The 285964-nt window shown below is 39.3% G+C and overlaps 17 protein-coding genes and 1 long non-coding RNA gene across 42 annotated transcripts; 11 read left to right on the top strand and 7 right to left on the bottom strand.

The window, feature by feature from the left end:
* The first annotated feature begins 148 nt into the window (after positions 1-148).
* On the top strand, positions 149-2327 carry atp5mc3a (ATP synthase membrane subunit c locus 3a). Its single transcript, XM_026296521.1, has 5 exons — positions 149-206; positions 408-506; positions 1225-1299; positions 1745-1935; positions 2024-2327. The coding sequence occupies exons 2-5, from the start codon at positions 468-470 to the stop codon at positions 2136-2138; spliced, it is 420 nt and encodes a 139-aa protein (XP_026152306.1). The 5' UTR covers positions 149-206; positions 408-467; the 3' UTR covers positions 2139-2327.
* An 854-nt stretch (positions 2328-3181) lies between these two features.
* atf2 (activating transcription factor 2) lies at positions 3182-19876 on the top strand. 10 transcript variants are annotated; one of them, XM_026295394.1, is made up of 13 exons: positions 3182-3224; positions 3811-3883; positions 5359-5455; positions 5537-5655; positions 5773-5898; positions 6338-6516; positions 7501-7615; positions 9325-9417; positions 11786-12016; positions 12415-12621; positions 14923-15028; positions 17418-17524; positions 17883-19876. In XM_026295394.1, exons 2-13 carry the CDS (start codon positions 3836-3838, stop codon positions 18156-18158), a joined length of 1704 nt encoding a protein of 567 aa, XP_026151179.1. In that variant the 5' UTR covers positions 3182-3224; positions 3811-3835; the 3' UTR covers positions 18159-19876. The 10 variants fall into 10 exon arrangements, 8 of the variants coding, with proteins under 8 accessions (XP_026151179.1, XP_026151178.1, XP_026151177.1 ...); XM_026295393.1 differs by lacking the exon at positions 3182-3224 and adding an exon at positions 3271-3665 and having other exon boundaries at positions 9325-9408; XM_026295392.1 differs by lacking the exon at positions 3182-3224 and adding an exon at positions 3276-3665.
* Positions 19877-38466: 18590 nt separating this feature from the next.
* chn1 (chimerin 1) lies at positions 38467-46166 on the top strand. The gene is made up of 7 exons (XM_026295773.1): positions 38467-38733; positions 40056-40140; positions 42910-43083; positions 43898-43975; positions 44673-44810; positions 45525-45630; positions 45995-46166. The coding sequence occupies exons 1-7, from the start codon at positions 38482-38484 to the stop codon at positions 46164-46166; spliced, it is 1005 nt and encodes a 334-aa protein (XP_026151558.1). The 5' UTR covers positions 38467-38481.
* Positions 46167-50427: 4261 nt separating this feature from the next.
* Positions 50428-57060, top strand: LOC113123433 (acetylcholine receptor subunit alpha). Its single transcript, XM_026295495.2, has 9 exons — positions 50428-50570; positions 51574-51716; positions 51793-51837; positions 52258-52367; positions 52814-53009; positions 53553-53790; positions 55678-55901; positions 56123-56359; positions 56450-57060. Exons 1-9 carry the CDS (start codon positions 50528-50530, stop codon positions 56576-56578), a joined length of 1365 nt encoding a protein of 454 aa, XP_026151280.1. The 5' UTR covers positions 50428-50527; the 3' UTR covers positions 56579-57060.
* Positions 57061-58998: 1938 nt separating this feature from the next.
* On the top strand, positions 58999-67852 carry gpr155a (G protein-coupled receptor 155a). Of its 3 annotated transcripts, none has more exons than XM_026294904.2 (16): positions 58999-59274; positions 59490-59984; positions 60955-61354; positions 61733-61901; positions 62017-62172; positions 62843-62926; positions 63043-63163; positions 63280-63364; positions 63627-63717; positions 63836-64043; positions 65027-65116; positions 65307-65437; positions 65685-65780; positions 65859-65923; positions 66056-66196; positions 66431-67852. In XM_026294904.2, exons 2-16 carry the CDS (start codon positions 59534-59536, stop codon positions 66624-66626), a joined length of 2484 nt encoding a protein of 827 aa, XP_026150689.1. In that variant the 5' UTR covers positions 58999-59274; positions 59490-59533; the 3' UTR covers positions 66627-67852. The 3 variants fall into 3 exon arrangements, with proteins under 3 accessions (XP_026150689.1, XP_026150688.1, XP_033181689.1); XM_026294903.2 differs by having other exon boundaries at positions 65304-65437; XM_033325798.1 differs by lacking the exon at positions 58999-59274 and having other exon boundaries at positions 59306-59984; positions 65304-65437.
* Positions 67853-68040: 188 nt separating this feature from the next.
* Positions 68041-73031, bottom strand: scrn3 (secernin 3). Of its 2 annotated transcripts, XM_026294908.2 has the most exons (8): positions 72912-73031; positions 72550-72718; positions 72257-72438; positions 70207-70406; positions 69201-69413; positions 68950-69112; positions 68667-68847; positions 68041-68579 (listed from the first exon to the last, which is right to left on the bottom strand). In XM_026294908.2, the coding sequence occupies exons 2-8, from the start codon at positions 72703-72705 to the stop codon at positions 68418-68420; spliced, it is 1257 nt and encodes a 418-aa protein (XP_026150693.1). In that variant the 5' UTR covers positions 72706-72718; positions 72912-73031; the 3' UTR covers positions 68041-68417. The 2 variants fall into 2 exon arrangements, with proteins under 2 accessions (XP_026150693.1, XP_026150692.1); XM_026294907.2 differs by having other exon boundaries at positions 72550-72973.
* An 81-nt stretch (positions 73032-73112) lies between these two features.
* cirsr (corepressor of RBPJ and splicing regulator) lies at positions 73113-78180 on the top strand. The gene is made up of 10 exons (XM_026294906.2): positions 73113-73603; positions 74576-74670; positions 74886-74959; positions 75087-75100; positions 75257-75309; positions 75403-75451; positions 75675-75795; positions 76407-76513; positions 76767-76852; positions 77264-78180. The coding sequence occupies exons 1-10, from the start codon at positions 73532-73534 to the stop codon at positions 77970-77972; spliced, it is 1380 nt and encodes a 459-aa protein (XP_026150691.1). The 5' UTR covers positions 73113-73531; the 3' UTR covers positions 77973-78180.
* A 1829-nt stretch (positions 78181-80009) lies between these two features.
* sp9 (sp9 transcription factor) lies at positions 80010-82620 on the bottom strand. The gene is made up of 2 exons (XM_026295812.1): positions 82343-82620; positions 80010-81858 (listed from the first exon to the last, which is right to left on the bottom strand). The coding sequence occupies exons 1-2, from the start codon at positions 82361-82363 to the stop codon at positions 80560-80562; spliced, it is 1320 nt and encodes a 439-aa protein (XP_026151597.1). The 5' UTR covers positions 82364-82620; the 3' UTR covers positions 80010-80559.
* Positions 82621-85653: 3033 nt separating this feature from the next.
* LOC113123618 (obg-like ATPase 1) lies at positions 85654-124853 on the top strand. The gene is made up of 11 exons (XM_026295813.1): positions 85654-85797; positions 85909-86000; positions 91414-91557; positions 92276-92403; positions 103294-103469; positions 107096-107176; positions 107530-107627; positions 118090-118230; positions 118775-118871; positions 122105-122227; positions 124374-124853. Exons 1-11 carry the CDS (start codon positions 85783-85785, stop codon positions 124473-124475), a joined length of 1197 nt encoding a protein of 398 aa, XP_026151598.1. The 5' UTR covers positions 85654-85782; the 3' UTR covers positions 124476-124853.
* A 5604-nt stretch (positions 124854-130457) lies between these two features.
* sp3a (sp3a transcription factor) lies at positions 130458-138900 on the top strand. Of its 2 annotated transcripts, XM_026295993.1 has the most exons (7): positions 130458-130625; positions 131001-131098; positions 131480-131575; positions 132721-133963; positions 135264-135450; positions 135584-135780; positions 136952-138900. In XM_026295993.1, exons 1-7 carry the CDS (start codon positions 130619-130621, stop codon positions 137242-137244), a joined length of 2121 nt encoding a protein of 706 aa, XP_026151778.1. In that variant the 5' UTR covers positions 130458-130618; the 3' UTR covers positions 137245-138900. The 2 variants fall into 2 exon arrangements, with proteins under 2 accessions (XP_026151778.1, XP_026151779.1); XM_026295994.1 differs by lacking the exon at positions 131480-131575.
* Positions 138901-141150: 2250 nt separating this feature from the next.
* LOC113123647 (uncharacterized) lies at positions 141151-147170 on the top strand. The gene is made up of 5 exons (XR_003294971.1): positions 141151-141555; positions 142058-142141; positions 142297-142612; positions 142743-142830; positions 146373-147170. It is a non-coding gene; the product is annotated as an uncharacterized LOC113123647 (long non-coding RNA).
* Positions 147171-168015: 20845 nt separating this feature from the next.
* Positions 168016-172276, bottom strand: cdca7a (cell division cycle associated 7a). The gene is made up of 10 exons (XM_026294537.1): positions 172151-172276; positions 171104-171244; positions 170872-170994; positions 170573-170776; positions 170400-170471; positions 170103-170294; positions 169897-170025; positions 169650-169799; positions 169423-169559; positions 168016-169342 (listed from the first exon to the last, which is right to left on the bottom strand). Exons 1-10 carry the CDS (start codon positions 172169-172171, stop codon positions 169309-169311), a joined length of 1203 nt encoding a protein of 400 aa, XP_026150322.1. The 5' UTR covers positions 172172-172276; the 3' UTR covers positions 168016-169308.
* Positions 172277-173215: 939 nt separating this feature from the next.
* Positions 173216-193356, bottom strand: map3k20a (mitogen-activated protein kinase kinase kinase 20a). 2 transcript variants are annotated; one of them, XM_026296016.1, is made up of 20 exons: positions 193176-193356; positions 191510-191817; positions 190182-190269; positions 186964-187065; positions 186535-186600; positions 186421-186449; positions 185750-185887; positions 183800-183886; positions 183092-183166; positions 182888-182994; positions 180595-180730; positions 177730-177774; positions 177610-177640; positions 177348-177487; positions 177192-177254; positions 177015-177104; positions 175073-175189; positions 174904-174978; positions 174581-174731; positions 173216-174400 (listed from the first exon to the last, which is right to left on the bottom strand). In XM_026296016.1, the coding sequence occupies exons 2-20, from the start codon at positions 191666-191668 to the stop codon at positions 173679-173681; spliced, it is 2421 nt and encodes an 806-aa protein (XP_026151801.1). In that variant the 5' UTR covers positions 191669-191817; positions 193176-193356; the 3' UTR covers positions 173216-173678. The 2 variants fall into 2 exon arrangements, with proteins under 2 accessions (XP_026151801.1, XP_026151802.1); XM_026296017.1 differs by having other exon boundaries at positions 191510-191699.
* Positions 193357-194170: 814 nt separating this feature from the next.
* rapgef4a (Rap guanine nucleotide exchange factor 4a) lies at positions 194171-222549 on the bottom strand. Of its 4 annotated transcripts, XM_033324990.1 has the most exons (31): positions 222482-222549; positions 219645-219787; positions 219428-219516; positions 218628-218774; positions 208432-208498; positions 205976-206040; positions 204762-204812; positions 204547-204653; positions 203875-203996; positions 203594-203777; positions 203415-203499; positions 202949-203009; positions 202783-202859; positions 202524-202670; positions 201406-201521; positions 200505-200590; positions 200055-200133; positions 199772-199922; positions 199444-199532; positions 199307-199337; positions 199142-199220; positions 198391-198537; positions 197073-197170; positions 196677-196802; positions 196337-196515; positions 196137-196227; positions 196004-196054; positions 195319-195406; positions 195097-195161; positions 194923-194977; positions 194171-194767 (listed from the first exon to the last, which is right to left on the bottom strand). In XM_033324990.1, the coding sequence occupies exons 1-31, from the start codon at positions 222547-222549 to the stop codon at positions 194640-194642; spliced, it is 3072 nt and encodes a 1023-aa protein (XP_033180881.1). In that variant the 3' UTR covers positions 194171-194639. The 4 variants fall into 4 exon arrangements, with proteins under 4 accessions (XP_033180881.1, XP_026151930.1, XP_026151931.1 ...); XM_026296144.1 differs by lacking the exons at positions 218628-218774; positions 219428-219516; positions 219645-219787; positions 222482-222549 and adding exons at positions 211976-212059; positions 217359-217568 and having other exon boundaries at positions 194640-194767; XM_026296145.2 differs by lacking the exons at positions 218628-218774; positions 219428-219516; positions 219645-219787; positions 222482-222549 and adding an exon at positions 217359-217566.
* A 6069-nt stretch (positions 222550-228618) lies between these two features.
* ppp1r9ala (protein phosphatase 1 regulatory subunit 9A-like A) lies at positions 228619-250781 on the top strand. Of its 6 annotated transcripts, none has more exons than XM_026294789.1 (20): positions 228619-228772; positions 229262-231308; positions 238509-238641; positions 238889-239009; positions 239369-239473; positions 239705-239831; positions 240750-240908; positions 241028-241081; positions 241510-241739; positions 242963-243059; positions 243150-243273; positions 243456-243607; positions 244292-244589; positions 244697-244754; positions 244843-244914; positions 245338-245533; positions 246166-246210; positions 247030-247146; positions 248132-248320; positions 249571-249729. In XM_026294789.1, exons 2-20 carry the CDS (start codon positions 229431-229433, stop codon positions 249727-249729), a joined length of 4314 nt encoding a protein of 1437 aa, XP_026150574.1. In that variant the 5' UTR covers positions 228619-228772; positions 229262-229430. The 6 variants fall into 6 exon arrangements, with proteins under 6 accessions (XP_026150574.1, XP_026150571.1, XP_026150572.1 ...); XM_026294786.1 differs by having other exon boundaries at positions 244292-244610; XM_026294787.1 differs by having other exon boundaries at positions 228621-228772; positions 229268-231308; positions 244292-244610.
* Positions 250782-251731: 950 nt separating this feature from the next.
* On the bottom strand, positions 251732-258112 carry pdk1 (pyruvate dehydrogenase kinase, isozyme 1). 2 transcript variants are annotated; one of them, XM_026294793.2, is made up of 11 exons: positions 257685-258112; positions 256900-257041; positions 256740-256811; positions 254818-255002; positions 253955-254050; positions 253759-253836; positions 253470-253546; positions 253164-253262; positions 252912-253022; positions 252051-252164; positions 251732-251962 (listed from the first exon to the last, which is right to left on the bottom strand). In XM_026294793.2, the coding sequence occupies exons 1-11, from the start codon at positions 257791-257793 to the stop codon at positions 251822-251824; spliced, it is 1224 nt and encodes a 407-aa protein (XP_026150578.1). In that variant the 5' UTR covers positions 257794-258112; the 3' UTR covers positions 251732-251821. The 2 variants fall into 2 exon arrangements, with proteins under 2 accessions (XP_026150578.1, XP_026150579.1); XM_026294794.2 differs by having other exon boundaries at positions 257758-258112.
* A 550-nt stretch (positions 258113-258662) lies between these two features.
* On the top strand, positions 258663-261190 carry nup62l (nucleoporin 62 like). Its single transcript, XM_026296508.2, has 3 exons — positions 258663-259580; positions 259926-260818; positions 260910-261190. The coding sequence occupies exons 1-3, from the start codon at positions 258971-258973 to the stop codon at positions 261066-261068; spliced, it is 1662 nt and encodes a 553-aa protein (XP_026152293.1). The 5' UTR covers positions 258663-258970; the 3' UTR covers positions 261069-261190.
* Positions 261191-261435: 245 nt separating this feature from the next.
* On the bottom strand, positions 261436-277811 carry itga6a (integrin, alpha 6a). 2 transcript variants are annotated; one of them, XM_026296099.2, is made up of 26 exons: positions 277527-277811; positions 271775-271899; positions 271607-271686; positions 271232-271493; positions 270993-271124; positions 269341-269554; positions 268858-269051; positions 268680-268771; positions 268419-268546; positions 268247-268336; positions 268084-268145; positions 267829-267998; positions 267176-267319; positions 266949-267064; positions 266276-266438; positions 266021-266107; positions 265858-265937; positions 265086-265163; positions 264868-264970; positions 264584-264760; positions 264364-264459; positions 264176-264283; positions 263974-264072; positions 263744-263869; positions 262755-262880; positions 261436-262285 (listed from the first exon to the last, which is right to left on the bottom strand). In XM_026296099.2, exons 1-25 carry the CDS (start codon positions 277718-277720, stop codon positions 262773-262775), a joined length of 3228 nt encoding a protein of 1075 aa, XP_026151884.1. In that variant the 5' UTR covers positions 277721-277811; the 3' UTR covers positions 261436-262285; positions 262755-262772. The 2 variants fall into 2 exon arrangements, with proteins under 2 accessions (XP_026151884.1, XP_026151886.1); XM_026296101.2 differs by lacking the exon at positions 277527-277811 and having other exon boundaries at positions 271802-271892.
* Positions 277812-285964: the final 8153 nt, after the last annotated feature.

The following is a 285964-nucleotide window of genomic DNA, read 5'->3' as shown; positions in this document are numbered from 1 at the left end:
AATAACATTACACAGTGAGGTCAGACACAGAGTAACACCTGATCAATTTCGTTTTAAATGTGTTTTTTTGTTTTTTTTTGTTTTGCTCTGTTCAGAGTGTTAAATAAAGTTTTGATGAATTGACCTTCCTGTGTCATCATCCGGGCCTCTACATAACTCACAGTACGCATGCGCACTCGCTCGCTGTGGTTCGACCTCTGCAGTCGGTAAGTGTGTAATGGCAGTTTGAATGAGAAGCCTATCGCTAATAAATCCTTGTTCATCCTCTCTTTTAGCGTCATATCGCAGCGCACAAGCGAGGGCAGCATGCGGGATGGATGTGAATGTGCAAACGAATGTCTTTATTTTCTCTATGAGGCATTTATACACCCTTTTGACCTTACTTCTCTCCGGTCTTTCCTCCTCAGAGAGACCCGGGATTCAACCAGATTTGACCGAACCGGTTAAGAAAACCTAAAGCAAAAAAAATGTACGCCTGTGCAAAGTTCGTCTCTACGCCGGCACTGGTGAGTTCTGCTTCGTTTGGTGTGTTTCCGTGAGTCCTTTCTTCTGAACATCACCGTAAAATCCGACGGGCCTCTGGTTGAACTTGACTGCATTAGGCTAGCAAGGGTGTCTGCAGACTAGGCCGAAGGCTGAAGCCCGGAAGATGGGCAGCAGTTTTATAAGGAAGGTGTTCAGTGTTCAGGGAGAAGGGGCGAGTTAACCTCAGACCGCTGTCATAGAGCGGTTTTAGCTGGTAGCGGACATTTTGAATGATGGCCGCTAGCTAAGGTCATTACAAGGCTTTGTTAGCCAAACCCATCTGACAACTCACACTCAACCTTGTGCAGTTCATACAGTTCACCTCGTCTGTTTGGGCCCTGATACCGTCCACGTAGAAGCCAAGGTGACTAGTGACTCGCCAAGGTCATATTTGTCTTTCTAGTGGCTCCAGTAGGCTAAAAGTACAATAGGCGTTAGGGAGTGTGCTGTCTTTGGTCTATAGTGAGCTTGAATGCAGCACAGGTTAACAGGTCTTTAACGTAAGTGGAAGGGACATCGCCAGCACAGACTGTACAAACACATTGTGGATACTCAAAAGACACAGATATGACATTCAACATGCTGTCCACCTGCTGGTGTGCCTGGAAAACAACCCGCAGCATGTTTCTTGTCTTACTGAGCTTGTTTGTGTAACAAAACATGATCTTTTTTTATTTTTATATTTCACTGTTGCTACAGGTCCGTGCTGGTTCCCGGGCTCTTTACAGACCCCTGTCTGCCTCTGTGTTGTCGAGGCCAGAGATCAAAGCAGAGGTAAGAAGTAATCCAGGCTTTATCTTGGTATCCCCTACCACTTGGTTACTTAGTCATTTAAATTTAGTTTTGGCTGATTTTGTTTTGTTTTTTTATGTTATTAAATGTAAATAACGCCCAGTGATTAGACCCCAGTGTGTCAGTTTCACAGTAGTTTGGTCAATAGGCAAAAAAACCTAGTACCTTAAAAAAAAATTGTCACGAATTAGGTTTTAATTTGAAATTATAACTAGTACAAATATTCAAACAGTCCCTCATGGAAAATGGTTGAGAAGTTGTTTGAAACAATTGTCCAATGATCATTAATTATCATTTTAGTTGTTGTGGTTTATAATTTATTGCTATCAGTGTTTGTTTCAGCATTATTTGTATGTCAGCTAATGGCTTTGTGATATTTCATGGTATGGGTTTTCAAGTCTGAATGTTTAGAGTTTTCTCTCTACAGAGCTGTGTTGCTGTGATGCCACAGAGCCCACTCACCCAGGTCCCACTGAGGGGTTTCCAGACCAGTGCTCTCAGCAGGGACATTGACACCGCTGCCAAGTTTATCGGAGCTGGAGCCGCCACTGTTGGTGTAGCTGGATCCGGTGCTGGAATTGGGACCGTGTTTGGCAGTCTCATCATCGGCTATGCTAGGTTCACTGAAGATGTTACTTTTTCCTTGAGTTAATAGATGTCTGCTGTTTTAATCTAGAGGCACTGATCATTTCTTCTTTCTTTGCAGGAACCCATCTCTGAAGCAGCAGCTGTTCTCATATGCTATCCTGGGATTTGCCCTGTCTGAAGCAATGGGACTGTTCTGTTTGATGGTTGCTTTCCTTATCCTGTTTGCTATGTAAAACTGCTGTCATACAACACTTTCATTACAGATGTGACTACATATTTTATTGTGGCTACCGAAATTGTTCCGTGTTGGTGTCATGGAAATGTACATTTTCAAATGTTTCAGACACTGTCAAAGTAAGCAAGACATGTATTGTACAAATGTAAGAAATTACATGATTAAAATACATGTATTTGACTATTTACTAATGGCAGTAACTTTTATCTCTGGAATATCATGCTAGCACAACAAAAAATAAGTCTGCTTTCATGAATGTCATCATTTCTGTGAAGCAGCTGTTCTGCCTTCTTTTCTTAGATCATCATCACATTCAAGCTTTTTGGGGTCCACCTTAATGAGTTCTTGGTACAACTGCAGTTAAATAGTACTGTAATTAGGCAGCAAGCAAGTGCTACTTTTGTAAATGGTATTGAATAAATCTAGATGATTTAATTGAGCTGACTTTTTTGTCATTAAAGATCCTTCTGGTCCCTGTTGTAGAAACTGAAAAATTATTAGACCCCTTTGTAGGCTCTTTAATCTGAAGTTAAAGCTGAAGTAGTGAAGTCAACATTTATAGAGTGGTAATAGTGAATGTTGCTTATTCTATAAAGTAAAAATTTGCAATTTTATCTTCCTCATCATGGTAAACTGAAAAGCTTTAGTGCATCACCACATGTAATGTTTGAGCTTGGAGATATAGTGATTTGAAAAAAAAATTAAACATTTGATACTTTAAAAAAAAAAAAAAGATGGCCAAATCCATAAAAATTAAAGACAATCGTTGCATCTCTAACGTTGACAATTAAAACCTGAATACCAATCAACCTGTATGTGAAATGTGCTGGAAATATTAAAACAAATGTAGCTGTGCCCCCCCCCCCCAACTAGAACAGAGTTCACAGTTTTATATGTAATTATATATTTTTTCCAAAATATTATTTGCATATCTGCTCAAATAACTCGTTAAATCATGTTTATTTATTTATTTATTTATTTGTGCGGAATAGTCTCGCATGACGTTTACGGAAAAGCCCGAACTCTTCTCGCGATATTTTGGCACAGACGTGGGATTTTGGAAGTCCAGGGTTGTGGCCGAGGGGTAAGTTTGCACATAAACTGGCAGCGAATGGGCTCAAAGTTGTTTTAAAAGACATCATTTTCGGTAACGTGAGGGACTCGGGGTCCGGTGCGGTGAGACGGACTCGACGTAAACGCTGACATCTCCTCTGTTTACAGTGATATTTGCGTCCAAATATGGCGACGGGTGTATGTTAAGGCTTTTCCATAGAAGCGACTGGAACAGATTATCGCTCCCTGTGTGATGAGGTTACAGGGTGACATGTTTATCACGAGCAGTTTTATTTAAGACGAAACGATAGAAATGTCAGCGACAGATAGCTCAGCATGGCCTCCCTTGTATCTGGACACAAATAAACGCAGCGGCTTCCATGACACTGAGGTGTAAACAACCAAAGCAGCCGCCCTTCATCGATAACTCGCTTTGTCCATATTTCCAGCTGTTAAAGTCCTGCAGCCCTCGGTCAGTCACTCTGTGTCCGATATTTGCTTTGTACATGCACTAAACTAACTGTAACCACGACCACAATGTTTCTTCTTTCTTCCACTTCTTTAAGGATGTAATCTTATTTATAGAGAGTTATGCCTTTTTTCCTGTTTTATTTCAGGGTGACATACCAGGAATTCCTTAATATGAGTGATGATAAACCTTTCCAGTGCACTGCTCCTGGGTGTGGACAGGTAAATCACCTCTGCTCTTACAAATGTCACTCTGCAGTTTGTAATTACTCAGAATATACACAGGCCTCTAGGTGGATTAACCTGGCTGGGGCTAATTAGGGCCCAAATTATCTGTGGCCCCCTGTTGCTTTTAACACCATATAGATGGCAGCTTTATTGTTTTGAACTAACAATCAGAAGCCAGTCAATAATCAGTCAATAATGGTAAACTGGCCCTGGTGTTTTTTATTGTGTGTCAGCTTGTGATAATTGCTGAGTGGAGGAATCATTTTATTTAAGAAAATGAACATAGTCTGAGCATAGTCAGGTAATTTAGCTGTGTCATGCCTAATTTTGTTTTATCTTTTTATGTTTGTTTTTGCTTTGCTGCATGCAGTTGAATATTATCTTCTGAAATTCTAACCTGTGTGTTTCACATTATATTGAATTCATCTTTTTGCTTTACATGTGTGGACAAATGTGTGTTGTGACCCGACAAACTTTAGTAGTGTTGTAATGTAGATGTTGAAACCAGGTGGTGCAGGTAGTCTGTAAACCTCAAGATAAAGAAAATGTGATAATAGTAATGTCAAATAAATTACTGAAGAGCAAATGGAGGTCACAAGTTGGTTGTTCAACTTGGGCCGGTCAGTTGCTGTGATTTTCACTACACTGAAGGTGTTAAGTCCAAGCAGTCACCCATCAAATGACCAGAGAGCATGAAAGAATTATGTAAATCTGTACACGTGGTCAGTTTACACACCAAAACCAATAAACAGCTTGAACAAACCCTGAACTTTACATGGTAGAAGGATTTATTGCAGGACTTTTGTATTAGACTGCATTAGTTTTAGCCAAGTGTACCAAAGAAACTTGCATATGAGTGTAGTTAACTGATGGTTTTATATTTTCTCCTTTTATAAATGTCATTTTATATTATTTTATTTCTCTTAAAACATTTGTACAGCCCAGGTTAATGCTATGTTATACTTTAAAATCTTATGGTTTATATATTTTCCTTGTGCTAAAATAAATAAAATGCAAGGTGGTGAGTCATTAACTTGCTTAAAAACATCATAATATATACATTTAATTATAAAGAAAGAAAGAAATATTTGACATGACTAGACATGGCTTCTGTTTTCTCAACATTAGCAACATACATCCAACTGTAATCTTCTTCTTGAAGGTTATAATGTTCACTTTTATGTTAAATATTTCTGGAGGCTGCAGTTTATGGAACTCTTGATTTTTAATGTGTTGTGCTGAGAAAGGTTTCTAAATTTTTGTGTACACCCATTGATATTAATGCATTGGAATAATAAAAGTCAGAAGGAGAAGAATTGAATCGCCTGCATTTTTGCTAATTGAAGTTCTCCTTTGAAATGTCAATTATTGCACCACATTAAAAGCTCTAACAATAACCATTTACTTCAGGCCATATCCCCCTATGTCATATCTCATTCTCCTCTCTGTTTTCGTTTGACTTCACATAGAGATTTACAAATGAAGACCACTTGGCTGTTCACAAACATAAACATGAGATGACCCTGAAGTTTGGCCCAGCGAGGAATGACAGTGTCATCATTGCTGGTGCGACTTTTTGAAAAATTGAATGTAATGTCTTCATGTAGTGTTTTTAACTGGTACATTAAAGCTTCTCTTATTTTGCAGATCAAACTCCTACTCCTACCCGCTTTTTGAAGAACTGTGAAGAAGTCGGGCTCTTCAATGAACTTGCTAGTCCGTTCGACCATGACTTCAAAAAAGCAACTGAAGATGACATTAAAAAGGTTGTTCTCATAGTGAAACTTGCCAGCAGCTCTTCTGACTTTTATTCCATTTTTAGTCATCCATCTTTGTTCTGTCTCTTACTGATCTGCCCTTCTGTGCTTCTTATTGCTTCGTAGTTGCCGCTGGATTTGTCACCTCTTGCGACACCAATCATCCGCAACAAAATTGAGGACCCCACAGCTATGGAGGCACAACGGGATAGCCCTCTGCCTCACCCTGAATCCACTACAAATGATGACAAGGTAAAGGCCAAGTAAGCTGTGTCTGGTACTTATGCTAAACACACAGAATTCACAAAGCAGTGTGAAGGATATTCTTTTGTTTTTTCTTATTTTTCAGTAATTCACTCTGGAAACAGATCAACTAGTATAATTGTTCATCTAATAAGTGTTTGGCCTTCTTGGTATTTTAAATTTGAACTTGATTTCACTTCTAAACTAACACTTATGTCCAATTTTGTTGTGGTAATGCTGAAAAATGACTAACAGTACTGCACAAAATGATAATTCATAAAAATAATGGGAGCTATTAGGTGGATTTGAACAAATAGGTTTTTCCTAGTATTTATTTATTTTTATTCCTTCCTAAGTTAAATTATGGCATCATGTAATAGGAATTCATTAAGTAATCTGGTGTTCATTAAAGACTTCCTGCAGCTAAGGTGTTGTATGATGTTTCCAGGACTTATCTTTGCAGCCAGCCCCACTGCCAACATCCACTATAGTCCATCCTGCATCCCTCCAAGTTCCCAATGTACTTCTAGCAACCTCAGAGGCTAATGTTGTAATACAGCAGGCTCTCCCATCGCCAACATCTAGCTCTGTTATTACCCAAGTCCCATCCACTAATAGGCCTATAGTGTAAGTAACACGAAATGTCAATTTTTGAAGTGGTAGTTTTCATTAAGTCATCCTTTCCTTTTCAAAACTATTTTTGTGCAGTTTTGTCTTGGTGAGCTCATATTTCATTAGGCATGTGCTCGTTTTTGATTTATTTGCACTCCACGGGATTTTTTTAAAAGTTTTGGTTAATTGTATCATCAGTATTGCTCAAATATAGATATGCAGCTTCAATTAAATTTCTGAGTAGTGGAAATTTTTAATGGGGTTTTCTCATAATCATCTCTGTCACGCTGTGCTTTGTTTTTTAAAATTGTGTGTTTTCAGTTATGCACGTTATTGAGTCCTAATAGCCCCCTGCTAATGGTTTGATTATGTTAGGATTTAGTACTTACATTTTCAAAGGTGCACAATAAAAACCTCCTGGGAGTTGTAGCTGTTAAACACTAGTTAAAAGTATTTTTAGATTTTGTTACTGGCATGTTGTAGTAGACACCACGTTAACTTGCAGTCCATCATATCCATTATATTTATCATTACTTTGTAAAACTAAGTTCCTTAGTCTGAAATGTCAGATTTTTCTAGTGAAATTACCCTTTGGATTTGAAAGCAATAGGAAGAACTAATAGATTGAGCACACCTTGGAAAAAAAAGTTTCCCTCAGTATAAACCTTCAGTGTTTGATAAAGATGATTTGGTGAAAACCTCAGGTGTTTCAAGAATAGCTAAATCTCTGGAACCAGATTCCATATATGGGCAAAACTGATGCCACTTATCGTGCCTACTGCAACAGAAAACATGTTTTTTTCATAGTATTGCTCTTTAATGCAACAGAAGTATTTACTTTAACTTTTGTTGGGTTTCTGTCTTGATGCTCATTTTATTCCTGTCAGTCATTGCCTGAATATGACAAAATGTTAAAATTTTCGTCATTTGTGACTGTTTCTGTTTTGTGTGCTGGTTGGCTTTCTGAATGGGATTTCCTCTCTCTCTCTCCTCCTTCAGCCCGGTGTCTGGCACTTTCCCTGTGCTGTTACAGCTGCCTAATGGCCAGACCATGCCAGTTGCTATACCTGCGTCTATTACAAGCTCAAGTGTACATATTCCAACTACCATCCCCGTAAGTGTTCTGCTGGTTGTGTTATATTAGTGTTCTGCTTCACTGTGTTTAAAGCTGAATTTTAATATGTTATAAAAATGGAAATAGCCTTTTGATTTTGCCATTTCTGATGTTGATATGATTAAACAGATTATACAGTTAAGATTACATACTGAAACCTGGGCTTACTAAACAAATAGGGATGTCACCTGGAGCAAAAGTAGCTATAAAGCATTTGTTCAACAAAGCATCACACAAGTAGCTGTTTTGAAGCTTTGGATCACATTGCATAAGCAAAAAGATACAGTTCGCTCAGTTGGAATTGAATTGTAAATATTTACATTTCCATCTTTTCATGAGTACTTAAAGGACTTCTTGTCCACACAGGATTAATACTTGACTTGTCCTTAGGAAATAGCAGTTGATCAAACAATCTCAAGGTCCATTTGATGCAGAACAACTTCTAAAGGGACCTTGAGGTGAGATTGTTTTGTCGACTACTGTCTCCCAAGAACTAAAATGAACAAACTAATGATCTGAACCATTTGTTTTCTTTGCCACATAATTTTGGATTACTATCGCAGTCCAGTGTGTAGACTGACGGAATCACCAAAATGTGTTGAATAACCTGCTTTGCTAGTTTGCTTATAATTGTTGCCCTTGTGCATCCAGGAGATTAAACATAAAACACATTATTTCAATGGGACTACAACATTTTAACTGTTTTCTACTCACATTCTAATTTGAGACTGTGCAAGTCGTTCTCAGGTGACATTCAAAATAAACGCCCTGTGTAGCAGTACATTAGTGCCACATATCTCCTCTCCTGTACTTGGACAGAAGGACTATTTACAACTTTGGCACCTCAGATTTGGCAGACAGTTATAGGCTGTAGAGGCTCAGTGAAATAATGGGCTTCAGAGTACAACTGTGTGTCACTGTGGCAAAGACACAGGAATTGGCTAAAGCACAACAGGCTCCAGTCCAGGATACTTCACTGCTATTTGTCCTTGTACAATCAGAATCAACGCTATTGATTTCTGGCAGAGCAGATAGATTATACTACTAATGTTCTTTGCAAACCAATGACAGTGTCACACATAGGAAATATGCTGGAAATAAAGGTCTGATTTTTTTTTTTTTATTTATTAAACTCCCCATGTGGAAGCTTGTCTTGTTGTTCACTGTAGTCCTGATTGTCTGTGTGGAACACTGAGCACCACATGATTATCTCCTGATAGCAGCACAGCAGGGAAAAAAACCTCCATCTTCCCAATCTATGGGGATTGGGAAAGCCGTCGACAAGCAAAGGAGGGCAAAAGTAGAAGGAGAACAGGAGCCACCAGTGGGCCTCCTTTTCACTCGATCATCTCCTCCCCCCTCCCCTGTTTTTCCCTCTCCAGCTCTCCCCACGTCTCATTGTCAGCGGCTATGAGAGGAGGCCTGGCTCTGGCCTCTCGACTCACATCTCTCCATCCTCTCTTCAGCTTCCCTGTCCATATGCTCTCACTCAGCTAGGCAGAGGTTCATTAGCGTGCACACTGCATCTCCATGTGGCGCTGCCTCCACAAAATAACAGGCTATCCAACCTAATGAGGCTGAGATATGAGGAAGCTCTGAGAGCCTGCCGTGGATATGCATGTTTCTGTTGTGGGGGAGCACTGCCTTTCTTTTTACCATCGAAGACTAATTCTCTCTGTGCTGATCTGTGTCTGTGTGTCTGCTTTCAGCTCGTAAGACCTGTCACCGTAGTGCCTAATGTCCCCGGGATCCCAGGACCTCCCTCGCCACAGCCACAGCCTGCCCAGTCAGAAGTAAAACTGGTATTTATTATCTCTTCTTTTACATCAAATATTATTTTCATGTTGAGTCTTATTATTTCCCATCTGAGAGAGATGATAACAATCAAAGCAATGAAAGAGCTTAACAATAAAGAAGTAGTTACTGTCTTTGGCCTGATGAGGGCACTAAAAAAAAATTCCCAGACATACAGTATCCATTAATGGACTTTTCAACTCCAATTTACTATCAAATATTTCTTTTAAAATTGATTGTACAGGAAAGGATGCAGCCTAAATAAAAAACAGGACAAAAAACAATGTAAACCAACAACAAAATTGACCTTTAACAATAAATAAAATGTTTAATAATAAGAGTAAAATAAACTATTAAGAAATCTACTAGTAAAACCTCCACTTTTCTTTGTCCTGCGTGACAATAAACTGGTTTGGGTTTTGGATTGTTTGTCAGACAAATCAGGATTTTTAAATATCTCACTTTGGACAGCTTGGCAAAGTATATTTTCACTGTTATTTGGATTTTGATGGGCAAAATAATTGATCAATAATCAGAGATTAATCAATAAATAATCATTAGAAATCATCAGAAAAATAACGACTAAAAAAAACAGCTGTTGATGTGTGGGGAACAGGCGGGTCCAGCAGTCTTGAGTTCTCTTGTATAAAAAGTGATAGCTGAAGGGCAGGGATATGAAGTGTTGTGAAGGAGATCAGTGGCAATGTGATGAAGCACGGATCACAGAAGCTGTAAGTGTTCACAGCATGTTCCGCCTGTGGAAATTAACAGCTATACTACAGAGAGGAAGTGTGTGTGTATGTATGTGTGTTAGGAGGGAAGGATTGATCCCGACTGGCGAGGAAGATAAGGAGTGGGAGGGGGAGGTTGTTTGGGATCATGGGGTATGGTGATGACAAACACGGAGACAGCGTTGTGCTCAGCACGCCGTCACCAGGGCGACGGAAGGGGGGCTACCAGCGAAAGCCAGCTGGGGGCATCCTGGCACACGCTCAGCGAGGCACATTAAGTCGGCCTCACCCTGCATGGAACCTTTTGTTCAGCAGAATCCTGCCTGACCTGCGTCCCCCCTCTTACTGTCGACGCCTCCCACCACACTCAGCTCATCAGCAAACACCTAATGAGCCTGCGTCAAGAAAACAGACCCTGCTCAACCTGCCCACTCCCCGCCCCCACCCGGCTCTCAGGGGGCGCGAAGACGGCACTTTACAAGGACTGATGATGCTGCAAAGACCACAATAATGATAATTAACTTGCTGAATTTAGAAGATTATGCTGTTAATTAGTTGCAAAATAAAGATAAGTAATATAGTAGCAGATGGTTGAATAACACCCATGAGATGGAGGGTTATTACACTGATGAGGTTTCCATGGCAGAGATGAAATATGAATCTGACTGGCTTTTCCCTTTCTATGGGCCATTCCAAGAGAATAATATCTTGTTTCTGCCAGAAGAGCTTCTGGAAGGGTATTACACGATAAACTAATTTGGTAGATAGATTGGTCTGGCAAAGGTAGTTGTTAGAATAATGTGGTCCTCTGTTTTCCCATGTAAATGTATTCCCTCTCACTTTGTTATTGCTTCGAAGGGCTCATTCACTTTCACCTTGTTTGCTCAGTGTTTGATGCTAGAGGAATTGGCCTGTGAATCATAGAGACCAATCTGTAGAGAAATTGTTTTCTGTGAATGGACTGTGTTTGTGTGTGTACATACAGTCCTAGTCTGTGTTCTACACGGTACATTTTTTTTGATATTTGCAGTCACATCACATGCTGAAGATGTCACTCATTTTTTTGGAGATGAGATTATTACCTGAATATATATACAAAATAAATATATGGAGTGTGGTATATATTTGCATTGGACAGCTCCTTTTTTGTTCTGATTTCTGTTTTGGTTTCTGTTTTTTCTAGACTTTTTGATTTTCTTTAATTAGTTTTGGAATCCTCTTTTAAAATGCAGTTGCATTGCATAATCTATTAACCATTTTCAGCGATGATGTCAAGTGTGAGACCTCTCTTGTTCTCTGCTTGCTGCTATAAAGCCAGTAGCTTCATTGAAGCAAGATGTTACAGTCTGTTCACTACCTGCTGAATGCTCATGCTAATTTTGGGGTACTTCTCTCCTCAGCTTCTTTAAGCATGTATTTGTATGCAGTTGAGTTTGGATTTCCAGATACAACTGTGAAAAGACACTAAATGCTTTTCCAGTCTTCCAGTCTATATTTTTTATTTGAATTACTGCAAAAATTATCTGCTGTGAGCATGACCTCCCTTTTTACCATATTTATATAATTGGATATAGTTTTCCTCTCATTGAGACCATTTTTTTTCCATGACTGTGACTATGGTCCATGTGCTGAATTTTGTTCCCAGAAACTGAAAACCACATTAAGCCAGCAGCTTCCTCAGGTAACCAATGGAGATGGCAGTGAAGTCCAGAGCAATGCTGTAACCCACACTGCTGCTCCCGCGTCTCCTGCCCCGACCCCAACTCCAGCCCCGACCGCGGTCCTAACCCCTGCTCCGGCTCCTCATCTGCCCACAACTGAGGAACCTTCTCCCCATTCACTACAACAGCCAGCCACCTCCACCACAGAGACACCTGTAAGTGTTCACACCTACAGCACAGGGTCACGTTTCTGAGTTACATAGACTTGTGTGAGTCTTTAATCTGTATGTGGACATGTTGAACAATAATCCTTCTTTTCATTATTAGAATTTATTTTTTATATTTCAAGTTCAAATGTCTGTGTTATCTGTACATTTATTTCCGTTTTCTTTTGGTTTAACTGCGGGAAAGTGCAGACAGTTGTCCTGTGTACAGGGCTAAACCTCAGTACTAAATTCTATTATTTTAAGTATGAAAAAATGTCCAGTCATGAAAGCTGCCATTAAATGGCCACAGTTACTTGGCTTTTCATCAGGCAGTTCTTGATATAAAATAAAAATTTTAATGAAGTTTTTCTTCTGCTTATTTTCCTGTATCATTTTCTAATGTTTAGGCTTCCCCAGCGCCCCCAGCGCAAAACCCGCCAAGCACAGGAGGTCGTCGGCGCAGAACCACGAGTGAGGATCCCGATGAGAAGCGGCGCAAGTTCCTGGAACGTAACAGGGCTGCCGCTTCTCGCTGTCGGCAGAAGAGGAAAGTGTGGGTCCAGTCTCTGGAGAAGAAGGCTGAGGACCTCAGCTCCATGAACGGACAACTACAGGTGCTTTTTATCTCTTACTCTCAATCATCGTTCATAGCATCCGCTACTGTCAATTGGTGTGTGCATGCCTATGTCTGTTTATCACTGTGTACTGTTGATGAAAGCGTGTGTGCACAGACTTTTCCCTTCTGTGGTGATGAAGTCATTAAAGCCGATTAAGAAGAGCTACCGTGTGACAGCAACAGTGTGTGAGCCCTTTACATCGATATGTCCCTGTCAATAAAGATGTATCCTCCAGATGTCAGCCGCACACAAGCGTGTCTTCGCTTCTGTCTCAGCCGTTTACTGAATGGCCTCAAAAATCTCCTAGGGAAAGGTGTCTTTGAACCTTCATTTTGCTAGAAGCAATTAGGATCTGATGCTGACAAGTTCGAAACAGTTCATGTATCTGCTGTCTCTGTTGATAAGTGTGAGTCGAGGGTGCGGCACATCGGTGTTCCAGACAATTAAATGAGATGTGGTGTTTATTTGCTCACTGTCTTATTTTTCTATGAAAGTAGAGTAATATGTGGAGTGTGGAGGAGGGGACAGACAGCACTGGAAAAGAGATGGGTTCATGTTGTTAATATCTGGTTCAAAAACAAGTTATTTGTCACGTGTGCGTTAGCTGAGAATTTCTTTAAATATAGGAAGATATGAAATAGGGGTGATAGGTGATTGAATGGGGTTATAGACAAAGTGTACTGCTGTTAACTACAAAGAAGGGAACAACATGTGGCAGAGAATAAAAGGGTACTTTATATGAAGGCATTAATCAGCAGAGCAGTTTTTGTAAAAACCCCATGCTGACATGGCCCAGCTGATCAGTGAAACTGCCTCTAATGATGCACAATTATTTTAACATCATCCTTAACTGGCTTTTTAATGAGGTGTCAGACCAGGCAGCTCACAGGGCTCCCAGCATCACTCAAGGCCCATTTGCTCAATTTCGATTAATTCACAAAGTTAGAAACAGGTTTAACTCTCAGAAGTCCAGTTCAGTCCAGAATAAAATTCCCAGTATGTTGCAGTTTGAAGTAGCCAGAGCATCACCTTACTTCACCTTATGAGAAATAATTTTATAGATGCATTTGCAAGTAAACGAAATCTAAACACCCCTAAACTGGAAAAGCATGCAATTGACAAAAAAGCATTTTGTAATAAAAGTTGACATCTCTGACTGTCTCTGTCTAAAGCTGTTGAAGGCAGAGTAAGGGAACGCCTGCGTTTATATGTGTTGTAAATGGCAGCAGTCATGGTAGAAGCGCTGTGAATATGGAGTTGGCTACATGTGATACATACGCTTCTTCCAGCTGTGTTTAAATCTGTCTTGCAATAGCTCATCCCTGCCAACACCAGCAAGACTAAACAGATGGAATCAAATAAATTGGCTGCTTTTAGACTAATAGATTAAGCCGCCCATAGTCCTTTAAAGGAGAAGAGAAGGAGCTTAAATCTGCCATTGGGTGTTCGTGGGCCCCTGGCCGCTCTAAATCCAGTTAAAGTCACCTTCAGCGTAATGTGGCTTTCTTTTACGACATGCAGAAATTCTCAGCTCCCCTGGGAGCTGTAACGACACAAGAGTGTAAATCTCTGCAGCATCTACAAAGTTGTACTGACAATCCAAGCAGCTCGCATCTGACAAATGTGCTGGTCGGTAGCCAGTGAAGCCTCATAATTATTGTGCAGGAAAGCCCTAAATGAAGAAGAGCACCACACCTAATTCATTACAGTGATACCTTTCCCTGTGTTTGTTGCTTTTCATGGAGGAAAATATGAGTTTTTTCTGCAGTAACATACCAGTGTCGAGAGCCTAATATACAAAGGAGTTGCATGATCCCTTTAATAATTGGCGTTAATATGGTGGGACCCACATTCAAGCTTCAGTTTTGGTCTATATAATGAATTGAGCATTTACAGTTTGCATGTTAGTCTTTGTATTTATTTACTTATCTGTGTACTTTGAGATCATGTTCAGGTGTGATCTCAGGTCGAAATCTACCTGCTTGTTGTGGGTTCAGACTAGAACTAGACTAAGAAATTAGGCAGTGTGACTTTATGTTTGAGATAATGTAGAAAATATTATTGTTATCATTGGCCTCAATAGTCAGATCTGCTTCAAACAAAGGGTTAAAACCTTGTTATGAAATGTGGAGTTGGCCAAAAGGCTCTGATTTCCATCTACCATGGGAGAGTTGTTTTGGTACATCTGAACTATGTGCACATGTCGTCTGTATGTCTTCATGTATATAATCTGACATACTGCTCGCTCCGGAGTGGTCATTTTATTGAGTGTTGTTGTGTGTCTCCTCTCTCCCAAAGAATGAAGTCACCCTGCTGAGAAACGAAGTGGCTCAGCTGAAGCAGCTTCTTCTGGCTCATAAAGATTGCCCCGTAACCGCCATGCAGAAGAAATCTGGCTATCACAGTGAGTAATGCTCCATTATTCTCAGCCCGAGGCTTCCAGTGAAACACTTCTAAAATGAGCTCCAGCTAACCACTAGAAGGACATGTCTTACTTATGGGAAAGATCCATTGACATATTAAACCCCCTTCTGATTTGGTTTCTTTTTGAAAAACTTTGCAAAAGTTTCGATATTTATGGGCCATGCTGTTTGAGACGAATTCTCACTGCTGGCGGTTTTGAAGTCCTTTCAAGGGGCCACAGGTGGTGTCCACAAGCAAGGAATTGTTTTCTCCTGATTTGACACCTAAATAAACATTTGTAAGATGAAGCTAAATTTGTGCAGGAATGATGTTCATAAACCAAATGTTTGGGTTGTCAAGAAATAGAAAACAAAGCACCTCCCTCATTTTGGAACACCCACATTTGGTAAATAAAATGGAGCTTTTAATGTCTTTAGCTTACATACAATGATCATCTTTATGAATATTTGAATATGTGAGAAGAGTCTACTCTTTGCAGCCTCTTCGTTTAAATTTGCTGTTGTCAGCCTGCACTGTTACAGTCTCGTCACATGGTCTCATTTAGAATTATATCACCTATATTTCTTCGTTTTCGGAGCCTGGGGTTCTGTCATTCTGATTTTCTGGTCGTAACTCACCTTTCCTCTCAGATGAGCCAGTATGCAACGAGAACAAGTGCGCTCCAAGCCACTATTCCACTGTGCTCTAAACGCCTCCGCTGACTTGTATTGACAATGATTGCCTCTGAAATGAGTCCATTAAAGCAGCAAGCTTGACAAGACTGCAGAACATTCTCATTGTGGGGTGTCCACCAAGCCAGGCTGTTCATTATGCATCCCTTATTGCTAACCATCCCACTGACACACGTCATGTGCATTATGGGACTGATGGTTTCCAGGCCAGAGTGGGCTGTCAGAGCCAGGTCTCATTTGGTATAGTCTGGATTGTTTTTAGCCAGATCTGCAGATGAATTGGGTCATCTTTCTCATGTGCTGGGGATGGGTGTCCTGTGTTTCTAGACCTTTGTGAAGAATGGAGCACTTTCTCTCCAGCTTGGGAAAAATATAACCTCATCCAAATATCCCAGTTCATCAGTTTGGTTCATGATGACAGGTGGAGAGCCGCTAAGGAGTCTGCTAGATTGCAAGAAATAAACCAGTGGTTCCGAACCATCGGATGAGCACCAGTTACACCAATCATGTTCCAAATGGGTTTGCACTGAGTTTAAACAGTCTTTTATTAGACTGATCACATAAAAGTGGATATTATTACAATATTTCCTTCATACATTGTACTGCTGCTGTTTAGTTTGGTTTGGTCATGTCTATAAAAGTTTGCTCCCTATATGAGTGGAAGATAGGTGTTCATGCAATAGCTTCAGCTACCTATTTCTAGTATCACCTACTCTGGGCTGTTTCTTTAATATACAATATACAAAGTAGTGAACGTCTTGGTATTTCAACCCTTTATCCATTAAAACAACCTTTTAAACTACTTGTTTATGTTTAGCTTTCAGTTTTAACTATTCATTCATTACATTTCCCTAATTATCTGAAGTTTGGGTTATGTATCTATAACTTTTAGCCAACATCTCTGCTCACTTGCTAACTTTTGGTTTCAAATAATGAACGTAGACGCTAACTCAATAGGCTTTCAGCCACACCCCTGCCTGGGACTGACAGAAAAAATCAATCTTGTTAATTAGTGAAGCACATTATTTAATTCTGACTGATCCATGGCCTTCACTTATGGAAAGGCCTCATCAAACTCTCCATTTTCTCACTTGCACATCCCATAAGGCTACACTTCTCTCCAGACCTGGTAATACCCTTCGTCATCCTGCCCAGGCATTGCCATGGCAGGTGGGAGGAAATTACCCAGACTGCCCCACAAACAAGCCAGGCCATGCTTTCAGTTGGCACACCAACCTGTCCATCTGCTTACAGAGAAGCCTGCTTCAGAAACCAAGAGAGCAGAAAGAAGCTCCGGCTGCCCAGCAAACCAGGATTTTTAGAGTATTATGACATATCAGCCAGCCGCCCTGTAATGTCGTTAGGAGTAATAATGCTCACTTGAACATGAAACAAAACCACCAAGGAGATTTATTCTGAGAATGACCTTCCACATAGTAAAACAGCAAGGTAGTTTATAGCTCTTTGACATTCACATGCACTAAATCACACGGTCAAAGTCCAGTCACGGAGGCAGAGGATGCCTCTAATGTAAAGACATTTCTACCACACTTTAATTGCTTCTTCTCTGCTACGGAAACTGTATTGTACATTTTCAAATATGAAACCCAGTCATTAATTACAAAGTGTCATAACAAGTGACTTCATATCATTAGCAATATTAATTATCATTGTGCTCCTTATTCCTTTATGAAACAGAGCGTGAGAGTGGAGTCTTTTTTTTTTTCCATCAGGATCCAATTAATTCAATGCAACTGCCTAACAGCTGGTGGCATTTCGACTCCAAGTCTTCCCTACTCTCCAGTGTGAGCATCATTAAAATCAGGTGCTGTAATCATCTGTCGCTGCAGTAGTTGGCAAGGTAACAAAAAACAAATGAGAATGCAGTTAGGGATGGGAAACACTGCCACATGCCCCAGAATGTAATGTACTCTTATGATGTGGGTTTAAATTGACATTGGAGCTTTAATTAAAGGAAGGGGTGTAGAAGTAGCATTATGGGGATTAATGAAATGCTTTGCATACACCACATGCAAAGAGCTCTTGTACATCTGATTAGGCCTACGTGGCAAAGCCTTTCTGGATTGTTTCAGGTAAATGCAATGTAAGAAAATCCAAACGGTTTCATGATAAATGTTTTATTATTGTCCATTATCTTTGCAGTCTCTGACAAAGATGACAGTTGCGAGGAGATGTCTGTCCCCAGCAGCCCCCAGAATGAGGCCATCCAGCACAGCTCCGTCAGCACCTCCAACGGGGTCAGCTCCTCCTCCGCGGCCCCGGCCATGTCCACCCTGTCCAGCGCCACCTCAAACCAGAACAGGGAGGAGAACCAGCCACGGAGGGGCGCCACCCAGTCTCAGCCTTCAGGGAGTTGATCGTCCTAAACTGTGGCCAAGCATCAACACTGGAGCGCTGTTGCCTGTTCAATCTCTCTGACAGACAGAGGAAAGGGATTCTCTCTCAGCTTCAGTTTGGACCTTACTGTTTTTTTTTTTTTTTTATTTATTCTTGATCGTTTTGTTTTTTGTTTGGTCCATTTTGTCCTCCATAGGCAATGCTTTTGAAAATGTTATGTTTTCTCTGGAATTAATGAAGACAAAAGAACAGGCACTTTAGGTGTAAGATGTGGTTCTAAAAATGTTTTTGTATTTGTGTGACTTATTTATTAATCTTATATATTTTTTTATTTAAAAGCAATCAGCCCGAACGGTTGATCAGTGAATTGTTAGAGACCTTACCAAAGTGTGTTATGACTCATTTGTAATCAGTTTGCTTGTTTGTTTTCATGACTTTTTATAAGCACTATCTTTATGACACAGTTGCATAAAGAGCAGTCACTTTTCTATAATTTGCGTTTTCCATTTTGCACATTTTGAGAGACGACGGGTTTACCTTTTTAGAGTTTGACAGTCCACATTAAGGGGTTAAGTACCGGCAGCTTTTTAGACATAGATTTGAATACTGTCTCATTACACAAATGTAACAGACTGAATCCAATTTTAAACTTTTCTGAGTGAGATCAGCTATAGCCGCTTTGTGCAGTTTGAATGTTTGAGCTCACATCTGCTTGTAAAATAGTCATAACAGGGTGAGCTGGTTAGAAACGTGTGTTCATTGACATTCCATCTGTAGTTGGATTGTTCCTGAAGCAGTGATTGTAGGATTGCAGTACCTTTTCCATTACTCAATCATGGTGACGTTGACTTCATTCAGTGCCATTAATGTTTTTGTATGAATTACTTCCCTACCTTTTTAATGCAGATTAGCTTGAGTTGATTGCTGTTCTCTCAGATTAAGGATCTCATAATTGCGCAGCAGAGGAGATATCTTGCTTTGTATACTGTCTTTGCTTTATAAGTGACTCTTTATGGCTTTAGTGTTTAATGCAGAACACTTAAGGACATTATGCTGTTTTTATGATTGCAATTCTAGATAACGTTTTTAGAAATCATTGTAAATAACATCAATGATACATCGTGCGTGATCTTTCTAGATGTTATGGAGCTTTTTTGTTTTGCTTTTTTGAAAGCATAGTCTGGATTCAGTAGCTGAGCCCTTTGATCACATTTTCTCTGTTAGCAATTAAAAAACTGACATTAAAACCTTTCAGCCATTAGGATAGGCCGCTCCCTGACTCGATAATGTTGTCATGTAAAATAAAGCAGATGTGAACTGGACTCACATCATGTATATTAGAGTAACACTGCTACTGCTTTGTAAGAATTGTGAGCATTTCATCATTGAAATAATCATAGGAAGAAAACCACGCCATGAAGTCCATTTGCCTTTTCTCCTAGTCTGTACTGGCTTACTACTGTGTAGTTTGATGAGAAGCTAACACCTTGTTTTCTTAAAATATCTTTTTTTTTTTTATTAGTATTATTATTTTACTGTTATGTGCTTTCTGCATGAGGTAATAATTCTCTGCGAGAATTTAACTGTTCATTTGATAATGTCTGTCAGATAAATATTAAACAAGTTGTTTCAACTTGAGTTGTGACTAAGTTTCTGAAAGCTTTGGTTGTTTGTTTTACCTTATCAGCTAAAAAAGGGGTGTGATACCGTGTTGAAAGTGTACTTGTAACTTGTGAAAGTTCTGTATAAAATTTGAATTGACAAGTTGTTGTAATAAACCTTTTAATATCTCTTTAAAACGCAGTTCTGCTTCTACTTCATTCTCTAAACTTCATTTGAATAAACAGCAGATGAAAATCTCTGGAGGTCAATGAAAATATCTTCAGATGAACTGAGAGTGTAAAACTGCAGCTCTTAGATCGTTTGACTGCAGCTTTCACATAAAACATTTCTCATTAATACTGATAAAGTCTGAGATGCTGGTGCTAGTGTGTTGTGGCTAAAGAAAATCAAAGCCATTGTTATTGAACAAAACATTTCTTGTGGTGTATTCTGCCACCTTGTGGACGATCTGGAGATTACCTGATTTTTGATAGCCGACAACAGCTGGTAATCACTGCAGTTGTATTTTATTATAATACCAAAAATAGCATCTTAATTATTTTACCACAATGTCTGAACTTTGCCCATTGCAGAGGTTGTTGGTGGATGTCTTCATGTGTAGATTCAGTGATTTTCAGGGCCACTGTTGTGCCTTATTTTCTCTATTATAAACAGATGTGCTAACATCTGTTTGTTCCAGACTTTAAAAATACTTTTCTGAGTTAAAATGTTTCTCAAATCTGTTAATGATTAAAATAATTGTAACTTTTGTCTTTGAAATATTCTGCTTAATCAATAATAATAGTGATTGTAATAGTGACTGTATCTTTGTATGGAACATTTTAATCTGTAAAGCAACTAGTAACTATAACAAATACAATGGAGTGAGAAGTGTAATATTTCTATCTGTGATGCAGTGGAAAAAGAATCGGAAAGTACTTCAAATAGAAATATTCCTATAAGTACCTCACTACTGTACAACACTTGAGTAAATATACAGTATTTATTTATTTTCCACCACTGGTATTAAGGATCAGCCAGTGAAATACAACTGTGAGGTAATCATACTTCACTCTATACTTTAACTGTACTACTTTTTAGATAGAAGAATATAACCAACTGATAAACTTTGATGTATTGTTATAGATAAAACTACAGTATCCAGCAGTCAAACTGACTGAATATGAATGTCACAGCTGGGGCCTGCTCCTCTTTCTTTCCACAGTAATAACAGGATCAGGAGAATTACAGTTTTAGTTTTTCAGTACTTTTTGTCACTAGGTTACTTTACTGTGATCATTCCCATTCACTGTTACATCAGCCTGGCAATTACACAGATGCTTGCACACCCAGCACTGTAAAACATTATAGTATCTGAATCCTGTGCTAGAGCAGTATGTGAAAAAAGGAAAACCTGATACTGCTACTTTAACCTATAGTGCCTGCAGCACCTGCTTTGGACTTCCAGCAGGTGGCGATACATCCAAACCTTTGTCTTTAACAGAAGTTGCTGACTATTCATCATTAACACAATTTAAAATTCAGATTGTTAATGAATTTAATGGAATCACATACAATTATCATTTTACCCATATAAAGAAAAACTAATTAGATCTTTTAAGGAAAGATTTAATTAAAAATATCACAACAGAAAACACACACGTGCACTAATCCCAACCATAATTTCAATTTAAGACACAACAAATATCACAGTGAATGAATAACAGGTCATCTTTTTTTTTCTTCTTCTTCTTATCTTATAGAAACAAAACTTTCCCTGCACACACACCAGCGCTCCCTTACAGTGTCTAACTAGGGCAGCCATGATGAGCTGCTGATCACAGAGGGCTCTATTGTAAATGTTACTATGTAGGTCACAGCATTTGTGAATAACAACACTTTTGGCTTGATGCTTCGTATTTGCAAAGCGGCAACAAATGATATTACAGTAGGACTCTGCATCTTTGAATTTAAAACAAAGGGGGAAGAAAAAAATTCCATTGTTTTTCAGCTCCATACACGGACTGCTCATTTTGATTCTTTGAGTAATGAAATCCACGCCTGGCAAACAGCTCTGTGTAATTCATTATTCATTCCGTAATGATTTTAATGTTAAGTTGATGAGGTTTTCATTAATGAGTGTGGAGCGTTTAGAAGTCTCCGTATTCTGGCTGCTGCAGCAGGAAGAGAAGCTTTCAGACAGACAGCAGAGTCCTGTGTCAGTCTCCACATGCATAGCATTATCAGTGAATTTGCTGTTTTCCCAGTGGCAGACTCCATATTTCACAAAATTATAAGCCACACATGTGGAGCCATCACATATGGTGGAGCCTAAATGGGAAAGAATGGCAATGCAAATAAAGATGGCCAAGATGTTACAGTAGATGGGAGTCTCCCTGTTTTAGCCTCTCGATAAATGAGCAGGATAATAGTGTGGAGCTGATCTGCTGACAGGCAGGCTGCTCCAGCTGTTACCATAATTCGACAGGTATTACGCTTTGGCCCTTAGCAGCCTGCCTCAGCAGACTGGCACTTAATTAGGCGAGGATTAAGGCCAAACAGCCTCATTTACGTGAATTGTATTATAAATACAAACTGGCTACCCGCTTTCCTTCAGAGGGCATCAAGGGTAAATCTAAAAAAAACGTAGAGAAAAAAAAAAAAAAGCTGCTCCGGGCCTTTAACTCCAGATTTCTCAACAATGTAGATTTTTCCCCCTGCTGAGCGGTGCTGTTTTTGAGCACAAGCTTTAACCCCTCAAATCCTGGGAGACAGAGATGAAACAGCTTGATTTACATTTAATTCAGAATATGTAAATACACTGGTCTTGTCCCAAACCAAACATGAGACACAATGCAGGCTGCCTCCAGCACCCAGCAAAGATGGTCCCCATTGTCATTCAAATTAAAGGAATAAAACTTCTTTCATATTTCTTTCATGGGTCTGGACCTTTAATTGAACCCGTGATGAGATAGAGTATGTTCATCCTACAAATACTGATAACCACTAATTATTTTCAGTTGGCAACCTCCACACACTCTCATGCTGTTTGCTTTTGCTCTTGATTGGAGGGCGACTGTGTATGGCATCTGGCTCTGCCACCGGGAATGTGCGTCTATTTAATAGCATTATCGGGGTGTATCAGCTCAGCTATCACCAATTGCGTGGGTAGAGGCAAATCCCCAGTGGGCATGTGCACGTGCATCGTGGCGAGCACGACTCTGCCCATTCCTTTCCCCAAAGCACCGGCTCTTCCCGGCAAATCTGAAAGCCCCGTGATGTCTCCTTCATTAGTCTTTGCTGACATTAGTATGTATGAGAGTCTATTCATTGTGCTAGGTCTCTTACTGCAGTTAAGTCTATTACTCAGTCCTGCTTCCCCCTGTGAATCTGCCTATTTCGTTGGCAGCCCATCCACCATCATTGCTGATCGTACATGGATGCACATGCTGGTAAAACCAGGCAGGAGTGTTGTGGTCGATTTACTTTCCTGGAAGATGCATTAAAAACCTTGACTTGAGTAAGAGTGTCAGTGAAACTGCAGAGCAAAAAATGCTCCTCCTGTTCTTCACCACTGATCCTTAGATGTCTTATTAAAGGTCTCCAACTTAACAGTGGTATTGTAGATCTTTTCTCAGCCTTTCTGACACATTTTCTCTGATACATAAAGAAGTGTACATCTAGGGAACTATGCCAAACAGCTGATAGATCCTGTTTTTGATCCTGTGACCCAAATAAACTCATTCCCTCTCTCATCTTTCTCTGTTTCTGCTTCAGACAGGCACTAGAGGAAAATGCTGCCTGATTTTTCTCTTGCAACTAAAATAAGAAATTGTGGTAGTTATGTTATTTCTTTTTTTTTTTCATCTTTATGTTCTCTGTGTTTTACATCTGATCCAGGAGGGGGGGCCCATGTCTGCTCGCTGTTCTGTGATTTCTTTTAATGAGCTTTTCACAATCCTAACTACAGTTTTCTGTTTATCCAAAGTTCGATATATATTATTCCTACTGTATGTGCAGTAGACCTCCACTGAGCCCCACTAACACATTGCTTCCTTCTGATGATTATAAGGAGAAGAGAACAGTAAGTCTGAAAATAATCAGTTGAAATGAAATGAATTTAATTTTGTGTCACAGAAATTTGTAGCTTTGTGAAAATCCCCCTGCACCTGATGATACTGACCTTTACACCATGAGAGGACCAGACAATCTGCAGCTGTGAACTGTCCCCAGTAAATCCACAGTTTACTCCTGTTGGAGTAACATTTGCTAAAAACTCCAGGGCCCAGCTGTTTTAGAAAATTAATACGCCTTTTTTAAAGAAATTACACTTCCTGGTTTTGACCCAGTTTATACCTGCAGGAGGAACATATGGGCTTGGAGAGTGCTGAGGGATGGACTGACACATTGTTAGTTTTTTTTTTTTTTGCATTGCATTTGTTGACAAAAAGACTAAACTGTAGAAAAATGCCTTATTCAGTTACTCACAGCCGTACTTCAACTACTCACCTGTTTTCTGTTCTGGCTCCCATGCTCTTGTTGGTGGGAAACAAACGCTACAGTCTCCTCCACTGGCATCTCACTTTCTTTGTTCATGACAGAATTTGAAAGCAAAAATCGTGTTGATGTTTGTTTCTAATTCATAATTCATAAACATCGATTCATGGAGGACAAAAGCGGTGGAGCCGCCGTCTGATCCCAGTGTGAGGACAGTTTATTTTCATATGATTTCAGAACGTGCTCCTATAAGGTGCTGCTGAACTGAAGTGTTGATTGACCTTTTGCTTCCACTTGCTTACACGAGGGAAGGTTCTTCAGTAATTGCTGATCAGAGCAAAGCCTCACCAACTGTCAGACACTTCAGCAGGAATCTGAGCATTGATTTTATCCAGGAGAGGAATTCATTTCAGTAGTTACCATATTTATTTATGTATACATATATATTCATGATAGGGCTTAAGTCCTGGTTTCATTTTCCGCATTGAAAATAAATCTGTGGTCTTTCTGAAGCCATAAAACATCATTACTGTGCTGCTGGTATCGACCTGTGTTACAGTGTGGACCCCCCATGTCTGTCGTCCCTACCCCCCCTTCATTCCACGGACCACCCCCCACCCCTCACCCTCCACCCTGTGCACTGACCAGTTTTACTGATTGCTCCTGTATCATTGTGGGCACAGTTGTGTTGATTTATGGGCTCTGCAGAGATCCTGATCCCCCTCATTAGCTCCTTCATTACACTGTCGATCATTTCATGGTGGGCCATATTGTACACTGTTACTGAGCTGGAGCTGAGCACATTCTTGTGGTCTGGGGCTATTGTGGCCTAGTCGTTATTTTATTACAATTGATCATCAGGTAAAGCACCAAACCACCATAAGCTTTTCCTCTTTTGATATTCAAGGAATTTTATTTCCCAAAGTAAAAGATTAGATTTTGGATAAATCAGACCTGAAAACAATTCACACTGACATTATTCAACTGCAGAATGAGGTCTGTTGTACGTCTGAGGTCAGTAACCACATTCAGTGCTGCTATCTGCAGACACCAGACACTTCAGCCTCCATCCTGGCCTGTTTCCTAGGATGGAGGAACATTTCCTTTATAGCATCATCATGTGACTCTTGCTCTTCTTCTTCTTTTCTTGTTCTGCTGCTGCTGCTGTGGTATTTCACTTTCTCTGTGAGTGATCAATGCATTTATCAAATCTTAAATTCAGAATTGAAGACCTTCGCTCCATACAGGTTTTACTCTTTCAGCCGGCTCTACTAACCCAAGGGTTGGCTAAGTTCTGCAGACCTCATACAGCGAGAAGGAAGGTTTTAGTTTCTAATTTGATGTGATGAACAAAGTAAGCCTCTTTAAAAACATCTGTGCCTGCTGCTGCTGTATTCATTTGTTCATTAATTATCAAAGAAGCCACACACTGCAGCCACATTCGAGCCTAAACGGGAAATTACACCTTCGTTTAAACGGATTAAAATGTTGTCCCTTCTGCTTTGTGTGTTTCAATACAAACTCTGATTGATTGCAGCGATCTAAAAGAAGCTCATTGACTTCTAAATGATGCTTAGCTTGGTTGCTTCTAAATGTATGAAGCGTTTATCGCAGGTTGGAGTAGCCGTCATGCTTGAAGGGTGCAGCTCCACTAAAAACGACCTTGTTGTGTATAAATAGAAACTTCATGCGTGAATTGAAAGAATACAGTTTTTAAGTCACTAATTGTACACCAAGTTGAACATCAAGACACACTGTTTTATTTTCCACTGAATGGTATTTTATGTAGCTGATTGTTCTTTTTATCAATAACCACGACTCTAATGAACAGGGATCTATGTATATGTCATTACTGCACAGCTCTACTCCATTTTTCTACTCATTACAATCCAAGAAAAATGAGCCAAGTTCATTTTTTATCACAACAGCTGTATTTTCTAATTTCTACAGCACTAACTCAAGTCAGTCACCCTTTAATGGGATTTCAATAAATCTACTAAATGGGTTTAAAAACAGCCTCGCCCTGATGTGGATTTCAGAAATCCTTATGTGCACTTTAAAAATATGCTCAAGATGCACACAATTTGACAGAATTAGTTCTGACTCAGTGAGCTCCTGCATGGCCCCACACACATTTTTCTCCAACAGTCGGGGCTGAGTTTTATGAAGTTAATGGGATTACAGAAGAGGCTGCTAACCCAGGATTTAACTATCAAATGTTTAAGAGCGGCATTGAGCTAATGAGGGCACTTCTCATCACACATGAAGGAGAGTGCGATTACTGCGGTTTATCAGATGACACCGGGGAGTGTGGGGTCACTGCTTTTACTGGGGGCGTTAGAATCTGTCTCATAAACTGCATTATCGAGGTGAAACGGGGATTGTGTCCGTCTGACAGGCCTACAGAGAAAACGTAAACTCCTCGCCGCCGCCGTGCCAGCTGTTGACAAAGCTGTGAATTCAAACACCGACAGTGATTTCAGGAGATATATTGTCATCACTTGTCATATGGTGAGCATCCACTGTTTAACTAATTAATAGTTTTTTTACAGAATAAGTTTGGTGATATTTTATATATATATTTTTTTCATTTTCATCATATCCCATGACAAGATCAAAACCAATCAACCGAGTGAATCTACAAACAGCTTTTGCTTGTGGATGCCTGATGCAGGAAAAACACATCAGAGAGCCACATCGTTGCACAGTGAAGAATATTTCAAGTCAAGTAGCACATCAAATGTGGAAATAAACCCAATGCATTATTTACTCATATTTAAGCAAAGATTCCTAAAATTAACTTCTAAAGGTTGTGTCGCACAATCACTTAACCTTTACTAGATATGAGGCTGTATGTTTGTGACATATTTAGCAGCAAGGAATGGGCTTGGAAAAGAGTAGAGAAGGCAAAAAGTAGACTATTGGTAGATTCATGTATTATTAGTTTTGGTCTTTTCATGGATTTTATTAGCAGTAAAAAATGTATCGTTGTCATTGGCTTTATTATTGGAGCAAACTGTATTTACTGTATTTTTCTATACCATTTTATTCTGTGCATTGAGTCCGTCAACAAAGTATTTGTCACCATAAGTCATTCTCAGTACATTCCATTTTCATGGCAGACATTTTGACTTGGGGCACACAGTGGTTAGCACTGTCGCCTCACAGTAAGAATGTTGTGGGTTTGAATCCTGTTTGAACCTGGGGCCTTTCTATGTGGAGTTTACATGTTCTCCCTGTGGGTACTCAGGCTTCATACCACAGTCCAAACACATGCAGGTTGGGGTTAATTGGTGACTCTGGATGTGTGAATGTAAGTGTTTGTGTGTCTATATGTGTCAGACCTGTGATAGACTGGAGTACCAGGAGAACATGCTTCACAAAGAATGGCCACAGGTCAAACGGAGTCCAAAACCAGAACCTTCTTGCTGTGAGGCTGCAGTGCCAACCAGTGCACCCCCTGCACAAGGGAATATAACCATTATCATTGTTATTAGTTACACTTATGCTCTTTCTGCACTGACGGTAAAGGTCTATCGTATTGTAAATCAATTTATTCATTTATGTATTCACAAAATAATTTGTTTGATTTTAAATTTAAATTTTAAAACTTCTTTATTGATCCACTGTTGCCATGCCGATGAACCTTTTGTCTCAGCTTTGTTGATTAGATCAGGACAAAGACCAGTCATCTGCAGATATAAATCATTTTATGAATAACACTTTACACATAGACTAACTCTGAAGATGTCAGATTTTTAAAGATATTTGAAAATATATTTTCAGATGCTGACAGTCACAAAAACCTGACAGCTGAATATGCAAGAACCTCAGATTGTTCCCAAACCTGTAAAATGAATGGATCCTTTGTTTAAGATCCCATCGCCTTAAACTCTGACAAAGAAATCTCTGTTAAGTGTTCAAGTGATTTCAATTAGACAAACACAGATCTGATTAAAAGCAAAAGATCCACAGCACAACCAATAAGTTTATGATGCAGATGCAGTAGTTTTTCTCCTTTCACATCTTCTGTCTTCATTCCCTTATTTCATGTTAAGCTGTAATGTTGAGTTTGATGTAAATTTTGAAGGTTCAAATCATTTAAAAGCAACAGAGACATTGTCAGCATTACTGGCATATAGGAAATAGCTTTAAAAATCACTTTTCCTTGCAGGTTTTTTGGATGGTTTCTAGTCCTAAAAGCATGATTGATAGTTTTGTGCACTATAATATCTTTCCCTCACACCAGTCAGTTGTGAAGATTGCTGCGTTGTGATGATTGTTGCCACTGATTAGCAGACTTGCAGCTGCTTGCTTTCACGCCAGCGAATGAATTAATCAAGACGACAAAGACAAGCTAATCACTGTTTTAACATTCCCCCATTAAATCAAGTGATGGCTAATTACTGTTTGTGCTTTAAGGCAGGCTTTCAGGAATTTTTAAATTGCTTTGAAGTCAAATATCATCTCTGATTGATTTCTAAAAGAACTCTTATTCTAACCTTACACTGATGTTAGCATCTTTTATTCTGCTAAGGCACACAGAGATACAGAATCTGCAGTCTTGATTTCATCTGTGTGTACTTTATCATTTCATAAATACAGTATTTACACTATACCAGAATGTTTGATGTGTTAAAGGTTTAGTTCACCCGCATTACTCTCTCACACACACACACATGCACAATTCTTAGCTTTAGTGGTTTCTAGCTATTCGATCAGCTTTGCTTTTCATTGCCCTGGTGACGTCACGTCACGAGAACACCTGACACATCCTTTACTGCCCTCAGTCCTTGTGTAAACATGCAGCTGTGGTCCCTGTAAGCCATGACAGATATTGATCAGTCCAGACATGTGCTAATATTTTCACCCTTTTATTGCACTTCTGTTTTAGTGCAAACAAACCTAATCCCTTTCTATTGTGGGTCAAATCTAAAATTGCTGTTCTACACACTTCCCTGACCAGGAAAGCAATAATGGGACATTAGGGCAACTATATCCACAATCATTCTATCCACCTCATAAGCTTCTGACATCCTGTGCAACTGTGCATTGAATGCTGCAGCTCTTTACAAGGCGCCGCACGGCCCGAACAGTAGACGCAGCATCAGGAAATTGTTTCATAGAAAAAGAAAAGGCTGTGTCTTTGTCTCACATGTACAACTTTTATAGTAAATTCAGATCCTGGGCTTTCTGAGCTGCATGGCAAATATTCAGAGTGTGATTGGTGGCAGTCCATTCTGCTCATCATGAGGAAAGGCTTGGCTGAACAATCAGAAAGAGGAGGCCCCAGTAATCAAAATGAAAAATGGTTTCCACACCACTGCGTCCAAGGCAGCAGCTTCCCACCAGGCCGAGGATAGCCATTTATATAGCAGTCCACATGGAGCAAAGGTAAGGAAAATGGGCTTTTGTGATTTTGGTGTGTTTGCTTGTTCATGCATTATATTTTATACAAACACACTAATTATGGTTGAGATTTTCAGAGTTTATTCTTGACCCTGAACAAAGAAAATAATTTTGTCATAAGATCCATTTCGCTATTTGTTTATCTGTTCTGAAGCTTTTGATCACACCCTGGGGTTTTCATCCTCAGATGTTCTTTCCAAGGTCAAGAGTAAATACAAACTTCAGCTTTTAAGCCAACATAGATGCGAGGTCCTTTAAAGTAACGTTTGTTGATCAGTAGCCACTGTAGCTACAATGATAATGCTAGATCCTAAGCTATGTTTTAGTACTGAGCTAAAACGCTAAAACGGCAACAGTCCTGCACAACACACAACAATAAATAAAAATGATGAAACCAATAATTTGTCATTACTTCTCCCAAAAGTTACTTCATCCTGCATTAAATGTTCAGAAAAATAAAAATATTAACATCTTCATGCCCATAACAACTGGGGAAGTTTCACCTGCTTACAGTATGAAGATCACATCATATGATGGAAAGATCCACAACATCTTATGGGCCTTGTGCTGAGATTGACTGTTTTGGGATTGTCTTTAAATGGAAAGTTAAAACTGCAATGAGTTGATGGAAACAAAAGTCCTCTTGCAGCATAATTGGAAATTATGTAACAATGACAGATGGGTATCATTAATTCAGAGAAAGGGTTCTGATGTTACAGAAATAGGGGTCAGACTTGCTCATTTATTTGTGGAAAAGTAAACCTTTTGCTTATTTATATGAAAATTTAACACTGATCCATCATAAGTTTGAGAAAGGTTTTTTTTATTCCATAGATATAAATGATGGTAAATGAGCTCTGACTCTCACAGAGACAGGCCTCTGGAGGGAAATGCAGCCTTGTGAACACAGCCAGCCAGAGGCGGGCCAGGCAGCATGTCGACAGTGAGAGAGATTGTCCTTGTTTACCAGTGCAGGAAGAGATTATGTAAAACCTGACAATTTCACATCACTTTGAAATACATTCAGAGAATACAGAATGGTTCAGGGCGATCCGTGCCGCTGATTTAACTCTGTAGCAAAAATGTTTTTCAGCAGTGTTATGTATTCTCACAGTGCAGGAAACTCATAAACAAGGTTGAATAATAATGGTGGTGGTGGTGGTGGGTGGTGGTTTAACAAAGAACAACTCTGTTTGAAAATCCTGGCAGATTATATTCATTAGCCCACTTGTGTGATGTCTGATTCAGGATATTATGTAAAGGTGTTTTTCTGCAGACTAAAACCTTCACACAAAACCATATTTTTACAGCTGAAAAGTGTTTTCTGTTTTCAGTCTCTCCTGTGGTTCTCTATTCTCTTTCTGTCTTTGCATACATTTCTGTCTTTGATATGCTAACAAGCAGGCAGCATGGGGAGAGCATCATCCGCAGACACCGGTTGACCAGATGTCGACCAGTCGCTCTGCTCTGTGTAATTCTGAATGATTTGATATTCATGGCCTGCTGATTTGAAAACTGCCTGGAGCCAAATGCCTTGTTTCGAACAGATATAAATTCATATACCTGCATTTATATCTGCTGGCTTGTTGTTTATGCAGCAATAAGAATCAATCATTTTGCTGCTGTGGTACAGTAAGACTGCAGTACAAGTAGTACAGGTAGTTTGACTTTGGTGCCACTGTTTACTATATGGTTTTTATAAAAGAAGATTCCAGGTAAATACAATATGTTTTGAAAATAAAAAGTCTGTACATGAAAAGATACTGATTTAAAAGGTCTTTGCTAAGAAAAAATCTTTTAATTGGATGATTTTCACATTTTTTCCAGACTGCACTTGTGAGACTGGCAGATGATGATAAGAGTCACACATACAGCCTTCAATTTACAGCTGATTACAGGGAGCAACATACTAATGGGCTCTGCTGTGAGCTTCATCTGATGTGTGAAAATAACACAATATGTCACAGCTCACTGTGTTTCCTGTTTCAAGCTTTTATTTTGGTGCATTTCGGTTTTCCTGACCATCCCCTGTCTCTACTTCAGCTTCACCTGCTGTCATTACACTCACCTGTCTCACATCAGTTTAATCAAGTGGCTCAATATTTAAGTCTCCAGCTAACATTCACTGATTGACTGAATCATGTTTCCATTGTCTTTTGTTTTGTCACATTTGTTGTCCTTGTGTCTGTCTGTTTTATTTAGATTTTTCCTTCCTTCCTACCTTCTGGTAGGGTTTCTCTCTAAGTTGCTGGACTGATTGGACTTATTGCCTGTGATTACCTGGTTTTGGAAACTTCTTTCATAGCCTCTGGTCAGTTGTATGTTTGTATATTCACTTTTATCATGTTTATTCTGGGATTCATGTCTATCTGCTGACTTTGTCTTGTCCCTTTGGTGTCTATGGGCAACCTATAGTTCATTATGTATTTTATAAGCCTGTATACAACACTAGTGTTGTATGTGATCCTGCTTGTTCAGGGGAAGTATCTTCACTAATTATATGATTTGGGTTTTTTTTGTTTGTTTGTTTGTTTTGTGATTTTGGTGACATTGTCTTGAGACTGATTTCTCCAGTGTGTATTTGTTTGAGTATTGCCTTAACCATGTTCCCATGTATATTTAGTGTTATGCTTTAGGCCTCATTTACTTCAGGTTCGATGTCTAGTGATGGTTTGTTCAGTCTCCTCTGCGACATTGTCCACCTGCTTTGATTAACTTGCCTTAGTCCCATAATAAAGCCGTGTTACTCTCCTGTGCATCTCTTGCTCTGTTCCTTTGGGTCCAAATTAAAGAGGCAGACTGACTGAAACTGCTGTGACTTCAGGAATAAAGAGTCAGTAGCATAGTAAAGCAGCCACACTAAATAATGGACAAGATACATTTATAAGTGTTCAGTGTTGAATCCAAATACATTAAAGATGAACTGGCACATATTTTGAACATAGATGGTTTTTTTTTTTTTTTTTTTTTTTTCTAACAGAAAAAAGTGTAACTGATTTTTCCCATCCTGCTAAGCTGTTCTGTTTTAGTGTTGGCATGCTGACACACTCAACTAAGAGGCACATTATTTTCAAACCATGTTGTGATTTAGCTCAGTGTTTTTGTCAGAGTTCATACTTGTAGACTACTTTAACAAAAGAAACCAGTGGTCACAGAGTAGATAAGTACGTAACGCATTGGATCATTAAACCATTTTTCTGAGGCCAAGAATGAAACAAAGCAGTTGGTGTGTTTGGGCCTGTTCATGCACCAGTTACATTAAACATACTGATCATACAAAAGAATAGCACATGCTTCTGCAGTGGTTTAGTTTTGTCATTGACCACATCCTCTGTCCTGTGAGACAAAACTGCCTTTCAGGCAGACAGGATGAGTGGGTGAGTCACTAGTTGGCCAAAGAGGCAGTGTGGGGAATCATAATGTACAATATTGATATGAGAAGTTATTTTTGCTCTGCTGTCTACCCCACCCCCAGCCTGCCTTGTCATTCACTGTGAAAGTGTTCATGCTGCCATTTCTGAAACTGTCAGACATTTTCATGAGCTGAGCCCAAACTGTTTCAGGGATGATTGGGGCTCCAGGCTATGTTGTCACAGTTTTGGAGAGCTCTGTGCTGAAAAGTGTTTTGTTCTAGTGATGGCTTTTCTTTTGCCCTGACGTTATTCAGAAATGTGAAATGCATTTAGTTTAATATAAAACAGTGTTCTGAATGCAACATGTTTTCAGGGTAGCATACGTTAAAGTGCACTTATCAAATTATTCATACATCAGCACCTCTAAAATATCTATTAACACTGCCTCCTCTTGGGACCAGTCAGCTAATTTCAGCTGGTAAGACAAGCGGTGGTGTATAAAAGAAGTCCACGGCTCAGAAACATTGCTCTCATGGGAACCTGGCACATGCAACAGATGCTCTTCATCTACTGCAAGTGAAACATAATAAAGAACAATATGGTCAACACTCCGGTTTGTGTCCTATTCAGCCAAGCAGAAAGTGAGCAGATTACTAATCAGAAAGTCGAGCCCTGCTGCCAAAATGTCTTTCCCCAAAAATAAAATGGCAGGACCAGAACGATTTGCACTGAAAGGCACAGTTTCTCTTTTACGTAACTATTGTGTTAAGCACATAATGGAGGGTTTGTTGCAGAACTAATTGGACTTTGCACTTTGCATCCTCTCTGCCCACTGTTCAAACACGATGTGCTCAAAAAGTACATGAATGCTCAAGCAAAATGAGCTTGAGCATTTATATATTTCTGCAACTTCCTGTGAGCTAACAAAAAATTATAATGAATAAATTATGGAATTTATTAACTTGACACATACCAGTAAACCACTGTCTGTTTTATCCATGTGTTCCAAAAAGCATGATTTTTGTTTCTAAAAATTTTAGAAAGTGTAACTATTCCTTCTGCATCTTTTTCTTTTCTTTTCTTTTGAGGAGAATATTTGTTTTTGATCAGATCAAAGCTGTGTAAAAGCTGATGATGAACTCTTATCCCTATTCTTCAGGAACCTAGAGGAACTTCTAGCCATCCTCTCTCCAGGGAATTCAGATGAGTAAGGTACAGTTACATGAGAGCAAATAAAATCTATATACTATATACTCTAGCTGCACCATCCATCTTTATGAGATCAATGTGTAATATTCTGCACGCAAATATTTCATGCTGGAGCTTTTCATGCAAATGTAAAATCTGAGCACCATCCCAGGCACATCTGGAAATACTTTGCTTATGTGTAATGTATATGTGTAATCGAGAAATGAATAATAGGTAAATACCTTATGTTCTCATTCAGTACTTTATTATTATTGGCATTTTCTTGCTTTATTTCTGGAAATAGAGAGTTAATTGCAGTAAAAAGCATATTGGAGGTATTCTATTTACTAGCTTCACATCAACATACACAATCAACTGGGAAAATGCTTCTATGACATATGTCTGACACAAACACTGATGGCTCTAGTGAGGCAGAGTCAGTGGTGCAAATTTATAGGTAAATCTAATGAACAGATTACTACTTTAACAAGCATATATATAGTTTTTATACTCTGTAATTTTCAGTATTAATGTCACTATGAAACTCTTACACAGTAATGTAACCTAACACAATCATTTCTTTGTGCTCTAAAGATCTGACATTCCTTTGATATTCCTCTAACACACCTATAGTATTTGCAGCATTAAGTAGATCATCCTCCTGCTATCATCACCGTGTTGCCAAAATAGATGACGCACAATGAGTCATTCATCATGCTCTAAACGTGGGCATTCTCACAGCTCTCTGCAGAAACATACGGCGATAAAGGGGCACTCAAGCCTTTTAATTATTCTTTGCAGCCATTTGTCATTCTGTGTAATAACCTGTGTTTTTTTAAGTAGATGAATACAGAGTAGATGGCTCTGTGCTAACCAAATTGTTTCTCAAGGCAGGATTAAATGTTTGCACTTGATTGTCTGTAGCTGTAAGCATAGTTTTGGTTGTGGGATTTCCACTCATTTGGGATGGAAAATATATAAATGATATCTTACTATATTTGAGGTTATTACCTTCACGATTACAAGAACAGAACAAGATCTGTGTAACCTTATTTGGTTTCTTTGATGTCAGAAGTGCAATTCCTTAAACATGTAGATGCATTTTTAAATGCAGGTGATTAAACTGCAGCATTTTTCTTCTTTTTTTCCCAGACTGGAAAAAATCCACAGTATAAAAAGCAGCCGAGACCGTCACCTCATGGTGTGCATTACAAACAGTGTATCCTACATGTGCTCTGACCTTCCTGTGTGAATAGCGAACTGTGATAGCAGCCTACTATACATCACTGTCAAAACACAGACTGCTCCAGCCACATCCAGGTAATCTATTTGTCCCACCCAAATATAGTGTAATTCGTTTGTTTTCTTGCAAGCCCAGCAATAAAGCTGCAATTTGTGCTGCGGTTTATGCATATGGGGTGTTTCATGGCAGAGGTGAGTCAACCATATGTAGCCTGTAATTCACAATGTGCAGTTGAATGTGTTTTATATGTTATTTACTGGATTTAAAAAATTACTACAAAATATACAAGTAATGTTACTCCTGTCACAGCACCTAGAGTACAATGAATGGTCATTTCCCCTGTTTAAAGGGACGTACTATTCTACTTAGAGCTTCTTGTGTGCAGGCATCCCAAGTTTTTCAATTCTCTTCTATATTCTTTAACTTTATATGTCCTGGCACACTCTTGTCATCATGCTGTAGTTTCCAGTTATGTAACGTTACATAACTTCATGATTTGCAGCTTTGTTGAAAGATGAGGTTGACGGACCAGCAGCCTTTGACGTCAATTCAAAGCCTTTTAGTGTTGTATATCACTTAAACTGCATGTTTTTTGTATTTGCCTTAGCGGAGAGCTGTGAATTATACCTGTGGATTATTAATGTTATTTATTTAACTCAAACAGTGTTACGTCACTGAGACAGAAAGTATAGCCCTGAGTGTTTGCATTTAAATCATGGGCGCAAACACTAGTGTCCTCTTAATGGGTTTTTGTCTGTGCTGGGTCAGCAGTGCATTAGAAGAACATTTCCTTATGCAACAGCCTTCCCACTGCAGAAATAGTCAGCAAGTCTTCAGCAGCTTAATGGCTTAAAAGAAAGTGGGAGTGAGATTAAAAAGTTTAAACAATGAGAAAGTTTGAAATTGTGCTGGCTTATGGGTTAAACCAGAAGATTCAATTATAGCCTAAATCCTACATATATCTGGATATTTTAAGTTCTTCAGACTGGACATAAGTGGATATTACGGAGATGTAAAAGAATTGTATACAACCATCCTAAAGGGTCAAGTCTCTCGACATGTTTGCGGAAACAAGCAAATCAATCAATGTCAATTAGAGCTGTGTTCAAAGCAAACCACATCCTGAGAGTCAGACGCTCTTTCTGCACTTAACAGCAGGTAACACAATTTTCCTGAAAACCCTCTAAAGTGCTCAGGGTCTGAGAGGATCAACTGGTGCATATAAAGGCTCTCACTGTCTTTTATCTATACCACTCTCAGGTCCCCTTCTGAGCAGAGACTTTCACCGAGCACTAGAGAGGAGACCCACACTGGAAGACCTCTGTTTCACGTCTTTTAGTTCCTGTCAGACACCAGAGTTTGGGATGCCTTTCTTTATAAGTACACTGATCTTCAAAGGCCCTTTTCTGCTGCTCACCACTGCTCATACTCTCATTTTGACAGTTTGCTGCTGAGGCTGGGGCAACATGAGCTATAAAAGTCCTCATTGATTTCTGTAGGAGCGTCACCTCCTCCCAAGCTGCCCCCCATAAAGGTGAGAACATTTCACTCTAGCAGCCGCTTCTGAATTAGACTGTGAGGCGTGGGAGCGTAATCACATTTGACTTGCAGTGTGAATTACAGAAGCAGGTTGTAGATCCTTTCTCACACATCGCTATTGTGATGCTATATTTGAAACTTCATTTGCATGCGCACAACACAACGCTTACATCAGTGTAAACCTGAAGGAAATGAACATTGAAACAAAGGCTGCAAAGAAAGAAAAAAGCCCCCAGCTTAAAGTCTTTATTGTATATTTTAGAATTATTTAAAAAGGGTTGAAAAAATGCTGGTGACAGAATATTTGATTTGTAATAAAAAAACTGGATTTTATTATATAAAATTTTAAATAGTTTTTATGATTCCTTCCAGGTGATGCATACCTTGTGAAGCAGGGCGAGTCTATTTATGATGCATGTTTCATAAACAAAGGCAAGTCAAAGTGCTTCATGTAATCCAGAAAAAGACTAACAGGCATAAAAATCCTAAAATACATTTTCTCTAGCAGAGCACTGACATGTGATTTCATCTGTTTCTGCTGCATAGGTATCTCAAAGTGGAGATTTCAATGTGGTTTCATCACTATGTGAATGTGTTGTTGCCAAATGTGCCCATGTTATCAACCATGTTCTTACAATTTAGATTTTTGTTCTGCTTATCTTTGGATACATTTCACTGAATTTGTGTTTTCTTTTATGTCTTTATATAAAATGCCTTTTATTTGTATGGAGGCTAGAGCATTTCTGTTTATGAGTGTGTGCCTTAATGTCAACAGTCTCGTATTTTGCTTGTGTGCTTGGTGCTCTTGTGTTTTTTTGCTCTTTGTGGTCCCAATTGTGACCAGTTTCTGTGGCAACATGATTTTGAAAATAGCTTTTCTCTGTAACGGCCCACTGCTGTCGGAAGTTCTGCAGCCCACTCTCAATGCATGACTCATTCAATGCTCATTATCATCCCACTCTCATTTCATCCAACCCAGTCTGCCCTGCCTGGTTATCTGATGGAGCTGGTGTGTGGGGGCGGGGTAATGGCTACTATAAAGCTGGTGTATCCATGCTGTGATTGGCTGGTGGGCTCCATTTAATCTGCTGTGACTACTATGGGCTTCGCTCCTATACTCCTCCCCCCTCGCTCTGCCCGCCCTGACAGCATCCGTACACAACAGTGTGCTGTCTGTGTTCCAGGGAGAATATCAGCTCGGCACAGGGAGGAGAGGATTAATGTAACCACTCAGCTCATCTGCATACATTTTCCCAGAGAACCACATGAGCACCCAGGGCTGCACCTCTTTCATATAAACCTGGCAGTCCTATCACAGAGGCTCCACTTGATCTACTGTCACTGCTGTGACAGCACTTAAGAGCGACTGTAGTTGTTTTTTTTTTATTATTCTTGACTCTTAAATGATTTCTGGCCTCTTCTTTCTAAATTAAATCTGTTGTGATGCCTCTATTTAATTGGAACAAAGCAGACAATATTGTTTGATATGGACTTGCTGTAAGGAGTTTTCCCTTTTGGACTTTTCTACTGGGTTTTTTCCCCCCAATCTCGTCTGGGAGACTACAGCAGCAGAATGCCATCCAGAGAGTCCTGCGAGGTCCACAAGGAGGACAAATCCCTGGTGCAAAAGGCCAAGCGGGAGGCCAATCAGGAGGATATTCTGGCGGCAGCTCTGGGGATGAGGATGGGGCCACAGAAGCCTGCAGCCACTTTCTGGCAGCCACTTAAACTATTCGCCTATTCACAGCTCACCTCGCTGGTCCGCAGAGCCTCGCTGAAGGAGAGTGAACGGGCACCCAGATCTGAGAAAGTCCACAACTTCAAGGTGAGCCTGAATTAAGTTAAAGAACTGTTGTCAGCGGTTGTTTTCATTTCATCATGTGTGGCTGACTCCGATGCATCCCCAGTGAAAGATAGGGATGGTGTTACTGTGGGGATGGAAAACAAAGCTGTTTTGGTCTGTCCAGAGGGCCTTTATCAAAAGAAAAATCTGTGGGGTGGTCTATGGACCACTGCTGTTAGTATGAGGACCAGATGGAGAGATTAGGCCGATGGAGAGGGGAAATAGTGGAGGACTGTATCTCTGTTTGGCTCAGGCTTACTCTCCTGGTTTGACTGGTTAATGGGATGAGGAGCAGGGAGTGAAATATTACCTTCAAGCATTTCAAACTGCTGATGCTCACTGGTCTCTTTCTGCTGCTTTGTTCTCTAGTTTTGCTGAATGTTGCATTTTAAGAGTGTCTTGCTGTGTTTACAGCTCCCACAACTAAAGTAAACCATGTAAAGTTGCTTTGAATTCATAATAAATAGAGAATATTTGAATGTGCCAAACATGTGATACTGTATAATATTTGGGCACAGAAGTGGTACAACATTTTCATTCCTCAAATCTGTTACATGTTAATTGTTAATTAACTTAGTTAATTAAATTAGTTAATTGTATTCTGCACTTAGAATATAAAACAGGGACAACATGACAACATGTATCACCAATAAAGAACAGTGTTAAATTTATTTATTTTAATATTCTTCAGTTTGTCACTGTAGAAAATTGGGATAAACATTGATGGCTGAATGTCTGAAATGACTGTCTTATTATTTTGTGCAGGGCCGTCACTTGTAGAGGGTTATAAATGCCTGAAACTAGCAGTTCTATATAAAATGGTTGCCTCCTGTAGATGCTATTGACTTAATGCAGAGAAACTGCGAGAGTTGTGGCTTGCTCTTGCTCTTGTTCCCAGAGGCCTCTCTGATTGGCTGAGCTGTTGTTACCTGGTGGTCTGTGGGAGATCCCTTTCCTACATGAGCATGGTGGCCTTCTGCTAATCCCATAGCACATTTCCCTGGCACCTTGCACCTTCACTCTGGTGAAGTGTCAAAACCTACTTTGGCATGATGGCAAAGCCTTCCCTGCTTGAAGTCACTGCTGCGCCGAGCTCAGTGTCGTCTGTTTGGGGGTCTGTTTGGACAACAATCCTCCTCCACACACAGCTAATCCTTCTCCTCTGCCTCATTTAAGATGGCAGCACCTACGGGCTCTCTGACCGGGTAAAGAAGAGGATGGAGTAAATCACTACAATTCCCCGCTGCTTTTTTGTCGTTGTTCTTCGTCACTAATATCTGTCACTGTCTTCCTCTCTGTTGTAGGTCCATACATTTCGGGGGCCTCACTGGTGTGAACACTGTGCCAGCTTCATGTGGGGACTGATGGCTCAGGGGGTCAAGTGTACAGGTATATCTTCGTCTCAGCTACATTAACACAGTCTTACACGAACTGTTTGATCACTTCACAGCGCTCTCATTAATTTTATAAAGAGCATTACCACATAGGGGTTACTTGGTTTTTAGCGCATCTGGAACTGGATTATTGAGTTTTAATCTAAAACCCCAACAGTAGTTGGTGGATTATGGGATGTATAACAGGGAAACTAGGGCTCTGTACTATGATGTAATAGATATGTTACGTGATGTTAAATCCTTTTGACCTACTTTTTTCTTTACTGGATTTACAATTTGGGTGATCAGTTCAAATAAGTACAAGAATGAGTTTTTACTGCTTTTAGTGCTGAGATTATTTCAAACATCTATAAGTAGATCTTTATTCTTTTCATAAATAACCACATTTTTCCAGTACCTGGCTGGGCATCTCGTCACATCCTATTGTCATCATACTAGTAAAAATGGCTTTGTATTATTCCACATCCATGATTTAGGTGGATAAACATTATATTAACATTATTATGCATTATAAAACTCATTGAGTGCATTTTTAAAAAATATATTCCTTCCCTTTGTTGTGATAGATGTAACATAAATGCATTCAGTCCTGTTATTTTTAATTAGAATTTCAAATATATTTGCTTGTCAAAAACAGATTTCCCTTTCACTTCGTGGCTACCTTGTAAGAATTCCTCTCCCATCCTTGAAGGGTGCTATAATACAGCCTGTTGTATGTCTTTGATGTTTTATTGATGAAACAAAGTGTGTCACACAAAACTGTGGGAGCTCTGATATTAATTATTAATGGTTTGAAAGCCAACAACAATCAAAATAAAGGCACATATGTTTGGAGCCAGTCTTTATCAACTATTTCCATTCCTTCAGAGTAGACCACAGCTACCAGAATGTAGGGCAGCGAAGTCTCACATGATGCTCAAATTTGCATACCAAAAAAAAAAAAAAAAAATGTTCTCCAGCCTCCTTTTTTTCTTTTTCTGTGTAGACTGCTTTTGGCCCAGTGCCAGGAAGCCAGCCTCCACTTGTGCTTGTTGTGCCACATTTCCTCATCAGAGTACGCCTTACCCTCCGCCCCCTCGAGCCTCATCCCATCATGCCCGTGAAGGAAAACAAAGCTGGCATGTCTCTTTAATGAGGAGCAGAGCTCAGAGCGTGGGGAAGGAGATCTGTTTCCACACACATTAAAATTCAGCAGCCTCAACCAAAGAGCTAGGTCACACAGCTCAACCTCTGGTTAACTTAAACACTTGGTAGAAAAACCAAACTATTTAACAAACACAAGTGCTGCTTTTTGTTTTCTCTTCTAATTAGGAAAGAAATGGTTTCAACTGGTAACTCTGTTCGTTACACATGATGATAATGTGTTGATTAGAAATTAGCAGCCAGCCATCATTAAACCTTTTCTCAGAGCCCTTTAGCTAAAACTGTGCTGCCCTCCCCATAACAGCACAGACAAGTCTGAAGCTGCAGTAGAGCAGCATCCCTTTTCTCCTGGCTCCTGGTGTCCCCTGGGTCCCGGCCTCACCCTCACCCACACCCACCTGGGACACAGGGTCATCAATGAACACCAGGAGCTCAGCAGACTTGCCTGATGACAGTACCTCCTCTATTGTACTGCCTGTCTCATATCCTTAAGAGAATCATCTCTTAAGGTAATTACATTTCTGCGTCAGTGCATATAAATGCAGGCTGCATGAATTTCTCCAGGGACCCATATTAATCAAAATATCATCTGATTTCCTGCAGAAGCATTGACTTTTTTTTTTCAAGAGAATTTTATTTGAATTTTTTTTTGTATTTAAAATTCTTCTTCTTCTTTTTTTTTTTTTAATTTTTGATTAAATAAGCATATGGCATCTATCAAAAAAAATCTTTTGAGAGAGTTCACAAGATCTAAGAGCTTGAAGAGCAGTCCCGTTTTAGTCTCGGAAACTAGGTCTAGTGTAGCCTGCAGCGCCTCAATTGCTGCTTCCACAGCTATTGTGTGTGAGCTTGGATTTGGAAAAGAATAGAGCACACAGCAGTGCTGACTGTCCCTCCTCCAGGCCACAGGGTTTTCAGTGCTCCTCTAATGCCCTCTATGCGTCTCTGTTAGAAAGCAGCTCTGCAATCTCTGTGTGTCTGCTCTGTTCCCGACAAGGTGAATCCTGCCCTGAAACCGCTGTGCCTCAGGCCCTGCCTGGTGTAACTGAAGACCAAACACAATGTGGGATACTTACATGGACATCATGACTAATATGCCATTTAAACACCTAGTGAGACGTCTGAAATGTCATATAGAAGGGAAAAATCTTCTCTTTTGTTGGCCTAGTATTTCTGAAATTCTTTTGGCTTGTTATTTAAATTAGACTTAGAAAAACACATAGCATTCCTTCAGCAGTTTTAACATCCAGTATTCTGATTCATTGTTGTTTTATTTTTGTTTTTGCTTTCATTTTCGTTTTATAATCAGCCCTCTAGAGGTGACTTTGGATCTATCCAGTGGTCAAGGTGACTCCACCGCCATGTGTGATAGAGAGAACAAGGCTCCCTGGTGGTCTCGTGATATTTAGAGATAAATATTGACCAAGGCAACTAACACAAAACTAACCAGCCACATCAAAATTAGCACAATGTTGACTGTGAATTTACATAATAGTCCTCAATCCAGAGATAAAACCACTGAGGTATAAGTTTGTGTTCTGGTTGACAAATGAAGAATATTAAAGTACAATCTGAGCTGCAGACAGGTCTGAACTAATCCCACTCTACATTTTTCTTTCAGATTGTGGGTTGAACGTCCATAAACAGTGCTCATCTCTCGTACCCAGTGACTGCAAACCAGACCTGAGACACATCCGTAAAGTGTACAGCTGTGACCTCACGACCCTGGTGAAAGCTTATAACACTGCACGACCAATGGTGGTGGACATGTGCATACGAGAGATCGAGTCTAGAGGTTAGATAATATTCCCCAAATGTAAATTAGTAAAGGCTGTAAAGTTTAAATGCTTTAAATGCTAAACAAATTTTTGGTTTCTCCTGTTAAATTCCAAGATGCCATTTCAAATCTTCAAGATTGACTATTTCTACCAGTAGCACTCAGAGTAATAGTGGTGCAGATTTTCATTTTTAATAAATTTAAAGTTTGAATTTAGTGAATACAATTGAACTGGAACCATTTGAATTTCACTTGTAATGCAAAATTCTATTGTATTCAAATTTCCATAAAAGGTTTTCAGGAGTGTTTACAGCTTTTCTAGAACTAATACTGCTTTTATAGCTTTCTAGAAAAGATACTGTATATAGTTTGAGGTGTTAAAAGCCTGATTATATTACTGACTATGTTAATGTTTTTTCGGTGGGGGATTGACTTGGAAGAGTGATGAGTGTGTCGGTAATTGTAAACATGTAATGAGGAATACATTACTCCGTTTCCTGCTGCCTTAGTTGATTGCATTTCAGTTAAATCATTCAGCTATGTAGGAAACTCATTGCTCCCTCATTGTCTGCCCTCTAATATACATCTGTAGCTAAGTTTGATTTATGTCTTTATTATTTTGCCCGGTGATGCAGAAAACTATTTGCATCTGCCCATGTTGTTCCACTGTGTGACAATGTGAAAATTTTTGCTCTAATTTTTTATGCATATTTAAGAGTGTTTAATAGCATTTCCTGTATTACCCATGGCGATACGTGCAGGTGAGTCTTTCCACATTGTGACAGCAGTGACGATGTCTGAAAGGTTGTTTGTTTCACATTTGTTCCTCAAGGACTGAAGTCTGAAGGCCTCTACAGAATATCTGGATTCAGCGATTCAGTTGAAGAAGTCAAGATGGCTTTTGACAAAGGTAGGCTATCTCTTTCTTGCTTAATAGATTTCTGTCAACTCCCAACATGACAATTGATTATGTGTTCTATAAGACACACAGAATATTTCAGATTGATGGGAAAATGACACATTCGTGACAGATTAAAGTCCATCTGGGAGAGCAGACCCTATCCTGACATGTCCCTCTCATGCAGGGTTTTATGTGTGCACAGGCGGTGAGGACCTCAGGGACGTACTCTCACTGCCTTAAACATGGCTGTAAGAAAAAAAAACTCTTCTGCTGTGTTGGGATTCAGCACTAGACTTAGTGAAGAATGAGCCTGTCTGTCCCAGTACAGTGTGAATTTTAACTGTAAGAAAAACCCTGCAGCAGTGGGCTAAACTCTTTTCTGGATTCGCATGTGGGATATCATCCATGACAGAGTGTCATTCCAGCTCACAGCACTGTGATGTTCAGTCTGCCAGCACAAGTAGGCCATGGCCTGCTCTGGAAAGCATGCCTAACCTAGCAAGAGTCAGAATAAAACAGGACAGGCAGATGATAGTGGCTACTTTGCAAAAATCCATAGCAAGAATAGATTTTTTTTTTCCCACCCTTTGTGTAACATGATCACTTAATTCCTCAGTTCACACCGTTATGTGCCGATTTGAGCTATTTTTACAGTGTGACAATTTTCTTCTTCTTGCCTTCCTTATTTCATCGCACATCCTCACAGATGGCGAGAAGACAGACATCTCAGTGAATGCCTATGAAGACATCAATATCATCACGGGTGCACTGAAACTGTACCTCAGGGATTTGCCTGTTCCCGTCATCTCATATGACGCTTACCCCAGGTTCATCGAGGCTGCGAGTAAGTCACACCTTCAGTTTCAGTGCTTGTTTTGCTCCAGCTGCAGTAAGAAAAGTTATTTTTAGCTCAGTGCCCTTTGTTTCATGTGGTCACAAAGTGAGCCACGTTAAAGACATTAACTGCTTTATTATGTTGTGTGGTTTTTTTTTTCTCTTTCATTTTTTATTCTAGAGCAACATCTGTACATTGTAATGGAATCCAGTTCAATAACCCTCCAGCAGATACTAATGGTTGAATTCTGTGGACACTATGCTCTTATGGACTTTATAGTGCAGCTGTATTGGACCACATTACATGAATGCTATTTTAGATACCTTCTTTTTACCTCCCTGAAGTGATGCATAACAACCACAGTGCTGGTCTGGTATTTAAAGCTTCAGCCATTCAGACTTTATGGTGGTTATGGAGGTAAAATAAATGTTCATTGTTGATTTTCCTTACAGTTACAGTTGGAGCTGAACCATAAAAACTCAGACCTATCTGGCTGCATTCTGACTTCTCTGAATCAGCCCATAACTTTCAAAACTCAGCAGTCCTGAGAAAATGCCAAACGTGATCGTGAGCAAATTTGTATTGGCTGAAGCAGCATGTACTCTGCAGACTGCCTCAGAGACTAATGGCTGTTATTACCCCACAGAAAATAATTACATTGATTCCTGAATGTGTCCTCTAAGGTCAGAAGATGTATTGTGTGTCCCCCTTTCTGTTTCTCAGAGCTCACAGACTCAGAGAAGAAGCTTGAAGCCTTCCGTGAGGCTCTCGCTCTGTTGCCGCCATCGCACAGTGACACTCTCAAGTACCTCATGGCGCACTTAAAAAGGTGAGCAACCCAGTCGAACTCTGCAAGAACAACAGGGCTGTGTGAAAGTTACTAGAAGTAGGAGTTTCAGAATGAGAAGGATTACGTACTTTTTATATCCTACAACAGCTCCAACCTTCACTATGTTCACTATCTAATAAAATGTGTCAAAAATGTGATAAAAGTTCTTGTTTCAAAAATTAAGACTATCCATAATATTTGGTAAAGATTGCTTATGAGGATGCCATAATTTTGGCAATTGCTATTTCTTTGCACTTTTTTTCATGAGAATGGTCTTATTATTTATTAAAAAAAACATTTTTTGTACAGTCACTAAAACATTTCCAGGATCCATGTTAAGTTTAACTTTTATGCATGTTTGCAGGGTGACACAGAATGAGAAATTCAACCTGATGAATGCAGAAAACCTCGCCATCGTTTTCGGGCCCACCCTCATGCGTGCACCAAACATGGACGCCATTTCAGCACTCAATGACATCCGCTACCAGAGACAGGTGGTTGAGGCGCTTATTAAAAATGAAGATGTGCTCTTTTAAAAACAGATCAGAACTCTCTAATCATTCTTCTGTACAAAGACCTGAATGACTCTTTGTATTACAGTGATTGATGCATTTTTACAATGCCCTGTGTATGGACTAGTGCTGACCTAGCATCTGTTCTCCCCTGTAGCAGGTGTGGACGCTGAACCTTACACTTCTACATACTCTGTCTCCCCATTTTTGTCGGGGGATTTTAGGAAGCTGACTGACCAGCATGCATGCTGTGAGGTCTTTGTTGCTTAGTAGTCATAACCCTGCATGTGTTAAAAATCATGTAGCTGTGATTTTGCTTTTGTCTGTTCTGTAGTAGTCCACATTCCCAGCTGCCAACAGTGCAGGCATTTCCTAAAACTTTCTGTAGCTGGATGTACAAGTTAAGCTACTGATCTTCTGGGGTGATTTTATGACGCTGTATTTTTTTATCTCCTCAAATGTTTTTATGTGACCTGCAGTTCTTAGTTGAGTGAGCACATCCCGGTAATGCGTACACACTGGCGCGTTTTCCTGATCTTAACATTTTTATTGTGTTTGTGAATTAAATTTTTTACTGTAATGTTTTTCTACACAACTTGTGCATGATCACTTTAATTTATTAAACCTTACTCTGAGAAATGAAGTGTTTAATGATTCGTATGAATTGCCATAATAAAAATCTCCATCAAATTCTTCATTAAACCTGCATTAACAATGTTTTGTGGCCTCTTTGGGAGAGCAGAAAGAAGCTGTAAGTTTGGAGTCAATTTTCTGGCCACCTGATGATTCCAAGTCCAACATTTTCTCTCCTTTGTCTCCGTTGTTGGTCTTTAACTCCTGAGGAAAATGTCTCGCTCTCTAGTGGCTCCACCACATTTATCAGCTAGTCACTAATTTTGTCTGTATGTTCTTTTGTGCTAGGGAGGTTATGGGTTTTGGTAAATATCTGCTTGTAGCAAGTCTGCAATCATCAATTTAACAGTAGTGAGTATGAACCAAAGCAGTAGCAAGTGGCAAGTGACAACACTGAGGTAAAAGGTGCATAAGACCTAGACCTGAGGGAAACTGCACTATTGGGTGATAAATCTCTGTGGGTTCATCACTGAGCAATGCTTTTCATTTTTTAAGAGTCATTTAATCCATCATTAATAGAAGAACATTTATTAAAGAAGCTGTCATTTGCTTTTTAAATGTCAGTTTTATAAAGTGAATGTTTCATAGTGGTAAACAGCCACATACATTGAGGCTCCTGGCCTGGGATGCTGATGCTTAAAACATAAATGCAATGGGTTACATATTACGTTTCCTTATTGCCATCAACATAGGCAGGCCCATGTACACTGTCCTGCTTCCATAAATACAGTATTTCCCTTAAATAAACAACAAATGTATATGATAGTTAAAATAGCTTTAGAGAACTGACATAAGCAACCTAAAGTATTTGTTTGAGGCTACAATATGACCCTGGCAGATAGGACAGTCCTTCATTCTGCATGTTCAGATTGACAGGTTATGCCTAAAAGCCACATGTCACATGACTGCACATAAACCCCTCTAACACATCAATCACACTGATTCAATATGAAATTAAAGCTAAATCCACAATACTTCAGGCAACACCATTTTTGCGCCTGGGAGACTGTTAATTACTGGATGTATGTCCAAACAATGTCACATGAAATTTATGCAATTACCCACAGGTTATGTTTTTCCAAGCAATTTCCACAAACCAGCCATGCACAGCAATCAGTGACTTGTTTCACTGTTCTATTCTTAACGAATGTACTGTATTTAAATTGTTTGGGTGGTGTTTATTTCACATTATTGTTTTACATTTGATTTTAAATAATATTTTTTTCAAACAGTTGATATAACAGACTCAACTTTTGATTTAATGCTCTGCTTTTAGTTTTTCAATTCTGTGTTTTCTGTAGCTTCATGTTCACACCCCCCCCCACCCCCCACCCCCCCCCCCACCCCCATCCCAGCCCACCCTCACCCCCACCCTTTAGGCTTTTGTGCCTCAATTTTTCCCACAAAGCATTTGAGAAGCAATCACTGCTTGACATTTAATCACTTGGGTTTTGTGAACACATCACACACCACACATACAAGCTGAATTCAGCCATGTCTCTGGTGATTGTGTGGTAAAATTGGATTTTCATCCAACCATTTAGCCTCCCCCGCCATTATCAGCCATTTTAAATACATCATATCTGACAATGAAAGAAGGTAAACCACACCAATGAGACTATCACACTTTCTATCTCTCAGTCAGATACTATGATAATACCATGCTGGAGTAATGTCTGTAAAATGCATTGTGTGGTGGATGTGCCTTATTCACAGTAATGAGTCTAAATTTGAAAGGCAGTGATCCATGAGATAAGTGACCTTCTCTGTTGACTGAATGGTAATGCTTCTCTCCCCTGCAGAACACAGACCTGAGAATATCTTCCGATGCTGATATATAAAGTGATATGCAGTTCACCCTGGTGAAATGTGTGAAATAGAAACATTAATTCCGTTTAAATGCCTCCTGTGATTTTATGTAATCACAGCTATTTATATTTTACAGCAATTTAAATGATGCATAGCAAAGTTTACTTAAACATCATGTCATAATTTATGTCAAAAAAAATCTGACTGTTGTAGGATTTAAAGAAGTATTACTTGTAACATACTTTTCTGTGTTCCTCTTACTGTACTTACCAGTGGTTTTGTCTGGTACTTCCATTTGAACAAACTAGCAGAAACACTTCTAAATAATATGTAATTATAATGGCCTGCAAGATAAAAGAATGGAGGAAAAGGTGAAAATAATAAAAATGCAGGCTTTTTATATAGAATACTAATGCTGTCCAGTGAGAGATGTTTCTATATGTAGCTTTGTTACGCAAAATATATGACTCAACACACATTATAGTCTTTTCAGTAGAAACTCTAATCCTCTTGATTTTCATGGAGGCATAAACATCCAGTTTATTATCCAGTTTTTATCCACCCCCTGCAGATATAGGCACATTCAGTCTGATTCAGTGAACATTTAATCACTTGCAGAGCAGATAGCAGCACCCAGCTCATAGTCCTCTAGAGGCTGAATTGCAATGTGAGACTTCAGAGTGTTGTAATTAACACTGGACAGAGCGCTAACTGAGGTGGGGTTGACTGAGACGAAACAATGACAGTTTGCCTTGTGCTACATGACAGGCTTGGAGAAAGGCAAAGCTGTGCTTAGATGGCGTACTTTCAGGTGACCTGAGTGATTTGAGATAGGGGGAGGAGTGTTGAAACAAATCTCTCTTAATTCAGACGTTGCCAAAATGGTCATTTGTCTGTAAGTGAGATGAATGAGGCTTGTGGTTGAGTGACTGGCTGATTGAATGGACTGGGGATGTGAGGAAATTGAGTTGCCTGACCCATCACAGGCCCGACAGGGTGGGGTAGAGCAGAGCAAAGAAGGGGCACATGGGTGTAACACCTGGCATCCAGGAAACACAAGGCTGTTTGAAAATGGGAGTGTCAATTTAAAAAGTACAGGTTCAGACCAACCTTTTAATACACAGTATCATCCTATAATAAACAAAAATGAAAAGACAGATAAAACATACTTTCCTTTATTTAATTTATTTAATCCTACTTGACCCACCTGGGACACTTTCATTGTATACATGAATATATCACAGATATATGTAAATGTATGTCACTACATGGGTTGCATACATGTTCTGCCTGGCCACTGCTCAAAACAGGAGCAGTTTTTGCCAAAGCCAATAGAAGCTACTCATTTACTTCGAAATTATAGATGTCCAATTTTCCATTTCAGGTCAAAAATGAACTCGACAGAGCTTTAAATTTATACCAAATACGTTATAAATTAAAATGATCCACCAAACAATGTATGTTTTTCTACAAAACAAAGCGATACAGATAGTATGTAAATGTATGTGAAATCATTATTAAACATGGAAACGTATTTTAACAGGGTTAAACATTGTCATATCAATCAGTTTGTTCTGATTTCATGGCATTTTAATAGCTTATCACTGTTAAAAGAAAAAAACCGAGGAGCGAGCATGTGTTGTGTGTTTGCACCTTGACGTTGTGTGTGGCCAAGTTCACGATGGGATATTTCAGTAGTGGATTACGATGGCATGTTGATCTTATAACACATGACAAAGAATGTGGCCCTCTCAAATGACAAGCATTGGCAGCCAGTCACTCACACTGGATGTCAGGAAATAATAACGAGGCTGCCAGCGGAGAGCTCGTGGTTGAACTGTAAGTCAAATAGCCAGCGCTGAATCTTTTTACATTTCAAGTGGCCAACAGGCAACGTGTTGAAGCTGGACCTTGGTTTTAGATGCCTCACTTTATTGGCAAGAATGAATACTGCATTTGTCGTTTTTTATCTAGTAATTCTAGCAGGTAAGTAGAAAATATGTGCTTTACTTTTACTTGTTTACGAATGTGCCTTTTATATTATTTTCTGTTTATTAATATTTGAAAAAGCTAGAATTAAAAAAGAAATTACTAAACTTCACTTCAATAATTATATATTCATGTATGCGCAAATTTAAAATTTGTGTTTTGATTGTCAAGGTGCTGTGTATTGTTTTCATTTCGCTATTTCTCCTTTTGTGTCTCACCACAAGAAGTCACCTGCATAATTATATTCAAGCAGTTCTTTAGTTTACTGAGCTGAATGTCTTGAGAATCATTCAACCATTACACATGTTGCTGTAAAATGAAGGAGGTCAGTTGAAGGTCAGTTGAAAAATGAAAGGGGATCCTGATCGGGCTTGTGAAATAGCATAAGAATATCTCTATTAATGGCCTTAACAAGGGTGCTAGCACATGTTTAAATGCAAATGACCAAATTTAGAACTCAAATAAGAAGCTATGGGTATACACAAATAGATTCATATGGAAAAATGTCCCTATAGGCGTGCAGGTTTATCTCTGCTATCCTAAGGATTTCAAAAATGTGTTTATATATTTAGCGCATTACCTTTTACATTAAAATGTAAAACTTTTTAAATCAGCTAAATCTACGTCTTTAGTGCCAAGGATTTCGACTTTGACTACACACCAACACACAAACGCAAATATCATGGAAAATGTGTTCGGTTTCAGTCAAACAAAGAGACATGAGTATATGCACACACACACTGCCCATTCATAAATATCTTACACCTACAGTCTGATACTTATCACATCTATTTTTAACTCATATTGACTCAAGTATCAGATGCTCTTAAAGCAATATTCTATTTTGGCACAACGTAAATATTTTCCAGCAAAACTCGGGCAGCACCTTGAGGAGTCAAGTGTCACATGTGCACCCAAACAGTTTATTTTACGCCTCCAGTGTAAGTGACGACAAGCAAACAACTACAAGCCTGTATCCATACTGTCTTGTTTGTTATAGATGCTGCCTTGGCCTCTGCTGATGAGACACGTCTAGTCAAAACTCTCTTCACTGGTTACAATAAGATTGTCCGTCCTGTCAATCACTTCAAGGACCCGGTGGTTGTTACTGTAGGCCTCCAGCTCATCCAGCTCATCAGTGTGGTGAGGTCTCATGACACACACTCATATATTAATTCATTGTTATCCAGCTTTTTAATAAAAACCTCTGGATCCACAGGATGAGGTCAACCAGATTGTCAACAGCAACGTGCGAGTGAAGCAGGTTCGACTCATTTTCTAGTTGTGATTTCATTAGTGAAAGACATTTTACACAGAATCATATTGGATTAGCTGCACACAGATTTAAACAAGAGAGATCAAAAATACATCATGTACCTTAAAAACACACAAAATGTGAAAAAAAATCTGAATACCAAGATATTCAATGAAAATATACAAATATTTAATGTTATAAATGTGAAAAATACACTCTTAAGATTTAAAGAAAGAAACAATTATTTGTCATACTGCACAAATATGGATATATATACAGGGTCAACACAGATGATAATTTAGGTTTGTTCTATGTTTTTTAAAAATGTAGTATCACAGCAATGCTGTCTGCTCGTATTTGCAGTAATAATAGCTGTCATTATTGAAAGAAGTTTCAATTGCTCTGAGTGTCCTTGTCTGTTTTTTTCAGCAATGGAAAGATGTGAACTTGCAATGGAACCCAGAGGATTACGGTGGCATCAAAAAGATCAGAGTTCCCTCGACTGACATTTGGCGGCCTGATCTGGTTCTTTACAACAAGTATATCATCAAGCTATATTTGATCCATGTCATGTCCTTCTTTTTTCTAAACCATTTTTTCATTACAAGAAGCTTTATGTGACCTTAAGCATCAAGACCTCTAGAAACAATCAGCACACCTGTCAGTGATGTTTTGAATCACACTTTCTTACTATACTTCAGCAAGGAGTGTGTGAAAGCTCAGGTTTCATCAGGCTAAATCTGGCCTGTGTATTGCAGCCCCCCCACGCCCGCCTTCCTCACACCATATGCTGTGTCTGACAGGCTGCTGTTTTTCCCTGACAACCAGCTCCGCTGCCACAACAACTTGTGCCATGCTGAGCACTGGTTGGCTGGGCTGTGCGACAGCAGCAGCGACCCATCCTCAGGCACTCATGTCCCCTTGCGTTAACGTTTAACTTATGATCTACCATGTTGATGCTGCCTGTGTTTGTTTGTGCCCACAGTGCAGATGGTGACTTTGCCATCGTTCATGAGACCAAAGCACTGCTGGAGTACACTGGAATGATCACGTGGAACCCACCTGGCATCTTCAAGAGCTACTGTGAAATTATCGTGCTGCATTTCCCCTTTGACCTCCAGAACTGCAGCATGAAGTTGGGTACCTGGACTTACGATGGAAACTTGGTCGTCATCAATCCTGTAATTCCATTCAAACCATTTTTTTAGTTCAAGTTGGTAACTATCCATATTCTCATTCCTGCTCAGAGTAGGGGTTATATGAAAACGTTGATCCTGCTCTCATGTCAAGCTTAATGCAGCAGCCCATTACCTTAGCTCTGTATATGTCCTGGAAAGAGGAACACACAGCCTGTAGTTTTACAGAGGTTATATTCCAAACTATTTCTTGGCCAGTAGTAGTTTTTTCCTAGATTCCCCCAAAAATGTGACTTGTCATTTTTACACTTTGGTTTTTGTACTGATTAAACAAACATCTAGTACGTTTAAGTAAAAAGCCAACTCAAGGGAACCTATCACCAAACAACAGAAGTTTGTTCATGTGTGCACTTCACATTCAGATTAATGAGATTCAAAGATAAGAAAACTGTACCAATATAAACAGCAAAACAACTGGAAACCTATGCATGTAAAAGATATACAAATAAAAGGCACAAGACACATACATAGAGAATTTGAATTAAAAATAATCCTTTAATTACCCTGTTCATTGTTTCTCTTCACCAGGACAGTGACCGCCCTGATCTGAGTAACTTTATGGAAAGTGGAGAGTGGGTGATGAAGGATTTTCGTGGCTGGAAGCACTGGGTGTACTATGCCTGCTGCCCAGACACCCCATACCTGGACATCACCTACCACTTCCTCATGCTACGACTTCCACTCTACTTCATTGTCAACGTCATCATCCCCTGCATGCTCTTCTCCTTCCTGACTGGCCTTGTCTTCTATCTTCCCACAGACTCTGGTATGAACTGATTCAACATTGTTTTCATAGGGAGATAAAACTTCAGTCCAGGCTCTAAGTATTTGGACAGTTGTACATGTCTTGTTCTTTGGGCTCTGTCCTTCAACATATGCAATGTGGTCTTTAAAAGCAAAATGCAGCTCAGCTGGCTTGAGATTAGGTGACTGACTTTTCTATATTCTCAGAAAATAGACATTTTGCTGGATCAATAGGAATTGGCACATTTAAAGCAATTTATATTAGGGGTTATTCAGGTATTTGCTGTCCTACTGAGAGTTCCCCTGTGAAGACTGATACCACTTCTATATTAATATGCTAAAAACAGAGTTACAGCCGACAGGAGGTTAGCCTACTTTATCACAAGAACTACAGTCTCTCATGGATGCAACTTTACTGTGACAAGAAGAACCCAGTAGGTTGCTGCACATGGCTGAAAAATAATCCAACCCATAATTTTCCTTAAAACTGCAAGATGTTGCTTTGACACTTTGATTATTTGATTAAACCCACAAAATATGTGTTAATGAGTTTTAGAAGTTTAGTTGCTTTCTGTTTCCAGTGTTTTTGCTAAGCTAAGCTGCATGGCTGCTGACTGTAGGTTTACATTTACTGAACAAATATGAAAGTGGTATCGCTCTTCGTCTAATTCTTTGCAAGAAATCAAATAACCCTATTTTCCAAAATGTCAGCCTATAAATTTGCTTATTTAGCAGGGACCATTAACAAATATAGAAGTAATGTATATAAGGTGTCTAATTTGCAGCACTCATCTCTGGTTACAATTTTAAATACACGTTAAAATAGTCAAATAACATTCTCCCTTGAAGTTCATATGCATGCAGCACAAGTATAGTAGACATCGTGCAAAAACACCACCAGAAGCAGTTATGTGTGAATTGTCAAAAAGAGGATCACATCTAAATAATTTCATGTGATTGCTACATTTCCCTTATCCTTGTTTTCATGATACTGACTGTCATCATGTTGGACAAATTCTTGTCTTTAATGCTGCCTGTCAGTCTCAACATCAGCTGCTACAAGAACTGCACTGCTTGTGTGCACATCTGGCCTTGTTCCCAGTGTGTAGGTTTGCCTCATTACCCAGGGTCCCTCTGTGCTGTCATGTCTGAAAGCAGACCTCTGCTTTAATGTATAATACATCACTTGATCCCTGCTTCTGATAAGTCTGCTGACAGCATAGTGTGCAGGATAAGATGGTGCCAGAAAGACGCTCTCTCTGGAATAACTGCTCTTACTGATCAACAAAAACAACATGTCTTTGCTTTTTCCTTGTGTGAAATGGTGTCAGAGTCGGTTTACTTAGTCTATTGTTGGTTTTAGTTGCAACAAAACTGCCTCTCAGTCTTTAAATATGTTTTGCTTGTGTGGGTGAACAGAACAGTTATTGTAAACACTAGGGGGGACTTGTAATTGCATTGATGGGGAAGGGCTCAAGTATTGGAGTTGTAAAATTAAGGCTCATACAAACAGCTCTCCCTTGTGGCAGCATAATGAGATTGCATGTTGAAAGAATGAGCCATATACACCCAAATAGAGCAGCTCATTGTTTTCCTTTACAGTGCAGATGTCTTTAAAACACACAGTGTGTGTTATTGGGGTTAATCAGGAATTTGGGACCAAAGTTCTTATTTTGTGGCCTTGGAATCAGCATAACTGATTATGTGTGAGCTTATTTTGTCAGTTTCTTCTATTTTCCTATCTAATAATCAGCTCATGATCCTTGAGCTTTGTTATTGGTTCTTGACCTTCAGTATTCGAACCACCAGTTTAAATGTTGGCTGCAAACGCATGTGCACGTGTGTCAAGATTTAGGGACAAACTACAAAGTCAGCAGACTCAAAGCAAATGATTTGTTGTGTCTCAAAGGTGAGAAGATGACCCTTAGCATCTCTGTCTTGCTGTCTCTGACTGTGTTCCTGCTGGTCATTGTGGAGCTGATCCCCTCTACCTCCAGTGCTGTGCCACTCATCGGGAAGTACATGCTCTTCACCATGGTCTTTGTCATCGCCTCTATTATCATCACTGTTATTGTCATCAACACACACCACCGCTCCCCAAGCACTCACACAATGCCAGCCTGGGTCCGCAAGGTGAGGACGGGAGCAGAAGGAAAAAAATAATGATACTAATTTTTTGTTGTGGAGCTCAGTGACTAGAAACTTTAATTCCATTTTTCAAGCTTGGCAAATTTCAGAGACATCCTTAATCTTACGCTGCATTATATTGCCATCTAGTGGTACTAGACAGGATGTCTTTGTTTTTTATTTAACTGCTCTGATGGTGTTAACACAGTATTTATTTTTTATTGCAGGTTTTTATTGAAACCATTCCCAACATCATGTTCTTTTCAACAATGAAGCGCCCTGGAAAAGAGAAGCAGAGTAAAAGCATCTATGGTGCTGAATTTGACATCTCAGACATCTCCGGCAACCAGACCGTTACTGTTACCTACCAGTCACCCATCACCAAGAATCCTGATGTCCGCAGTGCCATTGAAGGAGTCAAGTACATCGCAGAAACCATGAAATCAGATGAGGAATCAAACAATGTAATGTTTCCTCTACAGAAAGTGTCTAGATACGGTTCTGTAATGGTTCTGGTTAGTGCATGTAACAGTTTCACTCTTTTCTCTCCCCAGGCTGCTGAAGAGTGGAAGTTTGTGGCCATGGTGCTGGACCATATTTTGCTGTGTATCTTCATGGCTGTGTGTCTCATTGGCACACTAGGTGTGTTTGCAGGTCGCCTCATTGAGCTGAGCATGCTCTAAAGGACCATGCTTTATGTTTTACCACTTAAAACCTTCTAAATGGCCAGTTTGTTCAATGTGAAACATACTACAGTACCACAGTATGCCCGGCAGCATTCACAGTCTACACTAAGGGTTGTATAAGTCTCTGATTGTTTTGGTGTTTGAAAAATGGTTCTTTTTTATGTGTAATGCATAGGAAAACATTGTATATAGCATACTTAAGCATATTTTATGACAGAGCAGTGTTGTTTTTCTTTTTTTCAGGGAATATATGTGTGAAATGACCAACTTAATAAAAATGTTTTCTGTTTTCTGGGTGACTCATTTGCCTGATGTCCAGTCTTGATTGTTCTTTTATGACCTCTTTCCCTAAATACATTATTTGGCTCAGGCAAACTGACCAGTTTTGTAGCACATTTTAAAATATCATTGACACTTCTCCGGAGATGTAGAAATGTAATTGACTCCAATACAATAAAACTTGAATCCTGATAAACGAATATGTGTGTAACAGGCTGATATTTTGAATATCCTAAAGCATTTTAGAAGATTATTTTACTCTTGTTACAATAGTAACACCAGCCTTCTGAAACAGTGAAGTCTCTTCAGCTATGCCTTTCTTTTCTCAGTCCTCCCCATTGTTTACATTGCACAATTGTGTTTTTTTTTTCTACCAGCCCTCTGTTTGACATTCAAATACCTATGCAGAGTCTGTATGTACCTCTAACATACAGTATGTTCATTTTCTGATAATATACATGTTGGCTCCTCAACCTTTTGATGAAATTACAAAAAACGAAAAAAAGATAGTTTAAACGCAAACACGACGAGCTTGCTCTGAGCATTGTGTGTCACATGGACATGGACTCAGCTAATCTTATCTAACTGAAAGTGCAAATATCTGTAATTATTTTTGGAATCTGGTGGGTTTAGACCTTCACTTACACACATTGATGGCATGGTAGACATCTGACTAATTTTCAGCCAACAGAAATAAAGGCATCAACAGTGTAGAGTATCTGAGTATCAATATAGGTTTTTCTATTCCTGAAGAATATGAACATGTTGGTTATACAGTTTACAAATTCTATAAAACTGCTTAATATATCAGCATTAAATAAAAATATTTTCTTGAAAAATATAGATTTAAGTAAGAAAATTGTCCTGATCAGTTTAGTTTCCCCTTAACTTTACCACAATCTATCTTTAATGCTATCAACAAACATGCAGACATTTTTCAGCTTTGTTGTGTATTATTGTGCAAGCAAACATCTGGCAATCAAAAACAATATGAATGTGGATGATTAATGATATTTTTTGTGTAGGATAGCAATAGAGATTACTATAAAATTTTCAAATTAAAGGTAAAATTAAAGTGTAAATTGTAGTATTATTAATTCACTAATCATCCAAGTGCTATTTAATTTTAACTGAAAACATATCTACTATTTTATCCAAGATAAGCATTGTTCATTATTGTCATATTTAATTGATCCTATATTGTAGTAGGCATAATTTTGGGAAAATATTAAGTGTGAATATGGATTATAGGCTATATGTATTGCATTTAAATCATCTTTCAGCTTTGAGAACCTCAAGTTGCAGTGTTGTTTTTGCACTTTTACTGTAAAACTCCCTTACTGGATACATGGACTTGCTGTGGCTTGCAGGTAGAGGGGCGTGAACCAGGCAAATAACGTCTGCATGCTGGTTAAATGATCGCTGCTATTGTACGGTGAAATTTGAAGAAGATCATGTGGGTAATAACTTATAACTGGAAATGTAAAAATGAGTGGATGAAAAACTCGATGTAGAAAAGTGAGGGTAACATCCCCACTGGAGATTAGTCTGGAAGAAGTGTATTTCTCCAGTTGATTTTTCACTACAAAATGCTTATTTCAATTCAAGCTGGGAAGGCTACACAATCATGTCCTCATGGATAACATGGTGCAACATGAATTTACTTCACTACGAATAAGAACAATAAACACACATTAAAACAACAACAAAAACAACAAAATAGCCTGGAAGAAAAGAAAACAGTGGAAACTTTGTAAATAGTATGTAAATGAAGTGCACACCTTGTAAACCTTGAGTATGTGCAAACTTTACATCCACCAACTATAAACCTCATGTACATTTAAGTGCTGACCAATAAACAGTATTTACAGCTGTGCTCTTAAATGTACATATCGTGGCACAGTTTGAAAAATATTGGCCATTTATTTTCGGAAAATATGACTGAACATGCAAAAAAAGTGTCTTCCTTTTTAAAATCGTAATGACAGTCACTAAACGCTTTCCTTCATGCGTGATCATTTATATCTTTTTTTTTAATGCCCAGTGTTCCTCCCAGTGTGCCGGGGGTATGTTTGTTTATGAGCACAGCCGTGTCCTCCGGTGGGTTGATGGAAGCCCCGCCCCTCCGTTAAACCGTAGGGGATTATGAAAGTTACTGGGTGGGACTAGCGGCACAGATTAACAGTTGACGCTTGTTTTGACTAAAACGCGAGCAGTTTTGTGACAGTCGGTTGACTCCACGGTGTTTTAAGGCGCTGCCATGTCACACTGAGCTTCCCCCTTCTGGAGACACGGTGCGTGACTTTTGGCGCAGCTTCACTTGGCGTTAGCTCGTCGGCTAACCCTTGTTAGCTCCTGCGCTCCCGGCATGACAGACACATGGTCGGTGAGAGGGCACAGCAGCTGTCAGACCAGTGAGTCACTTTGATAACGTTACTGAGCCTTGACAGTGTTGGTTGGTTATGTGGTGTCAACTCTTCAAACGGAGTAACGTCACTATGATGCTGCGCAGTGCGCATAAAGTTAGCAGCCTGTGCGGTTTGCGGGTAATAAGTTACCTCTGAACCGACCCTTTAACTTTAACTGATACCCACTTTAACTCCTCCTTTCACCGCTTTTTCATTTTTAGCACTTCGCCGTGCCGGGACTTCTCCATAACCACATGTCCGGAGGATGAGCACGATGGATGCACCTGGCACGACCAGCAGCTTTGACTTACACGCAGAGGAGGACTCGGACTCGGACTCGGACTCCTCCGCGCTCTCATCCAGCATGTCCATTGACAAGCTCTTCCCGGCTCTCCTGCAGTGCTTTGGGATCATTCTGTGCGGTTACGTCGCCGGGAGGACGAACATCATCACCTCCACCCAGGCCAAGGGTTTGGGAAACTTTGTGTCCAGGTTTGCCCTCCCAGCGCTGCTGTTCAAGAACATGGTGCTGCTGGACTTTGGTAATGTCATCTGGCCGTTTCTCTGGAGCATCCTCGTTGCCAAAGTGTCTGTGTTTTTCATCGTCTGCGTCCTCACACTGATCGTTGCCAGTCCTCAGGGTCGATATAGTAAAGCTGGGCTCTATTCAATATTTGCCACCCAAAGCAATGACTTTGCTCTAGGGTATCCTATAGGTGAGTAAATACAACAGTATGTGTTTAAACCTACAGCTCGTACTGCCTTCCATTCCCTCCTGCAGCTGCAGTCATGTTGTGTCAGTGCTTGTCCATCCATCCATTTAAAAGGTGTAATAATTAAATACACTGAACTTGTCAGTGTGCTCCAGGTTTTTCCTTATTCAAACTGTGTCCAAAGAGAAATGTTTCTAATGTTTGACAAGGATTTGCATGACAATTTACACTCAGCTTACTTGTGGTTAAAACAGTGCAGTGTAAATAAAGTGTCAACCGAGTTTTCAGAGTAATGTTACTGTGTTTCTTTAACAGACGTTTACGCTTCTAATGATCTTCTGTTATCACCTTAAAGAACAATCCCATTGAAGCATGTTTGAAAAGCAATTATGCAAATTTTAAATGGACTGGACATTAATTTCAGAGGGTTTTCTTCATCTGAGCAGGGCAGAATTTATCGTAGCATCAAGTTGCTATTTGCTAAGCTGTGTTTTTCTCAGGTTTGATCATCTGTTGGCATTTCCAAAAAGTGCTGTTCATTTTGATTTCACTTCAGTGACCAGAACTTCAGGAGTTTTCACATTTGAACTGTTGTTCTGCTTTCTGTTGAAACTCCAGCTCTTACAGAGACATGTTTAGATATAGACATTTTGTAAAACCTATTTTATAGCAGCATGATATATTTTCATGGTTTATCAAGGCAGTAATGATAACAATCAATTATATTTCTTTGAGGGATGATTTTAGGATGTTATTGTACCATTGTTTTTAAATGAGAGCACAGGGTCACTATGTGTAAAGCTTCTGTTTTTAAACATGAAAAATTGTGTGAACTAAATTTTTCTGCATATTTAGCAATTTTGCATGTGTGTAACCACAATCTCAGCTGTTGTGTTGTTGCATTTGACTTCCTTGACTGCAGTAGCTCTACATTTCAACATACTGAGCCACCTGTCTTCGTCTTTATCCACAGTCGAAGCCCTGTACCAGAGCACATACCCAGAGTACCTCCAGTACATCTATCTGGTTGCACCTGTGTCCCTGATGCTTCTAAATCCCATTGGTTTTGCATTATGTGAGATCCAGAAGTGGAAAAATGAGGGAAACCACCAACACAGCAAGCTTCTGATTGTGGGACTTGTAGTTCTACAGGTCCTGAAAAACCCTATTGTTTTCATGGTTATCATTGGCATCATTGCCCACTTTGTCCTGCACCAGACAATCCCTGCTTTCATGGCAGAATTTCTGGATGGCTTGTCCAACTCTTTCGGGGGAGCAGCTCTCTTCTACTTGGGTCTGTCCATGGTGGGCCAGCTGAGGAGATTAACCAGATCCACAGTTGTAACGCTGATATTACTCCTGACCGCAAAACTGTGAGTGAAAAACACTAATGCCTTTTTCTGTACCTGATGGTCATTTCAGACAAGAGATGTTTTTTTTTTTTTTGTTAGCAGATGACCTTGCATTTTTATAATGAGCCATGCTTTAGAAGGGTGGAGAGAGTCAGCAGGTTAGAGCTTTGCAAATGCTCCCAACATGTTGTTCTGGGCTGATGGGTAGGATGAGTCAGACCTTTCTCGGACCGCAAACCTTTTACCAAGTGGATGACACGCTAAGAGGCCCCAGGAGGGTGCAAGCACAACAATAGCTAGTGTATATAAATATTTTAGCTGCGCTGCTTTTCATGGAATAGTGTTAAATAACCCCTCAAATAATGGTACATGACACCAGTCTTTTGCTTTGACTTTCAGGTTGCTTATGCCCCTAATTTGTAAGGACATGGTGGATCTGTTGGACAATAGCAACATCAGTGCACTCAACCACTCAAGCCTCTCCAATTATGCCTTTCTTTATGGGGTGTTTCCCACTGCACCAAGTGTGGCTATCTATGCTGTGTATTATAACGCAGAGCTGGAAGTTGTAAGTTGTTTGTTTACGTACCAACCTTCTGTCTGCTTTTACATCACTGTACCTTTATGTTTTTTTATGAACAAGTCACAATCCATGTTTTTTTATTTACTCTGCTTCCTAACAGGTAACCTCTGGGATGGTCATCAGCACTTTTCTCTCAGCTCCAATAATGTATGTTTCTGCCTGGTTACTTACAATCCGCTGGATGGATCCTCAGCTTTTGATGAATTCACTGCAGAACATCAGCTTTAACATAAGCATAGTGAGCTTAGTTGCTCTGGTGAGTCAAGTAATCACTGAAATGTGACATGTGTAGGCGAGCCTTGCACAATTTTTAAATTTGACTTTGCATCTTCTGCTTCTTTTTGTTTTATCTTAGTGTGTTGATACTATGGTCACAGTAAAGTCACTATTTCATCATAAAGCATTTGTTACAGCATATTTGATTTCGCAACTCAAAGCAGTTTGGCCCGAGTTAAGGCAGTAGCTTCACTTTTCATAGCAAGGCACATTTTACTACTGATAGTTTAAATGGTGTTGTCTGAAACCAGTAAATGGAAAATACAAAAATGTGCCTTCCTGGTAGATAACTGTACCACTATGGTAGGTTCACATCTTTTAAGGATCATCATTTAGAGGAAGTGTGAGCAAATGCTTCACTTACTTACTTACTTCCTCATTTATTCTCACTTTTAACACATATTTTAAGGAAACTAAAACTCTTTCCTTTTAAAAAAAAAAATTCTAATCTTTGCCATGATGAGACATGTTAACATTAGTGTTTGTTTTCAGTAATATCCTATACTGTAATTATTCTTGATCAGTATTTCTGTTTTTAAATGGGAACATCCAAGCAGCACAGTTAAATATTAGTTGTGTTCAGTTTCTGTGTAGAAGTGTTTGTGTAGCTACACATAAGCCATTTGAAGTCTGTGTGTTTTATCTGACAGGTGTGGACAATAGCTGTTATGGTTTTAAGCAAGAAATTCAAGAGGCTGCCGCACATGTTTACAGTCAACCTTTTCATTGCACAAGTAAGCACATTAACACCTGCTGTTAACATTTACTATCCATTAATTAAATTGACAAATGAAATCTAACTATGGGTGTAAGTTCTTGTCACTGAGGACTTTTGTGTTATGGTCTTAAGTTTCTACTGTGCATTGGGATGATCCTGTGGAACTTTGTGGTGAAGGAAGACAACTTCATTGGGCAGATCCTGACCTTCACATTATTATGTTCTTCACTCTACAGTACTTACATGTGGCCAGGTACATGTGAATGGACACAAACATCCACTCACATTAAACTCTATTAAATTAACTTTCTGAGCTCTGAAATCTGATGTTTGATTGTTGATTTAATAATGGATCTTTTGTCATTGTAGGTTTAATAGCGCTCTCTCTTGTGCTCATAAAGAGGTTTGAGGATCTGAAAGTTTCACCAAGCATGTTGATCATTGCAGGCTGGGGGTGAGTCACTTCAAAGAGAATACAGACAGAAATGAAACTAAGCTTGTTTGTCTGGTCTTGTAAAGGTATCACAATAATTAGAAAACTTGTCATAGGAAAGAATTTACTTGCTGAATGGTTTAGTGTAGATGAATAGGTTACCCAACACTGTAGATTACTGAGGTTGAATTTACCCAGAATCTACAAATTTTTAATTTGTATTTCATGACCTGGAGTTGGTTTATATTTTATATCATGACAAATTCTGCATTAATATTTACAGGATTCCAGTTTTAGTAACTGCCCTATTGCTCATTTTTGGGGAAAAGCTGTCTGACACAATTGACTCTGTGCTCTTTTACGGGAGACCACAGGTAACAACATAAGTGTTAAAAAAAATAAAAAATCCTATTTTCTGCCATTTAAGTACTGTTGTTTAACCTGTCGCAAATTATACAAAAATCAGTATACCATCTGTGTGTTTTCTGTCAGATAATCTGCACCACATTTGTGGTAGCATTCAACATACTGCTGGGAGGCGGCTCTCTTGTGTGTCTCAGTAGAGGAAGTTGGGCCCAGAATGACCAAATCCAGGAGGGCAACTCTTCATTTGCCACTGCAGAGGATCTTGAGGTTGAAGTCGAACCAGAAAACGAGACTGTAGCTGAGCCAGTCGCCCCATCAGGAGATCTCAACAGAGGTACTTTCTCTTTTGGTGAATTAAAAACTCAAAATCGTTCATTCAGCATTTGCTTGAAGAGTCCACTTTAATGGCACCAATTGTAGACTAAGTTGCCAAGTTCAGTGGTTTAGTGATTAAAATCACAGCAGACAATGATCACTGGGGCATACTTAGGCAGTTCTGACATCTAAAACTGCGTATCATTTGTCAAGGTCTGAGTCAGAGAGGTAAGGAAAAGCACACAATCAATCAATAATCCAAAGTCAGGACTGACCTTATCTACAAGTCTACAGCAGACATATAGGTATAGGTAATGCAACTTCTCTGACGTTCATGCCCAGCAGGTCATTTTCAGTGACATGAATAAAGAAAAGCTTCTGCAGTTACAAAAACACAAAGTAAACACCAAAGAGACGAAGGTGGCAAACTGCGTGTTGGGTGGCATTATCTAGAGGCAAAATAAGCTTCTTATTTAAAAAGATGAGGCATTTCTGCGGATACACAGCTCCCAAAAATTATAATGTAGAAAATATGTCACATGCCTTTGACTTGTAATTGAGCCTTTTTGGTTGAATTTGCATGTTACTTTAAAAGAAGAATAAATTGATGCCAAGACAGGAGCTATTATTATTCTTCTATTACCTTCACATGGCAACTGAATTGTGGTAAACAAAGAGAGATTTAGTGAAACATTGTGGTCATAGCAGATCTGCGCAGTGACTACTAATAAATGCAACTTGAAAATATTAGGAAATACTGAATAAATTAATAAAATATTCAAATTATAAAGAAAAATGAACTGGTCACAAATGAAGTTGCATGAAATCAACTGAAGATAGTCTGGTCATTATGTCAGCCAGTGAAATGTGAAACTCCATGTACATGTCCATGTATTAGTCTCCTATTGTTTTGATTATTCTTACAATTTATGTTGTGCTTCAAGTGTGAACTGAGATGTTATATTGCAGCGAATGACTTTCACTTTGCTGCTTTGTTATCAGTGTGCCTCATATGTGACTGTGCTCCAGCCCAACCCATGCCTGACATGATCATGAGCACAGACAGAAACCAGACACCATCTATGCTGACAGGTATTTTTAACCGTTTCTTTTCTGAGATTTTAAAATGCATTCAGCTCCACTTTGTAAAGCCCAGACGTAAACAACATCAGCACAGAGTAATCACAATCATGTAAGATAACTAAAAACATTTGAATTTCAGCTCATCTGAAATTCCTAATATTCATCAGGGTGTTCAGTCTCTGTTCTGCTGCCCCAGCAGGTCAGTGCGAGAATAGGTGCGAGTCAGCAGAGTGCCTGCTGGTCCAAGTGGAGGAGCTCCAACAGGCTACAGACAGACAAGTGGCCCGTCATGTGCTGCTTTGTCTGCTGCTGATTGTCAGCTTGCTTGCTGTGAGTAAACCATCAACCTTTCAGTTCTATAGTGACATGAAGTCAGCTTTGCTGTCTGCATTACTGTTATATGGTGCATCACAAACCAAATCAGATACAAATGGCTGAACTTTGTCAGTTTTAACCCGTTTGTCTTGGAGGAATAACTCTAAAAACTCTTAACTGGTTCTACAGGCTGATACAGTCAACAGGATTAGGTAGTTCTATGTCTCAAATATACACTCCCTCTTGATTTCTGTTCTAACAGAACCTGTCCAGCTGCTTGTGGCTGCTCTTTAACCGTGTTCCTGGTAGACTCTATTTGGAACTGCAGTTCTTCTGTGCCATAGTAAACTATGGGCAGGTTAGTGTCACGTACCTGACCACTGTGATTCTTTCCTGTGACAAAAGACCAGTGCTCTAAACTGTTTTCTGTTAATAGGGTTTATTCTCTTTCGCTCTGTTTGGGCTGGACAAGCATTTGATTATATTACCGTTTAAGAAGAGGTAAAGAAAAATTCTCATACAATATACTGAATGTACTGTGTATACATACCATGTATATACTACACTACTATATATAACATACTGTATGTTGAATACATGAATTAGTATTTTGGTTTTGCGAATGACATTTAGGTTATACAGACTGTGGCATGGAAAGGCAGAAGAAGAGGTGCCGCAGACTGCAGATTTACCTGAGGATATCAGGATGACCTGCACCCAATTCACCAAATACCACAAGGACCAGTGTTTACAAGAGATTGTTAAAAAGAAAAGGTGAGAGCACAGCCTTACTCACAGCGGCATTGGTTAGAGGTTGATGAGAAAATGTCTAGAATAAATGTGTTCCCTGATATGAGGGTAGAGAAATGGTTCCTGGCAGTTCTTCAAAATCATTCTTATACTGCAGTGGGTTCATATGCACTTGGTCTGCTTCTTCTTTGCTTGTTGTGGATACCCTTAAAGTGAAGTCATTAAAGCTTTTCGGTGAATGCTTCTTCTAATTTTCAGGTGTGGGAAGAGGACTATGGTGGATTGTTTTCTTGGCTGTGAACTTGTGAATTGGCTTCAGCAGGTGGGTTTGGCTCAGGATCGTGGTGAGGCAGTACTCTACGGGCTGCGTTTACAGCAGGGTGGTGTTCTCCACCATATCAAGCAGGAATATGACTTCCAAGACAGTCCCCTTTATTACCGTTTCACGACATAAGACAGATTGGTCAGTGCTGGCATTTCAGTTATTTAAAAAAATAAAAAAAAGATAAGCTCAGGTTGGGTAATGGTACAGACAACAATGATCTTTAAAGAGTACCAGCAAATTTAGTTTTCACTGTCGTGCTTTGTCCACACCATGTACAGCACGTTGTACTACACTCTTGTGCAGGCAACATCATGGTCGGCTGTTGGAACAAACCACACCTGATTATGATGTTGGCTGTGTTCAGACCATTAACACACTGGAAGCTTTGAACAGGACACTGTTCACTGTGTGGAATGGGTCTTAAAGGGTGGTAGCAATGTACAGGTTAGATCATTTTTTTAACCACTTGTCTTATTTTTGCAGTTACACATTTACCGTATCAATAGGTTATTATTTTTGTGATCTGGAGTTACAGTGAGATTGCCACAACAGACGATCAGAACAGGAACGTAAGAGTTAGATGGTCATACTTACACAGTAAACCCCTTGTTTGCGAGATCAAACTGAAAGTGTGAGTTAACAGCCAGTTGTAATAATTATGTGAAACAGACTGGAAAAAAAAATCAGATCTCAATAAGATCTGCCAGTTTCTCCAGTGGTAGTTTATTTACATGTCCTTGCTCTGATTGACTGTGGTGATGATGTTGCTGCATCCTTTAATCTACAATGAGGCCATGAGTAAAATGTTACTAAAACTGATAGGACTGATGGCCAAAACTACAAAAGTAAGACTCAAAATGTTTCCGTTAATTGCACAATTTCAAGAATAACATAACTTGGTGGTGTAATTAAATTTTAGGGCTGAAACAAAACTTTGCTGCTTTTAAGGTTTTCTGCATACATTGTTATGCAGTCTATATCTGCACTTGAACTATATCTGTACTTGAACTGCCAGTTTTATTTATGGCATTATGTGAGCAATAATCCACAAAGTGCTCTCATATACCAAAATAGAGGTCAAGGCAAAACTTTGTCATCCACTGAATTCATTTTTTGTTACACAAACACCTCAGGGTGTGTTTTTTTTTTTTTTTGTAAACTCTCTAACAAAACCAGTTGTCAAAGTAAAGAAGGGAAGGTGTGATATAGTCATCATTTATTCATTTATACAGAGTTTGTTTAAAGTCAGTAATTGCTTTCATTAGTTAACAGGTAATAGAATGAAGCCTAACTATGTTTGCTTTGGTTGCCTACAACTTAATGACTTCAGACTAATATAACATTTCAACAAACAACCAGTTAGGGAAAAAATACATTCTGAATAGTGTCAGAACTCAGTGGTAATACATGAGTCACCTTGACTCTGAGAAACAAGTCTACTCTTTTACTCCTGCACATAAACTGTATGAACCTTGAAACCCTATGAAAGCTGGAGAGGTACGAGCTGTTCTAATTTAAAGATTTTCACTGCTTTATATTATAATATAATATAAATAGAAACTCTTCTTTAATTGTAAAGATTTATTAACTTACATGAATGAAACTGATGTAAAAATGTGTATTTTGAATAAAAATACTTTAATGCAATGTGTAGCACACACACTGTCAAAGCTGCATATATATGATCTAAATTTATTTTACAATAAATTTTACAATGGAAATGTCAAATCACATAATGTCTTGTATTTCTGGTTTAGAATTTCTCACAAAAATGACAACTGAATATTTAGTCCACCCATTTTACAGCCTTTTCTTATACAATGTTAAGTTATATTCTGATTTATTATGCACGCATGTTGATTGATGATAATTTGAAAGTGCAGAGTTGCAGTATTGTGATACCGTTTCCCTGGAGGCCTCTCAGCTTTTGCTGTACGCAGCCATCTCTGCCTGAACAGAGCTTGAGAACAGATTTACCAAAAAATCAGGTTCCTCTATACCGTGGGACAGAATCTCCTCCATCTCTGTCATCTTCTCCTTTTCCAGCTGCCTCAGTGTTTCTGTGATCTTCTTTCCTCTGTCCTGTGAACACACACACACACACAAATCTAAGCCTAATGGCCGATTTAAAGAAATTACAGGTATTGTATAGGCTTTCAAGTTTTCAACCTTGTAGGTGTCAATGATGGCCGACACCAGTTCATGCTTGACAAACAGCTCATGTTTGCGGTTGGGCTTGCTCTGGAAACGAGGTTTCTTCTTTACAGGATCATCTGGACCATAACTGGGAGAAGAGGTCTCCTTTAACTGTTTAATATGTTTCACAAAGATGAATGGTTTGAATACAGACCTGTCAGAAAAAAAGAATCACTTAGTATATCATCACATTAACTGCAGTGAAAAATCAATTCAAAGGATGCTTTACTAGCTGAACAGAGATCAAATCCTTTACCTTTCAGGGTCTGGAGTTGCTGTGAAATAGTGAACCCCTGGCAGAGCAGGATTTGTGGGTATCACAGACACCATACTTCCTGTAGTCATGAACATTCCCTCCATGTTGATGCCACTATCTTTATCCCTCAGGATATCCATCATTGCCTCAGCGGTGATGTGGCCTTTAGTAAATACAATCAACACATGCATATATTGTGGTAGAAATCATATATATTTTTTTTTTTTTAAGTGAAGCGTGCATTGACTAACCATTGCTCTTTTCCAGCAACTTCTTTCCCTCACAGTATCGGTCCCCCGAGGCTTCGATTCTGGCTGTATTCATGAAGGAGTAGACTGCAGCAAAGTTGAACTGAGACTTTCCATCCCACCAGCCCCTTCTCTGTGCATATTCTCTCATTTCTGGATGTTCCTTATCTATCTTAGTTGTTATGCCATACTGGTTTGAGATGTTGCGATAGCCACCTAGAACAGGGTACAACATGACGATTAGCGTTATAATGAAAACATGCTGCCACTATACTGCGGTGCTACAATTTCATTATTCAGTAGCAACCTAAGCAGTGCAAAGTGTTATCAGAAAACAATGATAACCATTGTCCATTCTGCATCTATTTATCTTCAGATTCTTGTGAAGCTGTTTTAACTTGATTTCAGTTGCGACTGTAGCAACAAATACTAAAAGAAGGTGGCCCCTAAATGTGGAAAAATAAAAAAAAATGAACATAAAAGGGCTTTGTTGGCAGCTACTATGGATTGAAACTGTAGCCCAACATATTTCTGAAGCATATGAACATTGTTGATATTTGACAATTTAAAAATGCCTTAAATGTGCAGTGAGTGGGACATTTTAGTTGAAAAATAAACCTATCAGCCCTCTCTGCTGGACAAACAATGAAACTGCCAAACACTTTATCTGACTTTTTGTACTGCAGTTTCTTGTAATTTAATGGATGATATAGACATAGACACCATTTTACAGAATCTTAAAATCAGTATGTCTGAGGTAATTGAATGATTTTTATCTCATCGGCTCAAATTGCAATGTACTGTTTCAAACTTTCCCTGGTGCTTTGCCACAGGAGCACCAACTTTTATTTTCTAAAAACGGAAAAAAAAACACTGTGTCATATTTAATTGAGAGCACATACTTAATTTCATCCCTTTTCTGCACTGAATGGCTCCTTCCTATTTTTTATTTATTTGTGGTTTTCACTGCATAGCCCCCCCTTTAATGCTCTTTTTCAGTGGGTCTTACTTTCCACTCTCTCTGCTGCCCAGTATTTCCCTGATGTCTCCAGCAGCCATGCCTCCTTCCTGTCTGAGATGAGGAAGCTGTTGTGGTATGTGAAGCCGCACTCATCCTCCATGCAAGATCCTCCCTGACCATATTTCTCCAGCAGCTCTGTAATAACATCTACAGCATTCTCAGCTGTGTCTGCTCTCTCAAGTCCAAGCCTGTGAGATCACAGAGATGCAGATTCATGTTTTGTGAGTGCTTCCTCACATATACAGTGGGTGCGGAAAAATATTCAGACCCCTTTAAATTTTTCACTCTTTGTGTCATTGCAGCCATTTGCCAAAATCAAAAAAGTTCATTTTATTTCTCATTAATGTACACTCAGCACCCCATCTTGACAGAAAAAAACAGAAATGTAGAAATTTTTGCAAATTTATTAAAAAAGAAAAACTGAAATATCACATGGTCATAAGTATTCAGACCCTGTGCTCAGTATTGAGTAGAAGCACCCTTTGGAGCTAGTACAGCCATGAGTCTTCTTGGGAATGATGCAACAAGTTTTTCACACCTGGATTTGGGGATCCTCTGCCATTCTTCCTTGCAGATCCTCTCCAGTTCTGTCAGGTTGGATGGTGAACGTTGGTGGACAGCCATTTTCAGGTCTCTCCAGAGACGCTCAGTTGGGTTTAGGTCAAGGCTCTGGCTGGGCCAGTCAAGAACGGTCACAGAGTTGTTCCGAAGCCACTCCTTTGTTATTTTAGCTGTGTGCTTAGGGTCATTGTCCTGCTGAAAGGTGAACCTTCGGCCCAGTCTGAGGTCCTGAGCACTCTGGAAGAGGTTTTCTTCCAGGATATCTCTGTACTTGGCCACATTCATCTTTCCTTCAATTGCAACCAGTCGTCCTGTCCCTGCAGCTGAAAAACACCCCCACAACATGATGCTCCCACCACCATGTTTCACTGTAGGGATTGTATTGGACAGGTGATGAGCAGTGCCTGGTTTTCTCCACACATACCGCTTAGAATTAATGCCAAAAAGTTCAATCTTGGTCTCATCTGACCAGAGAATCTTATTTCTCATAGTCTGGGAGTCCTTCATGTGTTTTTTGGCAAACTCTATGTGGGCTTTCATGTGTCTTGCACTGAGGAGAGGCTTCCGTCGGGCCACTCTGCCATAAAGCCCCGACTGGTGGAGGGCTGCAGTGATAGTTGACTTTGTGGAACTTTCTCCCATCTCCCTACTGCATCTCTGGAGCTCAGCCACAGTGATCTTTGGGTTCTTCTTTACCTCTCTCACCAAGGCTCTTCGCCCACGATCGCTCAGTTTGGCTGGACGGCCAGGTCTAGGAAGAGTTCTGGTCGTCCCAAACTTTTTCCATTTGAGGATTATGGAGGCCACTGTGCTCTTAGGAACCTTGTGTGCTGCAGAAATTCTTTTGTAACCTTGGCCAGATCTGTGCCTTGCCACAATTCTGTCTCTGAGCTCCTTGGGCAGTTCCTTCGACCTCATGATTCTCATTTGCTCTGACATGCACTGTGAGCTGTAAGGTCTTATATAGACAGGTGTGTGCCTTTCCTAATCAAGTCCAATCAGTTTAATTAAACACAGCTGGACTCCAATGAAGGAGCAGAACCATCTCAAGGAGGATCAGAAGAAATGGACAGCATGTGAGTTAAATACGAGTGTCATTGCAAAGGGTCTGAATACTTATGACCATGTGATATTTCAGTTTTTCTTTTTTAATAAATTTGCAAAAATTTCTACATTTCTGTTTTTTTCTGTCAAGATGGGGTGCTGAGTGTACATTAATGACAAATAAAATGAACTTTTTTGATTTTGGCAAATGGCTGCAATGACACAAAGAGTGAAAAATTTAAAGGGGTCTGAATACTTTCCGTACCCACTGTATATACTGAATTGACAAAAAAAAAAAACAACTGAACAAAATATTTGAAACTGTTTGTGTCTGGTATTGTCATTAAATTTCCCTTTGCGCCTCAAGATGAGCTTAGTTTAACTGATAACATACGCGTGGAAACACAAGCAGTTCCTTTAACAGGAGGTTTACCTGACAAGATCCATGCCGAGAAGAGCCTCGTCTCCATCGGCACTCTCTCTGCCCCACACAGCCTCATTTCCAATACACACTTGATGCTCATTTGCACCCATCTCTGCCCCCCACAGCCATGCTGGTTTGCTCAACACAACTGCATAAGTGTGTGCAGCCTGGTCAATCTCTATGTATGTGCACTTTAACGGGACAAACAAGACAGGGGCAAACGCTGTTAAAGGCTGTGAAATGGCACGTTTGCCAAGGAGCAGTCACATTGTGGGAAATAACAAGGTGTCTGTGTCACCCACCTCAAGTTTCTCCTCTGCATCATAGGCTCTGGCAGGAAAATACACCACCTCCTGGACTTCATCACAAGGCCTGTCAGAGTTTTTCCCAAAGATGATGCGTTGTCCCTCAGTGGAGGTGGGCAGAGCCACAAAGGTGTCACAGGACGAAGGGTGCATTTTTAACCACAGACTTGCAGCGTAAGCATAAAGAAGTATATGCATAAAGAACTGATTGACCTCATTCAAACAGTAGAACCAGGCAGTGTTAATTACACCTCAGTGACGAGTTCAGACATTACTGTTGGCGTTTAGTGCTGCAGAGTCAGCAATGAACATGTAATTAATGCAGCAGTTACACTGTTAACACAACACTATGGTCTCACCTATGTTCATCGGTCTCACCAGTCACAGTCAGTGTCGGTTTCTATTCTCGTTACTGTTTCCACGTGACTTCACCGGTCACAGTTCACGTTCTCTGACACGGAAACGGTACAGTCACGTGACCGAGATGAAGTACGTTTTATGTTCGTAGCTAGTTGAACGGCTGACTTCAACACGTTTCTCCCTTAATGTTGTAAACATTATCCTCATATATTTCCATTGTAATTGTTTTTTTTCAGTATTTCGGTAGTAGTTGGTTTTTCTATATCTCATAGTTATTGCTTTTACAAATCAAGTCAGTTTTGTATTAATAATGATTATTTTAATCTTGTTTAATCTAAACAGTTATTTTTAATCAACACCGAATGAGGCCAAACCTCTCTGTGAAGCACTACATATTTCAATGTTTCTGGTTTCTGCCTAAATGCTGTAATTGTTTTAATCCTCTGGGAAACTTTTCTCTTTAAAATATAGATTTAGTGGCGTGTCCTCGACCAACGTAAAACCAGCTTTCGTGTCGACAGGTTTGTTTACGACTCCGACTCTGTTAGCTTGAGTTCACGCTACGTTAACGCAAGTTTAACCCTTGCTAACTAGTTTGGGTAGTTTTAGGTTATTAGCCATGGGGAAGTCGTTTGCAAATTTCATGTGCAAGAAGGATTTTCATCCTGCGTCGAAGTCAAATATCAAAAAGGTGAGTTGTTGCTGCAGTTTCTGCTACAGGGCAGCAGATTAGCCTACTAGCTAACGTTATGCTAACTAGCTAGCGTACGTAGCTGTTGTTATTAGCCTAGCTAGCTTCTTAGCAAGCGCTAACGCAAACCACTTTTAGAATTACTTGACACTGTTATATGCTATTTATTCTCCATGAGTCGTGAGTTTAGATAGACACATTGATGAGTTATGTAACAGTTGAGTTAGGTAAAGCCATGCCTAGTGTTAGCAGTAGATCATTTAGGTAATACAAAGTTGTTGAGTTAAGTTTCCTTTAGCTAACGTTAGTTCACTTAGCAGTACTTAACATTACATTAGTTTTGTTTTGCATCTTTGTAAATTAACCTCTAAGTTAAATATTGGACAACTGACGACTCATCTTCAGATATACATCATACGTCATATCCTGCGGTTTTTGCACACAGATTGTTTATATAAGAGAGGAATCATAGTTGTTATCCATTAATGAGTATGGAATAAATAAGTTTGCTTTGTGTTTTAGCAATTTTTATCATACAAACCACTGCTGATCTTAAAATGTCGCTGATGCTGTGATTTAGTTTACAGTTTGTGTTGTGTCTGCAGTAGATGTAGTGAAGGATCGTATCTGTTGCCATCTCAGTAAATCATTTGCTCCATAAAATTAAATTCACTTTGCTGTGAGTTAAAACATAACAAAAGCTGAAGGACTGAATAATAATGTCCAGTTCCAAGGCACTGAGTAATTGCATGTCTCTCTGCTGTAATATGTAGTAAGGGCTTGGTACAGGACAGTAGTTGAATATAGTGAACAAGAAATAAACCTCCTTGTAGACAAGTTGATTTTGTAAGTATTTGTGTGTCAAGCATATAAGGTGGCCCACATACTTTGTTGAAAATATATAAAGTATGACAACTTTTTTTGCTGTAATCTTCCTTTTTGTGTGTAATACTTTATTTATTTATGTTACAGGTATGGATAGCCGAACAGAAGCTGAGTTTTGAAAAGAAAAGGCAAGAAGACCTTATGCAGGCGTACCTGAAGGAGCAGGAAACATACAACAACAGGTTCGATTAAATATACAGGGTGATATCTTGTTGCTCATAAAAAGTACTTATCCTCAGTTTTATTTAGTTTGTTGATAAATGAATACTGAATGTTTTTTTAGTACATTAAAATGTTATCTTTCAATCTTATCTTTAGCAGTATCTCGCTACCTGTTGGGGAAAAAAAAAACAGAGTTCTGGTCATGAAGTTGACTGTACTGTTTTCTAACTTCTAGGTTGTTGATGGGAGATGATCGTGTTAAAAATGGGCTCAATTTCATGTACGAGGCTCCAGCTGGAGCATCTAAAGGTAAATGATCACTTGAGGCAAGCAGCTGTAATCCCTACTAAATATAGTCTCCAGATCAGTTCAAGACTTGATATTAACTTTTTAATATGTGTTCTTTGTTTTTCTTCATAACTGTTCTTCCCTGAAGAGGAAAAGAACGAGGTAAAGCTGAGAAAACAATGACCAGACATTATTCCACTCTGTGTAAATGCATGAACTTATATACATTCTGAGTTCAAGTGTTGCATGTTGAGTTGGCTTTACAGTAATTTTCAATGTCAAATACTAAAATTCGTAATGAAAGTCTATGTTTTTCAGGAGGGGGGCGAGGAATACAAATTTGAGTGGCAAAAGGTGGCTCCTCGAGAGAAGTAAGTTAGTTTATTTTTTTAACACAATTATTTTTTATGGTGTTTTGCCCTTTGCTCTCCCTCTTACATTATTTTTTATCTTTATTTTTGTAGGTATGCAAAAGATGACATGAATATTAGAGATCAGCCATTTGGAATCCAGGTGTGTGATAATTAGTGTTTAGTTGAAGCAGATTTCGACACCAGTGGTTTTCAACCTGGGAGTTTTTTTTTTAATTTTTATCTCTGATACTGGCTACATTCATTTAATGCTTTGCAATGTGTTTTACCTTATTATTACAATAATAATAATAATAATACCTATAAATATATCTATAAATAGAGTGTGGTTGTTTAAATAATTGTGCATACATCTAACTTCCTAGGTGCGCAACGTGAGATGCATCAAATGTCACAAATGGGGCCATGTGAACACAGACAGAGAGTGTCCTCTCTATGGGCTGTCGGGTATCAATGCCAGCTCTGTAGCCTCAGAGGCTGCAGCAGGTAAAACATGTTCAGTGTTGCAAGTTTTTTTTTTTTTTGTTTATTTTGTTTCCCAGTGTAAATAAATATTAATATGTATGTAAACAAACCCTGTAATTTTATACCCTTATGTATTTAACTGATATGAACGTCAGCATAGAATGGTAATAATAATAGCATAAATAATTAGTAATATTTGTGCTATTTGATATTTATGGCTGGCTAGTCACAGACTTTGCAGCTGACATACCTACTGTATATTTCCTCATGGGTTTCAGCTGGAGCTCTCAGTCTTGAGCTGATTCTGACTTCTGCAATCAGCCGGTTGAGTAGTAAAGTAATAATGTTTACCCTGGAAGAGTCCAGTCAGTGCCTGGTGTTGATGGTGGAGGGCTGTAATGGTCCTCCTCCTGTGCTGGCAGAAAAAAATGTAATTATTGTGTATTCTGATTCGCCTAACTGCTGCTTTGGCAGAGAATGATATTGTATGATTTGCTCAGCCGGAAGTGGAGTGAGTTGATTTGATGTCCCATTCTGTTAACAAAGCCACCCCTGAAATTCCCACTGTGGAGATAGTGGTTGGCATGAGTTTGACATCAATGGGACTCTGAGGCTGTGATTTGTACTAACAGGTCCGTCGATGCACCCCTCGGAGTTAATGGCGGAGATGCGAAACAGTGGGTTTGCCCTGAAAAAATGTGTCCTTGGTAGGAATGATACTGTTTGTGATCCATCGCAGGTAATTGTCTGTCTCACACTCACATTTTTTGCACACATAAGACAATATACAAGCACACATATCTCTAACTGCATCCATACCTTGCATATAAAAATGCTGTAATGTGGGTAGTTATTAGGGCATAGTGGCAAATTTAAACAAACATTTTATTATTGTTTAAACCTGTTCATCTGTGAGACTTGCTCATGTGTGCATTTCAGATTTGTATGTTTTGATTTCAATACAAATTTCAATGTGCTGTGCACATTAATAGGAATATGTCACCAGCGATGAAGAGGAAGACCCTGAGGTGGAATTTCTGAAATCTTTATCAACCAAGCAAAAACAGAAGCTCCTCAGGTAAAAACAGGCACAGTTTATAGCTCTTTATGAAGTAAATGTTAAAGAATTGACTCTGCATTAAGTCAAAATTACATTTTCTTCTTTAACATGATTTTTAACAGCAGTAAGTTGATGGAAAATCCTGATAACAGATTTAATGAATTACAGGATAACTGTTGTTTTCTTATGAATGTATTTAGATAATAAAAACATGTATGTGTAACCAAGTACATTTTTTTAAGGAAAATCCTTCTGTATTGTTATTATTAGATTGTTACATTCCTTTCAATTTTGATGCACATTTACCTTCGACATACTGAAGTGCTTTCCTTAAACTTTGATTCAGTAGAATTTATTATGCTGATATTATGTTTATCTGCTTCCTTTTTGCATAAATTCAAGTTAAATATTTGTGTCCGTATTTCACAGAAAACTCGATCGTCTGGAAAAGCAGAAGGCCAAGAAAAAAAAGAGCAAAAAACAGAAGAAGAAAAGCAAAAGAAAACACAAGAAAAAACATGAAAGTAGCGACAGCTCGAGTGACTCCAACAGCAGCAGCAGCAGTGGCTCAGATTCAGACAGTCACGGCAAGTTCAAGAGCCAAAAGAGAAAGAAGAGCAAGAAAAAAGGTTCCTGTCGGGATGACAGTACTGAGAGTGAGGAACGAGTCAAGAGTCAGAAAAAGGCCTCTTCTCACAGGAGCAGGTCACCGAGCCCTCACGCTGGCCAGAAGCAGCCTGAAGAGGAGTCCAGAGATTATAGACAAACAAGGACAGAGAGGGGAAGGAGCAGGAGTCGGAATCGCAGCCCAGAGAACAAGATCAAGCTGGAGGGAGGTCAAGAGAGAAAGAGACACAACAGCAGGGACAGGCAGAGACCTGGCAGCTTCAGGTCTGGTTTGGACAGAAGTAGGAGCCGCGAGAGAGGCAGGGAGGACAGAGGTAAAGACAGGCGCCACAGTAGAGATGGTGAGAGGAACAGAAGTAGCACAGATGGAAGGAAAGGCAGAACAGCATATAGGAGGAGCAGAAGCAGGGACAGGAGGAGGGAAAGGGAGGGCAAAGGAAGAAGTAAGAGTAGAAGCAGGAGCAGGGAGAGAAGGGAGAGAAGCCTAGACAGAGCTAAACGAAAGCACTGACTGTTCTTTTTTTTTTTTTTTTTAATAATTTTTCCCCCATACCATATTGAACAAACCCCTCTAAAGTTTTGAATGTTTTTGCAATGGCTTCAGTTGTGTTCTTGGTAATCCGCCTCACTTTCTAAATGACATTGCAGATATTGTGTGTGGGTCTCCTACTCCTCCAGTAGAGGGAAGCAGTCCACAGAAAATAGCTAGATGCAGCTCATTGCACTTGTGTTGTCTTGTACTGTATGAAAGGCTTTAAATTAATTGATTACTGTTGGAAGTCATTTGCAGCTATGATCCTTTGATGGGGAAATGTTGGACTCATTTTCATGGTCAGTTGGCGGCTCAAAAGAGTTTGTGGCTGCAGTTTCTATCTTACTTTCATTACTGTGTCTCTTTGGAGATATTGACATTGTACGCTATAATGCTTAGATGGCTGTTGATTCCTGAAAAAGGATTTTTTTTTTTTTTCTGATTAAATTTTTAACCTGGTCAATTTTAGAGCGTTTATTTGTAAATTTCAGATCATAGATCTATGGAAAATAGAAGATGAGGTTTGTCTGCTCATTAGTGTCCACACTAAGGACGCAACTGTCTGGACACGGTGTTGCAAATTACTGGGCATAATATTTTCTATAATGTTTCAAAAATCTTCAAACCCGTTTTCTTGAATGACATAATGTGTGTTAGCTGTGAAATACGTCTCGCTGGGTTTTTTTCCAGCGTCAAACTCAAACAAAAATGAATGTGATTTCTGTCCAAACACCCAGCGTGTTGATACCAAAGGAAACAGCGAACATATTAAGGCGAAACGTTGCACTATAAATTTTTTTATATTGATGCTGAGGAGTATTTTGTATTTTAGAATAGGTAAACGAATTGTAATATTATTGTTTTAAACCGACATCATTGAAAATATTTTTTCCCTGTTTATTCGCATTTTTGGCCTAAAAATATGTTTTATTTGACACGTCATGATCTAAATAATAGAATTTTATATAAAAAAAAACATCTCTCAATTTATAAGTGTCACATAAAAGTATACATTTTACATTTTTTTACTGAAATGTCGGTGCTAGTTAGTCTTTTCATATTTTGCTGAAATTCAAATTGGCAATCTAATTTGATAGTTTTCCCTATCTCGCCCTTTCCTTGAAGCCGCTGTTGCACAAAAGGAAATGAAAATAATTTCCCTCTATTGCCTTCTGGTCAATTTAACATCCTCTTCAAAAAAAAAAAAAAAAAAAAAAAGAAGAGGGTGTCTGGATGAGACGCTTTTCCCTGACGCATTCCCAGTCCTGGACTCACGCTGTAATTATTCCCCGGCTTTTTCTCTGAGAATCGGACGCTGCACTGGGTAAGCACAAAGAAGTCAGAGAGCATCCTTGAACCCTTTCAATACGGGGCCACTGATATTCAAATAATATGCAGGCACCATTTGACTGCGCTGAGCAAAGAGCATTTCAAATTCAACATTTGCATGTGACTCTTTGCCCCTTCTCTTTCTGAAGTTTAAAAAACTGTTCCCATAACATCTACGGGATTTTTGGAAAAAAGAAAGAAGCCATATCCTTATTCTCGGGCCATCGATTGGTATGCAAATGAAAGCAGTTAATTTGGACAATTAGAATAAATATTCAGGGACCTTTGTCATCAAACCCCCTTGGAAACCCCCCGATAAAGTGAAACTGAACAAAAGACGTCTCGGAGATTAATTAGATATTTGATAAGACACGAATCCCTAATCGCAAATACAAGACACATGGGGCTGCGATGTGCTCCAAGTCATAATTAATACCATTTAACAAGATTTTCATTTAGGCATGAAATGTCTTTTCCGGGGCATTAAACATTGATTTATTCCATAGGGGAAATTGTGAAAGTCAAGGTATTATATGTGATTTTTCTTTAGGAGAAATAACCTATGAACAGCACTCACGGTTGAAAATAAAATTCTAAATTAAATACAATTATTTTTTCATAATTAAAACCTAACACAAATAATAATTAAAAAAAACTTAGCTATAAAATCTACATCACACAGTTACAGCCGTTTTTCCAGATGTTTTAATTACGATAAAATGAAAGTCTTATACGTGTGACTTTATACAGGTAAACATTTATATATAGATATTTTTTAGCAAAGAAATAAAAGGATTAACCGAAGTTGAAAAAGCTGTGTACATACATATCCACAAAGTGCGTCGAAAGTAAACTCCCTGATTTCCAGGATACCAACACGAATAAAACAATCATAGCCTAACATTTACATGAAAATAACACATAGTTTAGTCGTCAATATACAAGATGTGACTCACATTGTCCAACCAAAGTTCACGTTTCGGGCACCCCTTTGCAAACATCCGTTTCATTTTCAAGCTGTCCCTAAAATTTTCCAGAGGCCTACAGCAAATCACTCAGTGGTTTCTTTAGATGGATTTTTTACGAATGATATACTTCTTACGCCTGTGGAGAATATATTTTTTTTTAGACTTTGCAATCGCTTTTTGAAATATTTTCTCCTTTATTGTCTGTCAAATAAGACCCGTTTTCAACGCTGTGCAGTTTGGAGTCTGGTTTGATTTGGGGTGTAGCCTCATTAGGGCTCGTCGTGAGGAGACGGATCCTTAACAGTGATCCTTGGATTCACCCCCTCCAAAATAAGTTCTGGAGACTCGGACCTGGGGGTCTCCAGGTTACTGGTGTCGGTGTCACTGTCGCTTCCCTTTTTGCCTCCCCCACCGGCCGTGTGCGTTTTGATGTGCTTGCTCAAATGGTCACTCCGCATAAAGCGCTTGTTACACACCGGGCAAGCAAACCTTTTCTCGCCGGTGTGGGTGCGAAGGTGTCTCTGGAGCTCATCGGACCGAGTGAACCTTTTGCCACAGAAAAGCCAGTTGCAGACAAAAGGCCGCTCCCCGGTGTGCCATCTCAAATGTGCTTTGAGGTGAGATGTCTTTCCATAAACTTTACCGCAGCCGGGAATGTGGCAGCTGTGGAGTCCCTTTCTCCGCAGGCTGGCCCCGGCGGGTCCCAGCCGCTCAGCCTCCTGGCAGTTCGGACAGTCACATGTTGCTCTACCGGAGTACCGCCTGGACGACCTTGACGAGCTACTTATTCCTGAACTGCCCCCAGAAATCATGGCGTTGGCGGCAGAAGCGTCTGTGTAAGTGGGGATGACTGTTTTGAACCCGTCCTGTGTTAACAGGTGCTGACTGGTGGACAGTAGATGAGACGCAGAGGGGCTGATTCCAGTGGAGCTAAACGCCGAGTGGGTCAGCGAGGAGAAGTCCGGGTTATAGCCACCCAGCTGGGAGTGGATGGCCTGTGGCGTCCCGGAATGCAACGAAGTCTGGAGGGTGCTTGCAGGATTTTGGACATCAAGCCACGACCCGGGATTAGTGTGGACATCCCACCATGAGGACGCTCCGTTGGCAACATCGCCTGAGATGGTTGAGTGGAAACCGGACTTGTACCACGACTCATAGGGGTGCGCCATGCCCACCCGCGGGTACAGGGTCTCCGCTGATGTGTGGACTTTGGAGATAAAAGCTGACTGTCCGGACTCTTGAGATGTGACGCTCGCCGAGTTGGAAAACAGACCGCTGTACTCTGTGGAAAATGCAGAAGAGGTCGGGGAGGTGGAGGCTAAGCAGAAGGCGCTGTTGCCTGTGCCACTGGTCGGTGTTAGTCCTGTCGATGCGCGGCTTGTTGCTACTGTGAAACCGGGCAGACTGGATCCTAAGTTGCAGCTGGAGGAGGATCTTTTCCACGGATGAAATCCACCTTTTGAGAAAGCGCTCGAGTCAGGTAAAGTTGTAAGAGGACTGGTGTTACCGATTTTGTTGCAAGTTGCAGCCAGCATAGCTAGAGGTGTAGTTCCAAACCGTGGTTCTTCCTGGAAAAAACACACAGAAAGTTGGGCTTAAAACTCGGAACAACAAAGGGTCAAAATAATTGGTCTAACCCGTATAACTAGGAAGCAGACGCATTACCAAACAAAGCAGAACTTTTACCAACTAACTAAAACAATTGTAAGTATTAAAAGTATAGCTTGGGTTAAATTAGAGTTACCCTTTTTCCAAAGGGTGAAGATTTTAACAGTCTTTGTTAAAATATTAAATATCAGCTGTTCAGAGCAAAATTACTAAAAACGGTACAAAGTTTGATCAGCTCTGGTTTGATTGACGACGCCAAGATTTATCGGCATTTAGCTGTTTACGTTTAATAACTCCTAAATTAACAACATGAAAGATCTGATTCCCAACATTAAGCGCATGCATATTTATGAAAGCACTAAATACTTTTTTTTCTTGCAAAGGGAAGTAAGCCACAATTACTATACGCACAACGTTTACGCACAAACACAAATTGAGACTCACCCCAAGTATAGACGTAGCCATATCCAGGGTCTGTGCTGTGGTGAGAGTGTTCGCTCTTTCACTGCTGTACGGCTCCAAATTGACTCAGACTCCCCGTGTTTGACTCAGGTCACACGGTTTCTCTCTTGGCTCGCAGCTCTCAACACTACCTAGTTGTAGAGAGCGCGTTCTTTGAAGTACAGCTGGCGAGGACGCGCAGCCAATCTAATAGCTGCATTTTTGGCTGGGGATGAAGTCAGCCAATGAGAGACTCGACCGCAGACAGAAACACCAAAAACCCCGCCGTCAATCATCTGTTGTGCAGCCTCTGCTCAGACTGTCATACAAGACACGATTTGGTATTTTATTAATGCATACAGTTATTTTTATGTATTCTCACACGGAGGCTCAATGTTTCCTTTCATTTGCAGAATTGAGTTTCCACGTCAGTTCTCCATGAGGTAAGCTTTTCACTCATTTTATAAAGCCTATGTCGGTTGTGGTGACACTCTGCTCTGTGTAGTTCATGTTTGATTTTCAATATTCAGATCATGCGCAACACGTCAGTGAGAAATTGTTGCTATTTAGGTCCAGAGTGTCCCGAACAATGTGTCGTTGCTGATAACTCTATCAAAGCAGTGGATGCCCAGAGCATGCCGCCGTGCGTTAGGCACGGCACAGTTGTTGCGCGGGGAAACAAGAGTTTTTGTTATTATCCGTCTGAAATATAGTCGAAGTCCTTGTGTTCATATTGAAGAATCGGAACTGGATTAAGTTTGGTGAAGAAGATCAGAAAGGGGCCTGACAGCTGCAGGTTTTTGATTCTCTAACCGCGGCCGGATTATTTATGAGCTGCCTGTGTTAAACTTGTCACCGAGTACATGAAGAAAAAAATAAAATAAACAGGTTGTCAGGGATAAACTAATGTACAGTCTGTTTACTCGCAGCCAAAATCAACGCGCGTGTGCACGTGCGTGTGATCGCGCGCTCGTTGCCGTCCACCCCCCCCCCCCTTACCCCTTTCTTGCTACTTGTTGAGGGAGTGCAGGTGAGGGGTTAATTAAAACTGACAGCTCGCTTTATCAGCGCCTGTAGTAGATCTGTTCTAAAAAGACAAGTATTTTTATAGCCGGCAAAAAGTTTGCGCATTCAGAGGGTGGCTGCTGTAAGACCGCCAGTCATCTGCATTAAACTGATTTAACAGGAGGCGCGATGCCTGCCATGTAGCTGAGAAATAAAATGTAATGCCAACCTAATCACACATTTAATTAAATTGTGCACAGTTAAGAGGATGCCGTTGTCGCATGGATTTTTTCCCCTTCCCCTTACTCTTGATATCTTATTTTTTCCTCCTTTATCATACAATTCAATAAGCCAGCATATCCCATAGCTTGTTAAAACGCCCAGGGATAATGGCATAATGTAAAATTGACCTACTCTCAAGTGAATCATCATCCCTTTAAAAGTTAAAGCAATTTTCCGGAGAAAGGCTTGACCGAAAGATGTGCATCACAGTATTCAAAACGGGAAAATAATGCTCCATTATAGCGTATGAATGCTGCCAGTCAACACAGGCGCAATTTGTTCAAATACTCTTTCTGCTTCAAACCCCACCTTTGGAAGGGTGAATAAAAATCTGTCTCATCAAATACTGAGCGCTGCCAAGAAAAAGGAATCATTTTTGCAATCATGACAATTTGGCAGAGTGCTGTTAACAGTATTAAATGTCTGCTCTACATAAACAAAGTTGATTGTTGCTACAGAAGATAAATTAATTCGAGCGTTAAATGAAATTTAACGCAGAATGTATGCATTTGTTTCCTCCCTGTAAACAACAATAATCTCACAATTTCACTTTTTTTTTTTTTTTTTGGTTGAGATTAATATTGAAGAGATATTACTGTTCATGATAGTTTCTGTATTATATCTTACCAAGGAGCAGTGTTACGTTCAGTCTGGGATAATTATGTTTTTAAATCTCAACAAAGAAAACTGCCTATGCTTTCTATGCCTCGCCTTACATTTATTTGAAAGGAAATTTATTTGTCACATTACCCTGAATAATACAAAAATGCTTATTTTTTCAGGGGATGTTTACTTCAGACAAAAAAAAAGAGAGAACATGATCTTGCCTTGTCAGTCAAGTGCGATTTTTGAGTTGAATCTGTAATTCTGGACTCCATTCGTGAGCACTTCTCTGTGGCAATTAGGAGCCTATTACAAGCCATTAGATTGATCAATGTACCTTAAACAATGGGAATGATTTATTTGGTCGAACAAAACGCTCTGCATCTATTGTGATGAGTCTAAGTGGGGGTGCACCCATCAACAAAAGATAAATGATTAATTCAGACCTATTCATTTAAATTCTTTCTGCAAAGCCAGTCTCACTTGCTTCAAATCCAGAGATTATTAGAGGCTTATTTTCTTCATGTTAAACTAGACAGGCTGCCGGATTGGGTGATGGTTTTTGGCTGTGCCCCTGTGTGCTTTAATTTGTATTTCTGCTGAGAGAAGTTTATTTGAGAACATTTAACTAATTGTTGTAATTTTTTTGTGTGCTCATGTGGCTACACCTGTTTCTCTCAAAGGGGGTTGGAGGAAACTATCAGTGCAAGAGCATTTAGACTTTATTTGTGTGGTGCTGAAGCTGTACAGTATTTGCTGACAGCTACACCAGTATCACAGTTGATGAGAGGATGCTTAATCAAAAAAATGTTGTTTTTTTTTTTGTTTTTTTTGTTGACCAGTATGAAGATTTTGCCAGCTACTAATAATTTTGGGTTGTTATCTTACCATCTTAAATACAAAACAGACACCTATAGCAGTATTTATTCCTCTGTGTGTTGTTTTGAATGACATCTGCAACTCGTCTGCTGTTTCTCATGTGTGTTTTTTTTATTACTTGCACTTTAGGGTTGTCAGTGTCTATTTATTTTGGTGACAGGTAAACAGAGGCCAAAGCAAGGAAATTGAAACGACATACATTAAAGAGCAGTGTGGAATAAACTGCTCAGCCATATGGATTTAATGATATACATTGTGGATTAAGACATAAAGTGAGACGTGGAAATAGCTCTGGCCTCTGTGTATAGAGATTCATCTCGTGGCTGTCTTCAGTTATGATTATTCAAATGTAGCTGTTGTCAACCCTCTGATAAAAATGAACCATGCTTTCATTAGCCACTTTTCAACTAACAGTTCTCTGAGATTGATCTTATAGCTGCATCGATGGTATCGACAGCTAAATTTGGAAGTACGGGTCAGCTTGCCAGCTTACAGTGTCAGCTTTCATTTCCAGAGGCTGCATGCTCTATTTTGAGCGTAGGGAGTGAGCCAGTTGAAGTGTAGTCGACTGGTTACATTCGAGGACTTAGCTTAGCCCATTTTCTCTCAATGAATGTGCTTTTCTCTGCGTTAGTGAGCTGTTGTGGAAGTCAACAAAAACCTAAGTGTGAATAATGGCTCCAAAGAAGGTGCGTTTTGTTGAGGAATAGCTCCATTCAAAAATAAGCATGCGTTGTATTTGATTATGTAATGGCAAGTGCTCATTCTGTCTGAAGATATCTCCACATTGTCTGTATTAGGGAAAGGGAGATGATGCACCAAAGCCTCCACCGCTGATTGGAAGGTTTGGCACCTCATTGAAAATAGGAATTGTTGGCCTGCCCAATGTTGGGTAAGTGGAAGGTTTTATTTACACAGATTCTTGGTCTCCTTACCATGCACTGCATATGCTCTGTCCATATCACAACTATACCATAAACATAAATGCATGTAGAGTACAGTAGAATGCATGATTACAGAGTTTAAATTAAATGTAAATATATGAATTTATATATAAAGAAAATTTAAGACCTTATTTACATTTTTGAGTTGTTACGTTTCTCCCAAGGGAGTTTTTATACCTTGTGCACAAGCAAAAAGACATGGAGCATGATGCACACAAAGTCATATTGTGCTCCATAAATAAGTGCCTGTGTAAAAATTGTCAGCATTTCTTAACAACCTGAGGACTGTTCTCCGGACCTTAACTGTCTGGAGCCACGTGCACCCCCACTAGCTAAGGATGAAATCTATACTTCTAACACTGTATACATAAATTCTTTTTTTCAGGGTGTTATGGCAGATAAGTGTTAGAATTAAGGGCTGCAAACAAATTATTCAAATAAAACAGATAAAGTCCTGATCTCCTAACAATATATTCTGTAAGTATGCAATGTGTATTTTACTTTTTCAGATTCATGAATGTTGGTTTTATTTTTACAACAGTGTGTTTTCATTTAGCTAAAATACAGTAGTAGTTTAAGTCAATATGACAGAAGTTTGTCATGATCCATCTATATACACTGCATCACAGCAAGCAGAGATAAACCCATGTTGTTTATACCACATTGCTGTGGTTGCAGAAAAAAAACATTAAATGAATAAGCATAGTTAACATGTCCTGTTCTCTGTTCATTTCAAATACCCACTTATCACTCATCTTAGCATGCACTGGTCAAAGGTCAGGTTACACAATAGACAACTCTCCATTCAATCGCAGGCAAAATACATCCTGTAGAATCACCAAGAGTCACTGTCACATTCATATGTCAGGCAATTTAGAGCTGCAGTTCATCTTACCTGTGACTCAGAAAGTCTGAGGGACCAGCGATAACCCATATCTCAAAATCAGCGTGCAAACAGGAGTTTTAGTATTTATTGTGCTACTGACACACCTCACAGGTCAGCCCCTGATGTAACTACAACAAACAAGACTCCAGTGTTGACAAAGACCTATATAATCCAGTCCATGTAGTGCATTTTTGAGAGCATTGTGTAAAAGTCACATTTGTGTTCACAGCAACATAACTTCTACCTCTGCACTGTATTAGTCACTGTTATTCCTGAATGAAGCAGTACTCTATGCAGAAAGCCAAAATGACTGTTGTACTGTATGTAGTTGCTTTAAACAGCTCCCTCTCTCACAGGTACAATCACTGCCTGTGACACATTAATGAAGATAATTATGTTGGAGATGATTTGCATGTCGAGCAACTTTTCTGTTTTTTCAGTTTGATAAAGTATTGAAAACAAACGGATATTTGTGTTATAAATGAATGACACTGACAGGCAGTGTAGCATGGACAGGAAGAGGGGATCTGAGTTTTAGGTCCTTTTTTTAAAATTTATGTGAATGGGGTTTAAAACTTCAGTGTAATTGTGCGCGACATACTTTGGTGTCAATTATGACATAACCTTTTGTAGCTAAGCTTGAAGCTCTACAACACAATAAGGTATCACGGCAAACCCCAAAGAGATTTTTGTATGTGTAGTCTGTTTTTCTTTTAAGTTACAACATGTGAAACTGAGTCCAAGATCTCACCTCTCACTTCTGTTTAGTACGGTGTAGCTGTAGAAGAGGGCATGCGATGATGATGATGATGATGCATTTGTGGAGATGATGTAAATTAAATGTTGTTTAGAATGAGCAATTGGTTTTGATTTAAAGAAGTGTTTTTTTTTGTTTTGTTTTTTTAGGTGTTTTCTTGAAATCATGATGTGAAGAGGTAGATGAGACTTGTGCCTTCATTAGCAAAAAGAAATAGATGGTATTTCTGCACAAGTTTGAGCATTTCTCTTAGGTTCAAACTTGGAGAGTCAAAGAGTGTTTAAGTCCCTAAACTGTTTCCTTGAAGGAGGGTTTTATTGGTAAAGCGGACAAGTTGACAAGAATCTGCACTGTAGTCATGTACCGCTTTTCCACAGTGTGTCTTAGGAGCATGACACACTACCTGCATGTCAGACTGGTCAGATAAATCCACCTTGTCAGCACAGACCTCCAGCAACTGACAGACCATAATGACAGAGCAGACCCTACATTGCTTTCATGTAGAGCCCTTTGAGCTACAGGAAGGGCTACAGTGATAGGTTGTCTTCTGTTCAGCTGACAGGTTTTCATCTTTCTGAAAATTTCTTTTAACGTCATTTTTAACAGAACAGTTGTTTTCAAGCAGTTTAGAAAAGTTTTTTAAGGCCTGAAAAGTGCAGGATGTGAAGGGATAGACAGGGCCCATGATGTTGAGGTATTCTGCAGCTGCTGTACTGAATTAGTGAACTTCTAGTAACATATAATGCTCCAGTTTAACTGCAGACTGACTGCAGGTATTTTTTACTGGACTGTACTGGATTCTATATTAAGATAGAGGATAGTGATAATGGAGAATAACCTCTCAGCATGGATTCTATTTTCAGTCTGCACTACTTCACATGTAGTGCGTCAAAGCTCTTTTTTTCCAGATTTTGCAGCTTATTGCCCAAAGATCTCACCAGCGTCCATTGTTTTCATTTCTTACCACAGCGAAACCACAATTTCTTCCTGGTATAAGAAATAGAAAGCACTGAGGCTGTGGGCTGCCACACCACATTTGCGTCAAAGTACAACTTGTCAACCCTCTTATGGTTTCTTAATGAATGAACTGTTCAGATGCCAGCCTGCTGTTAGTTGGGTGTAGCTTGACCACAGATATGGGAACCTTGAGAGGGTGATTCATCCAACCTTGCAGCTACATGACCCGCACATGTTCTTTTTACTGCCCCTCCTCTGCACATTGACATGAAAAAGTTTAGTCTTGTCCACTTAACTTTTCATTGGGACGCACTGGTCAGTATTCAAGATATATGGCCTAACTGTCTTACATCAAATCACTGTTAAAGCAAGCTCCTCCTGTTTATCTACTCAGCCCAGGATAATTTAATGGAGATAAACAGGAGCACCTGCCTTTTGTCTAAAATCTGCCTAATTAAATTCATCATGCACTGGCGTTTATGTCTTGTGTGGATTCTTTAAACATGTAGTAGACCTAAATTAAGACTCTAATGTGAACAATTCATTTGTTATAATTTTCCCTCTGTTTTGTTAAATGTCTGCAAGTGCCTAAAGTTGACTTTTATGGGCTTATTAAGTTAATGCAGTCCTATTTTGCTCATTTCCTGAAGAGATTTTAAACAGTGCTGAGTTGTCAATATAAATCCATGCTGACTGTTTTTTGTTTTGTTTTATTATGTCTATCTGGTAACCTGCTTAAACCCATAAGAGAGCAAACGTGGGCTTGATTTAGCAGGCAAACACATTTGGAATGATATTTTTACATAAGCTATCCAATGGTTATTTTTCAAGTGTTCATTTATATGGAGTGGATAGACGTGAGCTCAGGGAAACAATCTAACAGCTTCATCATGAAAGTGAATTAGGCAGCTTGCATGAGGATAACCAAGATGATTAAGATTAACAAGGCATTCAAGCAGAAAAACAAAAAAACTGCACATCCTTATTCAGGCTAACAGTTAGCTGTGGAGCCATCATTTTACATGTGAACTGATAACCGTAACAAATGTCATTAGCAACATACACCACCTCAGATACTGCAAATCTCTATATTTACTTTCTAATATCAGATAACTAACACATACTGTCATTGTCTTACAGACTGCCCTTTAATCCATTTGATGACCAGGAAGAATTCTGCAAAATCATAAATATCTGTTGTGTGTGAAGTGACTCTGCAGTTATTGTCTTCCTCACCCCTCTGCTGTTCTGGCTTAACTTGGTGTTTAGTGTCTAATTTACTAACAAAAACACTTCAAACTCACTTCTTCCATTGTGGCTGAACAGGTCTTGATTTTCAGCCACTGTTGACTACCAACTGTAACTGCATGTTGTGAAGTAAAACTCCTTCATTAATCAAAAGTGCCTGGTTTTTCCCTTAATGTTGCTCAGTCAATCCTGGAATTACAAATGTTATAAAGTCCTTGCTACATGTTCTCACACCAAGACGTCTTCCAGGACATGTGGATCAAACAATCCACTGGAGGTGCTGACTCTGATTAATTAATCAAGATAAAAAGACACAGCAGGCTATGCTAAAGGAGTGCACCAACCAAAGGGATTATTCACTTTGACAAGTATAAAGTGAGACGTTAAACACCCCTTTAGCCTACTTTACACTCAGATGTATTTTCACTCCGAGTGAAATATAATTTTTGATGGTAAATCTTGCAATTAAGGCATCTTTGTAGCTTTTGGCTCGGCATTGATCACCTGGGTTTTTAATGGGAGAACTATATTTGTGAATTGACATAATAAGGATATACACTCACTTCACACAATCTTCAGCAGCAGGTGCAGTGTGCTCAGTTCGTAACATGACCCAAATAGTCATAGTCAACCCAGTTAAAGTTTTTAGTTAATATTGACCCTTGTCATCTTCTACCTAAAAATAAGTCTTTATCTTTGTGTAAGAAGTAGTTTCCACCATCCACCATTGGAAAAAACACTTCTGGCTGCACGCTTCTTCATGCAATCACTTTTCCTGTTGGTCTAATTTGTGTTTTAGTAAGTAATTAAGTAATTTTCCAAATAATCTGCTGTGTAATTATTTATATTTAGTCATTTTTCTACCTGACAGTGATTGGGGCATTACTGTGGGGTGTTTTTTAAAATTTATTCCACCAAGGTGACCCAAGAAAAGCCTTCAAATATGTTAGAGAAATAGTCCAGCTAGCCTATATGTAAGGAATTAATGCATGCACTTTAGCAATCATAGGCAATTTCATACCTATAGGACTTAGCAAACAATCATTTCAATGTGAATCTTTGAGTGAGAGGATAAAGATGGAAAGTCCTGGATTATAGTTAACTGCCATGCCATTATTACTCTTAGACACTTACCATTGTCTGTAGATTTTGAAGTACACTTGAGCTGCTTGTGCCATAGAAAATGAATCTCTCTGTGATCACAACATGGAGCTGCGTTTGGCTGATCTTGTTCAACAGAAATGCAATTTGCCCCCCTACTTCCATGTACAATTTATCTATTATGGGATTATCTGACCTTGTAATTGGTCTAGTAATATATTTTGACTATTTTTGAGTTAAGGATTCAAATATTCACGTCATTAGAATAACCTTTTTCATCTTGCACACAAAATTAAAAAAAGCCAATCTTGCATAATTTACGGAAGTGTTTCAGGATGACTCTCTCAAACTATCAGGCTCCACACACCAGCACTTTTAGATGGATTGACCTCACTGCTGTTTTTATTTTCAGGAAGTCAACCTTTTTCAACGTGCTGACAAAGAGTCAGGCTGCAGCTGAAAATTTTCCCTTCTGCACCATTGACCCAAATGAAAGCAGAGTGCCCATTCCAGATGAACGCTATGATTTCCTCTGCCAATTCCACAAACCTGCCAGGTATGGGGTCTCATCATTCACATATTATTCACACTTCACATCTGTAGTCTCTGATGGTCTCCTTGCTATAGGCATGAGAAAACATATAACAATTTTGTTGACATGTAGTTGCAAGTTCTGTATGATGTATGATTGCTGCTCTGTTCCAAGGTTTTCTGATAAAGAAAAAGCTGATGCATCTGAATCTCCAAGACCTGGTTATCATGCATGCTTATAGAGGCTGTTAAAGCAGGTTGCACTCAGATTTGCTGTGCTATACTGACAAATTACTAGCCAGATGTCTTAATTTTTTTTTTTTTTTGAATGACAGGGACTGGTATGTTGAATAGCTCGGAACATTTCACTACATACATTTTGGTGACCATACGCTAAGCTCCTGCTTTTCAAGTATAAATCTCACTTGTTTGTGTGGCCTAACTGAACTGTCAGTTAAACACATGGAAAAGAGATTCCACTGCTAAAATAAATAAACCAATAACCATACAAATAAAAACATGTACAAAAACATCTCATGCAGTTTCCTGTTGTCCAGTTACCTGTCTACTCTGTTTGTCTCTTAGGATTAGGCTGGTTTATGTATATAGTACACAAAGTCAATCAAATTATCTGAAAGAATATTGAACTGATTCTACTGACATGGGTACTATTATTAATAGGACTTTTGCAGCACAAACCATGAGAATGTCTTGAATAATCTTGTTCACTTCTTGTATTGCAGCAAAATCCCAGCATTCCTTAATGTTGTAGACATTGCTGGCCTGGTGAAAGGTGCTCATGCTGGCCAAGGCCTGGGAAATGCCTTCCTGTCACATATCGGGGCCTGTGATGGCATCTTCCACATGACACGTGAGTCTCAGGTTGAGTCTTGCTTTACCTTGTAGGATTTCATTTCTTCAACAGATCACATTGCACCTACACTCAACACTCAGTTTATTAAGTACACCAAGTATAAATCTACTGCAGTATAATACAACGATCCTGCAACAAATCAAGGGCTTTCTCTTGTGTAGTCTAAGATCATTGATATACACCTTCCGAAATTACCACATAGTTCAATCAACAGTTTGAACTGACCATTATCGCCTTAACGAAGTGATGATTTATTGCAGGACTGTTGTGTTAAACTGCTTTAGTTTTATCTTGGTGTCCCCAATAAATTGTCCACTGAATGTACATATATTTGCAGTTTTACTTTTTATTTATTTTGTACAGTAACTCAGCCTATTACATTGGCATTTGGTTTTGCAACAAGACACCGCCACTAGCGTTTTTATTAAAACAGAAGCCTCTGCAGAAAATGTTTTTGCTGTAGCTTTGCTAGCGGGGCATCTTGTGTGGTGGGTGCCAAGCTCAACATAACCAGGATTAAGGAAGTCAGACCCAAACCTCACATTCCTCCTGGGGAATCACAGAAATGGGAAGTGAAAGGATCTGTGTCTGGTTTAGGCTTCACACAATCAGTATCAGGTTTGGAAATATTACAGCACTGTTGAGAGGGACCACATGTTACTCTGATATGGTTCTTAATGCCACTTTTGATTAAGCTTAGATACAGAGGAGGTAAGTAAATTATTAATAAACATGGTGAGAATGAGAGTCTACTTTTCATTTCCATTCCTTTATACTGTTTATATTTTTGTAGTATATCTGATAAAAACAAACAAAAAACATTACTATTTCCAGTACTACAGTAATTAAAAAAAAAGCAGAATGTTAATGATACTAATTGGAGTAATATTGGCAAAGATAAAGTTGTATATTTGAAATAAATAGAAATACTGTTTTCTGTCAGTTTTTAAAGTTGATCTCATCGAATTATTCACATCAATCTGTGTTCTTCCGTAAATCAGCCTTCAAATCACTTTCTAAGTTTCCCTCTGCTCTCTCAAGGTCTTATATGTGTCTGACATATGCCTTTGACCTTTGTCTTACACAATTAAAGAGCTGAATAATTAAAATTACAGCAACTGAAATGAATACAGAAAAAAATAGCTGAATTTGTTTACTGATTGTATGCTGTTATTGACTTTCCCTCTGTGTGAAAGGAGCTCTGATTAGAGAGCCGGTAGTGATGGGCATACAACAGCTGGATAGAAAGGGTTAAGATTAAGGCTATTTTCCTATATTGTTCCTAAAGTTGTCTTTTTATGTTGCTGACAAGTGTATGACTTCACTTCCAGTGCAGTTTCCAAACAGACTTTGTGCCTGATACCGCCATGGTTTGTGAGAAGTGAAAGTGGAAGACCACCCAGTGTAAGCCTTAGTAATGATTTACAGAGTGGACAAGACTGACTGTTGGCAGTTCAGTTTTCTTTGTAAGCAGTCAAACAATAAAGTTGGAGCTATGCTGTATTTCTGTGTGTTGTATCATCAGCAGATACCATGAAAGGATCAAAAACGGCAACATGAGACGGCTGCCCTGTTTACCTGCCTGCTCTCAGTCACAAGCCCCTTTGTTCCAACTTAACTCATAAAGTTCATTTGGGTCACAAATATCTCATTTATTGTTGTTGCTATTGTGTCTTTAAGTTTTTACAGTGACTCTGCTGTTCTACAAAGAAAAGTATAGAATATCAGCCTAATTTTCAAAGGGCTTTTTATTATTCTGGTGTTATGAGAATAGCAGGTTGTTTTCTTTTATCTGAAATACACATAATGTGGGCTGTACATTAATATTACTCCTGGGTTGTGTGTACTTTCTGTACTTAATGATGAACATGGTTAAAACACCCACAGTGCTTCTGATATGGACCAAATGTATATGATCCTTACCCTAAACCAGCTCTTTTGTTCCTACACACACAATGAAGACAGACATCCACAACACTTGGAAATAGAAAATCGAAAGCTGCTTCTGTGTGTGTGTGTTTACATCTGTCTGCTCTGGCATGCCATTGTTTCCACTCTCATGAAGTCCTTGGAAACAATGTGGTATGTTTCAGAAGTTAACCATTAAACATAGCTGGTTTTCTTTTGTAATTATATCTATGTGGTGTCAGGCAGACTGCAATGCTGAAGCCACTACTTTTATAAAGCTTGATTATATGGTTGTGGGGAATCACACTTTTCCCTGTCTAGGGTATGGTTTTTTTTGTTTGTTTGTTTGTTTTTTTTTTCGTTTGTTTTTTTTGTCTGGGAATTAGTAGAAGTATTTATGACACAACAGACAGATGAACAGAGTTAGTAACATGAAGCCGCTCAGCGCAGTCGTGTGATTGTTAGTGCGGACTGACCACAGAAGCAACAGTCCTGATTATTTTATGATGCTTTATTACCTTTATTGGGTTTACAGTTTTTTGTTTAGCAGTTGTGAAAGCTGTCTTACGGAGGTTTTACCAAAACATGAAGGCGAGGTAGACTACCACATAGTGTCTTGTATTTTCTTCTTTGAAAAGATTCAACTTTTTCCAGGGAGTAGTCTAACTGGATTTTCCTCCTGGTGTCTGGTCACAGAATTTCCCCAGTAGTGTGTGCATTATGATTTCTGACGATTATTGACTTTGAAAAGCCTGTGTAAACAGTGGATTTGCTTTCAACAATACCTTCCAAAAACTATTAAGGCACATGATGACATCCTGAAAGCTGATTCTGTTGACTGCCTGGTGTTTTCTGGTCTCATAACCAAATAGTTTGCAGGCTAAGTGCTCCCAGTGCTTCTGCAGTGATTGGAACGCAGCTGGATCCTCACTGTCTGAGACAAGACACAGACATGTTCTACTTCATCTACTCCTCTGTCCCCTGCTAGCAACTCTGCCAGCTCACCTGGCCTTATTCCCAGATGTTTGGTTTCCAGCAATTAGGCGTTCGAACGCTCACAGTGTCCCAGCCATCACTGCAGGAAACCTCTAGTTCATTTATAATGAAGACTTATTTACAGTTGCATGACACATAGTAAGAATCTAGCCTTAAGATACTGTGATATAGCGCATTTAATCTAAAGGGACTGGCTATGGTTGTGGGCAGCCAATTGGAAAGCAGCTGTTATTTTTGGCGTAGACTCCTCTCACAATGTGATATTCATGCTTTCAGCACCTGAACTCCTGGTTAAGTTGAGGCTCTTTCCCCTCCAGCCCTGAAGTAGATACAAGAATGTCCCCCTTTATTATAATGGTATTTAGGAAAATTAATTGATCAGTCACATGAGATTGTTGGCAGTAGAGGAGGACAGATGTTATCTGGCTATATTCTTTGTAGATCTGAAACGTTTAGTCTGACTAATTGGTTGACAGTATTATTTTGTCACCTTCACATTGGGCCAGATTAGTATTAGTATTAGTTTTCCCCCTTTTTTTAGACTTTAGGACAAATTAGTTGTTGTTTGCCAATGGGAAAATAATGTGTTTTCTGACATAATTGAAAATAGGCCTGTTTTAATTCTGTGTTGACTAATGTCACCGACATGAACAAATTTAAATCTGAAATTAATATTTGCCGTCTAGTTTGTGTATTAAACGTCCAGTCAAACAGTTTGGGAGTGTTAACGATCTATTCCAGTTTTTGGTGGTGGGTCTAATGTGGTCAAATCAAAGTGTCATTCAACAACAAAGTCACAATTTCTCATTTCTGAAGAAATCGGGCCGATTTACTCACCTCAGAAAATTTTTCACTATTTAAAGATCTCCAATATCCTTAGTGACTTCCACATGAATCATCATTAACTGATGAATATCCAAATCTGATGATAAAGACTGAGTGATTGAATTGAACTGAAATTGGCTGTCACTTTGCTGAATCTGGTAGGTCATTGTATCTGTGTTTGGCTGTTGCATCATTCTGACATCAGATCAGACTCCTCGCTTATAGTGAACAAATCAAACTGATTGTTTAGCTACAGGCATTACGAGCAAGCTGGATTGACTATTCAGACCGAGATGATTTATGGCCAGCCTTCCTCCTCCCTGACGCCAACAGTGGCTGCTCTCCAGGAATTTTGCCTTATCACTCAACAACTTACAAATTCTCAAACTTGACACGCGTCCAAAACACCTCAGCCAGCTCGGTGACGTCCGTGTGTCTGACTATCTAAACAGATCAGACAGTGAGTGAATTGGTTTGTGAATTAATTTGAAACATTGATGGATTTGTTTAAACAACCAATAGTGTCTGTTACGTTTTGATTTTAAGTTTGCTGAAAGTCTTTTAGATTGTTTAAAAGAAAGAAATCCTCACAAGGCCTAAAAAAGTATATTATACTTTTATTGCAGTAGGACTAAATATAGAGATGAGTCAGAAAATAGAAACTGTAAATATAAACATAACTTTTTTTTTCAGGCGTCCTTACTCATTCTGACACAAACATATTGTTTTGTTTTAGAAAGAAAACTTGCTTAAACAGTTGGACAATGTAGTTTGTAATCCACATCACTCAAACAGGAGTAAACAGTGCAAATTAATAATCATTTGGTGAGCACTGGCGAATACTTTGGGCACTGCAATGAGGTTTTTGACATTGACTCACAACAAATGGTCACTGTAATGAGGAAACACGTGAGTCACTGATGTTTGTTGGACAACGGTCGAGGTCTATGGAACATAGGAACAAGCAGTATCAGGTTTTTGGGACGACACCACTACTTGTTACCAGGTTCAGTTCATTGGTGTTTACATGGGTTTTGTTGACACTATGGAATAATAACAGATTCACCTTTTAAGGTATAGTAGACTAACCTAAAACAGTGGTTCAAGTTAAATACTTATATTAATCCAATTAGCATTAAAAATGTTTTTCTAAACATCATATTCAGAACAAAATTTTACACAGTTATAGCCTATTATCTATGGTGTTTTTTTTTTTTAACTCTGTTATGTAATGCCATTAATATCAGCAGTTGTTATACTTGTTGCATATAAATGCATATTAATAGAAAACAGGCTTTCAACACCCTCTAAAGCCTGTATAAAACAGTTTTCTGTTGAGATGCCATCAAGCCAACAGCTGTAATTTTAATCAAGCGAATACTTCTGATGAAAATGAAATTAGATTATTAAAGAGGAAACAAATGTTGAGGTGCTGGAAAAGGGCAAAGAAAAAACTGTTATATCTTATTTCATTTGCACAAATGTGTACTGAAGTCTGTGTTAAGGTAGCAGACTGAGTTACTTTTTTTTTTATTGTTGATGGATTTAATTTTAACAACAAAACAGAGCTCAAAGTTTAAAATGTCTTTCTTTTTTTTTAATATCCAGGCATAATAATCTAAAAAGTTAACTGGTTTATATAGAGAATGGCATCCACTTCCCATGCCATGGCTGGACTAAAATGCAGTTTTTTCTGCATGACAGCATCAACATGGTCCTAACACCTGCACTGCTCATGTGTCCTCTTATTCTTGTTAAAAAATTGTAATCTTGCCTCATAATTGCATCAGGAAAACAACCTGCCCTGTGCTGTATGAGGTTCTTTGTTTATGTTAGTTGTTGTTTTAAACAGCACTGCAATTCTAAACCTAGATCATTTAGCTGCGGGGATCATTGTCCTTTTGTGTGTTTTCAGGCTGCGTTGAGGTGCTGTCACAGCATTTAAATGAGCATTTTGCTTCAGTGAGAATGAAGAGTTTTTGTCAGCCTCCACTCATCGTGGATGATTAGAGCAAAATGTCTACCCATCTTGACTGGAGATCGCCACAGCTCCAGATAACATGCCCAGTGATTGAAGGTCGCAATATTTTGAATTCTAATGGGGCTGCCAGATGAATTGCCTGAAATAGACTGTAGAATCTTCCTGCTTCCTCCTCATGCCCCCCTTGCCTGTCCGCTGTGAAAAGAACCACTGGGAATGGCAAGGCCCGATGATCATAGAATTATTGGATGGTGATTCTAAACCCTTCAAAGAGGAGTTGCTATGGAGATCTCGTTCCAAACTGTGAAATGATTCACCTTTGAAAGGCTGGAGGGCCTGAAAGCTGAACACATCATTGTTCAGGTGGCGGTTGGTTAGGAAATTGCTGGTGCCTGTGCAATCAGCAGCACTATAGTAGTTAAGGATCTAAAAAGGTTTGTTCTCTGAATGATGTGGGACAACAGTGGTGTGCATATGACGGTGCCTTTCAATCAATGCACTCTCATGCTCTGTGGTTTAACAAAATAAATGGAATGACAGAGGTTAAGCTAATGATAAGGGGATTAACATTGTTTTCTGTTTTCTGCCAGAGTTCATGAAAACTGAAGCCTCCCCTCTACATTAACTTTTCAGCTGCACTCAGAACAAGCTTGTGTGAACGGCCTTCCTCTACATGTAGTGGGTTTTTTTTTTTTTTTTCTCTAGTCTAGTCAGTAATATCAAATGCAGTGGAAAGTTGCAGCTTTAATTCTCAGTTTGATGTGAGACACTGCATCTGACAGTAGCTTACACTGGAATTGGCAACACCTTATTAGGTGCTGATATTCATACTATTGAACATTACGATTTCACTGCAATCTATTTGGTAAGATGGGATCATGTAGAAAACATGAGTGTATCTCTGAAGAGCTCAAACCCACTATTTTGTGGTGTCAAACTGCTTTTTAGCAGCCAATGTATTTTGCCATAATTGACATACGCAAGGAAACAAGGCTGAATATGCCACAAACTCTGTTACAGAAGCAGCATACTAGAAATTGCTGTCAATTTCATCTATCCTAAAATGAATGTCAAGAAGATATTTCCTGAATGAACATAAATACCCTTGTGTGCATTGCCAGTGTTTTTATGCTGGGAAGACATCCATAATGTGCTATTCCTGACAGACTCATAAAATAGCTTTTACTGCTCTGAATACCAGGAGAATTGCGGCACTGAGTTTGCATGAACATTTTAAAAGCAGCGAGAGGAATGCAAGTTCTTTAGATGTGCTCTTACCCATCTTGCATGTGAAAACATGCACAGGAAGTTAGAAGTCAATGAATACTGTAATTTAACTGAATTATGTTGACCACATATCTTCCCAGGTAACAACATCAGAGGAAGCAGCTCAATCAGTATTGATCTTGACTCAGAGGACTGCCTTGTCTGCGTACCTGACAGAAAAGTAATGATACAAGATAACTTGGTGTTTTTAGGTGTTAAACTTGTGCAAACTGAAACTTAGGATCTGGTTTTATAAAAAAAAAAAAGACATTCCCCCTTTCTCTGCAGGCAAGTTTGCACAATGAGGTTAATGTTATTAACAAAGTAAATAATATATTTTTTATTTCTAGTCATTTTTACACTTCTAAATATTAGCTCATTGTGTTCTCAGGCTAAACCAGCCTGCAGTGCCACTGTAAGTCCACCGTTTTTCACAGTTTAGTCTGATCTCTAATGAAGCCATTGAACACTGGTCACCCTCTATGGAGACAAACCTTTTTGTTCTGTGAATAGGAGAGCAGCAGTAATAATATCGTCAAAACATACACTAAGAAATGAAGCGATAACATTTAAATTGTGAGAGAGACCTGACTCCAGAGATGAGGCCTTTTCTAACCTCTTTGTTCTTTTTTTTTGTGTGTTTTTACTGTCTTGCGTGCGGCTTTGTGTGGCCTTATAAGAGCATGCCCAGACCCACTTGTAAAAGGACTAATTGTGGAGATTGCCCCCTCAGATTTCACGGCTCTCTTTCACCTTGTGCATTTGTTCTCCAGCACTAAGCCTTGAATGGGACGGCAGTGGATGTGAATGTTAAATTAGGCGAAATTAATTAAAGCAAATTACTTTGGAATATGTGGTAGTCAGAGCAGAGTGACTAAAAGTGAGTGATCAGCTGCTCCTGCTCTTTGAAAGCTTGTTTGATTTCTTTATTTATTTTTGATTTAGCTGCTTTTTTTTAGGACATATAACAATAGTTAGAAACTGTTGATTACTTAAGAAAGTAAGATTTAAAAAAAAAAAAAAGATTGTGCTTAAAAGATTGTGCTTATAGTAATTTGTATTGCTTCCATTAACAATGATTTATAACAGCCATGAATGATTTATTAACCATGTGAACCTTTTTCCAAACCTCTTCTGTCCTAATTAATGTAAAATAATTTGAACTACAGATTTCCATTCGAGACCCAGCGTATCAAAACTGTACATCATAATTGTTTATAATGTATGTATATTCTTGCAGCTAACAAAATGATTACATTGCATTATATTTTCTGAGTTCATGCAGACACAATAGCAAATTTTCATTCCAATCAGTGCTGAACAGGGAGCTGGTAAATTGGAGCAGCAAAACAATAATTCCACTGATTAGCCCCTTTCGGTGTGGTGTAAGTGAACTGTTTATACTGTGGAGTACCTCTGCAAGAGGAGAGGAACCAAAACAGCCTGATTAGGCAAAGAGTAATTGGATAAGTTCATTTCACCATGAGGACAACGCACAGGATGACAGCTTGCACAAAAGTCTGCAGCTTCTGTTGACTGGCATGAGTAATAAAGGCGCTGATGTAGGATTTTTGGTTGTCTGTCATTTTGTCGAGCTGTGCTTTTAGGGTGCGACTGATAAGTGATGCTAAATTGTAAAAGCCCTCTAGTTTAGTTCTGTGAAAAATCAGGTGCTTATCTCCCCTTAACCCAAGAAGACTGTGCTCTGATTGTCTGTGTGAATGATCGCTCATCTGGGAGATTTTATTGCTCCAAATAACAATTTAGCGTACCTGATCATTTCGAAATGCTCAGAAATGGTTGTAGAGACACTAGTTTTTACTAATGTAGATGATTAAGAGGCTACAAAAAAAAGCTGTCAGGTGCACAGGCTTGTTTGGAGCTAAATGCTAACACTAGCCTACTAAAAAGCTTACAGTGACAGTTTGAACATGATGGTGTTTGTCAGCTTTAATGTTTATGGTGGAGCATGTTACGTATGTTAGTTATTACAATTTATTCACAATATTAATGTCTGTACTATATTACATCACATCTTATCCAACAGACATTGGTCAAAATCACAAATGGAAACCTTTTGTCCCCCGGGGGCCTTGAACATCTGTACAAAAGTTTATGTTGATCCATCCAGTAGTTACTGAGCTATTTATATTTCTATATAAAGCCACATCACTAATGTTGCTAACATCTTGTATGGGACCTATGTACACAGTTGGACATTGATCCTATTAGTGAAGTTACCACTGGACAAACTTCTTTTCATCTGTGTTTCTTGTGATCTGGTAACTTCATGCAGGATGCAGCTCTGCAAAGGTTTGTCCAACAACAATGCACAGCTGTGACTCATCAATATTTTTTCATATGTATCACTGCTAAAACGTGTTGAGAGATGCTGTGACAGCTGTATGATGAGTAGTGTGGATCACTCCAGCGATGTTATTATCTCGCAGGGTCTAACCTGTCAGCAGTGATACGCACACTTCGGTGTCAACACATGAATGTGGATTATTGATAACATTTGCGATCCCACCCTGCACATTCCAGACATAATGTCCTTCAACACAGCAATACTTAAAGCTAAGTTATCATTCACCTGACGTCTACTTCCCTGTTGAATGAGGTGACATTCCTATTGTGCCACAGTGTGAAACTCAACAAGTCTCTGTTGACTGATTTATGAAAATGTATGTAGGCATATTCCAACTACTTTATACAGTGCGTACAAGCAGTAAATCTAGCATGAAGTTGCTCCTATGGTGGTGTATAACCGAGGAAATTTAATCAAGTATTTTTCTGAAGTACATATTTGAGGTACTTGTACTTTACTTCACTATTGCCATTTTCACACTATTCGACTCCTTTATAGATTAAGAGTTTACATACAAACGTATGTACATATATGGTTCACTCAAGTAAAATATAAATGCTTTGTCATATATATATCTATATATATAGTAAATTATAAATATATAATTAGAATATAATGTATAGTTTTTATGTATAGTTTGGACCCCTGTCCATTTATGAATACTTTTGATAGATTCAGCACATTTTACTAATAATACTCTTACATGGCATTTTTATTGCAGTGTTTGTACTCGTAGTGGACTGTGTACTTAGGTGTTATAAAACTGTGCACAATTTATAAGGATTGTAAATTAAAGAACTGTCACTCTGATGTGACAGGTGTACACCTCCGTCCCCCCTCCTCTCACCGTGAGCTTTGCTGCAGAATCAGAGTCCTGAGAGCCACTGCTGGCTAAATAGTCTGCTTCAAAGCCTCATTACCTAATCACTAGCACAGCTACAGCTAAGACACAAATGATTAGGGGAAGACTGTCCTTTCTCATTGATTGTTGTTGACACTTTTCTGTTAAATCATATTTGTTTATTTCATATATTTTTTACTATCATAGCTAATTGTCATGAGACAGTGTGGTAGAAAATGTATAAAACGTATGACCAGACACTTTGTACTTCATGCAGATTGAGCGACAACCCTTTTTTTTTTTTTTTTTGCACTTAAAGACAATTTCGGAAGACCTTACTTTGACACTGTAAACTGGTTTCGTACAGTTCTGACACTTGCACACTGAAAACAATATGAAATTGTATTCTTGAATATTTTATTGCATTTGTTATGACTTTCCTGCGTCTCCCACTGTGCTTTTTCATGTGGATGTTTATTTTTCCCATATCCTCTGCAAAAGCTAATGATTTCTGGGGCTAAATCTAATCACTATTTCACATTCTATCTCATGCAGTCAATGTCATTGATTCTGTAGCTGTGATTATGTTGCTTGTGCTATATCTGTTCATGTAAAACAGTGTTGTGCTTGTTGCTGAAAAAAAAAAAAAAAACTAATTCTATGGTGAAGCTCTATCTTTGTGTTCGTGTCTTATCACTGCAGGTGCTTTTGAGGATGAGGATATCATCCATGTTGAGGGGACAGTGGACCCAGTGAGAGATATGGAGATCATCCACGAGGAGCTGAGGCTGAAAGATGAGGAGATGATCGGCCCTATTATTGACAAGCTGGAGAAGACGGCCATTAGAGGCGGTGACAAGAAACTCAAACCTGAATATGTGAGTCAATGTCCCACCAGGCCCTTTGCTCCTCCTCACAGCAAGGCACAAATAATAACCCTCCCACACACACATGGCCATGGAGAAAAAAAGTATGTTTTTTTCTAATCTCCCTCCAATAGGTCTCACCCCTCCCCCTGTCCCATTTTTTCCCTTTCTAAGATTGAAAGTGATCAGGGGTCAGGGGTTTTCTGCTGTAGAAATCATTAATAGAGAGTTACTTATTCAGTTTCCGACCCTGGGTCACAGGATTGGGCTAATGAAAGTGTTTCCATACAGCTCTTTTTATCTAAAGTAATACTCAAATCATGGAACATCTATTGCTCACGCTTATACACCTACAGCAGCTCAGGAAATAGTGTAAGGCCATACCGTGACACATACACCTATACCTCGCTATGAATATCGTAAATGTTTACAATATTCATTGACAGGATATGCAATGAGGTCCAGGGAAAAATGCAGGGTAAGATCAGAAAGAAGAAAAAAAAAAAAAAAAAACACATCCGGGATGTCAGATCAAATATATGTGTGGATGCACACACATTCAGACAGTCATATTGTTAAGGTAATGAGGCTGAGCAGTCAACTTTAGCAATCATTTGGCTGTAAATGTCTCTGATGCCCTTCCATCATTGGAGCAGAATAGGATGGGCCAGGACATAAGGGGATCTGCCCTTTCACTTGCCCAATTTCAGGGCCCCACACACCAAGGCTCTGACCACTCATTACACTAACGAGAGGGGCTATTTCACCTGCTGCAGAGGCCCCGTGCTTGGTTGGTTCCCCTCAGACTAAACACACTCCCCACCCCCCTTCTTACAGCCAACAGCACTTCCCCACACCCCTGTAGCCCCACAGACAGGAGCCATTCAGGCTAGGCAGGTGGCCGCTTACGCACATAATCGCTAACAATTTTAGGCAATGAATAAAAATGATCTACATTACTTGTCAAAGGTTGTGCACACGTCGGCAAGTGAGTATCTATAGAAGACCTCTTTAGATGGCAAAGAATGGTGCTTATCAAAGGCTGCACCAAGCTTTTAGATGGGGGGGGGGGGTAAACCTGGCATTTGATATGCTCAGCTGTGGGCAGACACATATACACATGTTTATGTCAGCATCTATATGCAGCACATGTGCTTTTATGTTCTCTTTGATCATGTACAGTGCTGGTACTTTCTTTTGTAGAGCCATAGGATGTGACAAAATAAAAGGGGAATTCTGTGCAACAATTTAGATGGTGATTTCTTCATTAGATTTTTCTTTTTGCTGAGTAAATTGAATCTAATTTCCATCGTTACCCTCACAGGTTGTACAGAGCTTTATGAAACCTGAAATTTCATGAGCAAAAACTGCCTTTTCCTGCTTGTAGTGGTAGTAGTTTAAAAAATTATTTACGTTACCATGAGAGGGCAACTTATTTTATCATTTAAGTATCTGGTTATTATCACATTAGTAAATCAGATATGATTCAAAATGATGCAGTATTCACACTTACAGAGGTGATTTAGTGGAAATAGTAGTTTAGTTTAAAGGTGCATATTGTCAAATAAGATTAACATCAACAAGTGAATTCTTACATAAACATGTATTTAATAAAATGTCACAAATTTTCAAGTCACAGTGTTGCTAAAAATATCCTTAAAAAAGTAGCTCAATTAAATGAAGGACCCTGTGTTAATGTATAATTTGCATTTTGGTTGTGTTTGTGCTCCTCAAGTATGATCTTGGGAGAGTAGGAAATGCACTGTACATTATTAAGCAAGATGTGGATACTGTATACTGTACCATTTTACTCATGGAGAACTATGATATTTATATTAGTATATAATTAATATTAAAGAATATTAAAGTGTAATACCTTGAGCATGTGCTCAAACAAGGTATATATTTGTGGTTTGTAACACAAATGAAACATGAAGTGTTTTGAGGGCATCTTGCTTTTTTTTTTTATGTACTTCCTGCTCAAACAGGATTGGGCAAAGGAAAGAAAAACAGGTGGGGATGATTGCCACTGTAAACTAAAACAGTTATCAGTTAGGAAGGGGAATACAGATTTTGTTGTCTTAGGTGTGGGAGGGGGGCAAAAATAATGACAATTAGGGTTTATCAGCTTGAGATTTCATAAACTCACTGCTGCAGCAGGATTTCACAGCTGGTGATTAAGAAAATGAGATTTTGTAAGAAAAAAAAAAATTGATTTCATTGTAAAATAGTATGTTTTGGTTCAAATTTGCTATCAGGATGAAGAAGTCTGTTGATATTTCATTGGGAGTTTAAGCTAAATTTATGTGCATGCATCAGAGCAGAGCTCATATATATGCATTGTTATAAAGATTTAAATCCATTTTTCTGGTGCTGTGTTTACAAGAACAATGTTTCATTGCCTTTGTCCGTATGAATCCTCAAAATCCCTGTCCTTACAAAACAATAATAAGAAGCCGGCCCACCCGCGGCGTTTCATGGTGGCAGGCGTATGTGTTTGACCCCTGTGGGACCTATATGCCTTTTATTAACACCTGCCTGTTAGAGGAACGCTGCACGGCGGCTGCGAGCTGATGAGGGAAACCTGGAGCGGGTTCAGCCTGTGTCACTGGCCGTTTGCTGTTTCCATTTCACAGATGATTAATCTCTCTGTGAAGACTTGGGCCGGCGCGGGCGGAGTGTATGCAGCTCTTCCTGCGCTCTCTCCTGCTGGCTGCACTCTGGCTGCCTGACTAAAAGGCCTTTAGAATTCCTGTGGAGAGAGATGTGCAGAGAGTGAATGCAGCTGGCTGGGGGTCAGTGTGTGGAGCTTTTTCTGCCATTGTGTAATTGAGGCTCTGGCAGGATTTTTTCCTCAGTTCTTTCAAAAGGGAGTATGATTGTGAAGTGCTGCAAGGATTTGGGGAGGGAAAAGGAGGTAGGGGGAGTGTTGCAGAGGGTGGGGGAGTTTTTATATGAAGGGGGAGGTCAAGTTGACAGGAACAAAAAGAATGTGTTCCGCTAATTTCTGTGGGGCTGGATCAACAATAATAGGCTCAATTTCTTTATTACAAATTTTATAACTACCTCCCTCCCATTTTCCCACCCTTTTCCGCTTCCAGATCCTGTCAAGACCCAGTCTTGCCTGTGGTCTCAACCCACAAGTACCTCAGTAATGAATGAGGCACACATAGATGGAAATGCTCAATATTTTCTCCAGAAGAAACAGTGAATAATTTGTTCTATACTTCACAAGTGCTTATTCACTATGACTACATTCTGCAAAGTGCCTGAGGAAGGACCAATAATTTACACCTAACTAACCAACTTCCAATTAGTTCCCTACTCTTTCCAATTTTTATCCTCTCTCTATTCTTTCATTAAACAGTCCCAATGGAATATTGATGTATAAAACTGCGGCTCTAAGCGAGACACCCCAGAAGGCATTTTGTCACGATTTAAAGGAGGGAAGGGGGTCTTGTGCATGCCATCCTTGTCAAACCCAGGCCACTCTTGCTTCAATGCGAGCACAGCCATTGTTCATTTTGGCATCAGGATGCCATGCATTTAGGAAATAATTACCCCATACCCTGCTGGGTTTATATTCTTTTTCATCTCCTTTAATGGCTTCTTGTTCATTCTCTTTTAACCCCAAACAGGACGTTATGTGCAAAATCAAGAGCTGGGTAGTGGATGAAAAGAAACATGTCCGCTACTATCACGAGTGGAATGACAAGGAGGTAGGACTTTGATGTTACAGTCAAATTTAGGAATGTGATTTATCTTGCTTATCTCTTTATCTGACCTACAAGCATGAGTGCTGCTTCCTCTTTTTATTTTTTTTTTCGAGCAACCTGTCTTTCGTGCAAACCACAAGTTATTATCATGTAGTCTTTTGTTAGTTGTATTTTAACAATACAAGCTAATGACATCTGGCCATGCTGATGTTGATGTCTTTCTAGTTGATCCCCACAGGGCCTATATGCCAGACCTTAATTTGATTTGGCTACACTTATCTCTGTCTGTGCTGACCTCAAAAGCTACTTTGGAAAGTTTGACTTCTCAGTACTTTCCTTGTCTGTCTTTGACACAGATCGACGTGTTGAACAAATACTTGTTTTTGACATCCAAACCAATGATTTACCTCGTTAACCTCTCTGAGAAAGACTACATCAGGAAAAAGAACAAATGGTAAGTGCTTCAAAATAGGGCGGGTGCCGACTTGTTGTAATAATTAATCATCACCAAAGAGCTTTCCTTCTACTTATGTTGCAGGGTTACATTGATTTCTACTAACTTTGATTGACTCTACATTTCAGCTGTAAAAAGTATGCCTGTGTGTGTCTGCAGAGCAGACTGAGAAGTGTGTGCATGTGTGTGTCTGATCTGACAGAAACGTTCATATCTTTGTGAGTGGATCTGCCTGGAGGTGGCACTAAGCAAGCTCTAACACAACATCCAGCTCTGCACACCCCAACCAGCACTTCACTGAGCACATACTGGCATATGGTCTCAATTTCCATCAAAATTTCTCATTTCCACATGATATCAAAGAGGTTGAAGGCTTTAAATGACAACAAACCAAGCATATGCACATTTAAAGCCAAACAAGTAATTAATATCATCTGGAGACAGTCAATAAATTATAAGGATAAGACTCCTTAATGTAATATCTAAAATTGTTTTGCTCTAAGTATTTGGTTTGTTGTTGTTGCCCAAGCAGCTTTACAAGATTCACGTCCAAAGATGAAATTCCCACAGATCACAGTGACAACTGAGGCTTTCTATATTTCCAGTAAGTAGAAGAAAAATGACATGTGTACTGATGTTTTACTTTTCAATACCAATATACAAAGAGTTGTACTTTTTACCTTGCGAGTGCAACACTATTCATAACGTGAACTGACTGAGGATAACCTGTAATGCACTAATACAAATTTCTTTGCCGTGTCTGGAGCTCTATGATCTTCAGCTCTGTCACTGTCAACATTTTTTATAGTAATGTTATTATCTGACCACAGTGAGAGCAGGTTGAGAAGGCTGGTGTTAGACATCCATTATATCTGAAAGGGCTACTTTTCCACACTACAGCCGTTTTGCCAATAACACCAACTTGTGGATTGTTATTCCACTTTTCCAATTGCCCTCTAGGTTTGTGGTGTCATTTCTCAGAAAATTTATTTTAGTGCTTCACTTGGCAGCATTGTATTACAAGGGAAGTTGTTTACTTATGGCTGTTTGTTAAAAATGTTCCTGACACAAAAGTATGACTGTTAGACAGTGGGAGGAGGAAGAGAACTCATAAATCAAATGATTCATGTTATGTGAAACATCTGTCATCAGTCCGTTTTTTTTTTCTTTTTTTTTTCCATGTTGTGTATGTGTGTGTGTGTGTTTTTTTTTTGTTTTTTTAAACTGGATGAAATGCAATAAATTTTAGATGTTTTAAACAGGCAAACACAGGCAGTGCTCAGGTGTCCTCAGGGCTCCACGGTGAACAATGCTGACATCAAAGTGTTGATGTTTGACAAGTGATGAGTCACTTCCCTTGTCCAGAGAGGAGCTCACACCTGTATGGAGATGATTACAGGTAGATCTAGCTGGCCCTAATTGTACAATAAATGCTGCTCTCAGCCCTAATGGCACCTAGTCTGCAGCAGAGACGCCAGACTGCCATTTGGCTGTCGCCATGCTCCCGTGTTTTTCCACTAGCACAGTTGAGATGATGATACGGTTAAGGACTATTCAAAGCAAACAGCAAGACAAATTGCAATCTCAGCTTTAATGTGTGGAGGAAAAGAAGGTGAATCCTAGAATGAAGCAAATAAGCCATTTTTATCAGTGTCTCTAAGGACAGCCATTCAGGCCATTTCACAGGTTCGTTTTATATTTGCTGTGTTTTGTTGAGTACATGCTGCAGCTCTGGCTTTAGGTGGATGTGATTCATTTTCAACATATTCCACCAAACATTGTTTTTTTGTTTAAATGTACGAACGTTAATAGTTTGAAAGGGTATGTATACTTAAAACCAGGTTGTAGAACACTGTTGAATATCTTTGAAAACACATGGACAATTATGTTTTTTTTTTTTTTTTAAGACTTTTTGACCCTCCAAAAACAGTCCATTGTTAACTAAGATCATCTTGTTTTGAGTATGGGAACCACATACCAAGCTGCCCTTGTTTAGACAAGAATACACAGTATTAGCTTTAGCAAGCCATCATTAATGGAGGGATCAGACGAGGAGCAAGGCCTCCTTTCATCCCCAGGTTCTCTGCTGGAGACAGTACATCATTTACTGTTGAGAGGAGCACATGGCTCCAATCCTATACAGTGTATGTGTATGAGAATGCGTACATGTGCATGTTTGAAGTCTGTTTCAGAGGCGACTCCATGCTCATTTGGATGCTGGTGTAATTGCGGTGTGGAGATCAAAGGCGCGCTGGCCGAGTGATGTTCCAGAGGAGACTTTACCACACAGCCCTCTCCTCTGTGCAGAGGGGGCCGCCTGCTGCTCGCCGCTCCCCTCTCCCCTCTAGCCATGCACTGCCCCCTGCACATCCCCGCTCGTAAAAAATGATTAAGGCCGCATTTGTCATGTGTTTATGACTGAGAGGCATTGCGTGATAGGGAATGGCATCTACAAGAGTCTATCAAGAGGCTTTCTCCTCTTTCCACGGCGTCAGTGAACTGCCTGCAAGACTTTTTTTTTTCTGCAGCGCATACTGTAGTTTGTGTGTTAGAGAGGGTCATTAGAGCACTGTTGATGATGTGGTGGCTACAGCCTGCCCAGCATTAACATGTTTTCACTTGTCAGTTAAGATATCTGTTTATTTGACAAGCTTACGACCTCATCATCTTTACCAGCCTTTATGTCTTTTAATAGGTTTGATATCAGATATTTATTTAATCCTCCTCAAAAAACTAAGAGCTGTCACATTTTGTGATAGCAAAAGACGGTTGAGACTACTCCACATATGCTGTGATGTTTTTCTTTCTTGTCATTTCTCTTTCTGCTTTTTTCTTCTTTTGGACAATGTGCATTAAAGTAAATTGGTCCCTCTTAAGTAGATGAGTTGACCTTTAAGGAAACCAGCAAGCGTGACCTGTCTGTGAGTGCCTCTGCGGTGTGGGTTCTCCTGGTGAGTGTAAGAACTGCAGGGTACCATTGCTTGAAGCTTTTATTAACTGCGTGTGTGTGTGTGTGTGTGTATGTATAGATTAACCATGGACATAGATTGTCATTTTTATGCTCATTCAAACCTATTTAACGTTTTTTGTCTTTGAAGATTATTTGTCTGTCAGTGTGTGTTACATTAGGTACATCTGTGTTGGAATTCTTCTGCTGAGAAACCACAACTGAAATAGTTACATACCACAGTTGTTCTTCCAATCAACCCTTTTCTTCCTGCCACAAACATAAATTGATCAGTCATATAGTCATTTATTCCTTTGATATTTTTCTCCAATGCTGAAACTCAGGAAATCTTTTGGCATGCTTGTCATCAGACATTTCCGAGAACTATAATATAAAAAGACAGGTTGTTTGTGGACAGTAGATTGTATGTCCCAGCACTTCAGAGGAATAGACTTTGTTTGACAAGCCCCAGTTTGAGCTCAACAAACAGTCTTTTCGAGGATGTTGTTGAGCATGACACTGAATTACTCCCTCCCTGTTAGAAATAGCTAACTAGAAATATTATATATTTTCTTATTGTCAATAGATTGAAGAAAAGCATTTTCCTCTAATGAACAACATGGACTATTGTTCACTGACACTGCCTTGCTCCCCCAAAATACTCACAGGCAAAATGTGTATCAGCCCAGTGCTGAAACTGTCCCAACAACAAATGCACTGTTCCCACATGCTTCAGTAATATTTGTTAAAAATGCAGCCCAGCTGTTTTTATATAATTACCTTTCTTTTGAAAAAATGAACATGCTTTAGAGATGATGTCTTCAGGTGGAAAGAAGCTTGAAGCTGAGTGCCACTGAAGAGGAAGTATGTTGGGATGTACTGAGTACTGGGATTTTTTTGGACAATAAGAAAAATATACAAGCATAATATAGTAGAAATATAAAAGATAGAAGAGTATAGTATCCTTCAACTCTGATGAGGTCGCACCATGCTGTGAAAATATGAGATAAGATCTTTGGTGCTGAAGGGAAAAGAAATCCAGTCAAAGAGGGAGGGAAGCAGAGAAATGTCGATGCTGAGTCTAATACTCTGGTCGGCCTGTAGGAGGAGCTTTGACAACTGAAGTAATGGAAGCTCTGACAAGGGCTGCAGCACGTCAGCTGTGGAACTTATAGATATTTTTCTGTGCTTTCTTCCAACAGATCATATGAAGACAAGACCCAACATCTGAGTAGCTTTAGTGCTGTTTTGTATTTTGTTAAATCCATCAAAGTATTTTTTGGGGGGATGGGGTTGAAGAAACCCAGTAATAAGTTAAGCATGCATTTGCTTTCTCTGTTTATTTAGACGAACAGTCGACTTGTTTCCGATGACCCATTAAGATTCACAGGAGAAAAAGTCAGATCGGGTGGGGGCCATTATGATTCAGTGACAGCCACTCTATGAAAGCAGTCACTACAGCCCACTTCAGCTACTCCAAACCATAATTCCCATAAACACAACTGAAACTTTATTGAGTGCAAAACCACTGGCTCCATCCAGATTTTTAGGAACTACTATCTAGGGAGTTAGAGTTGAGCTTTCACAGCCATGTGGGAGATACACAGTCACTTCTTTCATATTTTGTTCACAGTTGTCCACTCTCTCTTTGAACAGTGTGGGATCCTGAGAAACACTTTCCCATGGTAAGATGTACACCTTACTGCCCATAGTCAGTCGTAATGGATGCCTTTAGCTAGCTTTCAATGAGAGAAAACAACAGGAGACGCTGTGTAGTAAACCTGAAACAGATGGTGCTAATAGTCCTGTCAGTCCAGTTAGCCTGGCTATTGACTGTCCTGAGTGCAGGTAATGAAAGGACACTGTTGACATGTCACATGTCACCCCATTGTGTTTGTTGTGTGCTGGTAGTGAAGACGCTGTGCTGTTGTTGTAACTAATGAGACACACCCTAAGTCTGAGACTAACACAGACTTTTTCTGTTCTTGTTTGTTCTTTAATGACCCTGCAAAAACTCAGTTTGGTCTCCAAAATCCAATAGAGATTATCACTTCTTTCTCATTTATCAGGCCAAAGCCCAAGGAGAGTAAGGCTGAGTGAGTCTCCTGCAGTTCTTACTGTCTGTAGACACCCCTGCAGCAGCATAACATGCCTCCTTTCTCCAGGGGGAGCCCTGGGAATTGTTCCACTGTAAAACTGGTAGTTTGACATTGCAGACATTAAACAAAATGTGAGTTTCCAGTTTGTCTAATGATACATTTTGATAGCTTTGGCTTTGTTGAGATGTGCTTTTTATTATTTTTGTGATACAGTTGAGACCGAACACACATACCAGAGTGAGTAGCCTGCAGCCGTGGCAGCTCTAATGAGACAAATAAATGAATTTAGTGTTGCCACATACGGCTCCCGAACGCTTATTATCAGGATTATTGTTGAACTGTTGTGAATGGGGGAGAAAAAAAAAGATGCTTTGGATTGGAAGGGGGCATGATTGGCTGATGTTACATATGTCCTTGATTACCTTCCTTCTGCTTTTATTCTAATAAGTGGCATTCTTTGTACTCCCTAGGACAGCTAGACAGTCTGACACACGATGAGAATAAATATTGCATGTGGTAGACATTAAGCTGTCATCCCGGAAAAAAAAGAAGAGATGGAGAAATCCGTGTGGTGTTCTTCGACGCTACACTTTGCCTGCTCTTGTCACAATTGTCACATCTTGATGACTCCCCCCACTCTACCCCAGCCCCCTTTATTTTGTCTCGCCCAGTCAGCTGCAGTGAATGACAGCACGGATACCCCATATAGTGAATTATTTTGGGGGATGTAGAATGTACTCCTCTGGGTTACTGTTTGAGTCTCTGATGTTTGATAATGTGTTTTCAACAACAACCATAAAGGCAAAAAAGGATGGTTTGTTGAGGTTTTATCTATCATGTGTGAACATTTAAAGGCACACATTTGTCTTTTAAAAATGTAATGAGTGTAGTTATCAAAGAAAAGAAAGTTGTTCAGAAAAAGCTTGTTACCAGCACACCCTCGAGGTTTGTTTGAGGTATGATGTGGGATTATGCTCTTAATTAAAGCTGCTCCCATTGTGCCTGCTCCGTGTTCTGTTTCCTCCATCTCATGATTGCGCTGAAAGAAGTTGCCAATATTGGGGACTGTGTGTGTGTGTGTGTGTGTGTGTGTGTGTGTGTGTGTGTGTGTGTGTGTGTGTGTGTGTGTGTGTGTGTGTGTGTGTGTGTCACATCTTCCTTCTTCTCAGAGACTGATGTGTATTGCCTTTTCCATCCGGCCAAGGCCGCAGGGAGCAGAGAGCGTCTGCACTCTTGTCTCTCAGGAGCTCACCACTGGGAGGATGAAAAGCTTCCTACAGGGCCCCCGACTTCCCAGCCTCAAAAGCCACCATGAGCTCATACCTCTCATTTCTATCTCCCTTCACAGAGGAAGGAAAGAGGAGGGGGATAGTATACACCATGTGCTGCAGCATCCTAAACCTCATAGGATGCTCGTGCCTGCAACCTGGAATCTGAAAAACAGAGGGGACCCTGGATTTATCACTTGATGAGTCTGTATCTGACATGCAAGCCAGCCAGCAGCTGCCAGGATTTGTGAAAAGGCTCAGTAACACACTCACTGCAGTTTTACTGTACCTAGGTTCAGGTGCTGGGTCCTCCACCTGTGGGTGTGTCAGAGGATGTAGGTAGTGGATTACTCTTCAGGTCTGTCAGCATTAAATTGCATCTGAAAGAAGCATTAAAATGGAGGTGATGACCCACCTTTTACAGGCTTAACTGGCTAGGCATTTATAATAGAGATAACCAGTATGAATGTATGTTACACTCAGGCCCAGGTCATTGTCTCAGGTAGCTGCCCATGTACTTTAGAAACTCCCATTGTTTATCCCTCCTGAGCCATTTAAGCAGATCAAAGCTCTGACAAAGCCTAGGGAAGCCCCAGGCATGTGGAAACACAGGAATTATCCCCCCTCAGGATTCCCACACAAAAAGACAAATAGACTATAGCTCCCGAGGGTGGCCCCCTGTGGGACATCTCTATTGACAGCCAGTCTGTTGTGGAAGCTCCAATTGTTTAGTTTTTCATTTTGTCATTTCACAATATATTGTTCCTAAATCAGATGTATTGTAAATACAGGAAACATAAAGATCAGAATGAATAACATAACTTTTAAGCAGTTTTTCGAGATGGAAGATAAAGACATTGGGGTTAGCATTGTGTTGGCTTGTTTTTATTAGTTAACACAAACTAAGCTAAATAATACGTGTTTTAGACTGGTAAAAGTTTCTCAAAAGCACATATAAGAAAACTATTCTTCTTCGAATCGAAAGCAGCAGGAAAAGCACAAACATGGCTTGTTCCTTAGCCTCGTTTGAGCCTTCAAGCTGTTGAATGATTAGCAGAAATAATGTCCCTGTCACCCTTAATCACATTAAAACGTGGTTAACATTTAATTTTTCCCACTTGATATGCAAAAATTTCCACTTGATTTGCAGCAAAGGCCATTGGAATTCCATTATAAAAAGAATAAAAATTTCAGGCATCATTTGTTCAGAGAGGGATATCAAGACCAGAAAGTGCTGAATCTTTCTATTAACTGAGCAGTGAGAGATGGCACTCAATGCTAGAACATAATGGGAGACTGACAAGACATGGACACACGTGCACACACACACACACACACATTTTGTATCTGATTTTTTTTTTTTTTTTTTTTTTTTTTTTTGCTGGGTCTTGTAAAACCTTTTTAAGTTCCTGCATGAACAAATATTTTATTTGATGTTTTAATTATAGAATTTCTCAAACACATGTAGAGTAGTATCGCTTTCTTAAAAGTTGTGGATGATGGCCAGAAAAAAAAAAACCCACAGCCACCAATTGAAACATAAGTCGAGCCTGTTTTTCACGCCATAGAAAGAGAGGAAATACTGTACGTGACACTGAGCAGGGTGAATTGTAAAGAGGCCATGGTGCATATAAAACAATGCTCTCTTTTTCTGTGAAATACAGATTTACACAAATACCGTTCATAATTTGTGACTGAAAGACAAGGACAGGCTAAAAAACATCTCTGGCATGTTTTACATAAACATTCTCCCTAATTTACACATTCATATAAAATTTCATATAAATAATTGGGAAGGACATAAATACAAATTGTGAAGTGGCAGCGGTGAAGTTGACAGAATTGGTTTTGGGAGCCATGTTGACGGACCATCAGGGCTCCTAATTGACAGTGCTTTGTTTCTTGAGTTGAGGGAGGGGGGGTGTTTCATGTTCCTGTGGCAAGGTGTTTGTCTGGTCCTGTGTCACTCAGTGCAAGGACCCAGAGACCCCCGTGCTCATTTGCAGCTCACGTTCTCCGTCTCAGCTTCACATTATTAAAATCATCCCTCAGCTTTCTACCAAGAGCCTCTTTGTTACTTGGCTGGCTTGGCTCAGCTCTGTCAAGTCTTCACCAATTACAGTCTCAGGTACAATGGTCTATTCAAAGGATCACAGCCCTTGACTGGTGTGGAGAGAGTGATTTGTGAATCATTATTCAGCCGCCTGTAGAGAACGCAATACCTGAGGAATGCAAATAACGTGCCACCAAATAGACAGCTGTGCTGCTAAAAGTGACAAACTACAGCTGTTATTATCTCAGATTGGATTTTTTCCCCTCTTGGCGTGCCTGCCATCTCCTGTGTTTTCAGGGGGTTTTTTTTGGCTTTGACTAAATGTGTTTTATTTTTCTGTCCTTTGTTGGTGAGACATTGGCTACCACCTTATTGCAGTGGCAGTCAAACATCAACTTGGCATACACAGTGTGAAAAGAAAGGGAAATATTAGGTTACGGCTCTTAATAGATGTGCATCTGAAGAGACAGACAGACAAAGTGAAATATGAGGCATTTCAAATTTACCCTTTAGTGTTATTCTGTCTGCTGGGGGAAAAACATCCCATCAAAAAAACCAAAAAAAAACAAACAAACTGTGCTCTTCCTGTGCTCGTCATATATTGTATATTGATAATCATTAGGTAGGAGCAGTGATATGGGGCTGTAGGTGATAAAGCGGTGACATTGTTATTGGAATAGATGTGGTATTGAGGTGCTTGGGTCCCTCCCAGTCTTTGATTCTTATGGGCTTTAAACAGGAAACTAGGATTACAGATAATGGCAGGGACCCCTTAGAATCAATCCAGCCCAGGAGCTCTGTCAGGCCCACCGTGTGAAAATGGATTTGTGTGATGCTGTTCTTTGTGACCTGTCCAATCCCAGCCTGAGAGCTTGCAGGGCTAATCTTATAATTGCCCTAACCCCCTTATATTGTTCTGACTGAGAGTTACCATTAAGTGTGAGGATATCTTTGTCCTGCAATGTCAGGTGTCCTGCTGGAGTGGAAGACAAAAAGAAATAAAAACTCAGGCAGTTAAGAGAATGACAAAGACATTTAAAAGTACGGAAACACTTAGTGGTTAGTTGTTCTGCTCCCACCTGGCTTGATGGAAAATGTTCAGTTGGACACTCAGCAGGTGGATGACTTTTATAGCGAAATTTGGAAAAACAAACAGCAACATTTTTTGCATGTTATCAGCTGTGTTGGGAAGTAATCAAGCACATTTTCACTAGTATTGTAATACTAGTGTATAGTATACTAGTGTATACTTGTATTTTACTTCTCATTTTAAGCTACATTATACTTCTACTCCACAACAGTTACCAGTTATTCTTTTCTTTAAAGTCTTCAGTCTTATTTATTATCTGCAGATGCAATAAGAATATTATACTTGTTTTAATGCAAATTAACCTTGTTTCATATTTCATAATTTAAGTATAGAGTTTCATGTTTAAAAAACATAGGCGCTCATTCTTAAACAGTTTTAGACAAGTTAATGTAGACCTTAAAATATTTCCACTGCAATTACTAAGAAAAGAAAATAAGTTTTAGAGTAAATTATACACAGCTTTTTAAAATACAGAGTTTGCACATTAAATTTCCCAACAGTATAAAAAGTAGTTAAAATCACCTCTGCTTCCAGTGCAACAGTAAAATGCAACATACATATTGATGCATCAATAGTAATGATCAAACCATATATATTTATATAACACAAAAGAGGTTTGTTTAATTCTTACTGTACTGTAATGTACCGTATGTTGTATGTAAACCTCTAATGTACTTTTTACATTTTACGCTTTACTACTGTACTTTAAGCAAAGGGTTGACATAGCCTACTTCTTCCCCCACTGGTTATGAAGTGCACATTTCTTTTTAAATCTTTGTGAATCCATGTTCTTTCACATGAGCACATTTCAAATAAAGTGTTTAGTCTGATACTGTTATGGAAAAAATGTCGAACTATCCGAAGGAAATGCCACCTTTGGAGTGCAGTCTCTGCAAACACTTGTACGTTCAGCTGCTCTCATGAATATGCATGTCCCGACAGATAACCAATACTTTCATGGTAATCCAGTCCTCCAACTAGTTTTGCGGCTGCTGTTTTTACCAGGTTGATGAAAATTAAGGAGTGGGTGGACAGTCACGACCCCGGAGCCCTGGTCATCCCCTTCAGTGGCGGCCTGGAGAGCCAGCTACAGGACAAGAGTGAAGAAGAGAGGGAGAAGTACTGCACAGAGCACAAGACGCAGAGGTTAATTAGCATTCAGTCTCCCCACACTTTATTATCAGCTGTGTCCTCCATGCACTCATTTAATTGCATGTGCTGATAGAATAATAAATGGCAGAGTAATTACCATTATAAAGCAAAGGATCCCTCTTCTTACTGAACAACTCAGTCAAAGGGTTTTCCTCTAAATTAAGTTTTTAACTGTCATCTGTCATCTCTAGGTATAATTATAACTTGGGCATTTTGGGTTTATTGTTCTCATATGAAAACCTCTATGGAGAGAAAAATTGTGACAGCAGATTTTTTTTCTCTCTCTCTCAGTACAGAGCGAGGCATCGGGTTGAATTCTTAAAAATGCTAAATGATTCCACACACTTTGTAATTAATCAAAGAAACCATTGGAGAACTGAATGTGAAGAGAAGTGACCCATCTTATTCACTTAATGAGTTTATATTGGAATGAATGGGGCCTTGCCACTGAAGTGAACTTTGCCTAGGCATCAGTGACAATAAAGAATACTTAAACAGTTCAGACCCCTCGATTCAAGCTGAAATTTCTCTCCACTAGCGCTCTGAGCAAGATCATCAAGGCAGGCTATGCAGGCCTGCAGCTGGAGTACTTCTTCACCGCTGGACCAGATGAGGTCCGCGCTTGGACCATTCGGGTAAGAGCCTGCTGCCTGCTGTGCACATTTGAGAGTGTAACAGTGTGCACCACATGCACACGCACGCACGTGCACACAAACGAATACACACACACAGTGTCCCGCGTTCCACCCTGCTGGCACCTTCACTGATATCACACACTTTCAACTTTGTCATGGTTGTGCTTTAGCTAGTCATTACAGGCCAAGGATAACTTCAATTACTGGTGAGCTGCTGAACAGTGAAAGTGGGGGCTACATTGATTGAGGAGGGCAACAATTGATTTTGCCCATTACGTCCATGAGAATGTTTCCATCCTGTGCAGATCTGCCTGCCCTCCTCCTGCCGCTGGAGATAAGGAGCCTGTGCATTGTGCCTGCCTAATCTGTGTGACGAAGGTTGTCTGTGCCAAAATTGATGTCGCTTTTCATTCGACTGTTTGTGGGCCTTACTGGGGGCTCCTCCTCTCTGTGTGTCTCAGTTTACTGAGCCCGGCCCGCCAGGAGCTTTGTGCAATGGGATCACAGGATTTACATCAATACAGATGTTGGCTATGCATGCTGTTATTGTGTAATTTTTTTTTTCTCTTGAACAAACAGAAAGGATGGAGTGCAAATATAACAAGGTATTTCATCAGTAAGGAGGTACATGTGATAATTCTGCATAGGTGGGTTATTACAGCAAAATAATCATAAACTTCTTAAAAACCTAAACATTTGGGTTGTATCCAGATTAATTATGTCCATCCTATTAAAAGACACCTCAGTTATTTAGTATTTTTTTTAAAAAAACCTGTAGCAACATTTTTCTACCCTTTTTAAAAAATAATTTTCTTCAAAAAAAAAGTAATGAGAGGTTATGACATATCTGCATGTGTTGAATATTACTGCACTAAACTGATGTGAAAAACAAATAGAAAGTGCATGATGGGAAACAGACATACAAGTGACACACAAAACTAAAAATAAGATATTTCAAATTATGTTGAATAGCAGATATTAAATGATAAACTGAAAATTTATTCCAGACAGTTCACAGAACATTGATAAACATACACAATTAGTAAAATATATTAATCTCACAAAATTAAGTACCTCTAAAAACATTTCCAGATGCTGTCAAATTGTTTCTTTTACTACACCTGCAATTTCTTGCACAGTTTCTAGACTAATACTCAGCCAAAAGCTGTTTACTATCAAAATAAACATTTAACATTTGGCCATAGACCCTCACTACTGAGGTGAATACAGCAGAACAGCACTAGTTGGCGCTATACCTACGCCAACTACAGATTAATGAATTTCCCACTAACACAATGTGCTGTTTTAAAATAAATAAATATATAAAATAAAATGTATAAATATATAAAAGATGTGGACATCTACAGCATTGTGATTTAGAAGATGAAAATGTACCTAAATTGTCTGAGGCTTAGTGTCACAATATGGATTAATAATAGGAATTCACCCCAGCATCTGATATTTTAGTGATATTATGTCTTGTCTTTTTTAAGATTATTTATAAATTAAGATTAAAAAAATGATCGCATGCAACCGACATGAACACATGTATCTCACTGCCTGCCCATGCCTATACTTTAGACAGATATTTCCATTTTGATCAGAAATGCAAATTTTACATGCTGTCTATATCTCATTTTGCCCCTGGCTAGAAAGGAAAGTTATACTGCTGCATGTAACAACAATACCTGACTTGAAACAAAACTCAACCAACTTCAAATAACTCACTTTACTATTATTTCATAGTAATATTAAATCTATAGGTGTGGACGATATGAAACCCATCCAAAGGCATTTCAACACAGACTTTTGGCAAATGTTTTTATTATGGCTCTTGGATTGTGTAACGGCCAGAGGGGAAGATGAGCTCACTGGCTGCTTTTTACACAGTACACATTACATTTCAGTCAGATGACATCACTGGGTTTAGGCGAACGCTCGTCTCAGCATGACTGATGTCCTTGCTATTTACAAAAAAAGTCTCGAAACACTTCAAAGGCATCCTCAAAAACATGCTTGTCCTCCTTGACTTGACTGATTACAGCCAGCCTTGATTGTGTGTGAGGGGCATTTAGTCAGGTAAGCATCAGTGAGTAACTATATTAAGCCAATACATCTTGCATTGTAAAAACTACACTCAGTAATGTCGTGCTCCTAAATCCTTTAACATGCTTTATTAGGCAGCCTCGAGGTGACCATTATCTATCAGCCTGCTCTGCGCAGCTCTTAACTAGGACAATGTGGATCTCTTGTAATGCGGCATATGAAAAAAATCCCTCCCTTAATCTATTTTTCTTCAGATAGACAAACCTTGATGCTGATTAATGGTAGTTAAACTCACAAGCACTCCGTCAATGAGATTGCAAAGAGATGGTAATGTATTAGAGTCATTAAATACACATCATTCTTTTGGCATGAAATATGTTGACCCCAACCTGATTATATACATAATTAAAACTGCTCAACAGCTCCTGAGCACGGAGCCGCAGAGCAGAGAGAGAGAGGCAGCAGGTCGACAGGCAGCAGCCACAATGATGCACAACAGCCACGTCACTTATTTGGGTCATTTGTCATTTCCGCCCAGCATTATTTCAGTGCATATAAATTACGCAGTTTATCAGTCACCAGTTATGTCTTTGAGTATTAAAGAGGAAGAAAGAATTTATAAAACTATCAAATTGTTACTTTGTGCTTTGTAAATGTGATATAACTTTAGGGGAATATTCAAATGATTGTTTCAAAGATAAAAACATGCCTATTCTAAATCAATTTAAAGACATCAGTTTTACATCCACTCTAGCATTATGATGGTTGGATTAGAATTACTAAATTGTGGAGTGTCACAATACTAAGGCCTGATCCAGTGAAGTCTATACCACCCTGGCCTCTCACTGCAACACCAGGTCCTCTTGCTGTCATGACCAGATAGCTGAGCAGCGACCCACAATGAGGCAAGATTGCTTGGACAGAAATCAATAACACCATGGAATGGGAATCAGAAGGCATTGATAGTGGTGCTGGGTCCTTATCGGTGTCCAGACTGCCCTAGCAGGGCACAGCCGAGTGGAAAGCTATCCAGAAATCAGGACTGAGGCAAGAATACCCCTGCCTGAAAACACCCCCGAGTGATGCTCACAACGCTATCACCCTATCAAACACCATGTCGCTCGCATGCTGTAATCCATCTTCTCCAAAACAATTCATTTGTCCTCTCTTTTCCCTCCTTGTGACAGAAAGGAACTAAGGCTCCACAGGCTGCAGGGAAGATCCACACAGACTTTGAGAAGGGCTTCATTATGGCGGAAGTAATGAAATTCCAGGATTTTAAAGAGGAAGGCAGTGAGAGCGCTGTCAAGGTGAGCAGTCAGGGTGCCAGAGGAGATGAGGGGAAGTCTCCTGTGATCAGTGGAGCTGACAGTCACCACACAGCTCCTACTGCAAACTGCTCTTCACCTTTACTCAGGGGAAGAAATTACTGCACACACTCCAGCACCACTCCTGACAAGCCAACTGATTCTGGCTCTAAACACTGCCATTCTGCTCCAGCTGTGCATATCTTTATCACAATGTGTCTTAACTGGCTGATGGTAGTTCTTGTTCGTGGCTCAGCACAGTCGCTCAAAGGTAGCACTTCTTCACCTCACCAGGCATTTATCAGATCTATAGAGTGCGCTGTTAGCTTAGAGCTCTCTGTTGCCAAATCCCCAAGCCACTGCAGGCATGTGACAGTGATATAAAGCGGCAAGTTAAATAAAGTGTGAAATTTCTCAAATAAGGACTGTTTCATGGATGGGTAGCACAGAAATGTGACTTGCATATCTCATTTTTATGATGGCCAGTGTTTGTTTTGACCTTTTAACTGGGCTGTGGGTTGTTCATGTGCACAGACCTGTCAAATGTAATAACTGATTTCATGGTGAATTTGTGAAGACAATAATTGGGCGTCAACTACAGCAGCCGCTCTGGAAAATGCTTCGAAATGCATTTATTTCCTAATACAAGTTGTGTTTTTTAGGTTTGCTAACAAGTTAGTGTCATATCAACAAACTGTAATTTGGTAATTGAAGGTGCAGTTAATAATCAGTTAATCAACGCACTAGGATACCTTTCACATCAAGGATGCTCTTTTCTATGATTTAATTTCTCTATATACAAAAAGCTAAATTTAATCAGCTAACTGAATGAAAGCAGGAGTAACTCTAACCTTGCTATGTGGGGCATTTGTGAGCAGCAGCTGTAAGCCATGCTGTTACAGTCCCACTATCACCACCATCAACTCCATGTGCCCACTTACAGACCCAACTAATGTAATTATGGTGACACACAGGGACCTGCGGGGACCACTGTGGCAAGAAAGCATTAGGAAAACATTTAAATCTCTTTACTATTCAAGCCTTTTTTAAATAAGTATTTAATATTTAATGCAGCGGCAGTGTATTGTCCACACCCTTCATAAGCTGCAAACAGAGAGTGAAATGTATCGGTCTCTGGGGGTTTCACCATTGTTATCTGAGGTTGAGATCTGAGTGTCAGGTCCTTACTGCATGCTCTCTTACTAATCCCTTTTTGAGCCTCATAACAACATGGAGCGTTTCTGACTGTGGCATCAAGGTCCATGCTATTTAATGCCAGTTGTGGGAATAGGCTGTCTGAATAGGGCCAGTGTACGGGGATATCACATTATTAGTAATCATATCTGCTTAAGCCAAGCTTGCTGCTCCAGATGGCTGCTTTCAAGTGCAAATGAACCAGTTAGTCGTGTCTGGTTTAATACATACTCAGGAATCACAAATAGCCATTGATTTTTTTTTTTTTCCCCCCGTCTCCCTCTCCATCCACTGTTTCTGGTGGTATTGAGCTTGGATTAAATGGTCTCCTGAGCCTTTAAAGGGACATTGATTCTTCTAATTAATTGTGTGCTGTGCAGAACCAGAATGCATAAACCTGTCCGTATTAGCACTTCAAGTCAATTATTTTGAGTTTGCTGGGAAGGAGAACAAACACTTACTGTATACAAAAGAAATGTTAGAACTTATTTTGTTTACTTGAGAAGTTTGATAGTGCTGTAATCAAAGACTTATTAACATTTTGTGCCTGTGCACATGAAACTGGAATGGGTAGAAGAGAGGATTATTCACTCGGTGGGAATTCAGGCACCCCTTGAGCAAAACATGGAATCGTGTTGTGTGTGTGTGTGCATGTGCGTGCGTGTGTGCGTGCATGTGTGTGTGTGTGAGACAGTGAGAGAGAGAAAATAACGAAATAACATTTGCAATTGGAGTATATTATTGAAGATTGTGAAATAGACTGATAATAATCCTGCCATATTATTTTGTTTTATCTGCAGTTTATACTGATACTATAGGCTTTTTGTCCATTATGCAAATGAATGAATAGCTGTAGTACAGTATGTAACAGTCTATTACCTGTGCAACCTGAAAAATGTTGTTTGTTTTTATTGTAAACTTTTATTTTAATTCAGCTTTTTTTGTTGTCATACAGGCAGCTGGGAAATACAGACAACAGGGAAGAAACTACATTGTTGAGGATGGAGATGTCATTTTTTTCAAATTTAACGCACCAAATGCACCAAAGAAAAAGTGATGCAAGAACAAACCGTTTGTTTACGTAACTGGCTGTATTGTTGCCCTTTTTTTTTTTTTTGGCTGATAAACACTGGCGTTTTCTCACTTTTTCTTTCTCCTGTATGATCGAATCCCCCCTCATGTGCCAAAACACAGGTTCAGTAAACTCTGACAGCTTTGCTATTTAAGATCAGGATCAGCCCCCACTCCAAATTGTAGCAGCATTTGAAGGAGCATATTACTCTCCAGATACTTCATTAATCTCCATCATGGGTGCCAGCACTGACACAGCTGACAGCGGGGACAATGCCACCTGCTCCTCTCCCCCTTCTGCAGATAATGCATGTTTTACAGTAGCCCAGATGTCTACACTCAATAAAACATTTGACAAAAACCAGTCTGTGTGTGTTTTGGGATGTCTGTATTGAGTGGGAAGCTGCATGGGGATGGTGATAGCGGTCCTGCCGACCACTGATTAGAGAATTAAAAGACACAGCTGACATTGACTGTAGCAGAGAGGGGACAATTATAATTAAATCTGTTAAGTGATGCTGATTTTAGAAGGGCGCATGTGGGATGCAGGTGTTTCGGCCAAAAGAATCGGTCAGTTTAAATGAATTTTTGTACAGTGATTGAGTCAACCTTTAATTTACAATTTGTGCTTCATTTATGAGTGATGAATGTGTCCTCTCCTTGACTGTCCTCACAGTGCTCAGTACTCTGCAGTCTGAGCTACAGTCCTCAAACACAGGCAAAAATAGCATCTTTGTTATGTTCACAGTTTTCTTACTCCCATCCCTGAACAATGAAGTCAAATACATGCCTCCAAAAAAAAAAAAAAAAGAAATATTCATTCAAAACCATATTTTCACAAAGAAGTTCACATTTTATGATATTCCGTATAGTATGAAAATAGAAGTTGTCACAATCCACAAGCACAACCAGAAAACGATTCCTGTTGTCTGAAGTAGTGTTTTTCTCGCCCCTATACTTTGTGTGCAAGTGTTTGTGAAACGTTTATGCTGATAGAATTGTATGGCTGCAGCCACAGTGCTCCAAAGTAAGATTGTATTCTCCGTGGGAGTCCCAGCCAAGAACTGTGGATCAGCAGTGCTTTGCTGAATATCTTGTAACCATTAAGACTGCAGAGAACAAAATGGTTTTTTGATGGGAACAAAAAGATTGAATAAAAATGGTCATTTTACAGAGATGGCATTGCATATCCAAGTTTTGGATAGGATGTTTTATGGAACTGAGCCTGTGCTAGCACTACAAAGCACAGTGTTTGTCATGGAAATAAGATGGATTATAGTCTTTAAGGTTTCAGATCAGTGGCAAAACATAGGATAGTGTTTATTGTGTTTAGATGGAATGTAAGAAGGGTGACAACATGTGTATCAAATAACATTAAGCTTACTTTGCTTGGTAGCTTTAGCATTAACCACTGATTTTAATCACTACGAGATATTTCATGCAACAGACCAAGGAAGCTGTTGCTACCAACATTTACACCCATATACTGTCTCCCATGCAACAACAGGCTGTTTGCTGCTGACTGTTTTCTAAATGAAACCATACAAATCCTCTGGAGAGCACACAAGGGCTTGAGTTAAAACTGTTTTCGCATTGTTCTCAGGGTGGTGGTGGTGTTAGCCAATCTAACTCCACACTGAAGATTATTCATCTACTCTAGACTTGAGGATGCTCATGGATTGATGAGTTGTTCCCAGTGGTCTGGGTCACGAAGCATTTTGTTTTTCATAAATTAACAATAAATCTTCTCAGGGCAAGTAATAATGCTATTTAGAACTACGAAGGAGTTGTATAGGAACAAAAAACCACAGGAAGATCAAATGTTCTGTGAGTGTGTCCATTTGTTTTGAGGTTTGATAGCAATAATTTTGCTGTCACAGGAGAGTCAGGAATGAAAGACATGTACCATTATTTGGTGTTCTTTCAGTCCTAATGTCATGGAGCATATCTAAAAGTATAGCGCAAACATAAACTGGCATTAATCATCAAAACAAATGCATGTAAAAGTATTTTTAAACATTATCATGTGACATTAAGGTTAAGTGGATTGTATAGGCAGTCTAACTGGTTAAACCTCTATGAGAAATAAAACATGGCTAGAAATGTGACAGATTCTCTGTTGGTACAAATGTTCTGTCAGCACCATCAATCAAGCGGTGCCACTCTGCCCTGAGGCAAACCACAGTGGCATCAAACTGAGAAGGGCGCAGAGTGGAAAGCTCACTTTAAAACACACCACGGTCTTCTCTTGTAAATCACATGCACACTAAAGACCTTTGAAGGATTAAAAAAAAAAAAAAAAAAGAATGTATGACTTACAACAAATAAACATATAAATAACTGTGGCATTTTTTAGAGCTGTAACTAGGCACGAGGGATTGTGTTGGGAAATTCAATGGCTATTATAAATGTACTGTATCATATTATTACAGAGAAGAAATTATCTTTATTTTGGATGACAATAAAAGTATTGCCATGCTGTAATTATTGCCATTGTGTGACTTCTCCGTCTGACACTTGCGCTATATACAGTACACAGAAAAGACATGAAAGCAATATAAAAATCAGCATTTGACTAAAATAACACTTGATGTTCATGTATGAGGGTTTGTGCAACGATTTCCCTTCATTCGATTTGAACTATCATGACAGAACTTTGTGTTTGGATTTATTACTCTGTCTATGAGAGTGATAAAATATTGCCAGAATCGTTTTGAAAGCATGAATGCCATAAACAGCTCAGAGGAGTCTCAGAAAGCAATAATCTAAGGCTGTCAAATCTAGTTTCTATTCTGTGTAATTTGATATTGCTAAAGAAATATGTCTTTTTATGCTTTGGAGCATTTTTGCAATAGGTTGGATATTTTAATTTGCAGAAAATATAACAAAATATGATTTAAGCATTGAAGTGTTCCTAAATGCTTCTTTCTGCATGCTCCATTATAAAAGTATGGACAGTTAAATCAGCCATGTGATGTCCATAAACAACTCCTATGCAATAACCCCCTGATACTCAATCATCTTACTGTTCATAATGTCAGTACAACATACACACTGTGCAATAACATGTACATATTACATTTTTAATGCCACTTGTTAGTCCAGCCGGTCAGTGTACAGCACTCTACAAGCCAGACAACAACCCCAGTTAATCTGTATACACACACTGTGTGTTTGCTGTCTAGCTGTTGTTTGTGTGTAAATAAGTACATCTATTTTAGCACCATAGCTTTGTGTAAACTAAAGTCTTGTATGTGTATAAAAACATGCACTAAATTTGAGTCTAGTTTTGAACAGATCTGTATACTCCATGTTAATTAGATGTTGCCCTTCTACAGCAAAAACTTTCATGCAACTGGCTTTGATTATGACCCCTTATGAAGAACAGTAAATTTGCAGTACCTCGAGCAAAACCACTATGATTTTCCTGTCTCAGCTGCTTCACAGTTGTCCATAACACACATTTGATATTCCATCCACATGCCTCCATGCTGCACTAGTTTCAATTTTCTCTCTCAAGCCCCATTTACAGTGTCCCACAAGGTGCCTCCAACAGGGCAGTTTCTCTTCGTGGGGTCACTCTCTCAGACTGGCCTTCATGAAAACAACTGTCAATATGTTAATGTGAACCACTCAGAGCCATTGTGGACTCACTCAGTTACTCCTCTCATCCTTCACATTTCTACACTGCGATACAGTAACAATGGACGATCCCAGGAGACACTGAGAAGAGGCTATGTATTGAATAATAAAGTTTTGCTTACAATTTCTCAACTATATTTGCATGAATATTTTTAAGAAAGCATATAATTGTATCAAATCTCAGCATAATGCCAAAAAAGGAAAGCTAAAAGCTCTGTGTACATGCTGTGAGGGAGTTGTAGATGCTCCTATTTATAGTTATATCTGTCACACTGAATCCTTATAGCTGTGCTGAAACTCTCACCAAATAATTGCCTCATAGACTTCACACATTCCTCTCATTAGATGAATACTGGGTCTGTCAGTACAATCCTGTTTCTATTGTTTACAGCTTGAATTGGCAAAAACACTCACAGGTCTGGAGGTCTGGCAGTTATATGTCTTGTGTAGGCCACTGCGTCCACCACAGTGCTGCATTTGTGTTGCTTTTAGGATATTTGACTTTTCCTTTTAACTTGGAGGTCTTTGTAGAAATTGTTGATACGTTTCCAAGGACACCTGGAGTAAGACAGACATAGCTGCAAGGTTTTTCTAAAGCTGTTTCCATTGGCCTGTGTTTACCTGACACTTGGATTGACAGCAGAGTGATTGGAAATATCCACCATTCACTGCCATGAGCTCCTGAGTGCACAGAAAGTGCTTTTGTAGTCTGGCTGTAATGGGCCAAGTTTGAATTGAAGGTTGAGAGAAATAGCCTCACTGCGGTCGTGCACTGTGAGGAACTGACACACTACAAATAATACTGAGAAGTGGGGTCCTGATAGCATCGCAGACGCAGAACAGGTACAATAGCATGCAGGCGCTCATTTCAGTGCACTTTCTCAATGTTGTAATGTGCACAATCAGCTGGAGGGGAAGAAATCCACTCAGATGCAAACTTAGATTGTGTCTTGATTGTAGTAACACAATACCATTATTAGTTTTCAAAAACAGAAAGATCAAAGATAGATGGCATCATGGCAGAATTCATAATCAGATATTCATGCATCAGAGCCACAAATAGAGTAAACATGTTTTTAAATCTTAAAAATAGGAATAAAGTAATCTCATCTAGTGGTTTTATATTGGACTTCACGCACATTAAAGTCAATTTCTTTGTCAGTGCCATTCTACAATTAACTTTTTGCTCTATTAGTTACATCCATTATAGCTGGAATCTTGTGCTACAATGTGAAAAGCTAGTGAAAACTAAACACAACTGTGCAGTTGACCTTTTTTTAACTTCAAAAACAGCAAAAAAAAATGAAGGCTGTTCATTGCATTTGAGTTCATTTTTGACCAAAAGACAGACACTGTGTTTTTGTGATGAAAACACATATCACATAATGCAGCAGTGTTACTTACAGGTATGTTTTAAATAGTTTTCAGACAACAATGCAGCTAAATGGCACATACAAATAAGTATGTGTGCGTTCTATGTGCTTTAAAACCACAACAATCGCACACCTTTTAACACCTTCTATACTGTAAAAGAAAAGTTGAGGTATACAGATTTTAAATTTTTTTTAAAAAGAACCAGTATGAGAGACAAAAGTTAGATTGGTATATTAAATTATTTGTTTGGAATCTATTGTACCTTGTGTCAGGTTTTTACCTTTAATTACAACAAATGATATAGAAAAAAATGTTTTCACTGGGTGCTAGAACATGATGTTGCTCAGTTCTTGAATTACTCAACATGTGAAGCTGTGTACTGACATTGCAATACTAAGTTTAAAGCTTACCGAGATGATTGGATTGTGACTGATTAAATCAGGTTAAAAGCAAATAAAAATAAATAAATTGCAATATGTAAATATTGAGCCATTTAATGCTGTTTCTTGGCAAACGTCATGAGGTCATAACTCAGGGAACATTTCAATTTATTACAATATTATATTATTATGGTTTGTGATTCAGAACTTGTGTTAGAGCTTATAAGCCTGTTGGAGTTAAATGCTGATGAATGAATAAATGCCATTTGACATATAATGGTATCTATATGTGGATGTCTATATCTTCTGTCCACATGGTCCCTATTACCCACTGCACAGTTTTGTTTACTCGTAACAACAATCTGAGTGAAAGTAAACAATCTAACTATGGTCCCCTCCGTCAACCCCAATACGATACCCTGAAACTGAATAATAAACAGGAAAAGAAGCTGACACAAGATGATTGACATGTCGCCGGACCAATAATAACACGGCGTTCAAAACCAACACCCAATCAGCTTTGTGAAGAGCGGCGGGATTTCCTGTGGGTGACGCAAATACTCCCAGTCCACTGTGGAGGCCCCACCCTTTGTGCTCCCACCGCCCGTCAATCAAAACACAAAAATCCTGACAGTTATTACCCCTTTCTACGCGAATACAATCAATATAGTTTGCTGATCATGTCCGGTGGCTTGTGACTATCAGGACTCATCGTTTCATAACAAGTCACGCAATGACCGGTATGTAACATCTATCTTCTTCTTCACTAAGCTAACAACATCCTCCGGCTAAATTAGCATTAGCATTAGCGTTGTGATATCGCTAATCATCGCCGGCTGGATTAGCACTAGCTGCTAACGAACGCTGTGCTCGTTAGCCTAGCTAGCTAGGTTAGCTTGTCCAGGACATATCAGTAGTTGGGTCTCTTTAAAGTAATGGCTGCTACATCGCTGTTTTAGTAGTAGTTAGCAGTGGTGGTTGCGATTTTATTGTCGGCTAACGTTAGCCTACTGGCGGTACAGATGTTAGCACTGTATGTGGGGGGGTCAGGTTTGTTTAGCTAACGTTAGCTCCGGCTATTCCCACTGTAAGAGCTTTATATTTGTACTGAACAGCCCCAGCACAGCCGATGAAAGCAGAGGATATGGCAGCCTTGGACGTGGACAGCAGTCAGAGCGACTTTCTGCAGCAAGAAGAGGGCACGGGCACTCAGGTAAGACTTCCCTCCAGGGTATGACTGTCTTTACACGTCGTTGCTGCGTTTTCAGTAACTGAGTGGAGCTTACTGAGGTTCACACGTTTCACACTTGGAGGGGGGTATTGTACCCTGATTTGAATCTCTCAGGCAACAATCCCCTTTAGGCTGCTAATAATTCCCGCCTCCTTTGCTAGAGCCCAAGTGACAGACTATATTAGACCAGAACATTTACCTGGGTGTTATCTTAGGTGCTGCCTGAGGGGCTCAACACAGGACAAGAAAGTCCTTTAACCTCCAACTTCAAACTTTGCTCTTTAGCAGTCAGTTACAGTTTCCATGTGGCCCAGACTAATGGCCACCCACTTTCCTTCTTTTGAACTTGCCTGGTGTGAGTAGGACACTCAGCCATCACCCCTTGACCTGCTAGCAACCACCTGCACTAAGGTCGACTCACCGTCGTCAGAGGTGGACAGAGGTGCTGCCGCTGATGTGGTAAGTCAGCACCTCTGCTAGATCCAATACAGCTACAGAAGAAGTGAAGCCTTTAATCAGAGCTGAGTAACGTTGGTGGCGGGAATGTAGCTAGGCTTGCACTTGCTTTTCATGGTGTTACATCCTCTGCATTTTGGCATCACAACAGGAGGACATCTTTTACCAGATTAACCATTTAAACAGACTCAGGAAGTTTACCCATATCTTTGTGTTACAATTGCAATGGATGCTTGGTTGCAATTGTAACACGGAAAGATGAAGCTCTTTCATAACTTCAGATAAGTTAATGTAGGTCCAGGTGTTCAAAATCATATGGCTTTTTTTTGTTTGGTTGTTTTTTTACAAAATGGTAAAGTGATTCAGATATTAATTAGTTTATACATGCATGCAAATATGTTCAGTGGGAGAAAAAAATATAGTTGCATATAAAATGTCCTGCTTTGTTTTAATTGCATTTCCAGTTAGTTTCATTGAATTGATGTATTTAAGCCGAATCGCTAAGTATTTCTCAGTTTCTCCATCCAGATCAATTAAGACCGAAAGGCTCCTAAGAATCTACCAATTTGACAGAAGACACAAATCAAGCTGAAAACCTATAGACTTTCTCTTTGAAAACAGTTGCAAAAGAGTTTGGTTTTTAGCTATTGTAAATTAACATTTCATTAAAGTTATAGTAGCATGGCAAAGTACATAAGAAGACTGAATATCAGGCTTTGTTCACACAATACTTGTTTTATGCATTTAACACATACTGTTGTGTGTTTCGTCAGTTGTCCTGGTTAATTGTAGCTGATAAGAATGTTGCCATTCAAAATCCGGTGTGGATATAACAACTGCAGCAAAAACTGATACCAGTCAAAGCTTTAGGCGCATTTACATATAGTATGAACTTTCCCTCATGTGTCCATGTAGTGCTGATGATGCACTAATATGCTAATATAAGATGCTGCCCAATATTTCTGACACTGATTGTGTGAACTTCTAGCACTATTTTCCCTCAAAATAATGGTTCAGCTGTTCTGTAAATTTGAAAAACAACAAGCTATAACTGGACATCTGAGTAAGTGCTTTGCATTGCTTAATCTAATAAATTGTGTTAGCTTGATCATTTGTTTTAATGTCTGTGTAAATCGTTTTATCCTCAGACATCAGATCCATCTACACAGCTCACTGGGACTGATAAATGGGAGGTGTTAACTCCCACAACAGCAGCAAAGGATGAATCTGGAATGATACAGATCCAAAGTCAAGGGATATTAACATCAAATGGACAGTATGTTCTTCCTCTCCAGAACTTACAGACTCAGCCAATCTTTGTGACGTCCGGAACGGACAACTCCAATGCCACATCAGTGCCTAACATTCAGTACCAAGTAATTCCTCATATTCAGACAGCAGATGGACAGCTGAGCTTCTCCACATCCGGTGTGGAAGGAACAACTCTGACTCAGGATGCCACAGGGCAGATTCAGATCTTGCCTGATGGTAGCCAGAGTCTCAGTGTGACATCAACTGCAAACATCCTAAATAACAACCAGAACCTCATATCACAGACTGGCAATATTCAGCAGATCCAGGGGGTTTCCATTGGCAGCTCCACATTCAACAACCAGGGTCAGGTTGTCACTAATGTGCCTGTGGGTTTGCCTGGGAACATTACTTTTGTTCCTATTAACAGTGTGGACTTGGACTCCCTGGGCCTGTCTGGTGCTCAGACTATAGCGACAGGGGTCACTGCTGATGGCCAGCTTATTATGGCGAGTCAGCCTGTGGATGGCTCAGAAAGTCAGGTGAAAACAGACGATCACCTCTCACAAACAATATCAGTAAATGACTCAAATGCAAATCCCGAGATTTTTGTGCCGACGTCTTCCTCTCAGCTACATGTTCCAACAAATGAGTCAGGTCTGCTCACAACGGACACTTCATTGTCATCCGTGTCTACAGACCAAGCCGACTCAAGTTCTGGTCTCCAAGAACGCTTCATCCAACAGAATCAGGAGCAGAACATCCAAGTGTCCTCAGCTCAGCCCATCCTCCAGCTGCAGCCTGTGCCGGTTCAGACCACCAACGGTCAGGTGGTGCAGTCAGTGGCAACAGCCGGGCAGGGCTTGCAGAACGTGCAGCTGATCAGTCCTGGAACCTTCATCATCCAAGCCCAGACAGTCACGCCATCAGGTCAGATACAGTGGCAGACTTTTCAGGTGCAGGGAGTGCAGAACCTGCAGCTGCCCACCACGCCAACCCAGCAGATAACCCTGGCTCCAGTCCAGACGCTGTCTCTGGGATCTAATCCAGTGAGCATTAGCACAGGACAGATACCCAACCTGCAGACAGTGACAGTCAACTCAGTGACCCAACAGGAAGGAGACACAGATGTCCCTGGAGGTACAGTAGCTTTTTATTATCAGAATATACACAGGAAACAACCTGTTCTTAAAGACTCTGCCCACCCATAGTAAACCCACACAGGTGATTATTTTGACTGATTAGACCTCCTCTCAAGTCTATGTGGGCGTATATAAAATCGCAATTGATTGACATGTGCCTGACTTTCCTGTTAGCTGTGTTGCACCTATTTAAGTGGAACAAATTAGGACTTGATTATTCTTATTAGGATATAGATTTTGTCGATCACATGTAATTCGCAGCATAGCTCCTCCTGCCTTTAACCTGGACTTTTAAGTTTTCCAAAGTGAAAATTGTCTTTGATTATTTTTACATGTGACAATTAAGTGCTAAGCTTTTTTTTTTTTAAAGGTTACATCTTGAGCAAATTACTTTTAAAATCCTTTTCTGTACCCAGGTACAACATTTCTTATACTAAAACGATGAGTGGAAATTTGTTTGTGATGCTCAGAGTAGACAGTCCACAGTGACATTATTATGCACAGTTTGATTCTCGTACCTGTAACCATTAATTTTATTAGTTTTATTTATTTTTTTTTTATGGATCAGTAAATAGGCCTTTTCACAGAAAACATTTTGTCATGTTACAACAGGAAAAGCACGGCTCTAAATACTGACATTATTAAGAAATAATGACTGCCAAAACTGATACACTTGACTAAAACAGAGCCATTCTCAATGTTATTATTACACCTGTGCTTTTGACTATGGCAAAATATTTGCTGTGAAAGTGGCCTGCAGTTGAACGAATGATTGAAGCAGTCAGAAAATACAAAGTTTACAGTTATATGAAATAGAGGAAATCATATTTTACAAGCTGCTAACAGCATGGTGTTTTTTTTTTTAGTTGATACCTTGTCCAAACACTTAGTTTTCACTGTACAAATAGTTTGTTTACATTTAGTGCCTCAAGAAAAATACAGTGTATCTTTATAGCCACTTTGTGAAGAATTTGTCTGTAATTATAGCTATCAAAACATTGTCATGTGATTTTTTGATCATAGCGAAGTCCATCCACTTTCTGCCAGTCATGTGGGCCAAAAAATCCCACAGGGTAGATTTAATTGATTATCAAAATTGTCACTGATACATTTTCTGTCAATCAACCAATTATTTTATCACAGTTTATCACTTTATATGGAGTTTAATTCATATAAAGTTTACCACCACTTGTTAGTCGCACTCAATTATAAAACTCCTCTCAGTGCTGAGGCTTTTTCTTTTTTTTGCAGGTTATTACCAGAGCTTGTGTTGATGTTAACTTAAACATTTATTTCAGACATTCAGATAAAGGAAGAGCCAGACTCTGGTGACTGGCAGCTAAGCACTGACTCCACCCTGAACACAAGTGATCTGTCACACCTTCGGGTCAGGTTAGTGGATGAGGAGGATCCGTTGGGCCAGGAGGGCAAGAGGCTGCGCAGAGTAGCGTGTACCTGCCCCAACTGTAAAGAGTCAGGTGGGAGGTGAGTAAGTCTGACCTTTTCTTTTCTTCTCTCTGGATCACTGTTCACTGTAAGTGCATGGTAACTGGTTCTCACCTGTGCATGGGAAATCAAATATATCAGGACCCCAACTGTTATTACATGTGTTTCTCAGAGGATCTAGCATGGGGAAAAAGAAACAGCACATCTGCCACATTGCCGGCTGTGGGAAAGTATATGGAAAAACGTCGCACCTGCGAGCACACCTGCGCTGGCATTCAGGGGAGCGACCTTTTGTTTGCAGCTGGATGTTCTGTGGGAAGAGGTTCACACGCAGCGACGAGCTGCAGAGACACAGGAGAACACACACAGGTGCCCTTTTTTTTGCTCCCTTCGTGTTTGCACATCAGGAAAACATGAGTAAAATCAGTAAAATGTGTTATTTTGTGCCCTGCAAAGTGTGAGTCATGTAAGAAATAACAGTCTTTCAACTCTTCTGGATTTACATGCTAAATGTGAGGTTAGGATGTCCATTGCAAAAAACTGAACATATTCAGATTTGTCCGACTTGTTGGTAATTTTGCAGTTTAGCATGGTGTTTAAACTTTTGCAGTCTAATTTTTAGTCTTTGTTAACATAGATTATATGCTAAAAACTAAAATCCACTTATGGTCCAGAAAATACAGTACTACAAAAGATTCCAGTAGTAAGTTTTCTAGAGTTTGGCTTTTATTTTTATCTTTATTCCATGATTCTCCTCTAAGTCTGGGTGCAGTTTTCTGTCAGCTCACCTGACCTGTTTGGAATTTCATAGAATATCCTGGCAATTACAGAAATGATCCATGGGGTGAAACACGCAGCTGAACAGATTGTGTTCCATATGTTCCAAAGATATATCCCAAGTAGTAGCTAGTAAGAAAGCTAGTCAGTACAAGCACACATAATAATGAGCAGCATCTGATGGGATTTAATGCCAAGATAGACATTTGAGGAAGAAGCGCTGACTTGGTTGTGCTGTTTTTGTTACTCTACCATCTCACTGGCAGAGAAAGACCTCTGACAGTATGGGCTAAAGTAGCATGTCATTACGCTGTCAGATTCAAGATATGAACAGTTGGCATTCACAGCTTATTTTGCAAGTGGATATTGAATAATTCTAGGTTTCTAATTGGTGATCATTGTAATCAGTCACATGGTATCAATTTATCTTCAATTTGTCATTTTTGAGAGTGACAGGTTTGCATTCAACAACTAATGCAGTGATTTAACTTTGGCTGTAGATCATGCAGCATTTACTGATGGAACACTATACAGATCTATTTAAAAATGTAGGCTTCAGTGATGGTTCTGCCTTGGAATTTTTTATGTTGCATCTTCATTTTCTTTAGTTTTGTTTTAAAAAACAAGCAAAGTGAACTTGTGCACCACTTTCTTAAACTCACCTGTGGAAAAATATCATCTTGGTTGATGGCATGTTTGATCTGTTCCAAATGTATTCAGTATCAAACTCTTCATCTTTCAAACTACATTTTCTCGCCGGCAGGAGAGAAGAAGTTTGTCTGCCCAGAATGTTCCAAGCGCTTCATGCGGAGCGACCACCTGGCGAAGCACATTAAAACTCATCAGAACAAAAAAGGCGTGAACTCTGGCAACGCTGTGGTGGGCTCGATGGAATCCGCGGGGTCCTCAGACAGTATCATCACCACGGCAGGCAGGACCACCCTCATCCTCACCAACATCCAGCAGGGCTCCAGCAACGCCCAGGACATCCTGGCCAACGCAGAGATCCCTCTCCAGCTTGTCACCACAGTAGCAGCCAGTGAAGTCATGGAGTGATTTACACTCCACTTATGAACTTCTACAATCTCTCTCATACTGTATACTCCTACCTGCATTTTTATTCAAGTTTTGAAGAAAAACAAAAATTGAAAAAACAAAACAAAAAAAAAATATATATATATATGTGTGTGTGTATATATATATATTTTAACACAGAAATAGTCCATGACCATGCTCAGTTTTTGCTGAGGGAAATCTCGTTGGAAACTAAAAGAAGATAAAGGCGCAAAAGACATTGCAGTAAACACACAAGGAAATGCCTTATTTTGTACAATATTGTGTAGTTGGATATGTAGGAAGCCATTTTGTTTTGAAGCTACTTCTTTGTTAATAATGTGTTTTTCAACTTATTGGTAAGTTGAGTAATTTTCTCCTTGCCTTTTGTTGATGATATGGTCTGATGATGTCTTTGTTAAACACGGTGCAGTCCATATTCCTTTGAGCAAAGACTAAATCTCACATTCTTCTTTTCACTGTCCTTGCACTCGGTCTGCTTGCCAATTAGCAAGTCGTTCCTTCTTTGTTTTTAAATGAAACTTTGCTCACACCTATTGCATTTTGCAGGTGAAGATAAAAAAAAAAAACAATCAATTTTGTATTGCAATTCCTCTTGAACCTAAACTGTTGACACATTATTTGCGTATTAAATCTCTTGACTGAACCGCTATTTATATCGGGCTTTACTTAAAAATTGCTTTTGTGATATTAAAAGTCCTAAATGTTTCAAATGGCTCCATAATAGGTAATTAAATGTGGTTTTGTAAAAACTTTTTTGAAGGACCCAAAAACCATGCATTATAATTTAAAGAAAAAAAAAAAGCCATCTTTTTGCAACGTAATTGCCAAATTTGACTACAAACTCAGGATGACTTGTGACTGTGTGATTTGAGTAAAGAAAAGATTCTCGAGCCACGTTGGGTTATCGTGAAGAAATGTTATTTGATGGACCAAATGCTTAGGTGAATTAAGCCGTCACCATGTTACCTTTGCTTGTTGAATCTTTTTTTTTTTTTTTTATGGTAACCATAATCTCTATAACATGTTATGGAAACAGCTTTGCTCTTGTGTCTTGGCTTTATCGGTCCTATCACGCAGTTGACAAATCTGTGTATTACTGAACACGGTACTCTTTTAGCAGCACTGTTCTCGTCATTTTCACCTTGTTACCCTTTTGTAGAAACACGTTTTGTATACGTCCCAAGAAACTGCTTTATACCCATTGCGAGTAAATGTACAATACTATTGATGATGATTCTTTTCATTTTAGTGTATGTTTCATTTCCATGTACCATGTAAATTATGTTTTTACTTCGCTTTTGACCGCCAATGCCCACCCACACTCTTTTAGTGAGACATATAATGACAATTATATGGTATATGGTTTTCCACTCATGGATACATGGTCCTCTTCAGGAGATTTTACTTTATCCTCTAAATTAGATAGCATCTTCATGTATGCTGTACTAAACACTGTAGGCTTATCCTTAATCAGATGTTCTGTATAAATGTCAATATAAACCTTTCTGTTAACTTGAATTTCTTTTGATTTTTGTTTTATTTTAAATTTCTTTTTGTTTTTAAATTAATCTTGGTTGTACCATGTCTGCTTTCTGAGGACAAGTTCATATTACAAACTAAAATGACTAAACATGAGACTGATTTTTTTTTTTTTTTTTTTTTTATTACGATTGATTTTTTTTCTTTTGTTTTTTGTTTTTTTTTTCTCCTTGCTCTTGAAACCTGTTTGTTTTTTGAAGGTGTGTCATCCAGCCAGAAGCTTCGTTCTCCTCCAACAAGGCTTACACTCTGGGATAGTAGTCCAGTAGATGTCACTGCAGCCAAGGGAGCGGGGCGAGAGTTATGTTTGACCCCTTGACCTTTGCCGTGTAGCACTGCTAAGACGAAGACAGAAGTCAGAGGACATCAGGAGGTCTGGACCCTCAGTTTACCACAAGTTAACATCACACAGAAATGCCAGGAACATATTCTAGTGCTATTTCATGACTTAAAACAAACCTAAAGCTCCTGGTTTTATGGACTCCGTTTATGTATTTTGTATTTTGAGGGAACAGTAAGACAACCTTTTAAATAAGTTTCTCAGTCTAATTTGTGACTCCAGTTTGTAAACATGATTTTCTGTTCCAGTAATTTGTCAAAAATACTAAGTACTGCTTAATATTTTGGTTTATTGACCTTTTCACCAACCAGGAGCACACAGATCCTGCGTCACTATTTTTACCTCTTAAACTAAACAGTTGCTAATTAGGTACTGTTGCTATTTTTTCTTTAATATAAGGCTCAAGACAGCTAAGGGAGTAAAAATGTATTATAGCCTACCTGGTTTTAGTGCCTGTTAACATAATTAAAATGGTAGTCTGTGAAAAGATTTATCTGGTGAGCACATGCTTTTTGAGTCTTAGTCAATTTGCTGAAAATGAGTCAGAAAATGTGGTGTATAACATTAAAAAGGACTCGTCCGTTTTGTCGTTCCTTTCATTTGCATAACTTAATGAATCCAATTCATTGTAATGCAATACCAAGTGCACAAGGAACATAGAATGACAGTTTGAGTTAATGAAATGTGTTAACAGTATCATCATTTACTTGTATGTTAATTAGTCCAATTAATTTTCTCTGCTCGGTAATCTGAATATTGTAATAATCTTTGCTCCCCTGCAGGAATGAAATCTATGATACACAGACCTCTGGGACAATCTGCAATGAGAATCGTGGCTTTTCCACTTGTGAAGTGTGGCAGATTTGAAAAATGTGAGAGACCTGAAATATTTTTTTAGGTGTGACATTCAGGAATATTTCAAATGTTTTGGTAGTTTTTCTTCTTCTTTTTTTTTAACAAAGGTTCTGTATGGAAATCACACCCACCGCTGGAAATGTATTAAGAAACACAGTAATTGTCCGGTGTCGGGGCCAAGGTAACTTTGCTTTGCTTGACAAAGTGCCATTGCCTCGTAACAGGAAGAGACGTGGTTCTTCTGGCTGTTGCAGATAAAAGCTGCCATCATGGGCGATCCTCCCTAGTGGCTCGTAAGCTTATAAGAGGAAGAAAGATTGTGTGGCTGCTGAGCATGGCACTGTCGTTTAAAGTGACCAGCTGGAATGGATGCCAGCTTTGTCAACAAACTTGTAACTCTTCTTTTTGTGTTCTTACATATTTATGTCAACACCAAATCAGAAAAGAAGAGTTAGCAGAGCTTTTACTAGCCCCATTAATGAATCTGGAGAGGCTGCGTCAGTGTTACTAAAGTAAAGCTTTGATTTGTTGAGGGAAACATGTTTTTGCAGCACACACTTAGTTCCTCATTGTTACTAATGTGGTTTGAGCATTACTTAGAGCAAGTTTTGCAAAACAGTGAAACTCAATTTGACTCGAGTCTTTGGAGAGTTAAAGGAAAGCTTTTTCAATTATGTGGCTTCAGTATTGTGCTTTTATAATAGACAAGCATCGTTTCAAGCAGTGTTTTCACTACAAGTTGTTTGTTTTTATTGTGCTAGGTAGCGTTGGTTCATCTAGCTCAGCTTGAATAGTGGAGTAATTGTATGTGGTGCTCAACTTCTCTTCCAATTCATGCACAAAATGTATAAATACAATAACTATGCAGAGAGAGAGGAACACTGTAATCATGCAATAGCATTTCCAACTGTATGTGTGATAGAATTCAAAATGCTATTGGGATTATGGTTCTTAACCATTGGGAGGTAATGTGAACTGCTGGCAGAAATGACTTATTTCATTATACTGTCCCAAATATACAAAATACTTCAGTGAGAGGGCTGCTTCTTCCCTATCCCTGCCCAATTTTAACTGTTGTTGAAGGAAAGGCCTGCAATTTTGCAAAATGACTATTATTTGCCTTTCTCAGGGAATCAACAACTTGAAAGTACAGTGCAATGAATTGTTGGGGTTCTGCAGCTGCATTCATTTACAATATGTCTTTTCTGTGAAACATCTCCAAAAATCTTTTGAATAAAGCCTTCATTTAATTTCCTTTCGGATATAAACCGCGTCTGTTCTTAAGCGAAAAGCACTTACCATCCTGCTTAATATTATGTTTATATCCGGGTACTAATGTTTTTTTCTCTCTCTCTCTCTCTCTCTTAAAACAGGACATTTGAAACCACATACTAAAGTGTCTCGTGTTTCTACATTCCTGACACATTCTTGCCCTTGATCAACTGCAGAAGGCAGACAATAGCGCAGATCATTTTCCCCAGGCAAGGAAACACAGCATGGATCAACTCAATAACCTGATATTCCCCGTCTACTGAATGTGGCCAATTTAGCAGAAGGTCAGTGCCTTTTTTTTTTTTTTTTATTCCAGAGACAATTTGGTGACCTCCCTCTGAAACCCCAGCAGGACCAGAGGAGACAAACAGAATCGTCAGGCTACAAAGTGCTTGTGTTGACATTGCGTTTAGGTCTGAACTTCTCAAGGTGAACAGATACCTGGTGTGGGACAGGGGGGCTATTATGCAAACCTGTGGATTTAGTTTTTCATGTGTTTCTAGGTGTTATTTAAGGTGTCAGGGTGGGTATTTAAATTTAAAGATGTACACCGGGTAGAAAAGTATGGTCCATGTGTGTTGGTGTGGCGGCAAATCCTCCTCCATCATCCTTTTAAGTGCCATTCACAGCTTCAAATTAAACACACTTGTTTCAGGAAAATGGTGGTCATAATATGTTATGTTTCAAAAGGATGGAATTCACATCGAATCAATCTTTGCTGTCTTTATTGTAAAAATTTTCTCGCCTGCTGTTTTGCATTCATTGTATGTATGTTTTTTTATCCAGATCCAGCTGTGAAAATTGAATCGACAACAATGAGACACCTCCATCAAATTTTCCACATTACGTTGTCCTTTGTACTCATACACAGTATGTGCCTCTTTTTAGTGAGGAGACAATTGCATAAGAGGATGTTTGAGCTCTATGAGAAGATTAGGAGGGCTCATTTTTAGTCATTCCTCACAGCAGTCATATAGTTTTCCTACTGTATGAAATAACTCTTTGTCTTTATTGTGCACCTCAAGGTCAAATGTGGATTCATCTTCCTTGGAGTCAAATCTGAAAAAACCTGCGCAGAGTGCGCTCAATATTTTCTTTTGGTGACAACAGCTGGCCTTCAGTGTTATACAGCCCATTGAAAACCTTTTCAGATATGAAAGGAGACGTTTTGTATCTGAAAATGTACATTAAATGGTGTCAACAACATCCCAGAGGTCAGAGTAGAGTCCCCTGTGGTGACTGAATCTGGCTGCTGCGCTCGAAGACTCAACACCCCCCTGAGTGGCGGCTCTGTGATGGCTCTCAGTTTCTCTCGTCATGTCCCTGGCAGCTTTGACACAGGTAATATGCATGCAGGCTGACAGTGCCTGGGATGTGCGGCAGAGACAATGATGTACATATCATTTTCCTCCCTGACTGATTGAAGACTGTAATCTGTGCTGGACTTTCTCTCTGATTACACACGTCTCAGGGAGCAAAACAAGGACTCTGAGCTGCCACTGGGCACTGGGCTCATTCGGGGCTTTCAGCCTTCAAGAGGACTGAAGTCCGCCTTTGAGGTGAGCTCAATTTTCGTCCCATTTACACTATTGTTACAAGTGTCGGATAGAATGCATCTGGTAGATAGTGGTCAAACAGTAGCTGTCTGAAGATGACACAGGAACAGAGATGTATCTGGCACCCAAGGTCATCCTATTCACATCTCCTGCACAGTCTCAAATGTTTAGAGCTCCTGTAAAGGCACTCACAAAGAGAGAAACAATGTCGTGAATTTTACATCCTCTGGCTTTGTGCTCGGTGCTGACAAAATGCAAAGTGTCTCCCACAGCCCACCAGGCCAATACTACACATGTCCAACAAGACTGACCATGAAATGCAGTCAGAGAATTGTTACCGATAATGCAAAGACAGTCTTCCACTGGTTCAATGATGAACCAAACCAGATTGGTTTTTTTTCCACAGTATATAAAATATGAAACGTTACACTCAGACATTTAAAGCGCTCTTAACCTGCCTGTGTAACCTTGTGAGGTACACTTGTGTCTTTATGTAAAACCTGAGAGATTTCTCTGTTGACAATAGGTCAATCTTTTACAGAAGGTACCTAGCACATTACAAGGTTGGTCTCAGGGGAGAAGTAATGGGTTCTGGGCAATTGACCAACCTGCCATGCTTTACTGCACCTGCACTGAGTTAGAGCTGTCATCATTACCACTTCCTCTAACGTTCCCCCACAGCAACCCAGACACTCCCACTTACAGCGATATTTCACTTTGGTGGAACATTTTCACTTTTTATCACGCAACCGTCCGTACCCAAGTGGAGACAGTCTAGCTTTAAGATTCAAAGCAGTAAGGTAACCTCTAACAGGCCTTCGGGGTCCCCACTAAAACATAATGTTTCCAAAATAACCTCCAGTTATCAGATATGATTCTGACTTGAACTTTTCCGATTGAGAACCATGCTGTGGCAAAAAGGAAAAAAAAACTTAAAGAAAAGTTCTACAAGGTCTCCATCCACATTTTGTCTGTGTCAAAATATGAACAATTTGAGATCAGTCATTTGAATGGTATTTGTCCTCTGTTATTCACAGTGGCTACAATGACTGATTGTGCCTTGTGAAAATAATCATTAGGCAGTTTTGTAAAAATGCAGTTTGAATGGTTCATTATAATGAAAGCAAAGCGACAAGCTTCCATGTTACTTAATCAAGACGCGCTTTTAGAACGAACCTTTAACTTAAATTGTATATTCCATATTTGCTTTTCATTAGTGCAATCCTTTAGAAAGTTGTACATTAAATGAATGCAGTTACACTGCAGAAAGGTCAGGAATCAGTACTGTGGAGGTCACAGACACCATGCACAGCTTTGTGATTACAGTCATCTGAAATCTATCCTCATCAACATTTAAATCTTTTGTGCTTTAACAATAGTTTCAGTATTAAGACAAACAAGGATGAGGTTCAGTCATTTTATCCTGAACAAACAAATGAAAAAACATTGGGTTTCTTCAACAGTTCAGGTTTTGTTTTAGCAATAATGTCGTTACAACGTCCAAAGAAGTCATTACTCTTTTTTCCACTGTATCATATGATCTTCCTCAGCAAATAGTTTGCCCAGTTGTCACTGAATTGTAGGTGTTTACCTTTTTTTCTGAGCACTAAAGCCATCAAGAGTACAGAAAACTGAGGACCAGACCGTATGCTGGGTCCAAATAAGAATTTTCACGTTATGTGTATTATTTATGTCTGTCTTATCAACCAACAAACAACATTATTGTTGTAAAAATGTTTAGCATTCAGGCTTTTTAAACAAATATCAGAAATGATCGAGGCCTCAGCATAGCAAGCCTGTAGCAACTTCTCTCTGACTTGCAGATGTTTTTCCTTCAGTTTTCACTTCCTCCTCCCACACACGTCTTATATCAGTATTTGCCAGATCCAAAACGACCAGCTTTGAAAATGAAGGAGAGGAACTTTACATTGTGCCAGAAAAAGGAATGGAAATTACGGGCAGTGTCAGATAATTGAGCTTGTCGTAAGAGACATGTTAATAACAGACGGAGATGCAGAAGACTTGTCACTCCGTACCCTGGGTGACAGACTCTCTCTGCTGTTGATGAGCTGTTTTAGAGGGGAAATTGTTCCACGCAAACACCATCGTTATTACAAGCTGGCAAGCTGCTCGCTTGTGTACCCAATTCTGCTTGAACTGACAGAATCCAATTGACCGGCACATATTCATGCACTTTATTTTCTTTATTCTCACCAACAATGCAGATAATTACTGCACTAAGTAAAACTGAAAATAGAATTTCACTCTGTCCCAGAAAACAATGCCAGAGCTGTCTCAGCAACATGTCTGCTGAAATTGCTGTGACTGAGAGACCTACTGTAAGACAAGCAGCAATCCAATATTAGTTGTCAACCTAAAACCTACTGAAACCGTTTTGGCATTCTCTTCTTTTATAAAATGGAGTGAAATAGCTTACGTTTTTCATGTTGTCATTGTCCGTTCTGCAGTGAAGCACAGCCACATGCAAATCTGTATTCAACAAAACACATAGAGCTTTATCAACAAACTCACTGCTGTGTTAGGACCCATCCTGTTTTATGCTATGTATCTGCTCTTGGAGAAACACATTCATACACTTTCACTCAGTTTTAGTAAATTACCTCTTTTAATAGTGTGAGACAGTGCAATTAGTGTGACCATAAAACAATGTCTCCCAAAGTCTAAAATTATAGTATCAACATTTAAACTTGGGATGTCATTAGTAAGTGTAGCTTCGGACTAATCATGTGTGGAGAATATATTTTGACTTTTAAAACCCCAGTGGGAATTATTCATTAATTTGTCAAAAAAAAAAGTGTCCCATCATGAGGACAAGATGTCAGTCTTCTCTGGGTCACCTGCCCATTAATAATTCTTCATTTCCACATCTGTTGTTTGCCAAAATGTAAGCAAGCTTTATTCTCAGACAAGGTCTAAAAGCACTTTTTAATAAAATAAGCCATATTTACGAAGTGAAATCACATTTAAATCTCCAGGTTTATTGTTTTGTTTATTTTCATTAAAATCATCTCCTGATTAAACTCACAACCCTGTTTTACTATAAACTGCGTCAATTTGCATCACTAAAATCAAGCTACACGGCGTCTTTACCACTGATGAAATGAAACTATAATTTGCTACTTTATGTTTTAATCCAGCGTCAGAGTTGTTTGTTGATTAATTTACTGTTCATAACTGGCGTTGCCTTGAAGTATTTTTCAAATGTAGTGTGTGAACTGCCACAAGTGTCTCCCCAGAAAATAATTACTTTGTTTTTGTTGTTGGTTTCTCTTAAACTCACGACTAACAGATATTTATGGCAGTGCATGGGGTTTTCATATGGCAGATGAGTAAACTGCAAGTTTCACAGTGCTGAACCCTGATGATTTTAACTACTAAAATGGTTCATGTGGCTAAAAATGACCAAACATAGATCGTGGTATGGTATAAGGACACATTTACACTAAATTTCATACTTATGTTCCTAACATCAATCCCCTAGGGAGTAACAAATGGGACATTGTCTCTGATGCTTGTGCCCTCAGAGAATAGCGCTGATGGTGGGATGGTAAATCGTCTCCCAGGAACCAGACCACATCTGCTGGGTTCACTTCCTCCTGCCACCTCAGTACATCTCATTAACAAGGATCCTTTACTGAAGCTATGTCAGTGTGTCATGCTTTTTTTTTTTTTTTTTTACTTTTACTTTGTTGTGGGTCCCACTGTTTGGAGGATGTGTGTCTGTCATACTGATGTATAGGGGCACTCTAGTGCTGCTGTCCAACAAGTTGTCCGTTATCTGAGGGAAATGTGTCCGTCCAGAGGTGAGGGCGGCTTTGTGCTCTCAACCAGGCCACCTCTCAGCCTTTGTGCCAGTAACAAGCTCAGCTCAGGCTCCAACGAAGCGAGAAATTGTAAACTCTCCGGAGAGGCCCAGTGGAGAGATAAGGGCTTAGTGTTTGCTGGCAGTGTGCATGGGGATGAATCTGATACGGCCGAGTCCCACGCCAGAATGGGAGTGATGATACCTCCCCTTCTATGGAGAGTTATGTTTAATCCTCTTTGCTAGTGTATTCACTTGCAAATATTCCTGTCACCATTAATATGTATTAACATCCTTCACACACTGTTCAATACAGATTTATCAGACTCGATTTTTCCCCCTTTTGCTCACCATCATCTCTCTGCTGCTCTTGAACCACAGCTTTTAATAAGACCAGACCTGAGTGTGCTGCTGATGTTCAAGAAGCATCTTGCAATGTTGACTTTACTCAGAATCCACAACTAAATCCTACGGCCGAGACCATCACACTTGATTTTATATTAAACCATTTGTTCAAATCCATTTTGTGCCCTTAAGTTATTTTAATAGTGTGATATGATTTCTGTTTTAACAAAAGTAACTGTGCCGTATGAATGAGAGTGTAATCAGTGTGTTATATATAACATTCACGATGCTAAGTCCCTAAGCAGTAACCAAATGAATGAATTACATATAGCAGACATTACTTAAATTGTCTTATATTTTATTTGAGGTTATAATATTTTAGCTAAATTAATTTATTTTTCTTTTTGTCAAACATCTTTGAAAATCTATTAAGCTAATGTGTACCTTTACATTGACCCAGACGTGCATATTTTATATGTTTAGGAATCTCTGGTCTTTTAAGTGTCTGTCTGCACTATTTGTGCAAAGAAAAATAGTGTGTGTGATTTGTCTGAAAAATTAGCCTGAATGTCTTTTTATTTTATTCATTTATTTTGCATTTAATCTGAAAAAGATTTTAAAGTGTAAAATTGAACTTTCTGACATCTGCAGACACCCTGTTAAAGACGTGACTCAATATTTGTTAATCACAGTAGATTTAAATATAAAGCCTGTACATGTTTGGATGTAATTCTGAATTGCAGCACATTATTTAATCTAACAAGATAAAGAATGTTGGATGAGGTTTATGTGAGATTTTGTCTCTGTTTGTTGGTCTAATCCAGACAAAGCCCTGAGAAGCTCATTATAGCCTGGTGAGGCCTTAAGCCTGTGTTGCCTGCATTAAAGCAGCCAAGAACTGTCTGTCAGCTTCCTGGCAGAGCCCAAATCAAGCTGTCAATTACTGGACGTGTTTATGGAAATTACATGTTTGTTAACATGCTGGAAAAATGTGCTCTCAGCTTAAGCAGCATGTGTTCGGAGAAACAATTTTGCTCAGAAATCACCTTTCAAATGGATGAAGGTGATCCTCATCAGATCAGAGACACGAGAGACATTTTAACTCTCTCCTTGTCCTGATATGTGTGAGGAGAAGCCCAGACAGAACGAGCCACAACTAACAATCAAAGGTTTGTCCATGTATGATCTTATGTTTTGTGTTTATTAGGTTATTTCTCTCCCTCTTGGCTGCTGTTCAACTTCCTTTGTTACTCTCTAAAAATGCACAGATTCGGTTTAACAGTTACTTGTACATTTGACATCCAGCTGCACAAAGTTAGCATTACCTTAAACACGTTTTATTACATATAATCAATGCCACTTATCCACCAGAGGGAGCAACATTCTTTAACTTATAATCATGAAATTTCAAATAAATTATTAAAGGCAGAATATTTTCAGTTTTGCTTACCAGACATCCACATCTTTTCGCATCATCTTCTACATGAAGAATGGTTCTTTTAAAGCCTAGCTTCACTTTCACAATCTTCACAAAGCTTCGTAACAATGCAGTGTGAAAATGTACCTCTCTCTAGCGTTCAGCGTAATGCCCCCGATGAGATGTTTATGTCAATTTTCCCGTTGATTTTCTCCCACATAAAGGCCTTGATTTCAGCCTCCCAATGATCATGAAATTGAGCCAATCGACATGCATGTCTCAGATGTCTGGTCGAGCTCATCTTAGACAAGGTAATTTTGTCAGAGCAATTACCATTGTAATGTATTCCAAAGTCAGGGCATTTTCTGCTGCTTAGGTGAGCCGCTGACAGCATGTTTTGATTTTTAAGCAATTGTGCTTTTCACTTCGAGATCACGCCAAGGTCTGCATTTCTCCCTATGTAACAACCCGACATGATTCCATTATTTCACATTAACATCTAATTACCTCACTCAGACCTGCAGCTATATTGAAAAGCCACTGCGAGTTCTGGGGTTTGACAAAGCTGTAAGTAAAGATGGGTTGGGGGGTTGGTGGGTGTTTATGAAGAAGAAACTCCAACTGTAAGATATACCCAATTCCCAGTGGACCTGTATTACCTGTCAGGGATGATGACAATGCCCTGGAGAATGTCACTGTGCAGTGAAACTGTCATCACACAATTACTCTCACCATTACTGGCCCTACATCTCCATGTAATGGCTGTGACACACTTTACAATTCAGATTGTATTCTCAGTCATTGGCACTTAAATGCTGCACTCCGTTTTATGAAAAGATAAAGATCTCTGTAATCTGCCAGAGCTCAACCATCCCTTGAAAGCTTGTCAGCTGGCATTTTGTCGTTCACAAGAAGTTGTCATACCCCGTAGCATCTCCCTTTGTTGGGCGAGTGAAAGTGTCATTTTGAGTGCACTATTGTGCGCTTGTTGATACGTGCTTGCCTATAGAGTCAGACTGTGTTTTGGTCCAGTTATCTATTTGAGTCATCATAAGAGGAACGTGCAACGTGGTATGTTTTACCATTCAGATGAGAACACGGCTCTTCTCACTATACATGCATATGCCACCATTGAATGTCATTAACTTTGTGCCTTCTCTCTTCTGTAGTTTCTGCTCTGTCCTCCTTCTACCTTCTGCAGGTGTCCCTGGTCCTGGGGCTGCATAATGCTGATAGGCTGTTACTGGCCCCACCAACCTGCACAAACTGGAGCCTGGTCCTGCTGGAGGTTTTTCCTCTCCACAGTCGGCAAGTGCATGCTCATAATGGGTTTGTTTTGTTTCTAAATGTAAAGTGCCTTGAGATTATTTTATTGTGACTTGGCTCCCTCATTAGACTTTCACCCCAGTCCATGTAACAGTATGTCCAGCTTAGACTTTTTTGAAACTTCACCCAATGAAATATTTTATAACTGATCAGAAATTTATACTTTTATGTAACAAAAAAAGGCAAATGAGTTTCCTCAAACATCTGTGCGCTGTATTTCTTAGCAAACAAACAGGACTGAGTAGTCCTAAGGCAAACACAATAGAAATAGGATTAAACTAATTACACTGGAATTTAAAAGTGCAAGTACTGTACTAAAACTACATAATACAATAAAAATAAAAATATCTGAATAAAGTAAATAACAACTGCAACAAGAAGAATATGGATAAGATAAAGCTCTAAAATGCAGGGGACAGAAATATTGGTCTGGTTTTAGGTTGGACCACAGAGATTACAGTCCTTTCTTCATCACTGGTCTCTCTGGGGAATCTCTCATGAGATTTGCTGATAATAAGTAAAACACAGAATATCACTGGACTTACCATTTTAGTTTCATTTGTTAGCAGATCTGGGAGCAGTCCAACTGCAAAAAGCCAAACTGCCAGCCTGTGTACGATAGCAGATTGAGTTTAACAAGCCAGATGGGTTGTAATTGTCTGATCAATCCAATGTTTGTGAGCTTTTATGCCTTTTATTACGGTTTGTTTTCTTATGTGCTATTTCCTCTGCTGATTTTCCTTCCCTTGGGGAGGGTCTGTGTCAAAAACACTTTTGATGCCTGACTAGTGTTAGTCTTGGGATGTGGAGCCAGATCGTGTGCTGGCCGAGTTGGGCAGCACCTGACTGAGCAACATTATCTTCCAGCCATGCTGCTGCACTTTCACTCTTCACCTTTTCAGAACAGCTGTCAGGCACAGAGCTATATGGTAAACGCTTCCCTGCCTTCCGCTGTGCAGGAGTTAGTGAACACTTTCTTCTTTGCATTTCTAAGGAGTAAAACAATTGTTTACATTTCTTACGTTCCTGCTAAACCACTTGAATTCATTTAGCTGTTTAAAACTTTGTTCTTTCTCCTCACTTAAGATATTCACGTACCTAAATTGTGAAGTTGCTTCTCGCCCTTAACATGCTTTAAAACTTGGCACAACACATACATACGTGTCTTACTTAGAACTTTTCTGAGACTGCCTCGTATTGCAGGTATTGTTATTTCCCTGCCACAGGTAACAGCAGGCACTCTTTCCAATCATAACTTAAGAGTTGGTCCCCGTACAGACGTGAAGAGGTTAACCCTTCACTTTTGGAAGCTGTTGACTGGTTTTCTTGCCTCTCCTGTACTTTATCACAGTAACTTAGACTCTTTCATGGCACTTCTGTTTCTTTTTGTACTGGATAGATCCTCAACAAGCTCAATCACAGAGAACTAATTTGACTGTATTGTTTCCTTAAGTGTTCCTTACAGCTTGGTGTGAGTGAGATGCAATCTAAGAACAATTATGCCATTTTCTGAGAACAGTATGGGGCAAGTAACAACCATTTTAGATTTTCACAGGTTAAATGTAATGACCACTCTAAGTGCTGAATTTCAGAGTTTGTATATTCAAACCTGACTACTGTTCTCAGGGCAAGAACAGAAAGAAGTGAAATACTGGCATTTATCATGTACAGTATATATAGTGTCATATATATGAACTGTTTATACCCCTCACCACTACTTGTGGTTTGATTTTTACTTCTCTCAAAGCTGCTACTTTTGTGGCTGACTGACACATGAAAATAGGTCTAGTCATTTTCATACACAGTGAGGACTTAATTCTCACTGCAGCACATCAGGTACCCAATCCTAAAAAGTGGTAGGTAAAAGACCCTGAAGGTGCACTGGCATTTGAGGGGTAGTGGAGTCGCTCAAGGTTGCAGAGGAATGAAACCCATCTGAGCCACGTCTTTGAAGCCCCTGTTGGATGTTTAAATTTTTATCACTCCTGATATTTGTTCTCGATGGCAAATTAACAGCCTTCCTTGTGCCATTCAGTTTCCTTTCTGAAGACAAGGCTTAAATTTTGTCTAACTGCCTGAATTTACTACTCTTCTATTTTTCACACGACAGAATCAATACCACGACTGAAGAAGAGAGGATAAAAATTTATGGTATCTTGCAATTTAATGGTTGAAAAGATGCAATTTGAAAGATCATAAATTGTGAAGGAGCTTATGCTTCATTGCACTTGATTCAGTGCTTGCTGTTAGAACTTGATTTGCGAGTGTCTGCAAAGTGTGATTAACGAGGCGATCAATGTGCAGTGCAGCACACTATGGCACTCCTAATGCTCTTCATTAGAATAAATAAAATAAATTGACTGCAGCTCTATGAAAACTCTGTAATGGTTAAAAATCAAAGAATGTCATCCCCCCAGCCACAATTTAGCTTCTCCCAGCCCGCATCCACCTTGATCACATTATCCTGACAGCCTTGTCTCTGAACCTGCAGGGGCCCTGAGACGAGCTCGCAGTGAGGGAAGTGAAAGGAAGTGGCGTGTCGGCGGGGACCACAGGCTATTGCTTAGTTGACTGGTAATCATAAATCGGAGGGCTTTTGTACTGCTAGTGTTGGGGAAAATGCAGTTTGTGAAGTATTAATGCATGAAATAGCATTTCAAGCTGATAAACGGTTCGCAGAATGGTCAGTCTACACAGATTGCTCTTCCCGCTTTCTTTTTCATGAAGGCATATTGTTTGTAATAACATTTACCAGGAAAATTTATTCCACCTCATCTCATGTTTTCTTGCCAGACAGATAGGTATTACTGTTGTGGAGGGAGGGGAGAGTGTCAAATCAGCTGGAATATTCACTCTCCTCTTTGGATTATTGTCTTTTCAGATTAGACTGTGTTGAATTGGCCACAATATGAGCTGTCATGCAGTTGCTTAATTTGGCCTTGCAATTGATTTCTTGCTTTGTCTCACATGTGGCTGTTAAAATCAATTAACTATAGGTAACTGGGCAACAAAACACATGTGTAAATGAGCTTGTATTGATATTTTCATCTTTCTCTATTAGAGCAACATATTGACTGTAGGGTTTATATTATGTGTCATCTTGTCTCTTTGTCTACATTGTTACTGGGAAAATATGAAACATGCAGCTGCAGGTCTGTGTGCATGCAGCTGATGAACATCCAGCATGATGCACAACAACAACAGTAATACTGTATATGTCAGCCAAAGCAAATAGCACATTCATAACATCAGACCAGCTGCTTTCTACACAGCGTATTCTGTGTTACACTCTTAACTTGCTGATGTGACCTCCTTCAAAGTGGAAAGAGATTCGTTTTGCAGTTTGTGTGCAGTTGCTAATAGCCGCTGATGAGCTGTGGCTCTGTGCAGGAAGATGATAGGGTACCTGATGAAGACCGCACGGTGGCCAGCAACCCTGCTCTTGTCTTTGCGGCACCTTTGTACTACTATTGTAGGGTGAGGCACCGCTGCTGACACTCAGCCCAACCTTTTATAGCTCTCTGCCCATTAAACCTGACCTGAGAGCTCATTTTACATGGCGACATTTAATTGCGTGTTGCTGAGGTGCTAGTCCCAAGTGTTGGCTCCTACAGTGACTTCATGAACTATCGATGAACTGCAAAACTTTTCTCCTTTCCCAGATCCCAAATTACTCATTATTGTAATAATCTTATATATCAGTATAACTATACCTATTAGTATATTCTTAAAAGGTTTTAAAGATGCCTTCAGTTGTATTTTTATTTCTTACCTGTCTTATCCTTTACATGCAGGAGCTGGTGCTGTTGGCATATCACCTTTAAATTGTTTTTAATCACTGTATTTATCCAAAAAAAAAGCCCCATTGCTTGTATAACTCAGATTTACAGTATTAGATAAATCGATGGCAAATCTAAAAAATAACTACAAATTACACAAATTTGTTGTAGACAGTCGTAGACTACATTTCAAAGATTCATATCAGTTTCACCAGGATAGATTGTCTTTATTTTTTCATGGATATTTATGCACCACAACTTTCCCTGTAGTTTACACCTTATTTTACATGCAGGCATTTGATGGTTGGTGAACGGTTTTTGATATAAAATATGAACAGCACTGATTGCTTTTTATTTTCTTGAAGAGAATACAGTTGACTGTGGGTCTTGACAGTCTGGACTGTCATTGTGCAGGTGGTCAGGGTTTTCATTTCTTACCCAGGGACTGTTTTAACTGTCCATAATGGGAGGCTCATTTCTTGTCCCTTGTTTGCTTGAGATTTCTGCAGCAACTGTGGGTCTGACCCCAGACATGGTGGCCACTGATATATTCCATGAGAGAGCACCTGATACCCTAAAGCAATTATTGCAGCATCCTGAATTTTTTTGTATTTTTTTGTTTTCTTGCTGATTTCCCTGGGTATCTCTTTTCAAATGGAAAACAATGTGTGCAGTCATTTCTATATTTTTGTTTTCTACCATCAGCCAGAATACTGCTAATAATCCATGAAGGCCTTTTTCTGAAAGGTAGACTGTAACCAAGCATAACCAAATGGTAAGGGTCAGCGCTGAAACAAAGCGGATCAAGTTTTCTTGTTTTGAGGCTGTGTTTGGAGAAGGCTTCACATTGCACAGCGTGCCCATGAATAACAGAAACCACATTCTTCTTCCACAAATTGTTTCAAGATCATGCTAAATTGACCACAAATATCAAAGGAAAAAGTGCTAAGTGGAACAGAATGGCCCCTGCCAGATTTATGTATTGGATTATTACTGTTGCAAATGTATGAACATATTTAATCTTGTTTAATTCATGTTATTTTACTTTTTGTTAGGTAGTTTGGCCATTCAATTTCTAAAGTTGTTTTCAACAGTTTTTAAAATAATGAGTTTCCCTCTGATTCATTAGCTTTTTCATACGGATAATGTAGTTTTTGCAGCTCATGTCGTACAGTAGCTTTTGTATCCGGGGCTTATTTTCCTGTTGTTCCTGATGTGTATTTTTGCTCCCTCTGTCCTCCTCCATGTTGAGCAGGGCAGCAGCACTAGTCCGTTACTTGCTGCTACATACCAGAGGGATGAACACTGTTGTGTAAAATCATTGCTTTGAAACTTTAACAACACACTCCTCATCACGTTGGAGCATAAGGAGATGGGAGGGGGCACAGGGCAGCCGAGCTGTGAATAGGCCTCATCAGTGAGGGTGAGGGTTCAGATCCTTATATTAGTTATACAGGAGTCACCCTCCCCGACCTAAGGCAAATAAGCCACTTAACGCAATTATTTGCAATCACTAAAGGTGGTATTCATTATAAAAGATTTTTTCCTTCTTGCTTCCACATAATTTCCTATTGTTCGTGTGAAAATGGCAACCAAAAGAGCATGAAGTGTTATTGTGGAGAGATGGGGGATCTTTTTTTAAAGACATGCTTCAAAGTCTGAATAAACTTTCAAATTGTGTGATAAAACTGAGCCTTATTGTGCATTGACCCTCACTGAGAGAGAAAATGGCAGGCTTCTGGAGCACACTGTATTGGGCTGATTTGTAAATATAAGCTTTTGAAATGCAGCACAATACTCCATCATGAATATTTCAGCTGTTGCACATTTCATGTCGTTGTAATACCTGGACTGTTTTATTAACCTTATCAGTAGGCATTGTGGTTGGAGATATTTTATCTCACCCATACGCTCTTTATCTGATACCCAGCACCTATACATGTGGACTCACAAAGAGGGATGTGTCTGTAATGAGCTGATCCTCATACAGTACAAGAAGAAGTAGCTCTGCAAGCGGAGTGAGCGGATGAACAATTATTCCAAACTTTCCCTCTAGTGTTTATCTCTACATCTGTCTTTGTTTGATTACAGTTTCAAGAACAGAAGCCTCACTCTGTATAGCCTCCTATCTGCATGGTGCATAATTTGCTATTTGGTAATGCAAACCAAATATCTGACTAATTAGCAGTTCCCTCACGTTGCTATACGTTTTTTCGCTCTGCATATTTCTGCCTTCCAGATAGTAATGCAATTAAGCACAACACTTTTTTCTCTTCACAAAATTGCTTAAGTAGATGCAATTAGGGAGAGAATGTTTTGATGAGGAGAGCAGAACTTATAGAAAATATCCATAAACCTTCATGGATTTATTGTATAAGCTCTGCTGCTTCATATAGCGACGTCATACAGTAGCTATAGCAAGAATGTATTTCTAACTTTGTGTGGTGTCTTGCATTAAAAGACTAGATTCACATTTAAACTCTTTTTTAATGCAGTACTCACATGCTCATATATTAAGTTTGATTCACTGTTGTAACTGTCCTCATTCTGTGCAAAAAAACCACTGAGATCAGCTGATGCTAATAAGAGTTTTAGTCATTTTTAATTCCCTCTTGCTGGTGCAAATTGACAAAAACTATTTTTTTTGTACAAAAATGACTAAGTTTGAAAAATACAAACATGAGTTTGCTAACTAACTGTTAAAGCCTCATGTTAACTGGTTAAATTTAGGAAGCCTTTATGTGCAGAACATTTTAATCTATTGCAGAACACTGAAGATTGTTTACATACCTCTGACTGAAATATATATATATATATATATATATATATATAAGTATGTAAATATATAAGACATCCCTTGGTGTTGTGTTACTTAAACTCTTAAATGTCACAGTATCATCCCCAATTTAGTGAGGAACCTACTGAACCAGTCTCTGCTCCCTTTAAATACCATATACTGAGCTGAGAGTTTGAGAACTTGTGGCATGCGCATCTGTGTGAAAACTGGTGGCAGCACGATGCGTCACAATCGTCTCTGATCAGTTACAATGGAAATAAATAATTCATGCTGGAGGAAATGAGTCTAATTAGCAGGCAGTTTGGGTCCTTTGATAAAGCTGAGGACTAATTCTATGAAGGGCTGGAAGCTCTGTCATCAGTCAGCCCTGAACAGATTAGCATCTATTATGAATGAGGGACGAGCAACCTAGTGAAACCAAGTGTGTCCGAGAGACAAACTTAATAACTCCTGCGATGGGACAAACTTCCCTGCGCCCTCCACCCCCACCTCCTCCACAGCAACATACACATATCCACCCTCCTTTCTCCCTCTCTCTCAACACTCTACACTCCCTTCCTGCACGTCTATTGTGTGCAGGTAGAAGCATGCCACTGCAAGGGAGAGACTCGCCCCTCTGCCCATCATGCTGACAGCTGTGGAAATACATTCGCCATGCTGCATTAAGGAGCATGCACAGTGTTTAACACCACACTTAAACAAAAAGAAGAATCTGGGACATCTTCCCTGTGCCCATTTTCCACGTCCTTATGCCAAATTCCAGGCACTTATCACACTTATTTCAGTGTGTTATTTCCTCCCAGGATTTGTTTTAGCAACCTCTGAAGAATGAGGCACAGTAAAGAAACTGTCTATGTGATGTAAGTGTGGAATTTGTGAAGCAAAATGATGCCACATCTCCCATCTTTCCTGCAAGAACGACACAATTGAGGCCAATTAGAACTGAGCGCAGAGCCGTTGTGACAAGCTAAGGTCCTGGTATCAGGGGGGACAAGCGTGGGCGGGGTGGACCTGTCAGGGCTACACTGAGGGAGATAACAATAAATAGCTAATAATGACACTTAATGAGCTTGATTAAGTTGATTTGTTGTGGAAAAAGTGTAGCAAATGGTGGATGTAGGTGATGTGATGAGAGATTCATTTTAATAGATAGGAAACTCTGTTGGGGCTTTGCTGCACAGTGGGGCTGCAGAGGGAAAATAAGGTACAAAGGGATGCTGAATGGATTCTCACGAGACATTTTTGAGATAATTAGATAAATTTCACACTAACATACATTGTTCACTCAAGGACATGATGAACATGTTACACTTCTCAGCATACAGAGGATTTCATATAGCCTATTTTCAAGGAACGGCTGCTCTGATTATTTTCAACTTACATGTTTCCAACAAGTGCAATATGTTCATACAGTATATGAATGTCGTTAAATGCTATTATGGGAGCAGTAATGACTGCCAGATAATTATCCCTCCCACTCAGACTTGACGGCTGCTGAATTTCTCTCATTTCACCACATAATTGTCTATGATTGAATTGGAAATTTTATATATGACTCTGTTCTTTCAGGCTGAGTTGACTTTCCACAGCGATGGTTGAGGTTATCACAGGCCCTACAAGTCCCTCGAATTGCCCTGTAAACAACATGCAATAGTGAACAAAGTTTCGCTGGCTTTCAATATGCCTCTCCCAATTTTCCCTCGAAAGCGACAGAAAGTCAGATGAAGGGAAGTTTAATTAAGTAAGAACCTGTTGAGGAAGATTTCCAATCATGGTCTTCAGAATGAGTGCATTCAGCGTATTCATCTCCAGGCGATATGCTCTCTCTTTATCCAAGTGTGCGCTGGAGTTCTCTAGAGGGACCCCAGTTAATTGAATACATTAAAGTAGAGCGCCGGAGGCTTTATTTATTTTTCTACTTTAGTCAGACTTGTTTAAAGGAGACCAACTGCTGATGTTTGGCCCCTTCTAGAGTTTAAATGGTCTCTACACTGGGAGTGGTGTGCAGGAGTAGTGGTTTGAGAAGAGATTTGATGTAATCCACAGCCTTATTTATTCACTGTGAACCCCTGAGTGAGCCTAGTTTATGTATTTGGCAGTCATTCAAATGAGCATCTTGGCCCTAAGACCTGTGTGCCATTACGTGTCTATAGGACTCAGTACCCTCTGTATGAACCTATGATGGTTTCGTTTTGTTCCCTTTAATATTGGTCTGCCGCTGCTGCTGCTGCATTTCATTCTGCCCTAAAGCATTATAACCACACTCATTGCTAACACGAGCCAACTTGATATTGTTCTTATGATAGCTTTAACTTTGATGCATAAACTGACTTTACACATCTAAAGCTATTTTACAGTTGTGAGTCAATCACTACCATTTTACAAGACATCTTGTATCTTTTGGAGCAAAAGATGAACTCACATCTAATGTGCCTTTTTGACACACTTTGTGATTTTGTCTGACAAAGTTTCTATGTTGGCTAAGTGTGCTTACAGTTGTAGGTAATATTAGATGCTTTATAAATATAAATACATATTTCCAATTGTATTTAAAAATGTAAACAACAGTAGTTGAATTGTTAATATTCTCATTAGCTGCCCATAAATACTGAGGGTTACACCAGCCAAGGGATGAGGGATGAGATTCTGAGAGAACATTAAGAGTCAATATTGTTTTAAAGCAAGTATTTAAAAAGCTGTGAGCACATGACTTTCAATTCCGGCTTTTACAGTAAAGACCGGACCTGAATCCGGATGGGTCAGGAGCAGTGTAGAAATAACAGAGCTTACTCTTTAACAAGCAGCTTGACTGGTCCACCTCAGGGTATTAACATCATGTGATGTGTGAAATCCAGACGGTGGCTTTCTCCCCAGAGGGCACGGGGATCAGATCCCTGGACAATACTCATTAGTCAACATGCTCTTCACCTCTATCGTCACATTTATCACAGCGACACAGAAAACTTACTTGCACAAGCACATTATATCCTCGTTAATAACCTGGTACAACATTCATCTTACCAGAAAACAATTAATTTCCCAGCTGTGACGCGCTTGTTCATTTAAACCAATTGCCAAAAACCTTATTCTTTGTTTTGCTAAGCAGGAATTTCTATATGTTGTCAATCACAGTTAAAAAGCTAATGGGACAAATATTATTTTGTGTTATGTTAAACTGGCTGGCCATCAAGAAATAGAAAGTATTTCAAAAGGTCACAACCTGCCTTTTCCGTGACAAATGTGAACATGCAGTAGAAGTGCGTTTTAAAAGCTTATTTGCTGTTGAGGAAGTTTTTTTTGAATAGGCCACAGTTTAATGTGAATATGTAAAACACTGTAATTTGAATACCAGGATGCCTTTTAATAAAAAAAAGGACTAAACTGAGATTTAAAATGAACAAAGTGATTAAGAGTGGCTATGCTGGACATTTATATAGCAGGGCTGCACATAATGAATAAAGATTCATGCTTTAGTCCCAAATTTAAATTTTTTGCACAAAATGTGCCTGCTGTAGGCAGCTTTTAATCACCTTACTGACAGGAGTAACTGCTTTCATTTAACCTTGACTGAAGATCATGAATTCTAAAGCATTTAATTGGATACATCATTTAACAGAATGAACAGAGCAAATTTTCACCAATTCAAAGACTCAGATTGACAGACAGTGGCAGTAAGACCCACCACAATTAAAGCTGATCTGTATTCACTGGCCCTGTCACCCATCGCCATTAGTGATGTGACTGTTTGATCATCTCTGCAGAGAAACTTTGCTGAACTTCACCTTGTTTTGAAAGGACTCGGCGTTGAATGAAAGATGAAGGCTGAGGAGGGGAAGGGGGCTCAGAAGGATAGCCACAGACATACACACACATACATACATACACTTACCTACCTCTGGGACCAAAGCTCCCTCAGATGCACCTTTGGTTTAACAGCAGTAACCATCCTGAAAATGGACTTGACAGCACAAAAGAAAACAGTGCAAGTCTCACACCATTATGTTTATTATCTCCATCAGTGGCTTAATTGAAATGTTTCAAAATCAGAAAATAACAATGCCATCTTTTTGAGACATTGGAAGTAATGGCTTTGTCTCGTCGCTCTCTGCAGACAATTGCCCCAGTGATGTGAAAAACTGTGTCAAGTGGTACACAGTGAAATGTGCAGCAGACACTTAATTGTTTTCCTGCCTTTGACTTCAGAGAGAACAAATTCAATCTGTGTGCCAGACATTTCCTCTGTGACTAAGCCTAACCAGCCAAAGCATGTTTGGTTAAGCAATCAGCCCTAGGGTTAAATTTCAGATTTTGCAATTACAGTTTTTTTTTTTTTTTTTTTTTTAATCCACAAAAATACAACGTGTTATTTAAATGAACATAGCACAGATCCAGTATAGTGCTTCTCAAAGTGCGGTCTAGGGACCCCTGTAGGTCCTTTGGAGTGCCCTGAGGGTTCTCCAGAAAAATGAATTATAGATTAATTTCACTCAATTTCAACTCACAATTTCATAGAGAGGTTAGATTATTTTTGGATCATTAACAAGATGTCTCTATATGTATTGTTTAGGCCTTAGACATTTTTCTATTTTCTTGTGAATAACTGAGACCCTACAATATTTTAAGTGACAGCAAATCTGGAGTTTTGATCTAACTAATAATGATTCTAATGTGGGCTAAATCTTTGCAGCATTTAAACCATAGCAGGGAATATAACACGACACATCTTCATTTCGAGAGCGTTTACCCACAAAAACACACAAAACAATTACTGAATGTTGAATCTGCTTAATATCACAGACAATAGCTGGAAACACGCCTCAGACCAAATTCTTTTATTCTATCCCCTTGGGAAAAATCTTTTCAAAGATTTTGCAACTGGGATGACGCACACTGGCATATTCCAGCTGGTGTTGATCAACATTGACATTTTGGAACAGAAGAAAGGCATGTTAAAGGAAATGCAGATTAGCAAGACTAAATCAAATCCACTCAAGTGTTGTTCATTCTGGCCCGCCACAATACAAACCATGTGTGCTGCTTTTAAGTGGTGAAAATAATCTTAAGATTATAGAGTGGTCTCTGGTGCTAATTGTCTAAGAGCTGTTTTTCTTTTGCTCCCATTAATTCTTCCTTTAAGAGCTTACCCCAAATGTTTTAACTGGATTTTGTCAAATGTTAGCTTTGGACTATTTGATGGCAAATGTAATGAGGGAATCATCATTTCAACATGTGCGGTGAAACCGATCTCACAAATATTCTCCGGGACAGCTGTCGTAGCAGATTTGAAATGTTAAGAAGTTTACGCTGCCTCAGAGGAACAGCACTTAGTGCTTGCTCACTGATGTGTGTTAGTCTCATGCTCAGTGAAAGAAAAGCCTGACAACAGGTTTGAAGCATGATCACAGATGCACTGAGCTACATCAAAATGCTCTATTTGAAAAGCCTCAGGCTGAGCATTAATGGCCATTTTATCTTCAGTATACCATTATCTTATGACTCACATCTAGATTCTCTCAGTGGTTTGTTGCTTATTGTTTCTTCATTTGAATGTTTGACCTTCACTGTGCAGCCTGTATGTATAGAGTTTGACATCAGACAGCTGTTTTCACATTCATCTTCTGGAGGAAGGAAATTTTCTCTGTGCTCACTGAAAATCTGAGTTTAAGACATGTACACACAAGCAGGATTTGGTGACATCACAACTTGTTTGAAGCTATTTGCAAAGTACACAAGTGAGAACTTGTGAAACTTAAAACCTGCAACACACAAACACTGAAAATTGACTTTTTTTTAGTGGAGTGAAAGAAATCCTGCAGCTCAACTCTGAGAGGTACAACATTCGTATATTCGTAGATTAAGGATTTTATATGATTTGATTTTTACCTCAACAGTTGACTGTGTAGAAAAATAATATCTGTAGAGCATCTTTAAAGTAACACCAAATAACATGTGCTGCATCTTAATGTAATTAAAATTGCCCAGCAGCAGCTCAACTACCCTCCATTGTTGTTTTTTCACCATTGTACACTCATGCACTTGACTTTCTTATTTGATTATTACCCAAAATAAATAAATAAATATATAAATAAGCCCTCGTTACCTCCCTTCTCACCCTCATACAGGGCAGAGCAGCGTGCATTGGTGTTTTAATGACTGATTGATAGCTATAACGCTATAATATTAAACAAATGGCCCCTTCTAAATCATCCATGAAGAATTTTGAAATTCCTCGCTATGAAACAACAAGTGACTGCTACAACACCTATTGATTCTTAAGTGGTAAGTAACTAAGCACACTGCATGAAAGTACAGTAGCCATCTAAGGACAAGTTTGTAAACTGTAATTATTGTGCTGGATTTTTACCAGTCACTGATACAAAGCAATAATAGTGACAGTTATAATTGTTCCAAGATGCCCTGCTGTCAATAGCAGAATTTAATATTAAGCCACAAATAACAAGAAACACTATATGATTTTTAGTGAACTCTTTTAAAAAAAAAAAACCAGTGTGTCCATGCTTTTTGTTTCTGTGGCTGTAATGACTTTTTGACAGCTAAATCGATATAGCACTTCATCTTATTGTGACAGGAATGAATTTTTTTATTCTTTATGTAAATGTGTTTTTTAAATGCAAAGTCAGAAGTTCAAAAGAAGTGACCCTCGTGTATGAATATGGATTGATGTGAGGTTATGTATATTTCATGTACTACTGATTTGTTTTGACAGCGTTACTCAGTGTATCCACTCCACTGAAAGTCATCCCAGGCTTGTCCATTTTCCTGTATCCTAGATTCATGGCCAGCAATGAATTGTGTGTTGAAGGGTCTGAAGGAGAGAGTTAATGAAGTAAAAATTAATGAAGCACGTGAGCGCCACCATCTCAAGGCTGTAAGCTCCTCCATGCCCCATTTATAATGTATGATCTCTATAAAATCAATCCGATGTACCAGTAGAAGAATAGATTTACAGATTACAGCCCTGTGTTCCCCTGGTCATAATTACCCACCACCCCGACCCCACTCACCCACCTTCCCCTCCTACAGTCAACGTGTGCTGCTGCGCTCCTTCAGAAAATTTAATGTGATCTCTTTTTTAAAGACACAAAGTGCATCAAAATGTGCTGATTTACTACTAGACATTATAAGACTTGGAGTGTTTCCTAATTTGCAGCGCAGCGTATTTGTTCTCTGTGCCATTTTATTTGATTGAATGAGAGGTAAAGCTCTTTCACTTTGTCCTCCACTCCTAAAGACTTGTTGAAAGTTATAGCAACATCCAGCACAGCAAGTTGCCTGTATTAGAGCTCCCCCTTCAGGTGCCACGAAGAACTTAGACTCCTCCACATGAGAAGCAGCAGCGTTACATTACAATACAATCCAAATATTTATCAGCAACAATGACAGTGAGCATCTAATTAAAATGCTTATTCCACTTTTTTATAATTCTTGAACATAATTGCATTTTCTAAGAAAAAATGCTTTATGTCCAATAAAAATGGTGTTAAAAGCCCCATTATTATTATTACATTGTTATTCATTGTGCAAAATGGGTAGGAGCACTCCTGAATATTTTTTTTTACTATATATAGGCCACTCTGTACATGTTATATACTGTACCTTCACTGTATATAAAGAGTGCAGAATATGATCAGCGTAACTTTAATTTGTTCTGAATCATCTCTGTTTTTGTTGCATCTTTCTGGTTTGCCAGTTGTCCTGGAGCTGAAGCTGTAAACTGTATGAAGCAGCTGTCTCAACCAATTACAGTTTAACACATTTGCGAAATGTATGAGTCCCATGTGGATAAGAAGTGGAATTTGTTTTAGATAAATCCATACAGGCTTGAGACATGTACATGGAAAACAGAACTGTGAAGTTCAGCTGCCTGATGTGCCTACCTCTCCACCTCCATGAACAATTCTATATTTATAATGTCATCTTATCACGTTCCCCTTGAAGGCAGCAGCAAGTGCACTTATGCCTTCCTTTGTTAGGGTGAGTTGGCAATTTCCTGTGAGATGGAGCAACTGCAGGCAGCCCTTTTCTTTGATAATGTCCCTGACACCTAGACCAAACTGCTGTTTCCATCACTTTGCAGGCTGGAACAGGAGGAAAGGAACATGTCATAAGCCTCCTGCCACCCAGAGTCACTCACTGTGCATTTAACAGCACTCTCCTCACTACACTTTCCGGGATGTCGAGGTCAGAGCCAGAGGGAGACGCGTGTATGGAAAGTTGTCTCGCTGAGCTGCATCAGAAAGTGGAAAAGTCAGTATAACTTCTCTTTTCATTTTAATATTTCTTCTTGTTTTATTACAGAAATATGTACGTCTTTACCTGTGTTCACCGCAATAACTTAGCTTTGCATGGTGTACCTCACTGTACCATGTTACATTTGTACCATGTAAAGCTGGTTGTTAAGCAGCAAGCCTGAAAGGGTGTTTATTACAGAGGCCTGACAGATTGATTTTAAATTATAATTAATCAGTTGATTCTGACCCACAGATTGTGATTGTGCCCTGTGAGTTTCATTTATTCAGCTTTTCTTCTGGCTCTCCTACAATCACTGTAGACCTGCAGGACTCTCAAGCAAATTAACAGTCTTCACGCTACCCTGCAGCCATAATGAAAATATCAGTCAATCAAAGCCCATATTATGCTGTGAAATCCTACCACATATCTCCAGACCTGCATACAAATAGAAACTGCAGAATAAGCGCTCAAACTGTTCCAGCTTTATAGCCGACAGTATATTTGCACAATAATATTTTAAAACAATATTTTAAAGCTTAGCCGCAGTGAACGTGTCCACCTGAAGCACCGCTGTGCTGGTGTTTTCTGCTGTGCTGTTTGTTGATGAGCTTTAAAACAGTCTGGACATTAAGATGCTTTGGAGAAATCCAACCAGTAATTCCTGGAGGTGGAATAGGAAGGTATACGAGGATGTGAGGGCCCATCTGCGACCTGTCTGTAGGTCCGGTGATGTATAGCTGTGGGCTGGACGGCCACACTCAGGGCTGTGTGTTGCTGCTCAGTGTGCCATGGCACTCAGGGCACTTCAACCCCCAGTCCCTCCTTACAGGTACCCCGCAGCCCACCACCATGCGCTACTCATTTACTGCTACACTGGTTTTCCTAATTAGCGCCGCAAGGCCTCATTAAATCTGCTCTAATGAATAAATATTGTATTTCATAGCCTGATTACCAGATCAGCTCAATGCTTGAGCGTTGTAAACAATTACTTCCCTAAATATTCATCACCCCAAAGTGGATGATCATTGGTATTTAATACAGGACTAGTATTTTCAAGTGCATCTTTATTATACTAATAATAGTTTTTGAAATGTTCTTTTTTGGAAGCAAAAAAAAATCAGGAAAAAGGAAAGATATGATGTTGGCAGTTATGTTTATACTGATGTAGTTTAAAAAGATTATTTTATTTTCATAGTATTTTATTGATGCAATACAATAATATTTGATTTCTTTCATTTTGAAGCTTGGGTGAGACAACTGTATGGTCATTTTTAATCATTCATCCTAATTAGTGTTTCTCAGACTTTTTATATAGAGACGTAATTCCTAAAGATCATATTTCCACAAATATCTATATGGGACAAAATAAATGTTGAAACATTTGCAAATGTATTTCTGTGTATGGCAGGACATTTGTTTGTGTCAATAATAATTTCATTTATTGTTTTGTTTGATTGTTGTAGCCATAGTTGAGTAATTAATAAACACTGTCCTGTGGCAACAGATTAGAATGAGATACGCTCATTAATAACACCTTGGTAGTGGATAGTTAATGTAATGTCTTGTGACAATGCATTAACTATCTCGCTCCCACACATTATTAATGCATGGCCATGAGATAAGCTCTCGTAGCATTAATGTATTATAGTATCTCATTCCCAACAGTGTTTATTTTGGTTTAATTTTAGATTTGGTCTTTGATTAAAAATGTATATGGGTTTTAGTTAAAGTGCAGGTTTTTTTGTTAGTTTTCCTCTAGTTTTAGTTTTATTTCATTTAATAGCCTATATAAGCATTTTTAGGATACAGCTGTCGCCATCTTTGTTGTGTACAGTTACCATGGTTACATGTTACCATGTTGTGGTGAATCTGCAGCTGGATTTATTCACATTTTGGCTAAAAATGTCCACAGGGTTTAGTGTCAGATGGCCCTGGTACAGGTGTAGCCGTTTAGTGAGCACCCAGAGGAAGATTTAGATGATGCAGACAGGGAATATATTGAGTTCTTTTGATAGCAACACAAACCATATCTCTGCTGGTGGCATGACACTGTCTTAAACCTTTAAGGCTACAGAGTATTTTAATTCACCTGATACTTAGTTTTAACATAGTATTAACACTCACTTATGTGATCTTAACCCTTAGATGCTCCTTCAAAAAAGTGCAAAGGTGCATTTAAGGGTTAAGAACACATAATCCTAACCGGCTCCTAACTAACACTATTGTAAGGTAAGGTAAGGTAGGTACGCATCTTACATTATCTAGTAGTTCACATTTACCTTAATGCTGGACTTTTACACAGGCTCAAAGTTGTTGCTGAACTGTGTTAAAAGGTTGAGAGTCATCATCCTCCAACACCACAAACCTTTTAAACCACATTTACAGTCCTTGTGTCCATATGCTGACACCGCCCTGACCCCTGAATGAAAAGCAGACAGGATCGTCAGTGTTTGTGCTTATTAGTGTGAACTCAAAGAGTAAATTCTGCAGAGCCAGTGTTAAATCAAGACTACAAGGGCAGTCAACCCTCTCATTTACCTGCAGCACTGACATTTTCCACCGAAGATTGTAATGGACCCTTGTGTTCAAACATCAACAGTTTCTAACACTGCAAAATTGCTAATTTAACATTTATCCCTATTTAATTTTTCAAATTGTTAAAAAAAGTAATCTACAGAGTAATGAATACAAGTACTAGTCCTGGATTTGTATTTACTGGATTAACATCAATATTGTGCAACAATAGTGTGCATACTAAATTACGGTGGCCGACAAGGGAAAACACACCGCAACACTTGAAACGCTTTTAGCGAAGCGACGTAAAAACGGCACGCAGTTCGTTATTTGTTTTTTAAACACTTGGCCGTCATCATTTACAGTATTAGAAAAGAGCAACAACAAACACAACAGTTTGCTCTCAGTGGAAAGTAGTTACAGTGACTAAGTTACCACTACGGATAACTTGAGTTAATCAGAGTTAATTCAAGCTCTTATAAATCAAAGTGTCCAACACGCTAACATTAGCTACGTAAAACATGACAGCCAAGAGTTTTAAAAAGAAGTAAACGGAAAACGTAACCTTTTTATGTCGCGTCTCTAAAAGTTAGCCGGACTTTGTTCACAGCATCCCTCAGTTCGGACTCCCCTAGAGGCCTGGCGCACCTCGTTTCTCTCTTGCAGGTACTTTTGGGTTTTGCAGCGTTTGGCCGTTGCGGCGTGTTTGCCCTTGTCGGCCACCGTCCATTGTAATAGCCAATGAAAGGGCAGTGTCAACATTTTAATCAGATAACAGTCAAAGCTTCACCTGCTGGAGGAATGTAAACGCAGAAACAATCTGAAAGACCTTTAGTCACCACCAACATTCAGTATTTCTCCTCCATATTTTAATAGTAATTACAGCTGCTACTGTTCTGGACAAAGAGATGGGCAAATCAGAGAAAACAGAACATGATTCTGCAATGATAAGCATTTATTGAGAATGTATCGTTAACCCTATGAGCACAGAGTATATATACATCACCTTGATATATTCCCATCAACGGTTCAGCATCACCCTGCCTGAGAAATGCAACCAACAGTAAGATAACATCCAACTTACAGTAAACAGTCGTCTTTTTAAAAGTGTATCATAGCACCAGTATGTCCTAGCACAGGTCAAATGAAGTACATTTCAAAGAACAGCACAAAGGTTAATTCCATGTCATTTTGTGTAGAGTAGCACACTTCTGAACAGAAAATGCAGGCCATAACTCTATTGCCACTTCAGTGGCACCTTCAACCATTTCTACTTAACCACGTAAGGCAGAAAATGAGCCAAAGAGACTGGAGCAGAGCGGGAATGTGCTTTAACAGGATAAAATGATTTACAGGTATGAGATTCCCATTAGAGTGTGCTAATTGTTTCCACACCATTAGTGACAGTTATCTAATGAGGGATATTTAACCAGGCGGTGTAGTATATCACAGTTCTTCTCGGTTTAGAAGTCTGAGGGAGTGGGCCCCAGTCTATGCCCTTTCCACCTGCACCACCTTAGCAAGATGCAGTCACTGGGTCAGTTCTGCAGGACATCCCAAATAAAGCAAAGACTTTTTCTTTTCTTTCAACACACACAAAAGACCTAAACAACTTATAAAAACACAAGCATACATTTGTAAAAAGGCACAAAAGGTGGGGCCCTTGGAGGCTCATCCACATCCATAAGGGCTGTGTAAAACATCCACATTTAAAACAATGCAAAATACAGCAGATCATTTAATTAAGCCCAAAATATTTTTTTGCAGCAGATGGGATGATACAGCCATAAGTTTTTTTAAAAAAAAAAAAACATTCAGGAATTATGTACATCAGAGGACAATCCTCTTAAAATATTTAAGATCACAGAGGGATGTTTGGACAAGTTAAGGCTGAGATATTTCACTAAAATGTGTTTTGCTCCACCTTATTTCACAATCAGTCTTAATTATAAGGGTTTAGCTCTTGAGAACAAGCAAGAAAATATGTAGAAAGGAAGGAAAAAAAGGAAAAAAAAAAAAAAAGCTTTAAGCTGGAGGCAACTGGCTGTGTGTGTGCCACCTCCATATGTCAGTCAGTGGTCAAATAATGTGTGAATTTTCACAAACACTAACAGTAAGCATTGTGTTAATGCTTTAAGCACTACGAACGATATTTGAACTCTGCGCTTGTCAAAACGGTAACGGAGCATATCAGTCAGGTTCAGCCATCAGTTCCTCCCTCCACACTTCACTTGCTGTTCTCTTCCAGTTCCTTCTTCAAGCTGCGGAGAACAAAGGAGAACCTCTGTGTTAACAGATATTTAAAACTAAAACCTACTCATTTTAGAAATACTCTACTCACCTTTTCAAGTAGGCGTGCACATTATCAAAGCCATGATATTTAGCCAGGTAAACCAACACGCCTGTGGCACAGCGGCCTTCCCGAGCACGACAGAAGCTGCAGTTACAGATCCCCCTGCATGGCGGACACTGCCACTCCTACCAACGAGAATGAAATCATTTAGCATTGCTCAACACGTTCAGTACATAATCTGATGTGTCTGCAAACCTGTGTGTTTAAGTACTCACCGGATTCAGCAGAGCATCTCGGACCTCTTCTCCGTAGCGGTTACGGAGACAGGGTCCGCAGAACTGACCCCTCACCCCCACACACTCTAGGTTACGACAGTTAGTTTTGGTGTCAGTAGTTTTCTGGCGGCACTGGTGGCAAGTGGATCCCTGAAAGAAAGGTAAAAAAAAGTTTTATTATTTTCTGAGTTTTACCATTAAATAGAGCTGTACAAATCTTCAGCGTTACAGTGAATGTGGGACCTACAGTGGCACTATTGTAGACTTTCTCCCGCACGTTCTGGCAGATCCTCTGCAGCTCGGCCTCTGTGATGTCCTCTACAGGCCGCACCGTGTGAAGGATGGCCTTGGCACCGTTGTAAGAACGACGACGAGACTGAATAGGTAATAATTCTATATTATGAGAATGAATTACAACGCACAAGGAGGCGGACCGTTTTTGATACGACTTACTGGCTCGTCATCTTCCTCATAGTAGCGGCTTTTGCGAACCAGGCTGAACTTATCCTCAGGCTCCTCCTCTGGAGTGGGGCTGGGAGGTCCATCCACCAGTGTCCGGGATCGGGTGTGGGGTCGAGACAAATGCTCTGGGTTTCTCCTGCGAGTTCCAAGGTTACCTACAGACCGCCGAGGTGTGTGTCTGGGCTGAACACAAAGTAATACTGGTTGACACAGAGCCCTGATAACATGATTTATCATGATTTAACAGTGCAACAGCAAATTCAATCATTTTTCTTCAAGTGAAGTTACCATAGTGGATGCTGACATGCTTCTTGGGAAGAGTCCAGGTACTTTGTTCAACTCTGCCATGAGCTTTGCAAGCTGTAAATGCATAGGAATGAATGAATACAGTAAAAAATAATTTCAGCACTTCTGACCAAAGCACAGAAACATATGCGGAAAAAAGATGAAACAAATTTTACCATTTCTTTGTTCTCTTTAATATTTAGGGCTCGTTTGTCCATGAAGCTCTCCTCTTCCTCAGAGTCAGAGTCCTGCACTGTTGGGGGAGGAAGTGGTTCAGACGCAGGCCTCTTCTTGCCGGTCTTTTTAGTGGGGAAAGTCATGGCAACCTTCAGAACGCTGGCCCTGCGGCCACGTCTAGGAGGTTCGGAGGACTCAACTCTCTGAAATAAAATGCATAGAAAAATACATTAGAAAAATGTTTGCAGTTCTTGAAGTTGCGGAATATTTTTCAGTTGTATTTTTCCTAAAAACCAACCATGGCTTTCATCTGAGTGTTGATCTCATTGTCCTCAAACCCGCTGCCTGTGTCCTCCTCAGACGTAGCCTCAGAAACCTTTGGTTTCCTCGTCGCCCTCCTCGTCTGTCTTAAGCTGCTCTTCTAAACAGATAAACAACTATTGGTTGCAGATGATGCTATAAGGAGCCTGCACATTCAGCAGCATTTCATAGGATTATACTCATGGTGACACTTGGTAGTTTGTTCTTACCGTATTTGCAAAGCCTCCGTCTGAGCCAAAGCTGTCGCAGCTGTCGTCAGAGGAAGAAGAAGAGGTCTCCATGGGAACCAGCGGGACGCTGCGAAAGCTCCTCAGACTCATCCTGGTGGACGGTGGCTGGACTGCCAGTTTCTAGAAAAGGACAGAGGTTAAGTTTGGAAAACATGACTCTTCTTATAACCAGTGACAAAAACACTCTGTAAAGGTCTGGAAGGTTTCTGCGTTTATTCAGTGACATCAGCAGGGAAGGAGGAAGTGTACGAAACTTGAGACTTTGACCACTGGACTGTGTCCAATCACATTGTGTTGGCACTAAGTGCTAAATGAACATGCACAAACCAATCATATCAGATTTCTCTAAGTGCTTAGTAGGTGAATTAAATGGTTTACAGACCTGCTCCAAATAACTGACAAATAATCTAAATTGTTTTCATTATTAATTGCTTGATGTGTAGCATGTCAGGAAACTTTGATAAATACATAAAGCCCAATGGACAAAAATAATAATAATTAAACGCTTTTCTAAAATCTTAAACACCAGTGTGTAATGCCCAGATTTGGTGTGTTTTCAGAGCTTTGTAAAATAATCCATCCAAATAACTTCAGTTTTGTGTCAACAGACTAATCCATTAATCAGCTGTAAATATTTGCTTACAGGTCACATGCCTGCAGACAAAGCTTTCCAAATGCAGGTATCCGGGTCATGCACTTTTCAGCATCATTATCGTGTTTTTTCAAAATAAATTCCAGTCATTGTAAAGATGAAGATGAAAACATTACTTTTACCCTTTTCTTAACCTTCCTAATTAACCAAAAGAGATTTAACCAAACTGACAACTATTCATGAAGCTCGTTATTACACACAAAAGAAGAACTTTGGAAGCTTGTCGACTCGTTGCTGCTGTCTCAAACTTGGCATTAGACGCTGAGCTTAGACGAAAAGTAGGATTTTAACAGAAACCTAAAAAATCTGTTAAAACACAGTTTGTTTTACAACCAAGAATTAAAAAAAAAAAACAAATAGCCAGCGTTTCTTACCTGAGAGCGAGTGCAAGGCATGTTTCCTTTTAAAGCTCCTCTCACACAAACACACTCACAGCGGCTCAACAGCGAACAACGCAAATCCTGCGGCTCCCGCTGCTCCACGCTGTTCGTTTCCCGCGCCACCAGAAGGTCCTGAAAGCTGCATAAAATGTATTTGTTGACCTTAAAATAATGATACTTCAGAAGGTCAAATCAGTACTCACAGCATCTTCTTAGCATTTTATTAATGTTTCTCTGTATTTATTTAAATAAACAAGTCCTACAAATCAATTACTTAAGGACATTCAGAGAAAGAGATTTATTTATCTTTCATGAACTTTGCAGTGGCGCGAATTTTTTTTTTTATTCGGTTTTTTGCATACAAGGCGGGTAAAATGTTGAATCCTTTCCAGCTTCGGGACTAATAAACAGGTCCAAATTTCCTGTCTTCATGTATTCAAACACAAGCATAATTTACCTGCGTTGGCGCTTTGAAAGGAAATAAAGAAGGGAGATGTATTGATAAAGGAGGCACTGAAGCAGGAAATGCAGATGAATAAAAGGGCACAATATGTAGTGATAAAACTAAACACTGGAAACATGGTGATAAGACAAAAACAGACTGAAGCTCTGTTAACATCAAGAAGTGTACAGTATGGCATACTGTACAGGAAATATATATACATATTTGTGATGTATTTGAATACAAAACTTCAATATTGAATGAATGCCTAAATAATTTTGAATGAAACTACTGAATACTGAATAAAAACTAAATAAATATGTCATCTGTATATTTGAAAAGGGCGTAATAGCAAAGAAGGTAAATCTACTAAAAATGTAAGTGCATCTAGAATATGCCCTTGCAATTCTCAACTCCCTCTTGCTTGGTTTTGGCATTTCTTCAGAACATCCAAAAGCAACACAAAAGTCAGATGTGTCCTACTCTGTAAACTCTGTAAACAGCCAGGCTGCCCCAGGGAATATTGTGGCGTTCTCAGAAGCCCTGGTGGGGAATATAAGGGTATTTTTCTATGTTTTAAGTACTAGGGAAAACATAACAGCAAGGTTACAATGGAGCACATCAGACCAAATAATATGTTTTATTATCTGAAAGTTGATTCAGTAGACCATGTAATATATCAGCGCCAAAAATACTTTGTTGAAAGACAATCACAAAAAAAAGTGTTGGAAGAATTAACTATGACAATTTATTTACTCTTGGACCGGAGCATTAAAACAGTTTATTTAGTTACTTGTGAGAAACCAGGCTGATAAATAGCATTATGTAATAATAATAAATACATGCTAAGCATGAACTCATTTATGTTTACATTCCCTCTCTGAGGTGCTGTCTGATGTGGTGCTGGACAGGCTGCTGCCCAATGCCACAGTTTATAAAAATATAACCTTATTGTGCCATACATGTAACTTAGAAAAGTCAGTGTTATCCTCTTTAAACAATCAGATCATGTACGTAGACATAATTCATATCTGAACCTTTTCAGTGCATGACGTATTCAGCATTAATGTGTGGCCCACATTAATTTCTTCCACCAGCACCACGCCCTCCCCTGCTGCCTCTCCTCAGTCGACCTCTGACTTGCTTATTGTCCTGACGTGGTAATCTTTTCTGTCGCTCCACTTTGATCCACCCTCCATCGCTGGCTTTGGCCCCCTCTTTTTCCTCACTGGGGTTTTCTGTCACAGACAATATACCTGGTATCACGGGTAGGCGGTTCGCTGGCGTGACACTGTAACTGTTGGACCATGGCCTCCCTGGCTGTCGTGGATTTTTGCTGGTTTTATTATGAGTATAGCTACCTCTAGTATTGGTCCAAGCGCCCCCCCTACCCTGCCCCCTTCCCACACTTGTGTTGCCAAAGTAGCTGTTTCTGTGGTGGTCACGAGCTGCTCCAGCACTGAGTGGGCGCTCTCGTTCCCTCTCTGACATGCTCTCTGATGTTGTGCTTGTAGGGCTGCTGCCCTTTGACCCCAGATGGAGCTGCGAGAGTTTGGCCGACAGACTGGCAGTTGGCGAGGAACTATGTGAATCAATCAAGGAAGGCACATGGCTGCGGATTGGAGAGCGCCGCACAGCTGCAGCATAAGAAAACTCTTGGCTTTCAAGTGCAGACAGGAACTGAGGCAGAGTGCAGGCATCACAGCTAGTGAAGGTGTTTCGAGCAGCAGTCGGTTGCTGCAGGGACTTCTGGTTTATCATCTGCCTCATCTTCACGTTGCACATCCATTTGGGATCAATATCTAAAGCAAAAGATTATAACTGATTAAGATAGATTAATTAAGATTGTTCTATACTGGTGTATAAGATATTCCTCATTTCTAAAATTTATAGGGAATTCAAGAGCACTCTTATTGTCCAGCAGTAAAATCTGTTACTTTGGCATGTTTTATTTCGACAAAGAAAACAAAATAAACTATTACCTGTGTAAAACCTTTCCCCAGGGTACCAGTCTATGTTAGCTGGTGCTGTTTCAATGATCAGCTCCACAGTCTTGATCTCATCCTGTCCACCACTGAGACTCCACATCATTGGGCAGCTGTGTCTTGTAGACCTCGGTGACTTGACATCATTCTTAAGTGTCAAGTCATAAAGGAAGGAGAACATAAGGATATTCAGTGTGGGAAATGTTTATACTTGATGTACCGGATGGCCTCATGCATTTTTGAAGTTGTATTTCAGCTGGATGCTATGTAAATTTACATTGTCTGGTGAGGTGCCTCCCACAGCAGCTGAAGTGACTCACCTCATAGTTGACTATGTACTCCACTCTCTGATTCGGTTGTATCCCCATGATCCATTTGTTCATCAAAAAAGGCGGCTGCATTGCAACAAGAATAGTTTCAAAATCTGACGGATGAAAACATGAGTGACGTCGTTTGCAGCTCATTGAGGAAACGTGTTTCTGATCTGACCTTGGTCATCCGCAGGATTTCCACATCCTGTTGGTTGGCATTAAAGATGACATCTTTGATGTAGGTCACTGCAATGTCGTCTCCATCAAGTTCCATGTACATTTTCCATTTGCAGTCCTTAAAAAAAAAAAGGCGTTAATGGTGACGTAACAGATTCTCTGATACACTCAGAAATGACACTTGATTATATGGAGAAGTTACTGTTTGCACTATAATGTGTGGTGAACTTGGTTATTGTTGTACATAAACCAACAGCACAACCTAGAGGTAGTGCAACGGCAGTGGCAACTTACTGGCCTCATATTATGGGGGAGGAAAGAATTTGCAACATAAAACTATGATAAAATAAATTGCAAAGAGAAAATAATAAGTAATTAAATCAAATATGAAATATATGTGAAGGGTAACACTTTATTCAGGATCCATATTTTAATGGAAAACAACTGCCTATTATCCTAATGTTTTCTACATTTTAATGAGAACTGTCATGTTTTATAAAATTGTTACAGCCGAGAGAAAGAAACAAGTGACATTCTACTTGTTAAACATTTGATGGTTATGAGTTCAGGTTTAATTTCTTATCGCTACATGCGGCACACATCAAATTCTCAGTAGGAGGCACAAATCCGAACAATCCCCATCCCTCTTCTCCTGCACACTGAATGCTGACGAAGCAGTAATGATTCTGCCAATCCCCAAAAGCCGGCCACGAAGCCACAGGTCACTGCTTAACCACACAGGGTTCACGGCACAGGCCAATCCATTGTGTAGCGATCACATAGAAAGAGATCAGAGGAGTGGCACTAACACAGTCGTCTGAGGAGCCTTCGCCCTCTTCTGCATCGTCCCTGGAGGCTGGAAATGGCTCAAAGGGGAAGCTACAGCAAGCCTCTGGCTCAGAAACACGCCAGTGGTCCCTCGCTGGCCTGGTGTCGGCCCTGGACGGCCGCACCGGGGCTCCCAGGTCCATGCTGGTCTAATCACTCCAGCAGAAACAATGTCTGGTAATGATGCCTAGGACCCGAGTGCGTCTAATGACAACTCATACATAATTCAGCACCTTTCACTTGGCTGCACGGTGATATCCTCATTAGTAGGGGACCCTCAGTGGCTGTCAGATGGTGGCCGCACAATCGCAGGCCCTCATTTTGTCTTTGAGAAGTGCAGCTGCTTCCATGACATCGCCAGCAAAGAGGGGCGAAGAAAAAAATGCAGTGCGGGTTTGTTTTATTTAGTGCAAAAAACCTTCTAGTTTGTAAAAACAAGGCTGACACGGAACCTGACACCAGGCAGGGGAAAATAATTAGCTCTCATTTTCTCAGCCTCCTGTTTCCTTCTCCCTGCTGTGTTTTCTACCCACTAAACCACCACATGTCAGAAGAAATGGGAGGCAATTAGCAGGCTCGTTTCAGCCCTGCCGAACACACTGAAAGAGGACTATTTATGATGGGACAATGAACAGCTGAAAGATTAAATAACGTTTGCCTTTTAAAAAGAAAATGACTTCTGGCTAAATGGGCTATTTTTGATTAAATTCAAACAGCAAGTGAAGAGCCACCCTTTCTCCACAGTTTGAGACCCTAACAAAGGGCTGTGAGCAAGTCGAGGTGGCTGTGGTACATGGCTGAGAATGAAATATTTATTTGTCTGCTTTTATACATGTCTAATGATGCCTTCAGTGGTCAGGCTAACAGCCGTCGTCATGAATCGTCAGAACAAACAGCTTGAGTACAAGGAGGCTGATTCAGTCGTGGCAAAAACAAGATGCTGCACAACTACAGTCTTTAGTAAGTAACAATTATTAAAATCAAACATTGAATAAAAACCCTGATCAAAATAGGTGCAACATTTATGTATGACTGGCCCTAATCTTTAGTGGACTCTTCACAGCTGGAGAATATTTTGACGCAATCGGTTTGTGTGTGCTCCACTGCAAACTTACAGTTTTCCCAGTTCCTGGTTTCCAGTGGTACCCAAACACCAGCTCCAGGTTTACAGTTTTACTTCTTTCCACCTCCTTTTCCAGCTCCTCCTGAGAATAAAAAGTGTACAGTACAGGCCTAAAGATTTACAGAAAACCAGAATCAGCTTCCTGAAGATGAAAGAAGAAAAATCATACCTTCAGCAGCGGTGGGAAGTGGACAAACCCGAGGTAATCATTAGTTAGCTTTTCAATTTCACCCTGCAAAGAACAAAATGTCAGATTCACTGTAATTTCAAAGAACACAGACCTCATCCTGTAAACAGCTGTGGTTAATGGTTAACTCTGCCTTGCCTTAAGGTGCATGACATGACCTTTAGACTTGACCCCCATGTCCCGCATGTCGCTGTCTGTGAGCAATAGCAACCTCTGTCCAGTGATATGATTTTCCTTAAACAGGTCAGCATACCGCTGCATGTCACATGAAGCTTCACCTGAGTTAGAAAATGAAACAACACATTTTTAAACAACAGTGCACAAATAAAGTGTCTTATGGTGTGCAAGCTGAATTAAAGATCGTCTCGTAGAGTAACCTTCAGAAAATAAATGAACAAACCTGTGCCAAATACTTGCTGCATCCAGAAATACTGAAAAAAAATAGGTCACAGGTTAGTTTATAAAAGAAATGTTATTGAAAAAATAAGTCACTAGGTAACGTAAATACACTGATACTGACCACATGCTCCTCAGTCCAGGTATAGATGTCAAGAGTGGGCAGCAACTGCAAAGAAACAAATAACAGACATATGACCAACAGGATATAGATGGATACACATATCATGTGTATTTGTCCTAAAGTAAAACTCACAAGATTAAAGTAAATGTTATTAAAATGGAAAATAGCCATGTTTTCTATGTCTTCAAGACTATTACTTTTCCGGTTACTGTGCTGTGTGATTAAGAAGACTTGCGTCTAATGGTCTATACCAAACTGAAATGTCCATCTGACTGATCTAACGTGATCTATTTGAATGATAAATCATTTATTTCTCATTAAATGTAATCAGGCAGAAACGTGGCAGACAAAATAAAGATTTTATCATTGTGATCATGAGACTGGTGTATAATGACAGAAATAATGCAATGGAAAATTGTAGGAAAAGATGACTAAATGAATGAGTAATCCCCTTTTACCATCTTCTTCTCATGACATCTGATGGCAGCTCAGATTATGAACTGAATACCAGTCTCAGTACACAGTCGCTGCCATTTCAGTGCAGCCTGCTGCCTCATAAAGCCACTCAGCCCTGCAACATTTAGCGCCTCCTCCAGTGCTGCAGTTCGGAAGTCAACAGATTCAGAAACACTCCGCCGCTGCCAAGGTCTCATTGAAGTGACTTCACTTTTCAAGAAGCACATTGTATTTTACGTATGTGGTGCCATACTTCTTTTATTAAGATCCTTGGCAGATAGATTTAAAATAGAGACATGCTTGATATGTGTGTGAAATCTGCTGGGAAAAAAAATAAAAGACTTTGAGTTGGTTTTAGTTCACACAATTCTGCCCCCATGTGGACTAAGGGATGGTGGGTAATCAGGCCGTAAGCACAAAGGGGCATGAAATTAGTATCACAAGAAAACTCTCAACACAATGTCTAATGTCTAATGAAGCAATATATTTTTTAATATTCAGTATTTTTAAATGGTTTCGGTCACGCTCTGTTCTGCATTCTCTCATAAACTGTTCAGTAACAACAGTATTAGTATAACATGACTCCCATGAAACATTTATCTTTCCATGACTAGTGGAAGTGGATAGATTTGACATGGAGAAAGAGTCTGTGCTAATTGTTATGTTTAGTTTAACATGTCTGGGGCCTGATGGCACAAGAGAACAGACAATGTTTGAATAGGAATATTAGCTCATGGCAGGGAGCTAACAAGCAACGACACAGGAATACAGAAGATTACATCCTCATGAGACTGACTGATGATAACAAGCAAAGGGGACAATTTAATGGGCTATGCTCAAGGAAGCATGTCTATCCCCCAGATGAAGCATAATGTCTAACTGAACACTAATGCTAATACAATATTCTCAACTGTAAAGCGCAGATCTTGAGGCTAACATTCAGACCATATGTTACGATGCTGTACGAGTACTATTGTTTCTCTGGTAAAAACCGTGATACGAGTGCAGAAGCTGTTATTTTTTATAAGTTATTTCTTTATTTTTGGCATTAAGGCGAAGTCTGTTTTGAAAAGCAAAATGTAAAATGAGAGAATGAAGCTGACAGTCACACAGCATAGTCCCTCTCCTGCTGCTTTGAACCCGGGTCAGTCAGAGGAAAAAACATGTACTTTCCCACCCTGGTAAGAGACTGCATCTCGACAACTGCACTCCACCACATCCAGAACAAATTGGCCAATCTTAATGTCAGCAAAATGTCACTTCATCATAAAAGCCTGGCCTTCTCTAAGCAACCAGCCTATGTCGCTCTTTCTTCACAGCATGGCACTATACTTCCAGTACATTAGGCATACTGTAAATGACATCCATAACATCCATAGGTGGAGGATTTCAAATATATTCCTTAATATGCCTGTGCGTCATGACTGTAACCTGAGCAAAGCAGGAAAAATAGTGTGTCGGGATAAATCTTACACATTGACGTCACTTAACAATTCATTATTAAACAATGCTTCCACGACACCAGTAACATGTGACATCGCAGCATTTGACAGATGAAGCTGTGGCAACCGAACATCGGAGACGCTTACTCACTGTCGTAAGACCAAGGGACGTGGCACAGGTTGGCCTGCGTGGCAGAGTGCAAGAGAGTCCACAGAAAACATGTCCTCAAAGCCCTTCAGCACAGATTCACCTCCTTGTTACTGGAGGTCGTGACATGACATGTGTGAACTGTTTGATTCCTCCTAAGAATGACTTAGCACTTATCTGTTTTGTCACCATCAGAAGAGCCGAGAAGCAGAAGGGTAAAAGAAGAAATGGGATAGAAAAGAAATAAGTGACAACAAACATGACCTAGAAAACAAAACACTAACAGACACTAAGTCCCCATAAGGAAACATGTATGTTTCCGTAAACAATATGTATTTCTTTACTACTATCTGAGAAGCATAATATAGTAATATAACCATGAATCATGTATTTTCGAAAATCTACAGTGTGAACTTCAAATCCGACCCTGGACGCTCACAGTTCATTACAAAATGCAGCTTTCAACTGTGTATCAAGATGACAATGCACTTCTTTGACAGCCATGCACTATACAGCATATAAATGCAGTGCTGCCAGTATTTCTCTACTACCCATAATGTTCTCGTAAAGCCTCCTGCTTTTCGTTCCACGCTTTTTATTTTCATGTCACTGCTTTCCCATTTCCACTTCATATTCCCAGGGGAATTTCATGAAAGTTCTGTCCTTCTCTTAACGAGAGAGGAAGCCAGGAAATACCGACATGAACATCAAATTGTAAAAGTGAAGTGTGGTGAGGAGTGACGTGCTGCGACCACTGTCGGGCCTACTGTTCTCGTGGACAAGGTGAACCAAGGTGAAAAGGTATAAAGAGGAACTCACCGGGCTGTTGGACTGTTCGATGAGTTTGCGTTCCCACATCTTTAGACGTCGTTCCCGCTCCTTCAACTCCTGTTCTTTGGTGCTCAGGTCTCTCTCCAGCTTCTTAAGTCTCTCAAGTGTAGCTTCAATCTCACACCTACATTATACAGCAGAACAGACCAGAACCAACAATGTGTTAGTCTGTCTCTCAATACTTTCCAACTTCTCAATCCTCCCTGTGGTGCATACAAGTATATGTATTTTAAAAGAGGCTATAATATGTCTTAAAACAGTTACTAGAGAAAGTTTTCACAAAGCCTTACTCCGATAGAAAGAAATGATACAGTTGTTGGGAACTGATTTACAGATTCATAGATTACTACACATTTGATTACCCAGTGAGTATTTACAGTACCAGAGCAGTGTTTGTGGGAGTGGCTCAAAATAAATTACATTCCCCATGTTAATTTTAATAAAAGAGCATGTCACTCACTGCAAAGGTGTTGGATATTTATGTGGGTTTTACCCACGAAAACCAAAATTTCCTTTTTGTTTTTAACTTAATTAGCTTTAAGGTTAACTGATCTGTCATAAACTGTGTGTATCTTATATTCTATCAACAAGTTCTTGTGAAACTTTGGAAACTCAAGAGCCAAGACGTATTTTTATGGCTGCATCATTCAGTTGAATGTAAATATTTGGCATCTTTGTAAATTTTGGAGTTTCCACTAGAACTTGATGATATTGAGTTATGTACTCACTGTTAGTTTTGGTCTAAAGTAAAACCTAAAACTCTTCTCTAGACAAGCCAGTGATGCCCTGCAGTCAGAAGTGATTCGGTTCAGACTGTGATTGTTGCTTTCAATGCCAGAGTACAGGACAAAGTCTCACACTCAGGTCACGGAGGGACATTTGTTTTGCCCAGCAGGTGGGGCTGTACAGTGTGTTGTGCTCCATGCTGAGCTTCACGCCCCCCCCCCCCCCCCCCCCCCCAACCCCCACCCCGTCAAAAAAAACCTACTGTACTCCCTTTTCATAAACACATGTAGCACAGACAGGAAGTCCAGTCCTTACTCCTCCCAGTCCTCCGGTTCCCCCCTGCGACATCACCCACCCTTATTCGACTTTGCTGGTAAACTTTCTCAGCATTTCAGTTCACCATAGCGTTCACTACATTACACTACCTTCCTCCACTTTCCAACGCAATCACTTTCAAAATGAAGAAACTCTATTTGGCTTTCTAAATCTTCTGAGTGGTGTCCAAACCTGATGCACAGCAGGAGACTTTTTCAGATCAACCCCTAAAACATGTTTAACACATTTGAATTTGAATTAAATGTGTCTCTCTTTAGTTTAGCATAACAATGAACATAAAACAAGATAATAATACAATAATAATAATAAAAACAACAACCACTGACTCTCAGCTCTAACCAGGTGGTGTTTTTTACATCCACAACAGATACATGTTTAAAATGTTTTTGTCAGTCTCTTTACTCTGCACATACCACGCAAGGTTAAAAGGGCTGTGGTTCACATTGTGCACCCAGTGTAGAGCTGAACAGTTGTTAAAAAACTGCCTTGATACTTACAGTCTGCACTATACTGCAGCTGTTGGGTAATGCACATTGGCTACCTGAGCCAAATAAGCCCAAGCACAACACATGGCACTGCGCTCTCAGCATGAGAGCTGTCTACCATTGCAGATAAACCACAAACACCTCTTTCACTTTCACCCAGATAAAATTATAGTGTCAAAGTTGCTGGACTAAAACAGGTTTTTCTATCTTGGTCACTCGTTCTCAGTCAGTTTCTGTTTCTGCAGCACAGAAATTCGTTCCGACCTGCTTCACCTGCAGATGGTTGCCTGGACATATTCCACCAGCACAACTTCTGAGGAAAAACCTCAGAGCACAGACAAGCCCAGCAGAGAGGCAGACAGAGAATAAAGTAACAGCTGAGACTCAGGCTGTGCTGAACATCACCAAACCTCCAGCTGCTCATACAGGCCAATTAAACACTTCTACTTGAAAAAGATGGTGATTATTTTTAGGGCCTTATGGGTAAAGAGAGGAAGTATATCCAGATGGATGATTCTTTGGAGGTTTTCATGCCTTTATGTAGCTATCAGTGCAATTATTAAAGATCTATATGCACGATCTCAAGTCCTTTTTTGTTTTTCACGGCCCCCATCAGCTACATTTCCACATCATTCTTTGAAAACAGTTGCACATTTCCTTAGGCTGAGGCAGTATATTGGTGACAAAGATTATAAATACATTTACTGAGTCTGAAGAATGACTGATGATATTACCTCCATTCAGCCTTATTGTGAAGGAATGAGTTGCACTGTTGAGAAAGTTGGCTGTCATTAGACATGGACTCCAGAGTAGCAAGGATCTGCTTGAACACCGGCCTTTCCTAAACAAACATTAAAAAAAAGACATTTGCTCTTTATGTGATTAAAATGAAAACGTGTGTGTGTTATTATATACTAATGTAACTGTGGATAACTCACTTTTGGCTCTATTGCCCAACAGCTCCTCATGAGCTCTGAAAAGCTGGCAGGACAGCCACTGGGGATGGTTAATCTCTGAAATACATACAGTCACTTACGTGAGATCATTCAATTGAAGGCCTGCACATTTAAAGGAACAGTTTGACATTTGGAAAATGAGTTTCTTGCAGAGAGTTAGTTTAGAAGATCAACCCTACTCTCAAGCCTGAAGTAAAATATGAAGCTACAGCCAACAGCTGGTTACTTTAGCTTAGCATAAAGAGTGGAAACTGGGGGAAACTGTTAGCCTCATGGTGAGAGGACTATATTAAAAATAGTAAATAGGAAATAGTGCTGCACCTCAGTTTACACCTTTTTATACATGCGCATACATGCACACGTCTTATTTAGTTAGATTAAAGGTGTGTGCAGATGGAGAACAAAGCTTTTTGTTTGTCCCATAACATTCATGTAAATTTAATCCCTGTCTAATTCTTTCAACTCACTTTGCGAGCTATTGTGTAACCACTGTTTTCAGTCTCTATGCTAAACTAAACTAAACTAAGCCAACAGCCTGCTGGTTAAGCTGATGTACAGTGTTCCTGACAATATACTATATGAAGTTCATAATATGCTGATGAACCTAAGGAAGGTTTATCTATCTGGACAATAATGACTCCACAGTTGGCAGTATCAGTACTAAATCTGTGTCATCACACACTAGAGTACCTCGTTCTTCTCCACCACGAGCCAGGCCACTTGTAAGCCTTCCAGGCCTTTGAAGGGAATCTCACGGGTGAGCATTTCCCAAAGCACCTGTCATTGAAGAAGCAGGTAAGAGTGTTAATACAGCATGTGTATTCATATACTGTATAAATAAACATTAACATGTATTTATTGCCCTTAGAAATACAGAATACAAAGTAGACAAAAACATTAATTTTCAATTTCTAACAGAATTTCAAGGCTGCCATAGTTTTTGATGGATAATAACAGCACTCGTTCATAATTAGGTCTTTTTCCATCCTTTTTTTTTGTATTCAGCAGTGCCAGAAATAACAACTTGCATTGACATAAAAGTAAGATCTAAAAAGGTGATTTACCATTTACCGTTTATGTGCTTTACTGTATATATGTACCATATTTCTGCCATTGCCAGCTGCCTCTCACTACATGATAGAAATAAGCTCCTCAGAAACATATTTAAGGGGCATAGCTGCAACTTAAATTTGCAAATATTCTGCAGTAACTCTGGCATAAAAAGCACTGACTGTAATCATAAACGCTGTGCGTTTAGCTTGCATGAGGAAACATAATCTAAAGAATTTCAAAGGACTAAGATTGTTTTTTAAATCAGCAATTTACTTTTGCTTAATAGGGACTGCAATTTTTAAGCAGGTTCAGGGTAAATGGTAATTATTCCCCTTTTAAACTACTTCCAAATGTCTTTGGCAGCAACAACATAAGCATTTAAAAAATGAGACATAGAAAGTTCCTAAGAAGCTGTACTTCTGCAAAGGTCATTGTCCAGCAGAGAAAGAAACACACAAATGAAAATATAAGTGAGACTGGTTTGACTGGCCATTGTTATTTAGCCATGAATGACTTAAGTGCATTTTCTTCAATGGTTGGAACATGTTTGATAAAATTTTACCCAGGTTGCATTTTAGTACCAAATTCAAAAGCACTGTATGAAAAATCTTTTGTTTAAACAGAAAAAAAAATCTTATATCTTATGGTTGTTGACATGTTCAACTCAGACTGTGATTTTCACTGTGCTTGACAGTCACTTTTGTGATTTCTGATGTGCTATAATGAATACCTTTTCACTGGATTTGATGGTCCCAAACTTTGACTTCTAAGTCAACAAATTCTTAATGAAAAATAAAACTTAGAGACTTTGTTTAAAGCAGCTAAAAGTCACTTTTTGCAGCCAAAGTGACTCTTAAGTGTTGTGAAAGACTACATTTATGTCTACCGATAATAGCATCCTTTATGTACTAAATCAGCCAGCAGCTGTTCTCCAAAGGTCACGTCAATCATTGCTTCATCCCTTTGAAAGCCTACACATCATTCATTGTTCTCGACATTATATATGCTTCAATATATTTAAACTTGCAAAAAAAAAGGAAGCTGATATACATTTCCATAATAATATTCATCTTAATATCAGATATTATATTTGAAATACTATTCATATATTATGTAAAACATTTACTTGAGGTAAAGAAGAATATAAATAAGTAATATCTTAACCAACAAATATTTCACTGTTTCCAATTTTATGGAACAAAAAACAAAATGTGTAAAAGTCGATGTATAAAGAGGTAGTTGGCAGTCCTGTATTTTTAGTATTTCTCTGTGTGGTTGCTATAAAAATAGTTTTCACATTTTATAATCTATATAGGCAAAATTTACTGTATCATATGCCCTGAGATCAAGGGGTTCCCAAACAATACATGTACATGTATGTTTAGTTAACATGGTTAATGTGAAGAATCCGTCTAAAATAGGAGGATTTCACTTTATTTATTGTCATGTCTTAATTTGGGGGCAGAGCAGAGACATTCAAAAACAGTCGCCAATATGTGCAAAATGAATTATACCATTTAAATACAACTTTTTTTCCTGGTGAAGGTATGAGTGTGTAGGTTTATCAGGCATTTTGTTTTAACTCACCACACCATAGGAGAAAGTATCACAAGTCTCAGACACAGGCAGGCTCTGGATCACCTCTGGAGCCATCCAAGGAAACGTGCCAACCAAGGACATGTGTGTTGTGTGGGTCACAAACCTAGACGCTCCAAAATCACAAATCTGAGGAAATACAAAAAGAGATGGTACTAACTTTGCAGCAAAATATTTATTTATGTATCCACAGTGCCCCCTCTGATTGATGTGCTCTCTCTATATATGTAATACTTAATATGCAGTAGTCAAATCAGCAGTGTATACATTTCTGTACTAGAAAAGAACAGTGGCTGTATCTGGTAATGACGTTACAAATGTAGGTGTCTACATCACGACTTTTAGGCCTGGACTCAGTTGCTAAAATATCTATAGACTTACTGAACAGTTTTCTGTAATACTGTAATAAACCATAGTAACTCTTGTGAATAAAAAGGCACACCAGTAACACTGTAAATGGATTCCTGTGCATGCTAGTACAAGTTTGTCACTGCCCTCTTGTGTCCGTATACATTAAGTAAATAAAATATAATCCTCACATTTGATTTATGTAGACATGAATATAGGATTACATTTTCAGTGAACTTCAAAATTTCACTTTACCAGAAGTGGCTCATTGTCCAGCAGTATGTACAATCAAACTGAGTCATGTCAAAACTTACCTTGAGAATTTTGTCTGCAGATAAAACAACTGAAAAAGAGAATATGCTGAAGTCAGTAAGAGCAGGTACTGATTTTGGACATGATAAACCTGTGCTAGAAATGAAACCTCTTACCATTCCGAGATTTTAGGTCTCTGTGGATCACCTTAACAGGGGCCTCTGAATGTAAATAGTGCATTCCTAAAGAGGAAATAAGAGGTGATTTTGTGAGGGAGAAACTAACACACATGTAAACATTTGATGTGCTACATGGGTACATTTCTCTGTCCATTCTTCAGAGGTCAGTGCCTGTTAAACTTGTCTTCATGTAAGCTGTATTCTACCTGTTCTTACATTTTTTCCCACAACAATGAACAGATGTTGATGCAACTGAACCTGTGCATATTAATGTTCACTACACTGAATCACAAAATAGAGAAAGTTTGTACATTTCTTAAAATCTTGCACCAGAGTAGCAGCATCTGCACTTGCTCTTTTCACTGATCCAAGAAAGAAACGCATGACTTTTGTTTAGCTTTTAGTTCCTACTATAAATCAGTTTACCTCTGGCAATCTCTGCAGCCCATGTCATGATCTGTCCCAAGTCCATCGCCTCACTCTCATTACTGGACAGGTATTCATACAACGATCCACCACTTGCATACTCTGTGGAGAAATTACATCATGGTGAGTTTGTAAAAGAGGCAAAAAAAGGTAAACAACTGATGATAAAAATAAAGATTGTGATTGTAAATGCATCAAAACTGACAAAACTGTTGTCCTGAGGCGTTGCTTTATACAGTATATATGAGTGCAGAATGTGTACGCATTATGTGAAAATAATATAGTTGAAATTCTTCCAGACAACTCCTGAAAGCCAGCAGGCATCGTCTTGTTTACAGATTGCTCCTGTCACTGACCCGTCACTGTGAATGAGCTCAATTTATCACAGTGTAACTGAGCACACTCCTGTTTCAGGCTGTGTTGTCAACTACTGATATTTCTACAACACAATGGAATCATCTTTCTGATCTGTTTTCAAAGGTTTCATACACTTCTAATGGACTTATCCTTGCTGACCAGAACTGGCAAATCAACATTTTTGCTATATATAGACATAGGTTTGTGAAGAAAATTGATAGTAGAAAGATAAACAAGCACTATCTAATAATAGATAAAAACGCAGGAAACCTCTGTTTGTGCATAATAACCTAATAATGACCGAACACAATAATGTAAGTCGGTAGAGGCAGCAAGGCAAGGATCTAATTCATATCAAATAATTTTACAAAAGGCAATACACATTTTTCATTTTTGTGAGTATTGTCACATAATAGTACTTGTGTTGTGCAAAAGCTGTCTGACAGCAGATATGGAAGGTGTATTTTAAATATAGTAGCAAGCTGCAACAGTAAATTTCACCTTCTCACTTCTCTCTGCTTCTGTACTTTGTACTTTAAAACATTCATCCCCATTCCATCGAAAATATGTGGTTCTACTGCAGACTGCACTTTCATTTTGATCTCATCCACCTTGTCAGACCGAGTCAACTACTAAAGAGTTTTAATTAGCTCATGTGAACCAGTCCAGCCATTAATCCGACAGGTAAATTTACCTTTGCCCCAGAACAACAATCCACCTTAATTCATTAGGTTTATGAGGCCCCTGAGTCACAGCACATATTGTTAAAGTGCTGTAAGTCAAGTCAGACAAACAAAGCTCTCAAATAGCCTGTATATAGTAGCTGTTAGAAAAAGAGAACTGCCTGGGCTGATATTGTATGTCAACAGATGGGACATTTATAACAGAGCAGATGAATATGGACTTTGCATGGTCAAGATGGCCATAAACCATTTTCTGTATCTGGTGCTAATTAGATTATGCTTTGATAAACAGAAGAACCAACCAGGCCCTTGACAGCAAAACCTCACAGCTGCAAAATACTACAACAGCTGTGAAAGAGTCACGTGCTGTGAGATTTTCCGCATTGTTCAGAAGCAGTCCAACAAGTCGTGCTCTGAGACTGCAAATGCAGGGATCATGTTGTAAATGCATTTGCTTTGCTGTTAATGATTTCTGGTTCTTTTTATATAGTCCTCTTAACTTTTCACACAGTTATTACACAAGATAGCATGGTTTGCATAACATTTAACACGAGTGTGGATTTCGTCTGATAAGATGTCACTTTTTTTTAGGTTGCTGTTATGAGTTTTGATTAGTTCTAGCTTTTCTTCTTATGATGTATGAATGCACTTAGTGCAGTGCACATTAAACAGCTTCTGTCTAAAAATGTAACTAGATGTGACAACGCTTAAAACTGTGGGAAAGAAACAAATCACAGTTTACCGCATTAGATCACACTTTATAAAAACACCCGATTTAGTGACAGACAGATGTTGAGTATGGGCTTGAAGTTGTCGCTGTCTTTGACCAGACGTTGTACGTGACTGAGCTGCACTAAGGGACGCTGCATATTGTCCACACGATGAAAGGAGCTGATACTCTCTCTTCAGGATATGAGTGGGGGCCTGATATGATTTTTCACTCAATGTGTGTTCTGCTGTTTTTCTAGAAGGTGAGTGATCTTTAGCAGTGGGGATAAGGCATTAAAATATATGCCATGTGGGTAGTCACTAGGTTTCCCAAACATACAATAACCTTTGAATGTCACATATGTTTTAATAACGGCACAGTCAAACAGTAACTAAAGTCAGACCAGTTACACATTTTGCCTTTGATGCAAAGTGAGTAAACATGGCAGGAGCCTGCAACACAGCTTCACACAGGCTGAGCTATGTTAGAAAGAGGGAATGGTCCTCAGTTTCACAACTGCAACTCCAGTCTCAACTAAATACTGCCAGTTATGTTGATAATGTTTCATTCATTTAACAAGAAAACAATCAGTGTTTTCTGATTCCAGCTTCTCCTGTTTCATATCACTGTAAACTGAACATCTTTTAGTTATGCATGACTACTTAGATGAGTGTTTGAAATCATGTTGAATTTTGGAAAAATGTTATTTTTCCCTTGTTTTATGACATCTTACAGGCTGAGCTCTTATACAGTTTAAACAAGAACACATAAGTAACTACACATAACACATAATTACAAAAAGAAATTATATAATAGAGCAGCAGCAGCACAGGAGAAATTTCATTATAGAATAAAATGTAATGATTCCCTTCAGGTACATTTTAAAACAGTTTGGCTTCCAAACTGTCAGTGTTGTCAGGAAATCAGGTTTGAATATTTGCATTTTGAACTGAGATTTAAGGTGAGCACAGAGAAACTTTCCCCTCCAGCAGATGACTGTGGAAACAGCCTTCCAGTGTCAAACTTATGCATAAGCATCATTCTGCATAAAAATTGAAGATGCAAAACATATTTTCGAGCTGAGGGGGGCCTTTAAATGTCACCGCAACTGGATGACTTCTATATTGCTGTTACATGTAGTTTGTGCAGAGGCTCTGTTTTGTGCAGTCCACGGCTACGTGAGCTGTAGAGGTTGCATTATTCTCAGCCTCTACCTACACAAAAAACAGGGGCGCACAACTAATGTAAATGTGTGCACTTCCTGAACCCTCTGGCATTCACTGATGCTTCCATAGAAACCTCTGAGGCATTCAGTGTTGAGCAAACTGTGCAACTACTGCAAACAAATTCAGTTGCTGCATTTTCCATCATCATGTGGCCCAGTAGCTTGGTTGCATTTTGCATATTACTGAGACATACTGTACAAACTAGAGTGTCAGTGTGGAGCCTTTATAATTAAAAAACCTTACCAGTGACAATTCCATAGTTGGGAGCCTCAACAATCGCACCATAAAACTGAATTATGTTGCGGTGGCTGAGGACACTGAGGATTTCAGCCTGAGCAGGAGACACACAAGGAGAAAACATAAGTGGATCTTCTTCATCATAATGGATGGTCTTTAATAAATGTTTACGTATCACTGCATTTATATAGAAAACAAACAAACCTAAGAATCTAGAGCCATGATAGTAAATTGGTGAGGCCGGACTTTGTTACAGTGTCGTGTTGGGTTAAGTGTTCACCATCTAGGACGAGTGTGTTACTACATGCTACTTGCTACTAAATGCTAATTACTAGCACCAAATACAAAGTACAGTTTAAGCTGAGTGGGTTTTGTACATATTTGGCCATAAACCAAAATGGGATCATGGTGCTAGATGAAAAGTTAAGGCATTGCTATGCTAAGGAGACCGTGGATCATATTTTGTGCCCATCCATCCAGTGGAAAAGTGAAATCTTTGACCTGTCCTTGGTGCAAAATGGAAAAGTCTGGGAACTCTGGCTGGACCAAATCTGAATAAATCCATCCCATAGCTGTTCAGTCATTTCAATGAAAAACACAAGCATCAACTTCATGATGGTGCTAGATAAAAAGTCAAAACATAAGTATGTGTACACAATTTCATGACAATCCATGAAATAGATACTTAAAGTCTGGATTAAGGTGATGGCTCATGTGATTGAGAATAGCAGAGAACTGATGCTAAAAATACAACAGAGCTTATATATAAAGACATATTAATACAAATATAAGGCCTTATGTGTCACTGTTCCTAGAACGAACAGAAACCTGACAAAACCAATTCATTTAATTGTAGTCAAACACTATAATTAACAGAACAATTTGTTGAATGTGACAAGATTACATTATTATTTTCACTGAACAATCATCTCTCCAACACTTGAGTGAAGTTGAAAGGATATCTGTGATCTTTTACAATTTCATAAAAGAAACAAAGAATCATTTTCTGAATATCCTATCACGGGCCAATAAATGTAGTACAATTTCCCTGAAAAGATTTCAAAGATAATTCTTTTTTTTTTGTCTTTAAAACAATGGGCCTGAGCTTTCAAAGGGATTTCCAGAACAGTCCCTGCTGTAATTGGGCCAAATGCATTCTTTCATTTGGAAATAATGTTTCTTTTGCTGCACATTTGCAAGAGTGGGGGAGTTCAACATCCATGAGTGATGGGTAAAGAAGTCACCACATCCTGCTAAATGGGGTAGCAATTAAAATGACTACTATACTGACAATTAAAAAGTATATGAAAAGCCCAGGCAATTATGACTCCTACCTCGTTTTCAATCTTAAGCAGTTTTTTCACCGCCACCTCTTTGTCCTTGGAGATCCACCTGGCTCTGTACACACTTCCAAAGCTGCCGCCGCCACAGTTCTCGTAGAAAAGGATGTCATCAAACTTGATTTGCACGAAGGAGGCGCTGGGAGGCGACATCTCATAATGAAACTCAGCACCAATTCAGCTTCTGGGGGGGGGGGGGGGATCACAGGGAGGGAAGGAAGTCTGCTTCACTCAACAAAAGTCCTCAATGGTAAAACAAACTTGTTCCCGCGGCGCAATACGCTTCAAAGACCAGCTTCACCCTGAAACACACCAAATGAGAGTGTGAGTGCAGGTTAGGATTTCAAATGAGGCTGCTGTGCTATTGGCTGATTCTGCAAGTAGTGTCAGTGTGATAGCCCCATTAAATTACCAGCCATCTTTTTCTCCTCTCTACACTCATTCCTCATCATCAGTACCAATAAACTATGAGCTCAGGATCTGGACTCTGCTTGTATAAGGACAATGGCATGACTGGTATGCTGTGATCATGCAGCCAAAGTTACAGCAGGGTTTACTGTGTTCAGTACCAGTAAGGCCACGGGCAGGGACGTCAAAATAACCATGATGACAAAATGTCTCTGCCTGTTTTAAGGCAGTCTCTCATGTTCTCTTCGTCTTTTAAACAAAAAAAATCTATGAAGGCCATACATGCAGTATTTTAGAAAGCCACGGGTTAGGAGGAGCATAATGCATCCAAACTGGAGTCCACACAGATTGATTATCCCTTCCCTTTGTTTGTCCGTAGCAGCATAAAAGCATCTTGTAAAGAAATAATTCCATCATTACAGGAAATTGTAGCTGTGTTATTGTTCATAGGTTTCCCATTTACAGCGAGGCAATTACGGCTTTTAAAAGGCTGTTACCTGGGTCTTCATTGGGATTGCTATCCATCCCAGTGGGAAATGCCTCCATTGTCACAGAGGGGAGCCATTGCTTTCTGCTGATTTAGTTGTATTTGTGCTATACTTAGCCTCAGAGCAATTTGCTCAGCGGCCCAGCCCCCCAGTATTGTCCCACCACTCAAGAAGCCAGGGTTACTGGGATGTAGCTGCACCCCTGCACTCATTCCCGCCAGTTCCTCACTTAATAGCAAACACTGCTTCGAGCACCGCTGCCATAAAGGCCTGATGTACAGTCATATGCTGAACTGCAGGTAGTGACTCTAATTACAACCAAACAAGTACACCACAGAAAGCCAGCAGATAATAAGGTGACCTTTCACATCCTAATGATCTATATAGCCTGCTCACATTCAATTAAAGCCATCCAGATGTTGATATAACAATCTTTTAAACCTGTCAGTGACTTTACAGTGCATGATCGACACAGACCTCTGTGTAGGTTAGATCCCTGGAGTAAACTGGAGGTGTACAGGACTTCTTAAAGACATGATGCCAACTGCAAACATACAGTGTAATCCAACATGAAAAGACACAGGGCACGGTGCTGTAATCACAGGATAAATACATATACATATACACTGCTTTGTGTCAGTCATGCCAGCATTATAAACAACATTGTGTCACCAACAGGATATGCAGCCTGCCCTGCTATAAGTAGCTGTTTATATTTACACGGAAGCCTGTAAGAAACTAGCAGAACTCTTGCACCAACATACCGACATCAGGTCTGAGGTTCTGGGCGTCCGAGCGGCTCGTCGTCCCTTGTCACTTCACACCAAACAGTGGAGAAACTCTTAGTAAATAGTCAGTTCCGGGAAACCTCATGTGACGTTTTTATAACTTCTCCACTCTCTCCATTGTGGTTTCACCGGTTGCACAACTGCAGCACAGACTGGGCTCGGCCTGTTTCCAGTCAGTGATGCTGATGACAATGGCGCCTCCCGCTGGACGAAACGGGGACAACTCCTGTAAGGTTTTTCTATACGGGACTAATGCAGGTCTCTTAAAAAATAATAATAAAATAAACAGCATGGTATTTATTACATATGTATTCATATATAACTTTTATTTTATTTTATTTATTGTTGAAAAGAAATATACAAATATAATTTGGAGATATTTGTTGAGCTATGTTACTGCTTTTTCAGTTTCTATTGTGTTTACAATTATTTGGCAGCTATAGTTAAGTTACTTTAAACACATATCAGATGGTCTAACATTGATATGAATGTACTGCTTAAATAAAACTACCCACCCGTCTATAAAGTAGTTAGCTTGGATAAAACTACAGGTCTATAAAGTAGTTGATGCCACCTTGACCATCTACATTAGAGCAGCTTCCTACATGTTAATGCAACAGTAATAATAATCTAATCATATATGATATAATTACTTTTAATGCCTTTAGTTACAGTTTGCTGACAGCAGCTTGTTGCTTTTACTTATAATGGTATTTACATTACTCACATTACATTATTATCTGATTAACTTTTTTATGTGAAGGTTCCTGGGAAAACATGCATCAAACTGGGTTTGAACCTAAAGCAAATTAGCCTGAGGATGCATTGAAACTCCTGCACTAACAACTAAATGCTCCAATTTACAGGTTCCCAGGACAAAAGCACTTTTAAAGTATGACAAATCATAAACAGCTAATTTTATTGGATTATGGATGAAATCAACTTGCCAGAGAAAAACAGTAACGATAATATGCCACAAAAACATCTAAAATTTTAATATTTACAGCACACAAAATGTTTTCAGACGTTTTCTGTAATTTTGAAATCCAAGGAAAATGTTAAAATTAATAAAAAGTTGAGTAATCATAATCCTGTGCATGCTGATGTCAAAAATAAATATTTGTACACAATTTACAACACGGAAACCTCACAAACTTAAATATGTATAAATATTGTTTGATACAAAAAGTTACGAAACAACTGAATATCAGGAATATTGATATTTTAAAGCTTCAGCATCACATAGTGTTTATATCTAAAAGGTCACATGATAATCAGATGAATGAGTCTCTCCCCGCCGAAATCTTTTATTTCTTCACTTGTCCTTCAGGTTTGATTTGGAGATTATGGTGATATACCAAACAATTAAAGTTGATAAATATAAGAAATTACTGTAATAAAACAAATTGGTTGGTGTAACTTTAATGCCCCTGAGCGACTTTAAGACCTGCGAGATTCAAGTCCATGAGAAAGCTGAGTAAGCGTCCTTTGGTTGTCAATGACACTGAGCTGACAGACATATGTCCGAACTTCTGGGTGGTTCTTGCTGGCCAGAGGTGAATCCGGGCCTGATTTGAAAAAAAAAAAAAAAGAACAGATTTAGAGAATAATTTTAAGTGTTAGCCTCTAGAAATCAACAGAGAACTCTGAATTCTGCATAAAATACTGGTACACTGGTTGATATTTCCTGCGAGCTTTCATCAGACGATCGTTTGTGACTTACTGAATGGCTGGCTCCTGCAGTATCTCACTATTTTTACTGTGTTAGCGATCATCCGCTGAAAGACAACAAGCTATAATCAGCAATAGATACCAGCCTTTACCTGAACAGATATAAAAAAAACAAAAACATTTACCACAACTGTTAACACAATAATCTGCCTCTTCAAAGCCTCACCATTTTCTCAAAATTGACCAAATTGTCAATAAATGTCTTGTTGCCCTCGTGAGTGAATGTCATGTCTGGAAAAAACAATGAAACACAGTAAGTGATTAAGGGAAGTTAAGGCGGCCATTAGTTGTTTAGATGGTAAAGCTGTTCAAAAAACGTGATTGTGACATATTGGTCAAAGATCATGCTGAATTAAAGGTAAATAGACTTTGAATAAATGGCTCTGACCTTTGATCAGCAGCGGCATGAAGGGAATGATGGGAGGCTCCAGTTTGGCAAATGTAAGTCTGTACGTTCTGTGGTTCCTGGACGGGTCCTGTGGAAACACTTCAACGGTTAATTGCACCGTTAACTATTTTTTTTATCATCACACAGTCACATATAATCATTACTTACATCTCCGTCATAACCGTTCATTGCAGTGCACTACACCTAATTTTACTCATTTGAATCTTTTTACTTTTTTTTTTTTTAATCATTATTATTTTCTTCAGCACTTATTTTATTTTACATTAAATTTACTGATCTTTAGATTTTTTTATGCTCATTGGCTCTTCTATGACAGACTGGCAATGTGTCCAGGGTGTACCCTGCTACTGGCACATTGTCAACTGGGATTTGTTCCAGTTCACCCATGAGACCCTGGAAGGATAAGTGGTAGATAATGGGTGAATAGATGGAAGGATTATTGGCTCTTTCCCTTTTTCCTTCCTTTAAGCTGAGAGCAGCTGTAACAAGGCGAAGCAGTTTCACTCTGGGATTAATAAAGTTCTTTCTTTTGAATCTTGAATACTAAACGCTACTAAACTCACACTCAACTCTAGTGACCAGCTGACTGAAATAATCCTCAGTATTTGTGGACAGAAAGCAAGGTTGGAGGCACTTGACATGAAAAAAGCATTGTTTCTCTTACCATCAAGTTTTCAAATTCACTGTAAAACCTCTTAAATTTGTTGGGAAGTTTCTGTGAACACAAAATTAAATGGGATTTTTAACATTCAGTTAAGGCAGAAATCATTTTGAAGAGACACTGACTGCAGACCCACCTCCCACGTCTGACTCAGCCTGCTTATTGCTGGGTTACTCAGTCCCATAATGACAGCAAAAAAGGCGTTCAGATTCCTGTACTCCTTACAGCTGTGACAGAAAACATGAAAAGATGAGATAGAGCAGTGAATAAACAAAACTAAAAACTAAGTCGAAGAAAAGAAAGAGCAGAGTTGACAGTGAGACCAGGTCCACTCACTGGGTGGCAATCTTGATGAACTTCTTGAGAAGCTGTACCCGCTTGCTGAGCTGGGAACACAGACACATCTCTGTGATCACCCAAAACTGAATTTCATTAAACCTCCTCAGAAACAGGTCCAGGTTCACAGTAGTTTTCTTGATGTTTTGCTTCCCAAATGTGTGGTAGATGAGTTCAAGCTGTTGCACACCAGAGTGAATAAAAATAAATGACAACAGATTTAATTAAAATATAATTCAACTGTGCCACATTAATAAAACAGGTCTTATTCTGAGTCATTCTGTGTCAGCTTTATAGTATACCTCATATAATGAATCTGCTTATGGTCTTTCCATCATACCTCATGTACACAGTGGAAAAGCTCCCAGTCATAGGCGGTCATGTGATAAGCCACATCCTTAGAGCTCATCACCTCAAAGCTGGCCAGTGACCCTGCAGATGGACCCTCCTGCTCAGGTAAAGGGGTCTAGAAAACAAAATAAAACTTTTATGCATAATAATCCTGCCACCTATTCTTTCAGAAATACTTTTTTTTACAATGACAAAATGATACTAAAATCAGCAGAAAGATGATTCATGGACCAAAATACGGCAACAGACAGTCCACAAAAAGATAATGAAGGCTATAAGAGCTGCCTTACAGTTTGGCATGGGGATTCAGTAAATCTGTTTGTGAGTCTACGTTTTATGATGAGACTGTCTTGTACAAAATGTTTTCTAAGATGCATTAACACACCAAAGAATCCAGCTGGTCCCTGCGGCAAACAAACAGCCGGCCATTTATGCTGAGAGTGGAGAATACCGACACGTCATTGGACTTGAAGATCACTTTTTCTGTAAAATGGACACATCACAAGTGAGGGTTAAAAAAAGATTTGTCATTGTATGTAAAAATGTCACAAACTATTCATTTGATGTACGGTTATATTTTCCTAGAACGATGCTGTGGTAAGCACTGTCACCTCACAGCAAAAAGGTTTGGGGTTTGAATCCCATTTGAACCTCTGGACTTTCTGTTGTGGAGTTTGCATGTTCTCTCTGTGCCTCTGTGGGTTTTCTCTGGGTACTCTGGTTTCCTCCCAAAGTTCAAACATATGCAAACTGGTGACTCCCATAGTCATAGTCATGGTCAATGTGACAGACAGACTGGTGATCTGTCCAGTGTGTACCCTGCCTCTCACCAAGTGTCAGCTGGGACTGGCTCCAGACCCTCCAACCCCTGACCATCATCAGGTCAGCTGTAATATGTGTTTTGTGACAGGTAGTAAATAGATAGCTAGAGTACTTCATAAATCCATATCATGCTAATACATTAAACAAAGCATCAACATCAACATGACAGCATTGTCACTGAAAGTATGCTAGCATCATGACTTTTGGTAAAACCACCGGTTCGCCATAGTACAGCTTCACACAGCTGTTAGTTCAGTGTTGTTTAAATAATCCGTATTTGTCTGCAAAGCACTGTCACTGCATTCTCCTTTCCAAAACTGCTTCTGAAAATTGGTCCACAGCATATGGTACAACACTTTGCAGTACTGCTAACACTGGGAGATGATGATGGTATTAGACAAGTGGACCCAAAAGCCCCCCCGTCACCCCAGAGCATGCGAGCCACCAGATCCCCTTATTGTAGGGGTCAATCATTTGGGCTTTATATTTACAGTCCAGATTTTCTTTGCCAAGCTGAAGTTCACTAGTTGGACATAGCGTCTGAGCAGCGTCAGCCCTCTATCTTTGTACTTGCCTCTAACAGGGAAAGTGCTGGTCAAGTGTTGGCTGGTTAAAGCCACAGTACATTGATGCTCACTGATGGAAACAATTGAACATCAACACAGTAACAGTTTCATGCTAAATGATATGAGAGTGTTATTTTCTCAAGGTGTTTAAAAGGCCAGTCTTCAGTTACTGCCTAGTGTCGCTCACAGTCAGGAAACTAATTGCAAAAGGGTGATAATTTCTCACTAAATCAACCAGGGACTAACTACTATAATATCCTGCTTGGGCTCTCCCTTGTGCCACGGTGGTTAACATGTAGCTGCCGCTGCTCTCACCTCCTGCTGAACTGAGGTGGACGAGGATCAGGTCCTCTGCCGAGCCCAGCTTGTCAGCCACAGCACCGATGACCTCCTTGACTGAGGCGACAACAGGGACCCGGATTGTGGTGTAGGTGTGGTCACAGCAGTAGACTTTGAACAGAACTGGAGGCACAAATCAGAGCAAACATGGTATTGCCAGCAAGAAGGAATGAAGGAGAGGTGAAATGGTAAAACTGGATCATTGCACTCACTAGGAACCTAATGGTCACAAGATAAATGTGAGGGGTATGATTTTTCGCTTTTCATGTCAAATCCGGAACCTTGTTCTCTTAATCAAATGACACACATCGCTTGAGTGATCTGAGTGACTCTTCTTAATTATATAAATCTCTTATTTGTCAGGCGCTGTATGTTGATTTAGTGTATCATCAGGTGACAGATTGGAAAAAAAGATATTAAAACAGTGTGTCACCACCAAGGCAGATTTGTTCCTGACTCCATGAGTCATCTCGTTCACTGTAAAAACATACACCCAGTGTTACAGAGCAGCCGCATTTTCTGCTGCTCTTTTAAAACACCACCCTCTCCAACATGAGTGTCTGCCCAGTGAAGACCTGAGAAGGTGAAAACATTGTCAAATAAAACTTTCAAAAAATGCATCTAACATAACAATGACAGATAATAGCACTGGTGTAGCAACAGTATAGTGTCTAAGACAAACCATGTATCATGCACTGACCCATGTACTGAGATGACATTTACTCACTTTCATCAGTGCCCTTGACTGGCTGACGTTTCTGAAGCTTCTCATCTCCCATACTGAACTGCCGCAGTAGGACTTTGTGCTGTGACAGAATTTAAAAGGGTCAATTGTCACAATTCTGAACAAAATTCGCACATGAATTTAGATTTGAAAGAAAAGGAGAGTTACCCTCTTCTGTGTGACTCTGGCATCTTCTTTGCTAAAATGTGAAAGAATAAGCCACAAACTATAGTTTTGTATGGTTCTTCATCTACCAATACAAAAAAGCAATCACCAGGAGCTCCTTAATTGTTAACACAGCTTACATGCACTTTACAACTCTCTCCAGTTCTGATAGTTGATCCCTGAGGGCTGGAATCAGTTTTGCATCATTAGATATCGCCGTGACAAACTCCTGCAAAACACAATCATGAAAAGAAGGTTTAGAAGAAGTAATAAATAAACAAAAACAGTCCTTGCTGTAAGCCTGCATTTGTATACACAACTTACATCACTGTTATTGAATTATTGAACACTTGAATGAATGACTGTAAAAAGTTTACTGTACCTAACACTGATTATTAAGCAGTATTGCTATTGCTGCTACAGTACTGTGAACATTAGTTATAGCAGCAATCACATCTATAGCCTGACCTCTAGGAAAGCCAACGAGACGTCCTCCTCCTGCAGGTGATCTCCGTGTACAGCAGCCCACTGCATCACCAGACGGATCACCCTGCGCTTGTTGTTAAGCGTGTAGTCCAGTTTCTCGTGTTCAGAGCCCTGTAAGGCCTGGGCATGGTAGGTGCACAGCAGTTAAGGATCAAGATTATGTCATTTCAGCAAGCTAGTACTTTTTTTTTTTTTTTTTTTTGGTTTTACGTCAGCTTCACAGGGCAGGAAAAGAACATTAGGCAACGTAGAGCTGAAAGGATATTGGGCCATAAACACGGGGCACAGTTGACTATTTGGAATGAAGACACAGTGCATGAGCACAAAGTCATCTAAAGCTGAGTCTGTGACAAAAAAATACAGAAGAAGATCCTGCTAAACACCTGTAAAACCAGTATAATAGTAAATGAATAAGTATTCAGAGCCACTAAGCCTTGATCCACATGGCCCTGTGTCTGTCACCTCTGCAGGCAAATGAAAACCATATGTATCCACACAAGCGAGAGTAATTAGATCAGCTCTGTGATGTGCAGCTAATTATAGATGAGAACAAACAGGTCAGTGCAGAGCAGCAGACAGGACAGAGCAGATGCTGAGCCAGAGAGAGAAGAAAAGAAAAGAAAAATATTGCATGGGAAAAAAAGCCTTTACAGTAAATGATCATGGTATAGGTGGCACCAATCTGACATATTGAATGTTTTATGCTGAGCAGTACCTGACTCTGTGAATTGAGAATCCAATCGCATCATTTCAAGGAGGTGCTCCAATATCTTTTCTGGCGTCCCCGACATTACCTTGTATCTGGAGTAACACAGAATAACACGCACTTCACTAATCAAGAAATACCGGCTCTTAATACTTAATAACATGGCCCTCAACTGATTTGTGTTACTTGAACATGTCTCTGATTGCTTCATTTGATAACAATCCTATTTACAATCACACAGGTCTTAGGTGGCTGACGATTAAAGAGAGTCTGGGCTAAGAGCTGCCAGAGAAGTCAAAAAAAAAAAAAAAAGAAAAGCACAAGGGCATCTTTGCTGTGGAGGAGGATCAACACAATTCACCCTCAGTTGTTTTTATTACTCCATAGCAGCGTCACAAGAGGGAGCCACACAAGCAATGTTGTGTCTTCCCCACTCATGGGGGAGAAGACAGTCTTGACACTCTTACTCTGAGGAGCGCAGTTGATTAGAGGACAACCCTGAGTGACTAAGTGTGACTTGCCTGGTTTTTCCCCTTAGAGCTGAGCCATCATTACCATTAATGTGTCTCTCCATATTGCAGCGACCGCGGTGCAGTGACAGACACCTCTATTAAGGGAACAATCGTTGGGTGCAGTGCATGGGATTACAATCTTTGTACACTAACTGATAGAGACTTTCTCTGCCATAGACTTCAACTGTTGTCCAGAAAGTCTACACACAGGTTCCTTCATTAACATGCATGTGCACATTTACAATAAAGCTAAAAATAGTCCCTAATGAATACACATTTCATTTCTGTTTACTAAAATTGCAGACAATTGTGAGACAATTAAAAAAGGTTCTAATTCCTTTACTGTCCTCAAATAAAGGACTGATGTATGAAATGCAGTTGGTGTTGTGTACATTTACTTGTAATGGGAGGATGAGGCGCCATGGCTGGAGGATCGACTGCTGCTGAGACTCTTCTCTAACACCAAAACATCTTGATCATGCTCTTTCAGACGCACTGTGTTGGCCTCCACATCCTTCACACACACACACACACACAACAAATACATAAAAATTAGGCATTTCAAGATAAAGACTCATGATCTGATAGATGTCGTTGGAGTTGATGAAGGCATGTGAACTAATCAGGCCAGTATATCACTATATGCTGATACAGCCGGGAAAACTTGCAATGAAGAAAATAAATGTTATCCTAGTCTTTCAACTGCAACATTTTAATTTTACAGTTCAAAACAACCATTAATTGGATATTTGCAGTTTTTTAACCCCGAGGTAAGTAACTATTTAGGTTTAAGACACTGGTTGCATAATAGGTTGCAGTGTTACAACCTGCATTAATGGCCTGTCAATAGGTTGGTCAGTGCAAACCTTTATTTGAAGTTACTGTATAGTGGTGATTCCAAATAACAAATACTTCAGGCTAAATTTTGGTGATATCCACTATGTAATGTTTACATTTGCTTAGATGTAGCCTAATTATAAAATTGAATTGTGACTATTACCTGAAAAAAATATATTACCACCATAAAACCATGTGAGGGGTTAATAAAAATGTATAACATATATATTATATATATGTGTGTTATTTAAGATTATTACAAAGACATATCTTATTAAATATGGAAACCATTTCAAGGTATATTTCTTAAGAATTTGTGAGTTATGACGTTATCAGGTTGTTAGATTATCAGCTACTAGAAGTGTAATTTCTTTCCAATCTGTTTTATGATGGCGTCAGAGCTCCCAGATGGAGGTTTTCCGCACAACAACTTTGCATCCACAGCTAATTACCCCCAAATCTGCCTTTTATCTCTAGCTTGAAGAAACACAAGTCATTATCAACATATTTCATATTTAGTGGGATGACTAAGATAATTGGCGCAGAGGGCTGATGTACAATCCCAGGGGGTACATTAGATAACTTTTATGGCTGCATTGCTGAATTATTGCCAACAGAGGGCAATAGTGCGTTTTTACTGTTACTGTAATAATAACAAAGATGTTAAACAAAAACTCACCCTCAAAATCCTGTTGAAGTCCTCCTTGTCTACTCTGAGGAAGTGACAGTTGTCCTCTCGCAGGACAATGGAGGCAGCGCGGGGGGCGTCATTGACGAGAGCCAGCTTCCCAAAGTCATCTCCTTCATGAAGCGTGCAAACAACACCCTGAGGAGCACAGCACACTGATCATTTACTGGCTACTGAATCGATTCTTACAGCAACACAGTCAGCTCAGTGCTTTCACAAATTGTACAATCTCACCCAGAGAAATACCTACTTTTCCATAGATGACGACATTGACTGAGCCCTTTAAAATAATGTACCATGATGTGCCCTCCTCCCCTTGATTGAACACTGAGCCAGAAAAGAAATAAGGAAACGCTTTAGTTGTGAGATACAAGTTTATTGAAAGGTGGGAGCACTTATTTGAACAAAATGCTTACACACTGTTCCTGCCTTTGCATGGGATTCAAAGATCAGCACTCCTGCCAGTTCTCTCTTTACCTGTGCAAGCAGGGCAAGAGAGATTTATAATTCAGGAGAATCAATATTAGCACAAATTCTTTTACTTACTGGTGCAACAAGGAGCAACCCAAAAGAGAATTACCATCCTCAAAGTTTTACTTCCCGGCTACTCAAAACCCTGCTGATGTAAAATGCATTCTCCTAAAGCTGAATGTAAAAACATAAAGGATGCATATTGCAGAAGTTCTCATTTAACTGGTTATTCAGTTTTACTGGATACCAGCAGCAACATAAATTGATGATTTTTACTTGCAAAGCATTTATATGTACTCATCAGGACTCAAGAGTGTGAGGGCTGTTTTACTGCCATAGGGGACAGAACTAGTTTCTGCACAGTGACAACAGGAGTCATACAGCCACTGAACACAGACAATTCATACTCACAGTGGTGGATAGATGGGATAAGGCCTTTATGTGGAGCAGCTCTTCATAAATGATCTCCAAATCATCCACTGTTCTTTCAGATGGACTGGAAAACAGGAAATATTTAAATGAACTAATAACACCATCATGCTGATTCGTCTTAAAACATTTTTTTAGTCATTACTGCTCTAAAGCCGTACTGTTTCCTCAGAATCATCCTCAGGTGGGCATCTGGTCCAATCTGGGAGAGGAGAAGCAGAGTGTCCTGCAGCTCCTCTTGACTCTCCTTCCTTTCCTCCTCGCTAGGTAAAGGGGCATCCTCCTGTTCGTCATCCAGGAAGCGGTAGAAGAGGTACTTGTCCTGGAAGCTCATCTCCTGGTCCACTGCATCACAACAACACAATGCAGACAGAAAGGTAGCACTTTAAAATAGCTGCTTCTCAGGTACATGTGTGCAGACAGACACCACACAGATTCTCACCATGGTTGAGAACACCTTCTTCCAATAGCACCTGCCACATGCCCACAGCCTGAACACGAGAGTGGATGCAGGAACTCTGCTGCAGTTGCCAATCAACTAACTCAATCCCCACGCAACACTGCCTATGAAAGACACAAGTCGGTATAAGATTTTATATATGGTTGGGCAATAGGTTTATTGTCTTATGTTGGCTTATTGTCTGTTTTGTGTTTTACTAATTCGATCTGTCTGTACTTCACCTTATAAGGAGGACATGGTGAACATGGAATAAAAAATTGCTTATTTACACATCCAACAAATACAGAGCAGCATTTTCACTTCATTGTGTAACTGAACATGCTCAAAACTGTAGAGAGTTGTGGTCAACTGCACACTGTGTCCTTCTAAGTGCATGGAAACTTGCTAAGAGGTGGTTTGAGGTGAGTGCAGACTTTATACAAACATCATTTGTTTTTGTCCACCTGTTGAATATTAAGTGCCAAAATTCATTGACCTTTTAGTTTAATTTTAGCCTCCACCAGCTCCTGAGGAAAGTGTCAGGTAGAATACAATAGGTTGTAAAAGACTCTTTGCTAAAAATAGCTTTCTGAGCTGGGGGAAACTGACTTCTATGTAGTTTTAGTTTGTAATGAGCTGAATAACAAATATCAGATTATTAAAACACCAGCTAACTTGTATGTCTTCAGGTGGTACTTCCTGTCTCTGATCATATGAGGCGCCCTGGAGAGGATGGCATTACGGAGAATCTTCCCCGCGTGCAGGATCTTCTCAGAGGGAACCTGCACAGTAGAGTTTGGGTTAATCTCACATGTTTGAGTTGTATTTAGTACCTGCCACATAAAGCTCATGACTGACCCCTACATATAGACAGTGGCTGTGTTTACTACCTGAGAAATGCATTTGGGGTTGGGTTTGGCTTGACTTTCAATGAATTCCTTCTGTAAAATAAAACAAAATAAAAAAAATAAGTAAGTGGATATAATAAAAGCATTATCGATGACAACGAGAATGATCGCTGTTTAGATGGTAAAACCTCGACATCACAGAAACGGGGTGAAATTAAAGGTTCGTTGTTATAGGACACAACTGTCTTGTAATAAAGGACATTAGGAAAACAACATGTCAGGCAAGTCAAGTTAAATGAGGGGTGTTTTTCCACTCACTGTGGGCTGCAGGATGTCTGTCTCTGCTACTGTATGACTCAAGGTTGACACCGTGTTTATTAGCTGTCATTTTTAACTGAACTTATGGCTTTCTATATTGCATCTGCGTTAAAATAATAGTCTGTTACCAGAGTCTTGACTGATGTATTCAACTGCTTAAATGGGCCATAGATATTGTTCATTACTATAAGCGTTGTGTGTGTGTGTGTGTGTGTTTGTGTTTTTTTTTTTATTGGGACCATGGGGTGGGCTGCAGAGCTGTGACATTTAAGATGCATTCTGTAAGCTTCAGAGAGCAGCATTAACCCATGCATTTATGTGAAGGCTTTAAAGCCTCATTATTTATTTACTAGAAAAATTGTTGACTCAGTAGCCACAAAAGCTGGGCTTTCAAAGTTATTATTTATATATGTTAAAGTACATTACTATAAATCTGTGTTTGTTACTTAAAAGGAACGCAAGATATGGAGTTCTCGTTTTTACACAACAGACTGTTTTGAAAAAACTGTTCTGTAGGAACAAAGCACAGGGCATCATAAATCTGCTGCGGTGCCCCGTTATCAACGTCATGCGGTCAGGAAACAGGAGAAAGGTGGGACAGGAACTGCTCTGGATGGAGACATCTTGTTTATATTTAGACCCCCATTAAACAAACTTCACATTCCACACTTATTGTCACCAGTAAGAGTAAAGGATGCTGTTACATCAGGAAAATTGGTAGCAATGACAAAAGAGCAGAGGTTTAACTTAATGCCAAAGGTTTAACTCACCGTTAACACACTGACACACTGGATAAGAACAAGGCCAACCAGCACTCAAATCTCTCAAATCCACAGCCCCACTCTGGCTTTCATAACATGTGACAACTCTAAATGGTATGATGTATGTATTAAATAATTAATCTGTGCCTGGTTGTCCAATGTCACAAAAAAAATTACCTTATCCTGATGTTTGGTGACCGAAACAAATGAGTTGTTGCTGATATTCTCTTTGTCTGGCATTCCTGAGGGAGAAAAAAATATTTCAATATACAGTATGTAAACAAACCCAAAAAACATTAAGAACAAAAATGCAAAATGCATTAAATTAGCTAGCACTGCAATTCCTGGTTATGAAGTGTGTTAAAGCAAAACAATCTTTAAGCTATGCAACTAAATTATTTTTTTTACATATTCCTGAAAGGGGAGTTGTGATGGTACTGAACGTTTCATTATCCTTCAACATTTTATACTAAACAGTCAGATTCTTCTGACCTCAGTTTGAACCTTTAGATCATTTATCTTGTGCTTGAATATAATATATAAGCCTACATTTCCTATTGTGTCATTCAAAGCTTTTAGCAGGTTTTTGTTTGTTTGTTTATTTTTTGCTTTTCCAATCATAACATGAATAAATGTTATGATTATGCTAAAACCTTTGCCAGTGATTTTACTCTGCCAGACAGTCCTGTGGAGGGTTAGAGTGGTGTTGTTATCTCTCAGTGTTGGGCGATTTAAGCTCGTACTGTTGCACTACCCTTCAGGACAAATACCATAATCAGTCATGGCTGCTCAGTCACAACTGTATCTGCAGGGGAAAACTCAGCTATTCTTAGACAAGTGTCTCACACAACTGATACTACAGATGCAATGAACAGAATTCATAGAAAGTGGAATATAACTATAAATGTAACATTACGCTTGTAGCTGTACATCCAGAAACAAAAATCAAACATCTTTTTTAACATTAGTTAAAATTAGTCATAGTTAACATTGCTTTTTTTGTAAATGATCTGTGCCGTACTTGTGCATTGCAAACAATGTACAACCATAAAGATAAACAATCATAACATCTAAGATTTATGTTTCTGCAGGTAAAAGTCAGTTTATATCAGACACCCTGGACTAACATAGACATAATAAGTGTCTTAACCAAATTGTTTTAAGACCCTAAACTTAACTAACCAAACTAACCAACCCTTAACTGGAGACCTGGAAATGTTACATATTGTTCAGTTTTTCAACAGTTACATACATTTTGGTATAAATATTTGTATTATTCTGTCACATACTATTGTACCGGGAAGGCCTCAGTAGCTTTCAATCATATTTATATGAAAGAAGAGTCTGATTTGTTTGTTTTGAGACATTAGCACAGCTGTCCATCATTTTATTTGTGAAGCTGTCATGCTGGTCCATGTAACATCCTGCCACTCATTAAAGTGTCACATCAGTTCAATCCAAGCTCTAGCTCAAGAATACACGTGCAACAATCTACAGTTTACTTTGCTGGTAAATGGGGGAAAAAAACACTTTACTGCTAAACGATTACAGTTTCGTTGCAGTGGCATTGTGTGCTCGTGCTGCAAAAATTGCTCAGGTACATTGTTGTGAATATATGACTCCAGTGAACAAAACTGCTGAGTTGAAAAGCATCCAAACACACTTTCTACACTGTCAAACATCTTTAATTCATCTGAATTAACTAGGACAGTTACAAAACCTCTGGGCGGTATGTAGACTCTACAGACTGTAAATCATACTGTAAGTACTGTGTTGCATGATGCAAAAATATTCAAATTAAATACTCAAGGAATGTAACAGGCTACAGTCGCTAATCAAATACTGATTTCATGTATAGAAGAGTTTCAGATTGTTTGGTTTAAAAAGCTGTCTTTGTTTCAGACATAACATTGTCCATCACTTATGAACTTTCGTTCAAAATACAATATAATATACTGCACATTAAACCTACTAACAGTAACAGCAACAGTAACAGTAAGCTAACAGTATCTCTGGATTTTGTCACAGCACACTGCTGTTCATCATTTTTATGGCACATGACTTTGAAGCACATTAAGTGCTTTGTTTGAGCAAAGCTGAGTCAATATTGAGCTAACTTGCAACAGAAAAGCCTAAATCAGCCTTTATCGGAACGCAGGGAGATAAAGGAGGGTCAAATGGTTATGGAGTTAAACTGAGAAAAATATCATCACATATATTCAAAGAATCCATCTTATATTACACTTCTTAAAAAGGATGAAATTGCATTTTGAATGGATTATCACTGGAAAGTGAAAGCAAAGCCATTAACTGTAAAGAGTATCAGTAGCTCTTCATCTCGAGACATCTTGAAAAGATCTGCATACATAGCTTAAAATATATATTTCATTAGCTGCATTATAATGTCATCATTTCAATTTTTGACACAGTCTGACCAACCATGTGGACATGAAGATTTGACCTGATATTTTACATTCAAATCTTGTCTTTAATATTCTGTTAGAAAAAGTTCAAACAATGTCTTCAAATTCGCCTCAGCCAACACAACCACTGCTAAGAATGACAGCATTAGGAATAAAATGTGTTGGGTCTTTACTACTCAGAGATGTAAACAGCGCTGCTGGGCCACTTACTGTCAGCATTACTTTCCATCGCTCCATAGGGTGGGGCGAGCAGTCCAGCCATGCACTGATGATATTTCTACAAAAAGAAATAGAATAGGAGAACAAATCAGTCAGTGATTTATAGTTGACAATAAAAGATCAATATGTCAGATGCAAATTTCACACATTTTCACCACACCAAAAATATAAGAAGTTAACATCTGTTTTAGGCTGGGTTTAGACACAGCAATTCCTTGAGCTAAATGCCAACACATCTTAGTTTAACATTTGTTAATTAGTGCTAAAGACAAACTACAACTGAGGGTGATGGGAAAATTCTTATATTAGCAGGTATTTGGTCATAAACTAGATTAAAAGTTTGAGGATCAGTAGGGAACATACAAAAACAAAATCAAATTCTAATTCATACATTAGATATTTCAGCCATGTGTACTCACACAGTCAAAATGAAACTAACATCTGCACCTAAAAGCAGCTACAGTGTTTCAGTGTGAACTGAAATGTCCCTGGTCCAGTTCCAGCCTAAGAGTTTTTGTCGTGTGTTATTTCTGTTCCTGTCTGACGAAGGCATCCCCCAAGAAAAGAAATCAACCTTTTACCAATCTCAAAGCTGCGAGAACAAGAAGAAAGTCAATGAGAGTTTGGGGTGTTTGCTGATATTTTATCCTCATTAGTCCTAACACAAAGATGTAAGCATGGGCCAGTGACTAATTATTACAAAGAAGGGAAAGTACCAGACCAGTGGTTTCTATGCTTACAGCTTAGTTAACAAATATGAAAATATTTTTTTAATTATGCATATTCATTTAATAATAGATAAAATATAACTGTCACAGTTGCAACTCTGAATTTAAATTTCTAATCCTACTTTTTTTTTAAAATTAAGCTTTTTTCACACCTTTATATACTTAGATTATATATTTCCATTTTATTTCCAATGACATGCTCCTTAATTTTATGCAAGTAACACAGAGCCAGAGAGCAAGCAAAGGATGACGTGACAATACAGCTGTATGTGTCTTATTACCACAACTGTGCCCTGCAGCTGTTATGTAATGAACATCATACTGCTCCCAACATCATACTGCACAAGGAGGTCAATCCAACCGCAGCCAGTGAGCAATGATGCTGCCTCATAAACGACAAGACACGAGGAAGGGTTGAATCAGGATGCAACAGAAGAGTACAAACCCCTGCCAGTGGTTCTCTAAATTAAATCAATAATTGTCTCTTAAATCAATCTAATCAATTTATTCACTTACTCACATGCTCAATGCTGACTGCCTAAAGCTGTTCATGTGATATTGATTTCATCTTCTAATTATAAATGATTTTTATAGCAATATTTTATATAACAAACATATCTATTTGATTGTGATTACAGGAATACTCAAACCGAGGTAATAACTTTAGCCCAGGAACAGAAAGAATAACAAGATAGAAATAGTTTTAGTGATATTTGTTCTTTCTGTCATGTTTAAAACCTCATCACTTGACATTTAAGATTGCTTTGCTGAGAATAGACATGAGAATAAGATGAATTAAAGTTCACTCAGCTCTTGTACTCATAAAAACCTCTGAAAGTCACAAACATACTGTGTGTATGCTAAAAACTAGATCTACGGTCAATTTACTGTGGTATCACTCTTATACAAACTGATCCCGAAAATTGTACTTTTCATATCTCATTCTGAAATCTAGTTTTCGAACAGTTTTGTCAAACAGATCGAACGAGATTAATTTGCGGTAAACGACAAAGAAAAACTGATTATGTGCCAAAGGAGCTGCGGTCTAGGTCAATAAAAAGCTGTTCGAGGATCACTTAGTGGACTGACCAGTTTGTTCTACCTTTCTATCATCTGGTCAGAGGAGACTGAAAGAAAGCTTGAAGTCCCAGGCCCTTTGCTCCAGGATGGTAATGTACTCTCAGAGGTCATGTTTTAAATTCAATTCCACCTCTGATGTCAGTTAATCACTTTAGCTACCCTTCGGGAGTTTACGGCCTTTCCCCCTCAATTAAGAAGCAGTTTTAAATGTCTCAGGTTTTCTAACCATTTCAGTGCATTTGCTGCAAAATAATGCTTGTTGAGATACAAAATATTAATGTCAGCACTAAACTGAGATTATGAAAGTGCGTCTGCTGAGAAGTAGTGTTTGCACACATGAAAACAACAAATATATCAATTATTCAAAGTTAGTCAATGCAGCAGACATGAAGCCCACAGAGTCACAATCCTATCTGTCTTTGGAGACAATTAAAGGATTTAGGATTAAGAAGGAGCACTTAAACCGAGCAGTGCATGAACGAATGAGCTCAACCCCTTTGATAAAACCACATCCCTGGGGGGTTGACTCTGGTACGCAGGTTGTGGGGGGGGGGGGGGGGGGGGGGGGGGTTGTTTTAGAAGAGGATTAGCACCACAGGTGTGTAAAAGGAACTCCTTCTCTAGTTTATGTATGTTGTAATTAATTTTAGCATTTTCTTTCTTTGTTTTGTCTCGTGTCAAGAGTAGAAATCAGTGGATTAGTTCATCTATTTTGATTAATCACAGTGAATAGGCAAATGATAATTGTTTAAATTGTCATTTTCAAATAATAATGCTAAGCAGAAGCAATACCTAGTTTTTAGTTGTATAATTAATAGATTTGGCTTTTGGGTTGTTTATTGGACAAAACGTGAAGATGTCTTTTGGAGATCATATATATATTGTGAGGTGAGACCAATGAATAGTTGCACTTGTCATTTTTGCATTCAAAAATTTGCACATTCATCATATCTGACTACAGACATGTGTGCTACCTGTACTTTTTCTTTGAATTTTTTCTTTTTTTAGGGGCAACTTCTGTCTCTCCTTCCTCACCTGTAATTCAAACACTGAATTACAGGCGGCAGCTGCTTAGCTTAAAGACCAGACACAAGGCTAAACTGTTTGCCAGGCTCTATTTTTATACTCTGGTTTTGGTATGAATAAAGCAAAAACTATAAAAAAAAAAAAAAAGTAAATCTGGGGACCTTTGGTGCCTTGGTAGTCTGTTTATTTGTTTATGTATTTATTCCAGAGTCAGACTGTTTCCCTCATTTTACATTTAAGATAACTTAATTAGCTATTTAAGAGACAGACATTAGAGTGGCATCACTTTGCAACAAATCAAATAAACACATTTCCCAAAATGTCAAATTATTCCTCCGAATAAATCTGTCTTATTACTCATTATTCATACATTGGCCTTTATCATTTTAACCCCATTAGATTAGATTATTAGAGCATTAAACCAGTTCATACATCAACTAGAGAGAATAAAACCACAGCTATGCTGACTCTATGATAATAAATACATAAAAGGTATTTCTCACATCCTCATTTAAAGATGCTTAAGCCTTAATAAAGACATCTAGAACTAACTGCATTTACATTATTTTCCAGAATTGCAAATTCAGATATTTATGACAATACTTTGTGTAACAGTAAAATGACGGAGGGGTTTGAGTTGTGCAGCTACCTCTCTACATCCTGTCAGTTTCTAACCATAACACTGGCAGAGATTTTCTTACCATCTATTATCAGTCACAGAGGGAAGACAGAGTGGTGCTTCACTTTCTAGGATCACTATACTGTTACTTCACATCAGCATATACTTACAAATGGACAGACAACAGTCATAAAGCACAAACAGGCGAACCCCAGTGGGATTTGCAGACATCTCAGCTGCCATGTTCTACTGTCTCAAATAATCTGTATCGATTTGATGTACAGACAACCACAATCAGACTGATTTCAGCATCTGACTCAATGTGGTTTCTTAGCACAGAATAAAATCTTTACATTTCCTAGAGTTCTGTGTTTCTGTCCTAGAGATTTTTTGGCTACTGGCATTTGTAGCTGACAGATATCATTTGTGGTTTAGAGGAGACATTTTTATTTCTTGGGAACATGATGGAAATGTTTATAAAACTAGAAAGATCTCTGAATGGTGTCACCATTGAAGCTGTAAATTCAGAATGACTGTAATCAGAATCAAATCACTGCACTGTAGTTTGCAAAATTTTCCTAAATTCATCCAAAAAACTGAAAGTGACTGCATTTAAACTGCTCAATGGAGTCAATGGAAGCAGAATATCTAGCTTCAGCCTCTCACTTTAAGCCTGGTGACTGGATGTTTCTGACTTTTCTCCTTCACAGTCTTGACCGACTTCTCCTCTTTCGTGTACCTTTGACTTTTTAATCAAAGAGCCAGATTTTTATATCGCAGCTGCCTGTCTTAAGTGATGATGATTCAACGGGTAAATGTCATGCCCATCCAAAAAGTGCCTGAAACTGCCAGAAGACCATCAGCCACATAATGCTATAATTGTAATAAACAAATATTTCATGGTTATCTGAGGCTTTTGGGAATTTGATTCTGCATTCATCATCACACAGTTTGCAAACATAAAATCAGAGTTTAGAAATGTCAGCAATAACAAATGCATCAGGCTGTATTCCTCCAGTAAAGAGTCCACAGATACTATTAGTTTTATCTGTGTCATAACAGATGAGTGAAGCTTTTAACTAAGTCATACTAGTGCAACCTCAGTTTGAACTCCTCTTCAGTCTTTCATGCTTGAGCACATTTTTGCATTGTGAGCATTAATGTGCATGAATGCACTCATGTATTTTGGATTATTCAAACCAGATGACATAATACACATAGTACAAATTATTCTCAGAGCATTCAGTGATTATTCTCATCACATATAGTCACACTGAAAGACACGGGGAACCAGACTGGGGCTAGCCTCCAAAGAGTTTCACATTACTTCTGCACTGTTAGATTTTTTTTAGACATTTTTATATTTTGGTTGGAATGCAAAAGCTCAATTTTATTTTGAGATTCTGAATGCAACGTCTCAATTTCCAGGTAGTTTTTCAAAATCAATGAAAACAATTTGGAAGAAAATTTTAATTCTACAATTTTTTACTTGCCCCACATCTTTACCAGTATTTTTGATTAAACAAATGCATTGCATAGTTCACAGGTTTGAGAATGATTACCTAAAGATAGTACCAGGGTCCCATGCAGCCAACTACTGTTATTAAAGAGTGGAAGGTCCTCCACACCCTCTTAATCCAGGCGTTAACATGAACTCCAAGCTCGTACATCCAATTCTGAAATTCCTGAAGTGACAAATGTGTCATGGGTCCAACATGGTCCAGTAACTCCCTCAACACAACCTGCACATCACTCTGAGAGCAGAGCAAGCAGACTGTGTCAACCTGCGAGCCCGGCAGAGCGTCAGTCAGCAGCTGACTTCTTCTGAGGAGCAGTTGCTAGGTGATTACTCAAATACAGTCAGTGGTCACACAAGAGAGCATGCTCCAACTCTCTCACTCTCTCTCTCTCTCTCTCCCTCTCCCTCTTTCAGTCAGGACCTATAGCTAATCTACGCACACATTAGAGCGGTCACTCATTTTCAGGACGGCAACATTCACAAAGCAGGCGCAAATTGCAGAGTCTGCTCAGTCACACGGAAAGTGAAGAACGATACGACCAATAATCAGAATATAAAAAGGTATTCTTCTGGGAGGTATTTGCCTCTGTTGCAGAACTTAGTAAAACTGAATTTTAGTCCTCATCTCTCCTGCAGCCAATCCAACTTTCAAATGTACAGACAGTACCATCCAGTATCCTGTTCCTATCACCGAGCTACTTCCTCTCAAGGACAGAGACCAGATGGTGTCTTATCTTTGACCTTGTTATTTATCAAAGTCACAAGACAGCTGCATTCAACTCTCTAAGCAAACTCGCAAATTAACTGCGTTATCAAGAGCTTCTAAAATGTATCATATCTCCCAAACATAAGCTTTTAAAGTAAACATCTCAGATTAATCACTTTCACACTTGTAAATCACACAAGCGTCCTCATCAGCTCGTTTCATGGCTTCTTATCAGTGAATGACGATGCTGATAAATGTTATAACGGCATGACGCAAAGTAGACTGAGTCACATTTCATAAAACGCTCATTGACTTAAACAGTAAATATTATCTACATTCACGCTGCACATCAGCTGGTGTTGATCATTAGATTAAAGGCAGATTTGTTTGGAACTTTTCAGGCAACTAAGGTATAATATCACTCAGCTGGATTTCTGCGATATTATTTCATTTTGTGGTCCTGTCTTATAAAGGAGTTTTTATGTCAAAATATATTTTTAAACCTTACTTTAGTTAGTATTGGTGCATATTAGTTCATCATCATAAACTAATATATCTAAAATATTGTATTTTGTGATTAAACCTATTAAACAGGTTTTATGGCTTTTCTTATTCTCACATAGAACAGATGCAAAGAGGCTGAAGGAAGGAACCAAAACTGATCAGATTCTACTGTTTTAGGAAAATTGTTTCTTTTGTTGGATTTGACATTCATCATCCTGAATTTGATGGAATAAGGGCTTGTACTAAACAGGCACCAATTTGAGACCTGACTGGATTATATTTTGAATGTTTTCATGAGGAACAGTTGCAACTTGAGGCACTGGAGAGAGAACATATACCATCTTTTGTTTTTCCTACCTATGTTGCTCACAAGTTTGATTTTAAATATGACTCTTTGAACTCTGTACATTACTTTGCCCATCAGAAATTAGCCCGACTAAATCCTGACAAAATCCTTAAATTTATCTTAAAAGCCAGTCACTTCAACAGCTGAATTCATATGCTAACAAGGCGAATAATATTTTAGCAATACCCACAACTATGTGAAACTATAATGCTAATTTTAGCTTTTTTTTTTTTATAACCAAACTGTTAAATAAATAAACCTATCACACACAAAAAAATTTTGACCTAATAATGTTACTTCATAAAAGGTCAGGCAGGTTCACAAAGACCATGATTATCAGCACCAAATTGCCTTGATGATCGAGGTTTGGCAGTTCATCTTCTGGGCACCATGAATGTCTGTACAGAGTTTCATGGCGATCAGTCGAATAGTCGTTGAGCTTTTTCAATCTGCACCAAAGTGGTGGACCAACCAACACCATCATCATCAAAGAGCAGCCAGTGCTGGACTTCAGATTCCGGGTTTGTGATGCTTGTAACCTCTCTGAAAAGAGATACGGGACTAAAACACAAATGTTTTTGACACTATCTTCCTGTTTTTCCACTGTACGCTTGGGGGGACTCTGACTTTGGATTTGACATGGTACGTGGATTCTGAACAGCCAGAGAATTCATGTGGCCTCATTTTTCCAAACCCCCTCCACCAAATCCTCAGACACCAAAGGGCACGCCGTGTCCCTGCCACTTCCGGTTCATCAGCTTTCTCCCCTGGCTGCCCACCAGGCTCTGTATGGGCTGAAGATAGTGACACACCAATCCCCCTCCCATGCTCACAGTCCAGCACCCAACAGACATACCCCAAGCATAAACACACATGCAGGATACATGCAACCGCAAGCCCCCATAACATGGTGTTGCTGAAAGCATGTGCAGTACACATGCGTATAAACTGTCCTCCTGTGATATAGAATTTGTCAAATCCAATACAAAACAAAGCTTCCTATCCATGCAGGCTGATGTGGCCTGACGACCCCTAAAAGCTCAAATTACAGTTGTGTTGTTTTAATCACAGTGGGCATCGGAAGCAGGAACCAAAGTGAAGAGCAAAGTGATGATCAGGTCATCTAAGCTGTGAGTGTGTACTGAGCTTGGCTAATGTCTGCTGTGTTAAACAAACAAGCACGTCTGCTCATTGACAAAATCCAGCTTCCGTTACATGCTGCATGTAATGGAAGCTTATAGTGGTTTTTGCAGCCTGCAGCATAAGTAAACACATATTAAAGTTTTTTTTTTTCATATTGAAACAAGTTAGGAATTAAAGACTGCAAATATACAGCACAAAATACTGGCATATCCACACCCTAACATTTACTTCACGAGAAACTGCAAAAATATAGAGAGATATAGACTCAATAATTGACATGGACAGCGATGAATAAATTCAATAGAGCACTGCTCTGCTCACTCTGGTATAGTTTTGTTAGCATGGCCACAGGCAGGAGGACACATCTGTGTGGGAGGAGGATGGGTGTAAGTTTGAGGGTTTGCTCTTCAACAAGTAGGTGGCACCTTTTCACCTTAACATCACTCTTTTGCTATCTTTTTCCATATCAGCTGGCAGGGTATTGTTTTGTCCATTCGGCCTGGCTTTCAGGGCTGTAAGGAATACAAACACTGACCTCGCATAGCTTAACATTTTCATGCATCACAAAATGTAATTCAGCTTTAATAATGCCAGCTAAATTTAATTTATTTAAAAAGCCAGAAAGTCATGCATCCAGGAAAGCTGCTGCCTGAGTACATCAGAACTGGCACACCCAGTCTGTGTGTGGTACCACCAGTAACAATATACTATATCAGCATATTGTGGAATAAATGAGCACTATTGCCAGGCAGAATAAAATAACAAAACTGCTGTAAAAACAACAGATTGTGAAATTCTAGCGCAATGATAATCTGCCAACAAGCAGAATATGTGAATTTCGACTTAAATGCCCTCCAGTCACAGTTTGGCTGATTTGTGAGGCAAAACTAATTCAGCACATTTACAAACAGAGAATTCATGTATAAATTCTAATGCTAATGCTGTAAATGGTTGTTATATCACATTTAGAAAAATAACTCATTACAGTACAGTTAAATTTAGTTCCTTTACCACTGATTAAAAAAATGTAGCAGCACCACAAATTTCTGATACAGAAAGGGTTTTGCATCATAGTGTCATAGTGAAAATTTAACATGCAATCATGCAAGATATTTATGTAATATCTGTTAAACATTCTCTTAACATTTCAATACAAAACCAGTGTTAGAGAGACTGAAAAGACAAGATACTGTACAATAATCTGTGGGACCAGAATCAGATGCTTTAAAATCTCAGCTGAAACACACCTTATTAAAGAGGTCGCCTCTGGGCAGAGGTGAACTGTGTAGCCTAGTAGTATTTCCACATGATCTTGAACGCACATCCAGCCACGGTTTAGTATCCGGTCAGTCTGTTTCTGACCAGTGTGCTGACACAGACACACAGTCCATAATTGAACCAGTTTATGTCCTTAGGTCCCAGAGGAAATGAGCTGTGTCTCTCTCAGGAAACCAGCCCAGTACAGAGGGGGAGCTGAGAGAGGAGAGTGGCTGCTACACAGCACGACACCTACCAGCCAACAGGGGCCGGAGATGCAGACATCAGTGGTGCGTTATTACTGAGGAGAACTCTCTTTAGCATTTGTCACAAACAATTCATACTGGCACACTTTGATCAATTTCATGTCTGTTCTGATATAATAAGAACCAAAACGCCTAATACATAATGCTATTGTGTGAGTATGGGGTCTGTCTGGAGATTTTGTTGGGATACTACTGAAATACTGCATATAATACAGACATCTATAAAACAGGAGCAGTGTTTCTACTTAGCACTATGCTTCCATCTAGTGGCCAAAAGTCAAACTTCCGATAGCCCAATAAATCAAATATATTTACAGACTGTTCAGAGAAGCTTGGGAACAGGAGGGCACAATATTACAAAGTGGACAGCTCACATTGTTGCCACAGGGGGCCAAACAATAAATTCACAGTCCTACCTCCGCTAAACAACACAACACTTTTGATTGTGCACTGCCTACGCTTTGGCTTGTGCTCAGCTCAATTCATCACAGTTTTCACAGTCAGCATTTCAACAAGAACAGGCTAGGACAGGTGGCTGTTCCCTGACTTAAAACAGCCCCCTCCATGCTTCCTTTAGGTCAACCACAGTTAAAGATCGGTTAGTATCTTTAATTTACAATTAAAAGGTATATAATTTTACTAGAATATGTAAAAACATTAAGACAGTCCCTGTCAACGTGGTGAAGTCTACAAAAGGAATTTCTATTTCATTATAGCCTCATAATATGGCTGTGTGTTCATGTAATAAAACAGCAAAGAAGAAGTTTCAGCAGAGATTCAGGGGAGTGGAGCCACACTATTTTCATTCCAAAGCAGACTAAAGAAAATGGCCTAAAGTAGGCTTAAGACATAAATGATTTAAATGTCAAGTTCGCTGCTTTTTCCAATCTTCTCATATAAGCACTTTGCTCTCAGGTGTATCATCAACTGCAACATAACCAAAGAATTTCTATATGCTGTTATGGAGCAGATGGAGCATACAGGGGTACTCACCTCCCACAAAGACCTGAACTCTCTCTGTTCAATGCGTAGGAGCTCACTGAATTCCCGTGTAACAATGGTGGCATGTCGGGGGGTGTTGTCCAGGATTGACTCCCCAAAAGCTGTGCCAGACCCCAGTGTGCATATAGTAACAGCATCCTGCATCAGAAACAGATGTGGTGCACTACATGGCTCAGTCCCCCTTTAGGATAAACTATCCAGCTAAAGGAGAACCTCGTGCTATGCTAATGTAATGTCCTTATTCTCGAAAAATAATGCTTTTGTGTGTTGCACTTGAGATGCAGTGCTCTGCATTGATCAGATCACTCTCATGGGTTAGAGGCAATCACCTGAACACTTGTGGTAGATAGATAAATACACTCCAATCTGCAAAGAAATTACTCCAATCAGCAGGCAGACGTACTGAGGAGCATTAATTTGTAGTATTAAAAAAGAAAGTAAAATGCTCTTCAGAGCCCACACTCCACACAAACTTGGATGTGGATCCTTTCACTCACGCAAAAGGATCCACATCCACACAAACTTGGATGTGGATCCTTTTGCGTGAGTGACAAATTCCAAGAAGAGCTTCACTGATAAAATAATTCAAATCTTCATACAAATGGTGCAGATTTAAGAGCAAAAAGAATATTTGTTTTTTAAAAAAGATAAATGCGAGCACGCTTGATATGCTGATATATGTTATGCTAGTGGGTCAGACAGATAGAAAGTTCACGTCCACCTATAACTGTATTTTTTTATCTTTCAGTTAAAACTATCATATAATGTTTGTGAAATCCTATTAGTCGTACGTGATAACGTGACGTCTCAGACACTTTAACATCCAGTGATCCAGAGAGGACGGCATACCAGCTGGTGCCAATGTCTCCTTGCCGATACACTGAAAAACATAGCACAGTTAAAAAGAAAATGTTTTAAGGAAGCAAAAGAGAAACTTAAACATTTGCGTTCTTGATTTTCTTTAATAACTCATTTTGTGACAGTTTCAGAGCTTGTGTGATGACCTACAGGTGATGCCTTTCTCCAAGCACTCATAGAATCCACACAAGCAAATCTGCTGCAGCAAACCGGGCTGGAATTTCTCAAAGGCCTTCACATTTTTCAGCCGCGCCAGGATTATGTCAACATCTTCACTAGAGCGCTCTGCTGGTCTAGACAAATAAGAAAAATGAACAATAAACTGGTAACTACAAAAATAAATGTACATATGGCACCTACAGGCTGCAAACTCTGCATCAACTTCAGCTGCGTAACTCATGGCCTGGATTCTGAAGTCAGATGAAGCTCTGCAGCAGAGATGTGTCATCATACCAATTCAGTCTCCCAAAGCACTGGTTGTTAAGTGCACATTAAGTTCTATATGTAATACTTGTACTATATGATAGAACTTGTATTTGCACATACACATTAGCAGCATGGAGGTTGTATGATTGCAGAATTATGTCCATACATGATTTGGGTTTAAGTACATTGAACTGCTGATGTGAAGCATCCATTTTTTGTGCAAAATGAGTTACTATATTGAAGCTTCCAGAAAAATACAAGTTTCCTAGTCATATTGTTGTTTATCACTGAGCTCTAACAATTAGAGAGATCTAAAATCTAGTAGAGAATGCTGATCATATTCACATCATCAGAGTCAGTGCATTTTTTTTATCCATGTAATTGCTGTATTTCTTCCACTAAATCCAGAACATCTGATGTAACATGTGGGTGGTTGTACTGTAGCTTATGTTGCCTTTGAATCCACATCCATCCTTTGAAAAAGTAAAACCAATCACTGTCTGTCTAGTTCAAAAGGGGAAACAAGCTTTTGCTTCACTGCTGCCAACGATTGGCTTAATGTAGCTCTGAAAACAATTTATTATCCTGTACTATCTGCTCTGTCACAGTACAATACAAAATAATCACACTTGTATGTAAGACATGTAAGAGAACCCTTGTTGTGCTTTGGGGAAAGTATACTCTGTATAACACGCACTACAAAAAGAGAACAGCGAGGCAGGACAGAGATACTGTATGTGGGAGACTGAGATACAAACATGAACCTGTGCTATCTGTTTGGAAATTAAAATATTTTATGAAGTGCTTATATGGAGTCCAAGCAAGGACAAAATGTTTTATCCAGAGTCAGACTGAACCTAATGTAACACTTGCAGTTTGCTATAGTCTACAGAAGCTGTATACATTTTTGCATCTGCCAAGCTCTGTTTTTAAACTGTGATGAATTAAGCAGTTTAACAGGAAATACCTGAAATCTAAAGTCTAATAAAGAACATTTCATAAGTTTTTAGATGGAGTATTGTGACATACATGTACATTACACATGAAAACATAGATGTTCAATACCTTTTGCATTTCAATGCAAAATTGGCAACAAAATTGGGACAGCATGGTGGATGAGTGGTTAGCACCACTCACCCCACTTAGCACCACTTGCCTCACAGCAAGAAGGTTGTGGGTTCGCAACCCGGCCTTTCTGTGTGGAGTTTGCATGTTCTCCCTGTGCTTGTGTGGGTTTTCTCCAGGTACTCTGGTTTCCTCCCACAGTCCAAAAACATGTATGTCAGGTTGATTGGTGACTCTAAATTGCCCATAGCAGTGAGTGTGAGTGTGTGAGGTTGTTTGTCTCTATGTGGCCCTGTGATGGACTGGTGACCTGTCCAGGGTGTACCCCTGCCTTTCACACAAAGATACCTGGGATAGGCTCCAGCAGATCCCTGTGACCCTAAATAGGAATAAGTGGGTATAGATAATGGATGGATTGGCAACAGAGGGATGAGGGGAAATGCTTTTTGCTAGGAAAAGGTGAGTCACATAGTACATTAACCATTTGATTTGAGCCACACAGGTGTTCGTACAACCAACCCGAGGATATGACTGTGTAAACACACTCGGCCCACTGCGTCACTTTGCTGTTTATAGCTGATGTACTTTGAACCTTTCTTTGTGATGCGCACCCTTCATCCTGTGTATCTAAGTGCCCCATTTACAGCATCTGTCAGTGACTGACTCACAGTTTTAATCTGCCACCATTTTTAGTCTGAGTGTGTGGCTTCAGGGAGTAAAACTTTTATCTTACATAGTGTCGTCAAAAGTTTCCCCCAGGAGAATCAGGTTTATTTAATGTCCATATTTGCACACCTTGCAGTTCTTCACTACTGACAGCAGACAGCTGTGCAACACTGCATCTTTGAGTGGTGCGGCAAAAATAAGAAATCTGAAATTTAATGTACTCCACACTATAGAATATGGTATTAAGTGTTGATAGCTCTTAAAGTTTAAATCAGATCACATCACTAAACAAAGCTCTTGTTTTCATCTGCTTGTCTATGGAGTAGTTTCAACAATTTATCAAGTGCACCACAGTGATTTGTGGCACTTATTCTGTTCTATTCTAAATACCATACCCCATGGTGATCAGAGCCATCCACACATGGCATTTAAAATATTTGAATGGCTTGTTAGTCACTTGATCACAGCATCAGTGTGGATCCTGTTCTGCTTAAATCCAGGGACATTTTTTGGCACATCTCTTTGTGCTCTGTTAATCCATAATGTGCAGAGCAACTCAATAGGTTTGGATATAAAACATCACTATCATGGATATTAACAATAATAACAGTGAGTAGATGAAAAAGTTGGGGGGTGGGGGGGGGGTATATTTACAGGTATGGTGGGCGCTTGTTCAACCTCTGGAACATTATGTTTCAGTTTCCTTAGAATATTAAAACTATAGACCAGACATCAACCTTCAGATACTGAAGCACGATATCAATATCCCGTTACTCGTCGCTCAGACGTTACCTGAAAACAACGACACTGACATGACTGAAATGGATTACCTCTTATCCAGACAAATAATCCACTCGGCAGACTCCGACGAATGTGAAGAAGTGTGAGCTGCAACCATCTTGTGATCCTGCTGCGGAGGAAGAGGAGGAAGAGGCTGCTGGACTTCACCTGCTTTACTCACGGCTGACAGTCAAAACGGTCTTATCTGCTGCTGCTGCGCACCTGACCAGAAATCAGCTGCAGTGCATGTGAATCCAGTGAGAGACCTTCAGTTTGTTTTGAGAGAATAAATCGTGACCTGCAAAGCTCCGGTAAAAAAAAAAAAAAAAAAAAGGCATTTTTCAGAAGAGGTGGGAAAATCAGAGCTCTTCTAGATCACATTAGTAGGAGTCTCTTTGGTGACGTTTAGAAAAAAAGAAAGGCTTTTTCGTGGGCAAAACTTAATAACGCGTGGGAACAATTTTACATTTTACATTTTGGCCACGCGTTAATATCGCGAGTGGATCTGCCAAGTTAATGAGTGGCCACCACATATGTTGACTTCGTAATTTGTGGTAATGTTCTTATTCATGTCCAAAATGAAACTGGATGTTTGCTGCTATGGACTTGTAAAGGCAATTACATGTCTATACAAAGGCTTAACAAGCTATATTTCAGCTATGACAGGGGCTGTATCCATTTAAATGCATTATTAAAAATGTTTTCCAGTTGCTTGACATCTTTTGTGCACTAAATTCATTTAAATGCTTTATTAAAGCGGCGAGAAGTGGTTGGGGTTGGAAATCCAGTAATTTGGAAAACAGAAGCTGAAAGGTGCAGTCAGTAGAAAAAAAAAGTCTAATACACTAAATAAGGAAAATGCCATGGTGATCAATAGCTTATCTCTATCCGACATGGGCTAAATTGTCTTGGTGCCAGGACTGCTCCATCAGATTGCATGTTTAGGCCCTACCTCATGATCAGATACCTGAGTATAAATCAAATCAAATGTGATTGAATTGGGCTACATGTTAAATGTTAGTTGATTAAAATGTTCTAATGTTGGTATAATGTTGTGACGTAAATTACTATTTTCTTAACAAAAGCTGTAAAATAATAATGATTTTGAACAGTTCATCTCAAAACTGAGAAATGTAGCCCATACACTTCAAATGCTCATCATAACTATAGGCTGTACTCTGCATGTGTCACCACCTAAAACCATGTCATGTCATGCAAGACTGAATTAGTCAAAACTATGAGAAGAATGTGTGAAATAATTATTCCATTGTAGTAGCCTTGTGGTTTCTGCAGAAATATCATTGGCGCTAAATATGATAATATTTTTATCAGATAAGCCCTTTACAACTTCAATGTCCCTGAACATGGGACACAATAAAAACATCTTCTGGTATGACAGCACAATGAGTGACTTCTCTGCTGTAAAGGAGTGATAGAGGTCCAAATGGTAAGCCTACAGGTAGCCTATAGCACATCCATATTATCATCATGAGCATCGTCATCACAGCTGGAGGCCACGTAACGAAAGGGTCATTGGTCTCTCTCAGTTACTGTGGCAACAAAATGTAACACAAACACAAGTACAGACTCAGTTGTGCAGCTTTATAATATTGTCAAGAAAATGATTTGTAGGCATCTGTAACTACATTTTGCTTGTATATAACTTTAAACTGAGAACACTTGCTTTTCGTGTTGCTCAGGACTCTCATGAATAAAACACAATATAACATTAAAATATCCTTGATATAAAAATCACTAGGGCAAAATATTTTTGTCCACGACATACACAAGACAAGATACAAATAAAGTAAAATAGAAACTTTTATCAAACAGCAATTTTTAACCAATTACTACCACACTCACTTGCCTAATTTCTTCCTTTATGTTCACAAAAATCAAAACAGTTGTCAGGCCACAGACTGTGCCTTTATGTCTTTAAGAAACCAAGAAAAATGGTTGTCAGTAATGTTTCTTTTCCATAGTTTCAATAGTTGATACATAAATTAAATTCAACTTAATTTAGTTTTTATTTTATTTTATTTGATTATAGGGTGTTTGGGGCAGGCTTTTCAGCTGTTCACATTTCTGGAGCCAATTCTTTTGTCTGCCACAAGATGGCAGCATTCAGTTTGTAAACGGTATTAAGACCAAAAAATTGCAGAATGATTGAACTCCAAGCTGAAAAAAAGCTATTTTTCATACTATAGTTCAATTCGAGGATTTTTAAGAAACAAATTTTTGCATTTTTTTTTTACTTTATACAAGTACTCTGTCATGCATTGGGGGGGGGGCTAGGAGGTTTACTAGCTTTAACGGCAGTTACCAGTAGTATAAATTAGCACTGCCCCTCCTCCATTGATCTCGCTAAGGTAAATAGTAGAGGTAATAGTGGGGATACAAGGCTGAGTTCAGGCCAGGGCATGCATAACACAAAACACACATTCCTGTAACTCTGCATGCCACCAACTCACAGAAGCAACAGACCAATACATAACAATGTGTGAAGATTTCAATATGCACTACAACACTATGCCACTACACTTTTACTGTTACTTCCCAAAAGTTAACTAAAACTTCCTGCTCGCAGTGACACATTAGTAAATCACTCCATTGTTAGAAAATCATTTTGATGACGAGTATTTTCATCCATTACAACCAGTCTAAATGCAACAACAATTCTTGAAATTATTGAAAGGCTATAGAATTGCTATGCACACTGAACATTACTTGACTGGAAACAGCATCATTTAAGCATAACACACCTTGCTGTGAAAAAGTGAAATTCCAGGTCTAGAGGCTCATTTGTGTAGTTGGCTGGGCTGGATTAAATTTGTGACGTTAGCTCAATGATTTAACTGGCTACTCTGACCAGATATATTCACCTGCTCCTATTTCTATTTGATTTGTCCCGTTCATTCACTGCTGTTTGAAGGGTTGCTATAGGGACCACTGGCTTGGTTGTGGAGTGCCATGTTACCCCTGGAAGAAAGCCCACCGACTGTGCAAATATGGCTTTTCAGACCCACAGTTGCTAGGAGATGATCTAGCAAGCTACAAATGGTAAACATACAGACACATGGAACCCTTATGTGCACACACAGCATAATTTCAGGTGCTGATGAACATTTGGAAAGATGCTTGTTAATGCTGGAATGAAAAACTCAAATGCATTTATAAAATAATGAATGTCCGGGGTCAAACCTTTATACAAATGAATTTGTTTCTTCTTGTCAGATGATGATTTTGAGATGTAACATTTGTTCAGATCACACTTAAAAGAGCAAAGCTTAAACTCTACAGTAAAAGGAAATAAGGTTTTAAAACAATGTGCTCAAAACTGACACTGTCCAGAGTTTTGACCTCACTCTGGGATCTCACATCCCCACGACAACAAAATGTTAGCGGAATAACATCAACCAAATCAATGCAGGGCATTGACTACAGAGAAATAATGTACAGTCTAAACAAACAACAGGTTACATAAACTGTCTACATGTTGGCAGTTATAAGACCCTATATAAAACTTCACATATCAGATAACCACATCTCCAATGGAATGTGAGGGCAGATAACTCCAGAGGAAATGCCTGAGGACTGGACTCTCTAAATGTTACTTTGACATAATGAGCTAAAGTAGCTCTCACAATGTGACACTTTAATAATGTGATTTTTTTTGGACTGATAAAAAGTAATGCTTTCTGGATGAGGAAATTTAGCATTGCAAGGTCAATCTTTAATGCTTTGTACAATTAAAAATTTATATGGGATTACACTTTAGGCAATTGAAAATAATGGCTCGTTGCCACAAAAAATGCCTGATAAATAGATCACCATCTGCTGTAGCCTCTTGCTGCAGCCTGGTACATATTTATCAATAATAACTACCCCCCTTTGCATTTTCTTATGTAACACTCCTCAGTTGCATACACAATTAGCTTTCATTGTATAAACTGTACCACTAAAAATAGAAATTATAATTGAAATATAAACCTATATAAAGACCTGATAAAAGTGATACTTCAACTTTAGAAGTGATGCAAATTGGCAAATAAAAATTCAAATATTCAGCGGGCATCTATATAAGTGGAGTTCAAAGAAGATCTTCTCCCACTTGATCCGGCTTCTGTTTCTTAGGTCAGTTTGATTGGATGATATTTTTGCAATGTAGGTTCTCAGCCACTAAGGACATCTGACTACATACCCACTCTCTTTGTGACTGATCTTAATAAAAAATAGCATTGCTTTACTTTCTGAATTGAACATGCAGACACAAACTGTAATGTAGTAGATGGGAAGTAAAATGAAAGGAATTATGTTTTTAAAGAATTACACTGAGTCTTTCAGGGTTCTGTGAAATACCATTAGGAGATCATTTCAGCATAATGGATAAGATATTAAAAACATGAAAAAAAAAAATCCCAAAACATTGTGTACAGTCACAATAAATGTATAAGGATGTAGGCTCTCTGCTGGTGACCTATTTTTTTTTTGAGGCCATGTATACTTTTAATAGACAAACCTGACTGTATGTTGTGCAAAGGCATACCGAGTCACAATCACTGCCAAGACACATGTGATACATCTGCTGCAAGGAGCGAGCCAGTCTCACATCATAATGTGGAATAATACCGGTGAGATGTTCCTTTTATTACCAGAATTTGTCTGGTTTTGCCTTTACGCACCACTGAACTGGAACGAACTTTCAGAATACTACTGTATATATAACACAATTTAAGACAATCAAAGTGGATGTTCTCCCCATTTTTTTTTTTAAACCAGGATGTTTTCAATCCTTTAATTTGTGCATTAGTACTTTACTCTAATGTTTTTGATGCTGACATGAGTTTGTGTAATTCGGCTGGGACATAAAATCAGTCCTGGAGTTTGACCTAGGGCAACATGTGACCCAGCCCGTGCCAGGTTGTCTCAGTACTCTGCCTTAACAGCTAGCAGTACTATACAAATGTAATATCCCAAATGTAGTAGTATAATAAAGACTACTGATACTGTTTCATATGAGATCCTTTTTTTCTTTTTATCAAACTGAAAAGTAGACACATTCCTAATGAACCTAAGAGATCAAAAGATTATTAAAGTGATAAATATATTTTTCTTGACTTTTGTCAATGTTTATTGGTTTTTAGCTTGTGAAAAATACATTTTTTTCTATTCTTTTTTGCAGCAGCAGCAGCAGCAGCAGCAGCAGCAGAGAGAAGGAAATCACAGATCCTTGCAAACTAAGACAGTGTGACAATGAGCACAGTAGCAGGACTGTGAAACTAAAACTACTAAATGGAGTTTGGCCATCATTGCTTTTATTATTAGACCTATGCTTTCCTTGCTTTAACATGTAAACATGCCTTCTGTGAGAAATATCTATTACTCAGAAACCAAAGCTCACTGACCTGAACCTTTGGGGCCCCTGGAGGTCTGGAGCTCTGTGGCAGTTTTCTGATTTGTCCAGTTTGGAATCCAACCCTGGCCAAGTCTACTTTACCATGCCAGGGTTAGAGGCACATATCCGAATTTAGTGTTCATTTTTCAGTAGGGAAGTAGGAACACTCAGAAAAGAGAGATTTGAAGAATCAGTAGCATTGGAGATGAGATATAAAGCTACAAAAAACAGTGGATCTTAGTATTTCCACAATGAAACTAAATAGCATTTTTATTACAACGATGCTGCCTCCTCACTACCAGTTTCTTTCAAACCCAGACTTCCCCACCACGCCTTTGAAACCAAATATGCCATTATACATCTTTTACAGGCTGTGTAGTAACCTTGTGATAAATCAATCCAATGTGTTAAATTGTTAGAGAGCTCTTTTAATGGTAAGCTAATATAATACTGTGAGAACGCTGACAACACTAGAGGAGAAGTTGCAAGCAAAGGTGTTTTCCCTTGGCAGCTGGAAACTTTATCAAAACTTGGCTGCAAAACATGCGCAGTGTATATGAACTCTAGCGAGTCGCTTTATGTCTAGACTAGTGTAGGTGTGGACGTTTGGACTTGAAGAGGTCTAGGTGAGATCTGATACAGGCTACAGAAAGTTTCTTTCTCCCTCAGCTCCTCCTGTGTCAGAAAGGAGCTGGCTGGTGGGTTACAGTCCTGGAATGTGTGCGCGCTCCCGACCCGCTCTGTTCTCGTCGGCAGCACCGACGCAGGCGTGTGAGCGCGCAGCCCGCGACAGGTCTGGGAAGTGCAAGGAGGAGGAGGAGGCTGGAAAACGCTGCTGGTGCGGGGAATGATGGCGGTGAGCAAGAAGAAGAGACAAGTTTGATTCTGTAAAATTAGGACGTTGTGGGCCATATTTCGGCGTCTAACACGATGAAGCAAGTAGGAGGTGAGTGTCTGACAAAGTTGTGTACCTTTGTGTGGTGTTGTGTGCTGGAGGAGGGTTAATATTTCCAACGGCTCGCACTTGAAAAGCCACAATGAATTGTTCAGACTGAACCACTAACGTTCGGGCTGTATCGAGCTGTCGGCGCTGTAAGTTTAACTTTCCTTCTGCTCATATGTGGTGCAGCTTTACAAACTGAGAAAATAACGTTCGAGCGACTCAACTAAACACAATAAAACAGTGTTAGTTAAATCGACTTTAAACATTTTAGGTTAACTTAGATATCGCCAGTAGGGAGATAACTATCGCAATGCGTACAAACGGCCGTGCACGCTCACTAACGTTAACCTTCTAACTTATTATCAACGTTCGCCTAACGTTTGTTGCCAAACTGTTTTCATTTGAATGTTATTAACCAGTTTTAATTGATTACCATTACCTTTAGCTAGTTAATGAGATAATGGCCTCTATGTTAACATAGTTTACTGTCAGTTTCAGTTCTTAGATGACTTCGCTGTGACGATTTGAGTGATCCAAAGAAGCTCCGCTGGACCCAATGGCAGCACTTGCGTGAAGTGGAGGGATAAAAGTTCACCAAAAACAACAAGAGTCCAACAAAACCGCCCTTTTCTAATTTGGGCTGTACAGACAGACAAGGAAGATGATAAAAGCTGAAAGCAAAGGAGGGGAGAGGACCCTGAGGAGTGCGTCCCCTCACAGAAATGCGTACAAGTCCGACTTCCACGCCATTAAATGCTCCTTTGATGGATCAAAATCCGAGGAGGCTTCTAAATCATATGCAAACGGATCCAGTGACACCCGGGAGGACTCAAGGGGGAGACCTTTTGGGACCAGAGTGAACAAGATAAAGAACATATTTCTACAGATGGATGGTCAGCAACAGGAATGCCAAGAAGGGAAAGCAAATATAAAGTCTGAAGTGTCCCCAACAAAGCCGCAATTTCCAGTCAACACACACAGAGTTAACTTCAACAATACCACAAGCCTAGAATCACACAGTTTAGATAAAACACCCAAGGGGGAAGATGTTGAGATTGACAAAGTGGCTTTGGCAGAAAAGTTTTCTGTGACTAGAAAACTCTTTGAAAGGGGAGTTAAAGAGCACCCTGCAGTGGAAAAACAGTCCCCAAACAGAGTGGTAAGTCGTTTGTCCCTCGGAAGTGCCTCTGATGAGGGGAAAAGTGCAAGAAGAGCATCAGGATCCTCCGAGACCACTGTTAAACCAGATCAAACCCAGTCCTCAACAGTTAAATGTCAACCAGATGAGAATACTGATAGTGAGAAAAGGCCTAGAACATCACTGAATGCAGGTCCAATCTCCAAGAGGTTGGAGAATTACATGGCTGAGAATGACTCAGAAGACAACTACACAGCTGCTGCAAAGGTGGGGGTGCTGCCTGTAAAACAACACAGTACCACTGATCACTTACTGCCTACCTCTCCAACAAGGGACAGCTTACACAAGTCTACTGCTACTGTCAAAGAAGCCACTAATTCTTCACCTGTAACTGAAGCTACTAAAAAAAATACACCCCCGACAGCCTGTGGTATCAACAGACCACCAGGCTCTGGGTCTACTACTGGGCTCAAACCAACATCCCCAGTTACTAGTGCAGCTCACAAGTCTGCTTCTCCAACAAATGATGCCACTCACAAACCCCTCTCACCAGAACAGCCAACCCCAATAAGCCATGGCTACAAGCGCTTCTCATCATCTGGTGACGGATTTAGCAGGACATCTGTTGGTGGGGATGAAAGCAAGCCACATAGTCTGTCCCCAAAGGATGCAAAGCAGTCTCTTCCATCAGCTGGTAGCTTTCAGAACTCCAGCAGGGCCAAATACTCTGAAAAAGCCAAGGGTAATGACAGTCTGGTACACAGTCCTACAAGGGAGAAGCCACCCAGCCAGACCTCATCACTGGACTCAAGGGGGGTTGGCATGGTACGTGCAGAATTGGTAGTTGTTCAGAATGAATCTTCAGATGGTGAGGAGAGTGAAGATGAGAATGTTGAAGATGTATTTGAGGAGAAGAAGGTGCAAAGCCCCAGAGATCTACCAAGAGACCTGCAAACGACCTTTCCACTGGAAAATCAGGTCATAGTAGGAGATGTTGCAAAAGAGAGACAAAAGTTAGTAGAGGCTGTGGGTGAAGGTAGAATCCTGGACGACAACAAGCAATTTGGGTTGAAAGAGGAGAGATGTGAAGACAGCTTGGCTGTGAGTCAAGATGGTGATGTTAATCATGAGGATGATGATGAGGTAGCAGAGGAGGAAAGTGAGCAGGTGGTCCAGACCAACCTGGACAGAGCCTCTCCAGTAGTGTATGGTATTGAGAATGCAGGATTTGTGGATGACAGAGATGTAGACCAGGTCCTTAGGGAAGAGGACGAGGAGGAGGAAGAGGAGGAGGATCAAACGTATATGGAGTATGAAGACTGTTACGAAGCACCTGGTCTGTCAGATGAGGAGGAGCCTCCTCCAAACAGGAAAATCAAGTTCTCCACAGACCCCATTCTGGTAAGTATTTTGTGTTGTGTTGTTTATATCAGAACCACTGCTGCAACACCACTTTGCACAGCACTATCATTACAAACCACTGTGTCATTGACTCAGCAATGATGTCTGACAGAGGTGTTTACCTGCAGACACAAGACAAATTAGTGGAGGCTGAGAATGAATGCTTATGTTGGGCATGTTGACATCACGACTGCTATACTCTATGATCAGACAAGGTTTGTCTGGAGGCTGGTAGTTTGAGATCCGGATAGACAGGAGAAGTTTTGGGATGTGAGGTAGAAAAATGTTTGTGGTATTTTTGGAAGTATTGTTGACTTGTGTGAAAGCTTATAAGAACAGGGCCACAGCTGAAAGAGGACAGCAATGAGGTTGAGACATGGGTAACTTTGCTCTGTACAGTAAGAAATCATGACCAGTCTTGAGTCATTGTGCTGGATTGGTATTTTTACTCATTTAATTCTCCGGACTGTTAATATGTGTTGCTACTGCTACACTACTGTCCAACATGTATAAGAGCTATTATTAGTGGAGAGAGTACATTGTTTTTTATTAATACTTAATAAAGGAGAAGCGTTCAGGATATAAATGTGTAAAAACAAAAAAACATGTACAATTTTTTTTTCAGATATTCACAGATATTGTTCATTATTGAGTTTAGGTTTACTATTTATTTACTGATTATAGAGTTGGGTTTGTAGAACTTGGTCATACTGACAAAATAACTAATATAGCAATATTTTAGAACAAAGAGGCTTCTCAAATGGTCTTAGAACAGTTCAGTTCTAAGTTCATAGAAATATTTGAAACCAAGAATAACACCACTATATTGCAATTTTACATTAATAAAAACCCATATCAACATTACATATTTAATATGTTTTCCAGCTTTACACTGTTGTATTCCAAACAGATTGGAAACATTGCCAATGGGTGTTTTAGGGGTGTGGTGGAAATGAAGGCAATATATTTCATCGTTGATACTCCTCCATTATCATATCTTATCAACATTTTGAAAAGGCCGGGGGGGAAAAAAAAAAAAAAAAAAAAAAATCACTCCAGTGCATTCTGCGTGGCTTGTGAACAGCTCAGTGTTTATCCAGGTCTTAAAATGTACTGTTATCTCAGGGTGTGGATTCCCCTCCCCATATCCAGTCACCCTGGCAGGGGGTCCTGGGAGAGGGGACCAGGAGCTGACCTGGAGTGTAAGGGACACAAACAACAGTGCTTCTCCACCACCCAAAGTGGTGCTATGACAGAGAAAAACACGGCTTTATAGTTCAAAACAATATGCTAGATTGTGTCTGACCTCTGCACCAGTTCACATACTGTTCACAGGACCTGTGAGAGGGAGCCTTAATGCAAAAATGAAATAGCTGACACAAGGTTGTATTTGTTGCTATTAGGCTTGTATTAGTGTAGTTGCCCACAGTTATTCTCAAAGATGTTGATAATTCATGGACTAATGGCAGGTATTATTAGAAAATACTTTAAATATTGGTACAATATTCAACAAATCAGACTCAGCTACTATTTCATAAGGTGAAGTTAAAGTAAGATGTCCACGTATTCTTGTATGTATTCAATTAGTTTTTCAGATGATTGGATGAATTGGAGCATGCAATTGGCAGGCAGGAAAGAACACAGATTTGTCAAAACCGCGATGTGTGCTATGATTGAAGTTGAAGTTGTGTTGGCCAGTTATGTCACTCAAATGTCCCTTAGCCAATACTTCTACCTATGCAATTTTACAACATATGAATATTTTCATCATAATGCAAAATAGCTAAAATAATATCACAGTGAGCAGTATATCAAAATGGCACTGAAGTTACTTTATGTTTTCTAAGAGTCTTCTTCATATATAGTAATACAGTCACACTTTAGCATGTGGAAATGCTGCATTCCTGTTGCTGCTGGGTCCTACATTTACTGTAAGCTCTGGCTGGGGGTTAAAGGGTAAGGGTTGCATAAATTTTGCTTTAATTGTGCATCATTCTTTATAGTGAGGAGTTTAATTCTTCTGCTGATGCAAATAAAAACTGGACCTGAATTATTGTATTGTGTCCAGTATGTCTTTTTTAATATTAGATCACTTTTGTTTAGCAGTTTACATGTTTGCATTTAGTGGAAATCACTTTTGCTCTATGCACTATAGTATGGCAAAAAGCCCAGAGTTATTGAATGATTAACGCTTACTGCTGTAGGTGTGTTGTGCTTGAGGACAAAGATATTTTCAAGGTGGCTGTGTGGGGATCTCCAGCAAGGTTGCCTTAGGTTTTGTGTGTTTTAGCGTGCATGACTCCTGAATTTGAAGCAGAGGTCAAATCCAGTTAACCTGTTACAGAAAAGAAAATGCCTTAAACCAGGATATGCACCAGCTGCTTTGTACCTCCCTGCAGAGTCAAAGGAAATATCACCAGCAGCTATTGGTCAAGTGAACACATTGTCTTTTCTTGAACACACAAGGTGTGGTGAAGGATTAACAGGTTATTGTAACTCCAAGCATTCAATATTTCCTTCTTTGTTTACATTATAGATAAATAAGACTGCCCTACATGGTCACTGCCCAAGCATACAAGTCTTTCTGTCAGTTTGGCCCATTGTAAAAATTGTATGTTTAGTTTTTTTTTTTTTTTTTTGGACATTTTACTTGTGTCAGGAATAGTACATTTCATAGACATTAATGTGCAGCCAGATAGCAAGTGTCATTCTACATGTGTACTAGAAAGTTTAAACTGAATATCAGAAGAGCAGTCCTCCACTCTTTTATTTGTATTTCATGTGATTAGTTAAAAGCAACAAGACCATACTATGTTTGGACTTGGACCTCTGTGGCCAACCAATACTATAGTGTTATTCTTTCCATTTCCTATCTCAAATGGGTCTTCTGCTGGCCAGAGGAATGTGTTTGACATGGCTCCACCCTTGCCCAACCAGCAAAGAGGCCCTCCCCTTCTTGGAGCTGAGTTCCTTCCAGACACCTGGGCTAGTGGGTGACTGTCAGAGTGGAATACTAATGCTGTCAGCTCAATGCTGGTCATTAAACAACTTGGCATTGGATGAGTCTTCGACTGATTGCGATTGCCTTAAATGGCTTCATTATGTGATTAGACAAACACAACAAGGGATGCTGTATGTCCTCAGTGAAAGTTAACAGTAATTGTGTTAAAGTTTTCAGCAGTCTTTGCAGGACAAAAGTAGCTTTTGTGGGTCATTTACATTATAAACAAACCTGTTCAACCTGTTTATGTTTGCACTCCTGGAAACTTGATTCCATTATGACACCATTCTTAGACTCCACCTTTTCCTGCTCTAGGTCACACATTAAAACAAGTTGAAAGCAGGGAAACTGCTGTCAGTGTATGCTACAAAACGATTTCAATGGTGTGCACGCAGGAAACATTAGATATATATTTAGTTTTTTTTTTTCCCCTTTGTGTGTTTACTGACTCTAAAAAGTGGGCCTCATGCCTTCTTTCCTAATTACTCTGATATACACCAATCTGCCATCACTGCCCCAGCTTGCTCTCACAGCATGTTTTGATTTGTTTTCTTTTTGTATGCTTACATTACAAGCTCCCCAAACCAGTGGTCACCCCTGTTTTGCACTGGCAAGAGATTTCCCTGGTTTGCTTTTCCTCACAGCTGCTGACTCATTTCCCACATTGGTATTCTGTTATGTAGAGGGGAATGAGGGAAGATGGAAGGGGTTTCAGTGTGGGTGTGGGCATGTGCACATCGGCATATATGTGAGCACACGTAGAGAGAACAGACCTTCTACAGTTACTGAAAAAGAATTACAGGTCCACAGATATTGCTGAAGACTAGAGTTTTGGTTGAAATACGGCATAAAAGTTCATGTACCTACAATACAACCCGACTGACCAATGCAGTAATTAAAGGGAAAGAAGTGGCATTAAAACACATTAAATAACTTGTTCTCTGAAAAGAAATGGTTAGTTCTTTGGTCTTTCATACTGGTGGGAGTGAGTGTGCTGATCAAAAGTTGTGCGTTTTGGTTTTAGTTGATTGTTGGACTGTACATTTTTTAAGCAACAAAAGAAAATGGGAGTTTATCCTGTGACCGGAGACAGTATGAAGTGTTTAAGGCTTTTTTGTGAGGAAGAGGCTAATGAGGAGACTGATTTCTGTCTTGCTTGCGTCTTTCATTAGATTTCAGCAAAGACCAGAACATTGTTTAAAAAAGGCCTGGGAGTCCATGGCAACAGAAAAGTCAGAGTTGAGAGGGGGGTCGGGAGCTTTTGAGCTAATGCTGCCATCCAGTAATGCAGTGGTGTTTAGCCTACATTTTCAACCCTTAATAAAGTCCCCAAAGTCTAAAATAAAAATCACATTTCATGCTTAATGAAATTTCTGTCTGCTCTAATCATGTGAATCAGTTTGAACTGTTTCAATTAGAAAGTTGATAAGCTTTGTCAGTTCTACTTGTAGAAACTCTTTCAAGCTTTACTGTTTAGAGACATAATTGCTTTAAAGATTTAGGAATCACAAAAATGGCTAGAGTAGCTTCTTTTAAAAAGTAAAATTCTCCAGTACTATGTGCAGTGGCCTCACCTTTGTTTGATTAAAGATGACACCTATTTACCTATGAAAAAAAAAGTAGAATATATAGACATGGGATCATAGATCATAAACCTATAGCAATAAGATTGTTCAAATATAAAAGGAAAAGGAGGATTTGGAAGAAGAAAGACTCACTTGATTGACAAGGTCCCAAGAATAGTAACCCTGCCTATGCCACTGGGCTGCAGTAATGTGTGTAATCTTAAAGTTTCTAGTATTTTTTATTATCACTTGGATAAAAGTATGTGTGAAAATCAGCAAAATGTAAAAAAAAATTGTTGAAATTCAGTTTGAGAAATTGAACTGAGTGCTGAGTGAATTACTCTGGAAACTTACAGTCTGCGCTGTTTTGGGCCTTGCCCAACAACTACATAGTGAGGAGACAGAAATACAGGGGGAGAAGGGATTGTTTGTGGTTGATTCCTTGTGTCTTGACATGCTGCAGGATCTAGACCTCAAACTGTTGCCTAGAGTGAAAATGTTTACTTTATTACATCATGCATCCTCCTTGACAATATCTCACATAATCCAATAATTCCAGTTTTACTCCTTAACTTTACTTGGTAAATGGTAATCTCATTACCACCACACTCTGAATTGCCACACTATTATTGAAACAGAATGGCAGTGCTACTCACAGACTTACGCCTTTCAGACATCCAAGATTGCTCAGTAGAATACAACACACTGCCTCACTCCTTAATTTTGTGTGTTGAGTAAGCTGTTTTGTGTGGGTTGTGATGTTTTTTGATACTCCATATAGTTATACTTGCGGCACTTTGGTATAGAGTTTATTGGGTGCTAAATAACATGCTAGTGCTTGGTGAGTCATTTGGTGCAAATACACCACTTGCAATAAATACGATGCAATCAGAGAAATTAGCCAGGCAGCCTACTTTAGCCAAAATGTGGCTAAAATACACTGCTTTTGTCTCTTTGCTCACAAAAGACATTTTGACTGCGCAAGCATTTGCATGTCTTGGTTTCTGCATGTTATAACCTGGCTCCTGCTCGTCCAAGAACCTGTGTACTAGCTCACTAACTTGACTTAACTTGATAACTTCATACCTAGAGAATACAGGTGAAATAAATACAATAAGAGATAGAAACCTGATACTTAGTTCATAAAAATTAGCAAAACATTTTAAAAGAGATTGAAAGTAACTAAAAAATACAATCAGAGCAGAGACATTATTTGAGTTAGGATTCAGAAAATTTCAGAGTCCAACGTTTTGAGTTTCCATTTATTTTCACTGTGGGTCTTAAAAAAATCCTTTATATCTTTGTATGTATTTCTCTTTAAGGCAAAAGCAGCATTTGATGCAGCTGAATGAAACTCTACCAAATATCAGCACAAAGATTGCCTCAATCTTGCTTTTTATTCATATTTTACCCGAAGACTAATAATGACCAGTTAGTGGGCTTATGTTACTGACCTAAAACCAGGCATCAGCATCTGATAGTAAGTTCAAAATAGTTGGGTTTGGACTGTTAAAGATGTAACTTTGGACTCTGTAAAACTGTTGTTTTTTTTTCCAGTTTTCTGTTGTATTATTAATGGAAAAACAAAAATCAACTAAGTAATAACAAATCATAAAAATAATAGTTTACTGCAGTCCTCCTACTAACAGTCTTACCACATAATGATCTGTATACTTTTGTGACTCTACAGTGGTAACTGAGTCACAACAGATGGTCATCTCAAATCCATTTGATGATGAATGCTAGCACTCATTTTAGCTTGATCCTGGGAGTGTTTTTCAGTGCATTATGATGAATACCATTTATGATTGGTATTATCAGTTGCATTCACATTAAATACCACTGAGTACCGTTGAAGCTGGGCAATAACCATTAACTGAAGGTTAAGGGATTCTTTTTTTTTTTTTTTTTGCATCTTTTATGTAATTACTTTTTACTGTGGCGATGACACTTGTCTCCTCCAAACTGTGATCTTTGCTACTTCCACTACTTAGCTCTCCACAGCTGTGCCCTACTTTCCACACTGCTCATGTTCTGCTGTGCTGCTTGTGTGTGCTTTATAATTCCAACCAGAAATTGGCCTCTGGGACACTTCCAGTGCTTTGCAAGGCTTTCCTACAAAGTTCACAACTTCTCAACACTCTCAAGGTCCTCTGGAGTCGGTCTTGGGAATTAATTTTCAACTTTAGTGTCACTGACCCTTGATTTACAACTGTTCAAAAAATGTTATTGATAAATCTTTCATTAAAAATGATAGCAGTAGCAGTTGAGGGTGCAGTCTGTTCAGTTAGATAGATTAAGATTATTCAATTTTATAATCTATGTTAGACCCTATTCTGGAAATGAGAACAATAGACAGTGCATTTCAATTTTAGTTGTCCAAATTATACAAAGGGCTCTGGTGTACTTCAGCTATGAATATGTACACTGGAACCTACATTTCCAGAGTAAAGGTCCAAAATATGAGTGTGATTTTCCCTCAGTGTAATTTTTACCAAGTTAAAAAAAGTAAAAATAATATACATGCGCAGATCCCATTCACTTTAAAACTAATCTGTCTGATGCTTAACTGATTCGTAAGGACATAGAAGGCAGTGTGCTGAAACTATGAACTTGATGTTTTGGCCAATACAGATCTTTAGTACCTTCTCAAATGAAGACTATGATCGGCGAAACGATGATGTGGACCCGGTGGCAGCATCTGCAGAGTATGAGCTGGAGAAGAGAGTGGAGAAGATGGATGTATTTCCTGTGGAGATTGAGAAAGGTGAGTTTGGTAACATTGAAAGTAAATTCAGTATGTCATAAGCTTTCAATGAGTGAACACTGCATAAGGGGAGAAGCATGCTTTCACAAAGCTGCACATAATGCAGTGCCCTCGAAAGGAAAAACAGTGGTGAGTGGTTAGGATGTCATTTAGATTGGGCATCTGCAATATTTAAATCAAACAATGCTATCAAATGTGGCATAGTTTTCTCTGCCCTTTAATTTCTTCAAAATTTCTCTGCACGCAGGAGACAATGGGCTTGGTATCAGTATCATAGGAATGGGAGTGGGAGCTGACCAGGGTCTGGAAAAGCTTGGCATTTTTGTGAAAACCATAACAGAACAAGGAGCAGCTGAAAAAGATGGACGGTGGGTTGAATTACACAATCACAGTCACCTGGCACAAACATGGCGCCCACTCTTTTCACACTACTTCACAACTGTTTTTAATGTTACACTCTAGGAATTCCATGTCCCCCTTTGGGGCTCAGTGACACACAATGCACAAACAAGCAGCCTTATTTATAAGCTCATGAGGAAGCTAAAGATAGAAAAAACATCTTCTGTTTCCCATGCATTTTTAGATTTTATGTTGGTTTTTTTTTTTTTTTGTTTTTTTTGGCAGCTGCATTGAGGATACTACATTTTTTACTACTACTCTGAATAGAGCTCATTACTCCTGGATGAGAATGATTTGAAAACCTCTCTTTGTAATTTTGTCTCTCTAGCATACAGGTGAATGACCAAATAGTTGAGGTGGATGGTATCAGTCTGGTGGGTGTCACCCAACTGTTTGCTGCTACAGTCCTGAAGAACACCAAAGGAACAGTGAAGTAAGCTCAGATGGTTTTCTTTTAAGCCAAAGAGGAAAACCTGCAGCATGTTACTGATTTGTCCTAGGGGATAGAAATATCCACACATGAAAGGGTAGACCTAAACTGCATTGGAAAATTTGCATTTCCCTGTAGCAAGTATGACGTGATGAGCTGCAATGGGATATTTCCATGCAACATGTAAAATACCCCATTATGTGGCACACTAACATGTTGCTTTCTAAAAAACAGGTTTCTGATTGGACGGGAGAAGCCAGGGACACAAAGTGAGGTAGCACGCCTCATAAGTGAGACACTAGAACAAGAGAAGAACCAGCAGCAGCACCTAGATGACCCCTATGAACACTCAACAGAGGAGGTGAGCGTTTTTATCTAATGAGAACAGTAGCCTATAAAGGTTTGATGCTAGAGTATGGTAGCAATAGCAAAGATTCCAATGTATGATTGCACAGCTGGTTATATGAGGATTAAAATTAAAGTGTTAAACCACCACCTTAGATTTACATTGAATAACAGACTTTGGCTGATGTGAGGCACCCATATGCTTAAGTCAGATATATTAAAGTTAAGATATATTAAAGCTTCCCAAAAAAGGTAATTCTGTGCTTATTCCCAGTCATAATAATGACTTGGATGTTGACGTGAACGCTATTTACAAGGTGGAAACATGTAATTATGATAACTCCGGTATTAGCTCCTTTTCCACGCCCAGTCCCACCCAACTCAACCAGGAAACGAGCAGCTGGCTGTGAATAAGCCATGTGTCACCAATTTGCTGTGTTGGAAGGTATTCATTCAACTGCCGCCTGTCTGCCAGAGTTGTCTGCCAATGTTTGCTTTCTGCAGTTCAAGCAGCCACAAGCCCCAGTTTGTATGAAACTGAGCAAAGAATATATGTGGGATTTACTGGAACAAACAAAGAATGTTGTAACTTACAGTCAGGATTGTGGACACAGTTTCTACTGGTTCTGTCGTTAGGCAAATGCGTGTATATGTTTGCAGGTATGTTGATTGTCATTTTATCCATTCAGAATGTTCATGTTGATCTGTCAGTGCTGCATTTGTTCTACAGAAATATGTAGCCAAAACCCTGCAGTGCCTTCTCTACCAGTACATTATAATCTTTGGTTATAATGTACTGGTTAAAATGTTACCTACAAAATGTAGCGAATGGTGCCACTGGGAGTGATATTGACATACGCTGAGCATGTGCCTGGGCATTTAGGGTGTGTTCATGTTTGCAATACGCAATGTTATGCGTGATATCATATTTCAGGAGGAGCACTATGAGGACGACGACGAAGTGGATGAGAGGATTCTGGGCTCTAATTTCTCTCCAGGGCGGAATGTAGAAGTATTTGAGCTTCCCGATTCAGAGGCCTTGTTTATGCCAACCAACATGGACAGCTCTCAGATGGCCTTCAAGTTCAAAGAGGTATAACTCACACCCCGACTATCACCCTTAAGTAATTTAAATCCAGAGTGTCAGTGTTTTGTTGAGACAACCCAACTCTCAATAATACAAATGTTTTATTTTCCTTTTTTGTACCATAGCTGCAGCTTAAACACAGCATTGTCACAGCTGAAATAAGCCAACTGAAGGAAAAGGTATGATAGGAAATAAAACATTTTTTAATTGATTGTTTACACATATTTACATAACATACAAGATAAATAAATACATCATACGCATAATAGGTTCCGTTATATAAAACACCAAAACAAAATAGAATTTCTAATTTGTATATTATCTTTCTATCCTTCTTTGTATCTGATTCTTATATCTTCAATTATACTATTTAGATGGAATTTGGAGTTTTTGGAGAAAGGTTGCTTGCTTCAGTTAATGCTTGCTTGCCAAAAGTGGCAAGCTGTATACTTAAGTTCAATAGAGAAATTACAGCTTTGAAGTATCAAATTGTGGATGTGCAATTTTCATGCTACTAGTTCTAAATTACAATTTATTACATTAATAAGCATACATACCTACTAAAATTCAGTTTAGTCAATATCAACATGTCACTATCTCTGCACAGCTAAGGGCATCAGAGGAGGACAAATCGTTATGGGAAGCCAGAGAGTCAACACTGGAGCAGAAGCTTGAGGACAACAACAATAAGATCCTGAAGTTGGAGAGTTACTGGCTGGAAGCTCAAGGTCTATGTAAGACTGTGAATGAACAATTAGCTGAGACTCAGGCCCAGTATGAGACCCTGGACAAGAAGTACAACAAGGCTAAGAAACTGCTCAAGGACTACCAGCAGAAGTGAGTTTGTCCTGAGTTACACAGCACTCAGCACTTAATCAAGTAGTTAATTTATAAAACACAATAAAATCCAACAATTGTTGACCAAAAATGTCTAAATTTTTTATAGAAAATTCAGGGAGATAATAATTAAGTTAATGTGTAAAGATGTTATCGTAAAAATGTTAGAAAAGGGAAGATCAGGAGAGGACTCCACAGTCTTGGGACAAAGTTGAATATTCCTAACTACAAGAATGAAGGAGGTCAGAATTCTAAATTGGTATCAAACAAATTGCCATTTATAAACAAAGACAGGCAGATAAAAGGAGGGAGGTAAGAATCAAAACTATCAGCATTAAATATAGTTTTAGTCTTAGGACACCACTAAAACACTTAACGTCACTAAGATAAACTGATAAGATCTAACTCCTGTTATTAAAGATGAAGACAACACTAACTGAATTCAGCTCATCTATAAGTAAACAAGATTGAATAGTGTGTAAATTGCATTTAGTAGATTTCTTGTGCAAGAAAAAATATTTAGTTTTAAAAAGAACTAGATAGCAAGGGGCTAAAAGGTCAACTCACCCAAATAAAATTAAAAAAAAGCAATTGCTCACATATCCCCAGTGGTATCTTGCCTTGTCAGTAGTTCAGATTTTATCTGCTCAGGTTTTGAAATATTGATCTCTGAGATTTCTGCTGCCATCTAAATGCAACAGGCATGAATAGAACTTCATTTGTGGTGTTCAAATCATTGTGCAATTGCATTTGAAAAAACACAGAGAAACAATGTCTTTTTTTACTTTGCAGAATTACTATGAAAACTGAACTGTTTGATGGGTAACTGCTGTATTATGAGGGTTTGCAGATTATCCTCAATAGATGAGAACACTGTAAGAAAGTGCACAGACAATGCTGTTGAATTTCCATAACACACGAAATTCCACTCTCCTTCACTCTGTCAGGGTGATGGCTGACAGCGAGTGCATGGTTTAGGACAGTGTCATATGGAATAATTTAAATTGAATACTAAATAGGCCATTTTCCATATGTAACATACATAAATATACTATGAGTTTGCCATTCAATTGTTTTGAAAGGCTAATCTTGTGATTTAGTAAGGACAATATTTGCTGGTGGAATTCAAAATGCTTCAAAATGCTTTAGTGATAATCACATAAAACAGAACAGGTTTACAAGCTACAGGGCTGATGGGAAACATTTCTTTGTTCCCTCCCTAGAGAGATAGACTTTGTGAAGAAAGAGGAGGAGCTGAAAAAAAATCTAGATGAAAAAGACAAGTGGTACAAGGAGCAGCTGGAGAGCTTGCAGAACAGGGTAAGGTCTTAGCTTGGAAAAATAGTGCATTTACATTACAGCACACTTTCTAGAGACACTGTAATGAACCTGGGTGTTCTTTGTTCACAGATAGCTGTTCTGGAGTCCAGAGGGGCTTCAGGTGCAGAACATCAAAGTGATCAGAACTCTGTAGAGGAGAGACTGAGTATCCAAGACTCAGTCACCAACACACAGTCTGTTGACTCACTGCTAGGTACAGAGGGTGACTAGACTTAAATGTAAAATGGAAGCACACGTCACATTTTTGTTGTGTAACCTGTAAAACATTCACAAATACACATCATAACTCCAGTATAAAGCCTGGTCAATAAAAACTGATACGGTGTCTTTGTGACCTATTAGGTGTGTGTATATGTTTTTTTTCCTATGTTCCAGAGCAAGACTGGAGTGAGCTGGTCCCTGAGACCGAGCGCTTGGATAGTAGTGCACACAGAGCAAAAGGTCTGCTGGCTCAGAAGGCCAAACGTCAGCCTCCATCTCGGAACAAACTGAAGGAGAGCCTCACAGTCACTTCAAGTCACTCTCAGGTCAGAAAGGAACAGCTGATACTGTTGCTTAATTTGACCTACATTGGATGAGCAGATAATTGGACAAAATATTCAGACACCTGGGGTAAAATGTAAGGTTTGACACACAGTATGGAATCCCATCATAGGAGTTTTAGGCTCAAATCTAAAGGAGATAAACACAAACTATGCTTCTCTTATATAGAAGAAACATGTAATGTAAGCTGGCAAAAGGCACACAGGGTGGTGTTCTTTGAAGTAATAGCTGCAAGCAAAATTTAGAAAAATCTCAAGTCAGCCAGGAACCAAAGGTAAGCAGGTGCGACCCTGCTGTTGTGCTGCTAAGGCAGCACTTTCCCTAAAAAGCTGATTTGTATTAACTTAACTACAGCTGTTCTGAGAAATACCATGGAACACTGAATGCCATTTTGCTTTTATAAAACAATACCTAATTACAAAGAGACAGAAATGTTAGAAAAACTGAAAACACTTCTGAGATGTAAGACTAGAATGTTAGTCTTGTTCTAAGAACTGCATTTCTAGCCTAATTTTGGTATGACAGTAGTTTCATAAGTGAGTCACACAGTATGTTTAGTTCATGACTCAGACAATCAGAACTGAGGAGCAGTACATTCTGTAATATGAATAGCTTTTATCCCCAGTTCCTTGCATTGTCCTTGTAAATAATTACCTTTGTTCCCACAGGAAACTGAAGAAGAGGACGAGCAAGGGGAGCAGGAATCTCCCAGGAGGAGGAGGTCTATCCAAGAGAGCCTATCCCTCCCAGTCTGTTATTCTGGGAATGGACAGAAAGCAGATCAATGCGAGGCCAGAGATGGATCCAGGAGTAAGACAGAGCTCTCCAGCAGCCCGTCTTTGTCACCATCACAGGGAGACAGTGTTGAAAGCAGTGGAAGTCTGTCTTTGTCTCCTCCAAAAAACACCTCCTCACCACATTCTCCCTCTGGATTAATGCGCAATGTCAAGAAGAGGGAGTCCAAAAGCAAGGGTAAAGAGCTCAAAGGTATGCAAGACAAAAAAGTGATGGCTGCACTATCAAGGCTTTTCCTTCCATTGATATTAAGACTTATAATTATGATTTGATTCCAGAGGAGATAAATGAGCCTTCGACTGCTGGAAAACCTAAAAGACGATTTCCAGACTTTGGGTAGGGTCTTGATAGTAATTACTAATATTTAATTCAAAGTTCCCACCATTCTTGTATTAACTGAACATGTTGCTGATGCTCAAAACAGGGGGCTCCGGAAATCAGGAGGCAAAGGAAAAAAACATGACAAGGAGGCAATGAGAGCATCTTTGGACAGCAGGTACTATATTAGTGCTGGTCTCAGCTGCAGCATATAATCCATGTGAAGCTTTTGTAAACTTTTTGGCACATTATTGTAGAATTGCACATTGCTATATAACTAAGTGCTGTAAATGTTACTAGAAGTTCTAATATACTGCAAAATTCTTATTCATGTAAACAATATTACTCCCTCATTGGATAACAGAGGCTGATGTAAAGAGCTTAACTTCAAAAGAACCTAAACAACAGCATTTCCAGAATTACCATTACTCTTCTGGATGTAAATATTATGGTACATGAACATTCTTCTAGATTCTTGTTGCCATTAATATAGTTTCCCCTCTTATATATGATAGTTATTAGTTGTTGATTTATTTTTATATAAAACATCAGGCATTAAGACTCAGACATATAACTAACTTTCTTTTTCTCTAATCTCCAGGGGGTCAGCAGAGTTACTGGAGGAATCTGGAGGGAACCTGTCTCCTGCGGACTCAATGACATCCATCCCTACCTGTATGCCCTTCTCCTGGTTTGGAGACAAGGAGAGGGACAGGGAGCCCTCCTCTTCCAGCAGCAGCCTACCATATGCTGCAGCTGAGACCAGCAGTGAGCAAAGCCAAGATCGCAAGAATAAGGTATGTAACTTTCTCTAACTTAATGTAACCATAAATATGGAATATAGAGAGCATTTGTATCCAGCCCAGGGCCAATATGCTATTATTTATAGTGTATGTTACACTAATTAAGTGAAATAGAGATGTCACATCAGTGCGGTCCAGATGTGATGTTTCTCAGTCATTCACCTCAACACTGTTGACTTCACCAGCTGCAAAAGAGTTTATGTCTACCCTCTGTCATAATATATTTTTGGCATGACTGAACGGGTAAACCTAGTAGACAAATGGTGGCAGGCTGGTTACAGACATGTCAGCCTTTCCAGTTCTCCAAATAAGCTACAAAAGCTCCAATAACTAAATTCATGTGTTGGCCATCAGCTAGTGGGGAAGGATTTGGTGGCTTTTCAATGAGTTTGCACACTAACACATCAAACATATCCAGTAAAACGCCTGGCTAACTGTCACACAGGCTGTGGTCAGGCTGATGTTCCCACGATACTGTTTAATGAGATCAAGACATGAGCTGAACAAAATAGACATCATCCATAGAGAATGGTTTTAGCTCTGCCGCTGTGTGCATTATAGTGGTATTTGTCAGTGCTTTTGCTGCCTGGACATTTATCTCACTGAACCGTATTTCCTTCAAACAGACAAGTCTCTCCTGGTCTTCTTTATTCAGTCGCTCGTTAGATTTGGTACAGTATACATATTTTTGTTTTGCTTTTAATTTTAGATGACAAGGTTGAGCAATACTAACAAAAGTAGCTCTGCAATTTGTAATTTCTCACCTCAACTCATCCAATGAATAATTCACTTTTCTTTTTGAGAGGGTAATGTTATAGGAAACTAATGTAATTTTCCTTCTATTAACCTTCATGCCTTGTGGCATGAATTAGAGGAAACAGAAAGCTTGAGTAGAGATTTATCCATACAAACAACACTTGCTGTTAGGTTGTAACTGATTTGTACCGTCTAGTCTGTTTTTTTTTAGTGCAATTCTCTCTTGTTTTGAAATTAAACTGCAGTGCACATAAACCTAACCCGTGCAACAGCCTGCGTCTTTATATTTCTCTGATTACAAAAAAAAAAAAAGCCACAGTTTAACTTTTAGACTGCATTACATGGTAAAATCACTTGCTGAACCTTTACCTGACAAGTCAATAACATTACCCCCATGCCTAAAATTTCTGTGTTCTTTAATTAAAAGTAGTGTTAGTTGCTGTAGTTTAGAAATTGCTGTAGTTTTTGGTGACAGATGAATTTTATCTTTAAGTATCTATATAGTAGATACTTGGCGCTTCTCCCTGCCTGCCACATGTTGAACATCACAATCACTCATTGCTTAAAATCAGTGAACTCCATTGCCACCACTGTAATCAATTTGAATCATTTATCATCATGATTTCTGTCCTAATGTAAACAGTAACACTGACACGTCTAGCATTATAATTCTTGCCTCTCCTAGTAAAGAAGTGTTGTTGAGTAAATGCGTTCCTTCTTTCCACTTGTTCCAGAGTTTTTCAATCATAGATGATTGTAACGCTGCCAGTCCCAGTTCAGACACCTCTGGGTTAGTTGCTGAACCCAATCTGTCTGGGCGCTCACACACTTTAATCTTCTCTTCCAGCGAGGTGAGTGCGCTCCTTGTTGCATAGTCACAAAAGCCGTGTGGGACGCCTTGATGCAGCTGAAAGGGGACATTCTCAAGCATGCTCTTTGAGCCTCCCCCTTTCATAGTTAAGATTAAATCATGAGTGGAGAGGGAATGGAAGAGAGCTGCATGTGTTTGCTAGACCCTTTTTTTTTTTTTTTTTTTTTTTTTTGTGTTTGAGTCTTGTGGCCTAGCTTTCCTAGGTCAGCTGTGATGTATATGTATAGTTTGTACTTTTCCTTGTTAGAATTGTCATCTATGCTCATAGCAGCTTAGTGTTGACTGCCCTGCTGCTTGCACAGTTGTTTCACCATCTGGTTTTTTGTTTGTTTTTTATTTTACAGTTATTCTTTACGTGTCTTTTTCATTAAAGCCTACAACAGACGTGCAACATGCCATCTGGGAATGTTGATAGTTTGCCGTCATTGCACGCTTATCAGTACTTGCCTAGGGAAATTTTATACTGCACATAATTTTGCAGACCAGCACAAATTGCACTACGTCATATTACAGTTGCTTTTTTTTCCTTTACTGTAAGTCTCCGTCTCTTTTATCTTTTAAGTTTAACTGCTCTTTAGAAATTATTCCACCAACATTAAATGTAAAATTTACTCAGTAAATTGTTTCAAATGGCTTTTATTTAACTGATCTTGTGATTAAACTGGTATACATAAATGTATTCAAACCACTTGTCACTCATGTCACAGTGCATTGTTAATACTACCCCTAAACGTAAACCCATATAAATACATACTGAACAAAATCTTCATATATATTTTTTGTATAGTTTCCTTGAGTGTGACAATATTTGACACAAAACAGTTAAACCTACTCAGACTTTCAGAATCCTACACAGCTTTTAGAAAATGCCTTTGAAATAATTTTTACAAAAAGTACAAAAAACTGAAATGCTCTTACTAAAGTATGTTAAATGTTCTAATATCTGTATTATCTGTGTCCTCTAGACTTTGGATGATGAGCCAGTAGCTACAGGAAAAGAGTATCAGTGGCAGAACCGGCCCATCTCTGAATGGACCAATCAACAAGTGTGTCACTGGTTGATGGGCATGAATATGGACCAATACACACCTGAGTTCACCGCTAAAGGAGTGGACGGCCAGCAGCTCTTGCAATTGGACAGTGACAAGTTGAAGGTAATAAAATAATCTTTTAATAATAATAATGTCGTTTGAATTAGCTGAGTGCTGAACAGGCCTGTCTCACTTCAAAGTAAGTCATTGTTCAGTCAGGCCTTGCCAGCCTTTGACTGCCATCTTGTGGCCAAAGTTTTAAACTAGAGAAGATTCAGATTTTACAGTATTAGTGGGAAAGGGGATAGGAATGTTAAGAAGAGAATAAAAGACAAGAATAGGAATGATGAAGAAATTACTACACTGTTACTTATTTGAAGCACATAGATTCTTGTCAATGTCCTATCAAAGTTTTTTTTCTTTTTTTTTTTTGCTGTGCTAAAAATATAAAGTGACACATTTAATCTTAATCCTGAGAGCAAACTTTATAACAAGAGATTGCTCATGTTTACAGATAGTTAAGTCTGAACTTTGATAAAGTCATATGTCTTTGCAGTATGTTAAGGACTGGTGTCAACACTTGACAGTGAGAGCACGAAAAGGATCGTACAAGAAAGAGGAAATCAGTTTGGGGTGTGTTTTGAATTAATAGCTCGCTCACAATAAAATAGAAGCGTTTGTTTCTAAAGTGGAGACTTTCCCGATAAGACCAAAAGGCCGTAACGTTACATGGCGACAGTTTCTGCATCTTAGCGGCGTTTGACAACACTCACCCAGATTCGGAAAGCATTTCCCCAATCCTCGTAGACTCTTCCAACTGTCCGGATCCAAAAAATAATCTGTTTTGCACCATGAAAAAAATAACTTCGACCATTTCTCCATTGGACAACTTCTTCTCCACGTAAAGATGGCGGCAGGAAAAGACGTTCGTCTCTGCCGATTTGGTCAAAAGTCGAGCGCCCCCAGCGGTCAGCTATGATTTAAACATTTCCACAGTCAGACCGCTCCATAAAGGCCTAACAACTACAAATACTGGCGAGCATTTTATTGTCTTTTTGAAAACATCAACCTGTTGATGATATCGGCCTAAAATTATAGCTAACTATAAATACAACGTAAAATATAAAACGTTTCCTCCTTGGTCACAATAAACATTTTCACACATTTCATACAATCATCTCTGTAGGCCAGAGAATAGATTATCATTTGTGCTTATTTTACAGTTAATTACAAAATGTCACTTATTAATGTTAGTAATTCAAGCAGTGGTCAATGGGGTTAGTTTGAGCCCTGCTCTGGTTCTCATTTTGTGGCATGTTTAAATAATATGTTAGCATTACGCTGCCCTAAATCTGTGCACTTTTTTTCTTCAGGCACTTGGTGTGTCAAGTCAGAGTGACCGTTCAACGATCAAGAAAAAGCTGAAGGACATGCGTAAGGCCCAGGAGAAGATGGAGAAACAGAGGGAGAAAAGAGAGAAGGAGGTCCGACGCAGTGGGAGGTTGCCAGTCGGCACTGACTCTGTCTGCTGAGGTAGCAGCTGTGTACTGTGGATTGATGTAGCTCATAAAGTTTGTCATCCTGCACAACCCTGGAAACCCCTTTTTTATACTGATAGAGCCACGCTGCTCTTGTCAGTTCGGTTAATACCTACATCTGCAAAACATGACTGGAGTATACATGGGCCAACTGAGGTGCTGTTGTGATGTACGTTCACACTGCAGCTCCGCTTTTTTTCTCTTATTTTCTTAAGCATTTTAACAAACTTCCACTCAAACCATTTTAACTTAAAGATGGAGAATGTCAAAAACACGTAAGTTGGGTATGTGACCAAATAGTAGGACATTTTTACCACTAAAAAAAAATTGTCTGTTTCCAGATATAATGCAGTTGCCACAAATCATGCACACTTTTTGTGTGTATGGAATTATGTATGAAAGTCAAATGTGTACTGCTTATTCAGCATTTTATACTAGTATACCTTGCCTGTTTCCAACCCTTTTGCAGGAAGTTATTGTACAGTTCTGATCAAAGCACTATATTTGTCTTTTAAGCTTCAGCGGGCAACAAGGTTTTAAATGTATAAATAAGTTTTATACATGTGCCTGTTAACTGCATATCTTTTGTTTTTTACTTAAGTATCATTGTTCATTTTATATTATGTCAATTTTTCTACTAAGTAGAATAGTGAGGCTGAATGAAAAGCAGCAAACAAAGAAATTGAGTAGGGACCAGGTGAATGTTGCCTTTGCTGTCCCTGACTGGTTGTGTGTCACTGAGATGGTACCACACTGTCCATGTAAATACACACAGCATGCAAGTCTGCTAAATGTACACCTCAATGGTCCATTAGAGATGGGACTATGACAAAGACGAGTGTCAGTCAGGAGCACGGCATTATGTATGAATGTGAGGCTGAATGATGAGTTGTGGCAGCCAAACTGAAGTGCTTCCTTTCTTCTCAAGCATGACTGTTCTGTACAGAATACAACATGTTGGACTGCAAGAAAATAGTTTCCATGTCTTCTGAGTCAGAGAAACATTTCTTGGTACATACAGCGTCAATAAACTAATTTTCACTTCATGTGCCGCGCTTGTTTTGTAGTCCCCGCACTTTTTCCTGCTAATTGTAGTTATTTTGCATGTAACAGCGATCACAGGTAACAAGTTGTATTTATTTAAATCAAATCCTCTAAATAAAAACATTTCAACCCAAAATGACCATCAGAAGGAACTTCCAGTATATTTAAATACAAGCAGCAACTTATTGTGTAGCTAGTTTCCATTGATCAAACTTGACACTGAGGAGAATGATGGGCAGATACACTACACACCAAATGTAACACAAGTCCATCTTTCAGCAAAATAAAATAAGCTAAGCAATAAAAAAAAACATAGCAATAAAAATTACCTGTGAAGACAATGTCACTACAAACACTGGTTCCTCATTCAGAATAAACAGACCAAAGTTTAATCTTCCTCTGACTCAAATATCTAACCATGCAGCTAGTTTCAGGAGACAGTTCCCATACTGACACTTTTGTTGTCAGACCGATACAAGAAAGTTAATGATTTGGTTGTTCCTAAAGCATCAAACATCACATGACCTTGCTTGTCCCAGAGGTTATTGTTGCTTGTGTTAGCCAATAAAGTAACTTTCCTAAAGTGTCCACCAGAGAGTGCTGATGAGGTTTTTTTACACTGCAAATGATCCTGCTCAGTACATATCTGTTATTGGTTCCTGATAACAAAGTTAATTTTATGTGTTGATGAAAAAAATGATGTCCTTGTATGTCAATCAAGATTTTTTTAAAACTCAAATATCAATATAAGTATTGGCCTAGAAAAATCCAGTTTTGTTGGGCTTCATTTTCAGCAGCAATGTCTATGCAGAAAGTTGGTCATGGCATTACCATTACTGGTTCTTACTACTGATGGTAGGAGTAAATAGGAAAAAAATATATATTTTTACAAGGTTACTACTGTTAATCTAAAATATATGTCACTAAAATTGTATTCTATAACTCTGTTATGACTTTCTGTACAAGGAAATACACACACTAATCATTAATTTCCAACAACCTTTCTTGCACACTTTGCTACAGGACCATTTGCCACATGAATCTAAAAACTACGAAATGTTGTCATATCCTTGGGCTCTTTGCTCGGGACGCACCAGTCGTCAGCCTCATGGATCGTCTTGTAGTGTTTCCAGGCTGATTTGTTGTACACAGGGAGCCTCTCGATGGACTCTGTTGAGAGGGCCTGACAGACAATTGAGAGAAAGCTGAACTGTACCTGTGCTGCCTTTCTCTGGGAGACACACATGCTGATTATATAAAACTCAAATTACCCGAATGTAGATCACAGCATCAGTTCCATAACCCTCCAGAGAGTACAGCTTCAGGTCCCCTTGAAAGTACCGTGCATACAGTCGAGAGATGGGCAGGCCATACCCGTACCCAGCCTAGACGAAGATAAAGCAATGTGTCAGACTACTATTTCCAAGACTAAGAATGAATTTTGATGCTTAACCTTACAGTGAGGTTTTTAAAGTGCTGTAGATGAAATTATACCATCTACCAAGTTTCTATGCCAACAGATCCTTCTCAGAGAACTGAGAAAACTATTTGGTGACGAAGACTGTAGGATGTGAGTAAACCCTTTGAAAAACACCAACAACAGTTGGAGTGGGGACTGTTTTGTCATCTCATAGTACAAGATCACAGACTAATACTGCATTTATAGAGCAATTGTTAAAATCAGTTTGCAACAAAAGTCAAGTCCGATTATTCTCATTATGTTAAGACCAAGTCTTACAAATCTCAAAGTTTTATCAAGTCATGGGGAAAGTTTGCCCACTGACCAGTTCAATCGCAAAGAAACAATTTTCAACCCTCACTGCTGTTCTGCAAATTGTTTTTTATGTTGACTGAGCTCATGAATTAACAACCAAGCACAAACACAAACCCAGAACCCTCCAGGACAAAGAACCTGGAACTGACTCATTGTCATCAAGAGGATCTACAACACTGACTCACAGAAATGAGCTTAGCTGTTTGTTAATACATTTACTGCACACAGGGTTTTACATAAAATAAATACACCTACTTAAAATGGGACATGTGAGTACAAGAAGCAACTACAGCAGTAAGACTCAAAGGTTATCAGTCTGTGGTCTAGACTTTGTTGGAAAAGGACAAGGAATACCAACCAGAGGAGCTGCAAGTGAACCATCAATGCTGGGTGGAGGAGCTGTGGAGTAGGTGTAGGTAAACAGCCTCTCAATCTTACGGAGCGGCACGCCTCCTCCACGATCACTCAGCTGGAGAAGAATATACAAACATATTGTTTTCCAAAAAAAAAAAAAAAACACACATAACAGATCCAAGAGTTTATTCTGTTAGGTTTTGTTTAAAAAATGAAATCCAGCAGCTCAGGCTGAGGTGCAGCAGCATAGATTTACTTTGACTGTTAGATCCTCGGTTCCCAGAGCGATCTGTAAGCGGATGGGAGGATACTTTGTGGTATCGCCGTACAGCTCCATGGTGGCCCGCATGGCGTTCTCCAAAAAGAAAAACACAGGATTTAAAAAAAACAAAAACAAAACATGTATAATTGATTTTATTCTGCCATGACTAAATACAGGATGAATTCAGGATAAATGTAACTAAAAACAGAAGACAAACAAATATATCAGGCATCCAAATTTTGTGAAACTACAATGCTCAGTACTGTCTATAAATTCAAGAGTTCAAAGAGCAAATCTTACCTTAAAAAGTTCAAACACCATATGATACAGATGAGATGGGACATAGACCACAGTGACAGGCTTTCTTGGCTCTTTGACTGTCAGGAAAAACAGATCATCACTGAATTTGGTCAGATACGGTTGAATCGAGCAAGCCGTGCTTATTTATGTAATTATTCATGATTCAAATTAAAATGCTTAGTGTGAGCAAGACAACGTGTGACCTAGAAACATATGTAGTCACAGAGGTACATTTAATTATGTACTAGCATACACACACTTTTCTCAGATTGACATCAAAACAAATTACCATTGAATTCTTCCAGTATCAGTTCAGGAGAGTTCATGTAATACCGGTCACAGAGGTTTCTTGCATTTTCGTAGGCATCTACAAGAAAGAGGTTTGTTTTCAGGAAAGAACCAGGGACGACAAATGACAGCATATCTGAACACTGTCACAGCTTGCTCCTCCCAAAATGTGTGTATTCTTAAAAAGACATTCTCGCCTTTGATAACCTCGCTGACATGACAGTTTGGATCAATACTGCCGATCTGATTGGGATGTGCAGGGTTCACCTTCACGTTCCCACCAAAGAGGAGAGCTAGGAAGAAACACACATACACACACACACAATATTACCATAATCCTGCAAGCCTCTATAAATACATTAGCAGAGTCATGCTGGTACCGTTTCTCTGTTATGAGTTTTTCCTGTTAAAAATATTGATGATGAAAATATTATATATTAAATATAAACTAATTAATTTAAAAGAATGGATACAGGACATCCATCCATCCATTTTCTAAACCGCTTATTCCTTAACCAGGGTCACAGGGATCTGCTGGAGCCTATCCCAGCTCTCTTTGGGTGAAAGGCAGGGGTCCACCCTGGACAGGTCACCAGTTCATCACAGGGCCACATAGAGACAAACAACCTCACACACTCACACTCACTCCTATGGGCAATTTAGAGTCACCAATCAACCTGACATACATGTTTTTGGACTGTGGGAGGAAACCAGAGTACCTGGAGAAAACCCACACAAGCACAGGGAGAACATGCAAACTCCACACAGAAAGGCCGGGTTGCGAACCCACGACCTTCTTGCTGTGAGGCTGGATACAGGACATCTGCTTCCAAAACAAAATCAGATTTGTTATATTTCTTACGGTGTAGTTTGACTTATTTCTTTGCCCTTAAATGTCAAACGCTTTAACAAAACAGTTCACTTATTTGTAGGTCTAGAAAGGCTGATTTCAAAAATCAATGTGGTAACACCGGGAAAACGTGCACCCACATCGGTACAAAGTCATTATGGCAGGACTGTGAAATATTTGATCTCCTTAACTGGGTTTGAATCTACTCACTGTGCTGGTTGAGCAGCATTCTGATTGATATCCTGCTCATGTAGAAACGATCCAGGAAATACTGAACGTTTTGGCTGACGACTGGGTCTGTGCCGTATGTCTCTTTATACTCCCCAAGCCCCTGAGCCATCGTAGGAATGACGTCATTGTGTCGATTTCTTATTTTAATCACTGCATCTGTGAAACTGAATGAAGACAAGTCATCGCGATTCCAGCCAGGCCTTTTGGGATGAATACAACAACATAAAGACACAAACAAAAACTACAGTGGGTACGGAAAGTATTCAGACCCCTTTAAATTTTTCACTCTTTGTGTCATTGCAGCCATTTGCCAAAATCAAAAAAGTTCATTTTATTTCTCATTAATGTACACTCAGCACCCCATCTTGACAGAAAAAACAGAAATGTAGAAATTTTTGCAAATTTATTAAAAAAGAAAAACTGAAATATCACATGGTCATAAGTATTCAGACCCTTTGCAGTGACACTCATATTTAACTCACATGCTGTCCATTTCTTCTGATCCTCCTTGAGATGGTTCTGCTCCTTCATTGGAGTCCAGCTGTGTTTAATTAAACTGATTGGACTTGATTAGGAAAGGCACACACCTGTCTATATAAGACCTTACAGCTCACAGTGCATGTCAGAGCAAATGAGAATCATGAGGTCGAAGGAACTGCCCAAGGAGCTCAGAGACAGAATTGTGGCAAGGCACAGATCTGGCCAAGGTTACAAAAGAATTTCTGCAGCACTCAAGGTTCCTAAGAGCACAGTGGCCTCCATAATCCTCAAATGGAAAAAGTTTGGGACGACCAGAACTCTTCCTAGACCTGGCCGTCCAGCCAAACTGAGCAATCGTGGGAGAAGAGCCTTGGTGAGAGAGATAAAGAAGAACCCAAAGATCACTGTGGCTGAGCTCCAGAGATGCAGTAGGGAGATGGGAGAAAGTTCCACAAAGTCAACTATCACTGCAGCCCTCCACCAGTCGGGGCTTTATGGCAGAGTGGCCCGACGGAAGCTTCTCCTCAGTGCAAGACACATGAAAGCCTGCATAGAGTTTGCCAAAAGACACATGAAGGACTCCCAGACTATGAGAAATAAGATTCTCTGGTCTGATGAGACCAAGATTGAACTTTTTGGCATTAATTCTAAGCGGTATGTGTGGAGAAAACCAGGCACTGCTCATCACCTGCCCAATACAATCCCTACAGTGAAACATGGTGGTGGGAGCATCATGTTGTGGGGGTGTTTTTCAGCTGCAGGGACAGGACGACTGGTTGCAATTGAAGGAAAGATGAATGTGGCCAAGTACAGAGATATCCTGGAAGAAAACCTCTTCCAGAGTGCTCAGGACCTCAGACTGGGCCGAAGGTTCACCTTTCAACAGGACAATGACCCTAAGCACACAGCTAAAATAACAAAGGAGTGGCTTCGGAACAACTCTGTGACCGTTCTTGACTGGCCCAGCCAGAGCCCTGACCTAAACCCAATTGAGCATCTCTGGAGAGACCTGAAAATGGCTGTCCACCAACGTTCACCATCCAACCTGACAGAACTGGAGAGGATCTACAAGGAAGAATGGCAGAGGATCCCCAAATCCAGGTGTGAAAAACTTGTTGCATCATTCCCAAGAAGACTCATGGCTGTACTAGCTCAAAAGGGTGCTTCTACTCAATACTGAGCACAGGGTCTGAATACTTATGACCATGTGATATTTCAGTTTTTCTTTTTTAATAAATTTGCAAAAATTTCTACATTTGTTTTTTCTGTCAAGATGGGGTGCTGAGTGTACATTAATGAGAAATAAAATGAACTTTTTTGATTTTGGCAAATGGCTGCAATGACACAAAGAGTGAAAAATTTAAAGGGGTCTGAATACTTTCTGTACCCACTGTACATATTGTATTTTCTGGTTTACTCACTCATACGTGATTTTCTCATCATCTGCATTTTTGTCTTTGAACTCAAGAATCTCCTGAAAACTTTGCATATACCTGCAGGAGATTTAAAAAAAACATTGCTGTCTATTTGTGGCATCGACTTAGTCTGAGAGACGATGGAGAAAAAGCAAAGCCTGCATACCAGCTCTGGACCAGCCGGACTGATGGAGTACTTAGCAAGTTGTCTGGTAACAAGTTGATCTCCTTCATGATGTTTGCCAACCTCACAGGTAACTCTTGTCTGAGGAAGGCGAAGGATGTTCTCTCACATGCATTTTCTGAGCCTTGAGGGTGAAAATAACATCAATGTCAGAGTCCTGTCATGTTATTGCTTTGAATAACAATGTCACAAAAATGATACATCACTGCTGCTCTTGTTTGTTTGGCCTGTGATGCCAAAAAAAAAATGGCTAGAAAACGCTAGAATGGCACTCTGGTCATATTATCATTGACATTATATATATATGTCAACATTTTTGGTATAAAACACATACAAAATAAAAGATCCTAATCCATATTCCCCACACCAAGCTGCCCCCAGGGCTAAATTACAATCTGGGTTAAATGAAAAACTGCGTCAAGCCATTCAGGCCCCACATTCCTGTGTCTTTGGTAAATGTGCTTCATAACATACACAAACAATTAATGCATCATATCTGCTGAGATCACCTTAACGTGGCTCCTCCATTTGTTTCTATATTGACAATAAGATTTTGCTACAAAACTTCTGTTTTTTTTTTTTTTACTTCTCACTGTTTGGATAAGTGAGAAATAATTAATTGAACTGCTCACAGCGCAGGAAGGACAGTACTGAAACTAGACAACACACCAAGTTTACAGTGATGTACATTCATATTACACTGGCCTTTTCATGACCGTGCATTTACAATTTTACAATCTCGTGCGTGTGAGCGTGCGCCAAATTACCAAAATCCAGAAACTGCTTCATTGAGAGAGGAGAGGGTGAAAATTTCGAGTAGTAATCTATTTCTTTCCCTACAGACACGCTGCTCCTCAGGAACCTTAAAATCCTCATGTCGATGTGGTGGCTGCTGTTCGGGCGATGTCACGGAAACGAAGCGGTGATTGTTGAAGTTTAATCACATGTAAGATCTAACAGCTTCAGTCTCCTGGTCTGTGTTGACGTTAGCTTGTCGGCTAACTGCGGCGACCCCGCATCGCTTAAAACACACGATTTGTTGTCGAGTCGCTTGGCGAAATGCGTCCAGCCATAATCACCGCCACCGTCACATATATCTCGCTTCAATTATTTACCGCTGTGTCCCTATTAGCAGACATGTCAACATGGTAAGAAGGTGCTACGAGGGATTAATGTGCAGCCGTCCAATCCAGAGAGCCACAACAGCGTCAAGAGGAGTGCGCATGTTCCGACTTTGCTAAGAAAAAAAACTTACATTTTACATTTTATTTGTTAGAATTGTTAAAGAGTAGAAATCAAAGTCAGTCAAAGTTTATCGTCACTTTCTTGCTTTTAAATATCAACTTGTTTGTTTACGTCTTTAACTTTTTTATATAATATTAGTGCGTTTTAGTCTGAATTATAACATGTATATATATATATATATATAATTTATTCTTTATCAGATTACTGCATAAAACACAGTAATTTGGTAGTCGCTTGTGCGGTTTTTTCCTCTACTTGTGGTTAATGGCAGTCTGGAAGCAGCTCGCACTGTTCACACACAGTTACTCTCTTACGCACACTACGTGCTCTTTGGAGAGCTCCGGGGTGTTTTTTTCCAGATGCCTGTTTTTCAGGTATCAAACCGGACCAATCAAATTTCAGTTTACGTCAGGACAGGGCTGTGATTGGTCATTGAATCTGTCAATCTTACAAAGAAGGCGGGGTTTGTGCACTGACAGACAAAACTCAGGGCGAAAACATCCTACGAGCCACTGACGTCATTTCCTCTATGTCTGCCACAGACTTTGCTGCGTGAGAAAGTGTCGAGGCAGAGGGCCACGTTTTTGTGAAGGATGTGTGGTGAGTTTTTGGTCCCCGTCCCGGTGAATGTAAAGCCAACAAACCTTTGATTCGGTTCATTAACTGCTACTGTCGAGAAAATCCCTGCGGAGACAAAGTTTCCTCGGTAGCTTCAGCTGAACGAGCTGTAGCCCGCCAAAAGACCCAGGTTCAGATAGGAAGTGACCATTTTGTTCGTTGGCCGGTTTAAACTTTATTCTTGGAGAAAATGAGCGGCGGATTTAACTTCGGGCAGCCCTCTACGAGCTTTTCTTTCGGAGCTCAGAAGACCACAGCCCCAGCCACCGGCACGGCCTTCGGGCTGACCTCCTCCACACCTGCAGCCTCCGGCGGGGGCTTCACCTTCGGCTCTTCCACTCAAGCCGCAACAAACGCTACCGGCAGTTTCAGCTTCGGTACCCCAGCAAAGGGCACGGCACCCGGCACAGGCTTCTCCTTTGGGACCCCCACCACCACATTTGGCCTGGGTACGACTCCACAAACCACAACAGCAGCAGGGTTAACTTTAGGCTCCACAACAGCTCCAGCTGCGGGGTCAGGGTTCATCCTGGGCGGCGGTTTGTCCACGCAGACCACCGCTGCTGCCCCTGCAGGAGGAGGCTTCTCCTTCGGGACTGCTCCTCAGTCTCAACCCCAGGCTGCTGTACCAGCTGCGCCAGCAGCAGCAGCAGCAGCAGCAGCAGCAACATCATCAGGTGGCCTTTCGTTTGGGGGGTTCAGCTTTGGGACCGCTAAGGTCCAGATGACTACAGCTGCAGCCTCTACTGCTGCCACAGGAGGAGGCTTCAGTTTTGGTACCAGTGCTCCCTCCACACTCACCCTGGGCACCCAGTCCCACCCCCAGTCCCAGTCCCAGCTCCAACCCCAACCCCAACCCCAGCCCCAGCTCCAACCCCAGCCTCACTTCCAGCCCCAGCCCCAGTCCCAGCCTCAGCTCCAGCTCCAGTCTCAACTCCAGTCCCAACTCCAGTCACAGTCCCAGCCTCAGCTCCAACTCCAGCCCCAGCCCCAGCCCCAGCTCCAGCTCCAGCCCCAGCCCCAGTCCCAGCCTCAGCTTCAGCTCCAGCCCCAGTCCCAGCCCCAGTCCCAGCCTCAGCTCCAGCCTCAGCTCCAGCCTCAGCTCCAGCCTCAGCTCCAGCCTCAGCTCCAGCCCCAGCTCCAGCCCCAGCCCCAGTCCCATCCTCATCCTCAGCCAGCCTCTACTGCTCCATCCACTACAGGCCAGGGGGGAGGATTTTCCTTTGGGATTAAACCTTCATCAACCCCAGCTCCCCCTGCGTCAAGCCAGCCAGCCCCAGCCTCTGTTTCCTCTCTCTTTGCTCTACCTATCTCTACAGCCGCTGCTCCTGCCACAGCTACGGGCTTCGCTTTGGGTGCAGCTCCAACTTCAGCAGCAAACACGGCTGCTGCAACAACCACAGCAGGTAGCGGGGGTCTGTCCTTTATGCTCAAACCTCTTGGGGCAGCTACCACCACCTCCACCTTGGCCCCTGCCTCTACTGCTCCAGCTGCAGCTGTCACGAGTGCTGCTACAGGCTTTACGCTGGGATTGAAACCTGCTTCTGGCACAAGTACCACAACAGCTGCTACAGCCACAACCATCACTACAACTACCACTCCTCCAGTGATGACCTACGCCCAATTAGAGGCTCTTATTAACAAGTGGAGTCTTGAGCTTGAGGACCAAGAGAGACATTTTTTACAGCAGGCCACTCAGGTGAACGCCTGGGACCGCATGCTGGTGGAGAACGGTGAGAAGATCACAGCCCTCCATAAGGAGATGGAGAAGGTGAAGCTAGACCAGAGGAGGCTGAACCAGGAGCTGGATTTTATCCTGTCCCAACAGAAGGAGCTGGAGGACTTACTCTGCCCGCTGGAGGAGTCGGTGAAGGAACAGAGTGGGACCATCTACATGCAGAACGCCGACGAGGAGCGGGAAAGAACGTACAAGCTTGCAGAGAATGTGGATGCACAGCTGAAGAGGATGTCTCAGGACCTGAAGGAGATCATCGAGCACCTGAACACATCCAGTGGTCCTGCAGACACCAGTGATCCAGTAAGATGGGATTTAACTGTTAGATATTAGTAAACCAACCTTGACACATTTTGGTGCTTTACTTAATATGTGTGTCTTTTCTCTTCTGTAGCTCCAGCAGATCTGTAAAATTCTCAACGCCCACATGGATTCACTTCAGTGGATCGATCAGAATTCAGTTCTTCTGCAGAGACGTGTGGAGGAAGTGTCCAAGCTCTGCGACAACCAGCGCAAGGAGCAGGAGAAAACCTTCCGTTTAGCATTTGACTGATCTGCAGCGAACACAGTGACCTGTAGATTATCATAATGCTAAGTTGGATTTTTTTTTTTTTGTCAGGGGTCAACTGATGTTTTTTTTTTTTAATCAAGAGGTTTTGGATTTGCTTTCACCACAATTCCTGTTAAATTGCTTTTCTCTCAGTTGTGTTGTGTAATGATTGGTATTTTCAATGCTATGCCATTTATATGTAGTAGTGAAAATATCTTCCTATGTAAATGCTATGATTGTTCTAAATAGTATTAAATAAACCTTTGGATTAAAGCGCTTAAGCAAATAGAAATTAAAAAGCATTTCTGTCATTTCTGGAACCTTCCCCCTGTCAGTGCAAGGGGGTGTTACTGAAATACATGAGTAGGGATTAGTTTAAGCATTTTATTTGAGAACTCATCAAGTAAGACATTCCTCTTTGAATTAAACCCATAAAACATACATTTAAGTTGATTTTTGTCATCTTCCCTTTGAATTCCTCACATCAAAAACAAAGTTATTCTGACTTCAGTGATGAGCTACAGTACAGCGGATGCTACCTCAGTGCCACAACAATAAAATTTAAGAGGTGAAGAATAAGCACAAGTGAAAAAAAGATCTCAACATGTACTTAAGATTCAGCCACGTTCATTTGTACAATTATTGTCACATACATGTCATTTCAGGGAGGACAGTACTGAAACTAGACAACACACCAGGTTTACAATGATGTACATTCATATTACGCTGAGCTAGCTGATCTCATTTTAAGTTTTCAGTAAGACAACTTCATAAAAACAGTAGTAAACTTTTTTTCTGCTCCAGGGGAGATGTAAGACTGAAACTCTTTGGCTGCCTTATTTTTTTTTATCAAAAAATAAATACACTGCGCACAAGTATTGAAATATATACAAAAATACAAAAAAAAAATCATCTTTACAGGTAAAAATTCAAAGATGTGAATTCCACAAATATCGTGTTCAGCAAAGAAACAATCAAAAAGTTAAACATTTGTGGCTTGACATTATTTTTAAAAATACTAAGTTAACCCCATCTGCAAAAATTTGACAACTGAGTCAAGAGTAACTTTCATTGTCAATCCAAGTCGTCATCCACTGCTTTTTTTCCAAAAGATCAAGCTTGATTTTACCATCTATGTGCTCAGGAGTTTCCTTTCTTATCCGCACAGCATGATATCGAGGGATGTTCTCATCTTGTTTGGAGCGTGCGAAGAACCCACACTGGGAAGAGAAGATTTCAAAAAGAAATACAAGGCATTATTAAAAACTGTAAACAGCAGAGGAGAGATGTGCAGGAAGGTTAAGTGTGCTTTGCAGTTTTTAATAGCACATGTCAGATAGCCAAGCAGTGAAAGCGATGTCAGCAAAAAGCCCCTGCAAAGCACAAGTGCAAAAATTTGAAGAAATATTAGGCCTGTTGGCAAAATTCAGAGACAGATATTGTACTAATACCAGAAAACTTATGATAAATACATACTTCTCTAATCTTAGACTGAACATGGCCTCTATTTAATATTGTGTTAAATTTACATGAAAACTGTTTGTGTGGTATTTTCTCCAGACAACCTGCTTCCTCAGGTTAGTACAATATATGTCTGAATTTCTCTGCGTTAAATCAGCTGATTTGTGTGAAAAGTGAGTTCATTAGTCACTGCAGTAATCACGCTCCATGCTGACAGCTTGTTTTTACCCCTGTTCAGAGTATAAATCAGGCCTCAGCAGTGAGTCTGTCTTTGTCAGAGGGCTGAACATGGATCTCTGCCTTCTGATATGTAGCATTGTATTGGTCTTTTGTTGCTCTCTTGAAGAAACCGCACTGGGGGAGGGAGCAAGGGTAATGAATTGTTAAAGAGTAACAAACAGTGATGATAGTAGCCACGATTTCTTTCAGCAAAACAGACACACAAAAGGCATTTTATTATGGACAGTATATTTCTGAAAATGGATTTCCTTTTAAATACAGTCTACACACTATAGCACTGAAAGACTTTAACAACCATCTATCAGTTTCCTTAGGTCATTTCAAGCTTTTGACTTTAATATTAGATATGACAATCCCAGCTGAATGTTACCATGTGAAAATAGTTTTTTGAGTGTTGATATATTATTTTGATCTGAATTTGTGAAGCGTAACAAACTTATATGAATGAGCTTTTATAAGTTCGAACCACATAAATTCATACAGATGGGGAATTATTTCACTACAGTAAATTCAGTGGTATTGCATTAGTTACTGATTCAATTTCACAACTGGGTATAGATTATATGACTTCTCTATCATAACTGCAGCATAATTAAACTGTTGACTAAGTTGTTTTTCTAGTATGAAGTATTTAGTGCAAAAATGTCAAAGTAGTGGTTACTACATGCTGAGAAGAGACCTTCAATTTTCTTATTCTGACAACCCAAAAATATCCACAGGTATTCACAATAATATGAAACCAAAGAAAGCAGAAAATCCTTTTTTTTTTTAACCTGCAGCCGGTGAATAAAAAGAAGAAAGCAATTGTTTTTTCAAGTCACCTTCTCCATCTTTTGTTCTTCACAGACTACAGCTTTTCTGACCTCATTTTTTCAGGTTCAACAAAGTTCATGTTCAAGCTCCCATTTTCATCTATCATGTTATCTTTAATTTTAACAAACACAGATGAACTGAAGCTGCAATATCCTTGCACTCACCTTCCAGAGCAGAAAAACCAACAAAGCCAAAATGAGGATGCCTGCAAGAACAGCTACCAGTATGATCCACCAGGGCACTCCCCCGTACTGTGCCACAGCGCTTTCAGGGGACACTGCCACTGTCACCTGCAATACACAATCAGAGCAAAGGAAAACAAGTCATCGACTGATGATAACTGGATCAAGGTACTAAACAGTTAATAATTTGCTGTAGCTGCTGAGCTACTTACAACAGTGTCGGGAGTTCTCAAGATCATGTTTTTAGCCTGAGTATGAAGCATGAGCGAGGCCTTCACAACTATATGTAAGATCGAAACGGAGGCAAAATCCTGCATAACAACAAAGAAAGATGCTCAGTTGGCACAGTCACACCTAATCAGGAGATCCAACATCTTAATGAAGGACTCAACAGATTAAAATAGAAAGTATTACCTCAATAAAGGTTGAGTTCCACAGACGAGATCTCAGCTCGATTGCTGTACCGTCCAGGCCCTGAAGGGGGCAGGTGAGCTTCACACATGTGATCTCCTTCTCACATGTCTAGGAAGGAAAGTTTAGTGTATATGAACATAACCGACAGCTCTGTCAATGAACATGAATAAATCCATATAAAAACTCACCAAAACTTTATTCTTGTCTGACGAAGAAGATGTTTTGCCAACAGTTTTTCTTTCTTTTCTCTCAATTTCCCGTTTTGCCCTGGACACCGAGGATTCCTAAAATTCATTTTTTCTCATGAATTCAAAGCAGAATGAAGCCGTGTAGGTTTACCGTAATCACTGATTTTGACCAATGCTCATTTTACTGGAAGTACATAAAAACAACTGCAATAAATTCTACCTGGATATATTTTAGAGAGTTGATCTCAGACTCAGGAGAACAACGGATGTCCTCTGGCCCTTTAGCACTAATCTTTACCAGGTACAAAAGCCATTTCCCATTTTTGTTGAATTTGGGCCACTGGATGTGAAGTGAGGCTTTGACAGGAGACTTCAAAGACGTCCACAGGTTGTTTATCTAAAGGAAAAAAAATCTTGGTTATTTTACACATACTCAAATCTTCCCACAATAATTGAATTATCATATATTATAGATATGATGATAGATCAGAAATATAACCTTACTCTAAATGTATAATTAATCAAACTTCCAATCTCGTCTTCTGTTTTCATGGCACTTTCTCCTTTCACAACACCTCCAAAGGAAACCTGATTGGGGCTGGCTTCCCTGAGGAAACCAAACAAATATTTTTAGTTCAAATACTGCTGGAGATGCTGTGTATCTACTGTATCATCAGAGAAATAGTAGTTTAATACAACAGGATCTGCAACAACACACTTACCCACTGATTGACAATGGCAATTCAATGATCACCTGAACCTTTACTTTCACGGAGGAAATATTGTGCTGCACACTGGTCCTGAAACAAAAGTACCCACAATTCTATAGTGCAATTGTAGCATATGTGCATGTCAGGCCAATAGTCAAATAGATAGTATAGAAGTTAAAAAAAAAGGGCCCAGGATAGCCTGGTGTGTAAATAAACAGCAGGTTAAATAAGAACCACAAATCAACTTTTTTCAGCAGAACTGATTCATTTCTTCTTTCTCAAAAATTATTATGGATTATATGGAGTGAAGGGGAAAGCTAATGTGTACGTCCTCTCCAGGTCAGCTGAGTATAGTTCAGTTTGAGGGAATGGGGGGATCTGCGTCACAGAGAGATGAGGCGAAGGAGAAGCAGAGAAGCCAAGAGATGTGCAGAAAAGGAGAGTTAGCTTATGTTTCAGCAAGAGTGCCAAAGGCCAGGAAGTCCTCAACTAAATCTGAGCAGGATAAGGAAGATTTATTTAATCCAGCTCCGGATAAGCAGTCCATAATTATACAGAGATATCCAGGAAATCCAGCCAGTTCAGGGAACAACCTCTTTACTTTATGTATTCCCATGCTTTTCTTTGTCGTCTCTAGGGTTATCTCCTCTTTTTGTCACTTTCACTCCTCTTCATTTTCTCTTTCATGCTACTGAGAAATGTCTATTTACCTCCTCACCAGCCAAGATGATAAAGGCAAGATAAACATATAGAGACCATAACTGTTTGTTGCAGCAATACTTACGTTTGGAGCTGCAGGTCAACATCAATCTCCATGGTGTCGACACCGATACCCATAGTGCTCAGGATGATGTAAAATGTAGTCTTGTGGAAAAAAAGAAAACTATCTCTCAGATATCTCTCTTTATAAGCACTAAGTGGATGAAAACCTCAGGATATGTTTGTACCTCTGAGTCTCTCTTAAAAGGATTTCCCAGCTCACAGTCTGCTTGAGAGCCATTCTGATTGGCGATACAGATGACCGGCTTTTCCATCTGGAAATAACAGATTGTAAAATTAAAACACCTGGATGGTTATTGAACTACAAATCAAACAGTGATTAATAAGTCTTTGTTTCTTATTTAATAATCCAGAAATTCTTCCATTACATTTGATCTGGTGTGTAAGTGATATGCCAGTAGTGAGTTTAGCTGCTGGCTCACCTTTGTTTGATGTGAGCGAACTCCTGAATACGACAGCGTATCTGGAAATGTCCCCACCAGCTTTGCCTCGTAGGCATCGTCTCCATTTAGGTTGTTCACTGTCACCTGCAGAGCCAGGTCCTTCCTCTCATAATTCAGATAAAACACAGGGATGTTGTTCTTGCTGCAGACACATAAACATGAGAGGTTACGGGATTAAAATTGGCTTTTCAAGCTGTTATGGCAATCTTTTTTTTTTTAAAAACCACTGCCTGCTTACAAATTCATTCATTCATTCATTTAAATTCAGGAGTCACAGAGATGCATTAGTGTTAGGGAAGCAACATTTGAGTCATGTTTCAGGCAAATGCATTAGATTCAACTTTGGTTTGCTGCTGCATCGTCGACCTGTCTGAGCTTGTTTATTGGCAGATACAACAGCAGTGACAGTGAACCTTACAGCCTACATGCAGGACAAAAACCAAAAGAAGCAACCAAAAGTGGTGGAGGTGGGGGTTGACTTTCATTAGAACTGAAAATGAAAGCATCTCATGTTACAAAAACTCGGTACACTCAATATCAATATTGAAAATCTTGTTTGCTGATTTATTTAATACATTTCACCTTCTCTGAAGACAATTTTAGGGTGACATTTTAACATGTTGCTTAGAAGAAGTGAAATATTAGCACTTACATGGGTAATGGGGAGTACATGTCAAGGTTGTTTTGCTTGTAGTATAATTTGTAGTCCATCTTCAGTTTACTCCGGCAAATATGATCACGTCCACATCCCTCTTTTACAAAGTTGACCTATAACAATAGCAGATAACGACAAAGCTACGTACAAACTTTGCAACTCTTTGATCCAGTATGTTGTTCCTGTTTCCATCTTTAATTATAGATGTTAGTGTGGATGTTTACCTCAGTGATGTCTTTGCTCGGTTGTGAGGAGTCTGATATAGGCAGAAGCTGAGGGAGGCTGTGCCTTGCTCTTTGTCGCTTTGTACTCAAAATGTCCGCAGACACCTCAATGGGTATGCTACGCATCTTGTCCTTAATATTGTCCTGTACAAACCAGAAACAGCCATAATACCTGCATCCACATGATTTCTATCACAGCATGTGAATGATGTGAATGTTTGTTTAAAAATCTCTCCTCTGCTGTAGGAAATACTTTGAAATGCCTCCAATCATTTAACTGTATAATTACAGTTTATGTTACAACTGGATTTTGTTCTATAAATGTCAGAAAATATTGCAAGATCACAATATTTCATAATTAAACTATGCTCATGTCAACATGACATTATTACATTTATTGCTATGTCTGCCTAAAGTCTAAAAGAAAATATTAAGTTTACTCACATTCAATAATGAAAAGCCCAGATAATGTTTGACATTTTGCCTGATGAATTGATTTTCAAAATAGTGGCTGATTACTTTTTTGTCAAAGAGCTAATTGACGAGAGAAGATGTAATTCTTGGGTTTTCACATAACAAAGCCTGGAGCTCTAAAAAAATAGGTGCATTACATCCAGCTAATGCGATTTAACTGTGTGATCAGAAAGTTTTACCCTGAGTTTGGCTTTTATCTTGATGCAAGTTTCCTGGTTTTGCCCACGGAGGTCTAAGGTGCTGTTAAACTGATAGTCTGTTTCAGTGTTTGGCTTGTTCAGGAACATCACTCTGGAGGGCAGGCCTTGTTTCCTGCGATCTCCATCTGCCTCGACAGAATAACTGATAGCTGCAGTGTAGAGAGACAGCACATGTAAGAAAGAACAGCTGAACTATCTTGTATTGTATTTGGAAAAAAAATATTTTTTACTCACTTATTCTTGGGCTGTAAGATGCAGGATTGGCAGTGTAAGTGAAGCATGTATCCACAGTGAAGCTATGAATAAGAAATAGATTTTTAAAACGGTTATAACAAAGGATGTTGTCACCATGTGAACCATGTGATCTCTTAAAAGATAAAAACAATACAACACCTACCAAAAGCTGTTATCACAGTTTTTAATTGTAAGGTCAATTTCTTGTGGAGTTATTTTGACATGTCTTCTGATGCTTATGACTGGCCGTGCCCTGAAAGAAAGATTGGTAAATGAAGTTAGGATAGAAATCAGTAGGGTTTAAATTCACTCACTATGTGTGAAGAAGTTATTACCTGTAAATTAGAGCTGTGTCTGACAGAGAGCCTACAGCCAGATCTGGATAAAAGTTACCATCCAGGTCCATGTTTCCTGCCAGGGAGTAGCCAAACAATTGGAGGTTGTGCTCTTTTCCTGAAAGGATCTGTGATAAAGGACAATATTTAATGAGGTATTAAAATTTATGAACCCTTGCTTCTCTCTGCACAGGAATGTCTGGACGAGCCAGTGAATTGTGATCATCTGAAAAGATTCCCATGAAGTTTAAACAGACTGACCTGTGCAGGACTGGTGTTGATTCCTTTTGAAGAACCATGATAAATGTAGACCTTCCCTGCCCCGTCATCATAAGGAGCTCCGATGGCAATGTCTGCAGGCGAAAGTAATCATTTATTTAATGTGACAGCAACTGATAAGAGGGAAAATTAATGTGCTATGAAATGACAGCTAAATTACCTTCGTATGAGTCTAAATTGATGTCTCCGATGTTCTCCACAGCTAGTCCAAACATTGAGTGTTTGGTCCCATCAAGGCGGATAGGAATGATCTTTTCCCACCTTCCTGCCTCGTTGATGTAGACATAAACAGCTCCTCCAATGTCTCTGTCCTTCATGTAGAACTGAGGGGCTCCTACAACTATATCCTGCCATCTAGCTCAAGGCAGAGATGTAAATATTTATCAGTATTATACAATATTTAAAGTAATAAATAAATAAAGCTCACTGAAATTATATATTAGTAACGGATAAGGCAGCATTACGATGAATTTATAATAAAGAAAGTCAGGTACATTTTCCCAACTTCTCAAAGCTTTACAGATGTTTAAGTGTGTAGGCTTTTGTTCAAATTTGACTTGTATGAATGATGCTGGAAGACATATTTCCTAATCAAACAAAATTATACACATGCTAAGACATCGAAGTGAAAAGTGTGACCCACCCATCACCATTCAGGTCAACTACAGCTACATCATATCCAAAGGAGGACGCCAGTCCCGGCCCATGAAGAGTGTGCTCCACCGAGAGTCTGGTGGAGGCTTTGCTGTCCTTCTTCAGCAGGACCACAGCTCCACTGTGATTGGCTCTGGGTGCTCCAGCCACCACTGTCAGACCACGACTACTGGTGATGCTATATCCCGAATCAAGGGAGAATCCTAAAACGTGAGAGATGTTGTAGGGCATAAATATCTTATTTTACACCAAAGAACATGTTTTTACACCTATTTTCTCCCTAATTCGTAATATCAAGTTTGTGTTAACGTTCCAGCCATTTCTTTCCACCTGTCACTAAGGTGTTTCCATTGAGACAGCAGTGTAAAATGTGAAAGATTTAGCTGCATCTAGTGGTGAGACTGAGACTGAGTGATGCAGACTGCACCCTTCTGAGCACCCCTTACACCCCACCCCCCACTTCCAGGTGTGACAGAGAGTATGGTAGCCATCACCTTTAAAACAAAAATTCTATGTCTAGATCAAGTGTTTGGTTTGTCCGTTCTGAGATACTGCAGAAACATGGTAGGACAACATGGCTGCCTCCTTGAAAAGAGACCTGCTCTCTATGTGGATTTAAAAGGCTCATTCTAAGATTAAGAAAATATAACAGTTGGTATTTTCTTACAAACAACATATTTACGAAAACTATATTCCATTTCTGCTAATTGAACGAAGTTGAAGTTGAATATTACAAATTAAAGCTTTAACAAATCCAGAGCTTGACAAAATCCTCTGATCTTTGTGTGCAGGTGTCTCAAGCAACCAGTAGGAGTCACTAGTGCAGCAAGAAGAACCTACAGATATTGTCAGTTGTGTTCTTTGCAGTGGTTCCCAAATATATTCTGTCTTCTATTATCCTCCTCTTCAGCAGGAAAAAAAAAAAATCCTGATCTTGCAATACATAAATTGTTTACATTTTTGTCACCCAAAAATATAAGCAATGAATAGCACAGGGAAAGCTCATGACGAAAGAGGTGCAGGACATGAAAAAATAAATTAAAATAACATTCCCTTTCAAGTATGTTTTCATTACTCTCTGTTGTGCAAATTAAATCTCAAGGCAAAACTACAATATATACAAGAACTATCCATCCATCCATTCTCTATACCCTCTTATTCTTTAACCAGGGTCACAGGGAGCTGCTGGAGCCTATCCCAGCTCTCTTTGGGTGGAAGGCAGGGGTACACCCTGGACAGGTCACCAGTCCATCACAGGGTCACATATAGACACACAAAGATAAACAACCTCACACACTCACACTCACTCCTATGGGCAATTTAGAGTCACCAATCAACCTGACATACATGTTTTTGGACTGTGGGAGGAAACTGGAGTACCTGGAGAAAACCCACACAAGCACAGGGGGGACATGCAAACTCCACACACCGGGTTGCAAACCCGCAACCTTCTTGCTGTGAGGCAACAGTGCTAACCACTCAGCCACCATGTTGCTATGGATACAGAACATCTACATACAAGAACTAGTATGACTAATTTCATGCCAAATTAGGTAGTGATCTACAGAGGAAGTAACAAGTATGCAATCACATCGAAGGCACGCAACAACTGCTATTTCTGGTCTATAGCTAAACGCTGACCGAGGTAGCTGTTGGCAGGTACAGGCACAAGCTCAGGGTTTAAGAGATGTTCATCTCCAACTTCATATGGGCCGTCATCATACACCCCCATTTCCAACAGAGTGTTGTTCTTTTGCTCCGCTCGCACAATGCCTGCAGAGGACATGAGTGTAAATATGAAATGTTTATATTAGGATAAAAAAGCAAGCAAATGTATTCCTCCTATAAAAACTATTAAGCACTGTGTTAGGGATGGTTACCTCTCCAGTTGTAAGCTCCTGGTGCTCCAAACAGCACATAATGGTAGTCCTTGGTGAAGGTGGCAGCCACACCCTGCTGACATGACCCAAACATCTCATGGCCTCTGGATCTGCCCTGACAGAAGTTCCAGTCCCCTCCATCCTCATCAGAGGACAAGTCGATGGTGAGGTCCTGACTCAGGACATAACAGCGCCCGGTGATATCCCGGGACTCCTGAGGGGTGTTCACAAAAAAGGCCCTCTGATAGCGATGAGCACAGGTCTAAAAATGACAAAATATAAGCCAGGTTTTAGTTCATGCTTTGACAACAGGTAAGACAACACCAGGAATCAGGGTTACTGAGAAGGATGGTTCGGATGTTTAGTCTGACTTACCACAATCTTTCCGCCAGGTCCCTGGCTTTGAACCGTCACCCCCATCCACTGATTCTCCTTGTTCTCAACATTTATGTTCTCTTTCAAAGTGTAGCAAGGCAAGGATATGAGCACTGTTATTAATTATTGGCCTTTGAAAAAATATTTGTAGAAAGATTGATTTCTCACCTTCATTATCAAATTCAATGCGCTCACAATTATTGGACTGAGAGAGTTCACATTTATAAAGTCCTCCTGTGATGTTGGCTCTCTGTTTTCCTAAAGCACTGGCTCTGGGTGCTCCAATCAACAGCCTGAAGAACAAGAAAAAATAACCAGAATCAAACTTTTGGTTTCTGAAGCATTATTCTTAAATTTACTTTTTGTTGTCTGTCATCACTCTGACTAGACTTTTTAAGACAATCTTTCAACAAGTGCCATTTTAGTACAATTTAGTACGAGTTTGCGAGAGGATCAACACAGAGTGATTGCTAAAGGAACTAAAACTGAAGAGGTCCGAGTGCATCATTTACCAAAGTCTGTCACACACTAACACACCCCTTTATTGGAAATCAGTTTGTGATTGGATCTTCTACATTAAGGACTGAAGAAAAGCACATCTCATGTCTCTTAAAACATCTTTCCCTGCCTCCTCTGCCTCTACCTCTCCTCCTTACGTGTTTTCCTTGCATCTTACTTGGGCAAGACTAAAACGCAAGTGAGGGAAGTGTGAAAGCTATTAGTGGAACTGAGAAACACCCAGTGTCTGTGCAGGAAAAGTCAAGAGATCACCAGAAGTGTTCAGATGCATTGTCTAAGAAAAATGAATGTCTTTACCAAATGTCATTGCAATTGATCCAATAGCTGCTGAGAATTTTCAGTCTACACTTAAGGGATGGACGGACTGCCTTCCAAAAGGTGAGGCAACTGCAGCGTGGTTATAAAATACACTTTAATTAATTTGATTATTGATTTCAAAACCCAAGATACGATGTGCTTAACACAATAAAGCAAAGTAAAATCAGCAGCTATAAAACCAAATCAAAATGGAAAACCTCTAAACAAGGACAATAATGTAAAATGAATCTGGTAGAATCAAGGCAGCAGAGAAAAGCAATAACTTGCATCTAGTCTGTGTCAAGGTCAGTGATAGCTTCAACAACAAACTGAAACACCAAGAACTTCCTGTACTTTTGAAATATTGCATTGTGGTCAACACATGACTGCATTTTCACACTACTGAACCTCTGCAAGCATTTAAACACACTTTAAGAGAGCTGGCCTCATTTCCTGCCAGTATATATCATCACTGAGTTCATCCTGCATATACACATCACATCGACAAAACAACAGAAAAGCACATTTCACTGTCACAGTGTACCACAAATTAGTTTGCAGTAACTTCTGAACTGCCTCAACATTTTGTTAATCTTATCAGCAAATGACTACTATTACCTCAACTGACTTACAATGTGCTTGGAAGTTGATATGGATTGAAACCTAACTTGTATTTGTCCCAAAAGAACTAAGAGTTCGGTCACCTCTGTAAAATTCTTATATAACCAGTGAAAATTAGCAGCAAATCAATTTTCAATCTATTACAGGGCAACATATGATCAAATTATCGGTTAAACATCAGTTTTGTCTGTTTCATACTAAAGTATAAATACCAAATTACTAAAATTAGATCTTTAGATTAGCATTTTATAATTTTCATTTAAGATAACTTTGGACTGGAAAGACTACAACTTAAGCTTTATAATAATGTAAATATGCTGCCCTATTGTGTGAAGGGACCAACCTACTCCTACAGTGTAGGAGTTTTGTCAAATGCCAGAGAGGAAATCCTCTCCACTCTTTCATCCTCCTCATGACTCTGCAGTTCCTTCTGTAAGCCACCTATTGATCTGCAGGACAGCACCGTAGCTCTTGATTTGCTAAACAAGGCCTCTCCTGAGGAGGTCAGACCTAAGACTAAAGACCAAACTGCAAACTTTCTCCTCAAACAAAGCCCAGTGAAATGCAAATACAGACAGATGCCTTTACTTCACTTTCACATTTTAGGTTCTGTGGCTGATGCTGTTGTGCCAAGCACAATGCAAACTAAAAATCTGTGCCATCAGACGCTCTGCGAGGACTACAGATGTTCAGAACCACAGCAGTGACACTATTATTTTAAATAAACCTAATAATACCCTCCAACACAACACTGTGGTCAGCCTCAGAAATGAGAGTTAAATCAGTACATGAAGAGGGACTGCTCCAGATTTAGAACCAACTGCAACAACCACCAGAAAATTGCACTAATTTTATTAAAGTTTCAAGCAAAAAAAGTGAAAGTGATATCTTATGATCCTATCTTACCTATTCTTTTAAACGATTAATCAAAAAGATAATCACCCCATCTTTCAGTAAAGCGGACTGCAGCCCTATTTAGATGTCAAGTGTTTGTATGTCCACCCTAACAAAATAACACAAAGATCGCTGAAAGTAAAGAACTGGTGCTACTAAGATCCGTACAGGTAGCTCCTTATAGCCTGATGTTTTAGTATGTTCTCACTTCTAAAGTGTAAATTGTTGAAATGATTTTTAAAGTAGAGAGACGTGTTAACTGTGAGCACATATTATATAAGCAACCAAATACTGTAAGTGAGCCTTAAAGAATATTGGTTTGTTTGTTCCATGTATGAGTAAACAGTTTTCTTACATTTTTTTAAACCCTCAAATAACAATATAAAATCAGCCTCCAAAACCCAGCGTGAAACCAGGTTCCATCAGACAGCATGTCTCCCACTGCAGTGTCACTGGTAACTGGTGTGGGTTTTCACACACTGACCTCACTAGTCTTTGTTAACAGATTTGCTTCAGTGTGCTCCACAGCTGTGAACTCGAAACCACAAAAATTGCTGCAGCTGTTCTAACTGCTTCAGTTTACACACAGACCCACACAAACATACATCTGATTGATGCTAACCTGCAACTGGCTAGGTACACCACAGAAACAAAGGCATGAATATTCACTTCATACAGCGCAGATCAGCTTTAAGTATGAATAAAGATTAACACAAAGACATACAAATGTTTTAACTGTGTTATGAAGCCTTTCCAAGCTTCACAGTTGGTTCTCAATTTTGTCAAAGTATAATGTTTGACTGGAATGTCTTAACTGGTGATTCACTGATGCGCTTCATCGATCGGGTTACATGTGCACAGATGGCTGTGCATGTCCACTCAGATGGCCTTTTTCTCTGGTTTCATTATATCCACATCATTAACCCAACACATTATTCTTGGATGAGGCATCCAGTTGACTTTTTGCAAGATGTCTGGCTTATGCTGAAACATGGATCTCCTTGTTTGTTCCACAGCCAATATGAGAAGGAAAGCAGAGAATCCAAGTTATGTTTTCAGTGTAGCCATTGGGGAAACAACAAGATAGTTACATAAATAGTATCAATATGATTATAAATAAAACAGCACTTTAATCACGAGAAAGGCGGTTTTAGCTCTGAAACACAGAAACGATGAAAACACGAGTCAGCTTGCAAAGGAGGGGAAAGTAATCTATCTAATCACACAGCCTAACAAAGGCCGGCGCTTCTCTCTCCACATATGATTTATTATAATCAGATTATGTAAGTGCTGATAGTCAGTAGAGTTTTGCAGCTGCTACTGATCATCAAACATATGTTCGTGAGAGAACAAGAGACAGATGCGGCATTTGTGACACATGCGTGAGTTCAGAGTGCCAGACTGGTCAATATGCATTTAATATAACTTTATCTTAGACAGGACTGGTTATCACCTGCCTGTGCGCGCTCTACTGAGCATTCACTTGACTTGTCTGTCTGCTTGTGTCAGGGTCACATGATTTACAGCTACGATCATGTCTGAGTAGAGTGAGCTGCCCCAAGTAACGGTGCAAAGTCTTCCCATACAATAACACACTCACAGTATGTTCTCAACTAAAGTCTAAGAAGTCAAAGCATTCAGAAAGGTACTGAAAACAAATGACTTTTCAAACAAAATGCACATTTACTGTTCACTAAATTACACAAACAATCTGATCTGATCCAACATCACCTTTGATTTTAGGAAATTGTGCTTTTCTGATTTTTTTTAACTTTATAGATTGATTTATCACAAGAACAACAATCTTTTGTTGAAGTGAGAGTTGTTTTGTCTATAAAATAGTAATCTCTAATTCCTAATGCCTGAGTAGAGGTCTTCAGAGTTCATGTTTTATAAGAATAACAGTTCAAACCCTCCAAAATATTATAAGTTTATTGTAATATATAAGACAGAAAAACAACCTATTCTGCCATCTCCCTAAAAAAATAAACAAAATCAACAATTGCTGCAGATGAATTGTCTGTTAATGAGCTAATCAACACACACTGATGTTTGCTTTTTCTTCTTCTTCTTTTTCCTGCAGAATTTTGTGTTACATGTTTTCCAGAGCAGTGGCGGCTTTCTCATAGATCACCATGTGGGCAAAGCAAACTCTTCACTCTCCTCTTACATTTATTGGCTAAAAACTATCAGGCTAGTGTCACATTTTGAGCTTCTGTTTGCCAAACAAATATTACATTCACTCTCTTTACAACTCTGAGAAGTGTCTCTTTTTAGATTGATGGTTCTTTATTGCACAAAATAATCCTTGTGCACACAGAAGTTGAGAGAGGGCCTACAATTTAATGTGGCTTGTACATTGACCGTGAGCTGTTAATACATTAGCCAAAACAGAGTTAGATAAAATTCCACAAGTTCAAATTAATCTAAGTGATTTCTAAGAAATGTGCCCTGTTCTCGGGGCTTTTCAGTCCTGCTCTCTTTTTCTCAACATGCTGCCTCAGTGTCCTGCGTCTGCTTACCAGTCTATATAACACAGTGGCTCTTGGATGCAGGCTCACGGTTCACATACCACCAGTTCTCCTCACTTTACCCCCCCCTGCACCCTGCCAAACAAAAAGTTATGGTATGGGGGGGGGGGGGCCCATACCATAACTTTTTGTTTGGCAGGGTGATCAGGTTCACTACATGGATGTCTGCTCTGCTAAGTTAGGGCTAAGGAAAGGGTTTGCTGTGGTGTGTATGTGCTAGCATCAGCAGGCATTCTTGAAATGCTGCATTGAGGAAATATTCTACAATTTAACTTCTGTTCAGTCTTAATTTGGCACCCGTTGTGAAAAGCCACTTAACCTGACTATTCCGATATCTGAAATATGTGGTGGCTGAGTGCAGGATCCATCAACGCACATCGTCATTCTTCCTTTCTTGGTGCTGCATATCAACTTTTACAGGATAAACTGCTGAGTGGTAATGCTTCCTGCCAAGTCATTCAAAGAATTCAAAGATTATTCATAAATAAATACAAAGGCAAAAAAGTCTGAAAAATATTCATCACCAATATTATAAAAATGAGGGAATGAACAAATCTTTACATTTGCTACAGTTTCCAGGGATAAGTCATTAGTTTATAGTTTAAACTCTATTTCGACTAATCGACTAACCTCGACCTACCTCTAATCTCACTGCTCAGTTTGGCCTTACAGGCACATTTGCATGACACTTAAAGCCATTGTGTATTCACTTACTCCCCTAAGGCTGCTTCCCATTTGATATTCAAAACTTCATGTGGAGACAGTCGAAATCTATTGAAAACCATCTGTTCAAACACTGTGGGCTTTGGTAGATAACTACTACAGTCACTTATTAAAGTTGCTTCACTGCTTAACATCACGCCCAATGGGTGAAAATCTGCCTATTGCAGAGTCCATAGAGATAACTTAAACAGACACCAAGTTAGGGATGTGTAATTGTCTGAGATTTACGTCGGTCGGTAATTTAAGTGTCAGGTGTCTCTGATAACGGAGCTGAATAATTACAGCGAATGAAAACATCAGAGCAATAGAGACGAACAGTCGAAGGCATCACTCACATTCTTTTATCCGGGTTGAGCTGCCGGTGCATAGCGAGAGAAAACCCGAACAGACTCCCTGGCTCTCCCTCTTTCCTGATGACATGACTGGTGTCAAGGTTGAAGGCGAGCACCGAAGCTGACACTAGAAAATAAAAGTACGATAAAAGTGCGACAGGACGAGCGGGTTTTCCACCCTGCAGCAGCAGCAGCATTGCAGCGCGGTCCAGATGTGTCCAGGAGTCCAAAGTTAAGAGCCACTGCTGGTCCGCTGCACCTCACTTTCAAGACCAACTCTCTCTGACTCAAATCTGCTGCTGGTAGTTTTCACGTATGACCTACAGCGCCCCCATCACAATAAAACTACATGTCCCTGTTTGACTCTTTCTCCACATTCTCCCATGTTGTAAATACTAAAATGCTCGTTAAAACCCCAAATCACATGACAAACATACATCACCCAGATAAAAGATCAATTCTCCTCTTCCACTCCTCTAAGCTTATTCTATTGCACAACCAGTCCTGTTTTTTTCCTTCCATTACTTCATGGATAACATTTTATTAGTAATGATAATAAAAGCAAATGGAACACAGAAGCAGATATTTCTGATGGTTCCTCTTGTAGTTAAACAGTCAGTGTCAGTCAGCTGGACAAATAAGCCTCCCAGATTCAGGCAGACAAGCTGCTGTAGGTCACTAAAAGGCTGTACTGTCATTAAAATGACTTTAAAATCATGAGGAACAACATATTCTGGTTTTGGGAATAATCATCCAACCAAGAAGATTGAAATAAAATATTAATATGCAATTCATGAATACCACCTGCTGTAGACCATAAATAAGTCATCACCAGACAAAGGCGATTTTGCAGTTCTGTGGTTATGAAACATATGAGAGATATGGACTGGACACTCCGTCACCGGTTCAGTGTTAAAAGCTGCTCTGGGTTGAAGAAATCAGTTCATAAACTGCTGAACAAGCGTGAAAATGCTTTCTACGTTCCGGAAAAGCTGTCCTTTAAGAAGTTTCCACCCAGCAGCCTCAGAGCTGTGCGCCAGTGTGTGTCATCTTTCAAACCTACAAGAAACATAAAGCAGCTTCATTGTATCATCAGCCTACTTCTACCAGTGTGTCTGCTTGTGTTTGATACTGGTGTGGAGAATAGCTTGAGCCAGCCTGGGCCACAGTCACACAACAGAAGACAACACAATGTGGGCATTGTTTAAGTTAGAAAGCCCTCTAACTGTGTGTGTGTATGTGTGTGTCAGCAGGCAGGGCCTAGGGGGTGCAGCAGGGTCTTAACCACATTCCTAATTGAAGCAAATGACTTGGGAGGTTCTAGTGTAAGATATGTGAATGGCATCTCTGTTACTGTGGGTTTGGTCACAAATGCATCAGATGTTAACAAGCCTATTCAATAACGTCACCCAGTTTCTCAAAGATGCTGCAGTGTCTCCTACATATTGTCAACTCACAGAAACAGCAGTAGTTGTTAAGGGATGACGTCCACTCAGTTCTGAACAAATACTGTTTTACAAACGAAGACATTTATATTGGTAACAATTGATTTTTATTAATTCCTTAACTCTTAGGAATCTACCGTCACGTCGGCATGATAAAACCACATGACTAGTTCATAGGCCTAGACTTCTAAGGGTTAAACTGTTCTCTATCCTAATTGCACTTTGAAGCACAGTCCATTTTTTATATGGACAGATCATAAATACTATGTCATGACTACTATAGCCTAAACTAGTGAGCAGTGGATTTACTCATTTTTATAACAGATTTTAATTTTCACAGATGGGCTATAGAGAAAAGACACAAATGTGATTGCACTGTTTGATCACTGTATTATAAGGTAAATCACATCAGTGAGGGAATATATCAATATACTGTAGTCACTTTATCTGGCACTTCTCTTTTCTTACATCTTTGCTACTTTTGGCCTCTGCTGTGTACTTGTACTTTGCTGTTGCAACAAGTCAGTTTCCCCATTGTGGGACAAATATAGGTTTTCTTATTTTATCTTATAGCAGTGCATGCTTGTAACACTACTGCCCTATTGTATGTCAAGCTTGTTTGCTATAGCTTTCATATTCTGAATAGGTTTTATAAATCTATGTTAAAAAAAACTGCTTCAGTAGATCTTTAGCTGCTTGTGTGTATGTGTCCATATTAGTGAAATGGTGTGTAACTGCTTTTACCTGAGTTCAGCCAACCACACAAACTGCACTTTCATGTCCACTATTGCCCTGGGTGGTTGTGTAAGATGAGCTGTGAGAGGAGGTGAACCTGCCAGGCCATGTATTGTCTCAGGTCAGTGAGAGTAAAGAAACTGGAGAGATGGTGCTGGTCGAACAGGTGGACCCCTGCAGGTGTTGAGGCCTTTCTTCACAGATTAACTGCACCTTTGTATGAACAAAATGAACACTGACTTGAGAAAGGTGTGTATGCCCCTCAGTCAAATCAGTGATGCCAATATTAAGTTTCATTTTTTTGTCTTTTGTTTTCTAGCTATTCTTCTGATCAATGCTTAAAGGCTGGACAAAGCAACATAACTGCAGATGTTACAATCTCCAAATTTTCAGTTTTATATGTGAACACAGGTTTTGTTTGGAGAAGCATATATCCAATCATTAATAATAACTGGATTTCACAGGTTCTGGGTTTGAATGCCATTAACCCTGGGACCTTACTGCATGGAGTTTCCATATCCTCCTTGTGCCTGTATGGGTTTTCTCTGGGTACTCCAGCTTCCTCCCACTAGCCAAAGACATGCAGATTGTGTTAATTGGTGACTTTCAATTTCCTGTAGGTGTGAATGTGAGTGTTTGTCACTGTCAGCCCTTTGATAGACTGGTGATCTGTCCAGGGTGTACCCCGCCTCTCGACCAATGTCATGCCCCCATCCCCTCACTGGATCCTGGAAGGATAAGCAGTAGATAATGGATGGATAGATTAATGGATTTCAAAAGTTTACCACCTCCATGCAAATTGTTTGGTTTTCATAAGATTTGAATCTTAAATCCTGGTGAGGCAGAAGGGTCAGCTCCTTAAGTTTCACAGTCAGTGCCACTGCCTGAGACTGGCAGAGGAAACCAAACCCAAAAGTTATCAGACAGGCAATGAAGCATGTCCAAAATGCACAGTTGGCATGCAAGGAATTAGCTGGTGTGCCAAGGCGTAAAACGATAGTGATAATTACAATTCCGTGTCAACAGATTGATGCTGTTACTTTAAATAGAGGATATCTGTGAAACTTAAACTTAGTTCAAGCCTTTTGATAATGACATTTACACAGTACATCAAGGCAAAACTGATTACATTTTAACTTCAGTCAGTCACAAGACCAAAACAATTTAAATCAGACAATGAAAACAAGCAATTCAAAATCAGCCAAGCAAATTAAAAAAAACACAGGTCATAATAACTCAGCAAGTAAAGGTAACATACGCCTATTGGCATGTGACATGTAATAGCAAGAAAAAGTTAGCAACATAATGCAACAGAAACTAGGTAAGTCTCCAATTTGGATTTGAAAGACTGAAATGAAGGGAGTGAGTTCCAGAGGACTGTTGCATGATGGGAAAAGGCTCTAAAGCCAGTAGATTTTTTTGTAGTTCTGACAAAAGGACCGGCGCCTTAAGTTTTTGATCAATGAAGTCAGCACAACAATGACCAGTGGAGGAAACCAAACCCATACATTATCAGAGTCAACATATCTGTCCAAAATACCCAGTTGGCATAGGCAGCTTTCCAGTTGTCGTGGCAAGGAATAACACCATATTGAAGACCACAATGCAATGGTACAACAGATGATGTTACATGCCAAATAAACAACTTCTGATAGACTGTAGTCTATGCCAACCAATTCTACCAATATTTATATTAGTACAAGACAAAGTGCAAGGTATAATTTTATTAGATTTCATGATTATTCAACATATTTATGCACTCACCTGCTTTTACAAAGCCATACTTGCAGTCTTAATATAGTGCTGCAAGTCCAAAAATCCTGACACTTTCTAAAATATGAGGACAAAAGCATTGCCTATGAGAAAAAATAAATGTTGGATTTTTGGACTTGTAGCACTATAATAAGACTGGAAATATGGCTGGAAATATTCACTGTGTTTAAAAGAAATGGTGAGAGTGGTACTGTTACTGTTTCCTGTTTTGGTGCATTGGCGCTGAGTGTCTGTCACAGTCATGTCTGCATCAGTGGCTGTGTGAAGCACAGCGTTAAATCATACTGTGTGAAAGTGGGAGCAGCTGATCCTGGCCCTGTTGTGACAGTGGCATAGTTCTTTGTAGAGAGACTATCCACAGTAAATCTGCCCCACTCCCCTCATACAATGGACAGCTTCCATTTATGGTTTCTGGGTGGGGGTGTGCTTCTGAATCAACAATGAGGGGAGCAGGACCTCGCAGACCTCTCTGAATTCCTTCTCAGGAAGACCATGCAAAAGACACAGGGGATTCCTTTATTAAGCCTGAAAAATCCAAAATCATTTTCGCTTTAGTAAAAAGGAATGGCATTTGGGATTGTGTGTCATGACAATCATCTCATACACTAGGCAGAGATTATATAGGAATAGGGAATTTGTTATTCTCTTATATTTCTGACTTAACATAATTTCATTGGTGTTTTTAAAGTTTTTCATAAGCCCAAAAACTGTAGAACTCTCTCAAAGAGCTGAAGATAATGTATTGCTCCAACTGAATGTGACTGACTTTTTTTATAGGGACTTTTCCCCAATACATTAAAGACTATAATCTGCAATATACTTTATTAGTAGATTAGCTAAATTAAGCAGTGATCTTTAACAAGAACTGTCTCTGTGTTGGGCATCAAACATTAACCTAACATCTGTTAAAAGCTCCAACAGAAAACTTCCTTTCAATTGTTATTGTCTACCAGGATTTGTCTTTGTTGTTAAAAATAACTTCTCATCAGGGGAAAAGCTACCATGACTAATTCGTAGGAAACACATGCTCAATCATGAACACCCTGCTGAAGGTTTCCAACTTAAACTCCATACATGTCCGGAGCCATAGAGGACATGGTGATCCTTTTATATGAGAGGTCAAGAAACACTTGGTAGATCATTTCCATGTCTGCACGAAGCATATAGGGTGAAAGTTTGCAGACACTGCAGAAATTTAATTATGTGTTTCTGCAAATTTATGTTAAATAATAAAACACTTTTAATTAGTGTAGTAAAATGCACTTCAAGGGTGTAATGTGCAATATGAAGAGCAATCATTTGGCAGAAATGGAAAATAATATTCATAAATATGTTGTCATTAGTTTCTAAATACTGGAAAATAACTGTTGCATCTTCTTAATCTTAGACTGAGGCTTTTAAATCTACAAAGCGAGTGGTTCCCCTTTCTTTGAGGCAGCAATGTTAGGATGCCATGTCTCTACAGTTCAATTCAATTAAATTCAATTGATTTGTATAGCAAATCACAATAAAATTATCTCCTGGACAATGTGATGATTCACAGGTCTTCTCCAAAGACTGCATTGTGAACTGTGCATTAAACCATTATTATGCTTTTAGATAAACTCTTAGACTTTGATGTATTCTTGATTAATGTTGACACATTTGTGCAGGTCAGCCAAATCTTCCAGCACCTTAGGACATAAAAAAATGTTTCTCTAGCTATGAGAGAGGTCCCATGGCAACGGCTTCAAAGAAGGGTTTCCAAGTACTTTTCTCTATAACTGCTGTAACATTACTTTATATTTATGTATACAAATTTGTCACATTTGCATACTCAGCATAGCTACAAAGGAGTTTAAAAAGAATTGTGTAAAAATGCTCAAAGCATGATTGAACAGTTTAAATAACAATATAACAAAAGAATATTGAGAAATAGATACAAAAAATGACGATTTTAGACCATTATATGATCCTTTAATCTGAAATGCTCAGCCTGACAGACCGTTACGGAACCCTGAGGCCCAGCGGGTTTCCTACGGTGAGCACCACTGGCATGGTAAGCTGCAGTACGTCAGGTAACAGCTTTCAGTGTTCAGAAACACAAATATTTATGTTACTTATTCTACCTGTATCCTATCTTACTGTGTTGTATATAGTTTTAAGATACACATATGTGATGACCATCCTTTAATCATTGTTTAATTATAATCTAAAATGCAATGGCCTGTAGACAAATACACCAAACATAAACATCTATAAAGTAATGATAAGCAAGCCAAATAATCAACTATACAAAAGTAACTAGCATATAGTTTGATGAGTGAGTACGTATGGAAGTATATAAACATGTCATATGCAGAGTTGGCAGTATGGCAGACATGTGTGAGGTATGCTGAGAGACCAGCATGTCAATAAACACCCATTTGCTGCAGGAACCAAACTGTCCTCATTCTTCCTATAGTAAACAGACAGGCTTATTACAAAATTGACCAATCAAAATGAGCCATAAAATCAACCAATCAGAATCAATCCTCAATTGAACATATTATCATGGAAAACTAGTGTGCTAAGGCTCAATTTAAGAGCAGGCACTGTATAAATGGAAATTTGAAATGCATTATGAATTCAGCTGAAAGGAAAGGTGTGCTAGTGTTTGTTGTCGTTACCTACCTACAGTCTCTGTTGTTATTAATGTTAGTCACACATTGATAGGACTATGAACTCTGAAATTTCTGAACTATGTTGCGAAATCTGATGACTTGTGCTTTTTCCAGACGAACTTCCTTCGTCTTTCAGTTAACTTTAGAGCTATTTACTTTTTCCATGTGACATATCTGAATATTTTTTGCACTGGGATATGTTTTAAATTCTACCAGAAAACATCGAGGATCACATTTAAGGTATATGGCATGAATTAGATATATTTCCAAGAGTCTCCTTCGTCTGGTTGTCAGAAAGCTCACCAAGACAACAAAGTTGCCACAAAAACTTATCAGAAAAAAAGATTATTTGTATTTGAGTTTACCCAGAAAATGTGAATGTAATACACTAAAACATGTCTTCACACTCAACATTTATCAACATCATTGATCAAACCTTCGATAAAAAAGAAATATAAATAGAAAATTTCTCCCATGACTTCTATTTTTAATAATGCAAATACTAATTTAAAAAAAAGGTCTTTTTTAGGTTCTATGTGACTCTGAACTTTGAAAGATTTTTGCTAATTCTGGCTAATTCTGAGCAGCTGAATGCAGAGGCTGTGCTTCACTAATGAGTTATGGCATATGCCATACTGGTTTCTGCTGCTGCATTGATCTTGAACACATTTTTTCTGTCTTTGCAATCCCCCAATTTTAAGTAAAGGCTACAATAAACTATTCCTTTAAATGGGACTGCAGATGCATTTATTTGTTATTCTGGGTGTAAATTTAGGCTTAATCATTTTTGTTGCTGTAGTGTGTAATGGAAAGTGTTGGGAACAATATGCCAGTAAATTCAAAACATCAAAGTAATCAGTGTCCAAAGCTCATTGTTGTTTGTTGTTGTACAATAAGCACAAGAAGCCCATTATTTCATTGCAGGACAAAATGTATATTTCTTCCACTGCAACATAGAAAAACAGTTCTAAGCCTTTTCTAATGCAATCATAAATAAAAACAAACATCTTAAAACTTACCCCTTGAAACTGGCGCCACCGTGGTCAAAACGTTTTCCTCTTCCAGGTCGAAACACCTCCCGGAGGCCCTAAGGCTGCCTATATGGAAAAATTACTGCCTCCCACACAGCGACACCCAATGTTCAACCAGTGAATAACACTCAGAGGAACTCCTTTTGGCCCCCACAATTGGACTGTACTTTGTCAAGCTCTGTATATCCATTACATTACATTGCTGAAGCTCTGGCTGACAGGACCTCGTCAATTTGCAGGTTAGCCTCGTCAATAAATGCAGTAGCAATGGCAGCTGTGTTAATAAAATGAACTATGCTGCCATCTTGCGGCTGTAGACACAGTCACCACAATAAAACGGTAATCCATCAATTTCTGTACTCCAGCAGCACACATTGTGCAACAACCAGTACTTTGGGCTACAGACGTGAAACCCACTTCTATGAACATGTCCAGATGATAATAAAGTTTATTTCTATGGGTTTCCATCTTCTCCTGTGTTGTGAGTAAACTGCACACAAAAGGAAATCGGTAAAGGACTGTGAGTTCGATTTCTAACACCTGGGGGAGCTGTACCAATGCCCTGTAATCACCTCACCTTCAGAACTGTTCGATTCTGTATCAATAGCTACTTTGACTGAACCATCAAAAACCCAATCTGAAAAGTTTTGTTTTCCCTGCACGGCTATTTTTTTGGTAATTTTTAAAGAATATATCTTTATTAGAAACGCCTGTTGTTCCACCGAAGCTCACAGTCCCCTGAACTGGCAAGCGTAAAATTCAAAAGTGGGTTAATCGCAAACTGCAACTCAATTGAAACATATTTGCTTCACCAA

This window comes from Mastacembelus armatus, chromosome 21 (assembly GCF_900324485.2).
Source record: "Mastacembelus armatus chromosome 21, fMasArm1.2, whole genome shotgun sequence".
Lineage (NCBI taxonomy): Eukaryota > Metazoa > Chordata > Actinopteri > Synbranchiformes > Mastacembelidae > Mastacembelus > Mastacembelus armatus.
The sequence above is the reverse complement of the archived record's forward strand: the minus strand, read 5'-3'. Positions and strand labels throughout refer to the sequence as shown.

Excerpts from the sequence above, each read along its gene's own strand:
- nup62l (XM_026296508.2), top strand. The coding sequence starts at position 258,971 with ATGAGCGGCGGATTTAACTTCGGGCAGCCCTCTACGAGCTTTTCTTTC. Across the intron at positions 259,581-259,925 it reads CAGTGCTCCCTCCACACTCA|CCCAGCCCCAGTCCCATCCT; the intron begins CCCTGGGCACCC and ends CCCAGCTCCAGC. Across the intron at positions 260,819-260,909 it reads CTGCAGACACCAGTGATCCA|CTCCAGCAGATCTGTAAAAT; the intron begins GTAAGATGGGAT and ends TCTCTTCTGTAG.
- itga6a (XM_026296099.2), bottom strand. The coding sequence starts at position 277,720 with ATGCTGCTGCTGCTGCAGGGTGGAAAACCCGCTCGTCCTGTCGCACTT. Across the intron at positions 267,065-267,175 it reads CGAGCAAAGACATCACTGAG|GTCAACTTTGTAAAAGAGGG; the intron begins GTAAACATCCAC and ends CTATTGTTATAG. Across the intron at positions 264,971-265,085 it reads TTGCCATTGTCAATCAGTGG|GGAAGCCAGCCCCAATCAGG; the intron begins GTAAGTGTGTTG and ends TGGTTTCCTCAG.
- gpr155a (XM_026294903.2), top strand. The coding sequence starts at position 59,534 with ATGAGCACGATGGATGCACCTGGCACGACCAGCAGCTTTGACTTACAC. Across the intron at positions 61,902-62,016 it reads ATAACGCAGAGCTGGAAGTT|GTAACCTCTGGGATGGTCAT; the intron begins GTAAGTTGTTTG and ends GCTTCCTAACAG. Across the intron at positions 66,197-66,430 it reads GAGATTGTTAAAAAGAAAAG|GTGTGGGAAGAGGACTATGG; the intron begins GTGAGAGCACAG and ends TCTAATTTTCAG.
- LOC113123433 (XM_026295495.2), top strand. The coding sequence starts at position 50,528 with ATGAATACTGCATTTGTCGTTTTTTATCTAGTAATTCTAGCAG. Across the intron at positions 51,717-51,792 it reads TCATCCAGCTCATCAGTGTG|GATGAGGTCAACCAGATTGT; the intron begins GTGAGGTCTCAT and ends CTGGATCCACAG. Across the intron at positions 56,360-56,449 it reads CAGATGAGGAATCAAACAAT|GCTGCTGAAGAGTGGAAGTT; the intron begins GTAATGTTTCCT and ends TTCTCTCCCCAG.
- chn1 (XM_026295773.1), top strand. The coding sequence starts at position 38,482 with ATGCCATCCAGAGAGTCCTGCGAGGTCCACAAGGAGGACAAATCCCTG. Across the intron at positions 38,734-40,055 it reads AGAAAGTCCACAACTTCAAG|GTCCATACATTTCGGGGGCC; the intron begins GTGAGCCTGAAT and ends TCTCTGTTGTAG. Across the intron at positions 44,811-45,524 it reads CAGGTTCATCGAGGCTGCGA|AGCTCACAGACTCAGAGAAG; the intron begins GTAAGTCACACC and ends TCTGTTTCTCAG.
- pdk1 (XM_026294793.2), bottom strand. The coding sequence starts at position 257,793 with ATGAGGATTTTAAGGTTCCTGAGGAGCAGCGTGTCTGTAGGGAAAGAA. Across the intron at positions 254,051-254,817 it reads AATGCTGCTCAACCAGCACA|CTCTCCTCTTTGGTGGGAAC; the intron begins GTGAGTAGATTC and ends GTTTCTTCCTAG. Across the intron at positions 253,023-253,163 it reads CCGAGGATCTAACAGTCAAA|CTGAGTGATCGTGGAGGAGG; the intron begins GTAAATCTATGC and ends ATTCTTCTCCAG.
- map3k20a (XM_026296016.1), bottom strand. The coding sequence starts at position 191,668 with ATGTCGCCTCCCAGCGCCTCCTTCGTGCAAATCAAGTTTGATGACATC. Across the intron at positions 183,887-185,749 it reads ATACTTTCTCCTATGGTGTG|GTGCTTTGGGAAATGCTCAC; the intron begins GTGAGTTAAAAC and ends CTTCAATGACAG. Across the intron at positions 177,488-177,609 it reads GCAGCAAGTATTTGGCACAG|GTGAAGCTTCATGTGACATG; the intron begins GTTTGTTCATTT and ends TTTCTAACTCAG.
- cirsr (XM_026294906.2), top strand. The coding sequence starts at position 73,532 with ATGGGGAAGTCGTTTGCAAATTTCATGTGCAAGAAGGATTTTCATCCT. Across the intron at positions 75,452-75,674 it reads ATCAGCCATTTGGAATCCAG|GTGCGCAACGTGAGATGCAT; the intron begins GTGTGTGATAAT and ends CTAACTTCCTAG. Across the intron at positions 76,853-77,263 it reads CAAAAACAGAAGCTCCTCAG|AAAACTCGATCGTCTGGAAA; the intron begins GTAAAAACAGGC and ends CGTATTTCACAG.
- atp5mc3a (XM_026296521.1), top strand. The coding sequence starts at position 468 with ATGTACGCCTGTGCAAAGTTCGTCTCTACGCCGGCACTG. Across the intron at positions 507-1,224 it reads TCGTCTCTACGCCGGCACTG|GTCCGTGCTGGTTCCCGGGC; the intron begins GTGAGTTCTGCT and ends CTGTTGCTACAG. Across the intron at positions 1,300-1,744 it reads GGCCAGAGATCAAAGCAGAG|AGCTGTGTTGCTGTGATGCC; the intron begins GTAAGAAGTAAT and ends TTCTCTCTACAG.
- LOC113123618 (XM_026295813.1), top strand. Across the intron at positions 107,177-107,529 it reads ACGAGTGGAATGACAAGGAG|ATCGACGTGTTGAACAAATA; the intron begins GTAGGACTTTGA and ends TCTTTGACACAG. Across the intron at positions 122,228-124,373 it reads GCAGTGAGAGCGCTGTCAAG|GCAGCTGGGAAATACAGACA; the intron begins GTGAGCAGTCAG and ends GTTGTCATACAG.
- sp3a (XM_026295993.1), top strand. Across the intron at positions 135,451-135,583 it reads TGTAAAGAGTCAGGTGGGAG|AGGATCTAGCATGGGGAAAA; the intron begins GTGAGTAAGTCT and ends TGTGTTTCTCAG. Across the intron at positions 135,781-136,951 it reads ACACAGGAGAACACACACAG|GAGAGAAGAAGTTTGTCTGC; the intron begins GTGCCCTTTTTT and ends TCTCGCCGGCAG.
- atf2 (XM_026295392.1), top strand. The coding sequence starts at position 3,574 with ATGACACTGAGGTGTAAACAACCAAAGCAGCCGCCCTTCATCGATAAC. Across the intron at positions 3,666-3,810 it reads TTAAAGTCCTGCAGCCCTCG|GGTGACATACCAGGAATTCC; the intron begins GTCAGTCACTCT and ends GTTTTATTTCAG. Across the intron at positions 3,884-5,358 it reads CTGCTCCTGGGTGTGGACAG|AGATTTACAAATGAAGACCA; the intron begins GTAAATCACCTC and ends GACTTCACATAG.
- ppp1r9ala (XM_026294788.1), top strand. The coding sequence starts at position 229,431 with ATGATAAAAGCTGAAAGCAAAGGAGGGGAGAGGACCCTGAGGAGTGCG. Across the intron at positions 244,611-244,696 it reads CAAGGGTAAAGAGCTCAAAG|AGGAGATAAATGAGCCTTCG; the intron begins GTATGCAAGACA and ends ATTTGATTCCAG. Across the intron at positions 247,147-248,131 it reads TAATCTTCTCTTCCAGCGAG|ACTTTGGATGATGAGCCAGT; the intron begins GTGAGTGCGCTC and ends TGTGTCCTCTAG.
- sp9 (XM_026295812.1), bottom strand. The coding sequence starts at position 82,363 with ATGGCTACGTCTATACTTGGG. Across the intron at positions 81,859-82,342 it reads TGGCTACGTCTATACTTGGG|GAAGAACCACGGTTTGGAAC; the intron begins GTGAGTCTCAAT and ends TGTTTTTTCCAG.
- scrn3 (XM_026294907.2), bottom strand. The coding sequence starts at position 72,750 with ATGCATATACTTCTTTATGCTTACGCTGCAAGTCTGTGGTTAAAAATG. Across the intron at positions 69,414-70,206 it reads GGCAGCAGAGAGAGTGGAAA|GTGGCTATCGCAACATCTCA; the intron begins GTAAGACCCACT and ends ACCCTGTTCTAG. Across the intron at positions 69,113-69,200 it reads GTTGCTGGAAAAGAGCAATG|GCCACATCACCGCTGAGGCA; the intron begins GTTAGTCAATGC and ends TATTTACTAAAG.
- cdca7a (XM_026294537.1), bottom strand. The coding sequence starts at position 172,171 with ATGCCTTGCACTCGCTCTCAG. Across the intron at positions 169,560-169,649 it reads GAGATGCTCTGCTGAATCCG|GAGTGGCAGTGTCCGCCATG; the intron begins GTGAGTACTTAA and ends TCTCGTTGGTAG. Across the intron at positions 169,343-169,422 it reads GTGCACGCCTACTTGAAAAG|CTTGAAGAAGGAACTGGAAG; the intron begins GTGAGTAGAGTA and ends TGTTCTCCGCAG.
- rapgef4a (XM_033324990.1), bottom strand. The coding sequence starts at position 222,549 with ATGGTTGCAGCTCACACTTCTTCACATTCGTCGGAGTCTGCCGAGTGG. Across the intron at positions 203,500-203,593 it reads AGGATGATTCTGAGGAAACA|TCCATCTGAAAGAACAGTGG; the intron begins GTACGGCTTTAG and ends CCTGTTTTCCAG. Across the intron at positions 194,768-194,922 it reads CTGCAGGAGCCAGCCATTCA|GCCCGGATTCACCTCTGGCC; the intron begins GTAAGTCACAAA and ends TTTTCAAATCAG.